This window comes from Leptodactylus fuscus, chromosome 1 (genome assembly GCF_031893055.1).
Source record: "Leptodactylus fuscus isolate aLepFus1 chromosome 1, aLepFus1.hap2, whole genome shotgun sequence".
Lineage (NCBI taxonomy): Eukaryota > Metazoa > Chordata > Amphibia > Anura > Leptodactylidae > Leptodactylus > Leptodactylus fuscus.
Genome location: NC_134265.1, coordinates 31,031,168 through 31,319,525, shown reverse-complemented (window position 1 = coordinate 31,319,525; position 288,358 = coordinate 31,031,168). Strand labels below are relative to the sequence as shown.

General features: G+C 43.2%; 1 protein-coding gene across 1 annotated transcript; it reads right to left on the bottom strand.

Moving 5' to 3' along the window:
- Nucleotides 1–53,556: 53,556 nt before the first annotated feature.
- PARP8 (poly(ADP-ribose) polymerase family member 8) lies at nt 53,557–270,321 on the bottom strand. Its single transcript, XM_075269267.1, has 26 exons — nt 269,816–270,321; nt 269,414–269,468; nt 177,078–177,115; nt 163,023–163,109; nt 132,566–132,636; nt 126,600–126,677; nt 120,783–120,877; nt 117,663–117,723; nt 115,309–115,399; nt 108,219–108,285; nt 102,568–102,690; nt 100,255–100,810; nt 95,470–95,523; nt 93,116–93,211; nt 85,430–85,522; nt 83,881–84,006; nt 81,969–82,034; nt 76,607–76,674; nt 68,860–68,908; nt 67,736–67,848; nt 66,564–66,636; nt 64,926–64,995; nt 62,046–62,119; nt 60,590–60,659; nt 59,848–59,932; nt 53,557–54,450 (listed from the first exon to the last, which is right to left on the bottom strand). Exons 1-26 carry the CDS (start codon nt 269,904–269,906, stop codon nt 54,348–54,350), a joined length of 2,553 nt encoding a protein of 850 aa, XP_075125368.1. The 5' UTR covers nt 269,907–270,321; the 3' UTR covers nt 53,557–54,347.
- Nucleotides 270,322–288,358: the final 18,037 nt, after the last annotated feature.

The following is a 288,358-nucleotide window of genomic DNA, read 5'->3' as shown; positions in this document are numbered from 1 at the left end:
TCACCGGCTTATCTTCTGTTAAGAATGTACCATTGAAGACTCCTCAGGGATCATGTCTGTGGGGTCATGGTTGGTTTACATGTGCTCTCTGGCCTCACTGTACTATAATACAAAGAGTGACACAATCCCTGCGGGTGTCAGATCATCCAGATGTTCTTTTTCAATCCAGCACAACCAAGACAATTGACATTTCGACCCACACAGGAGTTGAGAAATGGCGAGAATTGACATCCAGAGGGATGATGTCACTCAGTGTATAATATGTATGTAGTCCTCAGGGACAGTCTGATGATGAATCCATATTTTTGCATTATATAGGATAAGGAATTATTGGGGATGTTCTGGATTTTGTTGATGTTTATTGGTATCACGTTTTAGTCTGCTCTCCATAGACCGAGCCTTGTCCATCTTGTCGTTACTGGTCCGTCTGTCCTGTAGTAATGGGCTTATATGAACAAAGTTCTTATAAACAGGACTGGGAGAAGAAGAGGCCACTGTGGAGATCACTGCCCAATACGTGTCCAGCTGTCACCAAACAAGAGGAAGATGAGACTCCACAGACTGTTATACCCCAAACCACCCACCCCACCCCACCTCTCCATATAGCGGCCACCAACTAAGAGGAAGATGAGACTCCACGGACTGTTATACCCCAAACCAACCAACCCCACCCCACCTCTCCATATAGTGGCCACCAACTAAGAGGAAGATGAGACTCCACGGACTGTTATACCCCAAACCACCCACCCCATCCCACCTCCCCATATAGCGGTCACCAACTAAGAGGAAGACGAGACTCCACGGACTGTTATATCCCAAATCAGCCACCCCACCCCCCCGGCCCCCATACTCTCCCCCTCGACTCCAACTCCCCCACACCCCCACACCCCCCACACTTGCTAGCTTTGGCAATGCCAAATATCTATTCGGACGTGCCAATAAAGCCTATTTGATTTGATTTGACTGCCAGACCTAGAGTGACACTAAAGCTGAATAGCTATTCCTCCCCACCCCAACATACACATGAATGCTTGGCTTCAAACCAACTTGGTATGGAATCCAATAGTCCAAACGTTCTTTCTCCAGCTATCTGCTGTAAGGGGAAGGTCAGAAGATTCTTATACACACTAAATAGTGGGCTGTTTGGGTAACATTAAGGGGTATTTCCATCTTAAGAAGTGATACCTATCCTAGGCAGATAACTTGTAGGTCCAACCAGTCAGACTCCTCCAATCAAGAAAGACAGGGGAGTTTTGCCCTCTCTTCTCAATGGAGTGGGGATCTGGAAGGACACTCACCATAGTTACATAGTAGATGAAGTTGGTTGAAGATATCAGTCCATCAATTCCAACTTAGTCCAATCCCTACAGTGTTGATCCAGGAGAAGGCAAAAAAAAAACCATCGCTCCACTTATTTCTATATTAGCAAGAAAGATAGATGAAGTACAGTGCTCCGCTATCTGCAGTGCTCCTATTAAAATAACTGGATTGGCGTGTGTCCATCCCAACCACCGGAGGACAAATCTCCCCAGTTCTAATGATCATTGGGTATCAGAGTGGTTTGACATCCACCGAGTTGCAAGATATGCCCTACTCTATGGATAGGAGATAACTTTTTAAGGCTATGGTCCCACGTTGCGGAAACGCAGCTTTTTTTGTGGCAGATTTTGTTGCGTTTTTTTGAGCCAAAACCAAGAATGGCTATAAATGGAAAGGGAAATATATAAAAAGCTCTTATACTTCTACCTTCTGCTCAATCCACTTCTGGCTTTGGCTCAAAAAAGCGCAACAAAATCTGCAACGTAAAAATTTGCGTTTCCGGAACATGGGGCTTTAGCCTAAGATGGGAAAACGTGACATCAATGCATCGCTTTTCACAGAAAGTCCACAGAGATTTCCATTATACCTATAGGGAAACCGTTGGCATTTTGACACAGTTTTGGAAATCGCAATGTGTCCGCTGTGTGTATTTTTCCACAGTGTGTGGATGGGATTTGCTAGAATCCCAAAGAATTACGTCCCTTTGTCTTTGTACCTTCTCGCTCGCCAGTCTTTAAAAAAGTGGTTGGAATTGAGATGGGATCAAGATCATCCCAACAGATTTACTAGAACTTCCACCAGATAACGGATTGTCCCTGACTGGCCGAGATTTCAACCTTGGTGCACCACCATTATTACGAGGCCGGATTATAATTTTGGTGCATCTTCCGCCAGCACACGGGATGCGTCAATCATAACGTATCCCCCACTCTGCCAAAATTCCTACACATTTTCTATAGATGACAACCCCTATGGACCCTGTATTGTACACAATGAATGGTTATCACCTACCAGAAACACCCGCATAGAATAAAAATTCACACAAGGACAAAGATAATTATGTTTCAAGTTTTTTTTGTTTTTTTTTATTAAACTTTTTTATTTTGGCCAAGCACAAACATAATAATATTAATAAGCATTATAATAAAAAAAAGATTGGATTCCAGGGCGCAGACTTCAAGATGATCAACCAAAAATGTCAGGTTGTCACTGCTGTGTTCGCAGGAACAGAATGCAATGTTTAGCCGTGTTCTCTGGGAAAATAATGAGATACAGTAGTGTAAAGTGAGAGCGAATGACTGATGGAAAAACGAGAGACAGGGAGGGGGCAGGGTGTTTTCCAAGACAGAGCGAGTGGAGAGTGATATGTGTAAATGTGTGTACATAGCGAGAGCGAAACCATAGCCATATCTATAGCCTACAGGAATCAATGGCATCGGGGCCTGCTCTAGAGACGTCCTCCTGCCGGCTGGATCATATATATATATATATATATATATATATATATATATATATATATATAGATATATATATATATATCAGAATATGCAACACTATACAATTGTAATGTATAATATTATAATACAATGGAAAAGAGTAGGATATGATAGGATAGATAGAATAGAATAGAATAGAATAGAATAGAATAGAATAGAATAGAATAGAATAGAATAGAATAGAATAGAATAGAACACTAAAGTATAGTATGAAAATATATTACAGTCACTGGTAACCAATCCACCAGTCTGGTGAGGTGCACAAGACCAAAAAAGTATAGTACATAGAGGATGATATAGTATAGTAAAGTATGTGTATCATTGTGTACTAAAGAAGGACAGAATATACAGTTTTATAATATAATATTATACTTGTAGCATCAATGATAATATAATGTCATAAAAGTATAAAACAATATATCAGGAGAAGAGATTAGTGGAAGGTATTATTATATACAAGGGACAGAATAGAATAGTAAAAAGAAGATGCAACTATGTTATAAGAAAGTTATACAGCTAGTATAGTATAAAGGTATATAGCTATAAAACATAGTATTAGGTGATATTGTTATAAAGCATAGTATAAAGGTATACAACAATAAAGCATCGTATAAAGGGATATACTGTAGTTATAAAGCAAAGTATGAAGTTAAATTGTTATAAAGAATAATATAAAGTTACAGAGTTATAAAACATAGTATAAAAGTAGTATAAAGTTCTATAGTTATAAAGACTCATCTAAAGTTTTATAGTTATAAAGTATAATATAATGTCAGTATAATATTATATACAGCAGCATAGTATACTGCCAGTATAATATTATGTACAGCAGCAGTATAATGTCAGTCTAATATTATATACAGCAGCAGTATAATGTCAGTATAATATTATATACAGCAGCATGGTATAATGTCAGTATAATATTATATACAGCAGCATGGTATAATGACAGTATAATATTATATACAGCAGCATAGTATAATGTCAGTCTAATATTATATACAGCAGCAGTATAATGTCAGTATAATATTATATACAGCAGCATGGTATAATGTCAGTATAATATTATATACAGCAGCAGTATAATGTCAGTATAATATTATATACAGCAGCATAGTATAAGGTCAGTCTAATATTATATACAGCAGCAGTATAATGTCAGTATAATATTATATACAGCAGCATGGTATAATGTCAGTATAATATTATATACAGCAGCATAGTATAATGTCAGTCTAATATTATATACAGCAGCATAGTATAATGTCAGTCTAATATTATATACAGCAGCATGGTATAATGTCAGTATAATATTATATACAGCAGCATGGTATAATGTCAGTATAATATTATATACAGCAGCATAGTATAATGTCAGTCTAATATTATGTACAGCAGCAGTATAATGTCAGTCTAATATTATATACAGCAGCAGTATAATGTCAGTATAATATTATATACAGCAGCATAGTATAATGTCAGTATAATATTATATACAGCAGCATAGTATAATGTCAGTATAATATTATATACAGCAGCATAGTATAATGTCAGTATAATATTATATACAGCAGCATGGTATAATGTCAGTATAATATTATATACAGCAGCATGGTATAATGTCAGTATAATATTATATACAGCAGCATGGTATAATGTCAGTATAATATTATATACAGCAGCATAGTATAATGTCAGTAAAATATTATATACAGCAGCATGGTATAATGTCAGTATAATATTATATACAGCAGCATAGTATAATGTCAGTATAATATTATATACAGCAGCATAGCATAATGTCAGTATAATATTATATACAGCAGCATGGTATAATGTCAGTATAATATTATATACAGCAGCATAGTATAATGTCAGTATAATATTATATACAGCAGCATGGTATAATGTCAGTATAATATTATATACAGCAGCATAGTATAATGTCAGTATAATATTATATACAGCAGCATAGTATAATGTCAGTATAATATTATATACAGCAGCATAGCATAATGTCAGTATAATATTATATACAGCAGCATAGTATAATGTCAGTATAATATTATATACAGCAGCATGGTATAATGTCAGTATAATATTATATACAGCAGCATGGTATAATGTCAGTCTAATATTATATACAGCAGCATAGTATAATGTCAGTATAATATTATATACAGCAGCATGGTATAATGTCAGTATAATATTATATACAGCAGCATGGTATAATGTCAGTCTAATATTATATACAGCAGCATAGTATAATGTCAGTATAATATTATATACAGCAGCATAGTATAATGTCAGTCTAATATTATATACAGCAGCATAGTATAATGTCAGTATAATATTATATACAGCAGCATGGTATAATGTCAGTATAATATTATATACAGCAGCATAGTATAATGTCAGTATAATATTATATACAGCAGCATGGTATAATGTCAGTATAATATTATATACAGCAGCATAGTATAATGTCAGTATAATATTATATACAGCAGCATAGTATAATGTCAGTATAATATTATATACAGCAGCATGGTATAATGTCAGTCTAATATTATATACAGCAGCATAGTATAAAGTTACTATAAAGTAACACAACTATAGAACATAGAATTTTTAGTTTCGTAGAGTATTGTAAAATCACAAGTATAAAACAGCTTAATAGAAAACTTTTGCATAGTATAATAAGATACAACCTTATATATCATAATATAATAGCACAGTATAATGAGAATATATAGTATAGCATAATAAGATCTAACAAGGAGTCGTATAATAAACTAAATACAGTATAATATAAAATAAATTAATAAAATAAATCTAAAATAAAAAGTAAAGTTTAGTTCAGTATAACTACAGTAAAAAGCCCATGGACTGGAATAGGTTATAATGGGCAATATTTCATCTTTGGTACATGAAGCTCTTCGTGATACTACAGAAGAGATGACCTAAATACATAACTGAATAGAAGGACATAGCACAATACAGAGGAAAATAATATGGTAAAATCTATACAGAAACGTAGCCATAAGATGCGGCTTCTAATAACAGCCTTTGTGCTTTAGTTCTACTTATCGGCTTCAGAATTTTTGGAATAATATTTTTCTCTCTATTTTTTCAGGTATGACAAATTCATGTTCGCCGTGACCTGCAGGCTGAGGGGTGAAGGTGAGAAAAGTCTCATTAGGAAACTTGTCCGGTGGATGCAGCAAATAACTCCAAGCCAATAGAAAGTTGGAAAAAAGTTCTTCACCCAATTTTGCTAATTTTATTTATTTTATTTTTTTCCATTAAATTATTAGTCGTAGTCATATTTAACTAGATACCATCTAAAAATGTATTACGCAATCTATGTGAATTTTTGAATTTTTTTTAGACCAATGTATTATATTGTAATCTCAGTGTATACATTCTTTGTATCTTAATTGTAAACCAATTTGATAAAAATGCATTTTATGATCCCCCTCAATATTATTCCATGTTCATTTTTATGTTTTGGAGAAGTCTTATATGTTTGATATTTTATTACCATTCATCGGATGATAGAAATTTTTTCCATTTTTGGGCCATAACCTGAAATGGATACTGTATACGGTCTGAAGTTTTTGTTAAACTGGGAGAAGATTTGTTCCTCATAGATTTTTTTTTGCACACGTTGTGCAAGTGAAAGGGACAGTCCTGGAAATTTTTGCAACAAATGTGCAGCATGTGAATATACCCCAGGTCCCTCACACACGTGCGGCATTTCCAATGATCCCACCAGTAAAGCAATAGTGGAAGAGAACATTCAGTCTGAATAGTGTATAGGAGGTTTGGCTGACTTAGTATATATGGACTGAGTGTATACACTAGGAGTTCGATGGGTAGGTGATGGACCGATTGTTCTTGTTTACATGCCATGCCCATGCGTAAACATGCACATCCAACATATAGGATACAATCACATTACACAAATAGACCATGCATATACCACATATATTGTAGGTACACAAATACACAGTGAATATACTGTACCGTAAATCAAATCAAATCAAATAGACTTTATTGGCACGTCTGAATAGATATTTGGCATTGCCAAAACTAGTAAAGTGGTGGTGGTGGTGGTGGTGGGGAGTTGGAGCCGAGGGGGAGAGTATGTGGGGGGGGGGGGTGGGGTTGGAGTCGAGGGGGGGAGTATGGGGGGTGCTGATTTGGGGTATAACAGTCCATGGAGTCTCGTCTTCCTCTTGGTTGGTGACCGCTATATGGGGTACCGTATACACACACATAGCTACATGCATACATAGGCATACATTGAAGCTCCTGGGTTCCGGCCTATACTATTTGGGAAAGAATGGTTTCTTCTAAAACACTCCAATCTGGATTATACCAACACTCCCTTACGATAGAGGAGGTGCCAATGAAGAACGTCTTAAAGACACTATACTAGTATAAAGAAAATCACGGCAATCCCGTCCAGTTGCAGTTAATGTGACATGACTCTATTAGTATACATCAGCCAATAAGTAAAAAATCCCAGAAAGCAATAGAGGTTTGAAGGTTTCCACATTGGGATTCCATGGCTGAGCAGCTGGGACTACGCAAGTGTCGGCTGGAGTGGTGTAGAGCACAATACACACTGGACTCTGGAGCAGTGGAGATGTGATCTATGGAGTGGCCGATCACACTTCTATATCTGGCAGTCGGATAGATGAGTCCGGGTTTGACACGTGCCAGGAGGATTGTATCTGCATGGTGCCAAGTGTAAAGTTTTGGTGGAGGAGAGATAATCCTATAGTTTTGTTCTTCGGGGGTTGGTCTTGGCCTCTTAGTTCCAATGAATGGAAATCTTAAATGTTCAGCATACTAAAGGCCCTATTAGACTGCAAATGATCAGGAACTAACACTCACTCAAGTCCTTGCTCCCCACTATTGGTCCGCCTAATAGGCCCTTTAGACATTTTGGACAATGGTATGCTTACAACTTTGTGGGAACAGTTTTGGCAGAGCTCCCTCCTGTTCCAACATGACTGTGTCCCAATGCTCAAAGAAAGACGTCTTTGGGTAAGTTTGGTGTGGAAGAACTTGACTGGCCCACACGGAACCCTGACGACATTGAAGACCTTTGAGATGGAGATTGTGAGACAAATCCCACTACACCTATAGATGGTTCTAGGTGATGATATGGGGTTCTTATGGCGATGTTGTGTAAGAAAGGCAAAACTCCTTTACGCGGGCCAAAAACATCACCATCGTCAGCAGCGGCCCCTCTACTTGTGTCTACCATTGGCAATTTCTATAGGGACAAATGAATGTCCCCGTAGTTTGTATGGCACCAATTGACTTACATTATATCATTGCCGGGCTTGTATAAAAGGGGCACAAGTCTGGTTCAGCCAAACAACATTATGGTTAATACCAAAGTCGGCCATATTGGAGTTAGTCTAAAATAGTTGAGGTATCGTTGGCATAGACATCAAGACTTTTCACCAATCACATATATTTACTTTGAAGAGAAGATTTGGAGGATTCATCTGGAAATAATTTGATACAATTCTGATACATTTTTGCCTTTTTTGGTTTCCATTTTCATCTGTAACAAACAAATGGCGCACATGGTTGTGAAGCCACCACTCAAAGGTCCAAAGAAGAAGAATTATTTTTGTATCCAGAGCCATCAAAATGTAAGAGAGGTGACATTTTCCATAAAAATTAAAATGGATATCAATTCTATGGTCGTCCTCTTCGGTCAAGTTATTAAAATGGTTGCCTGGCCCTTTGGGGCAAACCTCTGTTTCTGGTAAATGTGAATTACTTGCAATCTATAAGGCCCTTACCTGAGCTCGGGCTGGGCTGGCTACTCCGATTTCTTAAACTACTTAAAGGGAACTTGACAGGTTAGTTTGGGACACAAAACCAACCACAGGTCCTTATGGACCCAAATCACTCTCCTTTCATGCTACCCAATAAAAATAAAACACACTTATACTTAGCCGACTCCTGTACTCCCACTACTGGACGACACCTCGGACCTTAGGTGTAGTGAACCCGGGGTGTATATACCGGGCCCCCCTGAAAACCTCTGCAGGCACCAGGAGCACCAGAGATCAGTCTGATACAGCTCATTAGACTCATCTATAGGTAAGTTTTGGGGGGTTTTTTTAATGTGGGAATGCATTGCTTTGCTACAGATCCATATGGGATCTAATCTCCTTGTCCATAAGGACCTGTTGGTTGTTTAGTGTCCTCTAAGGACCTGAGGGTTGTTTAGTCCATTGGGTGGTCCTATGTAAGAGTCTAATGGGCGCTCCTACTCAGCAACCTTAAGAATCCAATGGGCAATCCTACTAGTAATACAGTTATGTCTATATGTATACTCCTAGATATGTGGATATATAGAGATAGATTCCATGGATAGATAGATAGATAGATAGATAGATAGATAGATAGATAGGATATATAGATAGATGATAGATAGATAGATAGATAGATAGATAGATAGATAGATAAAGTAAACAGATATTTTTAAAACACATATATAGATTTAAGAGGGACCTTAAAGGCGTTGTGCAGGATTGGGAAATATGGCTTCTCAGAAGTGACATCACATCTATTGGTCACATCGCAATGCCACATCTCAGTTCCATTGAAATGAATGGGACTGAGTTGCAGCTAAGTGACCAACACTGAAGTCATATCCGCGGGAGAAAAAAGCAGCCATGTTTGGTAATCCTGCACAACCCCTTTAAGAGTCCTAATTAGTGATTCTCTTTACCTTATACACCAATCTGCTCAGCTCCTCCTGCTCTATAAATGCTGCCTGCACATACAACTGAATGTCAGCTTAGACTTGAGACCGACCTCCCCAAATTGACATCCATGTGCCCCTTACCACTCCTTATGACTGCACAGCTAGACCCTTCAAGGCCCTAGGGTAGTGAGCTATTCACATGGCCATGAAGGCTGCCACCCAGATTTCCCATGAACAGAGAAAAGTTTCTATTTTAGAGACCTTGATAGGACATTTCCAGGTCATTTTGCAGGTGAAATGCTTCTTTCATGAAGATATAAAGCAGCTCTGACTATTGTATTGTGGCGAGCGACTCCCCTGGTAACAAATTCCTAGTAATTGATTTGATTTGAATAATTTTCTCGTCACAGCCTTGATGTTTGATGTGTTGTAGGTTGCAGAGATCCAGGCCGCTCCCCAGCACAACACTTAATAATCTTCTATTAACCTCTCCATGCTGGGGCTGGATCCATTCACAGGCATCTGAATGGTCAATTTCACCCTCACAGGGGAGGTCAGGCTGTTACACTGAGAAAGATTTTAGGAGATATTTAGCTCCATGCTGTCCATCACACGCTCCACTGACCGGTTATACACAGCCTGTTTACATTAGCTTCTTCCTGTCATGTAATAAAGGAGCGCTCCGACCATACATAGGCCCAATACACAGGCAGGACATTACCTGGGCACAGCTAGTGGTAGTGCACCTACTAGGGAAAGACATATACTGTCTGTATACAGGTTATAGCAATACATATACTAAGTATACAAGTTGTAGGCATATATACTGTGCGTATACAGCTTATAGCAATACATATACTAATTATACAACTTATAGGCATATATACTGTGCGTATACAGGTCATAGCAATACATATACTAAGTATAGAAGTTATAGACATATATACTGTGTGTATAGAGGTTATAGCAGCATATACCTTATGTATACAAGTTATAGGCATATAGACTGTGTATACAGGTTATAGCAGTACATACATTATACAGTATATACAAGCTACAGGTATATATAATGTGTATACAAGTTATAGCAGTATATACACTATGTATACAAGTTATATACAGTTATACTGTGTCCATACAGACTATGTATACATATATACTGTGTGCATACACACTAGTATACGTATACAATGTATACTAATTATAGATATACATATACTGTGTTTATCCAGTTTCTAGATATACATATAATGTTTGTATACAGATTATAGCCATACATATACTGTGTGTATACAGTGTATACAGATTATAGCCATACATTGTACCTTCTGATTTGTTTCCTAGATGATAGATAGATAGATAGATAGATAGATAGATAGATAGGAGATAGATAGATAGATAGATAGATAGATAGATAGATAGATAGATAGGAGATAGATAGATAGATAGATAGATAGATAGATATGGGATAGATAGATAGATAGATAGATAGATAGATAGGAGATAGATAGATAGGAGATAGATAGATAGATAGATAGATAGATAGATGATTGATTGATAGATAGATAGATAGATAGATAGATAGATAGATAGATAGATATGGGATAGATAGATAGATAGATAGATAGATAGATGATAGATAGATAGATAGATAGATAGATAGATAGATAGATAGATGATTGATAGATAGGAGATAGATAGATGATAGATAGGAGATAGATAGATAGATAGATAGATAGATAGATAGATAGATAGATAGGAGATAGATAGATAGATAGATAGATAGATAGATAGATAGATAGATATGGGATAGATAGATAGATAGATAGATAGATAGATGATAGATAGATAGATAGATAGATAGATAGATGATAGATAGATAGATAGATAGATAGATGATTGATTGATAGATAGATAGATAGATAGATAGATAGATAGATAGATATGGGATAGATAGATAGATAGATGATAGATAGATAGATAGATAGATAGATAGATAGATAGATAGATAGATGATTGATAGATAGGAGATAGATAGATGATAGATAGGAGATAGATAGATAGATAGATAGATAGATAGATAGATAGATAGATAGATAGATAGATAGGAGATAGATAGATAGATAGATAGGAGATAGATAGATAGATAGATAGATAGATAGATAGGAGATAGATAGATAGATAGATAGATAGATAGATAGATAGATAGAGTTTATAATAAGGCATTTAAAGATAGATCCAATGATCCAATGATAGACATGTAGATAGATAGACATTAATTTTTCATATATATATAGTGATTAGATTTACAATAAATTCAAGATAGATAGAAACCTACAAACACATAGATACAGTATAGATTGAAAGAAAAGCAAATAAATGTATAGATAATTTGTAGAGAAAGAAATAATACTAGATATAGTATATATCTAGTAGATATAGTTACTGCAGATGAATAGAATAGAATAGAATAGAATAGAATAGAATAGATAGAAACACATAGATAGATGATAGACAGAAAAAAATAGAAATACTTGTATCATTTCAAAGAATCACATATAGGCAATAAGTGGATATAAAGCAGATATATGGTTTTATTACTTTCAAGGTGTATATATATATATATATATATATATATATATATATATATAGCACTAAGGTGTGAGCAGATGCCCAGATAGAAGGAGTTAAGTCCTGACACCCCCTCCTTTGCTGATCCCAGTTATTATCTTGCAGGTTGCTGTGGCTGCCATAAGAGGAGCAGTTTCTAATCGGATTGTGTCTGCCCTTGTAATCCCAGCTCACAGCTCTCCATCTCCCTCTCTCCAATATCACTAATGTCATTTGTATTGGCTGCATTAGACAGATGTTCAGAGTGTCTCTCCTTCCTTCTGGATCCCTCATTCTGATCTCCCTTAATACTTTCACTGCCATTAAATCCACAATCCTCCCCTTTTACTTTTCCTGCAATCTGGCAGAGTGGTAAGACCCTGCCATACACTGGGCATATGGGACACATACAGGGTGCCCTTGTAAACTGCTAAGGAAGCCAGAAGTCTGTGTGTGAGCCCCTTACTTGAGGCTGCAAGACATTCATTAGGGAACCCAGACATGAAGCAGGAAAGAGGGGGTGAGTGAGAAGAAGATAAGACAGGGGGAGGGAGGGGATGGGGAGAGAAGGAAAACAGAGGAGACATGAGAAGTGTATGGAGAATGGGGGAGAGACAAGTGACCTGACTCTAGGTAAGGGCATAGACAACAAGGAGAGATGCAGAAAATAAGAGAGAGGAAGACAGAGAGGGAAAAGAAATATATAGTGAGTAAAAGAGACATGAAGACAGGGAATAGGACAGAGAGATGAGAAGAAATGAAGACTCATGAGATAGTGGAGATGTAGGGAGTGAATGAGAGAGAAGAAAAGAGAGATTGACACAGGATGGAAGGTATAGGGAATGAGAGAGCAAAAAGAAGAGGAATAAGAGAGAAGAAGGAAGAGACATAGAGTAAATAAGAGACACAGCAGGAAGATGTAGAGTGAATAAGAGACAGCAAAAGTGGTGAAATTACAGAGAGACAAAGAAGGAGATGTATAGTGAATGAGAAAGAAAAACTAAGGAAAGAGACAGATGAGACAGATGAGAGGTTAAAGACTGAAAGTTTGTGACAAAGTAGAGTATGAGGGAGAGGAAATGTAAGGAGAGCAATGAAAGAATAAGGAAATAAAACAGATAATAGAGAGAGGGAAAGTACAGAGTGAATTGTAGAGTGTCAGAGACATACAAGAGCTTAGAGAGAGTCAATGAGAGAGAAGGAATAGAGAGAAAGAAAGAAAACCAGGAGAGGAGATGAGACCTCTAGAGAGTAAATGGTGTAAGGGAAGGCTATAGGGGATTTATAGGTGAATGGGGGGAGTCTATGGAGACCACAGTGTGATGGACAATATCGCTTACCTGCAGGATACTGGTGTGCACAGGGTCCTTATACTCTTATTCCAGCTGACAGGCTCCACATTCTGCACCTACCTGAGGGCAGCTTTGGTACAGTGCCGCCTCTTTAGCGCCCCCTATCGTCCATTCATTGGCAGTTGTGTAGCTGCCCTATGAGCTGACCCTCATTCACCCTGCACAGCCATCCAGGCAGATCCTAGACGTCCCCTTCCTTCCTTCCTTTTGTCTTTCTCCAAGCCTTGAACTTGACTGTCTTGTCTTGTATTCCTGCAGCTCTCCTCTCTGGTTTCCCTTCTCTGCCTAACCCACAAAAATGAAACACATATGGCTCCTCTGTCTCCTTATATTTCCAAATGTCTCTGGCACTATTGTCTGCTGCAGTTTTTGCAACGTGTAAAGTGGAAACACATGGACCCAGAACCCAGTCCAAGGCACACATGACCCCCCCAGTCACCCCCATTTCCACAGCCAGGGAGACATTAAACCTCCTGATTCTACTTCTAATGTGGATCTTATATTCTAGATTAACACAAGAGGAATTCTATCATTTCCATGTGGCCGGACAACAGGCAGGATCAATGCAGAGGAGATCTATAAGTCAACCATTATGTCAGGACAAATCAAAATAATGCGTCTATTATTTCAATCGATACACACAACATCTGATGCACAATGTGTCCTATGTGTGTGTACTGTGTCATGTGTACAGCCCTTATCCAGGGCTAAACAAACCATTAATATTCGTGTCAATATCTGCAAATAAATGACAAAATTCCAGCAACTCAGCAGCCTGACAAACCAAACACACTGCAGTCAGCCTGTGATGTCATCAGCTGGTGACGTCACAATAGGGAAGTCTGGACTAAAGATGCCACCTAGTTGCTTAGAAAATCATGAAGAAATGCCATTCGGATCTTTCTATCTATAGTATCTATCTATCTATCTATCTATCTATCTATCTATCTATCTATCTATCTCCTATCTATCCCATATCTATCTATCTATCTATCTATCTATCTATCTATCTATATTAGATAGATATGGGATATGGGATAGATATGGGATAGACCGACCAGCTAAAAAAAATTAATTTTTTTTTCACATTTTTCTTATTTATTTAAAGAAAATTCCTAACATTAAGACCCTCTACCCCCAAAATACATTAAAACATGAAATATAAATCAACTGAAAAATGTCTAAAATAAAAATCTATAAATACATAATAAAGATATAAAACAAAACAAAAAAACAAACACTTGTAGCCAAATTAAAATCAACAAAAAATAAATAAATAAAACTAAGACCTTCTTAAAAGTGAGCATTTTTTACAGAAGAGCTCCATCTGTCTGACATGTAAAATATAATCCTTGATAACATTTCCTAATCTATTTCTATTCAATGGAATAAAGAAGAGATTAATCCTCTGTTCACACAGCCATGGGGAAAGATCCAGCGACTTTATGGCAGAATTCATACAAAAAAGAGGAAATCGTCCCCTTATTTTTTTATAATAATATTCGGGTAAGATTCTTGGAGCTTTATAGGTTTGTAAAAGCCTTAGATGATAATATAAAACCCTACAATGTCTTGTAAGGAGAGATGTCATTGGGAGGCTCCAGCCTCTTCTCTGCAGGTTTATGGTTTGGTGACATTGTAGTCATTCACATGGGCTGATAATAGACAGCCAAGGGTTAATTTACTGCCTGTGCTCGGGGGGCGCTGAGGGGTGTTAGGGGGTCACTAAAGGGAACTTACAGGAAGCCTGGATTTTACTGAAAAGACCCAAAGATTGTCATTTTGTTTTCATTCCATACTGTACAGTGTGTTTAACATGTCAATTATGGATTTATTCCTGATACTTTATTACAGCTAAATAAAGGGTCTGTTCAGATGAGGTCACCAGTCACCAACACGTTAGCCTGCGTTTACCTTGCGTTACCTAGCGTTCACTACAAAAGCTCACCATCCAATGGCACATAGTTATGGGCAAAAATTGTAAAAAAAAATAAAATAAAATAAAACAAAAAAGGACAAAAATAAATCAAATAAATAAATAATAAATAAAATAAATCAGCTAAATAAATAATAATAATAACTAAAATAAAATCACCTAAATAAATCATAATACGTCAATAAAATCAATAAAATCATCTAAATAAATAATAATACATAAATAAAATCAATAAACAATAATAATACATAAAAATCAATAAAAGCATCTAAATAAACAATAATACATAAATAAAATCAATAAATAATAATACATAAAAATCAATAAAATCATCTAAATAAATGAAATTAATCAAACAAATAAATGACCAATAAAATAATAATAAATAGAGTAAATAAGTAATAAAAAATAAAATAAATAAAACCACCTAAATAGATAACCCAAATAAATAATAATAAATAAAATGAAATCATCTAAGTAAATCTAATAACTCAAATACATAAAATGGTAGAAATAAATAAAAACACCTTAACAAAATAAAGAAATTAAATCAAATCAACTAAGTAATAATTCATAAAGAGAAACAAGCTAAATAAATAATAATGAATGAAAATAAAGCAAATAAATTAATAAATAAATAAAAATAAATAAAATCAGCTAAATAAATCATTTTTAAAAATTCACGTAAATAAATAATAATAAATAAGTAAAATAGATCAAACCACCTACATAAATCAAAGCTAATATGAATAAAAGAAATAATACTAAACAGCTGAATGATAAATATGATGTGAAGGATTGTACATTGTACACTCAGATTATCGTGAAGGAAACTATTTGTTCTGTTTTGAAGAAAAAAATGAAGCCCAAAAAATTATTGAATTAAATATATAAATGCATATATATATATATATATATATATATATATATATATATATATATATATATATATAATAGAGGATATAAAATAAATATAAAAGGAATAATCGCATAATAGTAATAATATATTTTAAAAAATAAAACATTTTTTTTTCCTTTGACCCCAGCGATGTGCACATCCTCCCCTTGTCCACCTTTAGCTGTAAATAATAGATGTGAGATTAGCTCATTAACCTGCATTAATCACTGATAGAGAAGAATAAATCACTTTATACAACCCCCAAACTCACCAGTAGATCCCCACAGAGACTACAAGGAGATAGAAACTGTATAAATAAGCTGAGGAAACTCCAAGCACTTCACCCTCCAGAAATGCAGACCTTTGTATACATCACGTCTATTACTAAGTGATTCCCTAAATGAGCCTGAAATCTCATCATTAATAACAGCCTCACAACATACATATTGTCCAGTCATATCTTGTGCATGTGCTATGATACAGAAATAAAGTAAGTCAGTAAATGCAATAATAATAATACAATTAACAACTACTGTAACAATATTCATCATCATATCTACAAAACAAATATAATAATAATAATAATAATAATAATAATAATAATAATAATAATAATAATAATAATAATAATAACTTCATTACATTTCTGAAAACAAAAAGAATAAAAGCAAAGTGACAAATTCGAGGAAAAAAGATAAAATAAATTTGACTCCTAATAGAAAAAAAGTGGGGAAAAAAATCAAATACATGTGACAAGTGTTTTTTTTTTTTTTTTTTTTTAATTAAAAAAAAATAAGTATTTCCATCTATTAGATAATAATATGGACGACACCTTCTTGTTTTAATCGTTTTCGTGCGAAAGAAATGATTGACAAGGTGTGATGGGATTTATGGGTTTCTCATATGATGTTCAATGTGTTATAATGTATTTATTTATCTATCTATCATCTATCTATCTATCTATCTATCTATCTATCTATCTATCTATCTATCTGATATTTAACAATGCAATTCATATTTGTCTACTTTCTATGACCTATCTATTTATATGTCTATCCAATGTCTAATTATCTATCAATCTGCTTATCTATCTATCTATCTATCTATCTATCTATCTATCTATCTATCCATCTATCTATCTATCTCCTATCTATCTACCTATCTATCTATTATCTATCCATCTATCTGTTCATCTATGTATCTAATTATTTATCTAATTATCTATCTACTTTTATCATCTATCTAACATTTATCAATGTTTTATATTTCTATTTACTTCTCTATTATCTATCTATCTATCTATCTATCTATCTATCTATCTATCATCTACAGTATCTATCTATCTATCTATCTATCTATCTATCTATCTATCTATCTATCTCCTATCTATCTATCTATCTATCTATCTATCTATCTATCATCTATCTATCTATCTATCTATCTATCTATCTATCTATCTATCTATCTATCATCTATCTATCCATCCATTTAATTCTTACAACTCTCTGCACACAATGTATCGTTTATCAATGTTCCATCATTCTATGAATATCTGCACTGTCTGTTATCTGCCATTGCTTTTGCAGTAGCTGTCCCCTCTTCTCCTATGTGCAGCCATACTATACCTTGCATCCTCTTGGCAGCCCTTGTTCCTCTCAGGTATACTTGCTCCTCCATAGTAGGTGAAGTAGTAGTTACAGGTCCCAGTAGATCATTGCTGCCTCCTCCAGCCTCAGCCATTGCATGTAGCATTGAGCACTAGTGCCAGGCGCAGGTGGTTCTCTCCATCCCCAGCACTTTTAATAGCGCTGCCTCCCCCATTTTAGTCAAGAACCTTGTAATTAATTTTAAGTTACCCGCTGCACCATATCATTAAGAGGAGAAAAAGGAGTCCAAACAGCATCACAAAGAAGGGAGATGTGAAGAGCCATTTGCATACAGCTTTCCTCTATAGTGATTGTTGAACTGCCAAGTGTTATATCCCTAATTACAGGAGATTAATGTGGAGAAGGCCCTCTAATGCTTATTAACATTGATTTAAACACTGTTTTTTAGCCTCTACATTGCAAAAAAAAAAAAATCTAGATTCAATGTGAGAATCAGTAGATGCTATGTAGCTATATAGAAAGTGAGCAGCAATGATGCTGAAGTGTCCATCAGGGCTGGGGATCTGCATACTTCCATCATTGGAGCTTATTGGAATTCTCTAAATTGCATGCATCTCCCTTATTCTCCTCTTGCTTGGCAATGATGGTTAGAAAATACTAAGTTACAAGTAGGAGAGAATTTGAGCCAGGGGTGTATTAGTTTAGATAGACTACTAGGGGTTTATATATAGCACAGCTAGAATTTAATTAGGCAAAAGGAAACCTAGCTGCTATTGTTTCTCCAAAATGTTCATTGCAAAATGCAAATAGGCAACGAGAACTGTGGAAGGTTAAAATCCAAAGCGTGAGCGACACCTAGTGCTCAAGAGCGGAGTTGCGGTTTAGTTTTTTTTGCACAGCTTTTGTCATGGTCTCATGCTGTCCCTTGGTGGAGCTGCAGTGAAAAAACAGCTGATCTATTTTTTTTACATATTTTTTTTTTTTGCTCTTTCCCTGTTTTACAATTAAAAGAAATCAACATTTCATTTTGCATTTCAAAGGATCTTTTCAACCCCCCCACCCCTATAGTGAATGCCACTTAGATAGGTTTGCATGCTTTTAATGTTCAGCAGCAATTGAGAGGTGGTTTTAATGTCTGCCAGTAAAGCGATGATGACTGGTTCACTACCCTTAGAAAAAGAAATCTGCATAAGTATAAAGTGCTGAATGCGGAACGCGTCGGCCATTATCTTTATTGTCTGTCCCTGGTTCTGATAGTTAAATATTTACCATAATTAGAGATATGCTGAATTACATGCTATGAAAGACCTTTGAGAAACAGATTCGCACTTGGCACTGAGCGCTTTGTTTTACTGTACTGGTGAGTGAGAATGTAGAAAGCGAAGACGTGTTTATCTTACAATATCAGCCAGCTGTCTCCAACACAAATAAAACATACAACTTTGCACTGATGTAACCTTCAATACTGTTATTATGTGACATTCCAAAATGTCCGGGAACAGATAGAACAGGGTGCATTTACACCGCAAATGGCTGCCAGCGACAGGCGTGGATTTCCCACGTAGGCAAACTTGGCAGAAGCCTAGGGCAGTAGAAATTAGGGGGCTGCATAAACAATCCCTTGTATGTTATTCATTACTATTAAACTGCCTGTCATTTGGTCTCGTCGAAGGAGGTCATTCATGTTATGTCTTAGGCTAGGTTCACACCTGCGCCTGAATCCGCATAAAAAATGTGGAGAGAAAAGTCTTTGCATTTTTGCACTTTTTCCGACAGGCCCCTTGAGGCTCCGTTCTCACAGAGTAACGCGCTGCTCATTTAGACACGTATACACGTGTCAGAGTGCGGCGCTACAAAACAGATCCCTTTGATTTCAATGGGTGCCAGTTACGCACGTAAGCTGGCACCCATTGAAACCAATGGGATCTGTTTTGAAGCGAAACCCGAACACAGGTGTGAACTTAGTGTTATTCACATGCCTTGTGACGTCAGTTTTTTAACTGCAATGAACTGTGTATATGTTTTTGTTTTTTTATGTAGATTGTGAGCCCCACATAGAGCTCACAATGTACATTTTTTCCCTATCAGTATGTCCCATTTGGAATATGGGATGGAAATCCATGCAAACATGGGGAGAACATACAAACTTCTTGCAGATGGTTTTATGCCCTTGGTGGGATTTGAACACCAGGACTCCAGCGCTGCAAGGCTGCAGTGCTAACCACTGAGCCACCGTGTGGCCCCGAACTGTGTATATGTTGGACTGAATTTTGTTCATTGTGTCCGGTTGTGGTTTCGTTCCTTGTTGTGTGTCCATTGGGTATGGTAACGTCAGTCTACAATCCACAGCTCAGGATACAGGTAATCAATTAAGCAGGATGTTAATTGAATTCAGTCTACTAATATGCACACAACTACCGTAGCAAGTGGCTTTGTGCGGAGCACAGGTGAGATATCTGAGCAGAATGGATGGAGATGGGAATCCTACACAGCCAAAATTCTACATAGTGGTCAAAGGGTAAATAGTAATATCAAAGACTTGGGTATCATAATTCATGTTTAATAACCATCTCCATACAGAAATATGGTAGGGGAACCTAAATGAATCGCTGTCATCAAGCAGGGGGAACAATAACATCCATAGCCACCCCAAATTATGTATCAATGAAAGGGAATAGGATTAAGGGTCAGTTCACACAGAGTTTTTTGGCAGCCCAAACCGGCTCCCATTGACTTCAATGGGAGCCGCTCGCCTCTTTTTTTCCGCTAACTAGTAGCGGAAAAAAGAAGCAAGGTGACCCTTTTTGCTGCGGATTCGCGGCGCGAGGATCTCTCCCGATTAGGCCCATTCATTTGGGCCTAATATAGACCGGAATGCCGCGACAGGATGCCGGTGCACTGCATAGCTGCGCGGAAGTGGAATGCAAATTCCGTCGTGTGAACATACCCTTAATCTGTATGTTTGGTATGCCTGGACTTAGCACTTGGCATATCATCCCTATATAAGCTACTAATTGAGAGCTATGGTATATTTCCAAAATAGGTCATAGCTCTCTTAATTTGGTGCCAGTATCAGTCACAGATGGAAATGTGCATGGTGGCTCAGTGGTTAGTACCTACAACATTGGAGCCCTGGGTTTGAAACCAGACAAGTACAACATCTGCAAGCACTTTGTTTCCTCATGTTTGTGTGGGTTTCCTTCCACACGCCATAGACGTACTGATAGAGAACGTAGTTTGTCGGCCCTATATGGGACATTGTGACAATATCTTTGTAAATAATATACGCCAACTGTCCTGACTTTGCCGATTTTGAATTTTTGGAAACAATCCTGGAAAATTTGGGGTAAAATCCCAAAAGTGAGCAGGATGTTTGGGGAAGGTTCCAGGGGACAGTGTGGGCTAGGACTTGAAGGTAAGTATGTGGATACAGTTGTTTATAAGTCCCTTACTAGTTTTAGACAACAATGGCATCCCTCACCAAGCTGACAGACATTGGAGGTGACCATCGATCTTCTGAAGGATTCTTTTGTTATATCTAGAGATGGACAACGAATATTTGTGAGGTTTGGCACTCCGATTTGTTTCAGGCACAAACTGGAAGGGCTATTATTATCCTCTAGGGTCTACTTAGACTCATGAGTATTATAAATGGAGGCCCAGGGGAGGTGAGTAAAAATAACAGTTAAACAGTCACCTTGCCTCACTTCTCCAGGGCATCTTTCGGGCATCCAATGGCCTCTGGCTGACACCACTTGCTCCAGGGTGACCACCGAGGCCTGTGATGGGGCATCAGAGGTCTGAAGGGGACACACCAACATCATGACGCTTTGACCCAGCTAGAGGTCTGAAGGGCACACCAGGAGATCACCAAATGCACAGTAGAGGCGAGGCATGATGAATATGACAGTTACAATTTTTTGCTCACCTCCTCTGAACCTCCATTTAAGATATTCTGTTATCCGAGCAGGCCGCAGAGTATCACAGTGTTTCGTGGGTTCAGGTCGACCCTAAAACATTTGGAAAATTTGTGTTCTATCCAAATCAGTTCACTCAACCCTAATTTTATCATGGAATGTAATGTTTCAGCAGTTTCTATAGATACATTTTTGTAGTGTATACCATAGGTGGAGGTGACCTTTAAAGAGGTTGTACCAAGATATGAAGTTGTATCTATCAATAGAATTGGGGATAACTTCATGATGAGTGGGGGTCTGACTGATGGGACTCCCACTGAGCCAGAGACTGTCTATGGGAGTCCCGGGGATGGCTTAATGCTATACTCGATTACCTCCGGCACTCCCCTAGAGAATGGATGAGGCATTAGGGCACATGGTAGACCCCCTGCTCCATGAGGGTGGAGAATTAGAGTCCCGTTCCTCTGATCGTCACAGTCCCAGTGGTCAGATTCCTGCCAAACATGATGTTATCCCCTATTCTACCAAGAGGGGACAACTTCATATCTTGGTAAAACTAGGCTTGCGCGATTGGAATAGGGAAAGATCGGATCCCGACTGGTGATCAAGCAAATTTCACAATCGGGATCAGCTGGAAAATGATCGAAAATTGGATTTTAAAAACGATCCTGAAATCTCAAGATGGGCTCATCCCTAATAGTGTACAGTAGTGATTAGGGTTGAGCAATCGGGAGCAGGCAAGATTGGATGCCGATCGTTGATTGAGAAAATTTCACGATCGGGATCGGCTGGAAAATGATCGAAAATTGGATTTTAAAAACGATCCTGAAATCTCAAGATCAGCTCAACCCTAAGTAAAACCCCTTTAAGTTAGTAGTGCGAGATCTATATGCAAAAGGACCCATTTACAATACAGTCTTGCAGGGACGGCAGTGTAATATGAACATGTCCTTGTGCATGAAATCGATCTTTGGTTGAATGGCATGGATGGTACATTGTGAATATGGATGAGTGTCTCCAAAGATTGAATAGCCCCATTCGGGCGAATTTATCTAGACTGACACATCTTATTTCTATATAGATAGACAGAAAGATAAAGAAGTGCAGAAATAAATTTGTCTTGTTTGACTTACCATCACAATGGCAATGACTATATTTCCAATATATTGATATATCATAGATACAATAATTGCCCTATTGAATCTGCCATTAAACACACAAGTCCCACCAGGCCTGTAGAGTTGAGACAACCGTATTGACATCCATGAATGATGTGATATACTCGCCCCTCTGCATCTGAGTATCTTTTGTGTTTGGTGACCCAGGTGGCCATGGACTATCCTATATCATGGGCTCTCATTAGGTGTTATACATCCCAGGAGCAGTTGGTAGTTCACAAGGTCAAATGTCTTTCACATATCAATAAAAAGGTTCTTGAACCTTCTCCATGAGTGAAGGAATGGCATGTGTCACTATAAGTAGCACAGTTGTTGTGGGCAGGATCTTAAGAACATTCTGAACAGATAGAGGTGAAAAACCGTAGGAAAGGTCACGGACGTAAAAAAAAACATAGTGTCATGGCAGATGGAGAATAGGATCTTGACCCAGAGATGTTTTCCTTTCACCGGACTGTTCTCTGTGCCATTGTTTAACCATTCGTACAGATAGACTTTTATTGTGGGGGGGGGGGTAATAAAATCGCTTCCGTAATTCAGGGCTCAGTTCTGGAAAGACGGAACAATTGCCATGCCTTACATCTGAAGATCATTGATTGGATTCTTTTGTAGACATTTCTATGTTGTTTCATTATTGGAAACAATTTTTTTTTAGAATTTCATGTATTATAAATGAACCAACATCCAGAAGAACCGTGCCTTTAATTTATTCCCTAATTTATTGGTATGTTAGTAAATGGGATGGATGGATGGATGGATAGATGTGACAATATATATATATATATATATATATATATATATATATATATATATACAGTATGTACTCTGGGCTTCGCTGTGGGGAGATCACCCGGTTGTTGCCTCTTGGAGTGGTCCTGTGGTTGGAACAACTAACCAGGCCGGACAAGTCCACAGCTGGGGTGGTCAGGAACCAGCTGGGTATGCAACAGGTAATGACATTGATGTCATAGCTTAGTATACAGGGAACTGTGTCAGGAACATTGTTTTTTTAATTGGCCACTATTTATTGGATTATTCCAATAGGTAGCGGCCGATAATTTACTCACTCTTCCACGCTTCCGCTGCTGCCTCTTTGCACTTATGCTCCATCTCCATCTGGGTTGGGTATCTTTTTTTGGGAAGAGGGGAACTTTTCCATAGTTCACCTTAGGCAGAAGAAAGGGTAGGCTTTAACCTCTCACAGTAGCAAACAGGTACAGCTATGCAAGAAACTAGAAAAGTAGGAACCTCAGGCAGGGTGTGGCAGGCTAAGCAGATCCTATACACATCAGATGATCCTGCCAAAATCTGCGAGTTTGGCTGACAATAAAGGGGTTTTCACACAAAACAAATTATTTCCTATTCATAGGATAGGTGATAACTAGGGTTGAGTGATCGTGTTCGGAAAAAATCGGATTCCGATCGGTGATCGAGAAAATTTCACAATCGCGATCGGAATTCTGAACACAATCTTTTTAGGTGGGATCGAGATCGGTAGTATGTCCCACAATGCCTTCACACTGAGTATATAGTGTATACTCAGTGTGAAGGCTCCGCTGCGGTTCCATAGGAATGAATGGAAGCAGCCGGCACACAGCCTTAATCCATTGCGCACCGGCTGCCTCCATTCATTCTAATGGGAAACTAAAGTAACTTCTCTAGTAGCTACTTAGCTCCAGAGATGGTTGCTCCGCTGCTACCAGTACCCGCCCACACTCTCCTAACCCGCCCATACTCTCCTAACCTGGCAGGGAGGGGGCAGCGAGGTGAAGAAGACTGCAGCTGGAGGGGCAGCGAGGCGAAGAACAGCGGAGCAGCCATCTCTGGAGGTAAGTGGACCAAACTAAGTAGCCAGAGGATTAAAAAAAAAAAATCCTCTGGCTACTTAGTGATTCACTACACAGCGTGGATTCTAACAATTGTTAGATTCCATACTGTATAATGAATAGGATTGCTTTTAAAATCCGATCTCCGATTAATAAAAAAATCCCATTGACTTGCATTGGGATCGGAATTGGGATCGAGATCGGGTTCAAATGAAAAATGATCGGAAATCGGATTTTAAAATCGATCCTGAAAAGTCAAGATCGGCTCAACCCTAGTGATAACTTGCAGATCAGTGAGGGTTTGACCACTCAGACCCCCAGTGGTCAGGAGAATAAGGGACATTTATACTCCGATCTGAATAGAGCTTGCACATCGCTGCATTCATTTTAATGGAAGTTGACTGATGACTCATTTAGAACGAAGGAGATAAGTTCTCCATTCTCCGGATCAGTGGGTTCCGACCTCTCAAGTAATTTGTTTGTGGGAAAATCCTTTTAATGTAATATGTATATCTAGGCTTCTTTAGGGGACTTTCCAGTGCCAAATTAATTTTTCATACAGTATGGGATCCAACACCAAGATCATCCGCATTAGAAGCCTCTGGATGCCGGAACCTGCTAGAGGACGGGCAGTGTATTAAGTACCATGGTGGTTCTGGTGAACTGGAATGCCGATCCTCAGTGGCATAAATATCGGGGTAGCAGCGGTAGCCGCTGCCAAAGGACCCAGGGCAATAGAGGCTCTATTTAATTACCAATCCCTGCTCCTGCTCATGGAAAGCGAAGGCGGATAGGATCAAGAGTGGGGATCGGTAAGTGAGGCCACGGGCACACGAACCCCAACAAACACTGCTATCATAATATTCTGGGGTCTTTTCAGATAGGAGAACCAGGGGAGATGAGGGAACATAAAAAACACTGTTACTTATCTTTCATGTGCTCCGGCAATCTTCGGGCCCTTTGATGACATGCCAGATGTCATGTGGGCCAAGCCGGCGTAATTATGTGTCTTGAACTTTAGACTTTTATCCTAGGGCCACACGGCGACTTTGATCAACGTGTGACGAAAGATTGTCATGACACTCTGTAACTCCTTAACTCATGTTAGTGAATGGAGTTGCATTGCGACTAGGGTTGAGCGATCAGGATCGGAAAAGATCGGATCCCAATCGGGGATCGAGTAAATTTCACGATAGCGATCACTCAACCTTACCTGCACAGAACTGCTGCCACTCCCTTGAGCTCCTGGCTGCTGTTCTCTGTCTTCTCCTCTGTCATTTACCTGTGATGCACTCATGTCTGCTCGCCCTGTACCTGCTCACACTCTCCTAAGCCACAACAAGCCCCGCCTTCTTCCAGCATCAGTAACACTAGCCTAGGGAGGCGGGGGGGGGGGGGCGTATGGCGCTCTGCCAGCATGTGAATGACAGAGGAGAAGACAGAGAACAATGGCTGGGAGCTTCAGGGAGCGGCAGTGGTTCTGTGCAGGTAACTGGACAGCAGGGGGGACTAAGTAGCCGGCGGATTTCTGAATCACTTCACAGCGTGGAATCCAAAAATTGAAGCGTTCAATTTTTGGACTCCACGCTGTGTACTGAATAGGATCGTTTTTAAATCCAATATTCAATCGTTAAAAAATCGGATTGACTTGCATTAGGATCGGAATTGGGATCGGGATCGGGTTCGGATGGAAAATGATCGGAAATCGGATTTTAAAAACGATCCTGAAATTTCAATATCGGTTGGGTGCCACAACCGCTTCTAAAACGTCAAGTAAAGTCAACTTTTTTGCCACTAGAATTTGCCATCGTGGTATCCTAACACTTGCAGTGCCACTCTGTTCAATAAAATGAGTGAAGGAGTTGCAGGTAGACACGTCGATCTTTTGGTCGCATGACATGAGTCCCAGCCAAAGTCTGGCTCTAACCTTAGGGGGTTGAATACTTTTGCAAGGTCCTGTATAAATCCTTTATGCATTATTATTATTAACGGTTCCAGAATCAGCCTGTCTCGAAATCACACATCATCCATGAAAAGGAACAATTTTCATCAGACAGGTACTATAATATTAGGTCAGTGGGTGCTCGGCACATTTTTTGTTCCTACCTGGTAACTTTTTGTCAAAGTTTCCTGTTTTTTCCTGCACATACATTCTAGTGTTCTCAATATCCCTTGATTTCAGTCTTGTGTCCACGGACAAAACTTTTCTTCCGCAGCTCTTATGATCCGAATCACAGTTATAATCAAATCTTTTTCTTGCTAATTTTGCCGTCCTCGGGAGAGCACCCTAATTTTATATAAATATATACGATTTGCTCTGGCTTCTCTTATTTCAGTGGCAGCGGCTGGAGGATGTACGTGTTGTGTCGCATCGTGGGGTCAGGAGGTGCTCATCAATCAGCGGGCTGGTAGAGCGCTAATCCTCACCACAGTTAGTTGATTGATACTCTAAATTTTGGCCACTGCTATGGTCAATCACAGAGCTGCTCTATTCAGCTTCATCATCTACCTATTCTTATAGATTATTTCATCATGGGCACATGGGAAAAAAATTGAGAAGCCACAAGAACGAGATCATCTGTCAAAAAAAATACAAAAGTGGCGTGACTGGAATTGTACTGAGAGGATATCACTCCGGCTCCTGTAATCTCCTACACTGGCTTTCTGTCTAAAAGGATAAAACAAATAATATGGAATCTATCTAGTAAGAAAATTAAGATTTTTGGATAATGGCTTTAAAAAATTTGCAAAACCGTCTAGTCACATCACTGAACAGCAGATTATCCAGCACAATATGTCTTATCACCAAGCAAGTACAAGTTCTTTTCTCTACTCTCGACTAGGGTTGAGCGATCGGGATCGGAAAAAATCTGATCCCGATCGGTGATCGAGCAAATTTCACGATCGCGATCGGGATCAGCTGGAAAATGATTGTAAGTCGGATTTTGAAATCTCAAGATCGGCTCAACCCTAAAAGTGACTTTTCCCATAGAGAAGTATTGACTAGGGTTGAGCGATCGGGATGGGGAAAGATCGGGCCCCGATCGGCGATCAAGCAAATTTTACAATTGCGATCGGAATCGACTGAAAAATGATCAGAAATTGGATTTTAAAATCGATCCTGAAATCTCAAGATCGGCTTAAACCTACCCTCGACTAATAATGGGTGAACCTCACGAAATTTGTGTGAAGAATAATCGTGAGGGTGGGGTGCAAGGTTTGGTTTGGACTCTTGGATAATGACTTTAAAAAATTTGCAAAACCGTCTAGTCACTTCACTGAACAGCAGATTATCCAGCACAATGTGTCTTATCACCAATCAAGTACAAGTTCTTTTCTCTATTCTCGACTAGGGTTGAGCGATCGGAATCGGAAAAGATCGGATGCCAATCGGCGATCGAGCAATTTTCACGATCGCGATTGGGATCAGCTGGAAAATTATGGATTTTGAAATCTCAAGATTGACTCAACGCTAAAAGTGACTTTTCCCATAGAGAAGCATTGACTAGAGTTGATCGATCAGGATCGGGAAAGATCGGATCCCGATTGGAGATCGAGCAAATTTCACGATTGCTGAAAAATTATTGGAAATTGGATTTTAAAATCGATCCTGAAATCTCAAGATCGGCTTAACCCTACTCTCGACTAATAATAGGTGAACCTCATGAGATTTGTCTGAAGAATAATCGTGAGGGTCGGGTGCAAGGTTTGGTTTGGACTTTTCTAACTCAACAGTGTAATAATCTGTCCAGGTAGACATGTTGACTTCATGACATACGAGTCAAAGTTTCTTGACATTGATGCTCCTCACAGGACTAATCCCAGGTCTCAGTAATCCCTCGAGGCTGTTGATGTCACCGGAGTCCAGTAGACACTGGCAGAGAAGACCAGATTCCATGGTAGAGACATGGAGAAGTGAGCAAGAGCTCTTTATTATTTTTCAACATCTACCTGCGACCTGCAATTATTATTTTCTGTGGTCTCGAGAGAATATCATATCAATTTGTGATGTTGAACCCCAAAAATCACAGGTTCAGCCAAACTCAAAATATTTCGAAAATGCACATGTAACATCCATATCTGTTCAGACTTCTGCACTATTTTCCTGGCTGTATGGTTCAGTGCAAGAGACGTGCCCAGCTATGACTTCTTGCTTTTAGGTTTCTTGTTGTACTCTGTATGAACACAGCTCTGTTCATACTCCACCACACCCATCTCTTCGACTATTTGTTTCCCTCGGCTTTTCAAACAGTTAACCTGAGCCGTGCCATATGATTGACATCCTTCCTTCCCAATCAAGCCTGGGGTGGATTCCTGATATCCTATATATAGTTTTCTAACCCCCACCTAAGGGCTTGCTATTAGTCTCTCTAGCGCATGATAGAATTTTCTCCTCTATCTCTGACTATCTCTGATCTTGTTTTTCGTTACCTCTGCTTTCTGCAGACTTGTATATTTTTCAGTTCTTGTTCCTGCTTCCTGAATGTTCAGATCCTTTATTATTTTCCCACCTGTTCTCCTTTGTTTGTCTTGTCTGCCTTTCGTTATTGCACTTGTGACATAGGAAGGGACCGTCGCCCAGTTGTCCTCTGTCGCTAAAAGGTGGCTGAGGCAAGAAGGTAGGGACTTTGGGGCGGTTCTAGTATTAGGGCTCACTGTCCTTGTCTTACTTTGTTCCTCTGGGATGTTCACAGCAGATGAAAGCTAATAGGTTTCATAACAGCACAAGTCTATGTATAAATCAGTTTGCTCAAGCTTATATCAGACTCTATAATGAAAGAAATTTTCTGAGAGAAGTCCTCAGTAGTTGATACCTTTTTTAATGGCTAACTCAAAAAGTTTTTGATGACATATTTCGAGCTTTCGGGACTACTATAAAGGTCCCTTCATCAGGATAGTATAACACAATGTCTGAAGGTAGGCATATATATACAGAGAAATGAAGTGTTAGATGCAAAATAGATGGAAAACAGAACATAAACAGTTTTTAAAAAAAAAAAAAAAAAAACACATATATATCAGTTCACAGGAAAGTTCTCTGGGTTTATGGCTTCTTTGATCAGTGACGTGGTGTCTAGTGGTTATAAAAGGCCATAAAACCCTGGGCCCTGTTTAAACCTTGTTGGAGAGTGTTAAAGTTCACCATAAGTTTAAATTCCCATATGAGGCGATCTTTTCTGTCTCTGAAATTCCCCCTTCGTACCAGGATCTTCATATCCTGGGTCATATTATGATTTTGATTACAGAAATGTTTTGGCACCGGGAGGTCCATTCTTTGCTCTCTAATCGTATGTCTGTGTGAGTTCATCCTCATCCTAAGTGACTGTCCTGTCTCACCTACATACAGGCCCTCAGGACACTTAGTACACAATATCAAATACACTACATTAGGTGTGCTGCAGGTGAAGTTACCTGGGATCTTGTAGTGTCGATCAGAGTTCGGGATCTTTATTTTGTCCGTAGTCAGTATGTGCGGGCAGGTTTTGCACCTCTTCTGTCCACATGGAAATGTTCCTTTGTTAGTTGGAGGTGACAGTGAGCTGCTAATAATCATATTCCTGAGGTTTGGTGGCTGTCTGTAACACAGGAGAGGGGGTTCTGGAAATATGGATTTTAGATGGTTGTCTTTTTGCAGTAGTGGATGTAATTTGCGTGTGATTCCTCTCAGCGTCTCCAGGTGGGGGTTATATGTGACGACCAGGGGCACCCGAGTGTTCTCCTGTTTGGTATTGTATTTTAATAACTCTGATCTTGGTGTTCTGGTGGCCCTGGTGATTTGGTTATCAATTGTTCTTGGATGGTAGGCCTGCCTCAAGAATGTGTTTTTGAGGCCCCCAATGTGCTTGTCTCTGTCCACCGGGTCTGAACATATGCGATGGTATCTGATGGCTTGGCTGTAGACAATGGATTTCAGCAGCCTCATACCAGCAAGTCCAAGGACAGGGACTTTTTATATGCTTCCAAAACTGCACAAACCTGGGAACCCAGGGAGACCGATCATCTCATGTGTTGGGACTCTTACTGAACAGATCTCTGGATTGGTGGAGGGCATCCTCAAACCTTTAGTGAAAGATACAGCCAGCTACCTACAGGATACTACAGACCTATTAAATAAACTATCTAATATAGGTCCCCTTCCAGATGGAACCATCCTAGCCACCATGGATGTAGAATCCTTGTACTCCAACATCCCACACCAGGATGGTGTAAACGCCTGCCAGTTTTTCATGGAAAGACAAGGTATTAATGCTGAAGCTGTGGTGAAACTCACAAAATTCATCCTCACCCACAATTACTTCTCTTTTGGTGACTGTATCTACCTACAGCAGACTGGCACCGCAATGGGGAGCAGAATGGCGCCACAGTACGCTAATCTCTTCATGGCCAAGCTTGAGAGTGACTTCCTATCCACCTGCACCACCAGGCCTCTGGCCTACTACCGTTTCATTGACGATATCCTAATCATTTGGACTGGGTCTGAACAACAGCTGAAAACCTTCCATGAACAATTCAACCAGTTCCATCCCACCATCAACCTGACGCTCAATCACTCCTTCTCAGAAATAAACTTCCTAGACACAGTCATCAAGATACAGGACAACAAAATTGAGACATCACTGTATCGGAAGCCGATTGACCGCCCTACCTACCTAAGATGGGATAGCTTTCATCCGAAACACATAAAGAAATCCATTGTCTACAGCCAAGCCATCAGATACCATCGCATATGTTCAGACCCGGTGGACAGAGACAAGCACATTGGGGGCCTCAAAAACACATTCTTGAGGCAGGCCTACCATCCAAGAACAATTGATAACCAAATCACCAGGGCCACCAGAACACCAAGATCAGAGTTATTAAAATACAATACCAAACAGGAGAACACTCGGGTGCCCCTGGTTGTCACATACAACCCCCACCTGGAGACGCTGAGAGGAATCACACGCAAATTACATCCACTACTGCAAAAAGACAACCATCTAAAAACCATATTTCCAGAACCCCCTCTCCTGTGTTACAGACAGCCACCAAACCTCAGGAATATGATTATTAGCAGCTCACTGTCACCTCCAACTAACAAAGGAACATTTCCATGTGGACAGAAGAGGTGCAAGACCTGCCCGCACATACTGACTACGGACAAAATAAAGATCCCGAACTCTGATCGACACTACAAGATCCCAGGTAACTTCACCTGCAGCACACCTAATGTAGTGTATTTGATATTGTGTACTAAGTGTCCTGAGGGCCTGTATGTAGGTGAGACAGGACAGTCACTTAGGATGAGGATGAACTCACACAGACATACGATTAGAGAGCAAAGAATGGACCTCCCGGTGCCAAAACATTTCTGTAATCAAAATCATAATATGACCCAGGATATGAAGATCCTGGTACGAAGGGGGAATTTCAGAGACAGAAAAGATCGCCTCATATGGGAATTTAAACTTATGGTGAACTTTAACACTCTCCAACAAGGTTTAAACAGGGCCCAGGGTTTTATGGCCTTTTATAACCACTAGACACCACGTCACTGATCAAAGAAGCCATAAACCCAGAGAACTTTCCTGTGAACTGATATATATGTGTTTTTTTTTTGGTTTTTTTTTAAAAACTGTTTATGTTCTGTTTTCCATCTATTTTGCATCTAACACTCCATTTCTCTGTATATATATGCCTACCTTCAGACATTGTGTTATACCATCCTGATGAAGGGACCTTTATAGTAGTCCCGAAAGCTCGAAATATGGCATCAAAAACTTTTTGAGTTAGCCATTAAAAAAGGTATCAACTACTGAGGACTTCTCTCAGAAAATTTCTTTCATTTCATATCCACTGGCTAACACGGTACAAGGATATATATTTTTTCTTTTACATCAGACTCTATAGTAAAATCTGGAGGCTACAGATCTGGCCTTCCTTACCTTTCCTCTTGCTTTAACATATTATAATAGATATTATAAGATATGTAGCTTAAGATGACCAACTTTTCCAAAAAATATGATTATGCAACATTCTGTCACAGGATATCTATCTTTTACACTTCTATGTGCCGCCACCCAGTGGTTGTCTTGTGATTTGCAATATCTGAAACATCTAGGAAACCTCTTTATTGTCTAGATTATAGTATACTAGCTGGTACCCGCGACCCGCTGATACCCGCGACTATAGTATACTAGCTGGTACCCGCGACTTCTTCTGCAGTGATTGTAGAAGTGGGTAAACAGGCGCAGGTAAGGTTTTCGTACTGTGTATAAGGTATGGGATATGAAATGTATCTTGTTTTTTCTGTAATTCTAAGAATACATGAGACTTTTGTGTTGAATGTAATTTGTATTTGAGCTGCTATACGGTGTTCTGAGATACTGTACATAGTGACTTTGGGAAAGAGGTATTACAAGTGAATATACTTCGATAAAAGACATTGTATGATTTGTTATTTTCCGCCAGTACATGTAAGTTTTGGGCACAGGATACTCTTGAGCAAGCCACATAAGCACTACAAGCGAACATGCACAGTCGGCTCTGCCCAGGCCCGATGCCTGGCAGAGTGAATGAAGAGCCGGAAGACGCCGCGGGGAAGCTGCACGGAGAAGACTTCTAAAGGTAGGAGAAGAACCAGCATTGATTGGCCAACTGTATAGCATTCGGCCAATCAATGCTGGTTCTACATCGAACTTTTACATTTGAACAGCGAGTGGTACTCGATCGAGTATGAGTATTTCAAATACCGTAGTATTAAATCGAATACCTACTCGATCGAGTACTACTCGCTCATCTCTAGTTGTAACGTCTGTGGAATCCCCAGGTCCATCAAAAGCATTCCACCGGACCAAGTAAGTGAAAAAATACTCCCCGGACAACCCCTTTAATGGTGCTATATACTACAACTAACAATATATACTCTATAGCAGAACCCCCTATTCAGAAATAAGAAATTTTTCCCTATTTGTCCTTTGACCGAAGATCTCCAACGCGCGTGCCTCTACGGAAAACGCATTTTCTATTCCATACACCGCGATACTATATATTAACAAAACAATACTTACGGCTTCGCCTCTCGCGTGCATTATTTATGAAGAAAGGAAACGGACTAAAAATATTGTGACTCCCTATTCCCATAATAATATACGAATAGATGCAAGTGAAAAGCTAAAGAAAATGACACACAAATGATATATTGATTATTAGAGGTCTGGGGGAGACAGACAATGTAAGCCGTGAACCGGCCGCTCTTTTCAGACAGACCCTATTGATCACAATCCCCTCCAATTACTGCCTTTAGAAATGCAAGTGTTAGATAGTGAGGGGCTGGAGGGGGAGCAGCAGCAGGAGGCTAACATGATGCAGTAGTATAGAGGGAAAGAGCCTACTTCAGCCGTTCCTCTGCTATCAGCGCCCTGTCGTGTGCCGCTGCACCGTCAAATGCCTGTACTTAGAACACTTTGCAATAGCCTTATCAAAATCAGGGTAAACTATGTCGTATGAATTGGCATTCTCGATCTCAACAAGGTGCGCTTGCTGTTCCTTCATAGTTTAACACTATAATGATCTCTTTTAGCCTGTCCCTCAACATCGTCGCCATTATTTTACATTGTGATGAGAATTAAACCGTACGATTTTCTCTTGTGTATTATAACACCGGCCTCCGATCGCCCAGAGCTCTATTATATTAATTATGGAAGGGCGCGCTGAGCTCCAATTTCCATTTCTCACCTCCACTTACAGTTCGTCCTTTGCCCCTAAGAACACTTCATGTTAAAAATGGAAATGTATAAAATAGGTTACAATCTATAGGATAGTTCTCCGTCGAATAAACGGCCCATGTGTGGCCCGAAACTCGGTCAAAAAAGAAAAAAGAACTTAATGCAACTTTTTGGACTTTTTACGACATGGGAAAATGATAAAGAACCTTGTTATATTTCTGCAGATAACAAAGGGATGGATAAGATACAATGGCTACGATCACATCTCAGTTGCAGAATCTGGTAAAAATTGGAGATCTTGGAGTCCTGCATGCAATATATCTGTATATACATCCTACATGGGTCTGGCAAAAAGGCGGACAACAGAATAGAAGCCCAGTGGATTCCCAGGACTCTGTTTCTGTTTGTCACTAATCTGGCCCATCCTTTTTTTCCAATGTTCTGTTACATTACAGGAGTAAAGACTGAACATTGATGTGGACATACCCTTAAAGGGGTTTTCAAGGCTAAATATAATGATAACCTAACCTAGGTCCTCAATACCAGATTGGTGGGTGACTGACATCCAACAGACCCATTGATTTGCTGTTCACAATAGCTGACAGAGAATAGAGCAGGAAGCAGACAGCGCTGTTTCCTGTGTAGTGGCCAGACCTAGTACTGCAGATCATTTATTTGGGAGTTAAAGGGGTATTCCCACCTCACATACTCATCAGTCTTTACTGTAAAATCTTCCTGCTTTCTTGCATCATTTGGTGGGTGGGGTTTCACATGCAACTTGCCGTTTAGCCCCGCCTCCAAATTCACGTGTAGCTCCACCCACCCATATTGGACTATGAAGTACAGGCAGCAGCAACTCCATTCTGTGTTACATACAGAGACTGCCTGTCATAATGAACACAATGGAATTAGCTAGCCTGATAACTGGGAGAACAGAAGAAATGAAAGCAGCTCCTCTTCCCTATCTGAGAGCAGGAAGCTAGGTCACGTGGTGTAGACACAGGAATAGCTAGATACACAGGCTCGCTCCCTGCACTTAGCCCCTCCTCCCTCCCCCCTGAGAGCAGCAGATACATCACTTGACTCATGAGCAGCTAGGTCAGGGCTGTGGCCACAAAAAATTGAATAAAGTAAGATAGTGGACAAACAAAGCAGTTTTGCTGAAGCAGTGTATTTAGGAAAAGTCTTACATTCACATTAACAAGCAGTATAGATAGGATCCTTGTGATGGGACAACCCCTTTAAGCTGCAGTGACTCTACCACTGTACAGAGAACAGCACTGTCTGTTCCATGCTCAGAACAGCTATGCAATAGGGGTATTGAGGGTCAGACCCCACTGATCTGATATTAGGGACCTATCTTTAGACTAGGTTGTTAAAGGGGTTTTACAGGGAAATTTCTGTAATATTAATATAGTACCTGCTTACCCTTGGGACAGTCTGTAATGTCTTTCTTTGTTATTGAGCCCCTATTTTGCAGGGCACATGACCCCAAGCGATGTAGCTTCTGCATTTCCAATGCGTTACTATTTCCCATGGAACCCTATTCTTCCTTCAGGGAGGGGCACAGTGATATCTGAAACAAAGGAGGGAGAGTCCACAAAGGAGAGGTGAAGGAGGTCAAGAAAGATGTGCAAAATGCAAAATGTGAGGCTCCCATCATCATTCTGCGGGCGCACTCCTGCCGGGCTGAGGGAGCGGCTCAACCTCTTGCTGTTGTTTCCTTATGAAGTAAGGAAAATACATTGCTCACATGCAGAGCCGACAAAGCAATCTGCAAGAATGTACGCAAGATATCAGCAATTCTCCCTCGTCCAAAATATGCACCAGACCATCTCAGGCTAAGTTCACACCAGCGCTCAGTTTTCATTCTGGGATTCTGTCCCCCATTTCAATTGAAAAATGCAAGCAGGACATTTCTCTCTGCACTTTTTGGGTGGAAACCGCACAGAAACCTGGAGTAACCCATTATAGTCTATGGAGTTTATGGGTTTGTGCAGGTAACCGCTTTTTAAGTGGATTGGGTTTCCATTATTTGGGTCCCCAAGCGTGGGTGTGAACCTAGTGGTACTTGTAATATATGCATATTGCGACTCATCCATGGCTACAGCCCATATTGGGGGTGCAGTGGGCAGGATAGCTAGGGAAACAAGGATGTTAAGTGGGAGGGTGAGATGAATAAGAGGGAGGGGGAGGAGGGAGAGGAGGAGGGGGAGGAGGAAGTGGAAGAGGGGAGGAGGGAGAGGAGGAGGGAGAGATGGAGGTGAGGAGGGAGAGGAGGAGGAGGGAGAGGAGGGAGAGGGGGAGGAGGAGAGGGAGGAGGAGGAGAGGAGGAGGGAGAGGATGGGGGGGAGGAGGAAGTGGAAGAGGGTGTAACTCTGGCATTTGTAGTTAAAGGGGTATTCCCACGTCGCATACTCACCAGTATTCACTGCTGTAAAATCTTCTTTCTTCCTGGTTTCTTGCATCTTTTGGTGGGCGGGGTTTGACATGCAACCTGCCGTTTAGCCCCGCCCCCAAATTAGCATGTAGCTCTGGCCACCCATATTGGACTATGAAGTACAGGCAGCAGCAACTCCTTTTTGTGTTACATACAGAGACTGCCTGTCTCTGCCATAATGAACACAATTGAATTAGCTAGCCTGATAACTGGGAGAACAGAAGACGAGTTCAGAAATGAAAGCAGCTCCTCTCCCCTATCTGAGTGCAGGACCTAGGTCACATGGTGTAGACACAGGAATAACTAGATACACAGGCTCGCTCCCTGCACTTAGCCCCTCCTCCCTCCCCCCTGAGAGCAGGCTGATACATCACTTGACTCATGAGCAGCTAGGTCGGGGCTGTGGTCTCAAAAAAATGAATAAAGTAAGATAATGGACAAACAAAGCAGTTTTGCTGAAGCAATGTATTTAGGAAAAGTCTTACATCCACATTAACAAGCAGTATAGATAGGATCCTTGTGATGGGACAACCCCTTTAAAGCCCAGAACAGGAAGCAGCAGATGGAGGAACCTGAGAACTATGAACCACTGTCAAATGTATTTGATGGCACTTATTAACCCATTAATGGCACTAGCAAACTTTTTAAACAATTGCCCAGCAAACCCCTTTAATATTTTTACCCCAGAAAATCCCTTTAGTAAATCAGAAATTTCCATAAAATCATACTTACCGACTCTCTGGAAACACTTTAAAGGCTCCCTCAAAAAGGGTTGACCAGTTGAACATTTGGCAATCTCTTGGTATATGTGACGTGAGCACTGATGTGGCCATATCAGAAAAAAATGGGAGTGAACTGAACATTTTGAGCCCATGTACAAAATAAATAAATAAATGGTGTGAAACACAACAAAAAGGGGCGCGTCACACCCCAAAGGGGACAGGGCTTTAGTAAAAGGGGACAGGGCCATATGAAAATGTTTGCTCTGCATTTCGTGTGCTGGGTCTCCTGGGGACAGATTTCTACAAGTTACCAAGTATGCATGTCAAAAATATACTGATAGGTAAATCGGGTTCCTGTAAAAACAACTGACCCTTGTGGTCAGCCACTAACTCCATTACTCCACACCGTTCCCTTGTTTTGTCATTGCACCTCCTGAGCCCCACTGCAAAATTTGTAACTTGGGGACCCAATATAGCTAAAGAGTGTAATGAAACCCTGTAGTTCTGTGGATCACAAGTCCCACTAATCCAAGATCTGAAAATGTATTTCCACTTGCTACAAGCCACATTATCAGTATAGAGATAACACGTAGGTTCCTGCACTTTTCCCACCTTGTCTGAGATTGTTATGCTTGTCTGATGCTTGCGCCCAATAAAGCTGCTGAAGCCAAAACTAAGGGAACTTTTGTACATATGCAATAACTGCATGTAGTGAACTAGTGGTCACCTAAACGGGAAGCCAAGTGGTTGCTAAGAATATTGATCGTTTATAGCATAGAAAATACTAATATGTGATACTGATAAAACTATATGTACACAGTGGAGGTAAGCATCTTATACAACATCCACTAAGTCCAAGTATTTGCATTCTTCAATAGGTACCAATCCACTGACTCTGGCTCACTAGTCTGGAATTTTCCTTTTGTCCCCACCATTCCTGAGCAATTGGTGCAGTTTCTTAGACTCTCTACTGTCAGCTGGGTGGTCTTAGGCTGGAGCTGGCAAACAGAGACCACTCACGTGGGGGATGGAGAAAAACTAATAACTGCTCTAGAATATGTGGAGTGGCACCAATGGACGGATACAAAGAGATGGAGTTGGTGAAGATCCTCATATACACAAGACATAACTTAGTCAACCCCCACAAATTTTGATGAACTGACAGACCACCCGATGTGTATGTGGGTGGCCTGATTCTGATATGTCAGAGTTAGATTTCAACATGCCTGGTCTTTCTTACAGGAGATAGGTTGCTACTTAGGAGTTTGGCAATGGCTTATTCTGCTCTTCTCATTGAAACCACTTGCATGCTTGGTGAAGTCAAGTGTTTATGTCTATGAGTACACTGGCATCAAGTTATAGACTACAGAGCCACATTGTCTGGGTGTAGGTGATCTGCGGTGGTCCCATGTGTCGCAGATCTAATATTGATGACTTTTCCTAGGGAATGGCCATAAATACTAAAACATGGACACTTGAAAACTCCTTGTGGTTCTCTTGATCAATTCCTTGACTATATTGATTGGGTAAAAAACAATATGGCTGCCACTATAGCTCCCACCGTCCTCTATAGGCAGCAGAAAAGGAATAGATGATGTATGACTATCCAGTTACGTTTGGCCATATGGTTCATCATCACCCAGCTTCCGAGACTCAATAGTTTCACGTTTTTTTTTATTTGACTAATTTTAATGAATGGATTAAAAGTTAATTTTTAAATAAATCAAGTGTTGCAGATCTCCTCTCTATTTGAAGTGAACACGTATGGCCAGGGGTGAACCTAGCCTTTTTGCCGCCTGAGGCGGACGACAGAAAGCCGCTCCCCCAATCCCAACCCCGCCCTCCCCCACGGCAAAAATGCTAGGTTCACCCCTGACTACACAGCATGTAGTCTAAAAATTGTTTCAATTATTGGACCCCACGCTGTGTAGTGATTAACCCCCTCCCCCCTACTGGTGTTCGCATACCTGGAGCGCCCTGTTCTTCTTAGTCCCCCCGCGTAGGACACAGGCACACGTCGGGCCTGATTATGTGGCGACGTCGCCTGGCATATGGGGAGGAGGGGGAGGAGGGGGCGGAGCGGAGGGGGCGGCGTTAGCAGGCAGACAGCAGGCAGGGAGAGGACCTACTCTCTGCTAAGTGTGAGGGGCGGCCACTGGAGCAGCACTGCTAATAGGTAAGTTAAAGCAGCGCTGCGTCCACAGGGCCTCCCCAATCCACCACTCGCTTCCCGTTCCGGGCTGCCGAGACGATGACGCTAAGCCAGTCCAGGACAGCTTGTCCTGGACTGGCTCAGGTCAGTAAAAATGCTGCCCCTCCCCCCCTGGGACCCCGGCATAGCGCCGCCTGAAGCGGTTGCTTCAGGTCGCCTCATGAGAGGTGCGGCGCTGCGTATGGCTTAAAACTTCTTGAAGTCCATAATTATGGATCGTGCACCTTGAACTGGCATCGGAATGGTGAGCTGCCTATCAATATTCTTTTTTTTGAGACTTTGGTTTCACGTTTGGCTGAAAAAGACAGAACAGATTTTACTAACTACTGACTTTTTATTTAGTGGAAGGATTTCCACATACAGAGCCTGACTGTTAGGACACATGGCAAGGTTACACAATCCCATCGTAAGTCCAGATCATCTCAAGGAGATGGTATAGAAGGAGATAATGTTGTGTTGACTTTGCAGACCTTAATAAGATCCAAACTTGATCTTATTGCAAAATGATGTATTGCCCCCTAAACTGGATGGAGCATGCGGCTATGAAATACTCCTTTCCCTGTGACTTATGATCAAATGGAAGTCACGATATGTACGTAAGCGGTTTCCCAGCAGCGGTTGAGCCAGTGAGATTGTGGCCGGTAGGACAAAGCCTACAGATAGCTTTCTGACATGCCAGCATTAGCGTGATTAACAACCCCAGGAAATTACTTCTCCTCTTCTTCCCTAGCATCTATCAACAATAAGGTGCAAGGAAATCTGCACTGTATATTGCTACTACACCTTTCACAATTTTATGACCCAAGTGAGAAATGTGGCCTTAGCAGTATGTAGAAAGAGAAACAATCATATAAAAAGCCATAAATTTATATGATTTGGAGGCAGAAAAATGGCAGAAATCGTATCTTTAAATATATGCAGCTGTGATAAACCAGGAATAAGCTTTATAGTCTCTGACCCAGAAAACCCACATTTCCAGTAAAAGAAATGCAATTTAATTCTGAAGTTATTACCTTTTGTAATAATAAAACTATTCAATATCCTCTGTATTTCTGGTGCATTAAAAATGAAAATGAGATCTGGAGCCGAGACCTTTGTTCTGTTAATTGACTTTATTACACAGATTAGTCTGCAGCAGTCTCGGGCTCCGGGACCCTCTGTCAATGGAGTAACACCTGTTTGTAGTGCAAAATCTGCAACTCATTTTAATGGTTGGCATTGGGGTTGTCAGACTCCGGCATTCGATCAAGTTGTTATTTGATTTGCAAAAGTCAATGTTTGACAATTCCTCTATAAAACATATATTAATATATTGGGACACAGGAGCTTTCATTGCACCCCTTTCTAAATCCATAGGTATTAATATGGAGTTGGTCCCCACTTTGAAGCTAAAACAACTTCCACTCTTTGGGGTCTTTGTACAAGATTCCGGATTGTGCCTGTGGGAATTTTTGTCCATTTGTCCAGGCGAGCATTTGTAAGGTCAGACACTGCTGTTGTACGATAGGGCCTGGCTCACAATCTCTGTTCTACATTGTTGGCTAAAAGTATTGGCACCCCTACAATTCTGTCAGATAATACTCGTGTTCTTCCAGAAAATGATTGCAAGCACAAACTCTTTGGTATTAATATCTTCATTTATTTTGTTTGCAATGAAAAAACACAAAAGAGAATGAAAAAAAAGTCAAATCATTGATCATTTTACACAAAACTCCGAAAATGGTCCGGACAGAAGTATTGGCCCCCTCAGCCTAATACTTGGTAGCACAACCTTTAGACACAATAACTGCGCACAACCGCTTCCGGTAACCAGCAATGAGTTTCTTACAAGGCTCTGCTGGAATTTTAGACCATTCTTCTTTGGCAAACTGCTCCAGGTCCCCCCTGAGATGTGAAGGGGGCCTTCTCCAAACTGCCATCAAGAGATCTCTCCCCCTCCCCCATAGGTGTTCTATGGGATTCAGGGCTGGACTCATTGCTGCCACTTTACAAGTCTCCAGGGCTTTCTCTCACCACCATTTTCTAGTGCTGACCTGAAGTGTGTTTTGGGTCATTGTCCTGCTGGAAGACCCCTGACCTCTGAGGGAGACCCAGCTTTCTCACACTGGGCCCTACATTATGCTGCACAATGTGTTGGTCGTCTTCAGACTTCATAATGCCATGCACACGGTCAAGCAGTCCAGTGCCAGAGGCAGCAAAGCAACCACAAAACATCAGGGACCCTCCGCCATGTTTGACTGTAGGGACCATGTTCTTTTCTTTGAAGGCCTCTTTTTTTTACTGTAATCTCTATGTTGATGCCTTTTCCTACTTTTGTCTCATCTGACCACAGAACATTCTTCCAAAATGTTTTTGGCTTTCTCAGGTAAGTTTTGGCAAACTCCAGCCTGGCTTTTTTATGTCTCTGGGTAAGAAGTGGGGTCTTCCTGGGTCTCCTACCATACAATCCCTTCTCATTCAGACGCCGACGGATAGTACGGGGTGACACTGTTGTACCCTCGGACTGCAGGGCGGCTTGAACTTGTTTGGATGTTAGTCGAGGTTCTTTATCCACCATCCACAATCTTGCGTTGAAATCACTCGTCAATTTTTCTTTTCCGTCCACATCTAGGGAGGTTAGCCACAGTGCCATGGGCTTGAAACTTCTTGATGACACTGCGCACGGTAGACACAGGAACATTCAGGTCTTCGGAGATGGACTTGTAGCCTTGAGATTGCTCATGCTTCCTCACAATTTTGCTTCTCAAGTCCTCAGACAGTTCTTTGGTCTTCTTTCTTTTCTCCATGCTGAATGTGGTACACACAAGGACACAGGACAGAGGTTGAGTCAACTTTAATCCATTTCAACTGGCTGCAAGTGTGATTTAGTTATTGCCACCACCTGTTAGGTGCCTCGGGTAAGTAACAGGTGCTGTTAATTACACAAATTAGAGAAGCATCACATGATTTTTCAAACAGTGCCAATACTTTTGTCCACCCCTTTTTATGTTTGGTGTAGAATTATATCCAATTTGGCTTTTTGACAATTCTTTTTGTGGTTTTCCATTGAAGACAAATGAAATGAAGAGATAATAATACCAAAGAATTTGTGATTGCAATCATTTTCTGGAAGAAAATGAGTATTATCTTACAGAATTGCAGGGGTGCCAATACTTTTGGCCAACACTGTATGGAGTTGGTCCCCACTTTTAAGCTAAAGCAACTTCCACTCTTTGGGGACGTCTTTGTACAAGATTCCGGATTGTGCCTGTGTCCAGGCTATAGGATTGTTGTACTTACTGAAATTGAAGGTGAAGGTTTTGATTACTTCATGACATCTCATGCCGTTCTAAAGGCTATGCAAGGATGTGATTAGTTAAAAATGACTTTTCCCAATGATAGAATCCCTTTTAAGTCAGACTTCTGTGTGGGATGTGTGTTTCTCCTCCTCCTCTAAGGCTGTAACATGTAATTTACTGGAGGGCCTTTCTGGACTGTAACCATGTCTCCTTCATCTTCCTCACTAACATGATACCTGGTAGTGATGTGGCACCTGCTGAAAAAGTTATTTCTCCTAATCAGAGCAGTTCCCTTCCTCTTTTTTGATAATCTGGATGGGAACAGTCTGTTGGTTTTAGAGGTGTTTGGTCAACCATGTCTGGGTCATTATGGTGGAGAAGTTGGAACTGGAAACTGGAAGAGGAGGAGGAAGACTTTCCTTTGGATGCAGAGGGCACCCTTGATATGTCACAGGAAAAGCCAGGGTAGGAGGCTGACCATTATTTCCTTCAAAGTGGTGGTGATGATGATGATGATGACGACGACCACTCAAGAAAATCATGGCAGGCTGTATGCTCTATCACTTACATAGCAATAAGTCTATAATTTGCATTAAGTAGGGGGATGAGTACTGGATCACAATGCTCTCAGACCATCACTATAAAGCCAAAATGGGAGTATTCTTTCCTATCTCCCAAAGTGAAGCAAAATTCTAATATTACCAGGATAGACTGTATACCCAGCTGTTAGGGAGTTCAATGCAAATACCAGTCATACATGTGCCCAGGTGACCTCTTCCCGCTCAGCGCTCCACCTTCTCTGCCAGTGCCACAACTACAAGAAGCAGGAGGAAAAGAATCATGGAGAAGCAGCAGAAACCAATAGAGTGTCTGGAACATGATGAACCTGAAATTTTTGACCTTGCAGCGCCACCCAGACCCACAACAGGCAAATGACACCCATCCGCTGCACCAGGAGGGAACGTAGTACCTATAATCCAGCAGATATCTTTGATCTTGTGGTATTCTAAAGAAATTTTTAGAAATTCTTGACAACCTCTTTAAGATTTCAAGTAGGTGGGGCAATGGGAGGTAGCACCTTCTTCTATCTATCACACATTCTGAGCCAATTGGTTAAAGCAGTGGAAGGTGCTGGCCCAGTTTACCAGGGGACTTTTATCTTGCCCAGTATCTTGCACAATCCCTCAACCCTGGTGAAAGACTGTTAATAATTGGACTTAAAGATAGGTTTTACAACCATCGAGGGTATTATAGCATCAATGATCTTGTAACCATCAAGTGTTCTTTGCCTTCATAGCATTCTGCAACCACTAAGGGTTTGTGCCACTATTGAATAAGAAATACTGGGACCGCCCACCTGACAGTATGGAACCTAATTAGCATATTGGGTGCTGAAACTAATAGCACCAATTGCTCAAGAATGGTGGGGGCCAGAGGAAAAATCCAACTGCTCTGGAATCAAAGAAAACAAAAAGCAGTGCTGAGCGGCCAATAGTGTAACTCCATATATATGAAGGTAAATGTTGTATGAAAGTAGAAAGGTTCTCACCTTGATGGGTTATGGACTGGCCACAACACCGTAAAAAGTGTTAGGGACATTTAGTCAGAGGGCCCCTCTCTGTGTGGGTTGTAGCCAAGGACCAAGACTAAACCTCAGTGGGAGTTCTAAACAGTAGGAATTGCGATTCCTCCACGGGTATGCGAACAAACGGTTTTATTAAATGGACTCACACAATACGTTTTTGGCTGAAACACGCAAGTGTATACAGCTTATCCATCAAATCAGAGGCATCTTTTACAGCTTAACCGCCGAGTCAGATGCATAAGCTGTATACACTTGAGAAAGGGTGTGTTTAAGCCGGAAACGCGTTGTGTGAGTCCATTTAATAAAGCTGTTTGCTCGCATACCCGTGGTGGAAGCACAATTCCTACTGTCTAGAACTCCCATTATGGTTGAGTCTTGGTCCTTGGTCTATAATTAGCATATTGGGTGCTGAAACTAATAGCACCAATTGCTCAAGAGCGGTGGGAGCCAGAGGAAAAAAAACAACTGCTCTGGAATCAGTGGATAAGATAAGATAGATAAAATAAGATAAGATAATCCTTTAATAGTCCCACCATTAAGAGTTGGAGTTGGTGGAGGAGATGAAAGATCCTCTTTATAGGGGGCATGTAAGTCCAGTCACATTAATTTGACCACCTGTCAGAATCCAGAACAACCACCTTTTGCAAAGCGGACGTGCAGGAAGAGAGGGGATGTTGTGATGATGGTCACTGGGATGTTGAGCCATGCCGACTCCAGTGCCGTGGCCAGCTGCGCAAGGTTATGCGGTTGAGCATCCATGGCACGAACAAACCCGATTGAGGTGGTCCCACAGATTCTCAATAGGATTCAAGTGTGGGGAATTTGCTGGCCAAGGGAGTACGGTAAACTCATCCTGGTGCTCCTCAAACTGCGCATGTACACTGCGAGCTTTATGACACGTCGCATTGTCCTGCTGGTAGATGCCATCATCCTGAGGACAAACACTTCTCATGTAGGGGTGAACAAGGTTAGATGCATACTTGTGTTGATCCATCATACCTTCCACAATGATGAGTGCACCCAGATGGCTGATGACACGCGCCGTCTGCGATTTGTTATTTAACGTTGACGTCAAAAGTAGGCAGTGGTCACATTAATATGACTAGACAATAGAAAATATTGACCTAACTTCCCAAACCTGTTCCCAATTACTGTGCCGTAGACCAGTACCGGACCATGGACGACTTGTTACTGGCCAACACAATGACTACTTCTGATGAGGTTGAGATCAGAATGGGGAGTCTGCTGCACAATGACTCGACTGGTCTGTAACGGAACCAAAAAAGGTAACTGCTAAGATAACCAAAGAGCGACATAAGTTATTGTTTGAAATATTTCGTTTTATTCCCAGTTCGACCTCCCTCCCTGCATATAACAAACAAGGAGAAGAGCATACCATTTATAGTACAAAAAAGGATTACAAATGTATTACATTTGACCATCAGCACACAGTTCATCATTTTAACAACTCGAAAAAGGAAATGTAGAAGCTTAGCTTTATTGAATAGAATCACTTATCGTACCAATGACTAGAAAATTAAAAGTGCTATCGTACAGTATCAGTAAAGAGTCAGAAAAATACAAGTATCAAAAAGTTTGGAATAAGTAAACAGGTTGCAATAAAATCCTTTAGAGCAGACTGTTATTAGACATGGCTATTAGGACTGGAGAGAGAATTCGCTAGTCTTTCCGTTAAGTTTTTAAGTTTTTGTATTTTGATCACCGGCGGCCATTTTTATTCTTATTTATTTATTTATTTATTTATTTTTTTAATAATAATTCAATTTTGTCCCAATTTAAGCGTCATAATAGATAATGGTTCCAGTGATTTATTTTTGTTATTTTTAACAAATTTAACAGGGTAATGAAGAGGAACCGTCTTGGATTTCTCTTCATTTTCTAATCTCCAATTTTTTCAGTGCCCCGTTCCCATTCTTTTTTGGGCCAGGTTAGAAACGGCCACTGTTTTTTGGGTGAAATTTGATTCCTTTGCCTTAAAGGAATTGTACAAGTGTCATGGCGGTGCAAGGGGTTGAGTCTGATATTGCAGCTCAGCTCTATAACTAAGCTACACTACTACTGCCAACCTGTGGACAGATGTGGTGCTGCTTTTTCAAGAAGTTTTGATATTTCTTGACAGCTTCTTTAAGATTTTGGTCAAGTAGGTGGGGCAATGGGAGGTAGCACCGCCTTCTACCTATCACAAGTCGCCAAATGAGATATAGAGTAATTTTCTTCCCTTTACCAATAACCGTTGCCTAGTGCTATGGACTTGGCTATGGATTGCATTTGTATCGAGTAGCCCTTTACAAAAGCAGTGTGTTTGTAAAGCATTGTCCACATTGATAAATTGTGCCATTTGTATTAAGCTGAATGGAAGAGGTTTTAGAAAATCATCCCCCAATGAAATGAAGATATCTCTCAAGACTCCCAAACAGTGTTTGTAGAAGTTGAGCACTCCTCATCTCCGTGAATGGAATAGTCATCATGGTAATTGTCCATTTGTATCCATATCAATGGAGAAAAGAGAAATGTAAATCCCCATCAATATTTGGTGTGACCTTTGCCCTTTGGAGGAGGAGTCCTAGAAGTGATGATACGCCCCCGCAGATCTCATCATTGTCCAGTCTGTCTTGGATGACACGAGGAGACAGAAGGATTGGAACAAGCCTACACCCTTTCACTTGAATGGGTTTGCCAAGTGACCGCCCGTGTGCGTCTTCTGCCTCTCCGCAGTGAAACCGTTTTTTGTTAACGGGACTCAAAGTCCTGAATGTCCGACTTTGTGTCTGGTTAAAAAAAAACGGTTTTGCAGCGGACAGGCACAGGACGCTCACGGGCGGTCACTTGGCAAACCCATTCAAGTGAATGGCTTTGAAAACTGACTGCCGGGTTTCCGTCCCCTGTCCAGGTTCTCAGAGCAGAAGAAGGAAACCCGCCAGATTGGCTAAAGCGGAGACCGGGCGCAGATATGAACCCGCCCTAAGAATAATAGTTGATAAAGTTTTATAAGACTTTACATTGATGACCTAAAGCTTGGACAGGCAATTTTTGTGGGATTACACCCAAACTAATGTCTGTTGGTGCCACCTAACTGCAGTATATAACAGTAACATCCAGAGGCTGGAGCTTCTGGGCAAACCGGGTCCCCCGCCTACTATATACTCCGAGTATACTGGTTTCCTCCCACATGTCAAAAAATATACTGATAGGTAAATTGGCTTCCCATAAAACAATTGACTTCTGTGGGTGTTGGGGATGATCGCCTGTACAGCAACCACTACCTCCACACCGCTCCCTGCGCGTTGCGTCCCCATATGTTTGTCACATTTTTTACATTTTTGTATATGACAGAAGAGTGTATGGGCCCCTCAGACACCAGGACAAGGTGCGGCTACCAATACTGCACCCAATAGATACACATCCCTGCCAACGCCCAATGGCATGCAGCTATGTCAGAAGTTGTAACACATTGCATGCTATATGTGAACTGTTCACCAAGTCATCAGGGGGGAGCTGATCGTGAAGAATCAAGGACTCTCATTGTGTCTTGATTGACGTCCCGCTGGGCGTTGGAGGTTACCTCTAGTGGAACGTCAGTCAAGGCAAAATGGGCGTAATAACAATTTTTTAACTATATAATACTGAAACTGAAGATTTTGACAGCGCATGTGTCAATATGGCAGTGGTTTGATGTCCTAAAATCTAGTAAGAGGTTACCTATAATACTGCAAACCAAGCCAAGATACACATAAAAATTATTTTAAAAACAGCGCCACTACCCTGACCATGGCTTGTGTCTGGTATTGCAGCACAGCCACCTTTATTTGAATGAGGTGTTGCTGCAATACCAGGCTCAGTCAATGGACAACGGTGGTGCTGTTTCTGGAAGCAATAATGTCTTACTCCTTCATGGCTCCTCGATATTTTTTTTTACACCTTTAATAAAAACGAAATAATACAGCACGGTAATGTTCATTCATCATTCCAAATTAAACTGATGATTTATTATATGGTTTAACGGGGCTGCCTGGACCTACAACACAGATGACCTACCCTTTGGAAAGGTTATTGATGGATGATCTGCAGGGGTCCAACACCTTGAACCCCAACTGATCAACTTTGAAGAGAATAATGCAGTCATCAAATGGGCACTGCGGTCTCTTAAAGGGATTGACCGGTTTTTATGGTCTATTCTTAATATAGCCACAAAAATCTGATTGTGGAGACCAACAGCCAGCTCCTGCACCGATCAGCTGAACAAAGTCATCCTCATCACCCATCTGTTACACAATATAGGGTCAGAAGCAGAAAGCTCCGTCCACTGTATAGCATCTGTATGCCGATACTGAAGATTAGCTCCCAATAACTACAATGGGCGCTGAGCTGGAGTGATGGTGCCCGACTGATACACAGGGGGTGGAAAAGTCTTTGTTCTCTATAGGATGGGTAATGGAAGTGGTTACGTACAGCTTATGTTGGCCCCCTACTGATCAAGTATTTATAGCCTATCCTAAAGATAAGTAGAGACCCACATCTACGATTGATGACCTATCCAAACAAATTACAGTATATATTGATTAGTCAGTCCATCAATATCCAATTGGCGGGGGTACTGGGCTGTATATAGTGTAGCGACTGAGCCTAGTATTACAGCTTGGGCTAGGTTCACATCTCTTTGGAGACTTTGTCGCAGTGTCACCTAACGAAAAAAGTCCTGCACACAAGTCTTTGTCATCCAGAGGTTTCAGTGGACACCCGACTATAATGGGGTCCATTGGGCTTAGTATCCGACCATCGTTTTATCGGTTCATTTGTCTGTTGTTCTCCGATGCACCAAAACAACAAACACAGGTTGTGAATCTAGTGTCATTGGAAGAGGCCATGGGGCTCACCTAAACCAACTCCTTCAATCAGTTGATCATAGTCAGGAGTCAGGCCATCACCGATCTATCCTAAGGACAGATCATCAACATAAAAGTCCAGGAATGTCCCTTTAAATATCTTTATAAAATGTAAGTCAAAATTCTGATAATTGTGAAAAATTACATATACCAAAGAACCCGCATCTATTTGGAGAGAAATTACAATTTTGCCATATTGGCTTGGCAACTGGATAAGTTGTAGATTTGTAAGGATGGGGGGGGGGGGGCTGAGTTTGTCACTGGGATGTGGCACCAATCATTTTGAATACTACAAAGTTTTGTGTCATTTTACATAGGACTGCAAGTGACATATTACATTATAAGTCAGTGACATAATATTACAGTCGGAGTTAGTTAAAGGTTACTTTTTGCCACATGCACCCACTCCATCTCTTTGCACCCTTCAATAGGCAATTCTCTGCTGGTTCTGGTGCAGTTGGAATTTTTTCTCTAGGCCCCACCGTTCCTGAGCTATTCTATCTGTTAGTTATTTGTTAGTTACACTTTCTACTGTCAAGTGGGCGGCCCTAATCTAAAGTCTTACACCACCCACCTGACATAATTGGGAGATTGGGTGCTGAATCTAAGTGCATTGATTGCTCAGGAATGGTGAGGGCTAGAGAAAAAAATTCCAACTGCGCCAGTATCATTGGAGTGGTGCGTATTTGGTGGAGGTGGTGAGAGATCATTTTTAATAGTTTAATATTATGTAGCACCAACAGCCTACCTCAACGAGAAAATAACTACAAAGAAGAAGAAGATACTTGGCTATCCACTTGCCTAGTTTACTCTGGGCCATTATTTACCATTGTAGACATTTGCTGGGATGCACAGGTGATGAAAATGGCCAAAAACAGGACCTTCTACTTGAGATTTGATAGGATTTGACACCCATTGTGGGGTTCATTCTGTCTGGACAACATTAAACGGGGCATGCGTCTCCGTAAATTCCACCAAAGATCCAAATGATCCATTTAACCAGTCTCGGATTATATTACTCCCTAAGAGACACTTCCCCTTGGCACGTTCAGATAAATTTTGAGTTCCAGTAAGGACAAAGTGATACCTTATTATAGAAGCTTTGTAAGACGGGAAACAATTTGTGTAACTGGTAACTGGCAAGTGAGAGTTATCTGCCAAAAACTGGGAAAAAGTGGCCTGACGTTGGGGCTACGAGGGTGGCAAAAACATCTAACTCATGATGGTAAAGAATATATGTATGTGATAGAGTCTGTTGCTCAATACAAGGATTATTTTGGCGATCTTTTCCATATACGTCCAGGGGTGTTTAGTTATCTGTAGTCCCGTTTTTGACAATCCCAGGAACTGGGCAAACGGGATATACGCTAGGCATTGGCATTCCTGGTCTGTTAGGGGATAGTTCCTATAGAGGGGAAAAACCATCCAAATTTTGGACAATGAAATGTTGGCAAGGATGTGACAAGTGATTATTCCTATATGGAGTAGCCCAAAGTAACTTCTTTATGTTGCTGTGACTAACGGACATTAAAATTGGTTGAAACGGCCCATTTTTCATCCATCTTGCCATTACCCTTTGCCATTCATTCATTTTTAACAGCGTGCTAAAGAAAACCTGTGAACTTTCTAGATTTTTTTTTTCTCAACCCACTTTTTTAATGGTCTTGAAACAGATACATTATTAGAAAAAATGGAGGCTAAAAATGGTCCCTAGGCTTATGTTGGATCAAACTGGGCCAAAATAGGACATGTCCTACTTTTTTTTAATGACCATTATTCTACTCATTGACCTCCATTGTTCAGAAACTGAACATGTGTTACAAAAAAGTCCATTACGTGTCCGTTTTTCACTGTCGTGGGATTGAGGCTTTTGTATGTCGACTCTTAGAGATGAGTTATTGGGAGTAATAATTTATCCATATCATTCTGCTCTTCCATACACTTAAATATAGTTGATAAAGTTTGGCTGAAGTGTCAATACAGTCCACATAGTACATATGGCCACCTGCCGAGGACCGAGAATGGTTCCTTACCAACTCAGTTGTCTTACCCATCAAACTCGCTTCTACTTATAAGTGCAATTCAAGGTGCATCAGTGCATCTTTATTATGGAAACCCCTTTACTCTCTACATTATATATTTTACCCCTAAATCCTAATTTTTAGAGTACTGCATGTGTCTGTTCATGCCAGTTAAAGTATTTAATCTTGAGTACAAAAAAACAAACCCTATCCAGACTAACAAAGAAGGGCCCTGTAGTCAAGATCCCCACCAAGGCTAGAAAGAGCTTCTCTGTTGGTGGAGGACCTAGAACACCCATGCATTACTGCCTCCCATTGATTTTAATGGCCACTGTGTAATGCTGGCTTTGCCCTGTGGAGGTACTGATGAGCACCCATTCAATCTAAGAACTTTCTAATATTTGCAGGCCTTGATACTTCCTACAAGGCTTGTAAACAAGTAGAGGACATTCCACTTTTCAATGACTATCGATCACTACTCATGTATGTGTCATGGCAGTTCTGGTTATAAGATACTATTTTGGTCCATTTTTAAAACATCACTTTAATGCCACATATTTAGCCCCTGCTGGTGCAGAAAGTATTTAGGGGTTTGTGCCCTGTTGTATTTTTGGACCCCTGTTTTACAAACTGTTCCCAGGCTACTGCTTATTTCCCTGTGTATTGTAGGTGTCCGGGCAAGCTCTAGGTGGAGGTGGGCCCGTGGGGTAACAAAGACATAGTGGGCTTCTTCTTTGTCCACCCTTGCGTTGACCATTGTAAAAAAATGTAGAACCCCTAGTAGAACAGTCTCTGGAATCTGCCCGTGTTTTGACTGGTGATGGTACGAGACTTGATACCAGTTTGTACCACATTGCAACCTGTAATACATGTATGAGTATATGTTGACTTAAAGGAAGCATATGAACCCAGCCCCACAGATACATAGGTTAGGTTTATGTGAATCAAACAGTGTTTTTCTCTCGTGAATCAGTGGCTTTGATGCTGAGATATCACTGTTTTTGTCTATATGCACACGAGCTCTTAGGAGCAACAAGGACGTTGCCATTGCTCCAAAGATGTAAGAGCCAACACCCTCATTGCTCCAAAGAGTTCATTCCCATATTGACAAAATCTGCAATATCTTGGCAATGGAATCCCCGATTCACAAGGGATTTGATTCAGGTGACCCTGACCTATCTATCTACAGGACTGGTTGGCAGACTCCCTTTAAACAGAGAAAGAAAACATTGAAAGAAAAGTCCCCCCCCCCCAAGTTTGTTGGAGATTACCAGTAGGAAACTGTAAAGCTGACCATTCACATAAGATATCTATCATCAGAGCAAATATTTGGCCATCAGCTTTTCCCCCAACCCCCATACACTGGGCACAGTTGAGCATACATGTCTTGAATGAGAAGAGAGGGGTACGCTGTTGCCATCAGATTTTTTCTGGTGGTGAGTTATATCCTGGGAGATTAAAGGTAGGTCAGTTGGCCCCCATACATATTGGATAGCTGGCTGGTCCCAAAATACATCTCTTGTGTACGGCCAACGCATGAAAGCTGGCAGGCCTGGTTAAGGTTGGGTTCACATCTGGTCTTCTGGTTATGCAAAAGACCAGATTAGATTAAATATAGACTGTCCACGTTACGACGGACAACAACAGATCATGAGAGACCCTACTGACGATAATGGGGCCCATCAGGTATCTATTATTCAAAAGTCAAAAAGGTTGGGCAGGAAGAACTTTTTGGTTCTGAATTCCAGACAGATGCGAATAGACCCTTAGAACTCAAATTTTACGAAGGAAATCCGTGTACCCTAAAGGCAGTCAAGAGAAAAGCACCACAGGCACCAAACAGCTCACGTAGTGATGGGCATTGCTGTATCGGTAACTTTGTATCCATCCCTATATCTACAGCATTCCATACAAAGTATACACCCACTCGGTGCCAATTTTGATTTTTTCCATTTATAAAAAGGAGAGGAAGCCAAAAAAAGTAAGAAACAAAGACGTTCGATCCTTTAAGTTTATAAAATGTCTGCCCTGTTTTTACCCTCTATCAAAATGAAGCTACGCTTTCACAGATGTCTTGTCGGAATAAAACTTGACACATTTTTCTTTATTACCATACCATATGTAGCCGAGAAATAAAAACGCGAATGCTATATATAATACCAGTGTTGATTATTCGGGTCTAACCTCCAGATACGCACGGCACGCGTTACAATAACGTTTTTATATTCCAATTATCTTCAGCATAAAATCCATAAAACACTTGGTGGTTTCATTTATTGCAAGATAAAACCGTAGTCGAGTACGTAGAAAGTAGTTGGAAGGTAACTCTAGAAGTGAGAATCTGGACTAGTACAAATCTCCTCCAGTTACTCTCTAGGATGGGAGCCTGGCTGTCACGTAGACACCACAATATATTAATTTCATATTAAATAATCCATTTCAATCAATAGATATCAGGTCAAACATTAAAAAGCAGAAATAAAAGGAGCTCGTAGAATAAGAACAAGAAGAGGAGTAATAAAGAGATCCCCAATGTTCTTCAGTACAAAGTCCAGCTTTGATACTGATGAAACCCCACATTCCAGAAATGTTGTGTTTAACCAGTAGCGGTTTGGTTGCCTATAACTCGGAGGATTTCTTTATAGCTACTTGGTTCTTGTGTGTTGATGCTTGTGTCTCCCACTTGACCGTCCTCATAGCTGGAGAAAAAGAGAAAGCAATATAGGTTATAGCTAAAATCTCATCACTTAAAGAAGATCTGTCCCCTTTGATCTATTATATTCTCCTTAAAGAGGACCTTTCACCACTTCCACTAACTCCAGTTCTTAGCACAGTTAATAGGCGCTGCTCTACTGATTCCGACACAGTTGGAATTTTTTCTCTAGCCCACACCAGTCCTGAGCAATCAATCTTATTAGTTATCAGGTTCACAGGCAGGACCAGAAAAGGGGGCGTGACTCAGAGCTCCAATCAGAATCACACCCCTTGTCTACTCCTGCCTGACACCGCCCCTCCTAACATTAAAGGGGTTGTCCCATCACAAGGATCCTATCTATACTGCTTGTTAATGTGGATGTAAGACTTTTCCTAAATACATTGCTTCAGCAAAACTGCTTTGTTTGCCCACTATCTTACTTTATTCATTTCTCTGTTGACACATCCCTTGACTTATCTGGTCAAAAGTCAAGTGATGTATCTGCTGCTCTCAGGGGGTAGGGATGAGGGGCTAAGTGCACGGGAGCAAGCCTGGAGGGGGGGGTAGTTTACACTTTGGGTGGGGGAAGGGGCCGCCTATACAGACCCAGCATCTGCTGTAATAGAGAGGCGGATGCCAGGAAGTGTAGATGCCGACACAGGTGCCTGCAACATCGCTACGCTCCTGCCCTGCATGAAGCCAGCAGTGGCAGGAGCGATGCTGCTATTCCGGAGGGGAGGGGGGCGGAGGAGCAGAATAGCAGCATCACTCCTGCCGCTGCTGGCTTCATGCAGGGCAGGAGTGTAGCGATGTTGCAGGCACCTGTGCCGGCGTCTAACACTCCCCGGCATCTGCCTCTATTACAGCGGATGCCGAGTCTGTATTGCACTGTGAAGGCTGTACGTCCGATGCCTAACTGCATCAGTAGCGCACACGCAGGCCAGCGGCATAGAAGCGACGACTTCTCGCCACTGGCTTTGCATATGTACAGTAACCCTGCCCACCAATGATGCAATAACGCCGGAAGAAAGAAGAATTTACAGCAGAGAAGAGTGGTGAGTATGCGACGTGGGAGTACCCCTTTAAGGAGTCTTTCATACAGCAAAACTGACTACACTGATTACTCAGGAATGCTGGGAGCTAGACAAAAAATTCCAACTGCTCCAGAATCAGTGGAACTCGCCTAGTTAATGATATAAAGAGCTAGGATTGGTGGAGAGGGTGTGATGTTCTCTTTAATAGAACAATTCTGCAGCTTCATTTTTTTTATAACTCTGTATTGTGCCATTGCTTTAGTATTCCTTCTACAAAAGTCTGACAACTGGGTGTTAGCAGTTAGAGATGTGTCCCTACTCACTCTACTACTACTTGACAAGGGGTATGGTGACATCTAGTTGTCAATTTATTCATACATTTTCAGAAGGAATAACAGGACTGGCACAATGTAGAATGGTCTAGGAAAGACAAGTAGCTATTAAAGAGACATGTTGGGACTCTGTCCCAAGGATACTTGACATGAACATGAGCCGTTCTTGGAGTGTAGGGGACATTATGTTGAGCGCCGTGACACTTTCACATAGTCCAGTAGATATGTTACTTTGAAAAAGCTGTTGGCAGAAATATGCAAACGAGACTCAAGATTAGGCTGAATTTACACATGAAAGTTCTGAGGAGTGAAAACCCCATAGAGAAGTGTCAGTCTTTTCTGTTATAGTTTTTCTACCTTTTGTATCCTCTCCTGGTGTTGTCTAAGAAAATGAACAAAAATGTTTGTTAAAACTGCAATTGTGAACCCGGCTTATTTCACCAACATGTCTACAGGATTTAGAATTTGGAAGGGGTGGGGTGGGGGAGTTGCAAAAAAAACCAAAACTTTAAAATAAGAACAAAAAAAGACCCCCCGAGTATAATGATCTGAGGCCATGGGGAGGTAAGAGAACATAAAAAACAGTGTTACTTACCTCTCCGGGTTCCAGGCCTACTTGAGTGACGTCCCTGACGTCACATGGCCGGGGCTTGCATCCTTAAGCATCGAAACACAGACCTGGGTCACATGACATCCTGTACGTCATTGAAGATGGCCGACATCAGCAGGGATCACATCAGAGTCAGGGAGAGGTAAGTAACAGTGTTTGTTATGTTTGTATCCTCCCCTGGGACTCTGATTATTATACTCTGGGGTCTGAAAAGAATATAATGTTCATAAATGTTTACAATGGGGGATAATACTGTGTGCAGGGACCACTATAGGGCTATAATACTGTGTGCAGGGGCCACTATAGGGGATAATACTGTGTGGAAGGGCCACTATGGGCAATAATACTGTGTGCAGGGGCCACTATAGGGGATAATACTGTGTGGAAGGGCCACTATGGGCAATAATACTGTGTGCAGGGGCCACTATAGGGCAATAATACTGTGTGCAGGGTCCACTATGGGGCATAATACTGTGTGCAGGGGCCACTATGGGACATAATAGTGTGTGCAGGGGCCACTATGGGGCATAATATTGTGTGCAGGGGCCACTATGGGGCATAATACTGTGTGCAGGGGCCACTATGGGGGATACTACTGTGTGCAGGGGCCACTATGGGGGATACTACTGTGTGCAGGGGCCACTATGGGGGATAATACTGTGTGCAGGGACCACTATGGGGCATAATACTGTGTGCAGGGGCCACTATGGGGGATACTACTGTGTGCAGGGGCCACTATGGGGGATACTACTGTGTGCAGGGGCCACTATGGGGGATAATACTGTGTGCATGGGCCACTATGGGGCATAATACTGTGTGCAGGAATGCGGAGGAGGTTGGTTGGTCTGGGTCTTTAGCATCGTTGGGGGAGGGGGCGTCATCAACAGTTCACCATGGGACCCCGCCATTCCTAGTTATGCCACTGTATGCATGGGATGGGGAATCAGGACTCACAGGTTGTTCTATGCGTATGGGCAATAAACTCAGACTTATCTATATGTATGGATGAAGAAAGCAGGACTAACAGACTTTCTCTATGCTTGGGCAGATGACGTAGGACTTAGTTTTTATCTGGCAGACATTAAAAAAGCTTCTTACATGTATGAATGAGCTTCTTATATATGTATGAGCTCAACGTCTCTTCCTTTGTCCTATCCTGGACTCCAATAAATCCCATATGACTAAGGTCCCATCTCTTTGTGCTTCTGACCTGACTGCTCATCAGTCCTCCAGTGCTTCCATCAGGTGTGTATTGCCCAAAATTTGAGAAAATAAAAACTAAAGCAATGGATGCCTGCCTTGTAGATTGGGCAAATAACACATCATTCTTAGTCGAAGACAGGTCTATAATGAAATGTACACCACATAGCCGTAGACCTGCGCTTTTAATATTAATAAATCACATCCATGTGTAGACACGCAGCACCGTGCAGGGAATGATTTACTAGTACTGTTGCAGGCTTATAGTTATGCCTTTATTACTGATACTAAATCCTAACCACATTTAATGTAGTAATCTAGATCTTGTACTCAATAGTTTATACCAGAAATTGTAGGCGAGGCCATAAAGAAAACTTTGGGGAGATGCAACTCATGGGAAACCTGCAACTATTCTGACATCCAGAATGGAAATCAAAGCCTAGAGACAAGCAAAATAATTCATGGCAAACGATTTGACCCAAAATTTGCAAAAGCTTTGAATTTCTAATAAATCACAAGAACAGGCTACAATGGCAGCTACCATCAGAGACACTATAGGTCGGAAGTTATCATGTCCTCATAGGCATTATAGAAAGCACAGATGTCCATTGCGCGGGGAGAGATTAGACAGATAGGATTATCTCGGACACTCAGACTGAAATAGGAAATATAGTCAGATTATACAGATAATACAATGTGGGAAAGTATAGTGTGTTAATTTAGGAGTTAGGTGTGGGGCTAGAGAAGAAGATTTAGAGTTATTGGATATGGAAAGAGGCTGGAGTCATTGCCAAACACCAAGGGAACCCCCGTGAAGTTACTGTATATACACTACACTGGTACCCTCACACATTCACCTGAGTCTACCATGCCACAGTGCAATACCGTGATAAATATCATACCTTTGGTATGTAGGTCACTTTTGTAGAATTGGAGAAAAATAACATTAAAGTGCTGTGCAAATGAAACAGTAGGTGCACTGGGGGCGGGACTTAAGCTCCCTGGAGCATTGCTTTTGCCAGTCAGACCCAGGGGTGAGCCTGCTCCTTTCGCCGCCCGAGGCTAACTGCAGAAAGCCCCCCCCCCCCCCCCGCCGGAGGAGGGGGCGGATCGGGGCGTGGCCAGGTGGATCGGGGACATGGCCAAATGAAGGGGGCGGGGCTTAGCCCCGTTCGCCAGCAGAGAGTAGGCCCGGAGACTTCCTGCTCTCTGCCTGAGCGTGAGGGGAGGCTGCTGGAGCAGCGCTGCTCCAGTGGCCTCCCCAAACCACCGCTTGGTGATAAGCCAGTCCAGGACAGCTTGTCCTGGACTGGCTTAGGTTAGCAAAAATGCCGCCCTCCCTGAGGCCCTGGCATAGTGCCGCCTGAAGCGCTCGCTTCAGGTCGCCTCATGGGAGGTGCGGCACTGGTCAGACCACTATCATCTCCTGCCTATACCACCCTGTGCAATGGGAAGTGATCCTCTCCATGACCTATCCTACTCCAGCATCAAGAGCATTGCTCCCAGGGCAAATAACTACTACTCGAATCGAATATCGAAACCTATTATACTCTATGGGGGAAAAATGCTCGTTTCAGGGGTAGGCAACATTCGATCAAACTGAACTTGCCAAGTCCACGAGTGAGGGTCGGGCTGGATTCTCCGAGAAGTCTTCTCCGCACAGCGTCCCCGTGTCATCATCCGGCAATGAATTCACTCTGCTAGGCATCGGGCCTGGGCAGAGATGACTGCGCATGTCCGCACTACAAGAAAGTGGCCGCTTACAGTCAAAGCGGCCATTTTCTTGTAGCGCGGGCATGCGCAGTCGGCTCTGCCCAGGCCTGATACCTAGCAGAGTGAATTCAGAGCCGGAAGATGCCGCGGGGACGCAGCGAGGAGAAGACTTCTAAAGGTAGGAGAAGAACCAGTGTTGATTAGCCGACTGTATAGCATTCAGCCAATCAATGCTGGTTCTGCATCGAATTTTTCCATTCGAACAGCGAGTGGTACTCAATCGAGTACGAGTATTTCGAATACCGTAGTATTCGATGGAATACCTACTCAATCAAATACTACTCGCTCATCTCTAATCACTAATGCTCTGCTTTTTAGGGCTCAACTCAGGCATTAAAAGGTTAAAGAATAGTCACTGAGATCTACGGAGGATGTCGATGGTAAAGACTATATAGTATGTACCCCTATAAGACAAGACCAAGGGTGATATACAAAGTCAACGTCATACTTACACAAAAAAGAACCGTGTACAGACGTGATCCGTATTGGGAACTACCCAGATCTCCCCATGTTTGTGCAATTCTGGTGAAGTGATCACTGAAATAAAAAAACAAGATATTTAATGGATCATTTCTGACCTAATGTTAAGGAGTATCAAATCCGAGCACAATTTGCCTTAGGCTAAGGCCCCTCGTAGCGAAAAAACAATGTGGAAATAAAACGTGGCGGAAACATATCAAACGCTCATCTTTGTTGCAGATTTTGCCACGTTTTTTGTGCTAACACCAAAAATGGCTACAAAACGAATGGTAATGGATCTAGTAGCCATTACATGGATAGGGAATAAATTGCAGATCAGTTGGGATCCGACCGCTCAGACCCCCACTGATGGGCAGAAAGTCCCCTGTTCTGAATGGAGTGGTGGTCCGGCAGCACATGCACCACTCCATTCATCTTAATGGGAGCACCGGAGATAGCCAAAGCACAGTATCTCCAGCACTCCCATTGAAATGAATGGAGCAGAGAACGCACTGTCCAAATTGCTCAATTCATGCCCCCTTCTCCTGATCAGTAGGGGTCTTAGCGGTTGGACCACCTCTGATCTAAAGGATGAATAAGGAAAAATTTTCTTTGTAGGAAAACCACTTCAAGGTTACAAAAAGAGCAAAAAAAATATACAGAGAATAAACTATATAAATGTGAAATACTATAGAAATAAGAAAGATACAATATATAGAATAATAATCTTCTTACCTTCGCATAAGGCTATACATTTCAAGTTACGGCTTTGCAAAAATTGGGATTGTTGTCCTTTTTTCTGTGACTAAAGTACAAAAAATATTCACATGAACATTAGTAAAAAGAATTCAGCAAAATTGGATATTACCCATAGATAAGCCTCTTCACACCCTGGGGAACCCATTGAAGTCCCCATTTTTTAAAAAAAAAATTAATTTGAGTGAGGGACAACCATTGCTCTTGCCATCACCTTGGTCTGATACTATGGAGAGCAAGTTGGACAATTTCCTAGGGGTGTCCACCATACCAGTTATACACATATATCACAAGGATTTCGCCTCTCACAGACTATGCACCAAAGAAGATGGGACCCTACAAAGCTTCCCCAACCCTCAGAGCTAGAACATCTTGTAAGGGTTGAAGATTGTTCGCCTTCCCTCACTTAGCTTAAGAGAAGCTGTCTTGCTCCTTGCCTCCAATGGGGCTGGCACCCCAAGATCCTAAGTAGAGGTTGTGTCCCTGCTCAGAATAAGGGATCGGGGGTTTCAAGGGGGTGCTAAACCTGATGGCCATACTACATGGCTCTAGACCTTAAGATGGACTTTCCAGAAAGGCAGAGCATCCTGTATGGTCCTTATAAGATACAAATGATGTGAACTCCCAGAGGAAAATACTAAATGTATATGTGCGTTGTGTCATGTTTGGCCAAACCTACAGTCAGATCCATAAACATTGCTCTGCATCTTTCGTATTTAGAAGGCCTGGTCAAGTAAAAATGAGTGCACTCAAAAATGTAGACGATAGTGCAAACTGGATATGGGAGATAGCATAGATAGATAGATAGATAGATAGATAGATAGATAGATAGATAGATAGATAGATAGATAGGAGATAGATAGATAGATAGATAATAGATAGATAGATAGATAGATAGATAGATAGAGATAGATAGATAGATAGATAGATAGATAGATAGATAGATAGATAGATAATAGATAGATATGAGTTAGATAGATAGATAATAGATAGATATGAATTAGTTAGATAGATAGATAGATAGATAGATAGACAGATAATAGATAGATATGAGTTAGATAGATAGATAGATAGATAGATAGATAGATAGATAGATAGATATAGATAATAGATAGATAGATAGATAGATAGATAATAGATAGATATGAGTTAGATAGATAGATAATAGATAGATATGAATTAGTTAGATAGATAGATAGATAGATAGATAGATAGACAGATAATAGATAGATATGAGTTAGATAGATAGATAGATAGATAGATAGATAGATAGATAGATAGATAGATAATAGATAGATATGAGTTAGATAGATCATAGAAGATAGATAGATAGATAGATAGATAGATAGATAGATAGATAGATAGATAGATAGGAATAGGTTGCGTTATAAACAAGAATGCATGGGCCACATCTAAGCAATTAAGTAAAGAATACCTGTGATGTACTACTGCTTTTGCTGCTTGGGGGATCGTCCTTGGCTGATACTTTCTGTTGCTTCTTGTTCATCCCTATGTAGATAATAATATAAGAACTGTTATCTCAATATACATACAACCATATTTAATGCTTCTGCCATACTATTCCCAAATATGGCGCCTGTAGAACCTCTTGGACTTAAACTGTACCCCTGTAAGCCTCCAATGCTATAGCTCCTTGTAAAGTCTTGCCCTTGTTATAATAAGGTTACATAAAGATAAAATATAATTTAGATCAACAATCAGTAAACAACAATAAAAAAGCCAAAAACTTTAGATAGGGATTCTGCACATAAATCCTCATTTCTGAGAATAATGTTCTTTGATTTCTCCAGTGCGTTCAACACCATTCAGCCAGGGCTACTGAGGGAGAAGCTGAACCTTGGTGGTGTGGACCATCACCTGTCCAACTGGATCCTAGACTACCTGACAAACCGCCCTCAGTATGTGAGAGCCCAGGACTGTGTGTCTGACACTGTGATCTGTAGTACGGGGGCACCTCAAGGTACAGTTCTTGCCCCATTCCTCTTCACACTGTACACTGCTGACTTCAGGCACAACTCATCCAGCTGTTACTTACAGAAGTACTCCGATGACTCTGCTATAGTCGGCCTTATCACTGATGGCGATGATAGGGAATACAGAGACTTAAACCGGGATTTTGTTGAATGGTGCCAGCAGAACCAGCTCAGGATTAATGCTGGGAAGACCAAGGAGATGGTGGTGGACTTTAGTAAACGGAGAGGTGCTCCGACCCCGGTGGAGATCCAAGGAACATGTATTGAGATAGTCAGGACCTATAAGTACCTGGGCGTGCTCCTCAATAATAAACTAGACTGGGCTGATCACCTGGAGGCGCTGCACAGAAAGGGCCACAGCAGACTCTACCTGCTCAGGAGGCTGAGGGCCTTCGGAGTCCAGGGGACACTTCTTAGGGCCTTCTTCAACTCTGTGGTTGCCTCAGCCATCTTTTTCGGTGTGGCCTGCTGGGGAAGCAGTATATCAACCAGGGACAGAAATAGACTTGACAGGCTGATCAGGAGGGCCAGCTCTGTCCTGGGGAGCCCCTTGGACCCAGTACAGGTGGTGGGTGACAGAAGGATACTGTCTGTGGTGACCTCCATGCGGGAGAACAAATCCCACCCCATGTATGGGACCCTGATGGGACTTGGCAGCACTGTAAGCGACCGTCTGCTTCACCCCAAGTGTGAGAAGGAGCGCTATCGCAGGTCCTTCCTTCCGACCGCGACCAGGCTGTATAATCTACATCAGACCAAACGAAGAGCTCTCCGCACAGAGAACTAATGATTATGAGGATGACCATGAGGTCTTCCTCTTTCTCTTCTGTTTTTCCTTAGCTGCCATGGACTCCTAGTATATCTTCTCTTCTCAGCTTATCTGTGTCTACGTCTGTAACATATTACTCTGTATTATCCTGTATCTGTATTACTATGCTGCTGTAACACGCTGAAATTTCCCCAAGGTGGGACTATTAAAGGATTATCTTATCTTATCTTATCTTAATGTTTGGGAGGTATGGGTTCGGGAAATGGATTGCTGCAAGTATGATTTGCAGTAAGTGACATGTCTTTGCTATAAGGCCCCGCCATCACAATGGATTGACTGGTCAGGTTTGAGTCAAAAAAGTTTGAGAAGCCAACATCTAAGTGTATGGCCAGCTTAAAAGTCCAGGTTCTTTAGCTCAGAGGGATGTATAAAGAAGATGGTGCAGATATGAGCAACGACTTACCTTCACAATATATCCTACTAATATTATAAATGTGAAATTTTGTGTGTTTCGATGTTTGTGAGTTGGATGTTTGTTCCTCAATCACGCAAAAACGGCTGAACGGATTTGCATGAAATTTGCCACATACATAGATAGGAACCCCGATTAAAACATAGGCTACTTTTTATCCCAGTAAATGATGCCACTACACGACCGCAGTGAAGGAATTTAGGTTCACACAACACTAAAGAACCTGTGATGACATCATCACAGGTCCTTGAGCCATTCTCAGATAGGATCATGCTAGGCAGTGGGTGGAGCTACACGCTATTTTGTGGGTGGAGCTATATAGGATGAAGCTGGACAGTGTGAAAGCTGAAGAAAATGGAGTCTCATAGAAGTTTAGGAGACTAGAGAACATGTAGGTTGTGTGTGAGCAACAGGACTATATTGGGTGTAGAGTTTCAGTGAGTACTACAGGGAATGTGTTGTTCTGCCTCTGTTGGGGGAGGGGGAGAACTTTGGCACAGTTCAGCAACATCCGTTCAGCTCTTTGTAACACAGAAGCTGCTCAGACAGTCACATAACAAAACCCCTGTAATCACAATTGCCCAATCTAGCAGAGTTTAGGCAGCACTGTAGCACACTTCTATAGGCTCTCCATGTACATACATCTGGGTATCCTATGCATATGCAGCGATGTAGCAGAGCCGAGACGCGGGAGCAGGCTGATTGAACTTTGGCACATTTCTGCAACATCCCTTCAGCCATTTCCAACACAGAAGCTGCTCAGACACTGACATAAGAACACGCCTCTAATCCAAATTACCAGATGTAGCAGAGCTTAGGCAGCGCTGTAGCACAGCTGAGTACGCTCTCCATATGCAGAGATGTACATACAACTGGGTATGCTGCGCATATGCAGCGATGTAGCAGAGCCGAGACGCGTGAGCAGGCTGATCATCCACAACAGCAATTGGCTAAATATAGGCGGCTCAGCGCCAAAAACAACCCACAGATGAAGTCGCGGGCAGATGCTAATATAGTATATGTTGTATAAGTACAAAATACAAACTATCCATCGACTTGAAGAAGGAATCCGTCACTCACCTGAGTAGCCAAATGATATGCTCGCTAATGGACTTAGATATATTCCACTCCCGTACATGGCACCGTGAAGCTGAATCAATACCAAGAGAGACTTGCATCATATAAATGCTTTACATCATTACTCACTAGCATAACTTTTCCCACCGCTATATAAATGGCAGGTGCTCTGATACATCTACAAAGAACAAACAGAAAATCTATAGATATTACTCTGAGGTCACGTCGCGGGGTCACTTATTGGAGAACTTCAGGCAGGTAGAGGCAGGAAAATGAATTTTAAGAAAATAGAAAAGGACTTGAAGATTATTGTATATGACGGGTGTTGTGTCCAAGTTGCAAAAAATCTTATTAAATCTTAAATTTCGGTTTCTGGGACTATCTGGTGTCGGGTATTTGACATTTTTATTAAGAAACAAAAACAATATTGTAATTGCATTTTCATGTAGAAACTTTGGGCAAATTCATATGCCGCATCACCGTACTACAAAAAGTTATATAACCAATATGAAAAAACATCGACAACATGTAAAAGAGCATCAGTGTCTCTTCTACTTTCAATAACAAGCCTATGACATTGACACCAACCCAACTTTATCCAAGAGGACCCCAAGACAAGGTTGAAACACCTTCCTTAAAGGGATCATCCCATCTCTAACGTTTAGGGCCTAGGCACAGGATATGCTACATGCCACAAATGGGTCACCTTTGGGCTCCATACCGATTAAAGGGGTTCTACACCCCAAGCCCTGTGTGGTGAGGAGGCCACCCGCTGCTGTATCTAGGCAAAGAATGGCAAGCATGCTTCACTCCCCATAAAATTGAATATAATGATAATTTTGGAGAAAATGGGCTTAGCTACTTTACTACTACGTGATAATGGTAAGAACCTGCACAGGACTCCTCTCTCTAGAACAGGGGTGTTCACACTGTGTCAGCATGTGAGCTACTTCATGACCGAGCCCTAAGATCTACTACCCACTTCTTGTGGGCGGGGCTGGGGCGGGCCTGTGGGCGGGGTGCGGTATGTCTGTGGGTGGGGCTGGGAATGTGGGCGTGGCCGGGTGGATTGTGAGAGCAGGAGACAGCGGCATTCTGTGGCCGCCCAGGTATCCCCGCTGTCTGCTTCTTCACAGCGCAGGCTGAGAGTTATCTCTGGACACTGGCAGGCTGGGGTGCGGCAGCCCCGCCTGCCAGTGTCCGTAGATGACTCTCAGCCTGTGCTGTGAACAAGCAGCACCCCGGCTCCCTCCATCCCTAAGAGCGGCCTGCAAGTGTCCGGAGTGCTTGTTCACAGCACAGGCGGAGAGTCGACTCTCAGCCTGCACTGTGAACAAGCAGACACTGGGGATCCCTGGCTGCATCCCGCGATCGACCCATACGTCCATTGCGATCGACTGGTAGATCGTGATCGACGTATTGGGCACCCCTGCTCTAGAAGAACTTCAATAGAGGGGATGGGAGACTGTCCAAATGCTTGTACAAAGGATATGCATGAGGAATCTATCTCCAGATCCTTTTGTCCTGGGTGGTAAATCCTGGAACCATAATGGAGCCCACACATTTTTTTGTATGAGACCAATTTTGTAAACTACTTAAAGATTGACCATGGAGACTTTTTCCAAACAATCTAGACATTACCTGCAGTCTTGTATTGGAAGCAACTACTAATCCGTTCCTCAGAATAGAGTGCCAATTTTCAATGTGTGAGCCACTGGAACAGACAACAAAAAACAAGTTATATTTTTGGTAAAACCTTTACATGCTAAGACCAGTTGTCCCCAACCTGTGACTGCCCAATTGTTGTGAAGCTACAACTCTTTGCATCCCAAGACAATCTCCAGATTCTAGTTATGGACATTCTGCTGTAGATCACTGCTGTAGACAATGGGGTAGGTTTAGTAAAGGAGATATGTTTTAGACCTAAGACTAGAGATGAGCTACCCTGCATAGTTATTGGTGTAAAAAAAGCGCCAGGGAAGGTGGGAGGGGCATAGAATTTTTACTGCGTTTACCGCATGGTATTCAACCGATTACACAATTACACCAATAGCTATGCAGGGGAGGTATTCTACCAAATACTACTCGCTCAGCTTTACCTAAGACTAGACAGTCTAATATAGATTTTCTAGTGTCAATAAAAATCCAGCGTCAACCAGGCGGTAAATCTTCAATAAAATATAACTTTAATTTTCAATCCAGATAAAATGTTACATAGTAACAGGGAGTAGATAATCGTGCAGACACATGGTATGGCTACGCGTTTCAGAAGGAAAAACGTTCCTTCCTCATGGCATACCATTGTTATGTAATAATCTGTTTGTGTTTGGGCTGTTCCATTGGGGCTGGAGGAACACCCCACTGCTTAGGAAAGCCATGGCTCAGTCCAACCTTTGGTTGGAAGGGGAAGAGACTCAGACAGTGTTTGAGTGAGTCTTTGCCTAGCAGCAAAGCTGTGCAGATGTGTCCTGAGTTTTGAGCAAGAGGGAGAAAGTAAGTGCCCCTGGGGAATGTACCACCACCATTAGGTACCCTGTAGGCCACCCAGTTCTGTATCAATGGTGGAGTTGAAGTGGAGGAGTCGATGGAGTCCACTGCCTACTGCTGACAACTCCTACTACTCCCATCGACTGGGTCTCTCCAATAGGTTGCTGCACAAATGATCATACATGGTTGATAAGGCAATGCAGCCCACTACTCATAGTACACTACATGAATCGAGAGTCCAAAAAATATATTCACCGCTATGATACTTGCACTATTATTTATCTGCACCATGTTACCATTAAACAGCAGGAAATATTAAAACTTACTGAAATGCAAATGTGCTTCCGAAAAGTTTTTTAGCAGCTCTGAAATTCGCTTCTTTGGCTGGTGGACTGCTGAGTAATAGGAACTGGTGAGGGGTGTGCATAAATTTCAGTTGCTGCAAAATATAAAATAGATATCTGAAAATGATCGCAGTTCTCGAGTGACAGAATATAAAAATGCAAGTTCAATCACATGGGATAGATCGGGTAGTAAATAAAGCTGAAAGTCTGGTCTAAGATTTAGGAGATAAAAATTATAAATTTTACTAATGCGCGCTATGTTATAAACATGGAAGACCATCGTACATGAGCTGTGAGAACTAGAAACAAGGGGGTAACTTGAGGGGGTGCACTTGGTCCGGGAACTTTAAATTCGCTGCCAAATTCCGGCCTGACTTTGCCTTCCATTCTATTCAAATATTGCAACTGCAAACCTCATGGCTCCAAAAAGTATTTGTATATTGACAAAAACAAGGATAACAATGGAGGCCCCAATTCACACTGTTTGCTTCTGGTGACCCTAACCTAGAGAGATGGGCAAACCTTCCAAGATTTGTTTTGTTTTGGGTTCAGATGGTTCGGGTCCCTATTTTAAACAAGTTCCATACGAACTGAAAGTGAAATGGTTATACTCTTCAGACCCCAGAGTATAATAGGTAGGTGTAAAAAAAATACACATTGTAACATTGGTAGTTGAGGGGACAGGGGAAACTAAATTACTTTCAAAAAGTTTGTACAATGCCCCTTAATGCATTAAAATGGCCCTGGTTCTTGTCCAGTGGAGAACCAGAACAACAGACGAGTGGTCTAATAATACAGTTTCCACATAGGGAGCCTAACAGACCCCATTGACTATAATGGAAACATTGGGTGTCCGATCTTTGTAAATGAAACCACCAGACGAAAAAGACTTGTAGCATTTTTTAGCCCAGAAACGTTTGACGTACACCAAACGGAGACTCCGACGCAGATGTGAACATGGCTCTTCTGATGCATAGTATGAAATAGGTAAGTCATAAAACTCAAGAAAGTCTAAGAAGAAAACAACACAACAAGCAACCTATAAAACATAAACTAACGCGCCATCCAACTAACGCGCCATTGCTTATATAAGGAAACAAACTTACCCTGTTAACTGGCAGTTTCACGATATGAGACCTATTACTTGAAATAACCCTGTGAAAAAAATAAGCAAGGCATAAGCAGATGTTCTCCTTTACGAACTTCCTAAATCTCTTGGAGATTTGCATGGTAATTGCGTAGAGAATGACACATTCTGCAAATATCCCTTTCCAGCCTCTTCTCTTATTGCCTTTACTGTCGATATCTTAATGTGCGAGGTAACAAAGTGGAAAGGAAATGGTATCGGTTACAGTGACAAACTCTAAAGATAAAAATTGTGATGAGAGTCATAAGCCACCGCAGGAAGCCAGCCGCATTGAATCATAATGTGACATAATATATCGGCCGTATTATATACCACTGGATTTCCGTAACGTTATATTGTTTCATGTAATCACAATCTGCTGGAGGATTGGGAGGAACGTTATATTGGATTGCACTGATGAGAGATAATAAGGAGTTTACAGGCTGGATATACTGTATACGGCTATAGGATGTAATCAGCTCTAAGTCAGGTTTTTCCCAACCGATGGCTCTCCAGCTATTGTAAGACTCCTCGTGGTATAGGATGACTTTGGAAGAGTGGTCAGCCCCGTTTTTAATCGTGCAACCACCCTATAATGGTTGTTCGAGGACTCCATACTCTGATACAACTTCTATTCTGCCCTGATATTCCATATGCCTGGTTCACATTAGCGTTCGTCCTCCGTCCGCAAGGAGTCCACACGAAGACCCCCCCAAACGGAATACCAACGCTAATGCAAGCATTGTGATTTAAGCACACAGAGCCCATAGACTATAATGGGCTCTGTGTGCTTGCCACAATTCATTCATGCGGGCAGTGCGCGGCAAGCACACGGAGCCCATTATAGTCTATGGGCTCCATGTGCTTTGCATTCCACTCCTCCGCCCCCCTCCCCCCCCCCCCCCGGAGTGTAGCGATGTCGCAGGCACCCGTGTCGGCGTCTAACACTCCCCGGCATCCGCCTCTCTATTACAGCGGATGCCGGGTCTGTATTGCATTGTGAAGGCTTGAGAACTGACTGGTCTCACCATCTATGAGCGTTCACGCAGGGCCAGCGGCATCTCGCCGCTTGGCTTTGCATATGTAACCCCGCCCACCAATGACGCAACAAAGCAGGAAGAAAGAAGAGTTTACAGCAGCGAAGAGTGGTGAGTATGCGACGTGGGAATACCCCTTTAAGAACAAACCTATGTCACAGGCCCCTTTAGCAGCTATCAGCCTCAACAAAATGGAAACTCCAGCTTGGTTTTTGGAACTTTACCCCTTCTTTGTATGATCCTGAACTTATTTTTAGACATTTTGGACACATGAGCAGTGGCGTAACAAGTGTGTAACAACTTTTGTAAACTGTGCCCCATGTGATCGCTGAGGTCTAATCACAAGCCTCAGTCACATGACGGAAGATGCTGGAGAGGACGCTGAACCCAGGAGAGGTGAGTATATCTATTTATTATTTTAAGTCACTTCCCTTGGGCTTATATCTGTTGAGAAGAGGCCTGGCGACATGCCGGGGTCCCTTTTAATTTACAATATGTATAGCGGTCAGGAATCAGGCTTTCCCCGACCACTGTCATAGTGGTACCGGGCCCTGTCCGCAGGCTCTGTACCTCGCTGGGCCCAACCACGATTGTTATGCCCCTGTCACTATTGAGGTATTATATAAGTCCTGACAACCCCGTGAAATAGAATTGAAATTAGAGGATTATCTAATATTTTAAGAACAGTAAACGGTAATAAAAATATCCGCTATTTACCCATTAAATCCTGTGTTGTTCCAGCGCCCTCACTCAGGTACCAGATGACATCATATAAATCATTCACATGACCACTGCCACCAATCACTGGTCTCTCTGGTGATGCTTCCATGTAGGACAGATGTGTCATTGGCTACAGCAGTCACATGATTCATATATGTAACCTAAGCATTGGGGACCATCGGAACCATAGAAGCAATAGAAAATTTAACGGCTAGGTAATGGTTTTTATTATTATTATTATTATTCATGTCTATATGTAAGTTTTAGAGATTAGTGAACAGTGAAATATTCGAGATTCATTTCGAATAGCCCCTCAATATTCGACTATTCGAACGAATATCGAACTCCATTATAGTCTATGGGGAAAAATGTTTTGTTTCAGGGGAAGCCACACTTCGACTCAGGAGAGTCACCAAGTCCACTATGACACCACAGGAAATTATGCTAACACCCAGGAATGCAACTGGGACAGCAGGGGAAGCATGTCTGGGGTCATCTAACATGCCCCCTATTATCAGAACCTCCCACGCTCGTATACAAGACTTCTCCCGAGTTGCACCACTTCTCTGGAATGCTCTACCCCGGACAATCAGATTAACTCCCAATTTCTACAGTTTCAAACGCAAACTAAAGACACATCTTTTCAGAAAAGCCTATCACAATTCCTAATGCTAACCCTTCCGTTCTTGATGCCTTTTCAGCCTAACATAGTTGTCCAAGCTCTATCCACATGTTAAAGGACACGACTAGTGACGGCTCACAAAGTTTTGTATGTGTAATGACTGTAACCCCTATTACAAAATTGTCTGAACACTGTATAAGCAATGCCGCCCCTGCTACCTCTTGTGTCACCCCCTCTACCTCATAGATTGTAAGCTCTTTTGAGCAGGGCCCTCAGTCCCATTGTGTGAAATGACGTTCTTTGTTATGTATGTCTGTATCTGAACCCTATAAATTGTACAGTGCTGCGGAATATGTTGGCGCTATATAAATAAAATGTATTATTATTATTATTATTAATGTCCAAGTACCTGTATTACACCACTATCTCGTCGGGATCCCTGTCAGCTTGTGTTGTGCGGGAGCAGACTTTTTCCCATAGGAATGCATTGAACAGCATTGATTGGCCGAATGCCATACAGAGTACAGCATTCGGCCAATCAACGCTGGTTCTGCCAGAGGAGGCAGAGTCTAAGATCGGACCACAGCAGTCTCCATTCTGGTCCAATCTCAGATATAGCAGTGTTGAGCGCACAGATCTGCTACACCAGAGATGTAGCAGAGCTGAGTTCCGGAGGAGGCGGAGTCTAAGATCGGTCCACAGTCCGATCTCAGATGTAGCAATGCTGAGTGTGCGCTGAGCTCTGCTACACCAGAGATGCATGTAACGTCTGAACATTACCATATAGGCCCGAAGCCTGCTAGGATTAACATCAGATCCCGGAGAGGTGAGTAACACTGTTTATTATGTTCCCTCACCTCCCCTGGAGCTCCGATTATTAAAAGATCCCCCGAAGTATAATAATAGTTTATGGGTGTGCAACTGTGGGGCATAATAAGTTGGGTGGGCAACTATGGGGCATAATAGAGATTGAAGGGTCCACCATGGCCCCTGTAACCTCTACTATGTGCCACAGCGGACCCCCCCCCCCCCCCCCCCGCAACCTCTATTATGCTCCACAGTCTATTGTACCACTGTGGGGCATGATATAGGCTGCAGGGGCTGCTGCGGGACATTATATATGTACAGATGTCTGTATATTTACAGATGTCTGTATTGCAAACTTTCCAAAGTCAAGTCACAGATGGAAGAAGTGGTCATGGTGGTCCAAAGGGAAGAGATGGGAAATGTGGGAAGATGTCTCCTGTGAGTATTACTGCACAAAATATTACTGCATTGTATTTATTGCAATGTTACCGCTAGCACCCCCAACCCCCCCGCTGCCTGAGGCAGACGATCAAAAGTTGAACACCCCCGCCCCGGACTCAATACCAGGGGGGTTATCTTTTGATCGTCCGCCTCAGGCAGCAGAGAGGCTAGGTTCACCACTGCCACAAACATATATGTAAACTTTGACGCATTACTGCTGTTTTTGGGCACAATTTACGTCAGAATTTTGCTTGACCCAGTGGGCCACATTTATCATCATTTCTAAAACAAAAACTGTCTTTGACATGACAATAAATCTTCCCCTATGTATTCCATTATGTACCCTGCTAAAAATGGGACACTTCTTTAATAAGACCTTTACGTATTTTCTTATGGTAGAGTTGGAAGGGACCTCAAGGGCCATCGGGTCCAACCCCCTGCGAGTGCAGGTTTTCCTAAATCATCCCAGCTATATGTTTATCCAGATTCCGCTTGAAGATTTCCATTGATGGAGCGCCCACCACCTCCCGTGGCAGCCTATTCCACTCTCTCACTACCCTCACTGTCAGAAAGTTTTTCCTAATGTCTAATCTGTATCTCTTTCCCTTTAGTTTCATCCCATTGCTTCTTGTACTTCCTTGTGCTAATGAGAATAGGGTAGATCCCTCTGCACTGTGACTACCTTTCAGATATTTGTAGACTGCTATTAAATCTCCCCTCAGCCTTCTCTTCTGCAAACTAAACAATCCCAGTTCTTTTAGCCGCTCCTCATAGGACATGGTTTGCAGACCTTCCACCATTTTGGTTGCTCTTCTCTGGACTTGCTCCAATATATCGATGTCTTTCTTGAATTGAGGCGCCCAGAACTGTACACAGTATTCCAGGTGTGGTCTGACCAGGGAAGAGTACAGCGGAATAATGACCTCTCTTGATCTAGATTCAATGCTTGTCTTAATACATCCCAGAATTTTATTAGCCTTTTTTGCAGCAGCACCGCACTGTTGGCTCATGTTGAATTTGTGATCTACTATTATGCCCAAGTCCTTTTCCCCTATGCTATCACTTAGTTCTATTCCTCCCATACTATATATGTTTTTTACATTTCTGTTACCCAGATGTAGAACTTTGCATTTGTCCCTGTTAAATACCATTTTGTTCGCCTCAGCCCATTGTTCCAGTGTGTCTAAGTCCTTTTGAATACACTCTCTCTCCTCTCTAGTGTTGGCTATTCCTCCTATCTTCGTATCATCTGCAAATTTTATGAGTTCCCCAATAATTCCATCGTCCAGATCATTTATAAAGATATTAAAAAGTACTGGGCCCAAAACAGAGCCCTGCGGCACCCTGCTTTTGACTTTCTTCCAGTTCGATGTGTAGCCATTTAGTATTACTCGTTGTGCCCGATCATTAAGCCAGTTGTGAATCCACCGAACTGATTTTTTGTCAAAGCCATACTTAATCATTTTTTCAATAAGAAGGTTATGTGATACTTTATCAAATGCCTTACTGAAGTCAAGATATACTATGTCCACGGCATTCCCTTGGTCCAACCATTCAGTGATTTTGTTGTAGAAGGAAATCAGGTTAGTCTGACAAGATTTATTGGTCATAAAGCCGTGCTGGCTCTGGTTAATTAATGCCTTCCCATCCAGGTACCGAAGTAAATGTTCCTTGACAATTTGCTCAAAGATTTTTCCTGCTATCGAGGTCAGACTTACCGGCCTGTAATTTCCTGGATCGTCCCTTTTCCCCTTTTTGTAGATGGGGACAACATTTGCCCTTTTCCAATCTAAAGGGACCACTCCTGTTTCCCATGACTTACCGAAGATTATAGCAAGGGGTTCTGTTATTTCCTCTGCTATCTCTTTCAGGACTCTAGGGTGTAAATCGTCTGGTCCTGGGGACTTGGTTTCCTGTAATTTGGCTAAGTGCTCTCTTACCAGACCTTCGCTTATAGTCAGCTTGGAGTCCTCCTTCCCCTCATCTCCATCACCATTAATGTCGATATTTCCATTAGTTTCTTGGGAGAAGACGGATACATAATATGAATTTAGTAGCTCCACCTGCTGTTCCACCATGTTAACTGTTTCTCCTTTGTCATTCTGCAGGACTCCAATGGTCTCCTTCACTTTTCTTTTGCTTTTAACATATCCCCAAAATCCTTTTACCTTACTCTTTGCCTCTTTTTCAAGCTTCAATTCGTGTTCAGCCTTAGCTCCTTTGATGCTTGTCTTGCAGAGTCTGCAGACTGCTGTGTACTCTTCCTTAGGTATAGTTCCCATCTTCCACTTTTTGTATGTTTCCTTTTTCCTTTTTAGCAGGTTATGTAATTTTTTGGTCATCCATCCTGATATTTTTAGGTGCTTCCCATTTTTCTTCCTTCTAGGTATTGTTAGTTCCTGTGCTTTAATGATTTCCCTACGGAAGATTTCCCACCCTTCATGTGCATTTTTGTGCTTAAGAATTTTGCACCATGGAATTCTGCTAACCCTTGCCTTCAGGCTCTTGAAGTCTGCCCTGCTAAAGTCGAGCCTTGAAGTCTGTGTCTTCTCAGGTCTTCTTCTTCTTGCAACCCCAAACTCAAGTATAGCATGATCGCTGAATCCCAGTGTCCCTGCTACCCGTAGTCCCTTAACCATGTGCTCTTTGTTGGTTAGGACTAGGTCCAAAATGGATGTTCCTCTCGTGTTTTCTTCTACTAGCTGGGCAATGAAGTTGTCTGCTAGAGAGGATAAAAATTTGATGGAGCCTTTACTCTTGGCTGTGTGGGTTTCCCAAGGAATGTCAGGGTAATTGAAGTCTCCCATGATCACTATTTCATGTTTCATTGAGAGCGTGGTCATTTGCTGTGAAAAAATCTCATCCATGTCTTCTGTCTGTCCTGGTGGTCTGTAATAAACGCCTAGTGTGATGTCCTTATCATTGTTTTTCCCTTGAATTACTACCCAAATAATTTCCAGTAGATTATCATTCTGTAAAACTGTAAATTCTGTGGAGATGTGTTCTTTTTTAACATACAATGCAACTCCACCCCCTCTTTTATTAGTTCTATTCTTTTTGAATAAGTTGTATCCTTCCATCTGTATGTTCCAATCATGCATGTCGTTCCACCAGGTTTCTGTGATGCCGATGACGTCATAGTTTTCCTTGTGTATCATCAGCTCTAGTTCTCCTTGTTTGTTTCCCATGCTTTGTGCGTTTGTGTAAAAACATTTCAGATTGTGCTCTGTTGTATCCTTTTTCGTAATTTCCTTCTGAGTATCCTGTCTTGGGTCCTCTTTACCACATCTAGTAACCTTGTTTAGTATGTCTTTTAGCTGCATGTTCTTGTCTTTCTTTTTTCTTCCCATCCCCTCTTCTTCTAGTTTAAAGCCCTTCTGATGAGTGTGGCAAGTCTTCTGGCAAATATGTTTTTCCCAGGTTTTGTGAGATGTATCCCGTCTCTAGCAAGGAGTCCATCGTAGAGGTAATTCATGCCATGGTCCAAAAATCCAAATCCTTGCTCTCGGCACCACCGTCGAAGCCAGGTGTTTACCTCTAGTATTCTATCCCATCTCCTGATGCCATGACCATCAACTGGGAGGATTGATGAGAATACTACCTGCGCATCCAGTTCCTTCACTGTCTTCCCCAAATTTTCAAAGTCTTTATAGATAGTTGGTAAATCATTTTTTGCCGTGTCGTTTGTACCCACATGTATCAGTAGGAATGGGTAGTCATCCTTGGAGCTGAGGAGGCTTGGTATCCTATCGACCACATCCTTGATTTTTGCTCCTGGGAGGCAGCATACTTCTCGTGCGGTTAAGTTATAAGTTCTCGTGCGGTTATTTGTTAGCCCATTGACAATTTGTTACAATATCTATCATTTTACGGATTTTCTTTGACTTCTGCGCATTTATCGTCCTGCCACCCCACGCTTCCATCTTATGATAAATTCCTTCTAAAGCATTGTGGTTTAGCTCCTCTGTTATTTGTCACTTCTGTCCCTTTCACTGAAGATATCGCTCCCATTTCCCAATATCGCAGCGGCAAATTTGATTTGCGAGATAATGTATTTCGCAGGAAGCAACGTAGACTGATTTATAAATAGCATCACAAACCATTGCAGCAAAGGATGGGCCAAGGGATCTTGCTTATCCATCTGTTTCTTGATTTCCAAATAAGGTGCCTAGAAGAAATAAAGACAATGTTACCGGGAATATTCCTGTGCTTGCAATACTGTAGTGTACGAAGAGTTAATCATTGCAGTATCAAGCCATATCCAGGACTGGCATTGGCACAGTACAGGCTGTGACTGTACTACAAAATCATATGCCAGGGTCACATAAGGACAAGCCTCTCCCTCCTCCAAAGCATTAGAGTTCTTAAATCCATCACTCATGGTACCTGCTTTTTACCAATATATACAATACCGGTATTTTTTAAACATGTTTTATACTGATGACTAGAGATGAGCGAGTAGTATTCGATCGAGTAGGTATTCGAAATACTCGTACTCTATCGAATACTACTCCTATTCGCAGTAAAGATTTGGTTCAGAACCAGCATTGATTGGCCGACCGCTATACAGTGTACAGCATTCAGCCAATCAACGCTGGTTCTGCCGGAGGCTTGTCTGTGATGAGGCGGAGTCTAAGATCGGACCACAGCAGTCTTCATTGTGGTCCAATCTTAGACTCCGCCTCGTCACTGATGAGCCTCCGGCAGAACCAGCGTTGATTGGCCGAATGCTGTACACTGTATAGCATTCGGCCAATAGCAATAACCGCAAGCTGCCAGCTTTCCCGACTAGCAAAGACGAGCCCGCTGCAGAACCAGCGTTGATTGGCCGAATGCTATGTATAGCATTCGGCCAATCAATACTGGTTCTGCAAGACAAGTAAGGGCCAGTTCACATTAGTGCTTGCCTCCCGTCTGGAAGGAGTCCACAGGAGGACCCCCCGAACGGAATATCAGCGCAACTGCAAGTGCTGGACAGTTAAGCACACGGACCCCATAGCATTGCCGCGCACTGTCCACATGAATCATTCGAGCATTTTTTCCCATAGACTATAATGGGATTCGATATTCGATCGAGTAGTCGAATATTGAGGCTCTACTCAAAACGAATCTCGAATCTCGAATATTTCACTAATCGTTCAGCTCTACTGATGACCTATTCATAGGATAGGTCATCAGTATCTGATCTATGGGGGTCTTAAACGTTGAAAGCTACTGCAATGGACAGGGAGTGGATGCAGTCTGTTCTTTTTCCAGAAATACGATTGGAGTTGTAGTTCCCTGGCTCTACTGACATGAAGTGGATGGGGCTGCAGTTTCTACCCCATTACTTGAATAGGAACAGACTGCATCTGGTCCTCGTCCACTGCAGAAGTCTCGTGAGCCTTGAGGTGGCCAGAACAGATGATCTAAGCCTTGTGTCGGATCCCTACAGATCACAAATTGATGGCCTATTCTGTGGATAGGTCATCAGTAGAGATGGGTGAACCACTCATGATTTGTTTCATGTAGAATACTCTTAGGGCTCTGAAAAACTTATTTATAAAACATAGTGTAGAACACTGTCAGGGCTCCTAGGAACCTATCTATAAAACATAGTGTAGAAAACTGTCAGGACTCCTAGGAACCTATCTATAACACATAGTGTAGGACACTGTCAGGGCTCCTAGGAACATATCTATAATACATAGCATAGAATACTGTCAGGGTTCCTAGGAATCTATCTACAATACATAGTGTAGAACACTGTCAGGGCTCCTAGGAACCTATCTATAAAACATAGTGTAGAACACTGTCAGGGCTCCTAGGAACCTATCTATAATACATAGTGTAGAACACTGTCAGGGCTCCTAGGAACCTATCTATAATACATAGTATATAACACCGTCAGGGCTCCTAGGAACCTATCTATAAAACATAGTGTATGACACTGTCAGGACTCCTAGGAACCTATCTATAAAACATAGTGTAGGACACTGTCAGGGCTCCTAGGAACCTATCTATAAAACATAGTGTAGAACACTGTCAGGGCTCCTAGGAACCTATCTATAAAACATAGCATAGAATACTGTCAGGGCTCCTAGGAATCTATCTACAATACATAGTGTAGAACACTGTCAGGGCTCCTAGGAACCTATCTATAAAACATAGTGTATGACACTGTCAGGGCTCCTAGGAACCTATCTATAACACATAGTGTAGAACACTGTCAGGGCTCCTAGGAACCTATCTATAAAACATAGTGTAGAACACTGTCAGGGCTCCTAGGAACCTATCTATAAAACATAGTGTAGAACACTGCCAGGGCTCCTAGGAACCTATCTATAAAACATAGCATAGAACACAGTCAGGGCTCCTAGGAATCTATCTACAATACATAGTGTAGAACACTGTCAGGGCTCCTAGTAACCTATCTATAAAACATAGTGTAGAAAACTGTCAGGACTCCTAGGAACCTATCTATAAAACATAGTGTAGAACACTGTCAGGGCTCCTAGGAACCTATCTATAAAACATAGTGTAGAACACTGTCAGGGCTCTTAGGAACCTATCTATAAAACATAGTGTATGACACTGTCAGGACTCATAGGAACCTATCTATAAAACATAGTGTAGAACACTGTCAGGGCTCCTAGGAACCTATCTATGAAACATAGTGTAGAACACTGTCAGGGCTCCTAGGAACCTATCTATAAAACATAGTGTAGAACACTGTCAGGGCTCCTAGGAACCTATCTATAAAACATAGCATAAAATACTGTCAGGGCTCCTAGGAATCTATCTACAATACATAGTGTAGAACACTGTCAGGGCTCCTAGGAACCTATCTATAAAACATAGCATAGAATACTGTCAGGGCTCCTAGGAACCTATCTATAAAACATAGTATAGAACACTGTCAGGGATCCTAGGAACCTATCTATAAAACATGGTGTAGAACACTGTCAGGGCCCCTAGGGACCTATCTGTAAAAAAAAGTGTAGCATACTGTCAGGATTCCTAGAAACCTATCTATAGAACATAGTATAGAAAACTCCTAGGGTTCCTAGGAACCTGACCATAAAGCATAGTGTAGAACACTCTAAGGGCTTCTAGTGTAGACAGATCATGGAACTTTGTGTGTCCATGTGACATCTTGGGGCCCAATCACAAGAATCATCGGTAAACCCAGGTACATGACATCACAGGAGAGTGCCAGATGCCATGAAGAGGCCAAAAGAGGCAATGGAAAGTTAGTATGCATGTTTTTTTTTTTTTTTTGTGACCTCCCCCAGGCCTCCACCTATTATACTCTGCAGTCTGAAAAGACTCCACCGTATAATGAGGAGGCCCTTTTAGTTCACCTGCGATGAGTCTTCATTTCTTCAGTTTAGAAAAAAAATAAATAAAGGAACAATTTGGAATTTCCGAATCCTGGCTCAGTTCTCCCATCTCTAGTCATCAGTATGAGACATGCTTTAAGGGCCAAAAAAACCCTTTAAGGCCAATCATCAAAGGATGATACACTGTATGGGAACTTCTGTAGGCACTTCCACTGTAGGGATTGTAGGGTTATAGGTTGGACTTGATGGGCTAATGTCTTTATCCAACCTCATCATCTATGTAACTATGATATGGTACAAAACCATACAGTGATTAAAAAAATGTATACATTATATGTGCCTTACAGTATGGTTCCCAAACAATAATAATACAATTTGGGTATGTTGGAGTCGATTTATCAAGAGTGGTTTATGAAGCCTGTGACAACGCAGACAGGCCCTGTATATAAGAAGGGGTGTCACATCCAGACCAGTGCTAGCGGCAGGTAGGGTTACGATTCTATAAGATTTCAGTATTTACAGAACTTTTTTGACATCTTGACATCCCATGTCCAACTACCTCACTTTTTCCACCAGCAGTGATATAGGGCATTAGGACGCATGGAGCCGCACAACAGAAAATGAAGAGAAATTTCTTTAGGCAATTTTGATAAATGAGATTCTTTGAGTATATACCCAGAATTATGATTTAAAGGGAATCTAAAGCACACTAAACCATCCTTCTGGATCAGCTTATCGGTCCTGTTATAATGTGTCATCCACACTAAAAATAAAAAAAATTTATACCCCCTCTGTCGCTGTACTCAAAGTTCTTCAATGAAGCCAGAGCAGTACACCACGGCTTCAGTGCGCATGCGCTGAACTTCTGGCACATGCGCAATGAAGCCGGGTTGTACATGTCTGGCCTCACTGAAGGAGAGCGCATGAACCGGGAGGGCTACAGATCAGTCCCTTGGGATTCATCTCTAGGTAAGTATTAAAGGGATTCTACCATTATAGCAACTTTTTTTCTAATTACCACGTTGGAATAGCCTTAAGAAAGGCTATTCGTCTCCTACCTTTAGATGTGGTCTCCGTCGCGCCGTTCCTTGGAAATACCGGTACTTATCGGTATGCTAATGAGGTCTCGGCAGCAATGGGGGCGTTCTTCTTCATCTGCCTCCTCCCCTTGTCTGTCGTCTTCTTTCTTTGTCGTGTCTGACGCCTGCGCAGTCGGTGGCCATATTTCCAAGGATGCAATTGCGTGCATGCGCAGTATGCTCCTCACGTCGTCGCCGAACAGAGTGTACTGCGCATGCTCAGTAAGGTCCATAAAGCCCTCCGACGCCTGGATGAGTTCACTCGCGCGTCGGAGGGCTGTACGGACCTTACTGAGCATGCGCAGTACACTCTGTTCGGCGAAGACGTGAGGAGCGTACTGCGCATGCGCGCAATTGCAGCCTTGGAAATATGGCCACTGACTGCGCAGGCATCAGACACGATGAAGAAAGAAGACGACAGACAAGGGGAGGAGGCAGATGAAGAAGAAGTACGCCCCCATTGCTGCCAAGACCTCATTAGCATACCGGTAAGTACCGTTATTTCCAAGGAACGGCGCGACGGAGATCACATCTAAAGGTAGGAGATGAATAGCCTTTCTTAAGGCTATTCCGACGTGGTAATTAGAAAAAAAGTTGCTTTAATGGTAGAATCCCTTTAAGGTTTTTTACTTTTAATACAGCTATGGATTGGTTAATAACAGGGCAATTTGGGACACTAAACCCCCAATCTATAAGGACCTTTGTGTCGTCTAGTGTTCTAAATCACCTTGATAGGTTCCCTTTAAGGAGGCCGCCAATGCCAGTATTCTGCTAACAGTACCGTCAGAGGAACGGGGCAAACCCTGATAAAGCCCATTAGATCTAGTGGGGGACCCCTGACTGTCTGAGCTCTATTCTATGCCAGTGTCTCTGTAATGGTGCCATCATGGCCGTACACGTCACTGCCAGAAGATCGTCACAATGGTCTCTCTTCTGATACCATTCAATGCTGTATCCAGGCAACAATTATTAAGGATATATTCATCAGACGTCTCATCTCTCTTACTGTATAATAAGATAAAATAAACCTCATTACCATACATAAAAATAAAGGTGCTCACTTGCGTCATCTCTCTGATGGAAGTGATACTGTCTAATGCTTTCATTACTCTGTCGTAGTTCTTTTTCTGTTGGGAAAATAAAGACAAGTCAAGAAATTTAACAACAAGAAGGTCAAAAAAATCTATACGAATTTTATATAGCTCTGTGAATACACATACACATGATAGACATACATTTATAATAGGGGTTATACACAGGGGTGAACCTGCATGTTTCGCTGCCTGATGCGGACTAAAGAAAGCCACCCCCCCCCCCCCCCCGAGGGGGCGGGGACGGGACGGGGCTAAGCGAAGGGGGGCGGGGCGGAGCGAAGGGGGAGTGGCGGAGCGGCGCTAGCAGGCAGAGATCAGGCGGGGAGAGGACCTGCTCTCTGCCTGAGTGTGAGGGGAGGCCGCTGGAGCAGCGCTGCTCCAGCGGCCTCCTCAATCCACCACTCGGTGACGCTAAGCCAGTCCAGGATAGCTTGTCCTGGACTGGCTTAGGAGGAAAAATGCAGCCCTCCCCGGGGCCCTGCCATAGTGCCGTCTGAAGCGGTCGCTTCAGGTCGCCTCATGGGAGGTGCGGCGCTGGTTATACATTGGGGAAGATTTATGAAGACTGGTGTATGGTATGCCAGTCTTAATGCAGGCCCCAGCGGGTGCAGACTCAGCCGCTCGTTCTTGTCAGAATGGAGATCTGCGTCAGTTAGTAGATGGTATAGATTTCTATTATAATTCACGCCTTTCATGAATAATAATGAATATGTACCCGACTACCTTGCCCGACCCACATTTACACATTGGGGTAACTAAGGCACAGGGCAGGATTATGGGGCAAAGAAAGGTCCTTGCTTCAAATGTCTATGGCAATATCTGAAAACTGGCATAGAGGGATTGATAAATTTATGGGGTTTTTTTTATACTCCATAGACATTAAAGGGGCGTTCCAGAGAATTAGTGTTAGCGGGTTCAGAGTGGGTTACCAAGAAATTTACACCTAGGATACTCAATTTTCTACGCTTCTTCCCTGGTCTTGCTGACAAACAGGATATGCCTGGAAATGTCCTCTCCCTCAGTGGTTGCAGAGGACACCTGCATCAGATAGTGACTGGCTTACGGGTGCATTCACATTTGTATAAATTGATCGGCTCTTCTGGTGAGTTGCAGAAATAGAAGAACAGATAAATGCTCTATCTCAAATTGACCTGACAAGTTCCCTTTAATATAGGCCATCTATATTAGACAAGTGGGACTCCCGCAGATCACCTATAGTAAGACAGCTGAGAGCCAGGGGGTAACAGCTAGGGTCATGTGTTAATATTGATATTGTAAAAACTGGATAACCCCTTTAAGCGGGCATTTGCTATGTGTCCAGAAGGGACCTGGTAAGTGTCAGAACAGGCACAGCAGGGCAGTAGCAAGGGGGTGACCAGGCTCAGGCGGCATCTATGGCAAGTCTGCCCCTGCTATGGTGACATTGCTTATTATGGGGGGAAATTAGAACCAAATAAATCCAGTGCATTTTGTACTAGAAGGGTAAGTTCACATGGAGATTTTTAGTCAGGATATTGAGGCTGCATTCGCTGTATTGTATTGCATTGAAATCAATGGGAGCCGTTCAGGCGTTTTTTCCAAGAGCCGGTTTGTTCCGGCTCCCAGAAAAAGAAGCAACATGCTCATTCTTCAGGCCGTTTCGCCTTGTGATTCGGCCTCAAGACACTCCCTCCACCCAACTAGGCCCATTCACTGGGCCTAATCCGGAGCAGAGTGCGCGACTGGATGCCGATGCAGTGCACTGGCATTCAGTCGCGGCTATCCATCTTTTGGACCGGAACCTGAGGCGGCCTCCGCCTCAAGTTCCGGTCCAAAAAACCCCGTCTGAACTTACCCGAAGGCAGACACCAAAATGGACAAGTGGAAGGCAAGTACTTACTCGTGGATTAAAGGCCAGGGTCTGAGGATCATTGGGGTCTACCACTGAAGGATATGGCTCAAATATGACAACTTTCCTCGGGGATTCCAAAGCAGACCGACACATTGACACAAGGAGATCTACAACCTAGAAACAGTGTAGCAAAAGGTTTGGTCACAATGATGTATATAGAAATAGAAGCGTATGAATAATTGTCTGGGTTAGCAAGGGATAACTGTCGTGGGAACTTTAATGGCAGCCATGTTGGCTGTCATTTTGTTTCCCTAAAAGTCAGGGGTGTAACAAGTAACCATGGGGCAACACAACAAACTTGGACCATGACCACCTTCAGCAGCAAATTCAGATTAAAGGCTTATGATTATTTAGTTACATAGGGATAATAGCTGCACAATGCACACAGTGATGTCACAGTAATGGAATAATGCACATGGTAATGACAGTACTGAAATACTGCACACAGCAATGTCACAATAGTGGGATAATGTACATAGCAATGGCACAATAGTGAAATAATGTACATTGTGATATCACAGTAGTGGATTAACGCACATGCTAATGACATAGTAGTGAAATAATGCACACAGCAATGTCATAATAGTGAAATAATGTATATAGTGATGTCACACTATATACTATACAAAGATATCACAAATATGAAACAGTGAACAAAGTGATGTCGCATTAATAGAAAACACACACAGTGATGACACCTTAATGAACTATTGCTCGCATGTCACATAATGCACATAGTGATGTCACAATAATGGAATAATAGTGAAATACTGCACACAGTAATGTCACAGTAAAGATTTAATACACAGTCGTGCCAGAATAGTAAACTGTTGACATAGTGATATGACAAAAGTGCAATGGTATACACAATGAAGTCACACGAGTGAGATAATACACATAGTGATGTCACAAATGAGTAACCTACTGCAGCCAGTAAAGATACTGTAGTGGAATAATACACTCAGGGAAGTCATAGTAGTGAGATCATGTGTACAGTGATGTCACAATAGCAAAATACTGCTAACAGTGATGTCACAGAAGTGGAATAATGAATACACTGATGTCAAAATAGTTGAACAATGCACACAGTGATGTCATAATAGTGAAATACTGAAAACATTGATGCTACAATAGTGGGATAATGCACACAGTGACGTCATAATAGTGAAATACTGAAAACATTGATGCTACAATAGTGGGATAATGCACACAGTGACGTCATAATAGTGGGGCTACTGAAAGCATTAATGAAACAGAGTGGGATAATGCACATAGAGAAGTAATAGCACAGGAATGATTCAAGCAGTACTAGGATAAGATATACGTATCATCAGACATTTTTCTTTATTTCATGTTAGATATGGAATCACAACTGTTCACTGAGCTGATACCCTCTGTGCTGCTGTGACCTGCCCCAATGGTGATAGACATGTTAGACGGAACACACCAGCCACATTCTATTATTACATTGTATCGAATATATGATCTCAGTTACCATAGCACACCATGATGTGGGAAACTATATGATTCTATATACCTGAGCACCAGTTGCGATTTCATCGGCAGCTTCATTCATTACACCCAGTGTCTGAAAAGCGAATACACAAAGCTCTCTCTCACAAACGGTAGGCTGTCAAAAGAAAGAAACACAACAAATATCAGCGCACAGGAGCAACTTTCCCTTTTTATTGGATTATCTTTGTATACATTATTCGATAACAACCAGGTGAAGTGGAATAATACAGATTAGAGAGAAGAAAAGCAAGACACAAAGGAGATTCAGTGACATGATGCGGCCACCAGGTGGCAGTACTATAACAAGACAAATAGCCCACGCGGCGATATTTAAATGGCTCCTGCAGGCTCTCTTCATGTTTTAATTCATGAAATGCTTCTACATTGCTCAGCAGTTGTGAAATGAGATGTCAAATAAGTTGATGTACAGTAAAGCACCGCACAATGGGCCTTGCTTCGTTGCCTCCACGGAGGACGGGGCCTAATTTCATTATAAAATCTGGATCCGCGGCTTTGTGCATTAGGGTGTATCATCCTTTGCATCTTAAAAGGAAATGTTATGACACGGAGAAATCATTCCGCTACATGGGTAAATATCGTAATCTGCTTATTAAAATGCTAATTTATTTATTTATGTGCCCCCCCCTGTGTTAATAACGGAGATGATTAATTCTGTTATTAAAATAGATCCTGTAGATTACAGACTGGCGCGTTGTTTCTATGGCTTACGTTATGTATTTTGGGATTCCTAGCTTAGGGGTAGACTAAAAGGGGTCCTTTCACCAACTCAAATAACTTTTTGAAATCTTTAATAGGCGCTGGTACACTGTTTCCGGTGCAGCTGGTATTTTTTTTCTAGCCCCCGCCATTCCTGAGCAATCTGTGTTCATAATTTCAGCACTCAATATACTAATTAGACTGTACTCTTAGGGGTATTTTAATATATTCGCTCTATTGTATATCTGAATGGGGATATGTCATCATCCAGCAGGAGCACGACTACATTCACTCCAGGCAGCATTCACCAACACCCGATCTCATTTTCCAAGATAACAGCTACTCCCATAAGATGCTACCCTTTAATTTGATAGTGGACTGGGTCCCCGGCATTCAAGATCACTTGGTACACTTGGTTTCAGGGAGCAAACTACAGTCAAGGCAAACTGCAGTCAAGGCAAACTATAGTCAAGGGGCCTCAGCTATTTATATGTAGTGGATTTATATAACTGGCTAAAGGTCCAAAGACCACCAGTCTTGTGCTGGAATGGTCAATTGGTCCCTGCCTCAAACTGAAGGCCATCAAATATGAGGACAGAACATTCCTCCCAGTTGTCCTGGATTCAGTGGGACAATACCATATATTGGGTGCTGGAAGGTATGTCCAGAGGGAGGACGCAAATGAGTTGAAGCAGGTAGCTGTCCAAGTCCTGCTTCACCATTCAGTCCGTATCTCTGTTGCTAGCAGTTTGGAAGAAGTCAGGTGGGGGGGCAATGTACTCACTACAATGTGCTTGTTGCTCGATGAAGCCACTGACAGCAGAGAGAGAAGACTGGGGGGGTAGTTTTAGAGATTTTATTTTTTTGCATTTTTGGTAGAGACCACAAGGAGAAGGTCATTATAATTTGGGGGCTACAGGAAAGAGTACATTATAATTTGGTCATATTAAGGAGGCATTATAATGTAGGGGCCACATGAAGAGGACATTATAATGTGATATCTACATGAAGAGGGATATAATGTGTAGGTGATATGAAGGGGATATTATAACGTGGGGGCCACATGAAGGGGGACATTATAATGTGGGGGTCACATGAAGAGAGACTTAATGTGATATCTACATGAAGAGGGACATTATAATGTGAGGGTCACATGAAGGGGGACATTATAATGTGAGGGTCACATGAAGGGGGACATTATAATGTGGGGGCCACATGAAGGGGGACATTATAATGTGAGGGTCACATGAAGGGGGACATTATAATGTGGGGGCCACATGAAGGGGGACATTATAATGTGGGGGCCACATGAAAAGGAACATCATAATGTGATATCTACATAAAGAGGGACATTATAATGTGGGGGTCACATGAAGGAATCCTTTGACGAAACGCGTTGAGGTGGCCTTCCAGGTACCCGCATTTGTGTTGCACCTTGTTCAAGGTGGTCATTATAGACATGGCTACAGGTATTTAGGCTATTCACTTATTGTCACTGCTATAGTCTTTAAACTCTGACTATTGATTCTTTGTCTGCAGCCTTATTACTATTTGAGTGAGCATTATGTGGATAGACTCTTAGCACACATTTACCCCTTGCTGACTGGTTCAATTTTCACCTTTTCCCTTATCCATTGTGTCCTTTACTGGAGAGACCATTGGTCCTATACTTTTTGTATCATTATTAGCTAGGGGTATGTGTAGTGGCCTAATTACATTTTGATGAGGTTGCCTTCTCTTTATGACTCTTTCTTGGATTCTGCTATTTTAGACCAGGGGCTACACCATGGCCACCTACCTGGAGAGAATACGCCACCCCAAGCACAGACAGACCCTGAGCCGGTACAGACTGAGCGCCCACAACCTAGAGATAGAGACGGGGCGATACAGGCAGACGTACAAGCCACGGGAGAAAAGACTATGCCAGCACTGTGACCAGGGGGCCCTAGAAGACGAGACCCACTTCCTGCTACACTGCACCAAATACTCAGCTGTGAGGGCCGTCTACTACCAAAGACTCTATGCCCATATCCCAGACTTCATATCTGCAGACGAGAAGAGGAAACTCTACATCCTACTGGGAGAAGAAGAGGCCACTGTGGAGATCGCTGCCCAATACGTGTCCAGCTGTCACCAAACCAGAGGAAGATGAGTTTCCACGGACTGTTATATTTATCCCAATACACCCGCCCCACCCCAACTCCCCATATAGCGGTCACCAACTAAGAGGAAGATGAGACTCCATGGACTGTTATATTTATCCCAATACACCCACCTCACCCCACCCCCACCTTCAAACCCCCCCCCCCATATAGCGGTCACCAACGAAGAGGAAGATGAGACTCCATGGACTGTTATAACCCAAACCACCCCCCCATACCCACCACCCACCCAACCCAACTCCCCCCCCCCGCCCACTTTACTAGCTTTGGCAATGCCAAATACCTATTCGGACGTGCCAATAAAGCATTTTTTGATTTGATTTGATTTGACTGTATGCAGTTGTGCATTTTGCTATTATTACTATCAACAAATCTATACATCTGTAGCTTTTGTGTTTCGTATCATACTGATAAAACATTTGCACTGATTAATATGTATGATATACATTAATTAATTACTTACCTTGCCTTGTGCGGTTCCCTGTTGTTGTACTGTGTTTCAAGTCCCTACTTGTCTGCTGTATTTTTATGGTATATTTTCTATAATAAATACAGTCCTATGAAAAAGTTTGGGCACCCCTATTAATTTTAATCATTTTTAGTTCTAAATATTTTGGTGTTTGCAGCAGCCATTTCAGTTTGATATATCTAATAACTGATGGACACAGTAATATTTCAGGATTGAAATGAGGTTTATTGTACTAACAGAAAATGTGCAATATGCATTAAACCAAAATTTGACTGGTGCAAAAGTATGGGCACCTCAACAGAAAAGTGACATTAATATTTAGTAGATCCTCCTTTTGCAGAGATAACAGCCTCTAGTCGCTTCCTGTAGCTTTTAATCAGTTCCTGGATCCTGGATGAAGGTATTTTGGACCATTCCTCTTTACAAAACAATTCAAGTTCAGTTAAGTTTGATGGTCACCGAGCATGGACAGCCCGCTCTCAAATGATCTGAAAACAAAGATTGTTCAACATAGTTGTTCATGGGCAGAATACAAAAAGTTGTCTCAGAGATTTAACCTGTCAGTTTCAACTGTGAGGAACATAGTAAGGAAATGGAAGACCACAGGGACAGTTCTTGTTAAGCCCAGAAGTGGCAGGCCAAGAAAAATATCAGAAAGGCAGAGAAGAAGAATGGTGAGAACAGTCAAGGACAATCCACAGACCACCTCCAAAGAGCTGCAGCATCATCTTGCTGCAGATGGTGTCACTGTCATGCAGGATATGAAGAAAAAGAAGTATGGTCCGCAACACTCCAATATTCAATAAAACTTCATATTTTAATTCATCTTCTTAAAACACGATAGACATGATACGGACAATGTGGCAGCAAGAAAACATATAAGTGCAATAAAAAACGCTAACGCGTTTCGAGGTAAACTGACCTCTTAATCATAGCTATGATTAAGAGGTCAGTTTACCTCGAAACGCGTTAGTGTTTTTTATTGCACTTATATGCTTTCTTGCTGCCACATTGTCCGTATCATGTCTATCGTGTTTTAAGAAGATGAATTAAAATATGAAGTTTTATTGAATATTGGAGTGTTGCGGACCATACTTCTTTTTCTTCATATCCTGCATGGCTGTGTGTCCTCCATTGTCCAGAGGCAAGGTCCAGCACCTCAACTAAATCGTCTGTAGCGGTAAGTCACAATCCACATTTTTTTCTTTTTTGGAATATGGTGTCACTGTGCATCGGTCAACAATACAGCACACTTTGCACAAGGAGAAGCTGTATGGGAGATTGATGAGAAAGAAGCTGTTTCTGCAACCACGCCACAAACAGAGCCCCCTTAGGTATGTAAAAGCACATTTGGACAAGCCTGTGGACTGTTGAAACAAAGACTGAGTTGTTTGGTCATACAAAAAGGCGTTATGCATGGCGTCCAAAAAAAAACAGCATTCCAAGAAAAACACTTGCTACCCACTGTAAAATTTGGTGGAAGTTCCATCATGCTTTGGGGCTGTGTGGCCAATGCCGGCATCGGGAATCTTGTTAAAGTTGAGAGTCGCATGGATTCCACTCAGTATCAGCAGATTCTTGAGAATAATGTTCAAGAATCAGTGACGAAGTTGAAGTTACGCCGGGGATGGATATTTCAGCAAGACAATGATCCAAAACACCGCTCCAAATCGACTCAGGCATTCATGCAGAGGAACAAGTACAATGTTCTGGAATGGCCATCCCAGTCCCCAGACCTGAATATCACTGAACATCTGTGGGATGATTTGAAGCGGGCTGTCCATGCTCGGCGACCATCAAACTTAACTGAACTTGAATTGTTTTGTAAAGAGGAATGGTCCAAAATCCCTTCATCCAGGATCCAGGAACTGATTAAAAGCTACAGGAAGTGACTAGAGGCTGTTATCTCTGCAAAAGGAGGATCTACTAAATATTAATGTCACTTTTCTGTTGAGGTGCCCATACTTTTGCACCAGTCAAATTTTGGTTTAATTCATATTACACATTTTCTGTTAGTACAATAAACCTCATTTCAATCCTGAAATATTACTGTGGCCATCAGTTATTAGATATATCAAACTGAAATGGCTGTTGCAAACACCAAAATATTTAGAACTAAAAATGATTAAGATTAATAGGGGTGCCCAAACTTTTTCATAGGACTGTATTTAGTATTTTACCTATTACCGTTTATTATCTTATTACGGCCACTCTCCTTTGGCTGTTGTGGGGAATTATAATGGGGAGCTACATGAAGGGGAACATAATAATGTGGGGGCCACATGAAGGGGAACAACTATATTGTGGTGGCCACATGGAGGGGGGGCATTATACTGTGAGTGACACATGGAGGGGGAACATTATGTTGTTTAGGCCATACTGTGGGGACCATAATAAGCAGACATTATACTGTGTGTGGGCATAATGGAATAAGGGTGGACCAAATGTAGTGGAGTTTGAGGCAAAGCTTATGATACCCAAATATTATCCTGTAAAAGTTGGGAGCTATGTACATGTAGAGAGAGAGATATAAGACCCTAATAGACCCCTCTGACAATTAATCATTTCCCATCGGGGTGAAGACATGTCAAGATCTATCACAGGTATCACTTTCCCCTTCCTGGCACAATGACTTCTGCACAGAGCATGCCCACAACACCCTCCCAAAGAAGTCTATTGTCCGTCTCCAGACTACAGCTTGCTATGGCTCATGTAAAATACATCAATGAAGGTATGATGATTCCCCCATACACATGTGTATACAAAATAAAGTAAAAAAAAAATCTACCACCAGAAATAAAGACTATTTTGTAACATCTGGTTCTAACATCTCCTTAATGAGAATTTTTTGCATTGAAAATGAAGCCCACTCTGCAGGCGACAATTTATTCATGTGCTGCCAGGAGGGAGAACAGAGGAACAACAACAACAAAAAAAAATGTTCCAGAATTGTCTTTTCCTACTGCTGTGGAACACTCAGTGCATCATCGGAGACGGCGCTGCATACAATTCATTACATGAAAGGCCTGAATTTACGAGCTCATGTCACGCTTAGCGTCCAATTAATACAGACGCACGCCGCTACTTACTGACCTCAGTCATAATTACATGAAACGAGGAGACAATAGGAACAAAAGACCTGTTTACAAGCCAGGAAATAAATGAATGTTTTTACATTGAAACACCAAGACACAAGGAGCCGACATAACGCTAATGAAGAAATTATCATTTGGCACAAACCTATTCCATCCCATAATCAAACGGCTACAAGACATGAATAATACATCATACAAGGCGGATAATAGCGCTGGAGATTATCTAACATCAAAGCCAGAGGCAGATAAGGATGTCTATGTACCGCTCATGTCCATAGTGGTCACTCCTCTCCCTCCGGGGCTGTCCAGTATAAGACGTTGCCCCAAGAGTCCCTATTATAGCACATCATAGAGTGATGAAACAGGACATTCGAAAAAGTTGTCAAGGACCCTCAATATGGCTGTCCGGGTTGTCAACACTGCTATGGCGGAGCTGTAAATGTTCAATCAACTTGTTTTGTAAATTACATTATCTATCAGAATTTTTTTTTTGCGTCAGGCCATCCCTTTAAGGTGCCCATATTTAGTTTAACACACCAATTTTTGGGTCCCATTTGGTAGTGTCTTAACTCCCTCGACATATGATGGATGATCCATCTCAAAAAAGATAAGTCACTATCAGAGGTGTATCACGGCAGTTTACTCCCTTTTCCTACTTCAGAACACATGCAAGCCTTGCCACAAGTTGCATGTGTATGGAGGAGTTGGAAGGAATAGCCTTCAACTAAACAAGTATTTGGCAAGCTATTGAACGTATGTGGCCACCTTTAAGCCAGAATGGTGATCTACTGTGAAGAGTGAATCCCGATCTGGAGGACTTGGGGTGACCATATATATAACAAATGAATGGTCACCATGTAATATCACATTGCCACCTGTAGTGGCCGCTACAAGAGAAATCTATGGCTGCCCACAGCTACTTTGCTTTACTGCAGTGACCCCATGTAGTCTGTGCACCACCTGTTTTTATATGGCAAAGTATAACTAAAGAATACAGGGTGCCATATTAGTTAGAAGCTCCGGGGCCCCATTGAAAAATCAGAAACAGCGCCCCCATCCCGCACCTTGTGCCATTTTATATTACTGATTTATTTTCATATGGTAGAGAGACATTGGGGCCGCTCAAGCACAAGGGCAACTGTTTTGGCATCCCATATAGTTATATCACTACACCCAACTCTCCCAGAAACTAGGATATGGCTGATGTGTTACACAGCATTGGCAAGCCCTGGATTTGCATTATATTCGTGTCATAGAGCGCTCACCCTCAGCATTGGTCCATTTTGAAATACATGGGGTTCATCACAAACCACGCAGTACTCGTTCAGCACAGGTATTCTCTGCTCAGCAAACTCTATCGTCTGAAAAAGAAGAGGAGGAAGATGGTGAGAGCAGAGAATTTAGGAAGTGTTCAAAGGAGTCTGTCGTCAGGCTGCAGATAGATAGGTTAGGTTTACCTGAATCCAATGGTGTGCTCTTCTTCTGAATCTGTGCCAAGATACTGCTGTTTTTGTCAATATACAAAAGAGCTCTTTGGAGCAATGGAGGCGTTGTCATTGCTCCATAGAGATAAGTGGAAATATCATTAAAAAAATGTTGATATCTCGGCAACAGAGGCCCCGATTTACAAAAGGAGAAGAGTTTGATTCAAGTGATAGAATGGGTTCCGGTAACAGAATCCCTTTAAAAAGGATCGTTCACGTTCTCTAAGATTGGAAGTGTGATATACTGTTGCAAAGCTGACAGTGTACCCCAGTGCTAGAGATATTGGGGCCAATCTTACAGCTCAGCGCCAGGGTTGAGCCGATCTTGACTATTCAGGATCGATTTTAAAATCCGATTTCCGATCATTTTTCATTCAAACCCGATCTCGATCCCAATTCCGATCCCAATGCAAGTCAATGGGATTTTTTTTACTAATCGGAGATCGGATTTTAAAAACAATCCTATTCATTATACAGCATTGAATCTAACAATTGAACGCTTTAATTGTTAGAATCCAGGCTGCGTAGTGAATCACTAAGTAGCCAGACAATTTTTTTTTTTTAATCCTCTGGCTACTTAGTCCCCCCTGGTGTCCACTTACCTGCAGAGATGGCTGCTCCGGAGTTCTCCTTCTCCTTTGCCTCGCTGCCGCTCCACGTTGCTCTTCTCACCTCGCTGCCCCCTGCCTCCCAGATTAGGAGAGTGTGGGCGGGTACTGGGAGGGGAGACGTCACATCTCCCCGTCTTGTACCCGCCCACACTCTCCTAAGCCACAAGCCCCGCCTTCCTAGCTCTTTAACACTAACCTGAGAGGCAGCGGCAGCAAGTCGAGAAGAGCAGTGTGGAGCGGCAGCAAGGCGAAGAAGAAGGAGAATGCCGGGCACCGGAGCAGCCATCTCTGGAGGTAAGTAGCTACTAGAGATGTTAGTTTAGTCTCCTATTAGAATGAATGGAGGCAGCCGGCGCGCACGGGGTTAAGGCTGTGGGTCGCTGCTTCCATTCATTCCTTTGAAACCTCAGCGGAGCCTTCACACTGAGTATACACTCCACTCAGAATGAACGGATCGTATACTCAGTGTGAAGGCTAAGCAAAGCATTGTGGGAAATAGTACCGATCTCGATCCCACCTAAAAAGATCGTGTTCGGAATTCCGATCGCGATCGTGAAATTTTCTCTCGATCGCCGATCAGAATCCGATCTTTTCCGAACACGATCGCTCAACCTTACTCAGAGCCATAGCTAGGCCCCCCTGAAAGTACAAGTCTATAGGCGAGTACCGGTCCCTGAAGAGCTGCGAGGCCGGCCTATTTGACAGTTCAGCGATATCAGTAGCTGAAACTAACAGCACTGATATTTATGGAATTGGGCAGACACTGTCAGCTTTGCAACGGTATATAACATGCATGATCCTCTTCTAGGAGGGGAATTAATTTTTAGAAAATTTCATGGGCATGTCACATATACTGATATAATATCCTCCGATTACCTTCTGCACTGACTGGGCACCATCTTTTTTAAAACACGTAAGTATTTTTAAAACTTTTTTATGTAACTATCGCCACATGACTTGTATAAGTATACTCAGCCTCACTATTGACCTGAAATATTCACTTCAGTTACATTATCTGATATAGTTTACTATACAGTACTTGTATACATCCATGGACATAAGTGTTAGCACCCCTGAGATTTGTTTCCAGAAAATGAAGTATTTCTCCCAGAAAATTATTGGAATTACATGTTTTGTTATATACAAGTTTATCTCATGTGTGTGCTTAGTGTGGTACACACACACAATGTGCAGATTGAGTCAACTTCTCTCCTTTGTATCTGGTTTCAGGTGTGATGTTTGTATTGTCCACACCTGTTACTTGCTACAGATGAGTTTCAATGAGCACCACATGCCTGAAACAAAGTTGCAATAATTTTCCGGGAGAAATACTTCATTTTATTGAAAAATTTCACGGGTACCAACACTTATGGCTATCACTGTATATATATATATATATATATATATATATATATATATATAGTTTATTTTGTCAGCCTTCTATTTGCACAAGTAAAATGTTGACTCTATTCTACACGGGAATATTGCACCTGTGCATGTGATACCGAACATTCAAGGTCATACCTGCACAAGAAATCCATGCCCCCGCGCTGGAACACTTTTTGCACCATTGGTTGGCTACAATACAAGATGAAGATTTTAGCATTTTCACATACTGAATAAAACAGTTCATGTCAATAGTAATGAGGATCCATTGCGTGGTTAGGATCTATTCACACGTTGCAGTAATGTCACAGATTTTCATTCATTTTGCTAATACAGTTTTGCAAATTTCTGAAAATTCGACCAAAAATTTGTTAACATGAGTGCAACGTTACTACACACTTATTTTTCGAGATAATGTAAAGGATATTTCCGATGACAACCAGCAACAGGATGATGCAAAAGAGAGTTGAGGTCCCATGTTATGGAAATGCAGCTTTTTTTGTTGCAGATTTTGTTGCGGTTTTTGAGCCAAAATCAGGAGCGAAGAATTTCCCACATATTTCCCATTTCTTCTGTAGCCATTTTTGGCTTTGGCTCAAAACAACGCAGCAAAATCTGCAACAAAAAAAGCTGCGTTTTTGCAATGTGGGGCCTCAGACTAAAGGTTCATTCACATAGAGTTTTTTGGTAAGGAATCTGGCGAGGAAAAATCCGCTTTAGGAATTAGGAAATTTGCCAATTCCACGTGGATTTTCCATCTCCCTTTGACTGTGTTGGTTTTTTCAGGCGGAATCCGCTGGAAGGAAGCTTTTTTAAGTTAGTGGAAAAAGTCCGCTAGCAGAAAAAAATCTACCAGAACCCATAGAAGTCTATGGGGAGGCGTTTTTTTCCACGTGGATTCAGTACCAAAATCCTCGCCAAAAAACTCACTATGAATGAACCCTAAGGGTATGTTGACACAGTGTAATTTGGCAAAAGATTACAGATAGTCTTCTAATTCAAAATTGTCTAAATCAAGAACTGGACCCAAATTGCCCTCCCATTGTTTTCCATGAGAGCAGTGACAGGCGCTTCATACACATCCTATATCAGTGCACTCATAAAAGCGTCCCGCTGAATTTTGGTGCAGTTTATGTGGTTGAATCACTGCAGAAACTGTGCCGTGAGGGCTCGTGATTGACTAGTCCCATTGTGTATGAGGCTTATCACAATAAGGCTCCGTTTCCACAGAGTAACGTGACGCTCATTTAGACACGTATACACGTGTCAGGGCGAGGCACTTCAAAACAGATCCCATTGATTTCAATGGGTGCCAGCTTACGCACGCTACACATTGAAATCAATGGCAGGCTTTATAACTAGATATGAGCGAGTACTATTTGAAATAGCACGCACCCATAGGAATGAATGGACGCAGCCGGCACGCAGGATGCTGGAGTTAGAGCATTGTCCATCCGGGCGTGGAGGGAGTACAAGCCCGGATGGACAGTGCTCTAACTCCGGCATTTGACGAAGCGAGGTGCATTCACTCATGTGACCAGTGGCACGCCCCCCCTTACATCACGGTGAAGGTTGAGGCTATTGCTATATACAGCTGGCTGCGTCTGGTGGCGGTTTTACAGCCGGAGACCATGGCTGACTGGGCTAAAAACTATAGAGCCCACAAATACGCCTTGGGGAAGCAATACTAGTTTTTTTTACCTCCGAGGAAGTTGTTTTATACAGTAGAAACGCGTCAGACAAAATAGCGGGCTAGGCAAACCTACCAATGTGTCCATGTGTGTATGGGACAGATAGAAACTCTGATGAGCCAAATGTTCTATAGCTAGTGTGTGCTGGGTGAATGATACTATGTGTACCATGGGGGAAATATACAGTTTGAGGTTCTAGAGATAATTTTAAAAAAATGGGGGGGGGGGGTCTTTCTGAGTCCTGCTGTGGATGCAACACATTCATATATCCATTAGCTGACTCATTAGGTGGGCAGACCCAATTGGGTAACATATCCCCCCACTCTGTCCCTCATCCATCTACTACTGGGCTATATGAGTTCACTATAATAGAAGCCCTACACCAGACTACAGTTGCTATCCACCATTCGGCAGCTGGTTGGATCTCTAATGGAGGTTAATAAGAGTTACATTTAGTGTATAGTTTTTAGTGTACTTTTGCCTTTCATCCTATCATTCCAATTTGGATACACCTACACTCTCATTATCCCTATTGGGAATCTTTAGTAGATTTTGACATCAAATCCTCACCAAATTTGGGCAAAAACCCATCCAATCCACACACCCAAGAAATTAGACCATAGATGTCCATAAATTATGTGTAGTGATGAGAAATGACACAGAAAAGTGCAAGGAAAGTCCTGAAAATGGACGAAATCTATCAGGAACGAAAAAGCAATCCTGCCACATGGTGACAAATAATATCAGTGGGCACAAGTGATGGCCCATAAAAAGGAGTCTCATTACTAAGGGACCACACAAGAAACATCTCATGATGGATAAAACCAGTGAACTGTCTCAAGACCTTCATTCTTTCCAAACATACTGAGGGCTTTGGTTACAGAAGAATTTCTAGACTACTGAAGGTTTCAGTGAGCACTGTTGTGGCCAAAATCCCGAAGTTGAAAGGTCATCATTACATCATAAACCAGACACGACTAGGTGCTCCCTGTGAGATCTCAGACAGAAGAGTGGAAATAATCATCAGAAGACATGTCCAAGAGCCAAGGATCACCTATGGAGAGCTACAGAAAGAGCTGGAATGGTCAAGCTGATCAATCATCTGACCTGAATCCAATAAAAAAATTCATGGGAGGAGCTAAAGTTCAGAGGTCATAGAAGGAGTCCACCGAACTTCAGGATGTGAAGAGTGTCTGTGTGGAAGAATGGGCCAAAATCACAGCTGAGGAATGCCAGCCACTAGTTTCTCCATACAGGTGACCCCTTGAAGGTTCATCACCAAGAACCAAATATTAAAGGGGTTTTCCCATCTCGGTGTTTCAGTCTCCCCCCCATCCCTGAACAGGACACACAAATCTTCTGCAGATCAGACAGATCAGATAATATGCAGATGCTTGTACAGAATGGACTCAGTGTTATCTGTGTGTTTACATAGAGAGATAACAGACTGCAATTAGCTGAACAGATTGTCCTGCTGGCACTGAGTAAGTGACACCACTTGTCCTATCTCCCAGGTCCATGATTATAACAACGCTGTGTAAACAATGGAAAGAATAAGGTCACATTACAGGCAAACAAAGCAGAATTTCTAAAACAATATGTTTAGGAAAAGTCTGAAATTTACATAAGCTACTAGTATAGATAGAATTCTTGAGATGGAACAACCCCTTTAAATACATTTCAGTAAGTGATTTCAATACTTTCTCCCTGTGTCAATTCTCATTATTACACATCATTTATGGACATAGCAACTTGGTGGTCCCCTGCAGCAATGAATAAAGGGCTAAAGGGTTAAAACCAGGGGACTACTTAGACAACACCCTCAGGACCAGCCCAAAGTCAAACATGTTAAGTGTCACAATGGGTCCACGATCTGCTGTCTATTACACACGCCCACAAACAGCAGCTATTGAAACTAAATTACTATAAGTAAGTTACTATCTCATTCCAAGTGCTTTATTTACACCAATTCAGGTCAGTATTCTATAATGTCCTATATGATCCTGATGATGACTCTGTATTAGAGAGAGTTATAGAGCAGTTTCTTCTCTACTCTGTATGCAGTGTTTGGTTAACTTTATTGCAACTACTCTCCACCCACCAGCTCACGGAGAACTGAAATCAGAGATAGATCCTACAGAGGGAAGAACAGCTAAAAATTGCAAAATAGAAATCACACAATGACCAAAAGTTACTCCTCATATACACACACTGTACTATTGATGTATGATTGGTTATGTTTGTTAAAACTATAGGTACGCTTTAAAGGGATCCTATCATTGGATACCCTTTTTTTCTGATTAACATATAGGAATAGCCTTAAGAAAGGCTATTCTTCTCCTACCTTTAGACGTCTTCTCTGCGCGCCGTTCGGTAGAAATCCGGGTTTTCTTCAGTATGCAAATGAGTTCTCTCTCGCAGCACTGGGGACAGTTCCCAGCGCTCAAACAGCACTGGGGGTGTCCCCAATGCTGAGAGAGAAATCTCCAGCGACGACTCCATCTTCTTCTGGAATGCCCTCAACTTGTGTCTTCTTCCATCCTGGGTTTCAATCTTCTAGACCATTTTCTTGTGGCCACTTACACAGTAAGCTGGTGTAAGCGGCCATTTGCTTGTGGCCCGAGCATGCAAAGTCGGCTCTGCCCGAGGCCTAGAAGATTTAAACCCAGGACAGAAGAAAACACAGAAAGAGGGCGTTCCAGAAGAAGATGGAGGCGTCGCTGGAGATTTCTCTCGCAGCATTGTGGACGCCCCCAGTGCTGTTTGAGAACTGGGGGACTCATTTGCATACCGTAGAAAACCCGGACTTCTACTGAACAGCGGCGCGGAGAAGACATCTAAAGGTAGGAGAAGAATAGCCTATCTTAAGGCTATTCTTACATGTTAGGGAGAAAAAAAAGGGTATCCAATGATAGGATCTCTTTAAGTTTATAATAGGTGGAGTAACGATTATGCTAGGTTCATACCAGTGTTCGGTTTTCCGTTCGTGTCATCCGCCCGGGGACTCCCCGACCGGAAACCTAATCATAGACCTCATAGACTATAATGGCCTTTGCCAGGTTTCTGCCTGGTTTTCATTGGAAAAGGGTGGACAAATGCAGAGGGAAAAGTCCTTCTGCATTTTTTAAAGTAGAATTTCTGAATGGAATGCCAAGGCAGAGACCGGGCACAGGTGTGAACCTAGCCTTAGCATGAAAGCTACCGGTAGCAGTGAGGATAGCAGTGTACCCACAGCAGGTTGTGACGATGCAGCTGGCGTTAATATACCAATCAGCCCTGAGGTAAGAGAGAGCCGCCTGCCCTCTGCGATAGGTTCTTTCAAAAGGTCCATTTTGGATGATTTGGGGGCACTGGAATAAGACTTGCTGAGAAGTTTGTGGTTCTTAAGTCCATCTAATTCTTCCATACGAAGATTACTAGAATAAGACCTGCTTAAAAGTTTATGGGGCTTCAAGGTGCTGTTGTGCTCACATCTGGGGTCTCCAGAACAAGAACGGGTTAAGAGTTTATGTTGCTTAAGTGAGAGGCATTCCTCCTGCTTAATGGTGGTGGAGCACTGACGACTCAAGAGTTTATGTGGTTTCAAGCCCATTGGTTGCTCAGCCCTAGGATCACTTGACAGAGAGCGGCCAAAGTTCCTGTGGGATTTTGCGTTACACATGTCCTCAGCCTTGACTGTGCTAGAACAAGTCCTTCTCAGAAGTTTGTGAGTTTTAGAGATTCCATCTTGTTCTGACTTTAGTTTTACTTTACTTTTACCACATCCTGGAGGGGGGTAACTGGGCGACCTTGAAAACACAAATAACAGGAATGAACAAAAGGTTGTACAACGTTGTCCTGTCCAGTAGATACTGGGAGTGTCCATAAAATAATAATTCAATGCAATAATAAATTGTGCTGTCCCTCTATTATTTCTACTAGAAATTTATAGATAAAATGACAAATGGGTGTTACCATTCTATCATTGCTCTTCTGCAAGTGGTGTATCCTTACACAGTCCGATGATGAAAGTACCAATTGGACCGCTGACCGTCATAGACGGTCATAGACGGTCAGCCTATCATACTGTTCATCAATTGACTGCTCCTAGTTGTGAGACCTATAGACCCCAGATGAATCTGTAAACTTACAAGATGAAACTCGTAGGGTCAGTTATTTGCAGCAGCTAGCCTGAACGGGGATCTGGCCACCAGCGCCTTCCCCTCTCTGTTGGTGTGGCGTTAGGCCAGTAGCCTCAGAGGGGTGGAGTGAATTTCTGGTGAGCCTTGTACGGATCTATCTATCTATCTATCTATCTATCTATCTATCTATCTATCTATCTATCTATCTATCTATCTCTATCATCTATCTATCTATCTATCTATCTATCTATCTATCATCTATCTATCTATCTATCTATCTATCTATCTATCTATCTATCCATCCATCCATCATCTATCTATCTATCTATCTATCTATCTATCTATCTATCTATCAATCATCTATCTATCTATTATCTATCTATCTATCATCTATCTATCTATCTATCTATCTATCTATCTATCTATCTATCTATCCATCCATCATCTATCTATCTATCTATCTATCTATCTATCTATCTATCTCCTATCTATCTATCTATCTATCTATCTATCTATCTATCTATCTATCTATCCATCCATCATCTATCTATATATCTATCTATCAAGACAAGGGTAATGGCAGCAGTCCAAATATTCCAAATCGATGTTAAAATGTTGCCTTGGAATAAAGACACACCAGCCTTTGCATTTTTTAGACTGCTAGTATTTTTCTTGTCTATACATTATTTGCAAGTTTCCCATGTTCCTAAGGATGTGCACACACCTCTATTTTTGGCTATGCTGCTTTGGAATTCTTCTTTACGGTCTATCTATAAACCTATATACTTATCTATCTATCTATCCATCTATCTATCCACCCACTGTTTACCAATAAGTATTTGGACAATAGTTGGTAGAACCTAGCAGACGCTTCCTTACAGATGGAATTGATCGACACAATACTCCCAGATGCCTGGTGATACTCCTGGTGTATGTGAGCCATTGGTTGGGTGCGGTTTCTCTGGCCAGCACTCGTCGCTCTCTATCTCCCAGTTTCGGGGATCTGCCGTCTCGGGGCAGATTCCAACAATCACCGTTCACCTTCCACTTCGTAATCACATAGGCCACTGTCGATTTTGGGTAATTCAGCTCGCTTGCTATATCCTTTAAGGATTGACCATTTCTGTGGTACCCCACAATTACCATTTTCTCGAAATCGGACAACTCTGCACTTTGTGGCATCTTGCATGAGACTAATGCCAATGCTGTTTCCAATTTAACGGCAGAAGGCGCGACGTACATCACAATCGCAGATATTTTTATTTGCATGGGTGTCCAAATACTTATTGGTAGACAGTGTATAGCAGATTTATAGAGAGGTCTTTACTGTTGTATTGGCAGGAACCTGCATACGGTATTGTGGTTAGTCAGTAGCCTTGTCACACTACAGTGATACCTTATATGACCTTTCTAGGTTACATTACCTGCGCAACGTAGAAAAAATGTGCAGAGGAGACTTCACCTTCTTGTCCGATATCTTCTTGTGCGAACAGTTTGATTTCTCTTTGCTCTGTTTCCATTGCTGTGTCACAAACGTCTGCATGATTCTGTGCACACATCAAAAGCAGCAGCTGGTTAAAGACGTCCCTCTCTATGCAATGCTTGAAAGCCTTTTACTTAGAAGGAGATCTCCAGGCAAAATCTTTTTACTAAAACAAACCCCCCCTCCCCAACGTATCAGCTAAAGCCGCGGGATCTGTGTCAGGGCCCCCTATAGATTTCACCGCACTCACCCCTGCTGCGGATGGTTAACAAACTCTCTTCTCTAGAGACTAACACCCTGGAGGAATCCGAATAGACAGAGCGATGAAGATTAGCAAACATGATGACTGAATAGAACATTACTTGCTGCATAAAGTTGGAGTTCCTTAGGGTTTATTTCCCTGGTTAACAGAACATTAACCAACAGAGGTAGGGAAGAGTTTATTCTGGTGCTTCTTAGATAGGAAGTGGTGAGGCGCCCCCTAGTTGTGGGAGAGGCGGTAGCATAAGATGCATAGTTCTCTCTCTAGCTGCAACATGTCTTTGGCCGACTATACACATTGCATTTTGGACGGCCATCTGATCGATGACATCATTGACCATCGACATGTAGAACTAACCTGTCCAACATACAATGAGCCTGCACGGGTTGGCTGATGACAGGGCAAAATTTTTGGACATAAGCCAGCTAAAAATATCTAACATGACCAGTCTTCTTTTGGCAGGCTAAAGTCTGTCGTTGGCTGGTCATGAACATTCACACTTTCTTGGCTGAAGTCGGCCCCTTCAGCTGACAACAATCTAATGTGGATGATCAGATTTAGGGTAAGTCCACAGGGGTCAGATTTGCAGCATCATAAATCTACACCAAACTCTACAAACTTTGTTTCAAATTTTCCTTTTTGGTTTCCAACTTCTGATTATTTAAAGGTAAAAATCAGTCTCTTTACCAATCCCCTGCTGCTTCTGTGAGACCCCGATCCCTGATAATATACCTATGCACTCCAGCATTTATCTGCAGGTTTGGACTTCCCCATTGAAGTCAATGGGAAAAACCCACAACATATCCAAGATCCACATTACAAGGCAATTTCCATGAGATATCATATTCCAAATAGAGAAGATCTTAAAGGGAGTCTGTCACCATAACCCAGAATTTCATTCCAGCCCTGCAGATAGATAGGTTAGGGTCACCTGAATCAAATGGTGTGAATTAGTGACTTTATTGCTGAGATATTGCTGTTTTTGCTAATATGCAAAGAAGTAAGTGGCAACACCTTCATTACTGCACACAGCTAATTTGTATATTGACAAAATTGGTGATATAGTGACAATAGAGGCAACAAACTACAAGGAGTAAGCACTAAACGATTCAGATGACCCTTACCGATCTATCTGCAGGGCTGGGTGATATGCTGGTTCTGGTGACATTAACCTATATATCTGCAGGGCTGGGGTGATATGCTGGTTCTGGTGACACTAACCTATCTATCTGCAGGGCTGGGGTGATATGCTGGTTCTGGTGACAGTAACCTATCTATCTGCAGGGCTGGGGTGATATGCTGGTTCTGGTGACCATAACCTATCTATCTGCAGGGCTGGGGTGATATGCTGGTTCTGGTGACAGTAACCTATCTATCTGCAGGGCTGGGATGATATGCTGGTTCTGGTAACACTAACCTATCTATCTGCAGGGCTAGGTTGATATGCTGGTTCTGGTGACCATAACCTATCTATCTGCAGGGCTGGGGTGATATGCTGGTTCTGGTGACAGTAACCTATCTATCTGCAGGGCTGGGGTGATATGCTGGTTCTGGTGACCATAACCTATCTATCTGCAGGGCTGGGGTGATATGCTGGTTCTGGTGACAGTAACCTATCTATCTGCAGGACTGGGGTGATATGCTGGTTCTGGTGACACTAACCTATCTATCTGCAGGGCTGGGGTGATATGCTGGTTCTGGTGACCATAACCTATCTATCTGCAGGACTGGGGTGATATGCTGGTTCTGGTGACAGACTCCCTTTATGAAAGTCCTGGAGAACATGCTATGATTTTCAGAAATTGTGTTGGAACTAAAAATGGTTAGGCAAATGCAAAAAAAAACCAAAAACACTGCAAAAAAATACACTGTTTGTATTACTATTATATAATTCTTTATACACTTCCAAAAAACATCTAGAGGCTGGAAAAAAATCGCGGTGTAATACAGTACTTGCTAAGTGGATGGGATTCATGCCAACTTTGCAGTAAAACTGTCTGCGCTGCGATTTCCAAAACCAAAAATCGCAGTATGTCAATAATATCTACGGAAACGCCGGCAGCTTCCACGCAGATATAATTGTAACAGAAAGTCCGCGGAGGAAAACTCCGTGAACTTTCTGGTCAAAGCTCTACGGGAAGAACTGCAATACGTTCCTGCCGCGGTTGTTCTGCAGCTAAAGCGCTGCGTCTTAGCCGATAGAGCGTTTTTTTTGGCTGTAACAATTATTGCCAAAAACTTTGGCAATAAACTGAAAAAAAAGGCACTATATGGTCCCAAATTTGAGTAGAATCTGAAAGGTTGAACTATAGATTTATTTTTCTGTCTCCACTGGTAATAAATCTGCTCATGGTAAATAGAGACATGATAAATTATCACAGATTGAACCATTCTATCTCACATTATCAACTATTCAGTTATGACGGACAACCGAAAAGTTGGTGCCACCATAAATAATGGATGAGGGAGTTAAATAACAAGCAATTCCCTAATATAAAGTAACATTTATGCCCGATCCCTCTAGCCATATATCACAACATGAGAATAACCTCAGAGGAATCTGAAATTCTCCGCACTTGCAGATCTATCAGCAGACATAAGCTGTTTTTACACTGACATATTGCAGGAGATAGGAGTCAGTGAAGCCACTCCGGGAGTCAATTTCAATTTGCTTCAGGTTCTTTCGATAAGAACAAGTTGCACCAGTAGCAGATTTCTAGCTGCCTTTGCTACCTGTCTCCTTCTACCGCTCACTGAGGATGGTATTCTGCTGATGGTCAGCCATGTGAAACCTCTGTAAACTCTGTGTGAACGCAGCCTAATAAGGGTAAGTTGGGTTTTTCGGACCGGAACCTGAGGCAGACACCGCCTTAGATTCCAATCCAAAAGCCGGGTAGCCGCGACTGAAAGCCGGTGCACTGCACCGGCATCCAGCCGCGCACTCTGCTCCGGATTAGGCTCAATGAATGGGCCTAGTCCGGAGGAGGGAATTTCTTCAGGCCGAATCGTGAGGCGACTCGGCCTGAAGAATGAGCAGCTTCTTTTTTCTGGGAGCCAGAAAAAACTCCTGAGCGGCTCCCATTGATTTCAATAGAAGCCGTCTTTTTGGTCAGGATTTTGAGGTGGATACGACCTCAAAATCCTAACCAAAAATCTCCGTGTGAACTTACCCTAAGGTATTAATGGATTGCTCCAGGTACAGGACTAGGACAAAGCTCCCGAGGTCCGACATAATGGAGGTCCCCAAATATCATGTACCATTTATAGTACTGATGCCCTACAGAGAACTAAACCTACCCATAGTGCAACTAGGACCCCAACTAAACCATTGGCTCTGACTGCTAAAGGCAGATTTTAAAATAACAAGGATTATAGTCTAAGGGATTATGATATCATTGTTGTTTATCCATTTGTTCAATATATAGGTGGGCTTTAAAGGCTTATCCAACGTTAAAGGCATTGCCCAAGATATAGGTTTTTATGGCTTATCCTTAGAATAGGACATAGATACATGGTACATAGCCCCCATGGAGGAAGGAAGATGGAGGCCGTCAGCTCTGAGCACTGTATAGTGGCCGGGCATCAGTACTTATCTCTATTCAACTTCACTGGGATCTGGCCACTGTATCTGTTGGCCCCCACCAATAGGGATAGGCCTTAAATCCTAGACAACGCTTTTAAGAAAGACTCAATATTAGATTGGTCCATCTCTTGGCACCACTGCTGATCAGCTGCATGAAGTGACTGCAGAGCTTGCATGGGAGCAGCAGCCTTTCCAATGTTTGTAATAGCCTGGTCCATATTTTTGCTGCAACTGTTCTGAGTATTGCAACTTTGTCCCTCTTACTTGATGAAGAACCGCCGCTGTAAGAAGTACATTGTTGTGAGCACAAAGCAGCAATCTGTGAACAGGCTATGGCACTAACATGAAAACCGTTGCACCTTTAAATAGCTGGTTGGCAGAGGTGCAGAGAGTCGGGCCCCTTGAGATCTATCCTAAGGGTAAGCCATTAATTTTAAAAGGTTGACTAACCCCCTAATGCCATGTCTCTTACTAAAGCAACAAACAGCCAATACCTCATTACATGGTAATTGTAATATAAATACATTATAGCTGCAAATGAGATCATCGATCCGCCCTATTATCTGATTTACCTGATCCAATGATTTCCAGAATAAGCTATTAACAAACAAACATGTCCAATTGATTCACCCAATGTATGCTAATGGCGGACCATCATGAATCAATTACCAGACCGTCATGAATCTATTAGCGTTACGTGTCCAAGCTGTTCTAATATCTATGTGAACCATGGTCTCATACATCATGTAACATTTAACCTTTGGTGCTCGCTACACCTGCGACCGGTGAGTCAGGTGTGTAAGTAAATATTGTTATCTCTAGATATAGGGTCTCATGCACACGCATGTTGTATGCTCCGGAAAAGCTCCACATTGCATGGAACTGTATTACTAGAGAGGTGGAGTCGGTAGAAGAAACCTCCAACTCCTCAATTTTCCCCCAGCCCGACTCCGACTCTTGACAGTAATAAAGATCTTCTAATTCAGGGGAAATAAATCTAGTGATTGATTCGAAGGAAGTAAATATGTAACAAACTATCCATCTAATTAATTATACAGTCTTAATTATTTTATAACATAATTAAGATGAATTCATCTTTTAAGATTAACTTTTCTCAAACTCAAAAATTGTCCCAGACTCTGACTTCATGGCCCTATGTAGAACAGAACCCCATCGTGTTCCACTGTATACCCAGACATATAGGGGGTCCAAGACTAGCTGTAGGTTGGTTAATGCCCCGTGAAGTCATCTCTTTGGGTGCCTCTTCCTATATAATACAGTCATATAGATGTCGATAGAATGCAAAATCAATGAAAAAAAGAAGGTAAAGGTGCCCAAATTTGGGCGCCAAATAGGTAACATAACCCTGAACAGTTCTTTTACCCGGATCAATGCTATATATGACATTGTGGCAATTTCCTTCGGAATCCACATTACAGTCAATGGAAATTTACTAAGCTTGTCGTATCGTACACTAGTCTTTAGAACGGCCCCGCCTGGTTTAGGGAACACAATTTATGAAGGGGATGTGGAATAGATTTCCATTATAACAGGGTGTCTTACTCTCCGTCCTGCTCTACCCACATTTGCAAAATGTAGGGACCAAGGCACAAAACAGGGATCGCGGTGCAGATTTGGTGCACGGAAGAGCTTTCTACCTCATGTGTTCCATAACATCATGGCGGCAAATGGACTAACCACACATCTGGAGCTACAGATTTTTATATTTTATGAATCTTTAACTTACTTTTTTAACTGATGTCCTAATCCAAATTTCTCTTTTGTAGATATCTGAAAGACATCCACCGTTGGCACTGGAAAACAGGAGACGTTACAAGATTACATATAACCAGTTATACAAGCTTTGTGAGAAGCTACATTTATTGTTTTAGGGTCCATTGACATGGACTTTGACATGGAACTGAATCCACGTCGGAATCCACGTGGAAAAAAAACCTCCCTTTGACTCCCATTGACTCCCATTAACTAGCGGAAAAAGGAAACCATTGAAGTCAATGGGAGGAAGTGGAAAAAGGAACCCATTGAAGTCAATGGGAGGAAGTGGAAAAAGGAACCCATTGAAGTCAATGGGAGGAAGTGGAAAAAGGAACCCATTGTAGTCAATGGGAGGAAGTGGAAAAAGGAACCCATTGTAGTCAATGGGAGGCTTTTTTTCACGTGGATTCTTACGCGGATTCAGCATCAAAATCAGCGCCCAAAAACTCTGGTTCAATGGACCCTTAGACATTCTGGATATTTACACAATAGTGGGAGAAATTCTTAATAAAATAGTCCCAATATTCCAGGAATAGGGTATAGATATTGGGGTGACCGTCTGTTACTTAATATCACAGGTGAGTAATGAAAAGCTATCAGCATAGCTCAGAAAATACAGAAGTCTCCAAGTTATGATCTGAAGGGGTACTATGTTCTGAGAAGCTCCATTGACCCCTTTATTTTATGTAATGATGGGAGTACCAGCGCCTAATACACCCCCAAGCTTAGCTTCTGACTCTTCATATTGTCAGGATATATATAGTTTTCTAGATATTGTTCTTGCTATCAAGCAGGTACAGCTAAAGGAATCCGGCTATAAGAGACAGCAAGACATCCCGGAGAATAGATCCAGCTTATTACTGCTTCTATGTACACACAGTGCCCACTGATTGAATAGAAGCAGCGACAGCGGGAGCCCTCCACATGGCAGAGCTGCTAGCTCGTGACAGATGTATATTAGCTCTGCCTGTTACTGATATTTCTACAGGAACTCTTTTAACAGGGGCTCTATATACCGTACCAGAAATATACAGAATGTCCTAAAAAGTCATTTATTGACCTTGTGGTGACATATAGTACGTGACATATCAGACTATCTGTGAACAATATGTAGAAACAACACTTAAGCCTGTCCTACATATCATATACATATGTCGTATGAACCTAATCATCCATCTATCCATATGATATATACATGCCATATGGGTCTATTCATATATATATAACATGTACACATGACGTATGGGTCTCTATACAGAACATGTATACATGATGTATGGGTCTCTCCATCTATACAGAACATGTACACATGACAGATGAGTTTATTTATCTATACAGGTACAATTTTAATTGCATCCTAATATTTGTAGTTATCGTTGTACACACAGGACAGAACAATGTTTTTCACTGACCCATAAACTTGAATGAATGGCTATAGAAAATGTTCCAGAGTTTGCAGCTATTTTCTACAGCCTGGACAAATATCCATAAAAAATACAGTTGTTTGCATGAGGCCATAGATATCAATTGATCCATGTAAGATTCTGAAACTGTGGAAAATATATGGCAGAAAATTATAGTCATGTGCATAGGCCTTAAAAAGGGTTGTGGTCTGCTGGACCTTTGGTTCTCAACGCTACAACACAACCTGGGCTCTGCCCATATCACTGCTGAGACCCAATCACAGTTCTCAGCTGTAAAATTGGATTGATATGCTCCTAGGAGCCCTGACAGTGTTCTACAGTATGTTTCATTGATAGGCTCTTAGGAGCCCTTATAGTGTTCTACGCTATATTATATAGATAGGTGCCTAGGAGCCCTGACAGGGTCATACACTATGTTTTATAGATAGGTTCCTAGGAGCCCTGACAGTGTTCTAGACTGTGTTTTATAGATAGGTTCCTAGGAGCCCTGACAGTGATATACACTATGTTTTATAGATAGGTTCCTAGGAGCCCTGACAGTGTTCTACACTATGTTTTATAGATAGGTTCCTAGGAGCCCTGACAGTGTTCTACACTATGTTTTATAGATAGTTTCCTAGGAGCCCTGACAGTGTTATACACTATGTATTATAGATAGGTTCCTAGGAGCCCTGACAGTGTTCTAGACTGTGTTTTATAGATAGGTTCCTAGGAGCCCTGACAGTGTTCTACACTATGTTTTATAGACAGGTTCCTAGGAGCCCTGACAGTGTTCTACACTATGTTTTATAGATAGTTTCCTAGGAGCCCTGACAGTGTTATACACTATGTATTATAGATAGGTTCCTAGGAGCCCTGACAGTGTTCTAGACTGTGTTTTATAGATAGGTTCCTAGGAGCCCTGACAGTGTTCTACACTATGTTTTATAGACAGGTTCCTAGGAGCCCTGACAGTGTTCTACACTATGTTTTATAGATAGGTTCCTAGGAGCCCTGACAGTGTTCTACACTATGTTTTATAGATAGGTTCCTAGGAGCCCTGACAGTGTTCTAGACTGTGTTTTATAGATAGGTTCCTAGGAGCCCTGACAGTGTTATACACTATATTTTATAGATAGGTTCCTAGGAGCCCTGACAGTGTTCTACACTATGTTTTATAGATAGGTTCCTAGGAGCCCTGACAGTGTTCTACACTATGTTTTATAGATAGTTTCCTAGGAGCCCTGACAGTGTTATACACTATGTATTATAGATAGGTTCCTAGGAGCCCTGACAGTGTTCTAGACTGTGTTTTATAGATAGGTTCCTAGGAGCCCTGACAGTGTTCTACACTATGTTTTATAGACAGGTTCCTAGGAGCCCTGACAGTGTTCTACACTATGTTTTATAGATAGGTTCCTAGGAGCCCTGACAGTGTTCTACACTATGTTTTATAGATAGGTTCCTAGGAGCCCTGACAGTGTTCTACACTATGTTTTATAGATAGTTTCCTAGGAGCCCTGACAGTGTTATACACTATGTATTATAGATAGGTTCCTAGGAGCCCTGACAGTGTTCTAGACTGTGTTTTATAGATAGGTTCCTAGGAGCCCTGACAGTGTTCTACACTATGTTTTATAGACAGGTTCCTAGGAGCCCTGACAGTGTTCTACACTATGTTTTATAGATAGGTTCCTAGGAGCCCTGACAGTGTTCTACACTATGTTTTATAGATAGGTTCCTAGGAGCCCTGACAGTGTTCTAGACTGTGTTTTATAGATAGGTTCCTAGGAGCCCTGACAGTGTTATACACTATATTTTATAGATAGGTTCCTAGGAGCCCTGACAGTGTTCTACACTATGTTTTATAGATAGGTTCCTAGGAGCCCTGACAGTGTTCTACACTATGTTTTATAGATAGTTTCCTAGGAGCCCTGACAGTGTTATACACTATGTATTATAGATAGGTTCCTAGGAGCCCTGACAGTGTTCTAGACTGTGTTTTATAGATAGGTTCCTAGGAGCCCTGACAGTGTTCTACACTATGTTTTATAGACAGGTTCCTAGGAGCCCTGACAGTGTTCTACACTATGTTTTATAGATAGGTTCCTAGGAGCCCTGACAGTGTTCTACACTATGTTTTATAGATAGATTCCTAGGAGGCCTGAAAGTGTTATACACTATGTTTTATAGATAGATTCCTAGGAGTCCTGACAGTGTTCTACACAATGTTTTATAGATAGGTTCCTATGAGCCCTGACAGTGTCATACACTATGTTTTATAGATAGATTCCTAGGAGTCCTGACAGTGTTATACACTATGTTTTATAGATAGGTACCTAGGAGCCCTGACAGTGTTATATACTATGTATTATAGATAGGTTCCTAGGAGCCCTGACAGTGTCATACACTATGTATTATAGATAGGTTCCTAGGAGCCCTGACAGTGTTCTACACTATGTTTTATAGATAGGTTCTTAGGAGCCCTGACAGTGTTCTGCACTATGTTTTATAGATAGATTCCTAGGAGTCCTGACAGTGTTATATACTATGTATTATAGATAGGTTCCTAGGAGCCCTGACAGTGTTATACACTATGTTTTATAGACAGGTTCCTAGGAGCCCTGACAGTGTTCTACACTATGTTTTATAGATAGGTTCCTAGGAGCCCTGACAGTGTTCTACACTATGTTTTATAGACAGGTTCCTAGGAGCCCTGACAGTGTTCTACACTATGTTTTATAGATAGGTTCCTAGGAGCCCTGACAGTGTTCTACACTATGTTTTATAGATAGATTCCTAGGAGGCCTGAAAGTGTTCTACACTATGTTTTATAGATAGATTCCTAGGAGTCCTGACAGTGTTCTACACAATGTTTTATAGATAGTTTCCTAGGAGCCCTGACAGTGTCATACACTATGTTTTATAGATAGGTTCTTAGGAGCCCTGACAGTGTTCTGCACTATGTTTTATAGATAGATTCCTAGGAGTCCTGACAGTGTTATATACTATGTATTATAGATAGGTTCCTAGGAGCCCTGACAGTGTTATACACTATTTTTTATAGATAGATTCCTAGGAGTCCTGACAGTGTTATTCACTATGTTTTATAGATAGGTACCTAGGAGCCCTGACAGTGTTATATACTATGTATTATAGATAGGTTCCTAGGAGCCCTGACAGTGTCATACACTATGTTTTATAGATAGGTTCCTATGAGCCCTGACAGTGTCATACACTATGTTTTATAGATAGATTCCTAGGAGTCCTGACAGTGTTATACACTATGTTTTATAGATAGGTACCTAGGAGCCCTGACAGTGTTATATACTATGTATTATAGATAGGTTCCTAGGAGCCCTGACAGTGTCATACACTATGTTTTATAGATAGGTTCTTAGGAGCCCTGACAGTGTTCTGCACTATGTTTTATAGATAGATTCCTAGGAGTCCTGACAGTGTTATATACTATGTATTATAGATAGGTTCCTAGGAGCCCTGACAGTGTTATACACTATTTTTTATAGATAGATTCCTAGGAGTCCTGACAGTGTTATTCACTATGTTTTATAGATAGGTACCTAGGAGCCCTGACAGTGTTATATACTATGTATTATAGATAGGTTCCTAGGAGCCCTGACAGTGTCATACACTATGTTTTATAGATAGGTTCCTATGAGCCCTGACAGTGTCATACACTATGTTTTATAGATAGATTCCTAGGAGTCCTGACAGTGTTATACACTATGTTTTATAGATAGGTACCTAGGAGCCCTGACAGTGTTATATACTATGTATTATAGATAGGTTCCTAGGAGCCCTGACAGTGTCATACACTATGTTTTATAGATAGGTTCTTAGGAGCCCTGACAGTGTTCTACACTATGTTTTATAGATAGATTCCTAGGAGTCCTGACAGTGTTATATACTATGTATTATAGATAGGTTCCTAGGAGCCCTGACAGTGTTATACACTATTTTTTATAGATAGATTCCTAGGAGTCCTGACAGTGTTATTCACTATGTTTTATAGATAGGTACCTAGGAGCCCTGACAGTGTTATATACTATGTATTATAGATAGGTTCCTAGGAGCCCTGACAGTGTCATACACTATGTATTATAGATAGGTTCCTAGGAGCCCTGACAGTGTTCTACACTATGTTTTATAGATAGGTTCCTAGGAGCCCTGACAGTGTTCTGCACTATGTTATATAGATGTAAACAAATCTTGGACATGTACCAAATCTTGGACTTTGGCCACTCGAACCCGAAACAAAATGAGTCCTGAGAGGTTCATGTGTAGATTCATTTCTCAGCCCACCACTGATCTGATACTGATGACCTATCCTAAGGATAGACCATCAATATCTATACTTGGACAACCCCTTTATTTAATCTTACTCGTAAATGTAATTTATGATTGATGCTCGGTATCGGGGATCACAACAATGAGCTCCATTTAGTATGGTCTGATTTTTGTTCATTGTCTGCTATAAATGGAAAATATTCACATGAGTATAAACTGGTTTATTCACTCGCCATTATCTCCTGCAGCCGGGGAATGACAAATTAATCTTTGGTAAGAATTGTAAGTACAGGACGTCAAATCGTTGTGTTGATCATAATAGGTTTCATAAGTGCGATATAAAATAATGGCTTCTGTGGAGCTGGAAATGGAAATTGCTTAGATAAAGAATTTAATAAGGTTATTTTGGGTTACGAGAAGACGTCATGTTCTTTACTGTACGGCGTGCAAATTTTATTTTAACCTTGCATCCTGGTAATAGGATATAAGGGTCATATGGGTGATGATCTGCCAAGTGGGAAGCCCACTCAGATCTTGAATGAAATCCAAATGCTATTGTTTTCTCCGTACTTTCGATCAAGTGTAGTACAAGGTATTCAGAAAGTCTTCAGAACCTTTTTTTTTTTTAATGTTGAGGCCTTATACTAAAATTTAAAAAATTCCAGTTTTCCACCATCCATCTCCACTAAATACTCCTTAATGAGAATGCAAAAACGCTATTTTAGATGTTTTTGCTAATTTTTAGGTAGGGAAAAATTTTAATTCGCATGGACATAAGAATTCAGTCTCTTTGCTATGACATTTGAAATTTATCTCTGGTTTCTCCCATTTCTCTTGACCATCTTGGAGATGTTTCTACACAGGGGCGCTAGAATCGTGGTCACAATGGGTACAACTGGGCCCAGAGTAGTGCGGCACCCATGGCCAGCTGGAGAGAAATGGCCACATTTTAGATTTAGGGTAAGTCCACACGGGGTTTTTTGCTTAGGATTTTAGGCCGTATCTGCCTCAAAATCCTGACCAAAAAGACGGCTCCCATTGAAATCAATGGGAGCTGGTCAGATCTTTTTTCCGGGAGCCATTTGTTCCGGTTCCCGGAAAAAGAAGGGAGCTGCTCATTCTTTCAGGCGGATTTGCCTCCTGATTTGGTCTGAAGACACTCCCTCCTGACTAGGCCCATTCATTTGGGCCTAATCTGGAGCAGAGTGCATGGCTGGATGTCAGTGCACTGCACCAGCATCCAGTCACAGCTACCCGTATTTTGGTCTGGGACCTGAGGGGGAGGACCGAAAAACCCCATGTGAACTTACCCTTAGAGTTCTTTTAATAAAAGAAAAGCCAGTTACTTACCTGGGCCATTTAAATACTGTGTTAGAGAACAATGCAGACGGACTACAATTGGTTCTGTGCGGATCACATCCCATGCTACAGCAATTTCTTCCTGATGAACAAAAAAAACAAAACATATATCTCACGGTCTAAGCTAAGAAAAAGCAATTTAAAGAAGTCATTCAGCAAGAACACTTTTTCCATCCCTACAGTCCAGATTCTCCTCTGCTCTGATCAATCCTTCATTTTTAGCTTCTCTTTCAGTGTGCTCAGTTATGATGCCTTTGTCCAGCAGCCTATGTACAGCTAGAGACGACACCACCTTTACCTGCTGGTCTATAGTGTAATAACCTTTATGTCTATATTCTCCTAAATAATCTAAGATAGTGTTTAAGCAAAGTATCTCATTATAAAAAAGTTCAGACCCAGTACCCTCAAAGTAGCAATAAGTTCTAAATGTTAAAAAAAAAATAATAAAACCTCCCATGGAGCTGACATGAGCAGTTAGGCTGTGTTCACGCTAGTGCTGCTGCCGCCCTGGAATGTCCGTCCTAAACCCTGGGGAAACCGGACAGCAGACAGCTTGCCGGTGGCTAGCTTTAAACCCAATCATTTGAATGGATTTTTAAGGGTCCACTCCCACGGAGGAAAATGGTGAGGAATTTGGTGTGGAATTTCAGCGCTGAAAAAAAAGCCTCCCATTGACTTCAATGGGTTCCTTCTAAGGAACTCACTGAAGTCAATGGGAGGTTTTTCTTCAACGCTGAAATTCCACACTAAATTCTTCCCAATAATCCTCCATGTGAATAGACCTTAAAGGTGACCGCCAGTGTGCGTATTCCGCCTCTCCGACTTGGAAACCGTTTTTTTCGCGTGGACACAAAGTCCTGCCTGTAGGACTGTCTTACATTTACATTACCTGTAAAGTGGATTGGATTCTGGTGAATTCCATCCATACATTGCAGCAAAAAATCTGCAGCTTGCTATGTGGGGCCTTAGCCTAAAGCTAAAGTCCCACGTAGTGGGCCACAACTGCAGGAAAAACCACTGTAGAAATGCATCCATTTTTTTTCCCGTAGCGACATTTATAGAAAGTCCTTCTTTGGACTTTCTGTGATAGGTGCTTCAGTTAAAGCGCTTTCTGCTTTAACTGTGTTTAACGTAGCGGTCCATATTTATTTTTCAATGGAAAAATAAAAGCTACATATAAATAAAGCTGTATTTAACACAGGAAAAAAAGAAAAAAAAATGTGTCCAGTCCAGGGCCAGGCAAAATGGTGCGGTCCTGAAGTGGTTAAAGCAGAGGTGACAGGTCAAAAACAACAACAGGAACAGGAATCTGCTCATTTCCCTTTAAAAATGCTGAATGAAGTTGGTAAATACAAAGTTAATATGCCGCAGTACGGCAAACAATCCTGACGCTGATTCATTCAGCGAGCTGGTAAATAAGTCATTTGCTTGTGTTCTACCAATTACTGGCAGGCACATCGGGAAACTATTATAACTTTGCATATAAATCCAAAGTAAGGGACTGTTCACACTATGGGGAAATGGAAGAGGAATTTTAGTTGCACATCCAGCTCAGATTCCTCTGTATTTTCAGTCCCGTGGCTGCACGTAGCAGTATGCCGAAGCAGAGTATTGGCCTTCTGCTGTGACTCTGCAAAAAGTATCAAACCTTGGAATCTCTGTGGCTGAATCCAGCGTGGAATCTTAAACAAAATCGAGCAGGGCGCTTATTCTATGTCCCATTGACTCCCATTGAATAAAATGGGAGGCGGAATCAGGATGGAATCTATTGCTGATTTTGGGGCAGAATCCGTCTCAAAATCAGTGGCGGATTCCACCAAGTGAAACAGAACAGGGAATTCACACTCCTTCTAGCAGGGCTTCGGCTAGTTTCCTGTATTGTATTCTTCTGCTTGATTTTATTATATTGCAAACCTTACTATGTCTCGGTGAGGGCGGGATCACACCTGCGCCTGGTCTCCGCTTTCGGGTATCCGTCTTCTGCTGAGAGAAACTGGACAGGAGACGGAAACCCGGCGATCAGTTTTCAAACCTATTCACTTGTATGGGTTTGCAAAGTGACCGCCTGTGTGCGTGTTCTGTCTCTCCGCAGCTAAACCGTTTTTTTTAATCGGACGCAAAGTCGGATATGCAGGACTTTGTGTCCGGATAAAAAAAATGGTTTCACCGACGAGCGGTCACTTTGCAAACCCATTCAAGGAAACTCGAAAGCGAAGACATTTGGTATGTAAATGAGCAGGTGTGAATCCGCCCACAGCTTCTAATACATCAAAAGCAATAAAACTAGACAAATATAATAAGAAAAATAATAAAAAAAACCTGCAAAATAGATCCAAATTACTTACATCTAGGAAGCTAACATCTATATGTAAATCAATATCCACATCATCGATTGCTCCATATTCCCTGCAACACAGTTTGAGCGTGTTAAAAATAATATCACCAGACACTGCAAAGTAAAAAATCTCTATAAAAACACCCGACAATAAAATACTTAAAAAAACTTTAAAAATTTACTTAAAAAGTGGTGCTTTGAGCACAAAAACATAATTTAATCCCACATAGCTAGATGCAACTACAATATATAGATGTCAGTTCATACAGTGTAAATGGAATCCTGGTCCTGTCTTTTACTTAAAGGGATCCTATCATTAAAACTTAATTTATTTATTTTTTTTAAATGTAGATTGTAAACCCCACATAGAGCTCACAATGTACATTTTTCCCTATCAGTATGTCTTTGGAATGGAAATCCATGCAAACACGGGGAGAACATACAAACTCCTTGCAGATGGTTTTATGCCCTTGGTGGGATTTCAACACCAAGACTCCAGCGCTGCAAGGCTGCCGTGCTAACCACTGAGCCACCGTGTGGCCCCTTAAAACTTAATTTTTTGACCCTACCACATAGGAATAGCCTTAAGAAAGGCTATTCGTCTCCTACCTTTAGATGTCTTCTCTGCATCGCCGTTCGGAATATAATCCGGTTTTCGGCGGTATGTAAATCAGTTCTCTCACAGCACTGGGGGTGGGCCCCAGCACTCAAACAGCACTGGGGGTGTCCCCAATGCTGCCAGAGAACTCTCCAGCTCCACCTCCACCTTCTTCAGGAACGGTTCTTCTTCGCGTCTTCTTCCGGTGGCAGCTTCAAACTTCTAGGCCTTGGGCAAAGCCGACTGTACATGCCTTAAGAAGATGGCCACTTACACAGTATTATAAGCGGCCATTTTCTTGTGGCCGGCAGGCATGCGCAGCTGGCTGCCCGATTCCTAGAAGTTTGAAGCCACCGCTGGAAGAAGACGAGATGAAGACCCGTTCCTGAAGAAGATAGAGGCGGCGCTGGAGAGTTCTCTCTCAGCATTGGGGACACCCCCAGTGCTGTTTGAGCGCTGGTGCCCACCCCCAGTGCTGCAAGAAAATTAATTTACATACCAACGAAAACCGGATTATATACCGAACGGCGGTGCGGAGAAGACATCTAAAGGTAGGAGATGAAAAGCCTTTCATAAGGCTATTCCTATGTGGTAGGGAAAAAAAATTAAGTTTTAATGATAGGATCCCTTTAAGGACTTCAGTTTCCTTCAATCCAACGATTTACATCAATATTGCAACATAATATTAAATGCTTCACAGACTGCAATTCACAACACAACCACTAGATGGCTACATATAGAGACTAGAGATGAGAGAACAGTAAAATATTGGAGATTCGTTTCGAATAGCCCCTCAAAATTCGACTATTCGAACGAATATCGAACCCCATTATAGTCTATGGGGAAAAAATGCTTGTTTCAGGGGATCCCACCATTTGACTCAGGAGAGTCACCAAGTCCACTATGACACCCCGGGAAATGATGCCAACACCCTGGAATGCAACTGGGACAGCAGGGGAAGCATGTCTGGGGGCATCTAACATGCCCAAGTCACTGTATTACGTCTGGATCCCTGTCAGCTTGCAATATGCGGGAGCTGACTTTTTCCCATAGGAATGCATTGACCAGCGTTGATTGGCCGAATGCCATACAGAGTACAGCATTCAGCCAATCAACGCTGGTTCTGCCAGAGGCTCGTCTGTGAGGAGGTGGAGTCTAAGATCGGACCAGAATGGAGACTGCTGTGGACCGATCTTAGACTCCGCCTCCTCTGGCAGAACCAGCGTTGATTGGCCGAATGCTATACTCTGTATGGCATTTGGTCAATGATTGCTGGTCAATGCATTCCTATTCCAAGATTTAGTAGAGCTGGCCGTGCCCTCAGCACGGCTACACCGGAGATGCAGCCAAGCTGAGCGCATGGCCAGCAGTTACACCGGAGATGAAGCAGAGCTGGCCGTGCGCTCAGCTCGGCTACTCTGAAGATGCAGCCGAGCTGAGCGCACGGCCAGCACTGTTACACCGGAGATGAATCAGAGATATAGCAGAGCTGAGTGTGCAGCAGGGTTCAGCACACACTCAGCTCTGCTACATCTGAGATGAAGAAGAGCTGAGTGTGCAGCAGGGTTCAGTGCACACGCAGCAATGCTACATCTCTGATGCAGCAGAACTGAGTGTGTGCTGAACCCTGCTGCACACTCAGCTCTGCTACATCTCGGATTCATCTCCAGAGTAGCAGTGCTGGCTGTGCGCTCAGCTCGACTGCATCTCCAGAGTAGCAGTGCTGGCTGTGCGCTCAGCTCAGCTGCATCTCCGGTGTAGCCGAGCTGAGCGCACGGCCAGCTCTGCTACATCTCGGCATAGGAATGCATTGACCAGCGTTCATTGGCCGAATGCCATACAAAGTACAGCATTCGGCCAATCAACGCTGGTTCTGCCAGAGGAGGCGGAGTATAAGATCGGTCCACAGCAGTCTCCATTCTGGTCCGATCTTAGACTCTGCCTCCTCACAGACGAGCCTCCAGCAGAACCAGCGTTGATTGGCCGAATGCTGTACTCTGTTTTAGCCAACCAATTACTTTTTCCGATTTTTTTTCGATGCCTTCGTTGTCGTAGTTCCTGTCCCACCTCCCCTGCGCAGTTATTGGTGCAAAAAAAAGCGCCAGGTTAGGTGGGAGGGGATACGAATTTTTAATGCGTTTGCCTCGTGGAATTCGATTGGAATATTTGATCAAATATCTATTCGATTGAACAGTGTTCGCTCATCTCTAATAGAGAGATATACAGGAAACATCTCCTGGCAGAATATCGCAAAATCATGTTATTTTCAAAAGCTGATCATCTAGCGGCACACATCTTGTTGAGCCAAGAGGAACGGTGAGAAGGAACGCATTTGTATTTGAAAACCTGAAACTTTTCATAAAAGACATATGGGAAGTATAATGAGGTTTCCAGCAACCTGCTACCATGCTTATAATACTTGGAATAATAGGCAAGATCACATGAGCATGTCAGCCAGTGGCTATTCGCACATTTATCATGACTTTGTATACTACCACATCCTATATACTGTACGCTATATACGGTGTATACCTGAGAGATACAGCACTGGGTCCATAGATTTCTCTCACTGCTGCAAGGTCAGCTTCCAACTGTGGGTGCTTATGAAGTTCTCCATCGTAACTCACCTGCACAAAAGACAACACTTCATGTTAGCAATCTCTGTAGGCGCTGCATCCATTGACTCCACTGCACTTGGAATGTTTTCTCTAGACCCCACCATTCCTGAGTAATCATTTGTTATTTTCAACAGCCAATATGCTAATTAGGTTCTGTAGTGTCAGGTGGGTGGATCCAGTCTAAGACCTCCTACCTGATTATAGAGTGTCCATAGTGTCTAATTAACATAATGGGTGCTATAAGTAACAGAAATGAAAGCTTAGAGACGATGGTGGTTGAACAAAGACATCCAACTACATCAAAATCAATGGAGAAGATCCCATTGAAGAAGATAAAGATCTGGAGTTGGCGGAGGCGGTGCAAGGTCTTCTGTAAGACTACAAAACCCACACTGAGCATTTCCTCACCACCACAGAATTGGCCGCAGTACAAGTTTTTACAGATTGTTAGACCAGTTTGGCAACCATGTTTCGAGGGAAAGAACATCTTTATAAGGATAAGGAAGCATAACAAACATAACAAAAGGATACGGATAAGGAAACATAACAAAAACTCTTGGAAATCCCCTGTGACTGTATTAGAAATGTATGTAAGCGTACGATGCAAAATGTATTGTATTCAATGACGTTGCAGTGCTCATATTTTCATTTATTAACCCATTCAAAGCTGCAGAAAACCGTTGCAGACCTCACCGTTCCAGGTATCAAATATGTTAAATAGGTGGGTGGTCCTGGGTCATCCACCTGACATTAGGGAGTCTATTTAGCATATTGGGTGCTGATGCCTTGGGAACAGTGGGGGCAGTTACTGAAAGATGCAAAGAGTTGGAGTTGGTGGAGGTAGTGCAAGGTCCCCCTTATAGAGGACATCTCTACTGATTTGTCAGTTTTATTAAATATTTGCATTTTCAGAAAAGGACAGCACATCTTTAAAGGGAACCATTCTGTGCCTGTTTGAGGACCGCTAAACCAGCAGCATGTACCCAAACCTGGTGAGCTCAGTCCCTTCCGGCACTAGGTTGCTGACCCATAATACTTCTATGGGCCATTCAAGCCAAGGACTATAGATGCCTCCAGGGGTTGTCATACCATTGGTGCAACCTGTGCAGCTGCAGAGGGCACCAGTAGGCCAGGGGGGCTGTCATGTTAACAACAGCTTTCTACTGTCTATTAGACTGTAAGCACATGACTCAAGTAATGAACCTCATGGCTAACAGTTACCGGTGGATTGTTAGAGAGACCTAAGGGGCCAGTCTATGCTGACATATTGGAAAACAAGGAGCACATAACGGTTCTTGCACAGGGGCCATCAGACGTCGATGTCTACCCCTGCAAGCACCTGGAGCCTGAAAAGCCACATAGATAAGTCTGGGATTAAAAGTTTTATGGGGGGATTTATCAAGTAAAACTGTCTAACATGCCTTGGGCAACATTTATCAATTGCTTTAGACACTTTTACAACTTGCATGGAAAAGGGATGTAGCTTCACAAAAAGCGGGTACAGCTTGGCTGGTAGTAAGTGTGACTTACGTTGTGACGCTGTGCAAAATTAGCTGGAGACGTAAATGTGAATTCTTCAAGATTTTATTGTTAACAAGCACTGTGCATTTCGGACTGAGCCCTTTATCAAGTGCAAATAATGAGTGGCTTGTAGCCTAATACAATGAGATGCTTGAAAACGCGTAGTGCTTGTTAACAATAAGGTCCTGCACCTTGCTGGTATTCCATTGTTGTCGATTACGCATCCCTAGTGTTGGCGTAAAGGGGAAGTTGCTGCCACCGGATCTCGGGTTTAGCTGATTGGGTGTTGTGACATTTCAAGGAGCCAATTTGGCAATCTTACTGTAATGTCTCTGCCTGTTCAGGTCACTGTGCCACCCTCTGTTCGCATGCTGCGGTGCAGGAGGCGTGGGCAGTTTCATTCCTTGCTTAGAGTTTTTGGTTGCACTGTGTGAACATGGCTCTATTTCTGTAATTTAATTTCCACCACACCCATCTTCTGCCCTTGTTTGCCTCAGTTCATGAAGTGGTTAATTCCAGTCTTGCCATGTGATTGACAGCCTATCCACCTAACAACTCCAGGGGGGGGGGGGTTCTTCCTCCCTATTTATTCTTGGCTCTCATTAACATTGCTTGCTATTGCCTTGTGCATGCTGGCTTTTCTCTCGCTGTTTATTCTTGTATTCTGATTCTTGACCTCTGCCTTTCCCTATTCACTACTCTTTTGGATATTGATTTTGGCACTGCATTGCTCGACTGTTACCGAACCCTGGCTAGCTGACCTTCCTTTGTTGTTGTTTGTCTTGTCTACGTTTTGTGTTTCACGTATATAGGAAGGGCCCGTCTCCAAGTTGCCGCCTATTTCTTAGGATATAACCAGGGAAGCAGGAAGGGACAGTGGGAGTTTTCAGCTTAGGGCTCACTGTCTCTTGGGCCCCTTTCCCAGGGTTTCCAGCAGCTACTGGGGAATTCCTCCTACTTCAATTCCCTTACACTAACCTTACCCATTTGTACTGAACTAGTGCACAATATTACCGATCGGTGGTTCTTCTTTATCTTTATTCATAGGTTCACCTCTGCACCAGGATCTCTGTCATTCCGGTCCATGACAGAGAGCTTGACCGCTAAAACAGTGGTTATACCGAGATAGTCGCGGACCCTATTGATAGAGACTGCCAAGTGTCCGCCATTTTAAAACTTAAAGTGGCAGAAAGACTGTGCATTACTTTTTTCTCCCCACCGATTTCTGGGGGTTTCTTCAATGGAGTTTCCGACAAACGCGTCTGGTTATAACAGGGTTAAAAGGAATGGAGCACCTGCAAAGCTTTTTACAGTCACTGTACATAGAATATGATCTACTCTTCTGTAAAATAAATTTCCCATCTCAATAATTAATAGGCCCACATAGTCCTTGCTAGTTTATATACCTTTATATATAATGCATAAGTTTCAAGTGGGTCTGTAAGGGAATTCATTTTAAAGTGAATTAAGAATGCATTAAGGTTCTGTTTCACAAATATTCTGCATGATAAAACATATTGAACCCAAAACTTCCCTCGTCATTTTAGGAATATATACATTAAATATGTATTCCGTAAAAAAAATCTAAAAAAAATCTGAAATCTCAGACGCTAAACCGTGATAATCTACTGCGCAGGAGAACACTCCAAGTTTAATAGACGATAGTTGGGTTATAGAATGGCACATTATAAGGGCTAATAAATAAAATATAAGCAAAGTTAATAAAATATTCCATCACACATTAAAAATATTCGAAAAGAACTTAAATAAGTATTCTTAAGAAATGGGAATAAATCTAAAATCTCAAATTCAAGGCTAAGAGCCGTAAAAGATTCCATGTGGAAGTCGGGTCTTAATTACCACTTTCATTAAGAAGCGGAGGACTCCGTGTTCTTTGATACATGACGCCGTAGGATCCTCACTTTTTTGTGGGGGTTATTTGCCGCAGGCGAACAAATGTAGAGTTAGATTTATACGGGGAGATTAACTTAAAAGAGGTCCGGAATATTCTGTAATAACTCTCGGTAGGACAAAGGAAGATGAGCGAAACTACGCGCAATGTGCTCCTCGGGATATGGAGCTTCCAACAAGTCAGGGTGCCCACAAGTTGGAACGATGAGATAGGTGCCAGATAGCCGTCACAATTTAACCTACATTTACGACTTCCGAGCCCCTTCACTCAGTCTCTAGACTTCTCATCAGTATTTTGGTGTACGGTATTGAGCAGGGTGTCTCCATGGTGTGAACCTATTGGGTCACCAATTTGTGTAAGGGATGTCCGATGGTGTTTGTGAAGTACCTTCAAAGAGAGTTATATGGAAGATGGTACGGAAATTGGAAAGGATGGGATCATTGAATCCTACCCATGGCAGAGGATATCACAAGCCGACTTCACTCATGGGTGGCCATTTTTTTGTGGTCGCTTACGCGAGCATGCACAGTAAGCTCCTGTAGTTCTATGGTCGTCCCCCCCCCCCCCCCCCCGGGCACACCAGAAGAAGACAAATAAAGAGGCCGTTGCTGAAGATGGAGGCGGCGCTGGGGAGTGTTCTCTTGCAGCATTGGGGGCACCCCCATGTCGCAAGGCATACAATGACATGCAACATCTAGGAAACAACTGACGTGCCTGGCAAAGAGACTGGAAGATCTCATTCAACAAGTCAAAGAGCGGCAAAAATTTCATGTGTATCGTGTCACCAGTTCCTTGTACTGAGGAGCACATTTCACAATGTTTCATTCACATTGTTTTATCCTGGCAAGCATTATAACAGAATATTTGGGGCATCTTTCGAGGGAAGTAGCAGAGTGGTATTTGTAATCCTATTCTGTGACCTGGCTTGGGCATCTTGATGTCTTTGGGATTAGCTAATGGAGTGGTCTGGGTATGGGGAAGAGCTGGTTTGTCTGGCTGGGTGCAAGGGTGGGGGGATGCTAACAGTATACCAGTTACTTTGGCCAAAAACCTTAAATATATAAATTGCACAAGCAAAATTCCTTTAGTTGTTCCCTTAGGCTAAGGCTAAACTGGGCAGAAACGCAGCGTTTTTGGGCATTGCGTAAACGCAGCGGAAAAAAAGTTGCGTTTTACAGTACCAGCGTAGTGAATGTAATTTTCTCTAATCCTAGCCCCACACTGCGGGAAAAAAAATGCTGCAGAAAAGCTGTGTTTTTCAAAAACGTTGGCGTGGAGAAGACATCTAAAGGTAGGAGAAGAATAGCCTTTCTTAAAGCTATTCCGACGTGTTAGGGACAAAAAAATGAGTTTGAATGATAGAATCCCTTTAAACAAATGGGCAGAGTGGGTAAAAAAATTCAATAAGTGTTACTCACATCATCAATTCTATACGTCTATCATCAGGGCCCGATAAGTGAACAGCAATAGTGGGGGATCAGTGAGATGAGTAATGCTTATTTAATTTTTTTTAACTCATTTTGCTGAAAAATTGTATTTGGTTAAAAAAAATCCCTTTGATCTTCTCCTATCCTGTAATTCTAATTAAAACTGAGAAAAAATAATAAAAAGAACTTCAGCCATGTCTCCTAAACAACTCCTCATTGTCTTGGATCTAGATAGTTGGCTGCAGCAGGAGCTTCTCCCCTCTGTGCTCAGTCAAGAGATAAAGAATCTCAGTATATTAATATATCAGTGTATTCATTCAGAATCCCCCTATGTGCACACTTGTGTCTAAGCATGCCCCATACTGTACACTACACAGAGCCGTAAGCAGTCGGCTACATGCCTTGTATAGTGGCTAGGTGCCCATACCTGCAGCTCAACTACCATTGAAGTCAACAGGAACTGAAATGAGGATAGGCCACAAAGTAGCACATTCTACTTATAAGGAGTCATGTGGGCAGTCCTGATCTTCTGTGCATCATGCAATCCCATGATCCTTCTGGATTGAGCAACATCCTATCGTCAGATTCAGTGGCATTCGATGCAGTGAGGCGAGGGTTAAAACCTCTGTTCCATCGGCGCATGCGCTAGATGTTATCAGACCAGGTTTGTGATGATGTATCCTGACCTATGAACATCAATCATGCTTGGAGAAGGGTAGGACTGTGTGACTCCTTGGAAGACTGGGACAGTCCACATGACTCTTTACAGGAACCCCAGTCTAATAATATGGAGATGGATTAGGACAGGTTCCCTTTAAAGACCATTACAAAGATTCTGTGTAGATCTTACGATATCACACAATAACTTCACCTGCCCTCCATAGTAAAACTCTTCAGAATCATTATCTCCTTCAGAATCCTCTTCCACTGCACTGCTGTGTCGTGATTCCTGAAAAAAAGAGAAAAACTTGTGATCCTTTGATACATCTAGGAGTCCTATGTATTGTATTCTGAGGAGCGGAGTTGATATTATAACCTTCATAAAGATTCCTTTTAAAGCCACCACCATCCATCTTGGGCAGACAACCACGGCACTGCAGGACATGATGTATCATTGGTACGGTTGTACTGACTTTTGGCTTGTGCCGCACCTTCTACTGCCGACCTGTCCCCTTATGGTATATTAGTTCACTCAAATTCCACTATGTGTACATACCCTTATAATCTGCATGTAATTATTCCATTCAATCACTCACTCAGCATTGGTAAGTCATTAAAGTAAGGAACATTCAGCTACATATCCATGGGCACCAATTGTTAAATTAGGAAAGAATGCACTAGAACAATAGCGCCCCCTTAAGGTCTGATATGGATGCACCCTGTGCAACTGCCTAATTTGTATTCTAGGCAGTTTTATACTTAAGGCCTATTTTTAGGTCATTCATGTCAGGTCGATCCATCACCCAGCACCCTCCCACGATTAGCAGATTGAAGAAACTACAGTACTTAAATGGGTTGTACCAATATGAACTCTTATCCTCTATCCACAGGACATGGAGTAAGTGTCCGAATGCTGGGTTCTCCAGGGATCAGGAGAACACAGACTGAAAGCCCCCTAAGGCCTCCTTGTCAATCGGTGGCAGTGCACTCCATTCACTTCTATGGGGCTACCAGTACTGCAATCTCCGAGAGCACCCACAGCCCCATAGAAATGAATGGAGCACGTTATACAAGTGGCACTCCATTCACAAGCAGGCTTCCGGAGGGCTTTCAGCACAACCCCTTTAAGTGAGTACTGTAGCCTCTTTTTTCTGCAGCTTGCACCAGAGCCTCTTAGGGCTAGTTCACACGCAATTACGCGTGTACATATTTTGACACGCCAGCCGCGACGGGGTGCCGGTGCAGTACACGGCATCCCATCCTGGCTTTCCGCTCCGGATTAGGCCCAAATTAATTTTTAAAAAACTCCATACATAACTGGTATCAAGAATATCTCCGGCTATAAAATGATCACATTATTTATCCTGCATATTGAACACCATTTTTTGTTCATGTCACCTCCTAAACAAAATTTAAAAAAAAAATTAAAAAGTTACAAAATTTTACCAATGAAAACATCAACTCATACTATAAAAAGCAAGCCCTCACACAGCTGCATTACAAATATCACAAAAAAAAAAAAAAACATGTGTAAAGTTGGGATCACCAGGATTTTTTTGACCTTTGGGATAAAAGTAATACATCTATAAAAAAAAAAAAAAAAAAAAAACAAACCCAACAACAATAATATGAGTTTTTCAGTACAAGTTGGTGCCATTAAGAAGTATAATTACTCTGACAAAAAAAGAAGACCTCTATATTGAAAAATGAAATAATGGGGCTTGGGTATGGAGGGGTATGAGCAAGGAAAGAAAAAAAATCTGAGGGTCACAAGTATGTCTTTAAGAGCTTAAAGATGTAATAAAAAATTAAACATCAACCCTGATGTTTGGATCGGGATCGGAAAAGATCGGATAACGATGGGCGATCTAGTAAATTTTACGATTGCGATCAAGTTCCGATACCGCCTAAAAAAAATCGGGAACGGAATTTTGATTCCCGATCGCTCAACCCTACATTGACATTGTACATTGACTTATCTATCTACTCTTCTGCTTCGTCCCTGCTTTACCGTATACTCAGCTTTGCTACATCTCCATTACTGTACATTGACTTGTCTATCTACTCTTCTGCTTCGTCCCTGCTTTACCGTATACTCATCGAAGCAGAAGAGTAGATAGGCAAGTCAACGTACAGTAATGGAGATGTAGCAGAGCTGAATATACGGAAAAGCAGGGACGAAGCAGAAGAGTAGATAGATAAGTCAATGTACAGTAATGGACATGTAGCAGAGATGAGTATATGGTAAAGCAGGGACAAAGCAAAAGAGCAGATAGATAAGCCAATGTACAGTAATGGAGATGTAGCAGAGCTGAGTATATGGTAAAGCAGGGATGAAGCAGAAGAGTCGATAGATAAGTCATTGTACAGTAATGGACATGTAGCAGAGCTGAGTATACGGTAAAGCAGGGACGAAGCAGAAGAATAGATGGATAAGTCATTGTACAGTAATGGAGATGTAGCAGAGCTGAGTATACGGTAAAGCAGGGACGAAGCAGAAGAATAGATGGATAAGTCATTGTACAGTAATGGAGATGTAGCAGAGCTGAGTATATGGTATAGCAGGGACGAAGCAGAAGAGTAGATAGATAAGTCAATATACAGTAATGGAGATGTAGCAGAGCTGAGTATACGGTAAAGCAGGAACGAAACTGAAGAGTAGATAGATAAGTCAATGTACAGTAATGGAGATATAGCAGAGCTGAGTATACGGTAAAGCAGGGACGAAGCAGAAGAGTAGATAGATAAGTCAATGTACAGTAATGGAGATGTAGCAGAGCTGAGTATATGGTAAAGCAGGGACAAAGCAAAAGAGCAGATAGATAAGCCAATGTACAGTAATGGAGATGTAGCAGAGCTGAGTATATGGTAAAGCAGGGATGAAGCAGAAGAGTCGATAGATAAGTCATTGTACAGTAATGGACATGTAGCAGAGCTGAGTATACGGTAAAGCAGGGACGAAGCAGAAGAATAGATGGATAAGTCATTGTACAGTAATGGAGATGTAGCAGAGCTGAGTATACGGTAAAGCAGGGACGAAGCAGAAGAATAGATGGATAAGTCATTGTACAGTAATGGAGATGTAGCAGAGCTGAGTATATGGTATAGCAGGGACGAAGCAGAAGAGTAGATAGATAAGTCAATATACAGTAATGGAGATGTAGCAGAGCTGAGTATACGGTAAAGCAGGAACGAAACTGAAGAGTAGATAGATAAGTCAATGTACAGTAATGGAGATGTAGCAGAGCTGAGTATACGGTAAAGCAGGGACAAAGCAGAAGAGTAGATAGATAAGTCAATGTACAGTAATGGAGATGTAGCAGAGCTGAGTATACAGTAAAGCAGGGACAAAGCAAGAGTAGCCAAGTACAACTCGTGGTAGCCCATGAGATGCTACTTGCAGAAGCTGGGAGCTTGAGTTATGCGAAAAGTGACATTTCCCATAGAAGTTCTCTGTGTGGTGATTAAAAAACAATGTTTTATGGCCATTTAAGTGTTCCCTTGCTCTTTCTATGCATTCTAAAAACTTGTATGTATTTTTTGGTAACTTTTCATAGCTTTTGAAAATGATCTTAAAAAAAAATCCCATTGACTTCCATTAGGAAGTAAGAATTGGGATTGGGATCGTCTGAAAAATGATCGGAAATCAGATTTTAAAAACGATCCTGAAAATTCAAGATCGGCTCAACCCTAAACATCACTATAAAAAGTTTATTTCCAAAAAATTAAAAAAAACTTCCTTTACGATAATATAAAGGACCATGGGCAGCAAAAGATACAAACACAATTACAATCAGTCAAGGGCCAATGCCGAAACCAATGAAGAATTCCTTCTTGAAGTCTATCATTTAGCACAGACATAATGGAAACTGTACCCAATGATGGAGAGGTCCAGTCGGAGAAATTAAAGTCCTGTATCGCTCGCACCACCTCATTTAATATGCAGCCTTCACCTTGTGCAAGAAGATTTCAATTTCAATCAAATGAAATATTAAAATGAATGGAGTCGTGACCTTCCCATGTATGAAGCAAATGGTTTAACTCCCATTTAGACTGATATTTTATGTCCAAATTATAGCTCCGATATTTCTTAGGAAGAGACCTGGGATGCGAGTAATGGATATAGAGCCAAGCTAGGCTTTACAAGCCATCTGTACGATTGCTTGGCAGTGGCATTTGAAGGGTTAATCATTCACATCTGTTCAACTCGACGAATGGGAATCAGAGGATATGGTTATCGTAGATCTTATTAAGAAGCTAGCTTGTTCACCATATGTGATCCCATGTCATTATTATCAGCTCGGTAATACCAATTTAGTGTTATCCAACAGGTGTTTTATGCAAGGTCCATGGTGATGGATCATTTCTGTAATTGTTTTCATTGCACATGCGCCGATGCGATTCAGTGCAAAGAAATAGGAACCAGTCTATCCAGACTAGAGTCCATCTTTGTGGCTTCTCTGTTGTGGCTTCTCTGTTGCCATCCCCATCGTCCTTAGGGTCCTACTGCTTCAGCTCTTCTACCTTTCGCCAATGCTGGCCCATCTACCAATCTAGTGTTATCCAACAGGTGTTTTACGCAAGGTCCACGGTGATGGATTATTTCTGTAATTGTTTTCATTGCGCATGCACCGATGCGATTCAGTGCAAAGAAATAGGAACCAGTCTATCCAGACTAGAGTCCGTCTTTGTGGCTTCTCTGTTGCCATCCTCATCTTCCTTAGGGTCCTACTGCTTCAGCTCTTCTTCCTTTCACAAATGCTGGCCCATCTACCAATCTAGTGTTATCCAACAGGTGTTTTACGCAAGGTCCACGGTGATGGATCATTTCTATAATTGTTTTCATTGCGTATGCGCCGATGCGATTCTGTACAAAGAAATAGGAACCAGTCTATCCAGACTAGCGTCCATCTTTGTGGCTTCTCTGTTGCCATCTCCATCTTCCTTAGGGTTCTACTGCTTCAGCTCTTCTTCCCTTCACCAATGCTGGCCCAGACCACATATGTCAATGACCGATTCAGCCATGGACCACAACAGTTGCCTTACAGCAAGGCAGGTGAAGAAGGACAAGGAAACATGGCTGTCAGGACATTTTTCTCCACCAATTTCAGTATAAAATTGGTAGAAAACGGGCAGACCCAATTATAGTCTATGGGGTCTGCAGGTAACCACTTTTTAAGTGGATAGGGTTTTTTGTTTTTTGGGTCCTCAAGTGGAAGCGGAAATCGGAACACTAATGTGAACCAAGTGTTAGAGCTGCTTTACAGATACACATCACAGCATCCCCGTTAGGTTGCCTATCTGTATAGCCGCCCTAATGACGGTTTGTTAGGGCAGCCAGCGTACAAAAGCCACCCACAAAGCCACATTTGCTGGATGCATCTGTATAGAAAAGCACAGCAGACTGCACTAGTCCATATAGTTAAGAAGGATATACAAATGCATATTGGTCCAAAGCAGACCAAAAGTATGTGTTACGCTAGGTTCACACCTGCATTGAGTTTACGTTTTTTGTGTCCTGAAAAACGGAGACCCAATCCAATTAAAAAGCAGTGGACCCCATAGCCTATAATGGTTTCCATCCAAAAAAGGTAGAGAAAAGTTCTATTTGTAGGACTTTTCTCTCCACATTTTTCAAGCAGAATCTCCGAACAGTCATCGAGCACAGATGTGAACCTACCTAGAATTACTGCCAAATGCTAAGGCTAGGTTCAAATCTGTGTTGGCGTCTCCGTAGGAGTCCACCTAAAATCGGCAAAGAGAAAAAGTCCTGCATGGAGAACGTTCTCTCCACTGGTTTCGGTATGAAACTGGCGCACACCTGATGGCCCCCAATGGACACCCAGTGGATTATATTCTATGGGGTCTGCGGTTGTCCTCGGGTGCTTTTTAAATGGACAGGCTTTCCGTCTTTCGGGTCTCCATGTGGACCTGAACGATGGAGAGCTGAACGACAGTGTGAAACTACTGTAATAGCTTCGGAATTACTTGATCTATAAAATCTATTTACACAGCACCGAAAATCGACTGTTTATACTTCTATTCTAAGAACATTTTGCAATAGAGTCTCATAACAACTTCCCTTATTTAAGGATCTAAAGGAAAGAAACAAGGCAGTCTCATAAGACCTTTAGAAGACTGCTTACATTTCCATATAAGTGCACTACAATACATTACCTCGCCATTTTCTTTCTGTAATTTAGACTTTATGGACAAGCAGCTGGTAATGTCATTGGATTTCCTCAGCTCTGCAAGAGAAAATAAGGAGACTTTAGCACAGCAGGTACGGTGATATTCTACCACATTGCCGGATACTTTACATGACAGCGGCGGTAACAAAGCTGCCATACTGACAAGGCAGAGACCAGAATGATGGGGAGCTGAAATATAGAATCCAAGAACAGCCATATCCTGGAATCTAGAATCCGAAAAAAAAAGGGCCACATCCAGTAATCTAGAATCCCCCCCCCCCCAAAAAAAAAAAAAAAAAAGCTACATATTGGAATCTAGAATCCAAAAACAACCACATCCTGGAATCTAAAATCCAAAATCTGCCACATTCTGGAATCTAGAATCCAAAAACAGCTACGTACTGGAATCTAGAATCAATAAAATAAAATAAACAGCTACAAACAGATACATCCTGAAATCTAGAATACAAAAACAGCCACATCCTGGAATCTAGAATACAGAAGAAAGAAAGGGGAAAAAAAAAAAAAAGCCACATCCTGGAATCTAGAATACAAAACAGTTGTATCCTGGAATCTAGACTCCAAAAACAACTACATCATGGAATCTAGAATCCAAAAACAGCTACAAACAGATACATCCCAAAATCTAGAATACAAAAACAGCCACATCCTGGAATCTAGAATACAAAAACAAAACAAAACAAACAAAAAAAAAACAGCCAAATCCTGTATCTAGAATACAAAATCAGTCACATCCTGGAATCTAGAATACAAAACAGCCACATCCTGGAGTCTAGAACAAAAAAAAAAAAAAAAAAACACATCCTGGAACCTAGAATCCCAAAACAGCTGTATCCTGGAATCTAGAATCCAAAAACATCTACAAACTGGAATCTAGACTCCAAAAACAACTACGTCCTGAAATCTGGAATCCAAAAACAACCACATACTGGAATCTAGACTCCAAAACCAACCACATCCTGGAATCTAGAATTAAAATTAAAAAAAAAAAACAACCACATACTGGAATCTAGAATCCAAAAAAAACAACAACCACATACTGGAATCTAGACTCCAAAACCAACCACATCCTGGAATCTAGAATTAAAAAAAAAAAAAAAAAAAAAAAAAAAAAAACAACTACATCCTGGAATCTAGAATCCAAAAAAAAACAACAACCACGTACTGGAATCTAGACTCCAAAAACAACCACATCCTGGAATCTAGAGTCCAAAAAACAACCACATACTGGAATCTAGAATCCAAAAAAAACAACCACATACTGGAATCTAGACTCCAAAACCAACCACATCCTGGAATCTAGAATTAAAAAAAAAAACCAAAAAAAAAAACACAACTACATCCTGGAATATAGAATCCAAAAAACAACAACCACATACTGGAATCTAGACTCCAAAAACAACCACATCCTGGAATCTAGAGTCCAAAAACAGCCACATATTGGAATCTAGAATCACAGAGCAATGACACCAGCGTAAAGCGGCGGTACAGAGTTCTATGTAGGTTTTCGCACTTGCCAGCTCTCCTATCCTATCCAAATCCTATATTAATAACCCAAGATGAAATCAATTTCAAGGTGTGTTGCTGACATTAGAAAGGAATATGAAAGCTTTTTGTGCTTCCCAGTGACAGCATACAGAGAGTAATAAATTGCCGGATTACTTCAGCCCAGTGGAGCAAGTAAAAAAATATATATACCATGACTTCAACTGTTTTCTCCATTGTGATTGATTAGAGACAATTCAGACTTAATGCTGCTTTGAGGACAGACTGATAGTGAGACCTTCGTCTATCGATCAATTTATAGGAAAATAAATACACTTGATAGCCCCCAGATGAAGGGACAGGATCTGGCCACTGGCCATTGCCGTGATTATGGATGATCTGGCATACAATACTAATTCTCAGGCAACCATAAATGCATAATAAATAGAGATGAGCGAGTAGTATTGGATGGAATACCTCCCCGCCATAGGCATTCATGTAAGCGGCCGAACACCAGGGGGTTAAGCACATCGAATATTCGATGCGTTTAACCACTTAGTATTTGGCCACTTACACAAATACCTATGGCGGGGAGGTATTCCATCCAATACTACTCGCTCATCTCTAATAATAAATCGTTACAATACCTGGCGCCCTCCCTTTAAAGCCTTCCGATGCAGCTCTTCCAATTCTTACATCTCTATTGATTTCTGTTAAACGGCCACCAGCTAAACCAGACTTAAAGTGGTTGCCCCGCGAAGAACATTTATTGCCTATTCACAGATAAATGTCCGATCACTGGGATGACCTCCTTTAGACTAAAGAGGGGGTTATCCATAATTAGAACACGTGGTTGCTGTCTTCTTTTCACGAAGTGACAAGTTTACTTGTATAGCATTACACTTTTGACAGACCACACTTTTGACAGACAGATGTCTTCTGTCGGCCATCACAAGTGGTTGTTCTTGTTAATTTTTGGAATGATGGTCAACAGTATTCTCCATCAACTGAAGTCATTGGGAACTGAGCTGTAGCGAAGGCGTCTACAAGGGATGGAGAAGCTTCTGTCCTATATAGTAGATAAAATGAGCACCGGATGCAGCTTCATACGTTTGATCGCTGTGTTAGCCAGCTGTCAACCCCCCATCGATCAGGTATTTATGGCCCATCTTAAGGATCACCCCTTTAACCATTCCTGATCAATTGTTACTGTAGACAGCAACATGGTGGTATTAAATAATACACCATTGTACGGCCTCGACACTTTGGTTATAGAAGATATCCTCCTGAGGGACATTTCCAAGGAAGTCTACCACAAGGTAGGCATATTTTACTATATATTTTTGTATAAAAGCATTGTACAACCATGCCATTCTCGATGTACTGTCCTTAGACAGCAAACCCAATGGTCATGCATGGTAGTGCAGGTAAAAAATATACATTGCTCTTTAATCCAGCATCCCTGTTGATTCATTCGATTGAATGATTCTTCCAGCCTCCATTATTGTTCCCATTTCAGCATCTGTTACCTCTGACAGATCTAACCTTTGAATTGACAATCTGTTCCCATTGGCTACCACCCAATTTTAGCACCTGGGTCTTCTCCGTTACTGGTTCCATTCCGATTTGTCGATACCTTGTCTCCATTCCTTTTGGCTTGCCTTACAGTTTCTGACTCTTCTCCGTTCCTTCCAAAATCCCTATTCCGTCTAAGCCCCTTTTCCTTTGATGCCAAAATGTTGATATTCCAATGTTTATTACGCGTATTTTCCTACTGGCTCGCATTTTAGAACCTGTCCATCTGACTTACATCCAAAACCCATTCCAATATTTTATGCTAATGGTTCCCAACCAGCATCCGGCTTCTTCTCCGAAAGCCTTGATTCCATTTCAACCTATTATATCTCTAAATATATATGGATACATGTGTATTATTCCTACACTCTACATCTTCTTGTACCTCTAGTTCACTTCTACTCCTAATTATGGCAGAAACGTCTTTGTATCCTTTTGTTTGACAGAATAATTCCTCGCACAAATCAACAACTTTGGCTTGATGTGCACATTTTATTGCTGAATGTATAACCGTAAAGAATGATGGATGGTTTATGATCGAGCTTATGGGAACGTGTGTATTTAAATCAACTTTCTGTATATTCTACGTGGCATGAAAATTAGTGGCCCATGTAAAGAACTATAAAAATTTTAGCTGTGATCAGCCCTCATGAATGATGAATAACATACATTAAGGTCACACCATACAGAGTGCGCACTTTAAAATGCATTTCGATGGTGAATGTATAAATGGGGCATCGGAGAGAACTTTGTGACCTGTTTTACTGTGGAACGTAGCGACGGGCGTTATGTTGTTCTACCTAATTGTGCACAGAAATGTTGTAAGACTTGTCGGATATGACTTACTGTACTAAGTAATAATACTGTATGTCTTTGGGCCGTTGGCTAAGGAGTGGAGGAATGAATGGAATGAAACACTCTCCAGTGAAAGTCTGGGAAGTTCCGCATCGTCCTGGACAGAACGTAGGTGTACGCTAGTGGGCAGGTGTGAAAAAAATTCAGCAAAATGTTAATAGAAGACTGGACCTGTGGTTAGAAACAAAGACCCCTTCACCGTCCCTTTTAAACAATAAAAAAAAGAATCGGAACACCCTTTTTAGAAAATGTTGCCACTCACAAAATTCAGCAGAATGTTCCAACAAAGACTATAAGTTATTCATACAATATATGTATACACTTAAAATGGCAGGTACTAATCATAGTATATAGTATATACACAGTCTAGTCCTTTTAATGTGACCACCGCCTGCTTCTGATGTCAATGTTAAATAACCAATCGCAGAAGGCGCGTGTCATCAGCCATCTTGGGGCACTCATCATTGCGGAAGGCACGATGGATCAACACAAGTATGTATCTATCCTTGCGGACTATGTTGACCCCCTACATGCGAAATGTTTTTCCTCAGGATGATGGCATCTACCAGCAGGGCAATGCAACGTGTCATAAAGCTCGCTGTGTACGTGCGTGGTTCAAGGAGCTCCAGGATGAGTTTACCGTACTCCCTTGGCCAGTAAATTCCCCGGACTTGAACCCAATCGAGAATCTGTGGGACCACCTCGACCAGATTGTTTGCGCCTTGGAAGCTGAACCGCGTAACCTTGCGCAGCTGGTCATGACACTGGAGTCGGCATGGTTCAACATCCCAGTGACCATCATCACAACATCCCCTCTCTTCCTGCACGTCTCGCAGAGGTCCGCTCCGCCAAAGGTGGTTATTCTGGATTTTGGCAGGTGGTCACATTAATGTGACTGGACAGACACCCCCGGAGCCATCGGCAAAGGGGGACATGACTTTGGGATGGGGGAACCAATAACTCCTGCAGTTTCTTCTTTGTGCAGTAGTTGTGTAGATTTATACAGAATGGTTCAGCTTTAACGGTATATCTGTGTATATTCAGCTTTAGGAGTATATAGTGCTTAGTGTGTCACTGTAGGGAGGGAGGAGTTAGGAATAGATGTAACTTCCTGTCTCATCCACCTTCATCCTCTTTCTCATCACAAGACCTGGATGAAGCATGTCTGCTGTATCAGGGAGTATAAGACTGGGGTCTATCACTTCACACAGGACTGGTGTGACCACATTCATATTACACAGCACTACTAGTGTAGTATCACCAACTATACTGTATATGAGGCAGTATTACCACAAGATGTCTGCAGTTATGTCCTCTCATGGATTTACCCTACATACTGCAGACATGGCTGAGTCTCCTCATGTATTTACCACAGACACTGCAGACATGGCTGATGTATCATATATACTGCAGTATTACCTCAAGATATGTACAGTCACAGTGTCCCCTCATGTATTTACCTCACACTGTAGACATGGCAGATATATCATATATACTGCAGTATTACCTCAGGTTATACATGAGTCCCCCTGCGAACTTCCGGTTGGCACATGCGCAATGGAAGGGCGGCAAGAAGACTTCCTGTTCCTTAGTGAATTAACCAGGGTTGGGTATGTACTTCAGGGTATGGTCCTCGGGTTACGACGAGCCTGCTGCAGAACCTCATTTTCTGAATGCTATACAGTGTATAGCATTCGGCAAATGAAGGCTGATTGTGTAGCAGGCTCGTCCTTGCTACGAGCAGGTAAGTATGCTGTTACCAGTTGACTTTTTCTCATTGAAATGAATAGACCAGCGTTGATTGGCCAGTTGCCAGTGATTTGGCCAATCAACGCTGGTTCTGCCAGAGGCTCGTCTGAGGAGGCGGAGTCTAACATCGGACTATTCATTCCAATGAGAAAAACTCTTGCCTGCCTGTAGCAAGGACGTGCCTGCTGCAGAATCAGTGTTCATTTGCCGAATGCTATACATATATATAGCATTCGGCAAATGAATATATATATACTGTATAGCATTTAGCAAATGAGGTTCTGCAGCAGGCTCGTCGTAACCACGAAACAGTATGCCTATACCCCTGCTAGACATGGCAAACTCTCAAAACCGGAAAGAGATCTTCGACCGGAAATAGGAAGGGCGGGACTTAATCCTTTGTTATTGTTGTCAAAGGGGGACTCATGTATATATAGTCACAGTGTCCCCTCATGTCACACACTGCTGATATATAATGTATACTTCAGTATTACCTCAAGATATATACAGTCAATTAATGCAGATTGTACATAAGTCCAGGGGACTGAGGGGCTCTCTATGGTGGAGCTGAGAGGTCACTGTGGTGAGAGAGGGACAGCCTGGTACAGTGTGGTGAGGGTAATGGAGGCTGCACTGTAATCCCTGTACTGTATATCCTCCATTTCTGTGCTAATACTTATCATGCTGGGGATAAGTTAAACTTAATCATTTTTATTAGAGATGAGCGAACACTAAAATGTTCGAGGTTCGAAATTCGATTCGAACAGCCGCTCAATGTTCGTGTGTTCGAACGGGTTTCGAACCCCATTATAGTCTATGGGGAACAGATACTCGTTAAGGGGGAAACCCAAATCCGTGTCTGGAGGGTCACCAAGTCCACTATGACACCCCAGGAAATGATGCCAACACCTCTGGAATGACACTGGGACAGCAGGGGAAGCATGTCTGGGGGCATCTAACACACCAAAGACCCTCTATTACCCCAACATCACAGCCTAACAACTACACACTTTACACACTCAATACCACCTCTCTGACAGTAGGAAAAAGTGTATTTGGCACTTGCAGTGAGGAGAGCTTGTCACCAGCAGTGAATTTGGCCCTTGTAGTAAGTTGAGGTTGGCACCAACATTTGTTTTGAAAATCAGGGTGGATTGAGCCTCTAACCAGCAGAGTTTGGGCAAATTCATGGTGGAGGGAGCCTCTAAACAGCCCAGTTTGGGCAAATTCATGGTGGAGGGAGCCTCTAAAAACCCCAGTTTGGACCAATTCATGGTGGAGGGAGCCTCTAACCAGCCCAGTTTGGGCAAATTCATGGTGGAGGGAGCCTCTAACCAGCCCAGTTTGGGCAAATTCATGGTGGAGGGAGCCTCTAACCAGCCCAGTTTGGACCAATTAATGGTGGAGGGAGCCTCTAACCAGCCCAGTTTGGACCAATTAATGGTGGAGGGAGCCTCTAACCACCCCAGTTTGGACCAATTCATGGTGGAGGGAGCCTCTAAACAGCCAAGTTTGGACCAATTCATGGTGGAGGGAGCCTCTAAAAACCCCAGTTTGGACCAATTCATGGTGGAGGGAGCCTCTAACCAGCCCAGTTTGGGCAAATTCATGGTGGAGGGAGCCTCTAAACAGCCCAGTTTGGACCAATTCATGGTGGAGGGAGCCTCTAACCAGCCCAGTTTGGACCAATTAATGGTGGAGGGAGCCTCTAACCAGCCCAGTTTGGACCAATTAATGGTGGAGGGAGCCTCTAACCAGCCCAGTTTGGACCAATTAATGGTGGAGGGAGCCTCTAACCAGCCCAGTTTGGACCAATTAATGGTGGAGGGAGCCTCTAACCACCCCAGTTTGGACCAATTCATGGTGGAGGGAGCCTCTAAACAGCCAAGTTTGGACCAATTCATGGTGGAGGGAGCCTCTAAAAACCCCAGTTTGGACCAATTCATGGTGGAGGGAGCCTCTAACCAGCCCAGTTTGGGCAAATTCATGGTGGAGGGAGCCTCTAACCAGCCCAGTTTGGACCAATTAATGGTGGAGGGAGCCGCTAAACAGCCCAGTTTGGGCAAATTCATGGTGGAGGGAGCCTCTAAACAGCCCAGTTTGGACCAATTCATGGTGGAGGGAGCCTCTAAAAAACCCAGTTTGGACCAATTCATGGTGGAGGGAGCCTCTAAACAGCCCAGTTTGGGCAAATTCATGGTGGAGGGAGCCTCTAAACAGCCCAGTTTGGGCAAATTCATGGTGGAGGGAGCCTCTAACCAGCCCAGTTTGGACCAATTAATGGTGGAGGGAGCCTCTAAACAGCCAAGTTTTGGGAAATTCATGGTGGAGGGAGCCTCTAACCAGCCCAGTTTGGACCAATTCATGGTGGAGGGAGCCTCTAAACAGCCCAGTTTGGGCAAATTCATGGTGGAGGGAGCCTCTAAAAAACCCAGTTTGGACCAATTCATGGTGGAGGGAGCCTCTAACCAGCCCAGTTTGGACCAATTAATGGTGGAGGGAGCCTCTAAACAGCCAAGTTTGGACCAATTCATGGTGGAGGGAGCCTCTAAAACCCCCAGTTTGGACCAATTCATGGTGGAGGGAGCCTCTAACCAGCCCAGTTTGGGCAAATTCATGGTGGAGGGAGCCTCTAAACAGCCCAGTTTGGGCAAATTCATGGTGGAGGGAGCCTCTAACCAGCCCAGTTTGGACCAATTAATGGTGGAGGGAGCCTCTAACCAGCCCAGTTTGGACCAATTAATGGTGGAGGGAGCCGCTAAACAGCCCAGTTTGGGCAAATTCATGGTGGAGGGAGCCTCTAAACAGCCCAGTTTGGACCAATTCATGGTGGAGGGAGCCTCTAAAAAACCCAGTTTGGACCAATTCATGGTGAAGGGAGCCTCTAAACAGCCCAGTTTGGGCAAATTCATGGTGGAGGGAGCCTCTAAACAGCCCAGTTTGGGCAAATTCATGGTGGAGGGAGCCTCTAACCAGCCCAGTTTGGACCAATTAATGGTGGAGGGAGCCTCTAAACAGCCAAGTTTTGGGAAATTCATGGTGGAGGGAGCCTCTAACCAGCCCAGTTTGGACCAATTCATGGTGGAGGGAGCCTCTAAACAGCCCAGTTTGGGCAAATTCATGGTGGAGGGAGCCTCTAAAAAACCCAGTTTGGACCAATTCATGGTGGAGGGAGCCTCTAACCAGCCCAGTTTGGACCAATTAATGGTGGAGGGAGCCTCTAAACAGCCAAGTTTGGACCAATTCATGGTGGAGGGAGCCTCTAAAAACCCCAGTTTGGACCAATTCATGGTGGAGGGAGCCTCTAACCAGCCCAGTTTGGGCAAATTCATGGTGGAGGGAGCCTCTAAACAGCCCAGTTTGGGCAAATTCATGGTGGAGGGAGCCTCTAACCAGCCCAGTTTGGACCAATTAATGGTGGAGGGAGCCTCTAACCAGCCCAGTTTGGACCAATTAATGGTGGAGGGAGCCTCTAACCACCCCAGTTTGGACCAATTCATGGTGGAGGGAGCCTCTAACCACCCCAGTTTGGACCAATTCATGGTGGAAGGAGCCTCTAAACAGCCAAGTTTGGACCAATTCATGGTGGAAGGAGCCTCTAAAAACCCCAGTTTGGACCAATTCATGGTGGAGGGAGCCTCTAACCAGCCCAGTTTGGGCAAATTCATGGTGGAGGGAGCCTCTAAACAGCCCAGTTTGGGCAAATTCATGGTGGAGGGAGCCTCTAACCAGCCCAGTTTGGACCAATTAATGGTGGAGGGAGCCGCTAAACAGCCCAGTTTGGGCAAATTCATGGTGGAGGGAGCCTCTAAACAGCCCAGTTTGGGCAAATTCATGGTGGAGGGAGCCTCTAACCAGCCCAGTTTGGACCAATTAATGGTGGAGGGAGCCTCTAAACAGCCAAGTTTTGGGAAATTCATGGTGGAGGGAGCCTCTAACCAGCCCAGTTTGGACCAATTCATGGTGGAGGGAGCCTCTAAACAGCCCAGTTTGGGCAAATTCATGGTGGAGGGAGCCTCTAAAAAACCCAGTTTGGACCAATTCATGGTGGAGGGAGCCTCTAACCAGCCCAGTTTGGACCAATTAATGGTGGAGGGAGCCTCTAAACAGCCAAGTTTGGACCAATTCATGGTGGAGGGAGCCTCTAAAAACCCCAGTTTGGACCAATTCATGGTGGAGGGAGCCTCTAACCAGCCCAGTTTGGGCAAATTCATGGTGGAGGGAGCCTCTAAACAGCCCAGTTTGGGCAAATTCATGGTGGAGGGAGCCTCTAACCAGCCCAGTTTGGACCAATTAATGGTGGAGGGAGCCGCTAAACAGCCCAGTTTGGACCAATTCATGGTGGAGGGAGCCTCTAAAAACCCCAGTTTGGACCAATTCATGGTGGAGGGAGCCTCTAAAAACCCAGTTTGGACCAATTCATGGTGGAGGGAGCCTCTAACCAGCCCAGTTTGGACCAATTAATGGTGGAGGGAGCCTCTAAACAGCCAAGTTTGGACCAATTCATGGTGGAGGGAGCCTCTAAAAACCCCAGTTTGGACCAATTCATGGTGGAGGGAGCCTCTAACCAGCCCAGTTTGGACCAATTAATGGTGGAGGGAGCCTCTAACCAGCCCAGTTTGGACCAATTAATGGTGGAGGGAGCCTCTAACCACCCCAGTTTGGACCAATTCATGGTGGAGGGAGCCTCTAAACAGCCAAGTTTGGACCAATTCATGGTGGAGGGAGCCTCTAAAAACCCCAGTTTGGACCAATTCATGGTGGAGGGAGCCTCTAAACAGCCCAGTTTGGGCAAATTCATGGTGGAGGGAGCCTCTAACCAGCAGAGTTGTGGGAAAGCAGGGTGGAGGGAGCCTCTAACCAGCAGAGTTGGTGGAAATCAGGGTGGAGGGAGCCTCTAACCAGCAGAGTTGGGGGAAATCATGTTGGAGGGAGCCTAGTATTAGCAGAATTGTGCAACGCTTATGGTGGATGAGTATGAGGATGCGGAGGAATTGGAGAGGTTGAGTACAGACATGGAGTTTCATGTTGGGGTGCTTTACACAGGTGGGCACAAAAATGAAGGCTCTATCCAGTGGTGGTTCATTTTTATCAAAGTGAGCCGGTCGGCACTCTCAGCTGACAGACGGGTGCGCTTGTCAGTGATGATGCCACCGGCTGCACTGAACACCCTCTCAGATAGGACGCTGGCGGCAGGACAGGACAGCACCTCCAAGGCATATAGGGCAAGTTCAAGCCACAGGTCCAACTTCGACACCCAATACGTGTAGGGCGCAGAGGGGTCGGAGAGGACAGGGCTGTGGTCGGAAAGGTATTCCCGCAACATGCGCCTATACTTCTCACGCCTGGTGACACTAGGACCCTCCGTGGCGGCACTTTGGCGAGGGGGTGCCATCAAGGTGTCCCAGACCTTAGACAGTGTGCCCCTCGTTTGTGTGGACCGGTGAGAACTTGGTTGCCTACTGGAGGAACTGCCCTCCCTGCCGCCAACGTCACATGCTGGAAACATCTCCATCATATTCTGCACCAATTGCCTGTGGCAAGCATTGATGCGATTGGCCCTCCCCTCTACCGGAATAAAAGATGAGATGTTGTTTTTATACCGGGGGTCAAGGATAGCAAAGATCCAGTACTGGTTGTCCTCCATGATTTTGACAATACGCTTGTCGGTTGTAAAGCACCCCAACATGAACTCAGCCATGTCTGCCACAGTGTTAGTTGGCATGACTCCTCTGGCCCCACCGGAAAGTTCAATCTCCATTTCCTCCTCATCCTCCATGTCTACCCATCCGCGCTGCAACAATGGGACGATTCGAAGTTGCCCGGAAGCCTCCTGTATCACCATCACATCATCGGACAACTCTTCTTCCTCCTCCTCCTCCTCCTCCTCCTCCATTAAACGCAGTGAAGCGGACAGATGTGTGGACCTACTCTCCAGCTGTGACGGATCGGATGCTATCCCTAACTCCTCTGTGTGATCTGAGTTATCCCTGATGTCAATCAGGGATTCTCTCAGAACACACAAGAGCGGGATTGTAAGGCTCACCATCGCATCCTCAGAGCTCACCCTCCTTGTGGACTCCTCAAAGACCCGTAGGATGTCACAAAGGTCTCTCATCCATGGCCACTCATGGATGTGAAACTGAGGCAGCTGACTTTGTGGCACCCTAGGGTTTTGTAGCTGGTATTCCATCAAAGGTCTCTGCTGCTCAACCACTCTATTCAACATCTGAAACGTTGAGTTCCAGCGTGTGGGGACGTCGCACAAAAGCCGGTGTTGTGGCACATGCAGGCGTTGCTGGAGAGATTTTAAGCTAGCAGCGGCTACTGTCGACTTGCGAAAGTGGGCGCACATGCGCCGCACTTTCACCAGTAGCTCTGGAACATTGGGGTAGCTCTTTAGGAAACGTTGCACCACTAGGTTGAAGACGTGGGCCAGGCATGGAACATGTTGGAGTCCGGCAAGCTCCAGAGCTGCTACCAGGTTCCGGCCGTTATCACAAACGACCATGCCTGGGCCCAGGTGCAGCGGCTCAAACCATATTGCCGTCTCATCGAGGAGGGCATCCCTCACCTCGGAGGCAGTGTGCTGTCTGTCCCCCAAGCTGATCAGCTTCAGCACAGCCTGCTGACGTCTACCAACGCCAGTGCTGCAACGTTTCCAACTCGTAGCTGGGGTCAATCTAACAGCGGAGGAGGAGGCGGTGGCGGAGGAGGAGGCGGTGGCGGAGGAGGAGGCGGTAGAGGAGGAGGAGGAGGGGGGTGTTCTTCTCGTGTCCCTGCCAGGAATGTTAGGCGGGGAGACGAGGTACACCGGGCCAGTTTGGGAAGCAGTCCCAGCCTCAACTACATTCACCCAGTGTGCCGTCAGTGAAATGTAGCGTCCCTGTCCGCATGCACTTGTCCACGCATCGGTGGTCAAGTGGACCTTTGTGCAAAGCGCGGAACTAAGGGCCCGCCTGATGTTGAGTGACACGTGCTGGTGCAAGGCGGGGACGGCACACCGGGAGAAGTAGTGACGGCTAGGGACGGCATAGCGAGGTGCCGCAGTTGCCATCAGGTCCAGGAAGGCGGGAGTTTCAACAAGCCGGAACGCCAACATCTCCTGGGCCAGCAGTTTAGCGATGTTGGCGTTCAAGGCTTGCGCGTGTGGGTGGTTAGCAGTGTATTTCTGCCGCCGCTCCAATGTCTGAGAGATGGTGGGTTGTTGTAAAGAAACGCCTGATGGTGCCTTTGATGGTGCAGGAGAAGGAGATAAGACAGGACCAGGGGAGGATGAGGTAGAAGTCAACAAAGTGGCGGAGGCAGATGAAGTGGTGTCCTGGCTCGTCCTCTGGAGTGCATCGCCAGCACAGTCAGCAGTGGCAGTGGCAGAGGCAGAGGCAGTGGCAGTGGCAGTGGCGTGAACGGCAGGCGGCCTTTGTCCTGCCGTTGCTGCCTGCCACTGATTCCAGTGCTTGGATTCCAAATGACGGCGCATTGAAGTGGTGGACAGGTTGCTCTTCTCAGAGCCCCTAATCAATTTCGAGAGGCAAATTGTGCAGACAACACTATATCTGTCCTCGGCGCATTCCTTGAAAAAACTCCACACCTTCGAGAAACGTGCCCTCGAGGTGGGAGTTTTTCGGGGCTGGGTACGAACTGGAACATCTTGGGAGATTCCGGGTGTGGCCTGGCTTCGCCTAAGCTGCTGACCTCTGCCTCTGCCTCTAGCTACCCTTTTTGGTGCTGCACCTGCCTCAACATCCACACTACTTTCCCCGCTTGACATCCCCCCTGTCCAGGTCGGGTCAGTGTCCTCATCATCCACCACTTCCTCTTCCAACTCCTGTCTCATCTCCTCCTCCCGCACAATGCGCCGGTCAACTGGATGCCCTGACGGCAACTGCGTCACATCATCGTCGATGAGGGTGGGTTGCTGGTCATCCACCACCAAATCGAACAGAGATGGAGGAGACTCTAGTGTTTGAGCATCTGGACACAGATGCTCCTCTGTTAGGTTCGTGGAATCGTGACGTGGAGAGGCAGGTTGAGGGACAATGAAAGGAGCGGAGAACAGCTCTGGGGAGCAGGGACAGTTTGGGTTATTGTTCTGTAAAGCTTCGGAATTTTGGGAGGAAGGAAGACAAGACTGTTGGGTAATAGGAGGAGAGGAGGCAGAGTCTGACTGGCTGCTGGACAATGTGCTGTAAGCGTTCTCTGACAGCCATTGCAAGACCTGTTCCTGGTTCTCGGGCCTACTAAGGTTTGTACCCTGCAGTTTAGTTAATGTGGCAAGCAACCCTGGCACTGTGGAGTGGCGCAATGCTTGCTGCCCCACAGGAGTAGGCACGGGACGCCCTGTGGCTTCACTGCTACCTTGCTCCCCAGAACCATTCCCCCGACCTCGCCCACGGCCTCGTCCACGTCCCTTTCCGGGAGCCTTGCGCATTTTGAATTCCTAGTTAGAAATTGGCACTGTATACCAGTAGTAAAAATTGTGGGTGCACGTAACCCCAATATATTCTTTGAATTCCCAGTCAGACACTGGCACTATATGGCAGTAGCAAGAAATGAGGGTATTTGTATTCCCAATATATTCTTTGAATTCCCAGTCAGACAATGGCACTGTATACCAGTAGTAAAAATTGTGGGTGCACGTAACCCCAATATATTCTTTGAATTACCAGTCAGAAACTGGCACTATATGGCAGTAGCAAGAAATGAGGGTATTTGTATTCCCAATATATTCTTTGAATTCCCAGTCAGACACTGGCACTATATGGCAGTAGCAAGAAATGAGGGTATTTGTATTCCCAATATATTCTTTGAATTCCCAGTCAGACAATGGCACTGTATACCAGTAGTAAAAATTGTGGGTGCACGTAACCACAATATATTCTTTGAATTACCAGTCAGAAACTGGCACTATATGGCAGTAGCAAGAAATGAGGGTATTTATAACCCCAATATATTCTTTGAATTCCCAGTCAGACAATGGCACTGTATACCAGTAGTAAAAATTGTGGGTGCACGTAACCCCAATATATTCTTTGAATTACCAGTCAGAAACTGGCACTATATGGCAGTAGCAAGAAATGAGGGTATTTGTATTCCCAATATATTCTTTGAATTCCCAGTCAGACACTGGCACTATATGGCAGTAGCAAGAAATGAGGGTATTTGTATTCCCAATATATTCTTTGAATTCCCAGTCAGACAATGGCACTGTATACCAGTAGTAAAAATTGTGGGTGCACGTAACCCCAATATATTCTTTGAATTCCCAGTCAGACACTGGCACTATATGGCAGTAGCAAGAAATGAGGGTATTTGTATTCCCAATATATTCTTTGAATTCCCAGTCAGACAATGGCACTGTATACCAGTAGTAAAAATTGTGGGTGCACGTAACCCCAATATATTCTTTGAATTCCCAGTCAGACACTGGCACTATATGGCAGTAGCAAGAAATGAGGGTATTTGTATTCCCAATATATTCTTTGAATTCCCAGTCAGACAATGGCACTGTATACCAGTAGTAAAAATTGTGGGTGCACGTAACCCCAATATATTCTTTGAATTCCCAGTCAGACACTGGCACTATATGGCAGTAGCAAGAAATGAGGGTATTTGTATTCCCAATATATTCTTTGAATTCCCAGTCAGACAATGGCACTGTATACCAGTAGTAAAAATTGTGGGTGCACGTAACCCCAATATATTCTTTGAATTCCCAGTCAGACACTGGCACTATATGGCAGTAGCAAGAAATGAGGGTATTTGTATTCCCAATATATTCTTTGAATTCCCAGTCAGACAATGGCACTGTATACCAGTAGTAAAAATTGTGGGTGCACGTAACCCCAATATATTCTTTGAATTCCCAGTCAGACACTGGCACTATATGGCAGTAGCAAGAAATGAGGGTATTTATAACCCCAATATATTCTTTGAATTCCCAGTCAGACAATGGCACTGTATACCAGTAGTAAAAATTGTGGGTGCACGTAACCCCAATATATTCTTTGAATTACCAGTCAGAAACTGGCACTATATGGCAGTAGCAAGAAATGAGGGTATTTATAACCCCAATATATTCTTTGAATTCCCAGTCAGACAATGGCACTGTATACCAGTAGTAAAAATTGTGGGTGCACGTAACCCCAATATATTCTTTGAATTCCCAGTCAGACACTGGCACTATATGGCAGTAGCAAGAAATGAGGGTATTTGTATTCCCAATATATTCTTTGAATTCCCAGTCAGACAATGGCACTGTATACCAGTAGTAAAAATTGTGGGTGCACGTAACCCCAATATATTCTTTGAATTCCCAGTCAGACACTGGCACTATATGGCAGTAGCAAGAAATGAGGGTATTTGTATTCCCAATATATTCTTTGAATTCCCAGTCAGACAATGGCACTGTATACCAGTAGTAAAAATTGTGGGTGCACGTAACCCCAATATATTCTTTGAATTCCCAGTCAGACACTGGCACTATATGGCAGTAGCAAGAAATGAGGGTATTTGTATTCCCAATATATTCTTTGAATTCCCAGTCAGACAATGGCACTGTATACCAGTAGTAAAAATTGTGGGTGCACGTAACCCCAATATATTCTTTGAATTCCCAGTCAGACACTGGCACTATATGGCAGTAGCAAGAAATGAGGGTATTTGTATTCCCAATATATTCTTTGAATTCCCAGTCAGACAATGGCACTGTATACCAGTAGTAAAAATTGTGGGTGTATATAGCCCCAATTCTATTGCTAGGGGACTTGCAGGGTATTTCTGGGGTGAAGGTGGGGGGGCACACCGTTGGAACGGGTATCGGGGTATATATCGGGTATACGGGAATACACTGACAGTGTATTCCATTCAGGATCCTGGGAAAGCTGGGTTGCGGCGATTGAGCCCGTCAGTGCCACGTTACACTGACAAGCTTCTCCCTGGAATTTAGCTCTTATAAGAGCTGTTGGTTGTCTTCTCCTTCCTATCCTAGCCTGTCCCTGCCTACCCAGAATCTAAGCCCTAGCTAGCTGGACGGAAACCTCCGTCCTCGGTGAATTGCAAGCTCAGAATGACGCGAACCTGGGCGGCGCTGTTCTTTTAAATTAGAGGTCACATGTTTTCGGCAGCCAATGGGTTTTGCCTACTTTTCTCAACGTCACCGGTGTCGTAGTTCCTGTCCCACCTACCCTGCGCTGTTATTGGAGCAAAAAAGGCGCCAGGGAAGGTGGGAGGGGAATCGAGTAATGGCGCACTTTACCACGCGGTGTTCGATTCGATTCGAACATGCCGAACAGCCTAATATCCGATCGAACATGAGTTCGATAGAACACTGTTCGCTCATCTCTAATTTTTATGTAATTTCTCAGGGCTGTATACAGGTCATACTGTGTATACTGGCTATACCGTTGGTGAGGGGTTCTTGGAGTTGTTTGAAATTGTAAGCGGTGGGGAAACATGGTGGTTGGTTTCCCCTGGGATTATTTCTCTTGGTCTGACTGGTCTTTGGGCTCCTGCTGGGTGGTGTCCCGGGGAGTGGGTTATTATATATGGAAAACTGCCATTCTGTGTGTTATGGTGCCCCTGAGCCAGTGCTTGCGGCTGGGGGTAAATTGGTGGTGGAACAAATTGGCGGCCAGAACTTTGTAGCTCCAAGAACCTCCCCCTCATGAGAAGGGGTTTGTATTCAGAGAAGTTTAGCGCTTGTGTTACTATTAACCCTTCCTATAGAAGGTACTGTATAAAGGTTAATTTTAATTGGGGGGGGTGAGGGGGTCCTTGGAGTTGGTTGAAATTTTCGGAGGTGGGGAAACATGGTGGTTAGTTTCCCCTAATATTAATTTACCTTGGTCTAGCTGGTCTATGGGCTCCTGCTGGGTGGTGTCCAGGGGAGTGGGTTATTATATGTGGTATCTGCTATTCTGGGTGTTATGGTGCTCCTGGGCCAGTGCTTGCGGCTGGGGGTAATTTGGTGTGGTGGAACAGATTGGCAGCCAGACTTTTGTAGCTCCAAGGACCTCCCCCTCAACAGGAAGGGGTTTGTATCCGGAATAGTTAAGTGCTTGTGTTATTATTTCCTCCTCCTTATATGGCATCTAATGCTCTATTTATGACCTCCGTATTAGGGCCCAACACATTTAGACAATGGATATCAGACAAATAATGCATCGGATTATTGTATTTCTTAGTCTTCCCGTGTAGCCCTTCATTTAGGAGCATTTACAGTCTGTATCCAAATAAGTATATAGATTACCATTATTATATGTTACATCATATAATGCAGCCGGTCCCATGTCGTATACTATGTGATGGGTTATTTCTCAGTGGTGTCCTATAACAGTATAATGTACCCACTGACAGCTGCTAAGTTTTTCTGTATTACCTACATGGGTCAGAATTATTCTGGAGCTGGTATTACTTAATATTATTGCTTAAACAGTGGGGTGAGACTTAAGTTATTCTTTCTTTTAAGTTAAGTTCTTATAAGTTATATTTCTTTTAGAGCCTTTAATTTCATGGTGCTGTATGAATATATATGTAAAGGGATTTGCATGCATAGTCCCAACATAAGTACAATACTGTACATACATGTCTAACTAGCTGAGTGATCTAGTACAGGTAGAAGAGATGACCATGTGTGTCTGGATCTCCAATTTTTAGACCGGTGTTTTACTTTGTTACTATCACTGGCCTTGCCTTATTATGTAACCCTAAAGGGCCTGGTGGCTTAGGACTGAGACACACACAAGTGCTTCCAAGCCACTGTGTAACAGGTTGTTTGCGATACACTAACAAGCTTGATCACGCGTGTTTAACAGAATGTAATATAGTTATTTATTAATTTATTTTCTTAAATATAATCCTAAACTATAGCTATTGTTGTGCAATATAATTTGCACCATTGACATTAAATATGTTTTTTTTTTTTTTTTTTTTTTACTGGGTCCTTGAAGTTACTTATAATTTGGCCAATAATGGGCAACCACCTCGGGTGTAGCCCAGTGCAGGGATGACCATTAGAGGTATGGCCCCCTGGTGTGGAGAGGTGACCATCGGAGATATGGCCCCCTGGTGTGGAGGGGTAACCATCGGAGGTATGGCCCCCTGGGTGTGGAGGGGTAACCATCGGAGGTATGGCCCCCTGGGTGTGGAGGGGTAACCATCGGAGGTATGGCCCCCTGGGTGTGGAGGGGTAGCCATCGGAAGTATGGCCCCCTGGTGTGGAGGGGTAACCATCAAAGGTATGGACCCCTGGTTATGGCAAACCAATTAATTTTAAGAAGACTCTGTTAGGGTACGTCCCTAGGGTCATGGCTATCAGTTTTCACATGCCTGTGCACTAAATTGAGCCCTCCGAGCTGGTGCTGGTTGCGGCTGGAGAGTGAGAGAAAAATATTTATTTAAAAAAAAAAAAAGGGGGCATGTTTTTGATAACAATCTATAGCTTCAAGGACCCTTTCTGTTGATTTGTACTTATCTTAGTGAAGGTATTTGACCGCTTATATTGACCAACTTATATTCTCTTAAGGTTGCCAACAGTTTGATACCGCCGTTGTTGCAGTAGAGTGTCTATCGCAGCCAGTTAGCGAATGGAACCCAGCACTGCTTACTATGATGACCACATGCTCTGTGTGCCGGAGTCATATAGGCCTGCAACCCCCCCCCCCCTTGCGGAACGGGCAGCATCAGGATGGTGCTGGCTCATGTCCAGCAAAGAAGAGAATTTCAGCCTCGAATTTCGGTTTGGGTGCCCTTGGGTCGGTGCATGCGGCTAAGGGTAAAGGTCATCAAGTACTCTGACAATGAATGAGAGATGACGGGAAAGGGTCTCACGCTGCCTTCACAGACTTCTGTATCTCGAGCTGATCATGGGCTTATTCTCATCATGCTAAGCATCATTTAATGGCTTGTTTTATTGTTGATGTGCTTGGCACCCATCAAACAACGATGGTGAGTTATTTCAATACAGTAAGTCCCCTGGAGTTGCTGTAGTATCTGGTGAAGCTGACGCACAGCAAGTAATTTTCTCTACCCTTCTTTATACTCTCTATGTCTTTCCCGGCAGTGTATAGGGTTGCCAATGGAGCTAAATCGACAGTTCTAGTTTTAGTGGCAGTTCCTTGCAGAGGTGTTATTTCGTACGTGGTATATACATCTATATCATATGTATATAGTTGCCACCATAAGTGGGACCTCACACCTCATAAGGGGGAAGTATATACTTATGTGCAGAAATGGTTGGCAATTACATTTTTGTGGTATGGCGGTATTCCCCGTGTATACTGGTTTATGGAAATTTCAGTATTGTAGTCCTATTTCTTTTTAGTAGTTTCTAACTGCATTTTTTAGCCACATTCATAGCTTGTATTGTACTGTAGGGAAGATGGTATGGAGACTTGTGGTATATAAGGTTTCTAGAGGCTAGAGCATTCCTAATCAGTTTGGTGGCGGTTGAGTCCATTTAAGGTGTCAAATGGCCTCTTCTGTGGCGGTTGAAGAGTCAGGTGGAAGTTGCAGGCAAGTTATTGTAGACTTATTTTAACTAATAGAGGAGGTTAAACCTCATGGTGGTGAACAGGCTGAGCTTTGGAAATGGCCAGCCTGAAGGATGTCGGAATAGGAACGTCATCCAGGGGCGGGCACAGTGGTTAAGCACAGGGTCGTTGGTGCCCTTAAAGTGTACTGGCTCTGCTAGAATTGCAAGCCGGAGCGTGCTGCCCCCCTTTATTTATTTATTGCTGTCTGGCCGGGTGCTGTATGTCAGACAGCTGGGGATCTCACAGTATTCGTGAATCCCAATGGTCTAGCACTTCACCTGACTCCTTCTGTCATTATTTTACTTCTGTGAGTTTAATAAAGCTGTGGCCATTTTGACACCCAAAATAAAGTGTTTTGTGCATTTATTCCAAAGTCAATACTTACTGTAGTTTGGGTGGTTTTAGGAAGGAGTGAGGGACATCCCATATCCAAAAGTCATGTGTATATCAGAGGGGACTATTTATTGCAATCAACCTCCACTTTTGCCAGAGCTAATAGCTACAGAGGTGCATTGCCTTACATTTCCGTATTGCTCACTGTACCGTGAGATAGTTGGCACAAGATGACCAGCTTTTTTTTTTTTGAATGAATGAATAAATAAATAAATAAAACATAATACTCTGTCACAAGATGATATGCTCTAAGTTTGTGTATGTGGCCATTCATTGTGTATGTGGCATATGCATTGAATTGGTATTATAAGAAATTGTAGTCCTTTAATGGTTATAAAAACTTGCTGCCAAGATGAGAATAACTGTGTTTAATTCCTGATCCCTAGGGCAATACCAATGGGATCAGTTGGGCAGCGCTGCTCTGTGCTGTTTCCGTATCTCCTAGCCTAACGGAATGAGCGACTCTATTTCTGTAAGTTTGGGAGTGATGGACGCAGCAAAGCTCAGTGCTACACTCTTTTTGTAACTCTTAGGAAATAGAGTATAACAATCACTTTCGCTTATTTCTGTAACCAGTTCATTCCTAGGTCTGGGGAAGGAGTACAATATTCCCATCTCATCCATGTTTGGAATGGCTGAGATGGGAATATCCCTTTAACCACATTCAAGGCAAGGTAACAGACATCGGTGGATGGTCTTATGCAGGCCATGACAGGCCATCTAGAAATGAAAAGTGAACTTATATGTATATTTTACCCAACATTTACCACTTCTTGTTAAAACAGGGTAGACAACAAAATGACTCCGCCTATGACAAGTTATAATGACATTCAGCACACATTGCAAGTAGTGTACACCATCCTATGAGATAAGAGATAGTAGAAGAAGAAGCTGGTCTATCACAATCATTGGAAGAGTCAAAATCATAGACTAGAATAGTGTTTCCCAACCTTTTTAGGTTCAGGGCACCCCCGTAAAAAAAAAAAAGTTTCCTTGGGACACCCCTACCAAATAATTATACACCAAAAGATGGTCCTTCCCAACCATAGTGTAAAGGTCCCACGTTGGGTTTCCAAGGAATCCCTGCTGAGAATCACTGAACTTCAAGGAAGCTGATGCACCTAGTGAGGGTCAAGCATTGATCAATAACCAAACCGTACACAGAGACTAGTGAATAATTTAAAGAAAAATATTAATAAAGAACACGAAAATAAAAGTAAGGAAAAAAAATATAAAAAATATACTGAAACAGATCGACCAGAGACATTGTCTAGAAGGACTTTATAGCTTAAAGGGATTGTCCAGGAATTTTTATGCTTATGGCAGTCAAGCAACCCACTAGGGGGCACTCCCTTTAACATCATGCCTGACCTTCCCAGAGGCCTTTGCTGCAATGATGTGGGATTTTACCAAGTACAGTCTCTCAGTCAAGGACAGCTGTTTCAATCTATTTGGATCTCTTCAGCCCGGCATAGAGAAGACTGACTTGGCAGAGGTGAGAGGCTTCTAGACAGGGTTAAGGGGAAGACAGATTTGCATCTTCTTCCCATGATCCCTCACAGTGGAGCGTCTATGGCTTAATAAGACGCCACACACCTACATGGTGGTCTCCCTAAGGAGTGACAATATCCCCTTAATTATGGCAGTCAATACATTTCTGATCAATGGGGATAACAGGCAGATTCCATCCATTATACAGGGATCAGAGCCATTTTCTCCCGGCTTTGTGCAATGTATAGTACAAGCATTGGAAGCCATTGTGAACAGCTGTTGGTCCCCATCTAGACCCTAAGTAAAAAAAATTCCTGGAAACCCCTTTAATGTCATAGTTTATTGCTATTGCCATTGACTGAACTGGTCATAGACATTATATTATTGACGGCTGACCCTGCCGATATTGTCAGAACCGGTTGCCCAACTAATGTCTATGGGGTGTGTCATGAATTTCCCCCAATGGCAGATGGATGTTGTGGGAGAGAACACCTCTGTGCTCAAGTTAGATAAGCCCCCAGAGGTGTCAATGGCTGACTCCCCTTTACATACACTAAATCGTATTCTGAACATGATTTATCAATTACAATACAGTCCTATGAAAAAGTTTGGGCACCCCTATTAAGCTTAATCATTTTTAGTTCTAAATATTTTGGTGTTTGCAACAGCCATTTCAGTTTGATATATCTAATAACTGATGGACACAGTAATATTTCAGGATTGAAATGAGGTTTATTGTACTAACAGAAAATGCGCAATATGCATTAAACCAAAATTTGACCGGTGCAAAAATATGGGCACCTCAACAGAAAAGTGACATTAATATTTAGTACATCCTCCTTTTGCAAAGATAACAGCCTCTACAGGACTGTATGTGACTACTGTCAATGAGCCATCTGGGACAACTTCCAGCAATTCAATACGTTCTTCAATACATATAATCGACCCTATAGAGCTGATTTTTTAAGGTAATGAATTTGCCTTTAATATCTGACACCGGGTCTTTCCGCAGCAATGGCTATATCCAAACGTCTGTATATACAGGCTATTACTGAGTAATGGACACTTCAGAATGTCTTTCTGAACCGATAGCCCCAGGTTAAAGTTCCACGACTCCATATACCTGAATAGTAAGTACGGACTTGGCAGTCTGCAACACAAACATCTTCAGAACTTGTCATACGGGTCTAGGTTTCCTTGTATTTATGACTATTACAGTTCCGCATCACCCATACACTACAAGCCATGGTTCAAGGATACTATACATGTTCTATAAGATGGAGAAGAAGATTCAGTAACTATGTACAAACTGGCAACCCTTTAAGATCTGAAGATGACATGGCAGTACCAAACCTTACAATGGGTATTTAGTCATATCAAACCCTACACATTATTGGGTCTGGTATTATAAGTCACTGAATAGGCTCTCTATTTTGGACAATCTCTTTGTTAGAAGAGTCACCTCAAAGATAAGATGATCAAAAGGTGATCTACAACTGGTATCCACAGTGACCAGCCTTGAATCTGTACAGGATTCTGGCAGCCAGTGTTTACCGTATTTTCCGGACTATAAGCCGCACATAAAAACCTACGATTTCCTCAGAAATCGTAAGTGCGGCTTATAGTCCGGTGCGGCTTATATATGGATGGAAGCGGCGGCAAAGACTGCGTGCCGCTTCCATACATACATAAAAGGCACCGTAAGGGTGCATTCACACTACCGAACGCCGGCGTGTATCACAGCCGTACACGCCGGCGTTACAGCAGGGCTGCCGGACACTTCCTATTCATTTCTATGGGAGCAGGCATGCGAGCGCTCCCCATAGAAATGAATGGACAGACACTTCCCATTCATTTCTATGGGAGCCGGCATGCGAGCGCTCCCTATAGAAATGAATGGAAAAAAGCAGTCCATTCATTTCTATGGGGAGCGCTCGCATGTCGGCTCCCATAGAAATGAATAGGAAGTGTCCGGCAGCCCTGCTGTCACGCCGGCCTGAAACAGAACGTGAAACTTACCCAGCGGTGCAGGGCGGGCGGGCGGGCATTCAGGCCTCCTCTGCCTCCGATGTTCCATCCTTCTCCTCCGGCGCTCGCTGATAATGGCCGGGGCGCATGCGCAATATCATAATGCTTCTACTGCCCTGGCCATTATCAGCTTGCGAGCGCCGGAGGAGGACGGAACATCGGAGGAAGAGGAGGCCTGAATGCCCGCCCACCCTGCACCGCTCGGTAAGTTTGACATTCTGTTTCAGGCTTTTATTTTAAAACGGGGGGGGGGGAGGGGGTAGTTTAACCTAACGTTTACGGTTGGGCTCTATCAGCATGATTTTGCTGATAGAGCCCCTCCTCGCCTGCCGAGCGCTTCCAATAGAAGCGGCTGGCACGCGGGGGGTTAAGCGGCCGCTGGCAAAGTCTGCCTGCCGCCGCTTTCAATAAGATGTAATGCGCACCGGACTGCTGCTTATAGTCCGGTGCGCCTTATATATGAACCGAGACGGACTATAAGGCGCTCATGGGCAATGCGGCTTATAGTCCAGTGCGCCTTATAGTCCGTAAAATACGGTAATTTCTCTACAGCTCCTCCGCAGGAGAAATGAAGTATTGCACATCTATCATTTACTGTAAAGGAGTTGGCTGTCCATGTAATACAAGAGCATGGATGGTTCTCTTTGTAATATTTTAATGGTCCTAAGGGAATTACACTTTTTTATCACCTCTGAAAGTAATATTTAAGAAAGCATTTTTTTAACGCAGGCTTGTTATTATAGTAAGTATTTCAAGTGTATACGGTGGCATAACTGTAGGGGTTGCTGGGGTCCTAGATAGGACCATGTCTCATTGGTAAGGGGGCCCCCTTTATTGACATGTAAATTAAATTATTGAAAAAAAAAGAACTCTTCACCTAGCATCCCCAGCCTAGATTATGTTGCCAGTCAAGTTCATCAGGACCAGCCACCCAACCAAGTGGCAGATGCCAACCAATGAGGACCTAAGTCAGAGGAGCTAAGAGACAACTCAAGGGCCAGGACCATGCAAGGAATTCACTAGGGTCTGAAGAGTGAACTACAATGCAGCCACAGGTGTATCCAAGGAGCCAGCATCCCACCCTACATGAATAGGAGGCCCTACACTACAACAGCCACAAGAAGAGAACAACAACAGATGATAACAAGCTCCATGGGTATGGTAAGAGAAGGTTACAGATCTGGATTCGGGGGATCCATGAGGTCTAAAGTGGGGAAGTATCTGTACTGGTAAATGTTCAGTAAGACGGGCTGGGTAACTGCTCATAGAGGACCCAGTCAGAAGTTTGGTATGCTCTTTCTTGTTACACCCTTTCAGGTGCGTAACTATCTGGATAGTAGCAGTAGCAGCTGCCTCAGGGCCCGTGACATTAGGGGGCCCAGCGACAGCTTCTACCGCTGCGTTTTAAAAAAAAAATAGGCCGTTATACTCGGGGGTCTTTTCAGACCCCGAGTATAATGATCGCAGGCCCAGGAGAGGTTAGGGAACATTTAAAAAAGTCTTACTTACCTCTCTGGGCTCTGGGCAGGCTTCAGGCCCATTTATGTGATGTCCCTGATGTGACATGGCCGGGGACTTCGTCCTTATGCGTCGTGATGCAGGCCCGTGTCAAGTGACATCCCGTACGTCATTGAAGATGGCCAACATCAGCAGGGACCGCACTGATGCCAGGGAGAGGTGAGTAACAGTGTTTTTTAGGTTTGTATCCTCCCCTGGGTCTTTGATTATTATACTCTGGCATCTGAAAAGACCCCAGAGTATTATAATTGGTCATGGGTGTCCACAATGGGTCATAATACTGTGTGCAGGGGACCTAGGGAAAATAATACTGTGTGCAGGGGAAACTATGGGACATAATACTGTGTGCAGGGGCCACTATGGGGGATAATACTGTGTGCAGGTGCCACTATGGGGGATAATACTGTGTGCAGGGGAAACTATGGGACATAATACTGTGTGCAGGGGCCACTATGGGGGATAATACTGTGTGCAGGGGCCACTAAGGGACATAATACTGTGTGCAGGGGCCACTATAGGGCATAATACTGTGTGCAGGGGTCACTATGGGGCATAAAACTGTGTGCAGGGGCCACTATGGGGCATAATAATTTGTGCGGTCGGGGTCTTTGGCGTCGGACGGGGGTGGACTATGTCAAAAGTTCGACATGTAGCGCCGCCATTCTTAGAGACGCCACTGCACCCTTAGGTATAAAATATTTCTTAAACTAAATAGTCATTATTAAAATTTCTAGATGGATAGAGATTTCCATTAGTGCATGACAACGCTTTCTAAATACTATACTGTATATTCCGAGGATAGTCCGCACCTGGCCTCAGGTTATACAGAACAGAAAGGTCCAATAAACGTACAGAATGCACGACAACCTAATAGGGTACCTTAATATCTAGGCATCTACAATATCATCGCTACCCTAAACGCCTGGAAATTCAGTCTGCATGTATAACTTATTATATATCTCTCCTTACAGTCCTCACCAGTTAAGATGGGCCAAAGTGGTTACTTAGAGGACAATGTGCGCCTCTTATATCCAGCACATTACCAAAGAAGCTCTAAAGATATTATATTGTTCTTCACATACTGCAAAAGTTGAGGTCAAATACATTTGTTCTGTAACGGCTGGAGTTAGAAGAGTATTACAGCCGTCTTCTGATATGGAGGTGTAAATCTGGTTTGTGCAATGTGCACTATTAATCTATTGTTACATTGTGTGTATAGAATGGTGCGGAGATTCGGGATAGATTCATATCATTTCTGGCTTTGTGTTACCGTGCAGTATATTGAGTATAAAGAAGGTTACATCAAATTATTTTTACCATTATTATTATTTTAGGAAAAAATGTAGTACTCATGCATAGTGCAGTTGTGTATAGTGGGTAGCAGCGGTATCGGCTGCCACAGGACCCAGGACATCTTTTCAGACCCCGAGTATAATGATTGGAGGCCCAGGGGAGGTAAGAGAACATAAAAATCACTGATACTTACCTCCAGGCAGGCTTCAGGCCTACTTGAGTGATTTCCCTGACATCACATGGCCGGGGGCCTGCGTCCTTATGCGTCGTGACGCAGGCCCGCGTCATATGACGTCCCATATGTCAGTGAAGAGGGCCAAAATCAGCAGGGAGCGCCGGGATAGGTAAGTAACAGTGTTTTTTTAATGTTTTTATCCTTCCCTGGGTCTCCGGTTATTATACTCTGGAGTCTGAAAAGACCCCATAGTATAATAATTGTATATGGGTGTCTACAATGGGGCATAATACTGTGTGCAGGGGCCACTATGGGGCATAATAAGGTGTGTAGGGGTCAGTATGGGGCATAATACTGTGTGCAGGGGCCACTATGAGGCATAATAGTGTGTGTAGGGGATACTATGGGGCAGTAATACTGTGTGCTGGGGCCACTATGGGACATAATAAGGTGTGTAGGGGTCAGTATGGGGCATAATACTGTGTGCAGGGACCACTATGGGGAATAATACTGTGTACTGGGGCCACTATGGGGCATAATACTGTGTGCAGGGGCCACTATGGGGCATAATAGTGTGTGTAGGGGCCACTATGGGACATAATAGTGTGTGTAGGGGCCACTATGGGACATAATACTGTGTGCAGGGGCCACTATGGGGATAATACTGTGTGCAGGGGCCACTATGGAATATAATACTGTGTGCAGGGGCCACTATGGGGCATAATATTGTGTGCAGGGGCCACTATGGGGCATAATAGTGCATGCAGGAATGCGAGGGAGGAGGTTGGTTGGTGAGGTCTTCAGCGTCTGTCGGGGGGAGCCCATGTCAAAAATTCGCCCTGGGGTCCTGCCATTCACTTATCAGTAGGTTAGTACATCACAGAACGCACTTGGAGAGATGTCACTCTGAGTGTCATCCAGGTGCATCCTGCTGCAAACTCGGCCCCATATCGGACAGCGTACTAGGTCATGTGCATTGGGTATACGGCCCACCGTCATATTCTGCCAATCCATTCACGTGCACTGAACATGGGCTGTCATTGGATTTGAAACAAATTTGGACATGAAAATCCAATATATGTGAACCTATCCATTATGGTGCCCTTATAGGCTTGCCTTCTTCTCTAGAAGCAAATCATACTATGCTCGCAACATCCATTCAACATAAATCCTTAATACAGCAGTCTGCAGGAGACATTTGCCAACTGGGCGTTACCACTTCCCTTGTCAAAGAGGTGTCTCACTGATTGGACGCCCCCTGCTGGTAACACCCAGTTGTCAATTTATTAATATGTTTCTAGGAGGAATAACAGAGGAACGGAGCAATACCGAGTTGTAAGAAAAGATGTTTTGGAGTTAGAAGTATTCAGTACAAAAACATAAAATCTGATGTGTCCTCTTTAAATTAAAATAACTAAAAAAATAAAACCTGACGCGGAGTTCGGGATGTGCACACATTATGTTCCTCGCTCTGTATACACATATATACTGCTCTATCAGTCACCGACCTACGCAATAAATATACGGTAATCCGGCAGCAGTCACTGACCATCTGCCAGTCTGATAGTCCATGCCAGCAAATAAAAACGAATGGTTACAATCTCACAGCATTTGTCCAGTTTAGGTCTTGGCCAGCACATTCAGTATTGGCCTTCTCATGACGCCCTAGCAAAAAACGCAACGTTCAGCATCCGCTGATGGCCAGACTGATACATGGGTCGTAATAATGTGCAGATAATTGTAATGACGGAATATTCTTAAAGGTGTTATCAGACGAATGTCATACATGGCCAAGGAAGGGACATGGTATACAGTTAAAAAAAAAAAAATTGGTTGCGGGGATTGCAGTGCAAAGATGAGCAAACACTGTTCGGATCAGCCGTTCCGAACAGCACGCTCCCATAGAAATGAATGGAAGCACCTGGCACGGCGACTGGCTGCCGGCAAAGTGTACGTGCCAGGTGCTTCCATTCATTTCTATGGGAGCGTGCTGTTCGGAATGGCTGATCCAAACAGTGTTCGCTCATCTCTACTGCAGTGGTCAAGTGTGGTACATCATACAAGTATGATATAAATAATACCGCGCATGACCCCTAGAGTCGCGGGCCGGCTACTGCAGTCACGTGTTGGCCCTGTTTAAACAAAGAGCGAGAGTATTTTGAAGGCGGATTTAGACGCAGAATGCGCCTCAAAGTCCACCTGCAAAAATGTCTCCCATTCATTTCAATGGGAGTCACTTGTTTGTTTTTCCCCACTAGTGATTTTTTTCAGCTAGCGGGGAAAAAAAGCGGTATGCGCTATCTTCACGCATATTGCGTGTGTGTGTCAGCGGCGGCGTCCACAGCTTGAGACTCCCTCCTGCTTAGGTCTATTCATGCTGCGACAGGATGCCGATGCAATGCATCAGTATCCTATTGAGGGTAGCCGTGCCAAAAAGTCACATGGCGGAAAATGTTGCCACTGTGAGAACTTTCCCTAGAAGGCATTTTCTGGGTCTTAAATATTGATAAGCCCCAGTTCACATCTGCATTTGGGAAATTCATATTCGAGAAACCGAGTGACCCCATTATAGTCCCCATTATATTCTTTTGGGTCTTTGGGTTTTCTAAGATAGCCACTTTTTTTTATGCGGATTAGGTTTCCACTGGGGGGGGTCCCCAAGCGGACCCCCCCCCCCCCCCCAAATGGAAACCTATGCACAGATGTTAATCAAGCCTAACCTATCCTTAGGAGTAGACATCAATATGAAATTGGTGGCTTCTGAGTCCTGACGTGTTTCTCCGTCTGTAGTTTGAGCTCCACTTCAACTTTACAGGCAGCGATGTCACTTCCATTGGTTACATGGCCTGTTTGAAGTTTGTCCCAATTCGAGCACATGTACGGTACAAAGTAAAGTGTAGTAGGTACGTAGTACAGAGGGCAGCTGATCGTGGGGGTATTTGATGCCGGATTTCCCAATCTGATGATGGTCCCAGAAAACTTTTTTAGGTTATTGCCCCACGAGGAAGATCGCGGTGGTATCACATAAAATTTTTGTTCGCAACGTTTTCTTTACAGAAAGTCTGCAGAATTTTTCTCTGCTTCCATTACATCTATACGTAAACCTTTGGCGTTTCCGTAGCCATATAGTTGACCTGCTGCCATTTACAAAAAAGGCAACAGTTTTTGAAACTGCAGCATGTTCACTGCAGATACTTTTCTGCCATGTGTGGATGGGATTAACCAGAATCCCTTCCACTTTGCAGATACTGTAGGGGACTGCTGGGGCCACCGGCCTTAACTTACAAAAACGGAAGTAACTTTTATGGCAGGTACATGATTCTTACCTGTTATCCTGTGGAAGATGACTGGGATGGGTTCTGTAGTAACTAACACGTCTTCATCGTTTTCTGAACTGGACACATAGGTGTTATCTGTGGATAAGACACAATAAGGAAACCTGTAAAATGGAAACTTGTGCTTATAGTAATAGGATATATTTACAGACTTGGGACTAAAGTCACACACAATGACTACAAAAAAAATCTGTACGTAGATGAAGACAAGGCCAAGAGATAAAATTCTGTAAACTGGCACAAGCAGGATGTGATATTCCTATTGCTTACTTACACAACACCATTATATTCTACAGGGATATGGCCACCATCTAAGTATGATTTTAGAGAATGGGAGAGGAATCCGGAGTACGTACAGGAACCCCACCAAACATATGAAGAACTTGTCCTTGTCAGGATTTGATCCCAGGACTCCAGTGTTGCAAGGAATCAGTGCTAACCACTGAGCCAGATACACTTCTATCATTGGCTACTGCTGATGACACAGTGCCTGTAAGAAGATGAAAGTGAACACTCCCTGACAGTATTCTAATAGTCACTCTTATAGATTATCTTAGAAATATCTAAAAAGACAAAATAATCAGTTGCCCGAGCAGGCAGAGATGGCACTGTCTCTAGCTGCTGCTCCAAAACAGATTCATGCAACAGGACAATGATCCCAAATGTGTCAGCAAATCTGCGCCAGAATGGCTGAAAATGACAGGAATCAAGAGGTTGTCAAAGTGCAGATGTAAAGCCAACTAAAATGCTGTGTTGTGATTGTGTATCAATGAACGCTCATAACCCTCAATGAACCGAAGCAACATTGTAACTAAGAGTGGGCCAGAACGTTGTAAGAGACTGGAAAATCATACAGAAACCATTACTACAAGTTATTGCTGCCAAAGATGGTTCTACAATAGAGATGAGCGAATACCGATCGATCAAGTAGATATCCGATGGAATACTACGATATTCAAAATATTCGTACTCGATCAAATACCACGTGGTAAAAGCAGTAAAATTCGATTCCCCTCCCACCTTCTCTGGCACTTTTTTTTACACCAATAACTGCGCAGGGGAGGTGGGAAAGGAAGTAGGACAACGGAGGCATCGAAAAATTTCCCCCTTGCGTATGCCATCTGTGATTGTCATGGGCAACGTGATTTAAAGGGGTGCATGCTAATGTTTCTTTAGCTTAAGATTTGTCTTTCTGTCCATACCAATGTAGAGGAAAGAAGGTTTCCAAGTATTTTTCCATTTTCTATAGAGGTTCTATTGAGTTTGGAAAGTGTGTAGTTGTTAGGCTGTGATATTGGGGTAATACTGGGACTTGGGTGTGTTAGATGCCCCCAGACATGCTTCCCCTGCTGTCCCAGTTGCATTCCAGAGGTGTTGGCATCATTTCCTGGGGTGTCTTTGTGGACTTGGTGACTCCAATTAGTCGAATTTTGGTTTCCCCTGAAACGAGCATTTTTCCCCCATAGACTATAATGGGATTCGATATTCGATCGAATAGTCTATAGAATTAGGTCTACTCGAATCGAATAACGAATATTTCACTACTCGCTCATCTCTATGCTACAACTATTGATTCATGGATGGGCTTGTTTTTTCTCACATGGCTTTCTCCATTTTGGCTTCATTTTTGTTGAATAATATCTAGAGAGGGGCAAACAACTTCTTGCATTTCGATCTGAGTTTAACTGGAAGATTCCAAATTATTCAGTTTTTAATGGACAGACTAAAATGGCCACTGGGACATGAAATGTAGTAAATTAAATATTAAATTAGTAAACAAATTAAAGTCTGGGATCTCTTCAGATGGAGGCCCGGGAGAGGAGAGAGAAAATAACTTTCTGTTACCTCTCTTTGGCCTTCAGAGCTCTCCTAGTGACATCATTCACCTAAATTCTCTGCTGAGGCCTGTAACTGGGCCCCAGTGGTTACAAGAGCATGATGAACATCATGATCCTTGGCATCCCATGTGACCGCTGAGGCCCAATCACGGGCATTGACCTCAGGTGCATGACTTCACCGAGAGAGAGAGAGCGCCACATGCCATGAGGAGGCCTAAAAGGGGTAACAGAAGGTGAGTATGAATGTTTTTTTTTTTACTTTTATACACCAACCTGAGACCCAAGAGTATAATAAGTTCACTTATGGTTCTATCTAGAGATGAGCGAACAGTAAAATGTCCGAGGTTCGATATTCATTTCGAGTAGCCCCTCAATATTCGACTACTCGAATCGAATATCAAACCCTATTATAGTCTATGGGGGGGAAAATGCTCGTTTCAGGGGTAGGCAACATTCGATCAAATTATACTTACCAAGTCCACGAGTGAGGGTCGGGCTGGATCCTCTGAGAAGTCTTCTCCGTGCAGCGTCCCCGCGGCGTCTTCCGGCTCTGAATTCACTCTGCCAGGCATCGGGCCTGGGCAGAGCCGACTGCACATGCCCGAACTACAAGTGGGCATGCGCAGTCGGCTATGCCCAGGCCCGATGCCTGGCAGAGTGAATTCAGAGCCGGAAGACACCGCGGGGAAGCTGCACGGACAAGACTTCTAAAGGTAGGAGAAGAACCAGCGTTGATTGGCCGACTGTATAGCATTCGGCCAATCAATGCTGGTTCTGCATCGAACTTTTCCATTCGAATAGTGAGTGGTACTCGATCGAGTATGAGTATTTCGAATACCGTAGTATTCGATCGAATACCTACTCGATCGAGTACTACTCGCTCATCTCTAGTTCTATCTGAACTTGACTCAAAAACCCGAGCCACCCAATCCCGAAACAAAACGATTCTCGGGATGTTCGCCATCTGTAATCTTGACATAGTGAATCTGTTGAGTGTTGTTGTTCATCTTCAGGTTGGATTTACCAAATTTTGAGACCTTCTAAGGACCAGATATTTTTATTCTATCCTGATACATAAAACCATAGAGTTTAGAGAGGGTGGACTTTCATGACTGTATCTGGGTCGTTGCGATGCTACAGCTATAACAGAGTAGCAATTGTGTTTGTAATGTAAATGATACATTTATCTCAAAGCTGTCAACGTCTTAGATATCCATCCATGTATTAATTGTTCCTGGAAAACATATATTGATCGCACGTTTCTTGTTTATTAGCAGATACAGAGAACCCGGCGTTTTATAATTTATACACCTCACTTTACTAGAAAAGTAATTCAATGTTCTGTGATCAATAGTGTAATGTGCAAGATATAAAGATATAGATGGATCCATAGCAAGGTTTAAATAGCCTGAAGAACTAGGGGGAGATGTATTAAAGGGGTTTTCTGGCCCCAAACTGATTTTTGATACTGATAACCGACCATCTTTAAGTGATCTGTCGGAGTCGGACTCTCAGATCATCTGTTCTAGCGTCCTCCAAGTGCCGGACGTTGCGAGAGGCTGTGGATCACCAGCAGTACTGCTGCTAGTCATGTAATAGGGGCAGCAAAGTGGCCGTGCCCCTTGCATAGTGGTGGTTCCAGAGAAATTCCGACCTTGGTCCTATTACATAAATAGGAGTAGACAACACACGTTGCCTGTCCACTAGCAGTTTCCGGCAACTAGAGGTTGCAAGAACAGCTGTTCTGTGCGGGTCCGGGTATTGAACCCCGACAGATCACATACTGATGACTTATCAGTGGTTCTAACGTCTTGAGCTGTGGACTCTGCAGCTGATGTTAGGTTCACAATAGCTTTGCCTTTCTGTTGTTCTGGTGGACCACTCAAATAATTTGGTCGATCAGGTGGACGTCATTTTAAAACGGAGACCAGCAGAGGAAAAAGTCCTCCTTGTAGATGTGAATGTACACTGCCTGGCCAAAAATAAAGTCGCTTTGTTCAATAAGGTACCGTTCCACCCCTGATATAATTATGAACTGTTCATGACAGGAATTTGCATATATTCTTGAATATATATCATTGAGTTGTAGCCTGTCAAGTGCAGATCATAATTAAAGGTGTGAAGCGATGTCTACCAACGGAAGAGCTACCAGAGGGAGAGATGTTAGTGCCTTCAAGAAGGGGCAAGTCATTGGATTGCATCAGGCCAACAAATCGACCAAGGAGATAGCCGAAGTAACTGGTATCGGACAGAGAACTGTTCAGCATATCATACGAGCATGGCGAGATGGTGGAGAACCCCCTCCAACCATGGAAAGTGTGGGCGTAAGACTATACTCGAAACTCGAGGTCGTAGGTCCCTAAAGCGACTGGTGAAGAATAACCGCTGGAAAACCACCTTTGAGCTCACACAGATGTTCAACTCGACGGAGCGGCACATTTCGGAGCGAACAATGCGACGAGAACTCAAAGGAATGGGTCTCAACAGTTGTGTCGTCACACGAAAGCCATTGGTGACAGAGACCAACAGACATCGGCGCCTGTCATTTGCAAGACACCACAAGGATTGAACCCTAGAGCAGTGGAGAAAGGTCATGTGGTCAGATGAATCACGTTTCACATTGTTCCAGAGTGATGGTCGTGTCCGGGTGCGACGAGAAGCACACGAAACACTGGAATGTGCTGGAAAGGAACCTGCGCTGTCACTCACCACCCCCAACGAATCTGCGTAACCTGGGCTCCCTGATACTCGAGAATTGGATCAAAATCCCCCAGTCTACTCTACAGAACATTATAGACTCCATGCCGAGACGGATGCGTGCTGTTATTCGTGCTCATGGTGGCCCAACTAAATATTAACACTCGCGACTTTTTTTTTGGCCAGGCAGTGTAGCTTGAAGCAGTCAAGGAATCTATGGCAAGATCTGTCAGATGTCAATTACTGTCTAGCCAATTGCAGCTACAAAGATTGGAAGCCACAATGAGGTTGACTAGAAAGCTATGTGTGAGAATTTATGGGGCCGTCTGGGGCAATAGACATCTGGTACATATAGGTGAACCTATAACTGGAATTTTTGGGACCAGACATATGTCACTTTTGTATGGAACATATATAAATATATAGCTGACACATTGTTATGGGGCATCTCGGATTGGCACATCCTTATGGGTACATAGCACATTTTTATGGGGGCATATTTGGCTAGCAAATTTCTTTGAAGGGATATGTTGGTGAAGTTTATGGAGGTGTACGTTGCTGGAACATTACTATGGAGTATATGTGTCCGGCATATTGTTATGGGGCATCTGTAGCTAGTACATTGTAATGGGTGCATCTATGTCTAGTACACAGCGTTAAGAGAATATATTACTGTAGTTTATGTGTATTTTTTCACATTGCTATGGGGCTTCTATAGCTAAGATATTGTTATGGGACTTCTGTAGCTAGGCTATTGCTCTGGAGGTAGAATAGTATTATGGGACATCTGTAGATAACATGTTGTTATGGGGCATCTGTAGCTACAATATTGTTATGGGGCATCTGTGGCTGACACATTGTTATGGGGCATCTGTAACTAACACATTTTAATGGGATCGTCTATGGCTTTCAAACAATCTGATGGTGATGGAGGAGGTATATGTAACTGACATATTGTTATAGGGTATGTGTGGCTGATACATTGTATCTGTATGGCCTGCACATTCTATCCTTAAGCATACTGTCACGGGACTTCACAGTTGACACATTTCAGAGGAAATGTTCCTGACTTGGTGGTTCTCAGTCCAGTAGTCCCTACTGTAGGAGAATTTTCATATATCATCAATGTACTTTAATAAACTGCAATACCCTGCAATTGTACAGTACAGAAGACAGGACTATAGGGAAATATTGCAGTTCTCTTCTTCAGTAAACATCAGCTTGTGTTACGTTGCACATTAATAAGTTACGATACTCTGTAGTCACATCACTTTTTTTTATATTTTCTCTAGAAACCCTTATTTTCGTCAACAGTTCAGCTTCATTTACCAAAGCCACTTACATCTATAAGATGCTAGCACATCAAATAAACTACCCAAAGTCTTAGTCGGGAGATGTGAAAATAGAGCACCATAAATGCCGCCTTCCCCTTTAATCCTTTATGCAATACTTTCAAATGAATCCTTTCCTGTTTCAGGTTGTTCTTCTTGTCTTCTATTTAGCACATCACCAGCCTAGACTTAAAGGGATTGTCCAAGAACTTGTTTTCCTTAAGATAGGCCATGGATATATGATTGTGTGGTCCCACAGCACAGATGAGCAGTAGGGGAACAGTTCTGATGTCTGTATTATATCCCACATGGAACCCAAAGCAGTTGACTCCAGAATGGGCCATAAGAAATACATTTCTGATATCAGGCTCCATGGCGGTGCTTATCTAATATTTCCAAAAACAAGTCTTTTACACAAGCATTCTGGACTTGTTAGGTTCTAAGTCATTAGGTCATAGGTGAACCACCTATGATCTAACCAAATATTCAGCTGTGAGGGCGGGTCTACTTCCCAAGACTCTCTGCCCACATCCCAGACTTCACATCAGCAGACAAGAAGAGGAAACTCTACATCCTACTGGGAGAACAGGAGTCCACTGTGGAGATCGCTGCCCAATATGTGTCCACGTGCCACCAACTAAGGGGAAGATGAGACCCCAAAGTCTATTATACCCCAAATCACCCACCCAACCCCCCCATACCCACCATCCCCCCCAACCCCAACTCCCCCCCCCACACACACACACACTTTACTTGCCTTGGCAATGCCAAATATCTATTCAGACGTGCCAATAAAGCTTCTTTGATTCTTGTTTGTCCACCACAAACATTTTACCTTCTCCCCCCCATCAGTGTATGGACCAGGACTGGGCTGGGGGCTTGGTTGAGTTTGCTTGGCTTAGCAGGTGGCGCATCATCCACCACTACTACTCCCATCCTTCGGTTCCCTCTATCTGGGTTACGGCAATTATTCTTTCCTCTTAGATAATCTATTGGAGAGTTTGGGTAGGTGCCATACACATATGATGGTTGTCTGGTCCCACCAAAATCAAGTTTTTTTCCTACATGTATTGCTGCTTTAATAATAATTCTGACTATATCCTAATCCCGTCCAATATGCCCAAATAAAGGTCTTAGAATGGGTTAACCCAAATGAGCAATAAAGGAAACCTGCTAAAATAAGTATCATTCTGGCAAAACTGGCCTTGAATGTCTATTCTCTTGAATGGCCGCCACGTACTTGTAGCTGGCAAATTACTAATTCTACAACTATTATTATACACTACCAGTATTGTATATTCAGTGCACACGTCACGGTGCAGTCAGGCACGGGATTACAACCAGTAACAGGTCTTTGGAAATTGTTCTTAAAATGCAAATTTTCCATCTTCGGTTCTGCAATATATGGCTGGTTTCTGTAGAAAACAACTTTTTCCTTGGCATCGTGTTACATGAAAGTTTCTAAATATATTCCGCCCAAGTCTTACGGTTATTAGTATCGCTATTAATACTAATAGAAAAACTCTAACTCACTAAATAAAGAAAATAATATTGCTCCGATTACTCAGAATTGACAAAATGAGCGCCCTTCAGATTTACACAGCAAAGTCTACACCTAAGACGTTACAATCCTATTATTAAGACTAAAATACCTAAAATAGAAGGCACGTCAAAGGGGTTGTGTTGTTATGGACGCATATCCCTTATGTATAGGTCAGGGGATAAGTGTCCAACCATTGGGGATTATGGATATGCTGGCCAGGTCCCCCAATGATCAACAGGACAAGGTCACAGGCCTCCTTGTGAACATTGCACCGGTGAACTAGTGCATGACCGGCTCTCCATTCACTTTTATGGGGATGTGGATACTGCTGATTTTTACAATCCCAGGAGTCCTATAGCTGTAAATGGATAGGAAAAACATGTCTATTATCGCGCAACCCCTTTAAGGGATTAGAGATGAGCGAACCCCATTATATGGGGAAAAATACTCTTTTAGGGGGAAACCAATGTTCGACTCAGGAGAGTCACCAAGTCCACTATGACACCTCAGCAAATGATGCCAACACCTCTGGAATACAACTGGGACAGCAGGGGAAGCATGTCTGGGGGCATCTAACAAGCCCAAGTCACAGTTTTACCCCAACATCACAGCCTATCAACTAGACACTTTCCACACTCAAAAAACCCACTATGAAAGTGGAAAAATACCTGGAAACCTTTTTTCCTCCCCAATTGGATGGACACAAATTTTACTCTAATGAAACCTTAACAAGCACCCCTTTAAATCACGTTGCCCATGACAACCACAGATGGAATAGACAATGGGAAATCCAACAGCCCTCACCCTTAACTGTCATTGTGGATGTGTGTGTGTGATGTGGTAAAATTCACTTTCCTGGCCCTTAACATGAGCCCTTCTAAATTAAGTTAGAGGCCCATAAGCTGAGCTCCCAGCAGAGATTGAGGCCCTTTAGGTGACTTCAGCCTCTTACCAGCAGAGTTTTAGGCCCTTTAACTTAGTTGAGCCTTGTACCAGCAGTGTTTTTGGCCCTTGGAATGAGTAGAGCCTCTAACCAGCAGAGTTTGGGGAAATCAGGGTGGATTCAGCCTCTAGCCAGCACAGTTTGTTGAAATCATGGTGGATTCAGTCTCTAACCAGCAGAGTTTGGGGAAATCAGGGTGGATTGAGCCTAGAAGGATCAGAATTGTGCAATGCAGATGGTGGAGGAATATGAGGAGGAATTGTAGAGGTTGAGTGCAGACATGACAATTCATGTTAGGGTGCTTGACACTGGCGGACACAAAAATGAAGGCTCTATCCAGTGGCTGTTCATTTTGATGAAAGTCAGCCGGTCGGCACTATCAGCTGACAGACGGCTGCGCTTATCCGTGATGATACCACCGGCTGCGCTGAAAACCCTTTCAGATAGTACGCTGGCAGCAGGACAGGACAGCACCTCCAAGGCATATAGGACAAGTTCAAGCCACAGGTATAACTTCGACATCCAATATGTGTAGGGCGCAGAGGAATCGGAGAGGACAGGGCTGTGGTCGGACAGGTATTCCCGCAACATACGCCTATACTTTTCCCGCCTGGTGACACTAGACCCCTCAGTGGCGGGAGTTTGGCGAGGGGGTGCCATTAACGTGTCCCAGAGCTTAGACAGTGTACCCCTTATGGGTGTGGACCGGACGGCACTTGTTCGCCTCATGGAGGAACTGTCCTCTCTGCCGCCAACGACACTTGATGGAAACATCTCCATCATGTTCTGCACCAATTGCTTGTGGCAGTCATTAATGCGATTGGCCCTCCCCTCTACCGGAATAAAAGACGAGATGTTACTTTTATTCCGGGGGTTAAGGATTGCAAATATCCAGGATTGGTTGCTCTCCATTATTTTGACTACGCGCTTGTCACTTGAAAAGCACCCCAACATGAAGTCAGCCATGTGTGCCAGAGTGTTACTTGGCATGACTTTGCTGCTCCCACCGGAAAGGTCACTCTCCATTTCCTCCTCTTCCTCCTCCTCCCATTCACCCCATCCGCGCTGCAAGAATGGGACACATTGAACTTCCCCGGTAGCCTCCTGTGTCACAATCATATCATCTGCCACGTCTTCATCCTCCTCCTCCGTCATTAAATGCTGTGAAGCGGACAGGTGTGTAGAGCTAGTCTCTTGCTGTGACGATTCTGCTGCTATCCCTGACTCCTCAGTGTGATCTGCGTTATCCCTGATGGCAATGAGGGATTCTTGCATCACACACAAGAGCGGGATTGTAACGCTCACTAGTGTGTCGTCACAGCTGACCCTCTTGGTAGACTCCTCAAACACCCGTAGGATTTTACATAGGTCTCCCATCCATGGCCACTCATGGTTGAGAAACTGAGGGTGCTCACTTTGTGGTACCCTAGGGTTTTGGAGATGGTACTCCATCAAAGGTCTCTGCTGCTCAACCACTCTGCTCAACATATGATATGTTGAGTTCCAGCGTGTGGGGACATCGCACAACAGCCGGTGTTCAGGCACATGCAGGCGTTGCTGGAGTTTTTTGAGGCTAGCAGCGGCTACTGTAGACTTGCGAAAGTGGGCGCACAAGCACCACACTTTCACCAGTAGCTCGTGCACATTTAGGTATGTTTTAAAAAAAATTTGCACCACTAGGTTAAAGACGAGGGCCAGGCATGGAACATGTTGGAGGCTGGCAAGCTCCAGAGCTGCTACCAGGTTCCGGCCATTATCAGACACGACCATGCCTGGGCCCAGGTGCAGCGGCTCAAACCATATTGCCGTCTCATCGAGGAGGGCATCCCTCACCTCGGAGGCAGTGTGCTGTCTGTCCCCCAAGCTGATGAGCTTCAGCACAGCCTACTGACGTCTACCGACGCCAGTGCTGCAACGTTTCCAGCTCGTAGTTGGAGTCAATTTAATGGAGGCGGAGGAGGAGGAGGGTGTTGTTTCAGAGCCCCTGCCAGGAATGATAGGCGGGGAGACGAGATACACTGGCCAAGTTTGTGACCCAGTCCCAGCCTCAACTACATTCACCCGGTGTGCCGTTAGTGAAATGTAGCATCCCTGTCCGCATGCACTTGTCCACGCGTCGGTGGTCAAGTGGACCTTTGTGTAAAGCGCGGAACTTAGGGCCCGTCTGATGTTGAGTGACACATGCTGGTGCAAGGCGGGGATAACACACCGGGAGAAGTAGTGACGGCATAGCGAGGTGCCGCACTTGCCATCAGGTCCCGGAAGGCCGGAGTTTCCACAAGCTGGAGATGTGCACGTTCAAGGCTTGCGCATGTGGGTGGTTAGCGCTGTATTTTTGCCTGCACTCAAATGTCTGAGAGATTGTGGGTTGCTGGGAGGAGGTGCATGATGGTGCAGGAGAAGGAGCTGAGACAGGAACAGGGGAGGATGAGGGAGAAGTCCCCAAAGTGGCGGAGCCAGATGCTGCGGTGTCCTGGCTGGTGCTCTGGACTGCAGTGCCAGCACTAGCAATAGTGGGAGAGGCAGTGGCGGCAACGCCAGATGACGATTGTCCTGCGGTTGCTCTCTCCCACTGAGCCCAGTGCTTGGATTCCAAATGACAGCGCGTGGAAGTGGTCGAAACATTGCTCTTTTCAGAGTCCCTACTCAGTTTCGAGTGGCAAATTGTGCAAACTTCACTATATTTGTCCTCCGCACATTCCTTGAAAAATCTCCACACCATCGAGAAACGTGCCTTCGATGGGGGAGTTTTTCTGGGCTGGCTATGATAGGGAACATCTTGGGCCATTCTGGGTGTGTCCTGGCTTTGGCGAAGCAGCTGACCTATGCCTCTGGACATGCCTCTGCCTCTAGCTACCCTCTTTGGTGCTGCACCTCCATCAACATTTTTTGGGGGTACACACCGTGACAACCTTGATGAAGCGTATATAGCCTGAAAATTAGAATGTATATCCCACAGATTTTTTTGTGAGTACAAAATGTGACAACCTGGATGATGTGTATATAGTGTATATGGGCTGAGAATTTCCTGTTTGTTGGAAGTCTCAGACTCTCATGTGAATGGTACAGTATTTGATCTACACAATTCTGACACCACTACGGAGTGGACAGAACCATCTACTTCGGGCTCTGTTCACTGTGTAAAACCGAAGATTGATGGGGAGTGTCAGGTGTCGGACACCCATTGTTTTGACATTGTTTACCTAGTTCATCAATATCAAAATCCTACAACCTTGCTAAACTAGTTTTACTGAATTAATGCTTAGCACTTGTGTCTTCTGTATAGGAAATCTTTGTACAGGTTCCTAGACAGATCTGGAGAGACATGACAACAAGGACCTGCGTTACTTGCTCTCATTAGCAGAAATTTTTGCAACATTCTGAGAAGGAAAGCCACCAAGATGTCCAATTCCCTGGGGTTGTCTTAGAGCTGTCAGCAAACTATAGACCGCTGTTTACAGGGCTTCTCGGTTTGTCTACAGGGCACAGGCTACAGACTGTCGGCAAATAGCTGCTAAGCCGGGGGGACTCTAAATTGTCAGCAGATCTCTCTTTGCCATCTGCTAATAAAAGAATATCATTAAACCCCACACAGTAGTATCCCCTAGAATATTCTCCTGATACCTACATACTGTAGCTTCATGCACCTTATTCCTGCTTCTGCTGTGTATAAACATCACCATGAAAGCAACTTATACAACTTGAAGCACTCCAGAAAAAAAACAATTTTCGATCCCTGCACCCATCACATGATTGTCTACGGGGTTCTCTCTTGTATCGTTACAATCCAGCATTAGCATCACATGGTCAGCTAGAGACTGTACCATATATACCTGCTGTAGGGTTGAGCCAGTCTTGAGATTTCAAGATCGATTTTAAAATCTGATTTCCGATCATTTTCCAGCCGCTCCCGATAGCTCAACCCCAGTCAATGCTTCTCTATGAGAAAAGTCACTTTTAGGGTTGAGCCGATCTTAAAATTTCAAAATCCGATTTCCAATCAATTTCCAGCCGATCACGATCGCGATCGTGAAATTTGCACCCTAACATGCTGGGGCAATATCCATCTCTCTATATATATTCTCCTACATAATCTAAGAGACTATATGTATATAAAATATGCAAATCTATTCTCCAGGATGTAATTAGGAGAACAGTGCACTCTGTACGCCGTCCTATAGAAGGCAGCATCCTTAACATCATACATGACTCAGTTAAAAAGTCTAATATCATGATGCGGATTTAATTGCCAATTAGTATTTCTATTCCAAAAGGAGCAGATTCCCAGCTATGGACAGCGCTGTTTCGGCCTATTGGGCCTCCTCAGCATAGCGCAGGGATACTGATTTGGCAGAGTGAGAGACTACAGGCCAGGGTCAGGGGATAATCCTATACATCAGGGAGTGTGTGTGCCTACATAGGCAGTACAGAGACTTACAAGTCATTCCTGCTCCGCTAGGGATTCTGGGTAAAAAATATGCAAATCTATTCTCCAGGATGTAATTAGGAGAACAGTGCACTCTGTTGAACTATGGTTCCGAAACGTGTCTGCGTTTTTTAAGGGATTTATTTAGTTTTGTTTTCTATTATCAACGTCAAGTTTTTGTCATTTTATGATGTTTTCCAATTAAAAGTTACATTTTATTATCGGAGAGCTGCCGGACAAATTTCTTTGTTCAACTGTGGATCTTTTACACTCAAGGAATAGAGTGTGTTGCCGTGCACCCCGAGGAACATTTTCCCAAAGCCGTGGAGTGGAATTGATTTTTGGGTGAGCTGAATTTTTTTCTCTGTTCATTGTTCATTTTTTCAATATACTTAGGTTGTAAATGGGGGAATATGTATTTTTCAAATAGGCTAGGGGAGGTAAAAGAATACTAAAAAAAATTATACTCACCTTTCCCTGCTGCTTTAGGGCCTCCCCAAATGGGGACGTGACCGCTAGGGGCATTCAGTGGACTAAGAAAGGGACCCAGGACGACTGGTCCTTCTCTAAGGCCATTGTTTGGACTCAGTAGTCACATGCAGTGCACATCAACAAACCAGCAGGACTGGATCTCTAGAGCATGGGGGAAAGGTGAGTATGATTTTTATTTATTTATTTTTCTTTCCCCCAGCCTATTTAAAAAATAAAATTTTTGCACAGACAACCCTTTAAATTAACCTATCTAACTTCTTTTTAATAGAAACAGACTGTAAAGTTCCCATTAGGAGTGCTCTAAACATTGCCAGGAGAGCCTGTCCCATACATGTATATTCAATCTGTGTAAATCATCACTTTCTTCATGTGCATATAAGATGGAAAGTGTTTTGGACTTGTCTTAGATTGTTTAGTCTTAGTCTCAGCTCTAAACTCATTCATTTGAGAGGCTGCAATTCTCAACATGACCATTGGGCGGCTACACATTAGCATGTGCAGGATAGATCTCTTGTGACACAATATCAAAATCCTTTGACGCTGTCTGGACCTGTCCAGCCAAGAGGTAATAAAGGACATCTTGGTAAAAGGCAACTGAAAAATACTAAATACAGGTATTCCAAGTGTATAGGTGCTATTAAAGCAGTCCTAAAAACTAGAATGGATTAAAAAAAAAAAAAAAACATTATAGAAACAGCTGATATATTGCAAAATGACATCATAATGGGATTACAGAAGGTAAAGTACATTATAAGTAAAAAGTCATATAACTTTACCTGGATAATCTTCAGAGACATGCACAGAATAGGCAACACTGGAATAAAAAAGAAGAAAACAATTATTATTATTATATTACTATGTTACATTATTGTTTATATATTTTTTTTGCGCTCCCTTATTACATATAGGGCATTTGACCTCACAATAAGAATGCATTAAGGGATTAAAGGGCAATTTGATTTATTGGTGAACGGGCTCTTGGTAATATTATATATTGATTACTTGATGTGATTGAACTAGAGCTTGTGATATATAACCCGTCATAACCTGAGCTGACATCATGAGCCTTATGTTCTAATATAAGGAATCACATCATTATACCAAAAGTACAAGAAGTGCAAATGTGAAGGACGAAGGACGCCAAAGTCAACATCAGCATATAGTATCAGCTGTTAGAAATACACTCGTAAAGAGATATTTTGGGATAAACTGAACATACCTCCCAACTTTTGAAGAGCCGAAAGAGGGAGAAAATATGTGGCACGCAGTGGTAAAATTAACTCTGCCCACTTTTATGTTGACTCCACCCATTCTCATAAATTTTTCATGTGCCCCCACACAGTATAATCTTCCTACAGTCACCTGTAAATTGTATTCCCCCTCCATCTCTCCCAGTTTCATATAACCCCTTTATCTGCCCCCGTTTTATGTCCCCCCCTCCATCACTGTTCCGTTTCATGTCCCCCCATCTCTTCCCCCAGTTTCATGTCCCCCCATCTCTGCCCCCAGATTCATGTCCCCCCGATCTCTGCCCCCAGATTCATGTCCCCCCATTTCTGCCCCCAGATTCATGTCTCCCCCCTTCATCTGCCCCAGTGTTATGCCGTTCACCTCCTTCATCTGCCCCAGTGTCATGCTGTTCCCCCCTTCAGCTGCCCCAATGCCATGCCGTTCTCCCCCCCTTCATCTGCCCCAGTGTCATGCCGTTCTCCCCCCCCTTCATCTGCCCCAGTATCATGCCGTTCTCCCCCCCATATGCCCCAAGTTTCATAGGCCCCCTACATTATGTTCCCCTCAATGTTTAACACAAACAAATACTTATACACCTCTTCCAACGCTCCCCCGCCGCTCTCTCCGCTCTCACTCCATTCACATAGTTGTAAGCCCGATGTGACGTCATCACATCGCACCTACACACGCCGAAGCCAGAGCGCAGCCGTAAGGCAGGAGCTGAGCTGTGACACCGATGAGTTGAAATCGGGACATACCTCCCGCCGACCAGGACCGCGGGACAGGACACCGAATTCGTGAATGTCCCGCGGAGATCGGGACGGTTGGGAGGTATGACTGAATGTTCAGATCCATGTCCAGAAGGGTTCTCTCCTTGGCATTGTCCCCAGTTCTATATCAAATACAGTCCAGTTGTGGTTATGTATTTCACATCCAGAACAAACCTAGCGCCGTATGGACCCTGCTTTGATTGGGCTAATGCACAACATTTTCTAGTATCGGGGATTATCCTGACCCTATACATGTTTAAGGGTATGTTCACCATCTGGTATTTTTCCACCTCTCATTCAGTCCAATGGTGGAATCCACCTGATGATCGAGGATGACGCTTGCTTTTATGGATAGCTGAAAAAAATCAGCTGGAAAAATTCAGCATCAGGCTGGCTTCAGGTGAAATTTGGAGCTGATTTTGGGGAGGAATCCAGAAACTTAGCTCTAAATTCTGCCATGTGACCGTAGTATAGTGATAGATACAAACAGAGCCCTTCCATCTATGGCCATTCCCATTGACTATAACGTAAAACACATTTTATTCCATCATGTTTAATTTTCAACTTCCATTGAATAATGGTAATGTGAACCCATCCATGATGAAAAGGGGGGTCCCATTGCATATTACCCTTTAATATAGACACATCACGTTAGATGACGTCCAAAGGTTGCTGGGCATTCTCATGATCCCAGCTGAAGTCAACTAGCACAATAGGCCATAGAGTTTTGTCTTACTTTTGATGGGGGGTGAGCAGGAATTTGTACTCAGGAAGAGATACAGAGGTAACATTTACCATGTCATATAACATCAGTATGTAAGTCTGACTTTGTGGGAAAATGTGTCCTATTACAGTTGTACTATGTATATGATACACATGTTACGTGATGTTGACACCCCACCTGACGGCTGAGGGTCCAACGCCAAGTGACCTGGGCTGCTGATGTCCCAGAGAAGGGTCAAAGTGGCTAGGAACCAGGAAAGAAGATCAGTTCTCCAGGAAAAGTGAGGAAAGATGAAGTCTGAGGGGTTTTTTAATATTATTGTAAGAAACCACAAATATCCCAAGAGATTAAAGATTACAATTAGGGTTGAGCCGATCTTGAGATTTCAGGATCAATTTTAAAATCCGATTTCTGATCATTTTCCAGCCAATCCCAATCGTGAAATTTGCTCGATCGCCGATCAGGATCTGATCTTTCTCAATCCCAATCGCTCAACCCTAGTCAATGCTTCTCTATGGGAAAAGTCACTTTTAGGGTTGAGCTGATCTTAAAATTTCAAAATCCGATTTCCGATCAATTTCCAGCCGATCACGATCGTGAAATTTGCACACTAACATGCTGGGGCAATATCCATCTCTCTCTATATTCTCCTACATAATCTAAGAGACTATATGTATATAGTAAGAGAGGTTCAGATAAAAAGGAGTATATAAGGATCCGGTCTTTCTCAATCCCAATCGCTCAACCCTAGTCAATGCTTCTCTATGGCAAAAGTCACTTTTAGGATTAAGCCAATCTTAAGATTTCAAAATCCGATTTCTGATCATTTTCCAGCCGATCCCGATCGTGAAATTTGCTCGATGGCCGATCGGGATCTTATCTTTTCCAATCCCGATCGCTCAACCCTAATTACAATAATTATTTGTGGGTGACAAACCTCAAGAACTCTAAAATTTTGGAAAATTCATTTTCCAAAACCAGTTGGAACCCATAACCGTTCTTGCCTTCAAGTGACTGTGTCCACCACTGGCAGAGTCTTCTGGTCAGACTATATGAATGTATGGTATCACAATGGCGGTTTAATAGTACATTTAGTCTAAGTACTATTCACTGAGTTACGTTCATTATTTTTTTATTGTTACCACATGTAGATGATCTTATAAGGAACACAAAGTTTCTTCTTTCCTTCCTAATGGACTTTCATTTCCCTACAACCAAAGCAACTTCCATCTTTACAAAGATGAACACAAACAGCAGTGCACGGCCATTGCTCTCTTCTCTGCTCATAGACATCTCATTACTACATTACTGATACTCAATGATGAGGTCAGACGCAGAAGAAATGTCATGTATCAGGCTGAATGGTGCTGCATAGTCCTTCTTATTAAAATTGTGCAACTTAATAGATATTTCATCATGTGTACTGCTGAATGTTGGCCTGGAGAGCACAGCACAGACTAATGAGCTCAATGGACAAGCACAGAATTTAGATGTTCGGATATTAAAATAAGATTCTAAACATGGTTATAAAACCAATTATCAGTTTACAGAGACTTAACCATAAGCACCTTCTCCCCACCTCCACCTATCATGTGCCATTTTTAGTGGATTTGGTAGGCTGAAGCCAAATCCAACCGACTCCTTTATAAATGGTTGACAACCAAGGTCAGTCAGAAGCAGTAAAGCTCCTTTAAACCATTAAAAATATCTAACACATTATGCATTGAAATAATTGCACAATATTAAAAATCCTATAATACAATTAAAGATAATAAATCACTTTATTTTGTAGCCGGAGTCAGTAACTTTTTTCCAACTTCAACTGCACCCAAAATTGGTACCGACTTTGACTGTGATTCCATAGCCCTGTTTATTTGTCAGTAGCTACTCTAGTTCCTCTCAGTCTCCAGCACCCAGGCATGACTGCTATCTTGGCAATCCCTATAGATACGCCAGCATGTGACGCGCTACTGTGCTACTCTAAATTATGACTACTATTATGCTGGTTCATATATTTTCCTATGGAGCTCCACTTTTTGACACCAAGTTCCAAATCCAATGCAAGGACACAAGCAGGGGTGTAACTTGAGGGGGTGCAGAGGGTGCAGTTGCACTGGGGTGCAGGAGCATTAGGCATCAGCACTGGCATCAGTATTGAGATTGCAGCTTCCATCTGGCCCATAAGCCAAGGAGACCCACAGATTCCCCTAACCACACTAAGGTGGATTAAACTCCTTAGCACCCGTAACCATCACTAACAAGAATTTGCTGTAGGGATGAGGTAGGGGGCCCCGGACATAAGATTGCGCCGGGGCCCAGAAGACTTTAGTTACGCCACTGGACACAAGTTAAAAGTTCCATTCCTATCTGTAATGTTATTTCTGTCTTCTATTTATGACACACACAGAAAGGTGATCCTTCTCCTCTGACTCTATCTTACACACACACACACACACACACACACAGAAACAGCAGCAGCATGGAGGACATTATCCAGCACAAGTGAGCAGTATAACTGTGAATCCTGCACTGCGGTGAGATAACTGACTTACTAGATCCAGCGGCAATGAGCATCTCTTTTTCCTGAAAAAGTGCTTCATATGAAAGATAAGATTTTCATCTTTCATGAGACTCCACAATTGCAGTTCAATCGGTATTATGTCCGGGGATATCACCAGTTTATAATACAGTGGACACTGGGAGTATCTGCAGCTACATATTAATATCCCAATAAGGGCCCCTTCACACGGTGTAAGCACGCCGCTCATTTAGACCCGTACACGCAAGCACTTCAAAACACATCCCATTCACTTCAATGGGAGCACGCGTAAAGCCAGCTTTACGCACACTCCCACTGAAGTGAATGGGATGTGTTTTGAAGCGCTCGTGTGTATGGGTCTAAATGAGTGGCGCGCTTACGCCATGTGAAGGGGCCCTAACTGTGTTTTTAACTGATAATAAATCTGGAAATTTAATCAGTGCACCTTATTAGGTTTTTTAATGCCTGAAAACATTGAAATATCCCTTCCCACTGACTCAGCTTCTCTGCATTATACAAGGGCCTGTACACGCATACACCTAGTGAAAACAGTATACAACTCTAATCTCAATACAGAAACAAGGGAGAGTATAAGTGAAGATTTCACAGAAAATGGACAAAATTTGTCAATAAAGTATATTACAAAATGTATTAACGACACAAATACTGCCTGAAAATCAAAAGTCTTAAGAAGCTTTAAAGGGAGTCTGTCAATAGGGTGAAGCATATTGATTCAGCAGCACGGTTAGATAGGTCAGGCTCACGTAAATGTAACGCATTTCGCCCAAGGAAAAATCCGTGCCTCCGCTGCCGAGTCGCGGCATTCCACTCCGGATTAGGCCCAAATGAATGAGCCTAGTCAGGAGGGAGGTGTCGCACCTTGGATTCTGCAGCTGATTTCGCCTCAAAAAAGGGCATGTCACGTCTTTTTTCCATGAGCGGGAACAAACCCACCAACTCCTTTTCCAATCCTTCTTTGACCTGTCCTGAAAGATGATTTATGACCAGATCTACGACAAACATTAAGTTAGTCATAAATCAGCCATAAAAGTTTGTTCTGAAGAGTAGAGGAAAAGTCTGGAGTCTGAAGAACAAGCTGTTGGGCATCCAGTCTCAAGGAATAGCTAACAAATGGTATTCTACAGCTTGTATTGCAGTACTTATACAGTTATAACCGTTTTAATTACCGTATATACTCAAGTATAAGCCAACCCGAATATAAGCCGAGGCCCCTAATTTTACCACAAAATACTGGGAAAACTTATTGACTCGAGTATAAGCCGAGGGGGGGGGGGAATGCAGCAGCTACTGGAAAATTTCAAAAATTAAAATGGTTGGAGTTTCTGGGTGCAGTAGTTGTTGGGTGCTGGGGAAGGGGAGGGGGTGTTTTGGTTGTCTGTCTGCCCCTTCCCTGAGCTTGAGGACTGTTTTTTCTTCCCCCACTTGGAATTCAGCCTGGCTGAATATAGGGGATCTGCAGTGCTCCTATTAACCCCTTCCCGACGAAACAGGAGCACTGCAGATACCCTATATTCAGTAGACCAGGCACTTTCAGACACAGGGATAAAAAAAATTCTGACTCGAGTATAAGCCGAGGGGGGCTTTTTCAGCCCAAAACTCGAGTATATACGGTAAACCCATCTGAAAAATTGTGGGCTAAGAAGCGGTTACCTGATACACTATGTTGTGGTCCACCAGGTTTCTGCCTGAAAAATGCGGAGCAATGCAGAGAGAAAAATTCCCCTTTAAAGACTTTTCGCTCCGCATTTTTCAAGTGGATTTGTGGACGAAATCCCTGAACGAATCCAAATGCAGGTGTGAACTCAACCTAAGTCTCTATATACAGTTTTCAATGTACAAAAAGATTTCTGACATAGAGTTAGACATGTTGAAACGCTAAAACATGCCATGTCTATACTTGCTGTGACATCACGGGCCAAGATTCCAACGACTGGGAATCCGTCCAACCACAATACCTGACATTAATGTAACGGCACTTTATCCACAAGTTACAAAAACTTCATCCTCAAAACAACCATTGGAAATGTCATCTGTCGGCAGATGGGCCAAGCGCACGCTACGCCAAACATGCCATTATACATTCTGGTTTATTAAAAGAATAATAAATGTAGAAACTACAGAAAGACAAATATTCTTCTCCTCCCCTTTGATTCTGTCCGGTCTCATATTGCAATCAAAATTCTGCAAGAAACACTTAGAATTCCTTTTGTCCCAGGAGATCATCCATTTTTCCCAGCTCCTTCCTCAAGCCTCTGAGGAGACTTGTATCTGAGTCTAAGGCAACTAGCTGCAACATGAGGTTCTCCCACCACTCTGTTAGCCACATATTAAAGGGGATCAAAAGAAAATAACTGGGGTATTCCCATTATAAGTATTGATAATATATCCACATGCCATAAATATTTGGACTTATTTGTTGGTCCCTTACTTTTCAAAAAAGGGGGTCTGGTGACTCTTATTTGCTACCATCTTTATAGAGTTCACTGTAGACACGGCTGAACTCTCAAATGACTCTGTCCATAGAAGTCTACACTAATTGTTGACATAGAGCTATCCATTTAACTCTACAGAGACTAACACCAAAAGAAAATCACTGGCCACAGAACTGCTATTGGGCTGTAAGGGAATTGCCAGTTGAGCCATTCCTCAGTGCTGCTGCTGAAGCCAGGGAGGAAGGGAAAGACAGAGACAGTGAGTCCTAAACTCGATGAAGTCCCTGTCCCTACCTACTTGCCACAATGGTCCTAATGACAGGGACAACTGGGCGACAGTCCTTTCTCTGAATAAGTGTAAACATTAAACAAGAGCAAGACAACACAACACAGAAGAGGAGTCAGCAAGCCAAGGGTCAAAGTCAAAGAGACAAAGCAGTACCAAAACGCAATCCAAAAGAGTAGTCACAATGAAAGCCAAAAGTCAGAAGTAAGTAAGCACAATACAATAGGAGCAAGGAGAAAACCTAGCAAGGACAAAATCACAGTAGCCAGTAACCCTGTGTGGGCTGATGACCTGTTCTGAAGTCTACAATCTGCCCCAAACTAGATTGATAGGTTGCAAATCACACAGGTAAAGCTAAGGAGGAGGGGGAAACCAAGGAGTTGGAGATGGGTGTGTTGGAAAATCGATTACAGTGATGAGGAATAGGACAGTATTAAGACAGAACAACAAGAACCAAAAGCAAGGAATCATAACTGAATACGCATCCTGTACAAGCGGGGGGCGGCGCTGAGGTGTGAACAGTCAGAAACGTTAAATGTGTCCAGTATCTAAGGCTGGCCATATACATTTACATAGTTGACAACCAAATGTTCATTCGGCTGAGAACTATTCCTCTTCTTCCCCCATACACATGGCTTAGTGGAAACTTGGAATAAGCTAATGCGAGAGTCCCCTGGCAACAACTTACCTGCCCCAAAAACAAAATAATCAGGCATGTTGAAATTCAATAGCCCTATGCCTCTCTCCCCTTTATCTGATGTTGAAAGAAGGGTTATACCAATGGCCAGTCATGCCGAAATGGTCAGGTCCGGGCAACATGAATCTAATGTTTGGCCAGTTTGACTGTCCCAAAGATAGGACTGGAACCATCAGGCATGTAGGACATATCTTGTAACTAATGCGGTATTTGCCGATGGGTGCCGAGTGCATTATTTATTACATTTACTGTAGATTAGTGATATCCCAGACAGATAACAAACATATTGTTCAAAGACATAAAAAGTCTGTTCGGAAACATTTACTAAATACATCTTTCTCGTGTGTTTGTTTAGCGAAGGATTAATATCTGGCAGCATTGTTTGTTATTGTCATCCTGGGATCTGCGGCAGTTCTGCTTAGTGCTATGCAATAGGATATGGTTGGTTATAAGAGAGGAGGTTTTCGAAGAGGACATGAAAAAAGACATAGGCATAGACATGTTGTGTTTCAGGCACTGAATAGGATTGTCCAAGTTAAGGGGTTGCACTGCAGCTTCATAACTGCTTTGGACCTCCTTGGTTCTAACATTGCAACCAAATGCCATCTCACTATGTCCCAAGAGTTGCAAATTTGTAGAGTCTAAGAAATTGCGTAAATTATATAACATGGACACACTACGTGTATATTTTTGTACCTATTTTTTTCTTCACCTCTGTACCTCTTTACCATGAATTCCTTGTTCTTTTGTTGCCTTTCCGGTTGTCTACTCCACCCTTTATGTATATTTGGTACATGTCCCTTGGGCCCCTGACTACCTTTTGCATTTTGTTCTCCACCTTTGAGTCTTTTGGAGATCCTGGCACAGTGTCCACCGAATATCAGAGGAGGAAGAAGTCCTTTGTAGTGCACTTTCTCCTCCAGCAGTGTCAATTTAAAAAAAATGACGGATGCCCAATGGACCCCATTATAGTCAATGGGGTCCTCCTGGATTCCTAGTACTGTGAATACATTTTGGGTTACCTTCTCTAACCTTGAGATACAAGATGTTTGGTAAACCATAAATCTGTAGGTCCCATGAGCTCCCTGTACTTTCAGGTTCACCCTTTAAGTAAGTTTGATAAATTGTAGGTCTACTGTACATATCCCAAGTGTTCCTGCATTGCGAGTACTTATGGAATTTCCTTCTCCATCCTTAACATTTCTCAGGCGTCATCCTATGGTATGCCATAGGTGTACCTATCCCATAAGCTTTGGGGTTGTCTTCTCCACTCTTGATGTGTATTTCGTAAACCACAGTTGACATATTTTGTGGACTTTCTGTAGGTTGTCTTCTCCACCATTTACATCAACTTGTTAAACAATAGGTCTACTGTGCATGTTCCTTGGAGCCCTTGTTCTTACACGTTGAGTTACCGTCTCCATCACTGACGCTTATTTGGTAAGTCATTGATATACATTTCGCATTTCTTCCTGTACTTTGAATATTTTTTGGGTTGTCTTCTCCACCCTTGAGATATTTTAAGTAAATAGCTCCAATGAGTTACTTGCACTGTTAAACATACATCTTCCCGACTTCAACCCCAAATATTCCGCCTCCACCACTGTGAAATCCATCTTGAATATATATCCCAGCCTCAAGGAACTGAAGTGAAACAGATCTTTAGGTTGACTTACACTTCTTATTTCGAATCTAGAGCTCACAGAGAGCAACCGCTCAATATATTAAAGCAACATCAATCTGTTCCGACAACAAATACATCTGAAACACCAATTCTCCTTATAAGAGAATATTGGGAGGCAGAAAAAGTCTCTGTTGAATTCCACTGTTGAGAAAAGAAAGCCTTTCTAGTCACAGTAAGAAGCAAAGCACTGGCACATTCTAATTTATCAGCAACGATGTGAAGTCTAAACATAATAGATACTGGAGGAACAACACAGGATCTACAGAGAAAACTCATATTTCATGTCAGCAGTATGGAGGAGAGGATAACCAAGACTGTTTACAAAAATAATAAATCGCCATCTCATATGTTCACACAATCATAGAAGTGAACAAACACAGATTTGGGGTTTCCATTTATGCCCATAATGTGGTCCTGAAGCTCACAAATCACAGAACCACACATGCACCCTTTGATGCAGTCTTTTGTGGAGTTTTTGAAGCCAAAAGCAAAAGCAGGGCTCAAAAGAAAGAAATGTGTAACGCCAGTTCTCTGCACTGTTGTGCTACTACTCCCCGTCCTCTGGTTACCTTTGCAGCCCGTGCTACTCCATGTAGCCATGTTTCTGCTGATGCACCTAGGCTTGCCCTTAGGGTGGGTGTACCCTCACACCCTTCCTCTCAGCAACTTGAGGGTTAACATATATACATGGCATACATCTGTGTACTTCCCAAACAATCCCAGAATGCTCTGCTCGTCTTATGCCTGACACTTAAGCAACATAGGTTCTTGGTTATCCAGTTCCTGCAAAGGGTTCCTTTTAATACTCCTGCTTCTTCTGTTTATTGACCTTGACCTGATTTCTGACTCTGCTTCCAATACTGTCCCTGACCTTCTGTTGTGACCTTTTGGCTTTCCAAATTCCTGAATCTCCACTACCTGTCCTTGACCTTCAGACCAGGCTTGATCACTCTTTTCCCTGACCCTCTGGTCCTTTGCAGTGGTGTCTTTCTGGCCTTTGAGTCTGTTATCACCTTCACCAGGACCACTCCTAAAGGTGGTAACCTGCAGTGTAGACCAGTTCCCTCCATCAGTGTTAAAAGGTGAACTTCAAGGGACTACTTAGACAATGGCTTCATGAGTAGCCCTAGCTCAGACCAGTTACGCTACAAGGTTCACACCTGCGTTGGGGTTTCCATTCTTTGGGTCTGCTTGGAGACTCGAAAAATGGAAACCCAACACGCTTAAACGGAAACCTGCAGACCCATAGACTATAATGGGATCTACTGGGTTTACGCATTTTTCAAATGGAATGAGGGATGGAATTCCCAAATGGCACAGATGTGAACCTAGCCTTAGGTGGCACAAGGGGTGTTTTCTCCTGTGTTTGGATCAAAAAATTTCAAGTGTGAGTCCAGCCTAAGACAAAGTAAGAGACATCACTGTGAATCCTTGGCCCATGTGCTGTAATTTCACTAACACCTGTATGAACTTTGTATGAGCCAAATTTATTGCAGTGAATGATAAATTATGTGCCATTACACTGACTAGTCCAAGTATATGCCACCTATTAGGTTACTTGGAGCAAGAATTGGTGCCTTTTGATAATCATCCTTTTTAATAAACCAAACCCTTTTCCAGGTAACGCATGCCCCATTGTCCAGTAAAGCAAAAAAAAAAAAAAAAAAAAAAAAGGATGACATTACCATACGCACATTTTTGTAAGGCAAAATTGGTCTTACATTGATAGACAAAATAAAGCAAGTCACTAGCAGGTTAATAAAGAGACAAGGTTGGAATTAGAACAGCCCGATATCTTGCCAAAGTTATTAAATTGGATTAAGGATCCTCCCTGTGTAAATATGGCTTTAGTTCAGAAATAGAGTTTGAGATGTTGCCAGTTATTAGCAAAGATCCAGTCCTTGTTCCCACATAAATATTACATGATTAGTAAAGGAATGGTCCGGGCCCAAATTCATTTTTCGTGTTGATGATCTATCGACAGGATAGGTCTTCAGTATGTGATCTGTTGGCGTCTGACAACCTCGACCCTACATAGATCATCTACTGGAAATGGCTTGTGGATGGGGAGTGTGTGCAGCATCACTCATATTCATGTTATAGGAGCGGAGCAGAAGCCCCATCCACTGCATAGTGATTCCATATGATTCCAGGGAACTGCAGCTCTGTTCCTATTACTTAACATGGGGTGCTGCTGCATGCACTCTCAGTCCTCTAGCAGCTTCCAGCACCCAGAGGCTGCTGCAACAGCTGATCTGTTCGGGGTCTGGGTGTTGGACCCCCATAGATCACATACTGAAGACCTTTGCTGTACTATGAACAACGTGGGGTCAGAAAACCCTTTTAAGCCCAGTCTTTTACATAATCAGGGGCATAACTTGAGGGGGTGCAGAAGGTGCAGACTCACTGGGGCCCAGGAGCCTTAGGGGGCCCATAAGCACTGGCATCAGTATTGAGATTGCAGTTTAAACCAAGGAGACCCACAGATTACCAGAACCACACTAAGGTGGATTAAATTCCTTAGCACCCGTAACCATCACTATCAAGAATTCACTATAGGGATGAGGTAGGGGGACCCTGGACAAAAGATTACACCGGGGCCCACAAGACTTTAGTTACACCACTGTATATAGCTTACATTATTAGGGTTTCTGTAATTATTGCCATCAATAACAACACTGTTGGTACATCAGGTGCTCTTTTAGTACTGACCCAGTTCTTTTCAGAATACTAGACAATGCCTCTCTCGAGTACTTTTCCAATTACTCTTAGCTGCTGTGCTGCAGACTTCTGTGAGCTACACCGTGAGACATGCCAACCAGGGGTGCATAAAGCCAAGGCTTCAGATCGTTGCAGCTCTCAACTTTTCTGCTTATTTTTTCCATTTTGCACAAGGACTCTCTCTGTTCGACCTGTAGAATACACCAACCCACCTATGCAGACTCTGTCTGATCCAGCCAACATTTTTCCTGGAAAACAGCTCTCCTCCAAGCGACAGCCCTTTAAGGCTGGTTTCACTTCTATACTAATAGAGATTGTGTTGCAAAAGCTGCCGAAAATCGGCGGAGAAAGAAGTCCTGTATGGAGGACTTGACTTGTAAAACTGTCTCGATGAGATGAGAATCCGTCCCCCAATTTACCAAGTACTCCCCAGAATCACTAATAAAGACAGACGCCGAAGGCTGGAAGGAAAGGCCACTGCGGCATTTGATTTATTTTACAACCTTATGTAAAATACTCGTCCCCAACCGGGAACGTCCATAAATATCAGAAGAACAACATTTATAGATAAATAGATAACACCAGCATGAATATTTATACAAGCAGCTATAGAAACTACAATTGCATCCCATTCAGAAGGAGGGGTCCCAGAAGGCACCAACCTCAAACCTCGGCCACAAGCCTCCAATATTTACTCCACCTGGTCCAGGGGCACCAGCAATGCAGACCAATTCCGTCCTGGACACCCTAACTTCAGGACTTGTCCAACCAGTCTGGTTACAAAATCAGCATCCAAACAGCCATGCTGCCAATTGGTTGGAGATGACTCCTTAGTCGTCCACCCTCCTTGCCGCTTAAGTTTTCCTCTTATGCCTCCAAAGACCCCCTCCTGTGCACGCTGCCTTGATGAGAAAGAAACCCATAACAAGGGAGGGCAGGCGGGAAAATCTACCACTTCTTCTAACTCCTGCTGTGAACGTGCCCCCTCCTTACCTAACCCCCTTTTTATATAGACTTCTAAGGGGGCATTTACACTACCATTGGTGACCATCAGCAGTGTCCGTAGCTACAAGATTCTAGCTGAATCGTCAGTATTACGTTAAAATTTCCATTAATTTCAATGGGATTTTATCTTGTGTCTGTTTGAATCTGTTTACACCCAAGTCCGTTTTTTCCAGTGGACAAAAAAATCCTACATGAAGGATTTTTCTATCCGTCAGTAAAAAATTCGCAAGTGTCCATTATTTTTTTTAACTTTGAAGTCTATGGGCAACGGACTTATCAGTTGCTGTCTGTTTGTGTCCCTTATGGTAGGTGACCCGTTTTTGTTTTTTTTAATGGACAGCTTCTGAGCAGACACCACTCTCCACCTCCTGTCCTCTGCCTGATCCTTTAAACTCCCCATAACCTGTCCTAGCTCCCCTTTCTTTTTACTGTCATGAACCCCTCCACTACCCCTTTGGTTCCGATACATGGGGATTCTTTTTCTCTGCCATTTTGAGTTGTAAAATGGTGAACATCTGGTGGACCCCATTATAGCCAATGGGGTCTACTGGTGTCTGTTTGTAGCTGCTTTTTTAGCAGTCCGGCTCTCCATCGTTTGGGACCCCAACAGACCTGAACGATGAAAACCTGTTGTTATCCCTGTACAGTACACCATATGACTATGGACAAATGACCTTTAGTCCCCTACCTACTCACCAACTCCAAATCTTCATCATATAAGTAATTATTAACCATGTAATCTATAGTTTAGCCATTATGTTCCGTTAATTGTGGCCTTGTGGCTTTAATAAGTGTAACTGTTTGTTGTGAATGACCGAACAACATGCCAACCACCTTGTACACCACCAAAATTACACAACTACCAAACATATTTGGGATGATATTAAAGGAAATTCTATCTTTTGTTCTACCTAGGTCTAGTTCCTGTTTCTGCAAAACACTGCAGTGCGAATATTAAAATGGACCTTCCAGGACCTTAGACTGTGAGTATTATGTAGGTCCTTATCAAGATGGACCAACTGCTGCTGACAACACTGGTAAATGTAACAGGGGCAAGGTGACCTAACTGTGAGAAAATGGAGAACTATAGGGAGTGAGAGCACTACAGCATGCAGATGACATCAGAGGCAGATGAGGAGGTATTCTGATAGAAGACGTAGGGCAGAAAAATAGGGGGTGGAACTTTGTCAAATGTGAGGTGAGGCCCAGTTCAGATCTGTGCATGGGTTTCCGTTTTGGGTGTCCACTTGGGGACACCTCGAATGGAATGACCCAAACACAGATGTGAACCTCACCTCACATGGTGATTTTGAATAGTCTCTGCAGGCAGAAGAAAAACCTCCCACTTGTACAGAAACACATGCTAGAAAAAAGCAGTCACATTGTGATCATGTGATATACTGAAGAAGGCTCGAAGATACAAGTCTTGCTTATGAGGGGATACTTTTTCAGACCATCCAATGAGTAACAAAAAACATAAAATCACTGGAGTGTCCCTTTAAGCAAACAGCAAAGATATAAATAATATGTTTCTCGAGAAGACCTTCCAAGACTTAGCACTTAGTGTGGTTGGTAAGTAGAAGTTCAGACAAGAACACCTGGGCATGTCTGAGGTCAAACTTCCGAATAAAATGGAAAATAAACTTAATTAATACAGATTTACATAAAAGTTGACATTCCGAACAGATGATATTTCACATTGAATTACCATTTTGTGTATCGCTTCGGTTCTACTTGAGTAGCTATTTTTGGCCGACAGCCACACGGTGTCCTCTATTGAAATTACTGAGCAGGAAGCTGCTGTATCAAAGTATCTCAAGGTACAACTTCTACAGAGTCTCAAGTAGCTGTAGTTGAGATAAGATCATCAAATAGGTGTAAGATCTGCTCTCTACATGTGACATCACTCTTCAGTCAAAGACACATTCTCGTATTAAACCCAGCAGGTTCTCGAGCAAAAACATCCAATAGTTTGTAATGGATTTTATAATCTGATGCTGGGTTTAGGCTTTGGTCATAGAAAAGTGCAAGCAAAGGGAATATAGCAAATTGTCACACGCAGGTCTCAAAAAGAATCAACACAGATCTGTCAGCTTAACATAGATTTCCATATGGTCGGCTTTCCCGTTATGTGCCCCCGGGTTGGAGATATCGGCGCCGTTAATTTTGGCACCAATTTCTCCCCACTGTCAGAAGGGTGTTCCTGACAGTCAAGCTGGGCTGTGAAGAACACTCCTCCTGACAGTACTTGTCCATAGACTTGTACTGGGGGCATACCTCAAAGCTCAGCATCATCACCCCCTCTTAGGGGGCATACTCTGACATAGCCTAGTACTGTAAGGAGGCATTCGCATGGAGGAAGTTGGCGCTGATTCTGGTGCGAAATAAAGCCTCCCATTAACTTCAATGGGTTCCCTTTTCCACGCGGAACCCATTTAAGTCAATGGGAAAAAAAGCCTCCCATTGATTTCAATGGGTTCTGTGCAGAAAACAGAAACCAGAAAACAGAACGTGAGTTATGCCCACTTCCTCCATGTGAATGCCCCCTTACAATACTAGGCTATGTCAGAGTACTTTCAGATATCTCCAGCCCTGGGAAAAGTAATGGGGAAGCTGATGGTGTGCTGAATTCAGTGTTCTGTCAGCTTTCTATTGGTATATTAAACCACATATGCATAAGGACATGAAAGGTCCTCTTTGAGGATGTGTTCCAAATTTTGTTGAGTGCCATTGACCATGTCTATGGGCAAAACGGCAACAAATTCAGCATTACATACATTTTGACATCAGAAACGTGGCCTTGAAAACTCTGAAGTTAAACCTCTCCAAAAGACCACCTCTTCGAGAAGACCACCCCTAGCTAGACCACATTTTCTATGATGGGTTTTCAGTTTTCCATACTAACCAGGCTCTCTAAGAAGACCACCTCTCTAGAAGACCACTTTTTCATACACTTTTGCTCGTCTGAAAGAAATTTCAATGTATTTGAATTTCCTTTTATGGGACATGTTAAGCCCAAAAAGTAACCATTAGATGCCAATATTGGTGAACATTTGAAGAAGCCAACACTTTAGAAAATGAGGCACAGACCACACATCACAGTATTATACATTGATGCTACTCAGCAAAATTTACAAAAATTAATATGAGGTTCTTAGTGTATGTTTTGAGGTGATAAGCCCACTACCCACTTCACATTGACCTCTGTATAGTAAGTCCCTAATCAACTGATTGTGCAGGCCACATGGCAACCAACACAACAGCACAGCACCCGTATGGAGAGTGATCTAGTAGCCCAGCAGCACCCCTTCTGCTAGACTAAGCACCCAGGCTCAGGGCCACACCACCCTACAGGTACAGCACCACAGTAACCACCATGCAGCACCACAGCAAATACGTGCATGAGGGGTTACAACTTCTTAATAATTTGGCATATTTACGGGATCTCATGTGCTAAAATTGAAACTTACGCCAGGTATCACTCACACCAGACGTCCCTGTCCCAAACTGCCTTGAAGCCCACCCTACTTTGCCCATTCTTGTAAACATGTAGAACAGGTCTTTTTGTCAAAGATGCACCACTTTTGCATCACAAAAACTGGCATGCCTTTATTCATATAAAGCCTACTTAGAGAGTCACCATCATTTACCATTTTAGAAAAAAAATCATTCTGGTAAAAATAAGAAATCATATAATATATTTTATGTGAGAAAAATGCTTCTTTCTCCATTTATAAGGGTCTTACTCTGCCTCCCCCTTCCTTTCCTTGTAAACTGGTAAATCGTAAATTCAGAGAAGACTGGTCAGAGCTTGCAGACAAGAATTGTCTAAGCAGTGAACTGATTAGTTTAGCAGTGAGTAGAAGCTGAAAAGTGGAGAAAGAAGCATTTTTTCTGTTAAGATAAATTACAAAATTTCTTATTTCTGATTTTTGAAAAAATTGAAACAGTGGTTACCCTTTAACCCCTTCCCGCCGATGGCATTTTTTGATTTTCGTTTTTCGTTTTTGACTCCCCTCCTTCTAAACCCCATAACTTTTTTATTTCTCCGCTCCCAGAGTCATATGAGGTCTTAATTTTTGCGGGACAAATTTTTCTTCATGATGCCACCATTAATTATTCTATATAATGTACTAGGAAGCAGGAAAAAAATTCAGAATGGGGTGGATTTGAAGAAAAAATGCATTTCTGCGACTTTCTTACGGGCTTTGGTTTTACGGCGTTCACTGTGCAGCCAAAATGACATGTCCCCTGTATTCTGTGTTTCGGTACGGTTCCAGGGATACCAAATTTATATGGTTTTATTTACATTTTGACCCCTAAAAAAAATTCCAAAACGGTGTTAAAATTTTTTTTTTCTAAAAGTCGCCATATTCCGACGGCCGTAACTTTTTTATACATAGGTGTACGGGGATGCATAGGGCGTCTTTTTTTGCGGGGCCGGGTGTACTTTTTAGTTCTACCATTTTCGGGAAATGTTATTGCTTTGATCACTTTTTATTCAAATTTTTATCAGAATTAAAACAGTGAAAAAACGGCGGTTTGGCACTTTTGACTATTTTTCCTGCTACGGCGTTTACCGAACAGGAAAAATATTTTTATAGATTTGTAGAGCGGGCGATTTCGGACGCGGGGATACCTAACATGTATATGTTTCACAGTTTTTAACTACTTTTATATTTGTTCTAGGGAAAGGGGGGTGATTTGAACTTTTAATACTTTTTATATTTTTTTTTACTTTTTTATTTTATTTTTTTTTTGCATTTATTAGACCCCCTAGGGGTGTTGAACCCCAGGGGGTCTGATCACTAATGCAATGCATTACAATGCTAATGCATTGCAATGCATTGCAAAAAATCATCATCTCTTTTGCAGGCTGTATACACCAGCCTGCAAAAGAGAGAATTTGCAGACTGGCTGGGAGCCCTTAACAAGGCTCCCGGCTGTCATGGCAATGGGGGGTCGGCCCTGGAGCATGCTCCAGGAGCCGGCGATCCCTGCCAAAATGGCGGCGCCCATGCGCCTCCGGGAAGATGGCGCCTCCGGCGCCTTTGACAGCAGCGCCGGAGGGGTTAATGCCTCCGATCGGTCCGGGGACCGATCGGAGGCATTAGAGCCGGTTGTCTACTGCTTAAAGCAGTAGACGCCCCGCGGCTATGACGGCCGCCCGGCTCCCGGGCGGTCGCCATAGTTACAGACCCGACACGCGCCGTACTATTACGGCGCATGTTGGGAAGGGGTTAAGTGTTGGTTCTTTAAGGTATGTGCATGTTAGAACACTTTAAGTATATTTCAGGTACATCTCATAAATTAGGTTTTGATCGGATCCAGGGCACTCTTTCCCATGGTGGTTTTGTTTTAAACATCCGTGACGCTTGTGACATATCAGTCTCATTGGTGTCTGGAGTTCACCCCGAGGGGTCAGAACTGAGGGGTGGGGTATGTGAGAGAGTGAAGGGTGTGGTCTGGGAAGACAGGTATGTCCCAGCCAGGCACCTAAAGGGTGTATGGTAAATACCCACACCAGGGAGGTCAGCTGGGTAATTAAGACCTGATATAGTCTGTGTGTGATGACTAGGAGTGTGGCACCACACTGACAGAGCTGAACTGTCCAAACTGAATCTACAGAGCAGGTACTGTGCCACCCATTGTTGTTGCCAAGGTGGGAGTCTGGTAGCCAGGCTTCTGTATAGACAGGGAAAAGTTTGCTTGTGTTTAATTTAGTTCTCAGCTGAGAAGGTTTTGTTTTGTTTATTTTGTGCCTTTGCAAAGGCAATTAATGCACTACAAGTGAATAAAGCCTGAACTTGTGTGCAACCCCATGTCTGTGTCCCTGTTTCCTGCACTGTTACCGAGCATCTACCTGAGCGATTCCCCACAATAAGCAATAGAATATTTATATGAACTACAATACGAGGATACACATGATGGGGGAGAGGTACATTTCTGTTCCTAGGCCGAATCCTCCAGCGTCCCCAGTATCTGAGCTACTTACTCCAGTGGGCATTTGTTTGATTTGTCTCAACAAGAAGATCTTGCCGGAAACACAGCGCTGTGTCTTAAGTGAATGCATGTCTCGTTCGTGTGGTTTATTGGATTCTGGAGGTAAAGTACACTATTATGTATTATTAAAACTGAATCTATTACATGTCGGCGTTTTGTAAGAAGAAAAAATGCGAGTAACTAAGCAACTATGAAGCAAAGCATTTAGGGGTGGAAAAGGTGATCCGAACACTTGTCTACGAAGGAGAGAACAAACTCATGAGTGTCCATACCCTATACAATGTAGAAATCAGCAGGGTGCCAAATTGAGATATCACCTTCCAATGGGGTCTTCTCACTATACTCTATATTGTTCATGGATAATTTTGATCATTTCGGGGAAACCAGTTACAATATCAGAAATTCTAGGAATTGTCTGACAACAAAGAACAGTTGAATTAATTGTATAAATCTTATACAGCGATGAGAGAGATCCCAGACACCCAAACCTCTTCACCAGTGTCAACCGCGAAGCCAGATGGACTTGTGCTGATTTGTGGCCAAGTTATCACCAATAAACGCTCCACAAACTGAAGACAAGCCAGAACCCACAATAAACATATAAGGCAGATCAGAACCAGGAGGATAAATCAGGAGAGTGAATGTCGAAGCCAAAAGACATTCCAAGAGGTAACGTCAGAGCCAGAATGAGGAGACAATTGGTTTTCCAGTAACAAGTCAATGGTCGTTTCGAGAGGTGATATCATAGCCACGTGAAGGACTTGAAAGTAGTGGACACCGGGCAGACCCCATTAATTCAATACAGTCAGACCCGAATGACGGAGAGCCCAACGCACACGTGAACCTAGCCTACCTTAGGCTAGGTTCACACTAGCGTTCGGGTCTCCATTCTGAGCTTTCCGTCTTCTGCATCCATTAGGTCACTAAATGATAGATAAACAACTGTACTAGGTTAGCTCCTGATGAACCGTAAGTATTAGCATAGTAGGGGAAAACGCGTTGAGCCTACGAGCCCATTTCTTATGGAACCTATACATTTAAGGAGAATAACCTGGCCCGACCTTAGGGATTATTCACTTAGGTGACTTCTTGGGTGCTTTTCTGTTCACAAGTTGCATTACCATTTATCCCGAGGAACGAAGGGATAGAGACGGCAGATGGCATACCCCCAACCAATATTTCATATTTATACAGTAGCACCTGATGGTGTGAGACCACCTGGGGGGTATATGTGATATAATTGATAAAGCACTGGACTGCAAACAATTATAAGCTGGTGGAGGTCACCTATCGATATGACCTGAACCAAGCATTACTTACGCTAGGTTCACATTAGCATTCAGGTTTCTCTTCTTCGAGTCCACTTGGGGACTCAAAAAACGGAAACCCAATCTTCTTAAAAAGCAGTTACCAATAGACTATAATGGCGTCCACCGGGTTTCTACTTGGTGTCTGCCCAAAAAATGCTCAAAAAATGCGGAGAGAAAAGTCCTGCTGTACATGATGTATTAATTATCCAATTATTTAAATAATCTATGCTTTGTTAGTTCATTATATTCAGCTGCATTCAATCTGCAGCTCAGAAGAAGCTTGAAGAATGCAACTAGGAGCACATTAAGGGCGCCCATCTTCAGCCTGCCAAGTCCTTCAGTTAAAAGGGCTGCTCAGAAGAATTAAAAAATAAAATGCTTTTTTTCTGGAAACAGCGCCACTCCTGTCCACAGGATGTGTCTGGTACTGCAGCTCTGGGTTGAACTACAATACCAGATATAACCCAAGGAACAAAAACAGCTGTGTTTTTTCTCATTCTAGAAAAACCCCTTTAACACCAATCACCTACAATTAGAGATGAGTGAGTACTATCCGAAACGGCCGTTTCGAATAGCATGCACCCATAGGAATGAATGGACGCAGCCGGCACACAGACTTTGCCGGCAGCTGGCCGCTTAACCCCCTGCGTGCCGGCTGCGTCCATTCATTCCTATGGGTGCGTGCTATTCGAAACGGCCGTTTCGAATAGTACTCGCTCATCTCTACCTACAACAGGTGAAGCCCCTGAATGTCGCTTCTTTCTTCTAACACCTTCTCACATTGTAGGTCAGCCTGACAGTAACGTACGTTGCGAGTCTTGCTGCAAGGATCAGCTGTTATTTGCTGAGAGCTATAATGCAATTGCAGGTTTTCCAAGAAATACTGAGTCACGGACTAAAACGCGCAGCGACATGGCTCCCATTTAATCTCGCTGTGTCCCATGTTCCTTTAGAGAAAAGATCAATTCTATAGTTGGATGTTGACTTTAGCTTATAGAGGGGGGTACCCCTCCCCATATAGACTTGACCCTGGAAATATAACAGCATGGTCACCGACTGGTGGCATATAGCAAAATAAGACATGTACCCATCGCGCCATTCAAAAATTCAGGTCAGATAGAAGATGCAAAACTCCTCTAATTCACCCCAAAAAATCTAGTGATCGATTCCCATCATAGTAAATATGTAGCAAACTGTACAATTAATAAATGATGCAATATCACTAATTGTATAATATAATTAAGCATTTTATTTTGAAGTTTTATTGCCCTTATGGTTGCATGCAGGGCGTAACATTCATCACATCCACATCCGCCATAGAAATGAAAAATCCGGAACCGTGCGCCTTCACAAGTGTTAACATGAATGATAATCTTTCCGAATCTGGCATATGCTTTGCATGTGTTTTCTTTCCTAGCGATTATCAATCAAACAGATTTTTTGCTGGCTCGTGCGGCCTCCTCCGGTGTCTTATGGGCAGCCCTTACTTTGGCAAGTCGGTTTATTGCATTGTGCCTCAAGCAGAAAATTAGGTTATGTTTTATCTAGAACGCGGACTCGCCTTGCCAGGGGCACTTAAGGAAACAAACAGTATCTGTTGAGAAAAGTTTGGCTTCTTTTATTTGCTCAATATTGCACAGATTTAGATTGTAAATATCATCTTAGCTTGTATCTGGATTTTTAATAAGTTCGCACTTCCAGGGGATCTGACATTAAATTCTATTCAATACAGAATTTAGACCAATTCCTAAAACATCAGCTCCATTGGGATCGGTTCTTTTTATGGATTCCATGCCGTATTAGTCATACTCCTTTATTCTGGCGCAACCTAAGAGGAGCCAGTTTGGAAAAATTTTGTTATGTGCCCAGAATTGTAGAAAAGGTCGGAGACTAGAGATGAGCGAACACTAAAATGTCCGAGGTTCGAAATCCGATTCGAACAGCCGCTCACTGTTCGACTGTTCGAACGGATTTCGAACCCCATTATCGTCTATGGGGGAAATGCTCGTTTCAGGGGTACGCAAAATTCGATAAAATTATACTTACGAAGTCCACAAGTGACGGTCGGGCTGGATTCTCCTTGTCTTCTCCCAGCGCAGCGCCTCCGCGGTGTCTTCCGGCTGGAATTCACTCTGCCTAGGCATCGGGCCTAGGCAGAGCCAACTGCGCATGCGAGGGCATGCCCGCGCATGCGCAGTCGGCTTTGCCTAGGCCGGATGCCTAGGCAGAGTGAATTCCAGCCGGAAGACGCAGCGGGGACGCTGCACGGAGAAGACTTCTAAAGGTAAGAGAAGAACCAGGGTTGATTGGCAGAATGTATAGCATTCTGCCAATCAACGCTGGTTCTGCATCAAACCTTAAACTTCGAACAGCTAGTAGTGTTCGATTGAGTACGAGTATTTCGAATACCGTAGTATTCGATCGAACACCTACTCGATCGAACACTACTCGCTCATCTCTATCGGAGACGTAAAAGTAATAAAACTGTTATTTTTGGAATTGTCATCACCAAATCAATAGTTGGAATTGACAATCGGATGTTCCTGAATTTTTTTTTGCTTCTATAGTACCTATACCACCTGCCCATAAAACTATAGGAGGAAAAGGAACAAGGGGAAGATGTAATAATAAACCAAAGCAACAGAGTAAAGCAAAGAAGTTTTTGAAGCAGGGTCAAAGGTTTAATCAAAGTGTCTATATACGGTAGCATCACCAGTCCAAAAGTGGCAATAGGCATTACATGGTTTGCGCATTATAGTAAGGTGGAAACCCTAGTTGATCATTCTGATTTACAAAATTGGCATGTGGTGTCCTATTATTAGGCTTAGTGTTCAGAGTGAAAATTGCAGGCTGTAGTATTCTTTTTTTCTTTTAAATATACATAGAAGGAAACACATTTCCTAGAGAAATATGTGAAGGCAAAGAGAACCTTGTATCGCACTACCCCAATCCATCACTACATTGCATGCAGATCACGTTTCCATAATAATGATTTCCTAATCTAGGGTCCTCGCTTTTCTACAACCATTGGTGTATATGGATTTGGTTCCATAAGAAAAAAAAGGAAAATGCATAAAGTACATACCTTACTAGTAATGCATTTAAAGGGAGTCTGTCAGCAGAACCCAACCTAACCCAGCCTCAAAGATAGATAGGTTAGGGTCACTTGAATAAAAGCCTGTTCCTCCCCTTGTGAATCGGGGCCTCTGTTGCTGGGATATCGCTGTTTTTGTCAATATAGAAATTAACTATTTGGTGCTACAAGGGCATTTTTCCAAAGAGTCCATTGGTATATTGACCAAAACAGCGATATCTCTAGCAAAGGAGGCCCCAATTCACAAGAGGGAAACTGTTTGAGTCAGGTGACCCTAACCTATCTATCTTTCTGGTGACAGACTCCCTTTAAGTGACCCATAGTATATTAAACTGGGATATCACACTACTGATTTTGCTGGCTTATGGCTAGGATATCCTACCAATGTCCGAATAAGTAGAGATTTAATGCTGTGGCCACCACCAACTACTCGGAGTAGAAGAAGAGCGGCATGGAAAGTTTTGTATTGCTTCAGCACTTGGGGTCTTCTCTAACCTTCTTCCATAGTGGGCCAACCATGCCGCATCAGAAGAGTTCCCAATGCTCAGACCCTCACCATTTGGACATTGATGGCTTACTCTAGTGATATAGTAGGCCATCAATATCTGTAAGGAGACAACCCATTGAGTGAACATGCATAGTGTGTAGCTCGGGGCAGGGGGGGGGGGGGGAATCATACTTTTACACTTGGTCCCATCCCTCGTCCATATGACCATTTGTCATGTGTTCCTTTAAAGGGATACTATCATTAAGATCAATTTTTTTATTTTACAATACTGTGTAAGTGGCCATTTTCTTGTGGCTCGCGGGCATGCGCAGTTGGCTTTGCCCTTGGCCTGAGGCCTAGAAGTTTGGAGCCAACCCCCAGAAGAGGAGGCAAAGAAGACCCGTCCCTGAGGAAGATGGAGGTGGCGCTGGAGAGTTCTCTCGCAGCGTTGGGGATGCCCCCAGTGCTGTGAGAGAACTCATTTGCATACCGTCGAAAACCAGGATTTCTACGGAACGGCGGCGCGCAGAAGACATCTAAAGGTAGGAGACGAATAGCCTTTCTTAAGGCTATTCCTACATGTTAGGGACAAAAAATTTGATCTTAATGCTAGGATCCCTTTAAGTTTAATATATTTTATGTTCTGTATATGTCACAGCTTCGGAAACAAATTCAATAAGGTCTTGCCCCCCACTGGGGCTTGTCATCTTGTCTTCCAATCTTATCAATTTTATAGTGGGCCAGACACTAGTAAATTTTTTGGAATGTTGGAGAAAACTGAAGCAAACCAGAGGAAATCAATCTGAGTATCGGGGACACATACTAACTCCAATATGCAAAAACCACAATAATAACCCCGTGAAATATGGGCCGTCTGATGAAATGGCCGACTCTGGTAATTTTGCTTAGGATTCAATTCTCAGCAAATTATGAAATGAACTTGTTCCTATTATCTAATTATGAGCCGTCATAAAAGAAATACATGAATCAGATAAATAATAGAAGCCGTGCTTGATGAAGTCAATGTATGCATCAGATAAGGACATTCCAGTGAAGAGTCCCTTGGCAGACGTACAATGGAAACGTATTCAGTGTGTAATGAAAAGAATAAAAAATAGGAAAACAGAAGACGGAAAAAAAAAATCTTTGGGAATCTGTGGCAGGAGCCGTTGTTTTACAATGCTGAATAGATCCCTTTGCATATAAGATCTGACAGGCCTATTTTTTACTGGAACGTATCACTTGCTGCGAATTTGCAGTCTCTGTGATTATCTGCTGTTTCTACTCTGTCAACATATTCTGCAGCGCAGCACAATTGGGAATATTGTGTATAAATAAAAATATTACGCTACAAAGAGCAGAAAAAGTCGACGGCAACGGCGGCCGCGACTTGTGATCATACCTAGATCTATGAGGCCTGGTCTTGGTCGTGGTGGTAAGACCTAGTCCTGGTTCTAATGGTCATGACCCATTCATTTTTATGGCCCCATGTAACAAATATTGCAAATTGTTCGGGTTTTTACAAAACTGAACAAATTGAGGTTTGCTAGGATGAACTAAAATGGCTGGTGAATTATACACTGGAGTGTGGTGGAGGCCCAGGGGAGGTGTAAAAATTAAAAAACTACATTGATACTCACCTTCTGTTACCTCTTTTGGGCCTTCTATTGGCATCTGGAGCTCTCCTAGTAATGTCATGCGCCCAGGGTAAACACTGAGGCCTGTGATTGGGCCGCCAGCAGTCACAAGGGCATACATGATGTCATGATGTTTAGCGTGCCCATGTCACCATTGAGGCTCAATTAAAGGCCTAAGCATTGACCCTGGGAGCATAACATCAACAAGGTGTTGGAGAGAGCAATGAATGTTGCAAGGAGGCCCACGTTATCAGTAATGTCCACACGTGGGGTCACCACTGAGGCCTGTGATTGAGCCTCAGCAGTGACGTGAGCACACCGAGTATCATGAGACTTGGCATGTCCATGTAACTGCTGGTGGCCCAATCACAGGGAACATGATGTCACTAGGAAGGCTCCAGATGCTGTAAGTAGGCCCAGAAGAGGTAATAGAAGATGAATATGAATATATATATATATATACAGTCCTATGAAAAAGTTTGGGCACCCCTATTAATCTTAATCATTTTTAGTTCTAAATATTTTGGTGTTTGCAACAGCCATTTCAGTTTGATATATCTAATAACTGATGGACACAGTAATATTTCAGGATTGAAATGAGGTTTATTGTACTAACAGAAAATGCGCAATATGCATTAAACCAAAATTTGACCGGTGCAAAAATATGGGCACCTCAACAGAAAAGTGACATTAATATTTAGTACATCCTCCTTTTGCAAAGATAACAGCCTCTAGTCGCTTCCTGTAGCTTTTAATCAGTTCCTGGATCCTGGATGAAGGTATTTTGGACCATTTCTTTCTACAAAACAATTCAAGTTCAGTTAAGTTTGATGGTCACCGAGCATGGACAGCCCGCTCTCAAATGATCTGAAAACAAAGATTGTTCAACATAGTTGTTCAGGGGAAGGATACAAAACGTTGTCTCAGAGATTTAACCTGTCAGTTTCCACTGTGAGGAACATAGTAAGGAAATGGAAGACCACAGGGACAGTTCTTGTTAAGCCCAGAAGTGGCAGGCCAAGAAAAATATCAGAAAGGCAGAGAAGAAGAATGGTGAGAACAGTCAAGGACAATCCACAGACCACCTCCAAAGAGCTGCAGCATCATCTTGCTGCAGATGGTGTCACTGTGCATCGGTCAACAATACAGCGCACTTTGCACAAATAGAAGCTGTATGGGAGAGTGATGAGAAAGAAGCCGTTTCTGCACGTACGCCACAAATAGAGTTGCCTGAGGTATGAAAAAGCACATTTGGACAAGGCAGCTTCATTTTGGAAACAAAAATTGAGTTGTTTGGTTATAAAAAAAGGCGTTATGCATGGCGTCCAAAAAGAAACAGCATTCCAAGAAAAACACATGCTACCCACTGTAAAATTTGGTGGAGGTTCCATCATGCTTTGGGGCTGTGTGGCCAATGCCGGCATCGGGAATCTTGTTAAAGTTGAGGGTCGCATGGATTCCACTCAGCATCCGCAGATTCTTGAGAATAATGTTCAAGAATCAGTGACGAAGTTGAAGTTACGCCGGGGATGGATATTTCAGCAAGACAATGATCCAAAACACCGCTCCAAATCCTCAGGCATTCATGCAGAGGAACAATTACAATGTTCTGGAATGGCCATCCCAGTCCCCAGACCTGAATATCATTGAACATCTGTGGGATGATTTGAAGCGGGCTGTCCATGCTCGGCGACCATCTAACTTAACTGAACTTGAATTGTTTGTCCAAAATACCTTTATCCAGGATCCAGGAACTGATTAAAAGCTACAGGAAGCGACTAGAGGCTGTTATCTTTGCAAAAGGAGGATGTACTAAATATTAATGTCACTTTTCTGTTGAGGTGCCCATACTTTTGCACCGGTCAAATTTTGGTTTAATGCATATTGCGCATTTTCTGTTAGTACAATAAACCTCATTTCAATCCTGAAATATTACTGTGTCCATCAGTTATTAGATATATCAAACTGAAATGGCTGTTGCAAATACCAAAATATTTAGAACTAAAAATGATTAAGATTAATAGGGGTGCCCAAACTTTTTCATAGGACTGTATATATATATATATATATATATATATATATATATATATATCTCTTCTTTTTTTTCCTTTTACACCTCCCCTGGTCCTCCACCTATTATACTGTGGAATCTGGGGAGACCCCAGAGTATAATAATATCACTTTTTCACTTTGGCATAACTTTGGCTGTGTTTGCCTTAAAGAGCTAGAAATTGGACAGATAGGTTCCTAAGAGCCGTAAGTGTTCTATACTATGTTTATGGATAGGTTCCTAGGAGCCCTGACAGTGTCATACACTATGTTTTACAGATAGGTTCCTAGGAGTCCTGACAGTGTTATACACTATGTTTTATAGATAGGTTCCTAGGAGCCCTGACAGTGCTATACACTATGTTTTACAGATAGGTTCCAAGGAGCCCTGACAGTGTCATACACTATGTTTTATAGATAGGTTCCTAGGAGCCCTGACAGTGTTCTACACTATGTTTTATAGATAGGTTCCTAGGAGCCCTGACAGTGCTATACACTATATTTTACAGATAGGTTCCTATGAGCCCTGACAGTGTTATACACTATGTTTTATAGACAGGTTCCTAAGAGCCGTAAGTGTTCTACACTATGTTTTATGGATAGGTTCCTAGGAGCCCTGACAGTGTTCTACACTATGTTTTATAGATAGGTTCCTAGGAGCCCCGACAGTGTTCTACACTATATTTTATAGATAGGTTCCTAGGAGCCCTGACAGTGTTCTACACTATGTTTTATAGATAGGTTCCTAGGAGCCCTGACAGTGTTCTACACTATGTTTTATAGATAGGTTCCACATCTGCGTATGAGGTTTACTCCAGAGCCTCCAGCAGAAAGTCTGTCTAAAATTGTGGATGAAAAAGTCCTGCAAGAACTTTCATCTGGAGAAGTGACAGCAAAAACAACAGATAACTGATGGACCCCATTATAGTCAATCAGGATTTGTTGTCTGTCATTAGATGGATCCATTTGAACGCTTAAAACTATGCAAGTGTGAACACACCCTATGGTTATTTTGGTTTCTCTAATGCACAGGAATAATGCACACCAAAGATATGTCACAGTACAGAGATACTGTATACAGTGATGTCACAGTATAGGGATAATACACACAGTGATGTCACAGTAGAGAGATAATACACACAATGATGTCACAGTACAGGGATAATACACACAGTGATGTCACAGTACAGGGATAATACACACAGTGATGTCACAGTACAGGGATAATACACACAGTGATGTCACAGTACAGGGATAATACACACAGTGATGTCACAGTACAGGGATAATACACACAGTGATGTCACAGTACAGGGATAATACACACAGTGATGTCACAGTACAGGATAATACACACAGTGATGTCACAGTACAGGGATTATACACACAGTGACTTAGTGTCTCAGTATATATAAACCAATCAGTACTGTCATTGTGCATTCAGGCTTTATGTTGTGTTATGTTGTATATTGTCAGATATATGTAACAGTGATCGCAGACAGTTCAATAATTGTTCCTTTAACAAGTTTTCTGCAGAATACTTTGTGTTTGTACACTGTTGTAGGTGACTTTGTTGCTGAAAACAATTATAGCTGCAGGATCCCAATATATACTGGCTGAAGTTATGCCCAAAGACACCCTGGGCATGTTGGTGCACACATCAGGAGATATCCACTGACAGTGCACCAATACCGTGGTGTGAATTTCACCTAATTTACATCATGTCATTTTTAGGCCTAGAGAGAATCATGCAAGTCAGCAAGTCTTCGCCAGGCGCCCTGACACCCTTTCCTGTGATTTTAATTGCTTTAATGGGTTAGATATTTCTGACAGTAAAAGAAACAAAGCAATTCTACACCAACAACCTAACCTGCAGGCGGCTGAAAGCTGAGATGATGCTCGACGCGCTTTAATCAGTTCTCGGAGCTGAAGGAAATGCTTAATATTGTGCAGTTTAAGGTGCCGGATAAATGTGAGAAGTCCATCATCTTTATGGTCACAGTGACCGCATTATAGAAAGATTCCGAGGAAGAGAATGAATTATATTTTACCGAAATCTCTCTCATGTGAAAATGATAGAATGAAAAGGAGCTTCTAAGAAGGTGAAAGAAGTGGATTAAAGGCAGGAAATAGAACTGTACTTAAGTCTAACGCCAATAAGTATACAAGAAGACCTTTGGTAATTGACATCCGGGGGAAGAAGCTTTGAAGCGGTTTACTAAGCGGTGCTCGGAAGACCAACTTTTTAACTTTTTGCTTTTTTACCACATTCTTCACCCATTGACATTCTCCCCAAAAATGAATACAGACCGCAGACCCTATCTCCTAAATACAGACCTCAGACCTGATCCCTAAACCAGAGGTTTCCAACCTTCTGTAGGTCATGAGGTACTTTCAAACATGGCAGGTGGTGCTAAGTCACCATGTTGAAGGTCAAAATGACCTTTAACCATCTTCAACAAGTTCAGCTCTTTACGCCAATTAATAGTCACTGCTCCACTGATTCCGAAACAGTTGGAATTTTTTCTCTAGCCCCCACCATTCCTGAGCAATCACTGCAGTTAGTTTTGGTGCCCGATATGCTATTTAGGTTCTGTACTGCCAGGAGGGCGGTGTCAGAAAGGAGTAGACAAGTGGTGTGATTCTGAGCTCTGACACTGGCTGGCTCTGATTGGAGCTCTGAATCACGCCCCCTGCCTGAAACCGCCTTTCTGACATTATAGAGCTTAAACAGTATATCAGGCACCAAAACTACCTGCACTTGTTGCTCAGGAATGCTGGGGGGTAGTTAGGCTCTGTACTGTCAGGAGGGCGGCATCAGGCAGGAGCTAACAAGGGGTGTGATTCTGAGCTCTGACATTGGCTGCCTCTGATTGGAGCTCTGAAACACGCCCCTTGACTGACACTGCCCCTTCTGACATTATAGAGCTTAAAAGGTATATCAGGCACCAAAACTACCTGCACTTGTTGCTCAGGAATGGTGGGGGCTGGAGAGAAACTTCCAACTGCGTTAGAATCAGTGGATCGACGCGTATTAAGGGATGCTAAGAACTTGTGGAGGCGGTGAAAGGTTCTCTTTAAAGGTTTGAAATACCAATACAATAGTCTCAAGGTCTATTAACCCCTTCCCGACATGCGCCGTAATAGTACAGCGCATGTCGGGTCTGTAATTATGGCGACCGCCCGGGAGCCGGGCGGCCGCCATAGCCGCCGGATGTCTACTGCTTTCAGCAGTAGACAACTGGCTCTAATGCCTCCAATCGGTCCCCAGACCGATCGGAGGCATTAATCCCTCTGGCGCCACGGTGAAAGGCGCCGGAGGCGCCATTTTCCTGGCGGCGCATGGGTGCCGCCATTTTGCCGGTGATCGCCGGCTCCTGGAGCATGCTCCAGGGCCGACGTCATGTTGCCATGATAGCCGGGAGCCTTTACAAGGCTCCTAGGCTTGTCTGCAAATTCTCTCTTTTGCAGGCTGGTCTATGAAGCCTGCAAAAGAAAGGATGATTTTTTGCAATGTGTTGCAATGCATTAGCATTGTAATTCATTGCATTAGTGATCAGACCCCCTGGGGTTCAACACCCCTAGGGGGTCTAATAAATGCAGAATATATATATATATATATATATATATATATATATATATATATATATAAAGTATTAGAAATTCAAATCAACCCCCTTTCCCTAGAACACATATAAAAGTACCATAGTTAAAAACTGTGAAACACATACATGTTAGGTATCCTCGCGTCCGAAATCGCCCGCTCTACAAATCTATAATATTTTTCCTGTTTGGTAAACGCTGTAGCGGGAAAAATAGTCAAAAGTGCTTTGATCACTGTTTTAATTCTGATAAAAATTTGAATAAAAAGTGATCAAAGCAATAACATTTCCCAAAAATGGTAGAACTAAAAAGTACACCCGGCCCCGCAAAAAAAGACGCCCTATACATCCCCGTACACGCACGTATAAAAAAGTTACTGCTGTCGGAATATGGCGACTTTTAGAAAAAAAAAAATTAACACAGTTTTGGATTTTTTTTAAGGGGTCAAAATGTAAATAAAACCATATAAGGGTGCATGTACACTACGTAACGCCGGGCGTGTATGAGAGCCGTACACGCCGGCATTACAGCAGGGCTGCCGAACACTTCCCATTCACTTCAATGGGAGCGCTCGTAAACGCCGCTGTTACGAGCGCTCCCATTGAAGTGAATGGGAAGTGTTCGGCAGTCTGCTGTAATGCCGGCGTGTACGGCTCTCATACACGCCCGGCGTTACTCAGTGTGCATGCACTCTAAATTTGTTATCCCTGGAACCGTACCGAAACACAGAATATAGGGGACATGTCATTTTGGCTGCACAGTGAATGCCGTAAAACCAAAGCCCGTAAGAAAGTCGCAGAAATGCATTTTTTCTTCAAATCCACCCCATTCTGAATTTTTTCCTGCTTCCCAGTACATTATATAGAATAATTAATGGTGGCATCGTGAAGAAAAATTTGTCCCGTAAAAATTAAAACCTCATATGGCTCTGGGAGTGGAGAAATAAAAAAGTTATGGGGTTTAGAAGGAGAGGAGTCAAAAACGAAAATCAAAAAATGCCATCGGCGGGAAAGGGTTAATTCATCTGTGGTCCCACTGAAACACAATAGTCTTTAGTATTACCACCAGATGGGGAACACATGCACAGTGCCGAAGAATCATATGGGGCCCCCAAATCAATGGTAGAGTGGATACCTACCTAAGTAAAATGGTCAATCTGAAGCTGTGGTGGTCGAAAAAGACCTTCCATTCTTCTAACCCAGGGCTAGGGAATGTACGGCTCTCCAGCTGTTGCAAAACTACAACTCCCAGCATGCATACTTGCTCTGCTGTTCTTGGAACTCCCATGGAAGTGAATGAAGCATGATGGGAGTTGTAGTTTCACAGCAACTGGAGAGCCGAAGGTTCCCTATCCCTGGTCTAATCCCTTTAAGGAGATATACTGTGGAGTTGAAACCATACACCTTCAAAAGAAAACACTTAAGACTCTAGGAAAGGGAAAGAGATAAGAATATCTCGTACTATCTGTGTACTAGGAGATCAGCTTGGCCGATACATGGCAGAACCTAGAGAGATAGAATTTTTTAAGCATTCGCTTCCTGTAAATAGGGGGCGATGACCACCGATGACGTCATATGACCAGGACGACCAATTGGAATGACTTTTTCCATAATTCCCATGACAAAGCGTACGATGTGGGAGTTGAGGGATCGTGGCCCTGAGCGGTGTGTCTGGATTGTGTTTTCTGTGCTTGTTTTCTTCACTTCTCATTAATCATCAGCTGACAGGTCGGCCATTGGGGAACGTGGGCAAAGCTACAGTGTTTTACCGTTCTTCCAGCCTGTATAACAAGTTAGCTTCCTCTTCATACAGCTTGGTGTTATTCTGAGCGAACAAGTGTTAATTAGTAATTAAGATATTCTGTGATGGTATTTTTAATTGGTTCCACATAGAATAGCAGTATGATCACTGCAGCGACACCTATACGACTAAATATAAAAGTCTGGCTGCAAAGGGAACCATCCTTTTTGGTCTTAGTGTTGTTTTTACGGGGTTATCCACGATGATAAAATTTATATTTTTATATTCTTTCATAACCATAAATGTTGGATCAGTGGGGGGGGGGGGATTGGCTGTACAAGGCACCTCTGATGGCCATGTTATACCCAAAACGAGGCAGTTGTCTCTGTTGCCCTGTATAATGGTTGGGTGCCGGTAGTGCAGCTCAGTTCCTAGGGGCTGAGCTGCAGTACCAGAACCACGCCCCTACAGAGCCAACTGCTTCTAGCTTCTTTTTTTTTTTTAGTCCAGGCATTGGAAGTGGCCCCATACAGCTGATCCTGTTGCCCCCATCCCTTATCATATACAGTATTTATGGCCTATGCTAAGGATATTAAATAAAAAATAATTTCTTAACATTTCCTTTACACAGCTCTTTATCCAAATACATATAATACATCTCCTTCTTCAGAGCAGGAATCCATAAGCTAAGTAAAGCGAATTCTTCCGACTCATTCATGGAAGGAAATCCCAGTACAATCTGAGACTCGTCAGCAACTAACATGGAGCCACATCCTGTTTCTAGGGGTATTCAATAAAGAAGCTTCTTATCAGTCGTTGTACATCTCAATAGTCATGGATTCAGTGGGAAAGTTGCAGATTTCTTGTGCTGTGCCACTGTCCCAGATGGCAGAAGATGAGCATTATACTGTGTAAGGTACATTACGAGGGAGCATTATACTGTGTGAGGGACATTAGGAGGGAGCATTATACTCTGTGAGGGACATTATGAGGGAGCATTATACTCTGTGAGGGACATTATGAGGGAGCATTATACTGTGTGAGGGACATTATCAGGGAGCATTATACTGTGTGAGGGACATTATGAGGGAGCATTATACTGTGTGAGGGACATTAGGAGGGAGCATTATACTCTGTGAGGGACATTATCAGGGAGCATTATACTGTGTGAGGGACATTAGGAGGGAGCATTATACTGTGTGAGGGACATTAGGAGGGAGCATTATACTCTGTGAGGGACATTATGAGGGAGCATTATACTCTGTGAGGGACATTATGAGGGAGCATTATACTGTGTGAGGGACATTAGGAGGGAGCATTATACTGTGTGAGGGACATTAGGAGGGAGCATTATACTCTGTGAGGGACATTATGAGGGAGCATTATACTGTGTGAGGGACATTATGAGGGAGCATTATACTGTGTGAGGGACATTACGAGAGAGCATTATACTGTGTGAGGGACGTTACCAGGGAGCATTATACTGTGTGAGGGACATTACAAGGGAGCATTATACTGTGTGAGGGACATTATGAGGGAGCATTATACTGTGTGAGGGACATTATGAGGGAGCATTATACTGTGTGAGGGACATTAGGAGGGAGCATTATACTGTGTGAGGGACATTATCAGGGAGCATTATACTGTGTGAGGGACATTATGGGGGGGCATTATACTGTGTGAGGGACATTACCAGGGAGCATTATACTGTGTGAGGGACATTACAAGGGAGCATTATACTGTGTGAGGGACATTATGAGGGAGCATTATACTGTGTGAGGGACATTATCAGGGAGCATTATACTGTGTGAGGGACATTATGAGGGAGCATTAAACTGTGTGAGGGACATTATGAGGGAGCATTACACTAGGTGAGGGACATTATGAGGGAGCATTACACTAGGTGAGGGACATTATGAGGGAGCATTATATTGTGTGAGGGACATTATGAGGGAGCATTATACTGTGTGAGGGACATTATGAGGGATCATTATACTCTGTGAGGGACATTATGAGGGAGCATTATACTGTGTGGGGCCCACAAGTAAAGGACATAATACTATGGGGATAAACTATACCGTGTGAGAGCCCACCATATTGTATGGAGGTTTTATGGTATGGTACATTACACCCTAGTGGTGCATCATACTGTGAGGAGGTATAAAGGGACTGGGTGGGATTGAGCCCAAGGGTTATATATCAGGGTTATAATCTAGTCTTAGTACATGTAATTTTGCCTGCCTGCTCTCGTGTGCCGCAGATATTGTCCCTCTTTCAGTCCTTTGGGAGGTATAGACCAGTCTGAATCAAATCTGATGACACAAAGCTGTGGATTGTCTGTAGTTTATTGACTTTATTAACTATACTATGGTGTAAGAATAACTGGTGCATGATAAAAAACAACTTCCACCCTCCCCAAGCATTGAGAAATAGGTGCTTGGTCAGACCGGATGAACGAAAATAGATGATATATTAAAAGCAGGGCCGCTGGGAGCATTAGAAGGAACAGAGGAGCGGCACAGCCCTGGCAGGCTCACATTTACTTCTTCATTGGCATATTATTAGCAGGCTATACTTAGTGCATGTGTTAGGGTTAAAGGATTATAAAATATACAGGGGGAAGATTTTCTGCTATTGAATCAATTCTATTACCATTTCATGAAATGAATACTAGCCATTATGCAAAATTAAAGGATACCTGAGATGTAATAAAAAAATTGTGCAATGTCTGTTCTATGACTGTATAAGTCTTCATACACAGGGTCCTATCCATTTTTCTGTTGCTACTCTCCCCGTCTTGGATGAAGCACATTTTGCATTTGTCTTTGAGACTTTGGGTATGTACAATAAGGAGCAGTCTGCCCCCTTCCCTATCCATTGCACCAATTTAGTTGGTTTACATGCAATTTTGCCAGGAGTAACTGTACAAGAGCAAACAAATAATTGAGAGCCAATATACAGTATATAATGCACCTATATACCATAGACTGCTAGGACCACAGGATAAGGCTTTGTTACTGATACAACAATAATGCCGCCTCAACAAGAGAACTTTCAGATTTGTTGCTGCTAAGGTTTACCAAGGCCATAAGGCCACCATTGAGGTCCCATCACCGAGAACCCTGTAAACCAGAATGAGAGCCCCTCAACAAACAAGACCAAGCTCATCCATGTCTTATAAAATCTGTAAAGGTCTTAAAGTGGAGATGGAAATATCTCCACTATAACTAGCTGCAAGATAGGGATTGTATAACTTGCAGAGGAGCTTTGTGGAAGATGCTGCCATTGTACAGTTGCCTATGCAACAGTGCAGGTCTCTCGGAGGTATACTTTACACTTTACCTTCATTAGTACAGAGAAAATATAATACAAACCTAATAAATCAAATACAAGCTGGTATTCTGGTCTCCTAACATACAGCCCTCACCCCTATTAGGTAGACACACACTATACATTAAAATGGCGCATCGTAGTACTAAGTAATAGGCCAATTCCTCCGTCTCCTGCAAATCTACAAAACTCTGCACAGTACTCTCCATGTACTATCAGATATACCTATTGAAGTCCCATAAGTATCTTAATCCTTTTGCTCCAGATTTCCCCAGTGCTGCAGCTATTCTGTGGATTTCGCTGCCCTAGACTATTAGGTTCCACTTTTAGATGAACCCTAGAAACTATTTTTTTAAGGAGTCCCATGTTACATAATGATAGACAACCTGGTATCTCCACTCTGTCATCTAGCCCTCCTTAGAGCCTCTTCACGTGACTGACTTCCCTAGCCATGTGCAAATGATGTTAAAGGTTGGATGTTGCAGAAATTTTCCACAGTTCGATCAGTCTGATCCTGCGTCTCGGCTCTGCTACATCGCTGCATATGCATAGGATACCAAGCTGTATGTACATGGAGAGCCTATAGAGGTGTGCTAGAGCGCTGCATAAGCTCTGCTACATCGGGCAATTGTGATTACAGGGGTTTTGTTATGTGACTGTCTGAGAAGCTTCTGTGTTACAAAGGGCTGAACAGATGTTGCTGAAATGTGCCAAAGTTCTCCCCCCTCCCCCAGCAGAGGCAGAACAACACATTCCCTTTCGTACTCACTGAAACTGTACACCCGATATATTCCTCTTGCCTACACACAGCCTGCATGTTCTGTAGTCTCCTGAACTTCTATGAGACTCCATTTTCTTCAGCTTTCACACTGTCCAGCTTCATCCTATATAGCTCTGCCTGCAAAATAGCGTATATCTCCGCCCACTGCCTAGCATGATCCTATCTGAGAATGGCTTAAGGACCTGTGATGACGTCATCACAGGTCCTTTAGTGTTGTCTGAACCTACACTCCTTCACTGCGGTCGTGTAGTGATGTCATTTACTGGGATAAAAAGTAGCCTATTTTTTAATCAGGGTTCCTATCTATGTATGTGGCAAATTTCATGCAAATCCGTTCAGCCATTTTTGAATGATTGAGGAACAAACATCCAACTCACAAACATCGAAACCCACAAACTTTTTATAATATTAGTAGGATAAGAGGAACATTTATTTTGGGAAGGGGTTTCATAGACAAATTCAATATTAATTTCTTTTTTCTCTCACTTTAAATTCTGAAAAGTTCTAACCCTAAAATAAAAGCAATTCTCCAGTGGCCGAGTCATAGATAGGCACAACTTAATGTGACACGGGTAGATGTATTGCCTTATTTCTGTACAGATATGTCGCACGTAATGAATTGCTCCATACACCTGGCTGCCATAACCTGCATACAATGGGGAGGGATTATGTGCAGAGTACTGGGAATTCTCGTAAGAAAGCGAGGACTCAGCAGCTACTGGAAGAAGCTACAAAAAGACGTTTTGTATAATTGCTAAGACTTTGTCTATTCCCAATGAAACTAGACGACTTCAGTCGGATTCCTCTGTGCTCCTTCTAGATTCTAATACCAGCTAAATGGTAAAAGCATATTTCGCATTTTCCCTGTAATAGATCTGAATTACATTACCCATATAACTAATATACTGATGACTGGACCTCAATAGATTCCACCTAATGTCAATAATGTGGTTCCAGGGCTAGCCCGCCCACTTCACCCCCAGTTGCCATCTTTGTAGGCAGCTTGCAAATGCCCATTAGCCACCAATTGCTTGGTAAGTCTTTCGTAGTGTGTGTCAATGATGGTGCAACCTGACAGGAGGAGGCAGGAAGGAAGGTAAGTATGATGGGGAGGGGTGTAGTGCGGTGAGGGGATGGGAGGAGAGAGAGGGGATATAGTAGGTGACCCCCGTTTCCGGTAGCAGCGAGACAGAGCGTTACAGGATAACATGAAGATATGCCTGGGGCTGTCACCTGTAATGATAAATATTAGGTTTTACTAATAAAAGTAATTTAGAAAATAGATGGGGGAAAAGGTGTTTCGTTTAAAGGGCTCCTATCATAAAACTCAATTTTTTGTCCCTGCCACAAAGGAATAGCCTTAGAAGAAAGGTGATTCTTCTCCTACCTTTAGATGTCTTCTCCACTCCGCCGTTCGGTGTATAATCCAGTTTTTGTTCGTATGCAAATCAGTTCTCTCGCAGCACTGGGGGCGGGCCCCAGCGCTCAAACAGCACTGGGGGCGTCCCCAATGCTGCAAGACAACTCTCCAGTGACGCCTCCATCTTCTTCAGGAACGGCCTCTCTTCGCGTCTTCTTCCGGCGCTGGATTCAAACTTCTAGGCCTCGGGCTAGGGCAAAGCCGACAGCACATGCCTGCTGGCCACAAGAAAATGCCTGCTTACAATACTGTGTAAGCAGAAATTTTCTTGTGGCTGGCGGGCATGCACAGTCTAGGCCTAGTAATTTGAATCCAGAAGAAGACGCGAAGAGAGGTTGTTCCTGAAGAAGATGGAGGCGGCGCTGGAAAGTTCTCTCGCAGCATTGGGGACACCCCTAGTGCTGTTTGAGCGTTGGGGCCATCCCCCAGTGCTGTGAATGAACTAATTTGCATACCGACGAAAACTGGATTATATACCGAACAGCGGCGCGGAGAAGACATCTAAAGGTAGGAGAAGAATCACCTTTCTTAAGGCTATTCCTACATGGTAGGGACAAAAAAAATTTATGATAGGATCCCTTTAATGCTAAAACGTTTTTTTTTTATTTATCCCGGACAACTCCCTTAACTATAGCCTGCCAGAGCTGCAGACCTCTCAGGGCATACTTGGAGTTGGAGCCATATTTGGGAACTGCTACAGTCTGTCCATAGAAGAGGTGAGGGCTTATGAAGCTAATCATAAGCACATTGTGACAGCTCTCTCTCTCTATTACACGCGTTTCCCACATTCTGCTAATGGCACGTGGGAATTCTGTCCCCCCTGCTCCGCTCCACAACCTGGATGGTTCCTGCAGGTCTAATATAAATATTAAGGAATCGCTGATAATGTCTTTCCTCAAATTGCTGTGTAAGCCATGGGTCACCAAAACTGAACTTAGTCATCTGAAGCCAATCTGCGCAGAGCATGTTCTATGGCAAGAGGAGATGAGTATGGAGCTTAATGGGGATAGATTCAATTTACCTTGTAAGTGACTGATTTACAATAAATTCCTGATGATACTGCCCACTGGACCCCTTAAAGGGAATGTGTTGCCAGGGAATGATTGTTTTGTTTAAATCACCATTTAATGTTCAACTTATTTTTTAAGAATTTTTGGTGATGTTCTTAATGTTCTATATTATCTGTACTTTAAAAATGCTAAAATTCTGTGTAATAGACACAATACATAACGTCAACCATAGACGTCTATGGGAATGACCTGTGCAGAAGTCATTGTGTGGGGGTGGGGCATAAAAACTGCAAAATAACCTATTATAACTGGTGGATTCTATTTCTTATCTACATATACAGGATAGCTGTGGTCATCATTGTGCTGCTAAGTGAGGGACTGCTGCAAAGAAATCCCCTACAAAAAAACTTTAACTCCAGGATATTATTTGGCTTAGTGGCCAGAGCTACAGCTTCAAAGTTTTTAGGAATTTAAAATATAATATAAAGATATAGATAATAACATGGAATTTGAAGTCTATGGGGTCCGCAGGTTTCCTAAGCTAACTGCTTTTTTATGCAGACTAGGTTTCCATTCAGGGGTTCTGCTTGGAGAAACCTGAACACAGATATGAATCAAGCCTCAGTGTTTGCAGGTCATTGCCTAGGTTTCAGGCCCCCTCTGTTCTCTAGCTGCAGTGGTCGGGCTGATAGTCCATTCCAGGGGGAGAAAAACATAAAAAATACTCTGTTACTCACCTATCTCCCGGCTCCGAAGATGTCGGCCCTCGAAGTAGTCCATCTTCAATGACGTCAGACGTCACATGACCCGGGACGCAGGCCAGGGTCATGAGATGTCAGACGAATAGGACGAAGCCTGCCCGAATCGTGGAGAGGTAAGTAACAGTGTTTTTTATGTTTCTTACCTCTCCCGGGCCGCCGATCATTATACCTGGGGGTCCGAAAAGACCCCCGAGTATAATGATAGCAGCGGTAGCGGTAGTTACGCCACTGCTAAGGAGCTATATAGTCTTTGTGCACATGCTGTACATACAGTGTCAACAAGTCTTATGGTTGCTGTAAAACCTTGGTCAGTCCAGGTCATAAGAAACCTGAAGATTTGCTCATGGTCATTACTTATAAACTGGATCCTTATTCCGCTTTTACCATTTTTGCAGACTTCTTGTTTATCATCATTACCAAGATGCACAACTAAGAGTCAGCTGCAGGTACCTGGAGAATACCGTGCTGCAAACAACAGAATCCATAATTATTTCCTCAAACCATCTTTGTCCCAAGGGTAAACCGAGTCTCGAAACAAGATGATTTTATGTTGTTCTTAGGAATTTACTGATCTTCTTTCATTTGTTCCATGAATATACTTTCTCAATATCACGAAGAGTAGCAAAGAACAGATTCATCTATTACTTGATGTTTTTTGTATTTGGACTTACTAAGCAACCTTAAGGTTTAGGTCTCACATAGCTGGGCACAGCGGGAAAAAACGTGGGGAAGCACATTATGGTTTTTCCCAGTGTTTTTCACAGAAAGTCCTCTGCGGACATTCTGCTTCCATGATACCTATAGACAAACCACCAGTGTCTCCGTAGATATAATTGACATGCTGCAATTTCTAAAAAACGCAAAGGTTTTGGCAATCGCAGCATTTCCGTTGGGCGTATTTTTCTGCAATGTGTGGATGGGATTTGCTAGACTCCCAACTAGGGTTGAGTGATCTGGATTGGAAAAGATCGTATTCTGATCCCGATCTTTTTTGGCGGGATCGAGGTCTCACGTTAGTTCCCACAATGCTTGGCTACTGGCCAACCATTGTGGGAAAAGCAACATTGTTTTCTTTTCCCACAATGATTGGCCAGTAGCCAAGCATTGTGGGAACTAATGTGAGACCTCGATCCCGCCAAAAAAGATCGGGATCGGAATTCAATCTTTTCCGATCCCGGTCGCTCAACCCTAACCCAACCACTTTGCAGCGACTGTAAAATGCCACGTGGGGCCTAAAGTGGTTTTGCAGAATATTTTAATTGATGATTTGCCTGTAGGAAAGGTCATCAAATGAAGATCATTGGTGATCCAACACCTGAGATCAAGTGGAGCAGTGGTGACCATTAGAGATGAGCGAACACTAAAATGTTCGAGGTTCGAAATTCGATTCGAACAGCCGCTCACTGTTCGAGTGTTCGAATGGGTTTCGAACCCCATTATAGTCTATGGGGAACATAAACTCGTTAAGGGGGAAACCCAAATTCGTGTCTGGAGGGTCACCAAGTCCACTATGACACCCCAGGAAATGATACCAACACCCTGGAATGACACTGGGACAGCAGGGGAAGCATGTCTGGGGGCATAAAAGTCACTTTATTTCATGGAAATCCCTGTCAGTTTGCGATTTTCGCAAGCTAACTTTTCCCCATAGAAATGCATTGGCCAGTGCTGATTGGCCAGAGTACGGAACTCGACCAATCAGCGCTGGCTCTGCTGGAGGAGGCGGAGTCTAAGATCGCTCCACACCAGTCTCCATTCAGGTCCGACCTTAGACTCCGCCTCCTCCGGCACAGCCAGCGCTGATTGGCCGAAGGCTGGCCAATGCATTCCTATGCGAATGCAGAGACTTAGCAGTGCTGAGCCAGTTCTGCTCAACTACACATCTGATGCACACTCGGCACTGCTACATCAGATGTAGCAATCTGATGTAGCAGAGCCGAGGGTGCACTAGAACCCCTGTGCAAACTCAGTTCACGCTAATAGAATGCATTGGCCAGCGCTGATTGGCCAATGCATTCTATTAGCCCGATGAAGTAGAGCTGAATGTGTAAGCACACACATTCAGCTCTACTTCATCGGGCTAATAGAATGCATTGGCCAGCGCTGATTGGACAGAGTACGGAACTCGACCAATCAGCGCTGGCTCTGCTGGAGGAGGCGGAGTCTAAGATCGCTCCACACCAGTCTCCAATCACGTCCGACCTTAGACTCCGCCTCCTCCAGCAGAGCCAGCGCTGATTGGCCGAATTCCGTACTCTGGCCAATCAGTGCTGGCCAATGCATTCTGTTGGCGTGATGAAGCAGTGCTGAATGTGTGTGTTTAGCTCAACTACACCGGTGGAGTAGTTGAGCTAAGCACACAGATTCAGCTCTGCTTCAATCAGCGCTGGCCAATGCATTCTATTAGCTTGATGAAGCAGAGTGTGCACAAGGGTTCAAGCGCACCCTCGGCTCTGATGTAGCAGAGCCGAGGGTGCACAAGGGTTCAAGCGCACCCTCGGCTCTGATGTAGCAGAGCCGAGGGTGCACAAGGGTTCAAGTGCACCCTCGGCTCTGCTACATCAGAGCCGAGGGTGCGCTTGAACCCTTGTGCACACTCTGCTTCATCAAGCTAATAGAATGCATTGGCCAGCGCTGATTGAAGCAGAGCTGAATCTGTGTGCTTAGCTCAACTACTCCACCGGTGTAGTTGAGCTAAACACACACATTCAGCACTGCTTCATCACGCCAACAGAATGCATTGGCCAGCACTGATTGGCCAGAGTACGGAATTCGGCCAATCAGCGCTGGCCAATGCATCCCTATGGGAAAAAGTTTATCTCACAAAAATTACAATTACACACCCGATAGAGCCCCAAAAAGTTATTTTTAATAACATTCCCCCCTAAATAAAGGTTATCCCTAGCTATCCCTGCCTGTACAGCTATCCCTGTCTCATAGTCACAAAGTTCACATTCTCATATGACCCGGATTTGAAATCCACTATTCGTCTAAAATGGAGGTCACCTGATTTCAGCAGCCAATGACTTTTTCCAATTTTTTTCAATGCCCCCGGTGTCGTAGTTCCTGTCCCACCTCCCCTGCGCTGTTATTGGTGCAAAAAAGGCGCCAGGGAAGGTGGGAGGGGAATCGAATTTTGGCGCACTTTACCACGCGGTGTTTGATTCGATTTGAACATGGCGAACACCCTGATATCCGATCGAACATGTGTTCGATAGAACACTGTTCGCTCATCTCTAGTGACCATGTGATGTCACCTTCATCATTGCATGGCCTGATTGCAGCTCAGTCCCATTGGAGTGAATGCAATACCGACGCAGATGCTGTAAAAATGTAAGTACTTGGTAAGTACTCAAGAGGCTGCGGCACTCACACAAACTCTGCAACTACAGCTGATCAGCCAGATCCCCGGGTGTCAGACCTCTGCCGATCTTAAATCAATGATCTATCCTAAGTGGAGGTCGTCAATTAGTAAGTCCAAAACATTAATAGTTCCAATGTACAAACTCCTTGCAGAAACTCCAGCACTGCAATGCTAGAGTGCTAACCACTGATCCACCCAGGGAATATTCACATTTTTGGTAGGAAATTGGAGCACATGCAAACATGGGAAGAGCATACAACCTCCACATGTATATTGCCTTCAATCAACTTTAACCTAGGACACCAGCACCACAAAGTAACATTGCTAACCACTGAGCCACCCTGCTAACCACTAGCAAGGTCAGCTAGCGTTGCATTCTTTCTAGAAGTTTCTGTGTTGCTGGGAAGTCCAGCCAGCACCCTATGGAAATGGCACCTACATCTGCCTAGCATGAGCGTGGTGCCTGTCTACCAAACACATCTGGAGACATGTCCGACCAAGAAGGAAGGTAAAGAAGGACAAATCTGTGCATATACATTAAGGACAATTGAATACAACCATGCTGGAGCGTCCAACAGTGACTCAATGGCACGACCGCTGCATGGGCAGCACAATGATGTCATCTGTCTACCGTCTACCATGCTTCTGCGTCCCCATTGAATAGGAGCCACAGAAACATGGCCGCAAAACCAGACAAGAATAGGACCTGTACTGTGCTTTGCAGCCCGGACTATAGACCTAGCACACTGACCTAGCACACAGTTGTGTATAAGGGGCTCTAAGGTATAGAAAGGTTTATTGTAGACCCATGGATTTCCATGGATGCATACCTCTCGTATCTCACATGCAGCCATAACACGATCATGTGCACAAGACCTACACCTCTAAGCAGGCATCAGTAAGCTCCATCCACCTGAAATAACTCATCTACTGGGACAATTAAAAAACTAACATAAAAATTGTCCCTAATTTTCATCTTAATTATCCCATAAAGCCAATTAAAAGGCATGTACAAGCCTGTTTCTTTTTTTTTCCTATAAATTACAATTAGTCCTTATTTTTATTTCGGCACATTAGGAAAAACAAATATTTTATTGCCTTTTTAATGCGCCCTTTTTAGAATGACTAATTAGGAACAGCTTTGGGGATGAAACAATCATATGGATGGAAGATTTCCATCGGGAATTGCTGAATAACATACTGGAAGAAAGATCAAAAAGCCGTTTTCTTCTGAAGCAATTCCCGCTCTTAATGATGTCCCCGAGGTGTATTTTTGCAAAGGTAGTTTTGCCAGTGGCCTGCATCATTCTATTTGCCATTCAATGCCGGGTCTATGGACTGTTCATCATCCGTTAATTTTATTATATCTGATCGGGACACGTTCGCAGATGAAGAAATTCAAGAACTGTAAACTTCTTCAAGTGCAACTAATAACTCACCTTCAGCTACGGAACTGCAGAAGATAAAAGGTTGGCGTCCTGCAGCGCCTGGATCTTGGCACAGTGTGTGACACAGTTATAGGTATGAATTTTACTTTGTGCCGTTCACATCCCTGTGTAGACAGTTCTAGCAAAGTGTTTGCTTTCAGCTGGTGCTTACTAAGTGCATTCTGGAGGATCTGACATCATACAATATATATCCTGATTCGTATAGGATGGGCTTCGATATTTTCTGGTCAACCAGCAGTTTCTAAAAGTTTTTCAGTCTAAAGGAGCCTTCACATGGAGTAAACTCGTTCAGAATGAGCGGCGTTAAAACAGATCCCATTGATTTCTATGGGTAGCACGCGTATGCCGGCACCCATAGAAATCAATGGGATCTGTTTTATCGCCGCTCATTCTGAACGAGTTTACATTCAGAATAAGCGGAACGTAAACTCCGTGTGCAGGCTCCCTAATGCTCTCCCAACTGAGCTATTTCGGCTACATAGTTTCTAAAAGTTTATGTACCTTTGCACCTCCATACATTTCCTCCCTCATCTCTGTCTACCGCCCAACCCGTGTTCTCCGCTCACTCAATGACCTAATACTTACATCCTCTATTATCAGAACCTCCCACGCTCGTATACAAGACTTCTCCCGAGCTGCACCACTTCTCTGGAATGCTCTACCCCGGACAATCAGATTAACTCCCAATTTCTACAGTTTCAAACGCAAACTAAAGACACATCTTATCAGACAGGCCTATCACAATGTCTAACGTAAACCCTTCCGTACTATAATTAGAATCCCCAAAATTTAACCCTCCTCTGTCCCTGCTCCCACATTACACCACATGATATGACGCCATCTCAGGATAACTTTATTTGTCCAAGCTCCATCCACATGTTAAAGGACACGACTGTTGACGGCTCATAAAGTCTTATGTTTGTGTAATGATAGTCACCTCTATTACAAAAGTGTTTGACCTCTGTATAAGTAATACCGCCCCTGCTACCTCTTGTGTCACCCCCTCTACCTCATAGATTGTAAGCTCTTGTGAGCAGGGCCCTCAGTCCCATTGTGTGAAATGACTTTCTTTTGTAATGTATCTTTCTGTCTGTATTTGAACCCTACAAATTGTACAGCGCTGTGGAATATGTTGGCGCTATATAAATAAAATTTATTATTAATATTATTATTATTATTATTATTATTATTATTATTATGTACCTTTCCATTTTTTGCCTTACTTGATCTGAAATTCCACCATAATTGAAGGGGTTGCCCAGTCCTTCATAGGTCCTTATGGTTTTTTGCAAGGAACCAACAGGACTGTATGAAAGTGTTGAGAACCACTGCAGCGCCACCATAGGACAAAAGAACATCCCTGGAAGCCGGCAGTGCATAAACTGCATAGATGGGATAGGTCCAAGATGGCGGCTACATTGGTCAAAGTGGCCAATGGGTCAGTGGGTCTCACTGAAATGATGGTGTAGGACTCCCTGGGGCATACCCTGCTGATAGTATTCCGGGTACCATCGGTATTAGATCCCATCCACATACCCATGTGCTTTGTCAGTGTGCAAGTCGTGTTTTCACAACTGACCCATTATTTTCTTATGACCGTGTATTATCATGGCTCCATGTGGGGGCTGTATGCCCTATGAACAAAACTCAGGATAGGTCATATTCCCGTCCATTTCGCAGCTCGAGCTCATTATTGAAATGTATAGGTCCATGGAGGTCACAGACCTCCATGTTTTTGTCTTACAAACCCATAAGTGCACACCATAGTTGTGCATGAAGACACATGAGACAGGATGGAAGTTAAAATAGACCATTCTGGGGATCATTTTACTTAGGAAGAATGATACGATGACAAAGCAACATGGAGGCAGAATTCACTACAGGGGCAGGCTCCACTGCTATGGCACTTTACATTACCAGACAGGAGTGATCTTCACGCCTTCCTCTGACCCTTTCCACCGAGACAAACTGAGGTGCCCCCTGGAATCTAGACCTAACTTTCTAACCACTCTTGGGGAAATACAGGGCACATTTTGGCAGTGGGCAACTTCGTTTCCCTAATGGCATGGCAATGATGTTCAGTATACAGCGAATTGAAGAAGGATTGGTTCTGCGAGCAGAGGGATCCCTGACATAGACCTGCTTGTTGAAGCCCAACTGCCTTGGACTACCTTTTAATTTAAAGGGGTTGGCCACTTTCAGGTCAATATTGACAAACAAATGTACAATAAAAAGATATACAGGAAGATACCCATGTAAACAAATGCAGAAGATTCCAGAAGCTCACATAGAAACCCAGAAATTACTCAAGACACTGGTAAAGGTATTTGGATACATTATTAACCCATTAATAGCACTAACAGGCCTTTTTTTAATTTTTGTTCCTTTACCTGGAAAACCCCTTTAAATTCCTCTAAAGAAAACGGAGACAATTCTCCCTAACATCACTGGGCTATCTGTGTAGTAGACTGGATAAAAGGTGAGAGTCCTAAATTAGAACTATTTATTTGGAACTTCGACGCTAATCCTTTATTTTATATCACATGTTCAAGAAGTTTGTAGAGCCAATTTAGTTTTATTTTTCTCTAATATCTCTATCTATTCTGTATATACCCCTAGGGTAATCTGAGTTCACCGACAATGGGTGACAGACCTGGCTCCCTTCCACACAACATAATAAGGGCTTATTCAGATGGTCATAACACAGCCATATTAAACGGACCGTGTTATGTGCATGGGTGTAATGACCACAACTAACTGCATTATAAAGATCTATGATGCAGCTGGTTCAGGACATTAGACTTATAGTCAGGATATCAGTGATGGCCTTTATATGGCTCGAATAGCTTGTCTGAATTGGCCATAAAGGTAAGTTCACACAGCGGATTTTGTGTTGAGAAACGCCATGTGAAATCATTTGTGGATATCGTCCTTCCATTGGCAGAAAGATTTCTACTCCAGATCAATTCAATGGGAAATTTGGGTGGAATCTGGCCAAAGATTAGGGAGGATGCTTCTTGAACCCATTATATTGTAATGGCCCAATGTACATGTCCATGTATGGGGCGTGCACCTGGGGAGAAACTAAGGATAGGTCCTATACCTGTCCATATGCCTGTGAGATATGGCTCAGAAGAAACTGAATGGGTCTATGAAGGCAGCACATGGACATCATCTATATGCAGTCCATGCCATCCAGCCACAAACCCCTCTACATGCACACAGACATGGTCATGTAGCATAAGTCTGAGTCATTAGATCCAGGGTCAAAATGGGATTTTCAGCTGCAATGTGAGCTATATTATACGGTATGAATCCAGCCATACTGACTAAAACCCTACTTTATGAAAGTGGCCAAACTCAGGTAGCCAGGAGTGTAGTTATAGAGGATGCAGAGTTAGCAATCACTGGGCCCTGGAGCCTGAGGGGGCCCGAAGAGAACATTGAAACGCTTCAGCTTCAAGTTACACCTCTGTAGGTAGCAAAATAGCATGTAAGTACATAATCATTGGACTTTATCATAATAACTCACCATACTGTACAACCAGTGGTGTAACTAGGAATGGCTGGGCCCCAAGGTGAACATTTGACATGGCCCCACCCACCCGACCCTGGACAACAGACCCACCCTTCAACACCCCCCCCCCCCCCCGTGCACGACTAAGCCACACTTCTGCTCAAACTATTATGCCCCATAGTGGCCCGTGCACACAGTATTATACCCCATAGTGGCCCCTGCATGGAGTATTATGCCCCATAGTGGCCCCTGCATGGAGTATTATGCCCCATAGTGGTCCGTGCACACGGTATTATACCCCATAGTGGCCCCTGCATACAGTATTATACCCCATAGTGAACCCTGCATGGAGAATTATGCCCCATAGTGGCCCCTGAACACAGTATTATGCCCCATAGTGGCCCCTGCATGGAGTATTATGCCCCATAGTGGCCCCTGCATGGAGTATTATGCCCCATAGTGGTCCGTGCACACAGTATTATACCCCATAGTGGCCCCTGCAAACAGTATTATACCCCATAGTGAACCCTGCATGGAGAATTATGCCCCATAGTGGCCCCTGAACATAGTATTATGCACCATAGTGGCCCCTGCATGGGGTATTATGCCCCATAGTGGCCCCTGCATGGAGTATTATGCCCCATAGTGGCCCCTGCATGGAGTATTATGCCCCATAGTGGTCCGTGCACACAGTATTATACCCCATAGTGGCCCCTGCACACAGTATTATACCCCATAGTGAACCCTGCATGGAGAATTATGCCCCATATTGGCCCCTGAACACAGTATCATGCCGCATAGTGGCCCCTGCACACAATATTAAACCCCATATTGGCCCCTGAACACAGTATCATGCCCCATAGTGGCCCCTGAACACAGTATCATGCCCCATAGTGGCCCCTGCACACAATATTAAACCCCATATTGGCCCCTGAACACAGTATCATGCCCCATAGTGGCCCCTGCACACAATATTAAACCCCATATTGGCCCCTGAACACAGTATTATGCCCCATTGTCGACCACCCATATACAATTATTATACTCTGGGGTCGCTCCTGCAGGTAACGGCCTATTAAAAAAAAAAATGCCGGGCCCCCGGTAGTTACACCCCTGCCTACGACTGCACATTTGGACACCTGGCCCACCAGACCTCTCCTCATAATCTCTGCATCTTTTACTCATGTTCACACTAAATTGCAATATTTTTTTCTGATACGAGACACTGAAAACAAAGAAGAAGCGACAAATGCTGCAACTGAGCTATAGTTTACCGGTTCTGGATGGTCAGGACCTGCAGAGGTTATTACAGCTATCCGGCCATCTTCTGACTTGTCACTTTGAGTTCCGCAGCACATATATTCCCGAATGTTAGTTCACATTATGATCTGTAATCTCTGTATACTGAAATCAATGCACGCCTGTATACGGCTCTGACAATAAATAACAATGTGAACAACACTCTAGAGGACGTTAACCTACAATGTGTAGCAAGCTGTAACTTAATAAAACAATATCATTTTTTTTAGGAGCAAATGTACTAGAACCTTAAAGGAAAACTACAAAAACGAAAGGCAAAAGCTTTTTAATATAGGATATTTTAAAGAAGCTTACTGCTGTGGTTGTATACAGTCAAATGAACTTAGAGATTTAAAGCCTAAGGCTGCACTACTGAGAGACTCTGAATCAGTGGCGTAACTGGCGTAACTGGGCCGGGATCGGTAAGTGACACCGCGGGCCCCACAAACACTATTATTATACTCGGAGGCCCGGGAGAGGTAAAAAAATAAAAAACACTGTTACTTACCTCTCCGCGATCCAGGCAGGCCTCAGGCCTAGTTGTCTGACGTCTCTAATGTCACATGAACCCGGCCTGCGTCCCAGGTCATGTGAGGTAAGATGTCATTGAAGAAGGCTGACAGCGGAGGACGACAGCATAGGAGCCAGGGGACAGGCAAACAACAGTAGTTTTTTATGTTTTTATTCCCCCGGGTCTCCGATTATTGTACTCTGGGGTTTGAAAAGACCCCAGAGTATAATATTTGTTTATGGGTGTCCACAGTGGGACATAATACTGTGTGCAAGAGCCACTATGGGGCATAATACTGTGTGCAGGGGCCACTATGGGGGATAATACTGTGTGCAGGGGCCACTATGGGGGATAATACTGTGTGCAGGGGCCACTATGGGGGATAATACTGTGTGCAGGGGCCACTATGGGGCATAATACTGTGTGCAGGGGCCACTAAGGGACATAATACTGTGTGCAGGGGCCACTATGGGGTATAATACTGTGTGTAGGGGCCACTAAGGGACATAATACTGTGTGCAGGAGCCACTAAGGGACATAATACTGTGTGCAGGGGCCACTATGGGGTATAATACTGTGTGTAGGGGCCACTAAGGGACATAATACTGTGTGCAGGGGCCACTAAGGAACATAATACTGTGTGCAGGGGCCACTATGTGGCATAATACTGAGTGCAGGAGCCACTAAGGGATATAATAATGTGTGCAGGGGCCAATAAGGGACATAATACTGTGTGCAGGGGCCACTAAGGGACATAATACTGTGTGCAGGGGCCACTAAGGCACATAATAGAGCACGCAGGAATGTGGAGGAGGAGGTCGGTCGAGGTCTTCGGCGTCAGTGTCGGTTGGGGGGGCCCCATGTCAAAAGTTCGCTACGGGGCCCCGCCATTCCTAGTTACGCCACTGTTCTGAATACATATCCAGGGCTGTAAATTGTTTTAATGGATAATGGGGTTATAGAGGGAATACCTCTATCTGTGACACCAATGACACATAGGAAACACACCATTCACATAGGAAACATACGTCAGGGAAATACAGGTATTAAAGGGCTTAAATAGTCACAAACTTTTCAGAGAACTTAGTCTGATTTAATAAAGTATGTGAGTCTGGACCAAAATGTAATGCACTTTATTTAAAAAATGTTGTTATTTTCTGTATGAAAAAGTGTTCTAAAGTTCCTGCCACTAGGTGTCTCCCTCCTTCCTAATTTGCTGCTTCCTCCTTGGTGCTAGGGAAAGTCTGTCTTTAGAAATCAAAAGGCTCAAGATGGAGCACATGAAGTAGAGTATGAGGGGCAGGTTTCTATTCACTGCTTTGTTTGTACACAGATCCGCTGTTCTGTGCTCCCTATTATTGATGAGCAAAAACCCAGAATGGTTGTGAATATTTAAAAGTGTTATACTCTGGGGTCTCTTCAAGTGACATAAAAAAAAAACATGTATAGTCATCTTCTGTTACCTCTTCTAGGGCAAGTCAATTTGCCCATCTCTACTCCCTATCTGTACACTGCTCAGAGAGGAGTTGGCAGCTTCTCACAACTCACAGTGAGTGTAAAGACAGTATAACTACTTCTGACTAGCTGCTTGTCTTATTGTTCATGGGATGTTAGTCATAGATCAGGTTTCCTGATTGTGTTCACATTTTTCTTTTCCTGTGTCAGGGATCTCTTTAGCTGCATCATAACTTGGATTAGGAGTGCATTGCTCTTGGATGTCCTATATTATGCTCACTTGGACTATTCTCAGATATTTTTTTTTTTGTTACTTTACAGCTACTTTTTTTTTTCTTATAAAGAAAGTAGTAGTAATAGATGGGGAGAGGTAATAGATGGGAAGAGAAAATCCTTCTTATTGTACACGGAGCCTGCACTGGCACCACAACTCTTGTGGTCTCCCAGGTATTTCCCAGATTATAGGCCCCCTCATCTGGTTACTATTCACTTTGACCCAATTGCCAGTTCATTAGTGTACTCTGCACTGTGACATTACCTCAGTATATATCAACAAAGAATTTGCCTAGAGTTAGGGTTGAGCGATCGTGTTCGGAAAAGATCGGATTCCAATTGGCAATCGAGAAAATTTCACGATCGAGATCGGAATTCCGAACACGATCTTTTTAGGTGGGATCGAGATCGGTACTATTTCCCACAATGCTTTGCTTAGCCTTCACACTGAGTATATACTCCGCTCATTCTGAGTGGAGTGTATACTCAGTGTGAAGGCTCCGCTGCGGTTCCATAGGAATGAATGGAAGCAGCCGGCACACAGCCTTAACCCACTTCACGCCGGCTGCCTCCATTCATTCTAATGGGAGACTAAACTAACATCTCTAGTAGCTACTTACCTCCAGAGATGGCTGCTCCAGTGCCTGGTGTTCTCCTTCTTCTTCGCCTCGCTGCCACTCCACGCTGCTCTTCTCACCTCGCTGCCGCCGCCTCCCAGGTTGGTGTTTAAAGAGCTAGGAAGGCGGGGCTTGTGGCTTAGGAGAGTGTGGGTGGGTACAGGGCGGGGAGACTCTCCTAACTCGCCCACACTCTCCTAATCTGGGAGGCAGGGAGCAGCGAGGCGAGAAGAGCAGCGTGGAGCGGCAGCGAGGTGAAGAAGGAGAACACCGGGCACCAGAGAAGCCATCTCTGCAGGTAAGTGGACACCAGGGGGGACTAAGTAGCCAGAGAATTAAAAAAAAAATCCTCTGGCTTCTTAGTGATTCACTACACAGCGTGGATTCTAATAATTAAAGCATTCAATTGTTAGATTCCATGCTGTATAGTGAATAGGAATGTTTTTAAAATCCGATCCAAGATTTCCCATGGCCCCATACTCTGGATCTGTGGGCCCTCCATTGCTGCCGTATGATGTCTTTATAATGAACCATATTGCATAGAATTTCTTATGGCGTGATTTTCTTTTCCTGGCGGAGCTTTTTTAGTGAATATTTTTCGTCATTTTGCTATATGAATTTAAAGTACTAAAAATCTGCATTTGGTTTTAACTAAGGATATCTGGATGGTGTTTAATGCCCCCAAATTCCCACCGTAGTCGTCGTTCAAAACCTGTTTTATTGCCGCAGTATTTCTTTCCCATTGTCCTTCCCAAAACAGTTCACTTAGAACAAGCCTCAGCTGTTAGAATGTATTGCTATGTTTTTATGATGCATGGAGCAGCGGCAGATGGATGAATGATCACTCATATGGCGTGACTGCTGCAGAATGAAAGATGCTCTTGTATATTCTGTGTTCACTTTACCATGGAGTATTAGGGCAATTTCAAGGTGCCTGCAGGTGAAAATGGTACCAATCTAATTAACTCTATCTGGCCAGAAACGCACATGGATTTACAACAGAAAACCTAAGGGTAAGTTCACATGGAGCAATCCCTCTTCATTTTCCGGTACCGTTTTCCAGCTGCGGCATTGCTATTCAATTGCATTCAGCAGGGAGTCACGAGTTCTGGAATCCACAGCAGGATCAAGTAGGATGTTTATATTATCAGTGTCCCGCTGCGATCTCTGGCTCTCAATAAGAGGAAGAATCTGGGCGGAATCCTTGCCTTGACTTACTTTCTCTAAGGTTCTCTTTCCCTTGCACCTCAGGCTTATAGGCTGCTTCGGATGTATGTGATCTGAGTTTCTCTGTCTTTTCCCTCCTCTCCCCTGTTCCCCGGTGTTACCTATAATACAGGGACTAGCTTACCTATTAGGGCTCGTTCCCACTATGTAACGTGGCGCTCATTCTGACACGTAAATAAGTGTCAGAGTCAGCGCTTCAAAACGGAATCCCACTGACTTCAATGGGTTCCGTTTAATGCGCGTAGCACATTGAAATCAATGGGTTAAAAAACCTCCCATTGATTTCAATCTGTAGCACACGTAAGACAGAACCCATTGAAGTCAATGGGATTCTGTTTTGAAGCGCTGACTCTGACACGTAAACACGTAAATGAGCGCCACGTTACATCATGGGAACGAGCCCTTATGATGATCTAGTCTGCCAGACACCATTGTATAGATAAATAGACACAAGAGAGGAGACAGATCAATGTGGGTGCCAGGTGCTGGCTCCTACCCATGAAACTAATCAGAACCAGCTCAGGTACCCAAGGTTCAGGTAAAACCCCCGGGAAAGTGAGTTTTAAATAGTAACAGGATAACCCCAATAAGCTTTACACAATTAACATTGATATCAATAGGCTGTGTTTGGAAAGCCCCAAGCACATGGGACTACACATACACACGTCTGGTCCATACATCACCCGGATTTCCTCATCTGAACCTAGAGAGGAGATCTCTAAGAGGAGTCCTTATTTACACACAGCTTTTCTGTCTGTACTACAGAGGTGTAATGATTGCGGTCGCAGGGGGGTACGACTAGCCCGGTAAAATATGGGGCCTGCGGCATATCACCCCTTTCCAATAAATGGCATCCCAAGGGAGGTGACTGAAAATAATACATACATATACTCACCTCTCTTTGGCTCACCATTCTCTCTGTCTGAGGAAACCCAGAGTATAATAATAGCACCAAAGTGGAAGGGGGCTGTTAGGAGCATATAATACTGTGTGGGGGTCACTGTGAAGCATATAATACTGGGCAAGGGCCCACTGTGTGGCGCATATAATACTGGGTGGAGGGCCTCTGTGGATCTTCCAATACTGGGCGGGGAACACTGTGGGGAACATATAATATTGGGTGAGGACCACTTTGGTGTAAACAATACTGTAAGGGGGCCACTGTGGGGAACATATAACACTGGGTGGGCCACTGTGTGAAGCATATTATACTGTGTGGGGCCACTGTGAGGAGCATATTTTACAGTGTCTGCTGCCATTGTGGAGCTTATTATACTATGTGGGGGGCACTGTGGAGCATATAATGCTGTGTGGGGGCCACTGTGGAACATATTATACTTTGTGGGGGCCCTGTAACCGTCACTATCAAGAATTTACTGTATGGAGGGGGTAGGGAGCCCACAAGACTTTAGCTACACCACTGCTGTTCTATATACAGTTGGCGCAGTGCAGCTCCTGTTGGGGTTCAGGCTGGGAAATTTGGTCAATGTACCGATGAATTTACTGGTTTATATTGCCCCATGTGCATGGGGCTGAATGTAGAAGATAGGACAGGTCCTTCAGATCAAGAGACTCCCTTCGTAGCCATAATCCTTCTGGCCAAGAGATAAGGATCCTAAATATAGAAAAACACATTTGGTCAGAGCTCAGAATTACTGGAGCTATGCTGCAAACTCTTCTTGTTCTCTCACCCTGGACTAATATCACTTATACCCAGGCTCAGACTGACCCACAGGTCAACAGCTGAATGCCCTGGTGGACCCCCATGGTGCAGTACACTCATTGCATTATGTACAGATACTCATCATACAGCAACTAAATCAGGCTATGGGTTAGTATAATAAACTCAGTAGAAACCATTGAGTTTTTTTTATATACTGTAGACATATCAGATGATATGTATTTTTGGGCCTTTCAGATATGATGACATGTTTCAACAGACTAGTCCTTTAAGAAGAGAATATTCACTTTTTGCATACTGAGAATACACATGATATAAGAAGAGAACAATTCTCAATCAAAGCTCCCCCTCCAAAAAAAAAAAAAAATATAATAACATTATAGGAGTGTGTAAAAAACCATATAGCATTGTTTAGTGAGGAAAATGATAACTAGGATAAGGGGAGTTTCATCTGTGTAACAAACAGAATGGCAAAGCTATGGTTACATGAAGTGTATGATTGGTGCCTGAGATGCTGCTGGGACTTCCTGCTGAGAAAGAGGGAGAAGGATCTGCTTCATGGTTGCTGGCATGCTGTGCTACAGAGACCTCACATTGCGAAATACTGTACTGACTGATAGATATATATTATATATAGAATTCTGCAGCAGAAAATAAAGCGATATTCAAGACCAAGTCTAATGCATTTAAGGTAATAACAAGACACTGAGGAATATTATGTAAGGCCATACAATTACAGCATATTAATGTGTGCAAATGTAAAATGATGGAATTTTTGCCTCAGGTGCCAAAGCACCTTCTTGTTTCATTCGTCTTTGTGACTATTTTATCTTGGCTTATGTTCAATGGATTCTTTCACAATTGCAAAGCAACACATTAAAAGCTGGTGCAACTAAAAGATAAGAATATCTGCTTGTATATTTAAAGGGACACTCCAGGCCCCAACGTACTGAGACTGATCGGCCTCGTAATACCGTATGTGGGACAATTACCTGATCACTTCTGCTTCTTTCTGGTGCTTTAGTAGTCAGTAAGTCTTGGAGAGGCAGTGATAGATGTCTGTTTATACAAGGCAGTCAATCTAAGGAGGCAGCGCTGCGGGAGGAGGGAGGGAGCTGCAATCTGCCGCCTTTTTTGTGGCAGCCCTCTGTGTAGAAAAGTGTCTGACGTGCTTTAATATAAAGTTGAAAAAGAAGCTTTTCTTGGAATATATGTTAAACATAGGGCTCAATGGCAATTGGATCTGAGCAGGGGAGTCGGTAGAGCAAAAGATGTGGGGCATAAATCCCAAATGGTTCCCGTATCAGCATGGACACTTTAGGCAAGTAGCCTATAGGGGAGTGGATTGATGGCGCGGCATGAAGACATCATTGCAACGGCTGAGCCAGGTTGTGTCAGGTCAAAGGACAGAAGAGTCTTGAGACCTATACCATTATTCTTGAAATAGTCTCTGTGGGCGCACTGAGGAGCATTATACTATGTGGAGGCAGTGAGGGGCTACTGAAGGCATCATACTGTTTGGGAGTTACTGAGGAAAATTAAAAACAAAAAACTTGAGAGTCTTCAGTAGTTGATACCTTTGTTAATGGCTAACTAATAATGATGACAGATTACAACGTTTCGAAGCTCTCGGCTTCTTCTTCAGGTATATCTAAAAACAATTTCTGAAGGATGCATATTTATGTACAGAGGGACACATAGGAATAGAATTCTAGGAGAGAGGGTGGAAGGAGGTTATTGGTTATTGTTACATACAAATAAACAATTCATCAGTTTGCAATGTTCTTATCAGTTCACAGAGTGTCTTTTATGGCTTCTCAGTTCAGTGATTTCTGTAGGATGCCATGAACCTATGTAACAGATTCATCCCTTTCTGCAATGTTTGAAGCAGGGTCATAAACTTGTACTCATAAATCTGTCTCTCTTTCCTGGATTTAAAATTCCCTCTTAAAACCAACAATTTCATGTCGTTGGTGATATTATGATCTTCATTGCAGAAATGTTTTGACACGGGAAGGTCCATTCTTTGTTCTCTAATTGTATGACTCTCGTCTCTCCAACATACAGATTTTAAGTGGAACATTTGGTGCATATTATTAAATACACTACATTAGGTGTGTTACAGGTGTACATACCTCGGATTTTATATTCCCTGTTAGAATTTGGTATCTTTTATTTCTGAGTACAAATTTATGACCCTGCTTAAAACATTGCAGAAAGGGATGAATCTGTCACATAGGTTCATGGCATCCTACAGAAATCACTGAACTGAGAAGCCATAAAAGACAGTCTGTGAACTGATAAGAACATTGAAAACTGATGAATTGTTTATTTGTATGTAACAATAACCAATAACCTTCTTCCGCCCTCCCTCCTGGAATTCTATTCCTATGTGTCCTGTTGTACATAAATATGCAGCCTTCAGAATACAAAGAAACTGTACACACCCTTTATATCAAAGAAGGGGAAACCCCATGTGTAAAACATGGAAAGCACCTCTGCCTTCCCAGCCTGTAAGCAAAATTTCTTGTAAATGTAATTTACAAGTCGGCAAATTGGGAGTTTCGAATTTGTCAGCTGGTGGAAAGCAAAAACCAAGAACATGAGTTGTGTTAGGTTTAAGTGGTTGACTCATGGTGGATGGGTCTCTCTTCTCTACTCGAAGGGATTGGCTGTTATTATGGATAGAATTTCTGGACGTATATTTTTCGTACAGCACCCCTGCAGTGGAAACGTGGAAGTGCATGCCAGTCATTCAAATTAATAGCGGACCATGTAACGTATGGATGAGCCAGGAGCGTATACCGTCTTGTCATTCAGGCTCATAGACGGGAGGTCTTTATAAAGATATAGACAGTCATTCTTAGACAACCCCTGAAATCCAGATCCAGTTAAATACTAGTTATTGATCACCAAAAGTGCCTTCTAAAATCTCATAGAGGTTAGAATATCAAATGCTTCACGAAATCCTAAGAGGGGTCACTACTGCGGTGTGTGAATAGGAATTAACACACAATAAACATCGACCTTCTGGCTTCTGCGGTAAGAAAATGCAGCAGTCAAGCAGAGAAAACCAGCGTTTCCTATTGTAAATACTCATCAGGGACTTCCTAATAAATACACTCTGCAAGCAAATGAGATTGAGCGGTTGCCTAGCAACCAACAACCATCTTGGATCGGCTTGTTGTTGTCCGGATTGGCGGGGTCGCCCCCTGTTCTTCTCTTACTCGTAGGGTGACTTGCGACTGCTCTCCTACATGTTCCTTCATTGTTCGTACTGAAAACGTTGCAACAAAAACTTTTGGCTCTTTCCCGCTGTAACTCTAGGTTCACGCTAGGGCTGTGGAGTTGGTAGACCCAACCACCAACTTTAACTAAGGATATATAATAATGGTGTCCTTAATGGTGTCACCTAGCTTCTGCAAAAATATATGTAACCAATAAGTAACTGAACTGAATTTCTAACACTGACATACAAGAACCGATGTAATGTATATTACTAATACTAGGTTCATTATATGGGAGGGATGTCTATTAGAGATGAGCGAGTAGGTGTTCGATCGAATACTACGGTACTCGAAATACTCGTACTCGATCGAACACTATTAGCTGTTCGAAGTTTAAGGTTCGATGCAGAACCAGCGTTGATTGGCAGAATGCTATACATTCTGCCAATCAACGCTGGTTCTTTTCTTACCTTCTCCGTCTCCGTAAGTCTTCTCCGCGCTGCGTCCCCACGGTGTCTTCCGGCTGGAATTCACTCTGCCTAGGCATCCGGCCTAGGCAGAGCCAACTGCCCATGCGCGGGCATGCCCTCGCATGCGCAGTCGGCTCTGCTCAGGCGTCGGGCCGGGCAGAGCCGACCGCGCATGCACAGTCGGCTCTGCCTAGGCCCCGATGCCTAGGAAGAGTGAATTTCGGCCAGAAGATGCCGTGGGGGCGTTGCGCTGGGAGAAGACTTCAAGGAGAATCCAGCCTGACCATCACTCGTGGACTTAGTAAGTATAATTTTATCAAATTTTGCGTACCCCTGAAACGAGCATTTCCCCCCATAGACTATAATGGGGTTCGAAATCCGTTTGAACAGTCGAACAGTGTGCGGCTGTTCGAATCGGATTTCGAACCTCGGACATTTTAGTGTTCACTCATCTCTATGTTACACCAGCCCTCCGTTTTTCATGGGCTCTCCAGTTGTTGTAAAACCACAACTACCTACGACTGTGAGTTGCAATTTTTCAGACTACTGAAGAGTCCACCGCCCCAAACCGAGCTTTGATTCTAGATTCTCATTATTCTCATTCTACCAAGAAAAACCTTTCTATTTCTAATTTTGGCTTCCAATAAAATGCCATCAATAAATACTGAGAATATCACGGCAGAGACTCCGGGTTTTATTGGATACCATTCAATTGGCAGTGACTGTAAATAATACAAAAGTATATACTGGAGTATATTCCTGGCAGTTTATAGATGTAATCATTTTAGGATACAGAAGCATTGCCATGTATAGATTACTAACATTTACCTTTATTGTTTCAATGAAAGACCCTTCTCTTGGTGAGAGGTGCTACAGTGCTCTCTTTTACAGCCATGCTCTTTACTGCAATCTACATTGAAATGCAATGTAAAGAATAAAATATACAATAATATGGAATGGAATAAAGGAGCTATTGAGTTGAAATTTTGTCGTCAAGCACTTTGTTCTATTACATTTTATGCTTGTTCTACTAGGTGATACGAACAAATGCATACCGTATATCATATAGAAATACACTAATGGACATTGTTATGCTTGGTCACCAGGGGCACGCGTTTCAAATCCTTTGCCTGTTCCAACCTGGCTGCCTCCTTAGTTGAACCTGGGTCCTAGTGAGAGAACTCTTCCTGATATAAGAGCTATATAATAAGTTTTAGGGTTGGACAAGTTTTAGTTGATCAATAAAAAAAATTGACTGGACCCAAACATAATCTCCCTATCTTATAAAAATGAATTCTTGTCTGTCTGTCTGTCTGTCTGTCTGTCCGTCTGTCTGTCTGTCTGTACTCTAATGCGAACCAAACGACTGGACCGATCTTCACCAAATTTGGTACAGAGATACTTCAGATATCCGGGAAGGTTTAAGACGAGACTCCAACTCGCTCGGACGTACCGTTGCCGAGATACAGCATTCCAAATACAGTGCCCCCCCCCCCTTAGCCAATACAAACCTGCAAGTCTTTCACTCATATTCCAACTGCAATACACACGGTCACTCCACATGCACAATACAACACTGATATCCAAACTGAGATACACACATCAGAGGATTAGATACACAGATCAGCACACAGTATCACATGCCAGAGGATTAGATACACGGGTCTGCACACAGTCCCACACACCAGAGGATTAAATACGCATTTCTGCACACAGTTCCACACACTGAAGGATTTGATACGTGCATTTGCACACGTTTTCACATGCCAAAGGATTAGATTCAGGCATCTACACACAGTTCCACACTCCAGAGGATTAGATACGTGCATCTGCACACATTTGTATACGCCATAGGATTAGATACATGCGTCTGCACACAGTTCCACATTCCAGAGGATTAGATATGCGCGTCTGCACACAGTTCCACATTCCAGAGGATTAGATACGCACATCTGCACACAGTTGTACATGCCATAGGATTATATACACGCATCTGCACACAGTACCACATGCAGTAGGATTAGATACGCGCGTCTACACATAGCTCCACACGCCAAAGGATTAGATATGCATGTCTGCACACAGTACCACACGGGGGAGGATTAGATACGCACGTCTACACACAGTTCCACACGCCGTAGTATTAGATACGCGCCTCTTCACACAATACCATACAGGGGAGGATTAGATACACGTGTCTTCACATAGTTGTACATGCCATAGGATTAGATACACGGGTCTGCACACAGTCCCACACACCAGAGGATTAAATACGCACTTCTGCACACAGTACCACATGCCATAGGATTAGATACGTGCGCCTGCATACGGTTCCACATGCCAAAGCATTAGATACAGGCGTCTACACACAGTTCCACACTCCAGAGGATTAGATACACAGATCAGCACACAGTATCACACGCCAGAGGATTAGATACACGGGTCTCCACACAGTCCCACACACCAGAGGATTAAATACGCATTTCTGCACACAGTTCCACACACTGAAGGATTTGATACACGCGTCTGCACACGGTTCCACATGCCGAAGGATTAGATACAGGCGTCTACACACAGTTCCACACTCCAGAGCATTAGATACGTGCGTCTGCACACATTTGTACACGCCATAGGATTAGATACACGCGTCTGCACAGAGTACCACATGCCGTAGGATTAGATACACGCGTCTACACACAGTTCCACATTCCAGAGGATTAGATACGCGCGTCTGCACACAGTTGTACACGCCATAGGATTAGATACACGCGTCTGCAGACAGTACCATATGCAGTAGGATTAGATACGCGCGTCTACACATAGTTCCACACGCCAAAGGATTAGATTTTCACACAATACCACACTTTGGAGGATTAAATACGTGTCTCTGCACACAGTACCACAAGCCAGAGAATTAGATACGCGTCTCAGCACACAGTATCACACAGGGGAGGATTAGATACGCGTGTTTACACACAGTACCACACGGGGAGGATTAGATAAGCACGTCTACACACAGTTCACATGCCATAGGATTAGATATGCGCATCTGCACACAGTACCACATGCCGGGGGATTGGATACACGCCTCTACACACAGTTCCACACGCCGTAGGATTAGATACGCGCCTCTTCACACAATACCACACAGGGGAGGATTAGATACACGTGTCTTCACACAGTTGTACACGCCATAGGATTAGATACACGCGTCTGCACACAGTACCACATGCCGTAGGATTAGATACATGCGTCTACACACAGTACCACATGCCTTAGGATTAGATACACGCGTCTGCACACAGTACCACATGCCGTAGGATTAGATACGCGCGTCTACACACAGTACCACATGCCGTAGGATTAGATACACGTGTCTACACACAGTTCCACACGCCGTAGGATTAGATACGCGCCTCTTCACACAATTCCACACGCCGTAGGATTAGATACGCGCCTCTTCACACAGTTCCACACGGGGGAGGATTAAATACGTGCGTCTGCACACAGTACCACACGTCAGAGGATAAGATAAGCGCGTCTGCACACAGTACCAAATTCCGTAGGATTAGATACGCACGTCTACACACAGTTCCACATGCCGTAGGATTAGATACGCGCCTTTTCACACAATACCACACGGGGAGGATTAGATACGCGCATCTGCACACAGTACCACATGCCAGAGTATTAGATACGCGCATCTGCACACGGTACCGCACGCCAGAGTCATTAGATATGCGCGTCTGCACACAGTTTCACTTACTGGAGGATTAGATACGCGCCTCTTCACACAATACCACACGGGGAGGATTAGATATGTGCATCTGCACACAGTACCACACCAACAAGGATTGGATACTTGCATCTAAACACAGTACTACACGGGGAAGGATTAGATACAGCTTTACTCCAGGTATCCATAACAACTGATCACAGGTTTTTCACTGACATCCAAAATGAGATACACATAATCACATGACGCTTATGGACATACACACAAACCACATACAAAATACACCAGTGCAAAATTGGACAATTCTTATGGGGCCACTACACAAACATAAAATGTAATATACCCGTGCGAAGCCGGGTCCTCCCTCTAGTAATAAATAATAATACAATAGAATATTTTATTATTGAGAGAATTTAAGAGGAGAGAATGGGACCCAAAATAATGAAGATCGGCTGGGGTAGAGGTGCACAACAATGTTATAAGCAGACTGTTATAGATCCATAGTCAAAAAAATCACACCCCAACTAATATAGACCTTGAGACAAAATATGGGCCCCATGTGACTGTGAGGCACACAGCGTGAACCCTCAACGTGTTTCGCCACTCCTTGGTTTCATCGTTATTGTGGCTCCTTTGGCTTAGTGGTACTGGTGGTTTAGTAGCCTATGACCACAGCTCATTTGGCTTAGTGGAACTGGTGTTTTAGTTGCCTATAACCATGTCTCATTTGGCTTAGTGGAACTGGTGTTTTAGTTGCCTATAACCATGTCTCATTTGGCTTAGTGGTACTGGCGATTTAGTAGCCTATAACTATAGTTCATTTGGCTTAGTGGTACTTGTGGTTTAGTAGCCCATAACCATGGCTCATTTGGCTTTGTGGTACTGGTGGTTTAATATCCTATGACCATGGCTCATTTGGCTTAGTGGTACTGGTGGTTTAGTAGCCTATAACCATGGCTCATTTGGCTTAGTGATACTGGTGGTTTAGTAGCCTATAACTATAGTTCATTTGACTTAGTGGTACTTGTGGTTTAGTAGCCCATAACCATGGCTCATTTGGCTTTGTGGTACTGGTGGTTTAGTATCCCATAACCATGACTCATTTGGCTTAGTGGTACTGGCGATTTAGTAGCCTATAACTATAGTTCATTTGGCTTAGTGGTACTTGTGGTTTAGTATCCCATAACCATGACTCATTTGGCTTATTGGTACTGGTGGTTTAGTAGCCAATAACCATGGCTCATTTGTCTTAGTGGTACTGGTGGTTTAGTAGCCAATAACCATGGCTCATTTGGCTTAGAGGTACTGGTGGTTTAGTAGCCCATAACCATGGTTCATTTGGCTTAGTGGTACTGGTGGTTTAGTATCCCATAACCATGACTCATTTGGCTTAGTGGTACTGGTGGTTTAGTAGCCTAAAACCATGGCTCATTTGGCTTAGTGGTACTGATGGTTTAGTAGCCTAAAACCATGGCTCATTTGGCTTAGTGGTACTGGTGGTTTAGTAGCCTATAACCATGGCTCATTTGGCTTAGTGGTACTGGTGGTTTAGTAGCCTAAAACCATGGCTCATTTGGCTTAGAGGTACTGGTGGTTTAGTAGCCCATAACCATGGCTCATTTGGCTTAGTGGTACTGGTGGTTTAGTAGCCTAAAACCATGGCTCATTTGGCTTAGTGGTACTGGTGGTTTAGTAGCCTAAAACCATGGCTCATTTGGCTTAGTGGTACTGGTGGTTTAGTAGCCTATAACCATGGCTCATTTGGCTTAGTGGTACTGGTGGTTTAGTAGCCTATGACCATGGTTCATTTGGCTTAGTGGTACTGGTGGTTTATTAGCCTATAACCATGGCTCATTTGGCTTAGTGGTACTGGTGGTTTAGTAGCCTATGACCATGGCTCATTTGGCTTAGTGATACTGGTGGTTTAGTAGCCCATAACCATGAATTATTTGACTTAGTGGTACTGGCGATTTAGTAGCCTATGACCATTCTACTCTGGCTGTGCTGATCATCTGCTCTTCCTGATTGGCCCTCCTGGGGAAGGGGGTCTGAGCTAATATTTATACACATCAGCCAATCTAAGGAGACAGAGCTGCAAGGGGTGGGGCAGAGCTACAGCCTGACCCAATAATAGGACAGAAGGTGTGTCTCAGACTACCTCAGACTCCCTATTGACACTGTAAATCAGTTGTCACAGATCCTAGTGGACTGGAGCTAAAAGCTGCCTCATAGCAAGATCTTCCCTTGGAGATACTGTTTTCCATATAATTATTGAGCTGCTCACTGGACAGTCACTTTACAGAGGTTGTCCCATCAAAACAGTCCCCGTCTATTAACACATATGAATCACAAGGGTTCACTCTACGAGGACCTTTGGCCTCACTTTATTCTGGAGCAGTCACATACAAACTGTATATAAATATTCTTCACACCAAACAAATGTTAGGGGTTCAACAAATTTTTGTTTAAAGAGGATGTCCAAGAACCCTTTTGTATTGGTTTCTTATGACCGATCTGCAGGATACAGTCCTATGAAAAAGTTTGGGCACCCCTATTAATCTTAATCATTTTTAGTTCTAAATATTTTGGTGTTTGCAACAGCCATTTCAGTTTGATATATCTAATAACTGATGGACACAGTAATATTTTAGGATTGAAATGAGGTTTATTGTACTAACAGAAAATGCGCAATATGCATTAAACCAAAATTTGACCGGTGCAAAAATATGGGCACCCTTATCATTTTATTGATTTGAATACTCCTAACTACTTTTTACTGACTTACTGAAGCACAAAATTGGTTTTGTAACCTCACTGAGCTTTGAACTTCATAGCCAGGTGTATCCAATCATGAGAAAAGGTATTTAAGGTGGCCAATTGCAAGTTGTTCTACTATTTGAATCTCCTCTGAAGAGTGGCATCATGGGCTACTCAAAACAACTCTCAAATGATCTGAAAACAAAGATTGTTCAACATAGTTGTTCAGCGGAAGGATACAAAAAGCTGTCTCAGAGATTTAACCTGTCAGTTTCCACTGTGAGGAACATAGTAAGGAAATGGAAGACCACAGGGACAGTTCTTGTTAAGCCCAGAAGTGGCAGGCCAAGAAAAATATCAGAAAGGCAGAGAAGAAGAATGGTGAGAACAGTCAAGGACAATCCACAGACCACCTCCAAAGAGCTGCAGCATCATCTTGCTGCAGATGGTGTCACTGTGCATCGGTCAACTATACAGCGCACTTTGCACAAATAGAAGCTGTATGGGAGAGTGATGAGAAAGAAGCCGTTTCTGCACGTACGCCACAAATAGAGTTGCCTGAGGTATGAAAAAGCACATTTGGACAAGGCAGCTTCATTTTGGAAACAAAAATTGAGTTGTTTGGTTATAAAAAAAGGCGTTATGCATGGCGTCCAAAAAGAAACAGCATTCCAAGAAAAACACATTCTACTCACTGTAAAATTTGGTGGAGGTTCCATCATGCTTTGGGGCTGTGTGGCCAATGCCGGCATCGGGAATCTTGTTAAAGTTGAGGGTCGCATGGATTCCACTCAGTATCAGCAGATTCTTGAGAATAATGTTCAAGAATCAGTGACGAAGTTGAAGTTACGCCGGGGATGGATATTTCAGCAAGACAATGATCCAAAACACCGCTCCAAATCCTCAGGCATTCATGCAGAGGAACAATTACAATGTTCTGCAATGGCCATCCCAGTCCCCAGACCTGAATATCATTGAACATCTGTGGGATGATTTGAAGCGGGCTGTCCATGCTCGGCGACCATCTAACTTAACTGAACTTGAATTGTTTGTCCAAAATACCTTTATCCAGGATCCAGGAACTGATTAAAAGCTACAGGAAGCGACTAGAGGCTGTTATCTTTGCAAAAGGAGGATCTACTAAATATTAATGTCACTTTTCTGTTGAGGTGCCCATACTTTTGCACCGGTCAAATTTTGGTTTAATGCATATTGCGCATTTTCTATTAGTACAATAAACCTCATTTCAATCCTGAAATATTACTGTGTCCATCAGTTATTAGATATATCAAACTGAAATGGCTGTTGCAAATACCAAAATATTTAGAACTAAAAATGATTAAGATTAATAGGGGTGCCCAAACTTTTTCATAGGACTGTATATCGTCAGTATCAGATTGGTGGGTGTCCAACACCCGGATCCCATACTAGTAAAGGGATTCGACTGCATTTCCTTACAGGGTACACAGCCAGAAGTATCTCTGAGATAGATCAAATGATCACCCTGGGTGTCTTACCCCGAATAGTCAGAAACAGACAGAAACGATCCCATGTTGACCTATCATTCTCCAATACTCATGGGATTCTAGACAACCCCGTTAAGTATTTCTATATCTGTATGTATCCTTAGTCTTTCAGCAGATCAGATCCCAACAAATGATGACGGATTTTGTTGACCCTTAATGGGGTCAATTAGGTTTCTTTCAGGGTTCAGTTATATTTGATGGCTACAACAGCAATATAGACTGTGTTATTCTAGAAACTCTGGCAGAAAGGATTGGTCATATTTCTGTTCAGTCTTTTCCATCTGTTTCTTCTTGAGGATTTTAGATGACTAGTAGAGATGAGCGAACAGTAAAATGTTCGAGGTTCGATATTCGTTTCGAGTAGCCCCTCAATATTCGACTACTCGAATCGAATATCGAACCCTATTATAGTCTATGGGGGGAAAATGCTCGTTTCAGGGGTAGGCAACATTCGATAAAATTATACTTACCAAGTCCATGAGTGAGGGCCGGGCTGGATCCTCTGAGAAGTCTTCTCCGTGCAGTGTCCCCGTGGCATCTTCCGGCTCTGAATTCACTCTGCCAGGCATCGGGCCTGGGCAGAGCCGACTGCGCATGTTCGCACTACAAGCGGGCATGAGCAGTCGGCTCTGCCCAGGCCCGATGCCTGGCAAAGTGAATTCAGAGCCGGAAGACGCCACGGGGAAGCTGCACGGAGAAGACTTCTAAAGGTAGGAGAAGAACCAGCGTTGATTGGCCGACTGTATAGCATTCGGCCAATCAATGCTGGTTCTGCATTGAACTTTTCCATTCGAACAGCGAATGGTACTCGATCGAGTACGAGTATTTCGAATACCATAGTATTTGATCGAATACCTACTCGATCGAATACTACTCGCTCATCTCTAATGACTAGTATTCTATTCAGTAAAAAACTAAATAAAAATAACCCATAGGAAACGTAATTTACCTTTTATATCAACAAAAATCATCTTAATAGGTCATATTGGACCCATCAACTGGAACATAATGAATCATGATGGATCATTACAGGCAAACATCCCTTAAAAACAGAGGCCATGACGCTAGTCTTTCAGTAGAAATACAGGAACCCTGATGGGAACTAAATAGACTCTGTAATGCAGATGAGTCTTTCCTTAGACTTCCTTTTGGTTCAGCAAATCCCAAGATGTTTGGTGTGAGATGAGCGGCTTTGAAAAAAAAACATGATTTTCCAATGCCCTGATGGAAGACATATATATTCTACGTGTTTATCTGTGACCAAACATTGGTTGTGGTTCTCAATGTGGGACTGACCCATCAGAGCTTTAGATGATCCCCCAATGGGCCCAGGCCCTAAAACAGTAATGATCCATGCGATGAAGAAAGCCCACTTTTGTATATATTATTACTGCATTATATGGTTCAGTGTATATACCATTTGGGAATACATTGTTTATGCATGTGCATCAATATATTACATTAGTATGTGTGTTACAAAGGTCTGGAACTGGTCAAGAGTAGGATATCCCTGTGAGCACAGGACCAGACGCCCTGCCATTTTATGACCCGGTCTGCAAGCCCTTTGAAGTACTACAGACCAGGCTAGGTATATGGCGTAACAATTTTATGTCACTGCTCGACTCATTCAGGCCTAAAGCAGGGGTGAGGGTGTAGCCAGAGTTAACCTTAGAAACCAGCAGGAACCCAACTTTTCTGGCCAGAGAGAGAACAATTCATGCCCCAACTTCCCCAGGTGCCAATTAATTAGTTCATCTCCTACTTCAGGGAATAGGAGGAGGGTGGCACTTTGGCAGGAGCCATGGCTAAAGTACAAACCAGTTGCTTCACCTTTCAAAGGACTGACAATACTTTGGGAACGTGTCACATCTTGGAGCCAGCAAGAAAGCTGGGTGTGCCAATTCCATCACAAGAAATCCTCCCAACTCCTTGGAATAAATATTACTCCAGGTTATTGGGTTTATTCGGTTTTACTCCTCTTATTTTAAAACTGTTTGCTTGTCCTGACATCTCTTTTTCTTATATAGCACTGGACCCCTTCCGTATTAAATTGTTAAATTTAATGGTACATTGTGTTTGCTCATTGAACCCATTACCTTTTTAAATTGTGTTTGTGTCTGACTGCGAGAGAGATGTGTATATGTGAGTGAGGTTTCGGCTGAGTCAAAGTCAGTAGTTGTGACAGCGTGTATTGGGGGTGCATTGACTGTGCTGGGGTGCGAATTACACCCAGTTTTCAGCCTGAGTGAAGAGTGAGGGGAAGATTGAGTGAATGGAGTGAATTGATCCCCATGTCAAGCGCTAAGAAGGTCTGTACACAAATTTGATGGATTATATCATCTATTTCCAAGGAGTTGTTGGAGAGAAGGTCCTAGAGTGTTGTCTGTTGGACTGAAAGAACCTCAGTCCAATACTGGTGATATGGATTGCAGCCTATCAAGAGTTTTACTAGCATGTCATGATAAAATATTGAACTTCTATTGTGAGAAATTGTAGTCCATAAAGGGTTTATCAGGGAGTCAAATATCTGATCAGTAGTGGTCCAACGCCTGGGACCCCCAAAGTTCAACGGTTTATTTAGGGGAGTGTTCTCTAAATATCAAGCACAGTGCCATATATTGTGTAGGGGCTGTGCTTTTCATTGCAGTTCAGCCACATTCACTTCAATGGGAATGAGTCCAACAGACCATGTGATGAATCAACATGACGTCAGCAACCTGTGAAGCAGAAGTGGTTCTCACCCGATCAACGGGGTTCCTGGGAATTGAAACCCACAATCAGATAATGGTGACCTATCACAATTCCTGGAAATCCCATGTAATAAAATTTGCAGAAAGTTAGTCTCAAATACATTTGTAGATTAAAGGGGTATTCCCATCTCAAGGATCCTATCTCTACGGGTAACTTATGTAAATTGAATACTTTACCTAAATATATTGCTTTAGAAATGCTGCTTTGTTTGCCTGCTATATGAACTTATTCCTTCAATTGTTTACACAGCGTTTCCATAGTGCCGGATCTGTGTGATAGGACAAGTGATGCCTCTCACTGTTATCTACTAGAGATGAGTGAACACTAAAATGTCCGAGGTTCGAAATCCAATTCGAACAGCCGCACACTGTTTGACTGTTCGAACGGATTTCGAACCCCATTATAGTCTATGGGGGGAAATGCTCGTTTCAGGGGTACGCAAAATTCGATAAAATTATACTTACCAAGTCCACGAGTGACGGTTGGGCTGGATTCTCCTTGAAGTCTTCTCCCGGCGCAGCGCCCCCGCGGCGACTTCCTGCTAGAATTCACTCTGTCTAGGCATCGAGGCCTAGGCAGAGCCGACTGCGCATGCGCGGTCGGCTCTGCCCGGCACGACGCCTGAGCAGAGCCGACTGCGCATGCGAGGGCATGCCCACGCATGCACAGTCGGCTCTGCCTAAGCCGGATGCCTAGGCAGAGTGAATTCCAGCCGGAAGACGCCGCGGGGACGCTGCATGGAGAAGACTTCTAAAGGTAAGAGAAGAACCAGCGTTGATTGGCAGAATGTATAGCATTCTGCCAATCAACGCTGGTTCTGCATCGAACCTTAAACTTTGAACAGCTAGTAGTGTTCGATCGAGTACGAGTATTTCGAATACCGTAGTATTCGATCGAACACCTACTCAATCGAACACTACTCGCTCATCTATATTATCTACAGGACAATCTGTTCAACTAATTGCAGTTTGCTGATAAAGCTGAGTCTGTTATCTTTCTATGTAAACACAGATAGCACTGCCTCCACTCTCTACAAGTGTGTGAATATTATTTGATCTGAGTAAGTTTTGTGATACTTCAGTGTCCGGTTCCGCAAACTGGGAGGGGGGGGACAGGAAGTGATAAGAAGAGTCAACAGGCAAACTGCTGAAACGGGGAGATGGGAAACCCTTTTAATGAGATCAGTTAGGATTTCTTGAGATCTGTTTAGTGAAATATTGATGGAAACCATGGCATGTGTGTGCACGGAGCCTAAGGAGAAAACATTACGACATTCCATCATCATTGCTTCCCCTTGGATTTCTCCTGGGCCTAAAAGCCCCTAGACTCCAAAGTGGAGAGAAAGGTTCAGTATTAGGAACAGGGAGCAGAAGAATTTTGGTCAAGGTGCCAGATTCTCTTGAAGGTGCCATTATTATTGTTATTCATTGGATTTTACTTTCCCGTAAACCGCCTTTACAGTATAAAAAAAAATAAGCACATACATATTATCCAAGCAAATGTACTTATTTGTTAATGTAATTGTGTTATGTGCCGCGTATTTATAGCCACGGACTTCGGAGGAGAACATAATCTTCATTAAAATAATCTGTAATAATTTGTCTGCAGGATGTGTCGAGCTCTGGGTATATGTCTGTAAGTAGGTTATACAATGGACGGTAAAGACGAATGAAAATGAGCTGCAGAAAACAAGAGATACTGAGTATATAGGCCAATAGGTCAGGCAGGCTCGAAACGCACGGCGCATTTATGCTTCATAGAATAAATGTCTAAGCTGCACTACTATCTGGCCAATGTAAAACTCTACATATTTAGCAATTTTACGGCTGTTTTCAACCAAGCTGTGTCTGACTGTTCCTTCCACTGAATTAGATAGAGAGGGAGTTTGTATGTGAGCTATGAGCAGGGGTGTAGCTGCAGGGCGTACAGATAGAAGCTGCGCCTGGGGGTCCAAGGAGGGACACAGACCCCTCTGTCACATACAGTATAGGCACCATTATTATAAGTGATATATGGTAGCTGGTTGACATTAAAGGGATTCTACCATTAAAAAACTTTTTTTTCTAGGTAACACGTCGGAATAGCCTTTAGAAAGGCTATTCGTCTCCTACCTTTGGAAGTGATCTCCGCAGCGATGGGGGCGTCCCATTGCTGCTCGAAAACCGACTCCAGCGCCGCCTCTGTCTTCTTTTGCATCCTCCCCTTCCTTCTTCGGCTCGACATCGGACGCCTGCGCAGTATGCTCTGTTCGGCGAACTTCGCCGAACGTACTGCGCATGCGCGAAATTGCAGAGTCGGCATTATGGCAGTTTGCCGAACAGAGCGTACTGCGCAAGTATCCGACGTCAAGCCAAAGAAGGAAGGGGAGGATGCAGAAGAAGACAGAGGCGGCGCTGGAGTCGGTTTTCGGGCAGCAATGGGGACGCCCCCATCACATCTCCTGTGCTGGGGGACGCCCCCATCGCTGCGAGAGAACTAATTAGCACACCGGTACAAAGCGGTATTTCGAACGAACGGCGCGGTGGAGATCACATCCAAAGGTAGGAGACGAATAGCCTTTCTAAAGGCTATTCCGATGTGTTACCTAGAAAAAATAGTTTTTTTAATGGTAGAATCCCTTTACGGCAAAGCATAAGGCCCCCACGTTGCGGAAACACAGCTTTTTTTGTTGCAGATTGTGTTGTGGTTTTTTTGAGCCAAAGCCAACAATGGCAACAAAAGGAATGGGAGATATATAGGAAGTTCTTCACCTTCTACATTCTGCTCAATCCACTCCTGGCTTTGGCTCAAATAAAAATCTGCAACAAAAAAAGCTGCGTTTCCGCAACGTGGGGCCATAGCCTAAAGCTTTTTTTTGTTGCAGATTTTTTTCTTTTGAGCCAAAGCCTGGATTGGATTGAGCAGAATGTAAACATATAAAAACCTCCTATATATTTCCCATTCCGTCTGTAGCCAATTTTGGCTTTGGTTAAAAAAAAAAACGCAACAAAATTGGAACAAAAAATGAAAACCTAATCGGCTTAAAAAGTGGTTACCAAGGGAAACCCGTTGACCCCATAGACTATAATGGAGTCCGCCAAATTTCTGCTGAAAAATGCTTGCAGAGCTTTTCTCTTCAAATTTTCAAGGAGAATGGGGAACAGAATTCCCAAAGGAAGACCGAGCACTAGTGTGAACCTGGCCTTAGCCTAAATTTTTATTTATGGATTTATGGGACTACAAAAAAGAACTGCTTAGTCTAACTTGAGTGGTTAGCTGCAATACCAGACACATCCCAGAGACAAGGCAGATACTATTCCTAGAAAATAATGGAGACTTTTTTTTACTTGTCTTAGGGGCATTCACGGTATTTTGGCGCGGATTATGATGTGGAATCCACACGGGAAACAATTCCTCCCATTCACTTCAATGGGTTCCGTTTTCCACGCGGAACCCATTGAAATCAATGGGAGGTTTTTTTCCCCATTAATTACAATGGGTTCCGCGCAGAAAACGGAACACAGTGAAGTCAATGGAAGGCTTTATTTCCATGAGAATGCTGACGCGAATTCTGCGTCAGAATCAGCGCACAGAAATTCTGTGTGAATGCCCCCTTAGATAGGTTTCAAGCCATGTAAAAAAAAAAAAAAAAAAACACTTTCAAAGGTTTACTTTTCTGACAAAAAACAGCACCACCCTTGTCAGCAGGCTGTGTTAGGTATTGCAGCTCTGTACAATTTAAATAAATAAGGCTGAGTAGCAGTAATAGACACAGCCCATGAACATGAGTGGTGTTGTTTCTGGAAAAAGCAGACTTTTTCTAATCCCATGTAATCACTTTAATGGCCAAAATGTGTGCCGAGGGTATAAGTGTAGCATTTTTCTAATCTCACACAAGCCCTTTAAGTAATGGATTTGATGGCCGAATAAGCATAGTGTGTCTGGAGACCTACAGACAGCGATCTACAGATGTTTGAGCAGAGCAAAAAAACATGTTCAGAATGCCAAGAGGTCGGGTAAATTGTGTCTATACCTTTGTGTGTTTGCAGAGTGTGAATCTATTTCACTGTTAAAGGGGATGTCCAGGCAAAAATGACTGAGCTAAAGGCGGGGTCTGGGGAGGCAGCACATGACTCGGGGGTAGAAAGGGCGCAGTTATGAACCTCCATCTTATAGGCTTAGCACTAGAAATAACATACGGCATATGTCTTAAGGCAAATCTGCGAATAATAAAATTACTTCTAAAAGCATTTATACGGCATAGGAGTACAGTGAGTGGTTGTGTAAAGCAGGGACATTGAAGATGGGGACACTTCTAACAGTTATATTGAGGTACTAAACAGTGATTTTGGGATCTGAGATTGTCAACTTTCATATGACACCAGGATCACAGTGTTAGCTGTGTTATGTCCAGAGATATCAGCAGTTGTAAACACAGAGTAGCGGCAGCCATAGGCCAACCTCAGCTTGGTGTCATATAAAAGCGAAGAGTCTCCTATTTTATAGGGCACCAGAAACACTGTTCTATGTTTTAATACTCAAGATCAGGGGTGGGCAATTATTTTTCCCATGGGGCCACATGAGAAATTGTAACGGTTCTGGAGGGCGACGTGGCAAATTTAGCTCCACGCACTTCTCCGCTGACTCCGCCCATTCTCAATCATTTTTCCATGTGCCCCACAAAGTAAAATCCTCCTACAGTCACCCTAACATTATACACCCCCACATTATAACATTTTCCTGCAAATGTCCCACAGTATTAAGTCCCTCTCCTGGTGCCCCAGTATAAACAAGCAGAAACTAGACATTAAACTGGGGCAGCTGGAGGGGGACATTAAAGTGGGGGCAACTAGAGGCAGACATGCCCCCTCCAGCTACCCTCCATGGTTTAATATCCTCCTCCAGCTACCCCAGTTTAATATCACCCTCCATCTGCCCCTAGTTTAATGTCCCCTCTCCATGTGCATTCAGTTTAACTGCCCCCCCTACATCTGCCCCTATTCCTCCCTCTTGCTCACAGATGCTGTCTCTTCTCTCTTTATCATCCAGCAGCCTCCATTGCTGGCAGCTTGCAGGAAGCACACAGTCCCATGTGGCTCCGCCCACTAACGAATCCTAGGCTATACTGGTGATAGGCTGTGATGACATCATCACAGGTCCTTGAAAAAACTTCCACTAGCTATGCAGGCCGGATAGAAGCAGTCAGAGGGCCGGATGTGGCCCACGGGCCGGACATTGCCCAGGTGTGGTCAAGAGATATCTCTGTTTGCAATTGCACCCCCAGTCTCAGCTTCCCTGCAGAAGAATCTATATACCCATACTCCAGTGAGGAACAATGTACAGATCTCAGCTATTAATAGAGTAACAAGGGAAAGAATAAAGAATCGGAGGATTTCACCAAAATGAGCCAAATTCTGGCAATGTCACAAATGATTATGCTAGGCTGTCAGGAACGCCCTTCTGACATTGGAGAGATATGGGTGCCAAAATGGACGGCAATGATATCTCCAGCACATAATGGGGAAAGCCGACAGTGCCGAGAATTCTGCTTTCTGGCGGTATATAAAACCGCATCTGTCCCAGAACTTTAACTCAGCAGGGGTGGAATTTATTAATAGGAGTTGAATTAAGATAAGCAGGGGTGGGGATTATTAATAGAAGCTGTTGTGTTTATTTAAGTAGGGATGGGCGTAATAATGGCGTAATAATAGGCGTTGTATAAAAATAGGCAAAAGGGGATTATTAATAGGAACTAAACAGGGTTGATTTTATCAAGAAGATTGGTATTAAAGGGGTTGTCCAGGATAAACTAAAAATTAACCCCTAAAGTAACCCCCACCCTCGCCTAACTTGTAATTTACTTCAATTAAGAAAAAAAAAACTATAATCACCCATTTCACTGGAGCGATCATGTGACTGCTCCAGGGACATTTTCTGATAATCCGGTGAAGTTCTGTTTCACCGCTTCCGTAACGGAACGTCACCATTACTCTTCCCCCTCCCCTATCCCCATGAATACTTACCAAGCCTTTCTGTGTCCGGGACAGCTCCTCCCCTATTCCTTTCTTCTAGCAGTGGGTGGAAGAGGTTAGCTAGGGAAATGGGGGTGGGAGGGGCTAGTAATGGGCGGGATCCCCAGTTTAAAGAGAGACAGGGGAGGGTGGGAGGGGCTAGTAATGGGTGGGATCACTAGGCTAAAAAGAGACAGGGGAGGGTAGGAGGGGTTTAGTAATGGATGGGATCGCTAGGCTAAATAGATACATGGGAGGGGCTAGCAATGGGTGGGATCTCTTGGTTAGTGAGACAGGGAGGGGAGTGTAGGAGTGAGAGAGGAAGGGGGAGCTAAGCGAAAAGGAGTTAGTGTAACAGCTACACATGAAGCTTCACAGCAGGAAGCTAACACTGTTAAACAAAGGCAGAGAATGCCAACAGGAACCAGAGACACCCAGAAATCATGGCCATGGTATTTGCACGGACCCGTTTTTGCAAATGCGCTCTTATCGCCTGTTGTATGCCTAGGTTTTCTAATGTTAGAAAGGCTTCTCCGCCAGGTATAATTATAGTTATCTTAAGTGCTAACAGGAAGCTATTGAGGCAGGTGAGAAGATATATTCTCGACCCAAGCGAGGATATGGCTTCATTTCTGTGTCGGATTATTCATGAGCTCCATCCTGCTACTGCGCTAATGATCTCTCCCATATCACTATTGTTATCCGGATTCGCGCTCTGATTGATGTCACTATTAGATGGCCCATGGTTTGCTTGTTATTTTCCAAAAAAATATTTGTATTACCTCTGTCAACATTAATATAAAGCCCCCAACCGGCTCCTTGTATTAATAACACCATTTATGTACTAGAGCAAACACTTCTCGGGATATGGCGGTATAGTACCTGGTAGAGTACGTAGCATCGTATAGAAAGGGAATGGCAAGTGCGTTACTTTATCACAAGGATACACTGTATGTGATATGGAATATATCCTGGTTATTATATAATTCTATATTATTCATTACTATATTACTGAAAAACCAATTAACCCTTCAAGGACACAGGGTAGTTTGGATTTTAATGCTTGGTGACTTTTTCATATTTTTCCTCCCCAGGTTCCAAAATTCACTTTTTTTTTAAAAAAAAAAAAATTCTGTGTGAGGGCTTATTCTTTGCGCGACGAGTTGTACTTTTATTTGGCACCATTTTGGGGTATACTGTATATGTTTTCTAAGTACATGGGGATATATACATAATTATTAGAGATGAGCGAATACTGTTCAAAACTTTAGTTTCGAATACCTCGCTCCCATAGGAATGAATGGGAGTGGGCGAACTGCAAGGGGTTAAGCGCTGGCTGCTCCCATTCATTCCTATGGAGCGAGGTGTTCGAAACTGCAGTTTCGAATACTATTCGCTCATCTCTAATACTTATACATGTACATACGTATCCCAATATATGTTTGTTTAGTTGGTTTTTTTTTTATTAAAAGGTGGGTTTTTAACTTATTATTGCTTTTTTTAAAAAACTTTTTTCCTGTCTCGCAAGGGGACTTGAACCTGAGATCTTTGATCCCCCAAGGCAGAGTATTGAAGTATATTGCACATAGGCTCCCCATGTGTTATAGGGAAGGGCAGTCAGGAGGCAGCTGCTTGAAGGGCAGGGGATTGAAGGGTGTGGGGTGATCATGCCTCCAAACCATCCAGGTGCCATGATTGCTACTGATCACGGCATCTTAGGGGTTAAGCAGTCTGAGTCGGAGTATCTTACACCAGCAGCTAGTCCCAGGTCTCAGCTGTGTAATACAGCCGAGATTCAGAAGTAATATCGTAGGCACAGCTCCTGTGTCTGCGACTGTACAGCGCCGTACTATTACAGAGCATTAAGCATATGCACAACATAATGGTATGGCACTGAGTGGGAAGGGGTTAAAGAGCTTATCCAGGCCTAAAATATTCACGACCTATCTTCAATATGAGATCAGTAGGGGTGCAGCACCAAGGACCCCTACAGATCAGATGATCAAAGCAGCAGCTTTCATCTAACAGGTCATGCTATTCATGGGTAACATGGACCCACGTATATGGGGCTGAGCTGCAATACCGAGCACAACCATTATATAATGTACGGCGCTCTGCTTGATTATGAACTTGACAAGGAAGCACTAATCTGAATACCACAAACTGCTGATCAGTGAGGGTGCTGGGTGTTGGACTGCCAATGAATTGATATTGATCACTTATCCCAAGGATAGGTTGTCCATATTTAAAGGCATTACTGGAATAAAAGGGTCGTCTGATATTTTATTTAAGGAAAAAAAATTACAAAAACGGAATGTGGTAAACTATAAAGAAAACATTTACGCATTTGCTAATTTCCTGGAGATCCATCGCCACCGTCACCGTCAGTCTGGTTACCTGCTCAGTAGTGATGACATGCCACGTAACTATGCCGGCCCAATCGTCTCCTGCCATATAGGCAGACCTCACAGCTCAGGCCTGATTCACATCTACGCATGGGTTTTTGTTCGGACCCGCTGAACGGAAACCTAATCCGCCTAAAGAAGCGGTTACCTTAGGAAACCTGCGGACTCCATAGACTATGATGGGGAGCATGTGGGTTTCACACGAAAAATGCGGAGAAAAAAGTGCTGCTTGCAGAACTTCATGCAAAGGGGGGAACGGAACCGGGCCTAAGACCACATGCATTATACATGATCATTGCAGAACACATTGAAGACCAGCATGGTCCACTGGAGCGTCAGTCCTGGAGTACAGGGAGGAGTTAACAAATTCGTATAAATCACCATATTTTATTTTACCACTTTCCCTCCTTTTTGCAATTGTTTTTAACATCCCAGACAGTCACTTTATGGCAATTCAGGGACCCCATCAGGCTGAGACTACAAAGAGTGTCGGTGACTCTGGAGGATTCAGCATGTCCATGTGTTACAGGGCCAGACCATTGATCTGAATCAGTAGCACTGCATGGGAATTAAACATTTGCTGCCCCCCGGGGGTCTCCTGTGATCAGCTTATTCTCTAACAAAAATGCTTGGTGCAAAAACAAATATCCTCTCCATTGCAGTCACTGTCTATATACAGGGGTTTATTGAGGTTTGCAGAATTTGTGCTTAATGCAGTATTCTGCAGGCTGCGAACATTCTCAAGGCCTCGTCACCACTTCCTTTCCCAACACCATGTCAGCTCATAAAACAGGGTCACGGGGAGCGAAAAATATCATTCTATAGCAGAGCAGGACTCAAATATATAGCAAACCCTCAATACACAGATAGGAGAAAGAATAAGAAGAGTATCCAGGAAATTGTAACAATCGGCAGAGAGTACAGGAACAAAAACTATTGGGCAAGAGGGCGGGCTTAAGAGACATAAGGGGAGATTTATCCAAAAATGGAGTAGTGACCCATCACAGTCACGCTCAAGCCTTGGTACTGTTTAATTTTAATTTCCTTATGTATTAAAATAAAATTAAATATCGAAATCGATCACTTTTTTTCTACTGTTTTTCTGCTTGTAGATTTTTCGTTGTTTTTTTCTATGCATGGGGCAGCCATCTTGTCTGAGCTTTTCCTCTGTTCGTTTAACAGCATTTAGTGATATGCTTTACAGTATGGTCAACAATAGTCTGGATCCGACCCATTGAGGTCTATGGGAGAGTCTTCTAGACATGTTTGGTGCAAGGAGGAGGAAGAGACAAACTGTGACATCATCTATTCTCTGTACTGGATACAATGCGTGGTGTTAACTTCTATTGTAATCCTGTCTGTGATATAAATGAAGTGACTTCTGTATAGAAACCTCCTATAGAAGTGTCAGTCGATTATTACGTCTAGTAGCTAAAAAGAACATTGCAAGATCCCAGACGGGTGAATGACAGTGATACTGTGACTGTAGCCAGAGATCGAAATCAAAGGAAATTTACAATATTGTGGATACAATGAGCAGTGTTATCTTCTATTGTAATTCTGTCTGTGATATAAATGAAGTGACGCCTGTATAGAAACCCCCTATAGAAATGGCAAGTGTCAGTCGATTATTAGGTCTAGTGGCTAAAGAGAACATTGCAGGATCCCAGACAGGTGACTGACAGTGATACTGTGACTGTAGCCAGAGATAGAAATCAAAGGAAATTTACAATATTGTGACATTCTCCTAATTTATTGTAATAAGGAGCACTACAAGTATCAATCTTCTAAAAGTAAAGTGTATGGAAGAATTGCTGATATTGCTCATAAATGTATGGGGTGAGTGCCGCAACGTAGAAGAAGGCAAGGCTGCCGTTTATCAGAACCTATTGACTATATGAAGTGCTAAATGGGGTTTTCTGGATTTTACAAAAATAAATGATCCAAGATGGATCCCAAATTGTTTGGATTCTTTAAAAAAAAAAAACTATTTGGAATATTTGGGTTGAATCATCAAATGATTTGCCCATCCTTCATCGATTAGCTGTTCTCAGCAGCTGATACACAGAGAATGGAGCAGGAAGCAGATAGTGCTGTTCTCTGTGTAGTGGCGGAATGGAGTCACAGCAGCTTTGGCTCTTTTGGAAAGACACCCCCGGAGCCATCAGCAAAGGGGGACATGACTTTGGGATGGGGGAACCAATAACTCCTGCAGTTTCTTCTTTGTGCAGTAGTTGAGTAGATTTATACAGACTGGGTCAGCTTTAAGAATATATCGGTGTATATTCAGCTTTAGTGTATATACAGCTGTAGGAGTATATATCTGTGTATGTTCTGCTGTAGGAGTGTATATCTGTATGTTCTGTGTAGGAGTATATATCTGTAGTAGGAGTATATATCTGTGTATATTCTGCTTTAGTATATGGTGCTTAGTGTGTTACTGTAGGGAGGGAGGAGTTAGGAATAGATGTCACTTCCTGTCTCATCCATCTTCATCCTCTTTCTCATCACAAGACCTGGATGAAGCATTTCCCGCCCTCCCGCCCTCTTTGCATCACTATGTTATACTTGTTTTTTATTTTTTAATTTTTTTTTCACATTTTCCTATCTAATGTATTATTGTATCATTGCTTTGTTACTGTAATTGTGTATTTGGCTCTATATATTCAATTATGAGATGACTGATGAGTTATTGTTGGGCATTATCCTTCTAGGCCCAAGGGAAGGGCAGTCCTCCAGCCATGGTTCCCTAGAGGTTTCCTCCACAGGGGTTTTTTCCTCTCCTGAGTGCTGTAGGATGACTCTTTGTGAGTCGGGGGTTTGCCATTATTTAGTCAGTCGTGTGTAATAAAGTATTACGTGTCACATGGTCCATTGATAAACTGTCACAGCTTTACTTTTGCGGTTGAGGAGTCAGGTGGAAGTTGCAGGCAAGTTATTGTAGACTTATTTTAACTAATAGAGGAGGTTAAACCTCATGGTGGTGAACAGGCTGAGCTTTAGAAATGGCCAGCCTGAAGGATGTCGTAATAGTAACGTCATCCAGAGGCGGGCACAGTGGTTAAGCACAGGGTCGTTGGTGCCCTTAAAGTGTACTGGCTCTGCTAGAATTGCAAGCCGGAGCGTGCTGCCCCCCTTTATTTATTTATTGCTGTCTGGCCGGGTGCTGCATGTCAGACAGCTGGGGATCTCACGGTATTCGTGAATCCCAATGGTCTAGCACTTCACCTGACTCCTTCTGTCATTATTTTACTTCTGTGAGTTTAATAAAGCTGTGGCCATTTTTACAACCAAAATAAAGTGTTTTGTGCATTTATTCCAAAGTCATTATTTACCGTAGTTTGGGTGGTTTTAGGTAGGAGTGAGGGACATCCCATATCCAAAGTCATGAATGGGTGTTGATCTGCAGTACCTGATCTGACCACTACATGTAGAACGGAGCTGTCTGATTCCTGCTCCATTCTCTGCGTATCAGCTGTTGAGAATAGCTGATAAATGGGGTGTTGGGTATCTGACAACCACTAATCAGATGGGCACCAATATTTTTAGCCTGAAAGTTGAAGCAAATGCAAAGGATGCACAAACATCTAGCAATGCACACTGCAGTGTTTTCCTCCACTGGAGATGCCAGTCTAGAGCCAATACTTCCCTAATGATGTCATGATTTCCAGACGACGGCGGCGAGTCTACATGAAATGCTTTACAGCGCTGAAATTAATAGTGAAAGACAACCAGGAGAAAAACAAACAAGTATAAAGCTTTCACTTTCCCTCGCACAAATTATGTAGAGCTTAATGACAACATTTAACAAGTCTTCACGCTTCATGTCTCTGAGACGTCACTGCGGAACAGACAGCGAAATGTCTGTCACTTTAAAGCCCCATTACGATAAGCCATGGTGTGACACAACAACTAGCACATAAAGTTTTTTGCTGCAGTTCGTATATATTTTTGTAATTGGAAACTTGAATAAAAGATTTACTAGTGAAATAAACAGCAGGCGGAGGAGTCCAGGAAGCGGCGAATACTCCGCGGGAAGGCCGCCATGCCAATCCTAGAGATTGTTACTCTGGGTGTGCAGAAAGAAGAATACATTATGTATTATGGAACCTCAACAACACTATTCTGAGGGCGGTGTAACCAAGGGGCCCCACTGGAAAACATGGGACAGGGCCACATGCAAACCATGACTGACTACTATAGGAAGCAAGTACAAAGCATGAAAAGCTTCTGATCAATATACAGTATATGAATAATACACACAGTGATGTCACAGTACAGAGATAATACACCGTGATGTCACAGTACAGGGATAATACACACAGTCATGTCACAGTACAGGAATAATACACACAGTGATGTCACAGTACAGGGATAATACACACAGTGATGTCACAGTACAGGATAATACACACAGTGATGTCACAGTACAGGGATAATACACACAGTGATGTCACAGTACAGGGATAATACACACAGTGATGTCACAGTACAGAGATAATACACACAGTGATGTCACAGTACAGAGATAATACACACAGTGATGTCACAGTACAGAGATAATACACACAGTGATGTCACAGTACAGGATAATACACACAGTGATGTCACAGTACAGAGATAATACACACAGTGATGTCACAGTACAGGATAATTCACACAGTGATGTCACAGTACAGGGATAATACACACAGTGATGTCACAGTACAGAGATAATACACACAGTGATGTCACAGTACAGGATAATACACACAGTGATGTCACAGTACAGGGATAATACACACAGTGATGTCACAGTACAGGATAATACACACAGTGATGTCACAGTACAGGGATAATACACACAGTGATGTCACAGTACAGGGATAATACACACAGTGATGTCACAGTACAGGGATAATACACACAGTGATGTCACAGTACAGGATAATACACACAGTGATGTCACAGTACAGGGATAATACACACAGTGATGTCACAGTACAGGGATAATACACACAGTGATGTCACAGTACAGGATAATTCACACAGTGATGTCACAGTACAGGGATAATACACACAGTGATGTCACAGTACAGAGATAATACACACCGTGATGTCACAGTACAGGGATAATACACACAGTGATGTCACAGTACAGAGATAATACACACCGTGATGTCACAGTACAGAGATAATACACACAGTGATGTCACAGTACAGGGATAATACACACAGTGATGTCACAGTACAGGATAATACACACAGTGATGTCACAGTACAGAGATAATACACACAGTGATGTCACAGTACAGGGATAATACACACAGTGATGTCACAGTACAGGGATAATACACACAGTGATGTCACAGTACAGAGATAATACACACAGTGATGTCACAGTACAGGATAATACACACAGTGATGTCACAGTACAGGGATAATACACACAGTGATGTCACAGTACAGATAATACACACAGTGATGTCACAGTACAGGGATAATACACACAGTGATGTCACAGTACAGGATAATTCACACAGTGATGTCACAGTACAGGGATAATACACACAGTGATGTCACAGTACAGGATAATACACACAGTGATGTCACAGTACAGGGATAATACACACAGTGATGTCACAGTACAGGGATAATACACAGAGTGATGTCACAGTACAGGGATAATACACACAGTGATGTCACAGTACAGGGATAATACACACAGTGATGTCACAGTACAGGGATAATACACACAGTGATGTCACAGTACAGGGATAATACACACAGTGATGTCACAGTACAGGGATAATACACACAGTGATGTCACAGTACAGGGATAATACACACAGTGATGTCACAGTACAGATATAATACACACAGTGATGTCACAGTACAGAGATAATACACACAGTGATGTCACAGTACAGAGATAATACACACAGTGACACGACATGAATTATACAATGATTTCACAGTAATGAACGTCATAATGTCACATCATAGCACAGGCATAACAGACACAATAAAGGTCACCATGTACACTGTGACAGCAATGAATGATGTCATCCTGCAGGGAAAATGAACACCTGATGTCACTGTTCAGAAATAATACAGTGATGTCACGGCATAGAAGCAATGCACAAATTAATGTCCCCTACCAGTATCTATAGATGTCACTAACTGTACATGTATATGAGTAGAGATAAGTCCATATATATATAGTTCTATTCTGACTAATACTCTTCATAGGGCTGTCTATTAGGGTTTGTGGACATCACGCCAGGCGGTACACCATATGGGATTCCAACTATTGTATAAGCCATAGCAAATATCCATTATGTAAGTGCAGCTAATGATAATAACCAGTCCATCCATATACAGTATTTAATGCTACATATAAGGGTGGATAAACCATCCCCTGCAGATATCAGCTGATCCCTGGGTACACCTTCATGATACTATGCATTACTTTTGTGACATAGTATCAGAATATTCACTAAATCTATCAACTAACAACCAATTCATTTTCACAGGGCTAGGCAGAGAGGCGTAAGACCTGTAGGGGGCACCACTGGCTTTGATGTTTGCACCCTGATCCCACACGTGGAGAAATGATATGTCAATAGGGTTTTGCACAGGGCAATACCCAACCTAACAGACACTTCAGATCTATCCCCCATATCAGACGCAGCCTTACTTCCTTTACATATGAAGCACCCAGAGATATTCCAGCAAATGTAATCTCCTGCAAATGAATGGCAATAAACACGAATCCAGACGAGCTGCCGCCCTGGGTGAATTATTACCACTTGCCAAATAAATGTAAGACAAGAATATTGTCTCCTGTGCTATGAAACCCTCACAATAAAAATCAGCAAGCACACGCACTTCCATTGTAGCTGCAGGCGACTGGCGGTAATGTTATGCATCCTGAAAAGTGCCTAATTCCAAGGGAGGTAAAAAATCTTTAGTTACTGCCACTCCTATAACATGCAATGCAGTAGTCTGTAGTCTGGTGGTAGCCATATAGTGCTCGAAAGCGGATGGCAGATGCCCCACGTGCGGAAACACAGATTTTTCATGTTGCAGATTTTGCTGCAGTTTTTTGAGCCAAAGCCAAGACTGGATACAAAAGGACTGGGAAAGATATAGGAAGTTCTTATACTTCTCCCTAATGCTCAATCTAATCCTGCATCAAAATCTGCAACAAAAAAAGCTGCGTTCCTGCAGCCTCAGATTTAGGCAAAAACCGCAATGTTTTACATTACCGGCAACATTTTACTGGTCTCTTTGTTCGTTGTTGTAGCCCTCGTTTGGACCAGAGCAAGGGACATTTGGTGCTGGTATTAACCTAGTTTTAGACATTTATAGCATGTCCACAGATTCCCTACCACTGGGAGTGGACCCCTCTCTATAGTTGCAATTAAAGAGGTTTTCTGTCTTATTTTATCTTTTCTTTACGATAGTCCATCAATATCTCATCAGGCTTTGTCCACCATTGTAGAATCTGTCGCGGTATCCGCCAAAAAACAGTGGTGGAAAAAGTCCTGCACAGAAGACTCCTTCCTCCATTAGTTTTAGTTTAAAATCGATGGACCTCATTATAGTAAATGGGGTCCGTCAGACTATGCGTGCTACCACTGTTTTAGGGGTACACCTCTCCATTATTCTGGACCTCCTATGGACCTAAAAGATGCAGAGCCAACCCCAGCGTGAACCTGGGGCCTGGATTGCTGCCAGGCCGCTAATATACACTGCACAAAACCAGAAATAGATGACTTATATTGACAGCGTGAACTGTAAACTAAAAGCCATGATCCAAATTCGGCAATAAGTATAATCTTGGATCAAATTGTCGCAACCAAAAATCTAGATATCTGTAGGCACATCCTATAGCAGTGAGTTCCAGAATCACACTGCTCGTACTGTGAAGAATCTCCATCTGTGATACTGGTACAATGTTCTCTAGGCGTAGAGGATGCCCCCAGTATAAATGCACTGTATAATGGTTGTGTGCATCCATTGTGTATACATTGTGTATCCAATGTGTACCTGGGCACATTTAATTGTGGGGCAGTTATAGGGTGACATTACATTGTGGGAGAGCTGTAGGGGGACATTACACTGTGGGGCAGCTGTAGGGGGACATTACACTGTGGGGCAGCTGTAGGGGGACATTACACTGTGGGGCAGCTGTAGGGGGACATTACACTGTGGGGCAGCTGTAGGGGGACATTACATTGTGGGAGAGCTGTAGGGGGACATTACACTGTGGGGCAGCTGTAGGGGGACATTACACTGTGCGGCAGCTGTAGGGGGACATTACACTGTGCGGCAGGTGTAGGGGGACATTGCACTGTGGGGCAGCTGTAGGGGGACATTACACTGTGGGGCAGTTGTAGGGGGACATTACATTGTGGGAGAGCTGTAGGGGGACATTACACTGTTGGGCAGCTGTAGGGGAACATTACATTGTGGGGCAGCTGTAGGGGGACATTACACTGTGGGGCAGCTGTAGGGGGACATTACACTGTGGGGCAGCTGTAGGGGGACATTACACTGTGGGGCAGCTGTAGGGGGACATTACATTGTGGGAGAGCTGTAGGGGGACATTACATTGTGGGGCAGCTGTAGGGGGACATTACACTGTGGGGCAGCTGTAGGGGGACATTACACTGTGGGGCAGCTGTAGGGGGACATTACACTGTGTGGCAGTTATAGGGTGACATTACATTGTGGGGCAGCTGTAGGGGGACATTACACTGTGGGGCAGCTGTAGGGAGACATTACACTGTGGGGCAGCTGTAGGGGGACATTACACTGTGGGGCAGCTGTAGGGGGACATTACACTGTGGGGCAGCTGTAGGGGGACATTACACTGTGGGGCAGCTGTAGGGGGACATTACATTGTGGGAGAGCTGTAGGGGGACATTACACTGTGGGGCAGCTGTAGGGGAACATTACATTATGGGGCAGCTGTAGGGGGACATTGCACTGTGGGGCAGCTGTAGGGGGACATTACACTGTGGGGCAGTTGTAGGGGGACATTACATTGTGGGAGAGCTGTAGGGGGACATTACACTGTGGGGCAGCTGTAGGGGAACATTACATTATGGGGCAGCTGTAGGGTAACATTGCACTGTGCGGCAGCTGTAGGGTGACATTATATTGTAGGGCAGCTGTAGGGGGACATTACATTGTGGGGCAGTTGTAGGGGGACATTAAACTGTGTGGCAGCTGTAGGGGGACATTACACTGTGGGGCAGTTGTAGGGTGACATTACACTGTGGGGCAGCTGTAGGGGGACATTACACTGTGGGGCAGCTGTAGGGGGACATTACACTGTGGGGCAGCTGTAGGGGGACATTACACTGTGGGGCAGCTGTAGGGGGGCATTACACTGTGGGGCAGCTGTAGGGGGACATTACACTGTGGGGCAGCTGTAGGGGGACATTACACTGTGGGGCAGCTGTAGGGGGGCATTACACTGTGGGGCAGCTGTAGGGGGGCATTACATTGTGGGGCAGCTGTAGGGGGACATTACACTGTGCGGCAGCTGTAGGGGGACATTACATTGTGCGGCAGCTGTAGGGGGACATTACATTGTGGGAGAGCTGTAGGGGGACATTACACTGTGGGGCAGCTGTAGGGAGACATTACACTGTGCGGCAGCTGTAGGGAGACATTACACTGTGCGGCAGCTGTAGGGGGACATTACATTGTGCGGCAGCTGTAGGGGGACATTACATTGTGGGAGAGCTGTAGGGGGACATTACACTGTGGGGCAGCTGTAGGGAGACATTACACTGTGCGGCAGCTGTAGGGAGACATTACACTGTGCGGCAGCTGTAGGGGGACATTACATTGTGCGGCAGCTGTAGGGGGACATTACATTGTGGGAGAGCTGTAGGGGGACATTACACTGTGGGGCAGCTGTAGGGGGACATTACACTGTGGGGCAGCTGTAGGGTGACATTATATTGCAGGGCAGTTATAGGGTGACATTACACTGTGGGGCAGTTATAGGGGGACATTACGCTGTGGGGCAGCTGTAGGGGGACATTACACTGTGCAGCAGCTGTAGTGGGACATTACACTGTGCAGCAGCTGGAGGGTGACATTACACTGAGGGGCAATTGTACGGGGAAATTACATTGTGGGGCAGCTGTAGGGGGACATTACACTGTGCGGCAGCTGTAGGGGGACATTACATTGTGGGGCAGCTGTAGGGGGACATTACACTGTGCGGCAGCTGTAGGGGGACATTACATTGTGGGAGAGCTGTAGGGGGACATTACACTGTGTGGCAGCTGTAGGGAGACATTACACTGTGGGGCAGCTGTAGGGGGACATTACACTGTGGGGCAGCTGTAGGGGGACATTACACTGTGGGGCAGCTGTAGGGGGACATTACATTGTGGGAGAGCTGTAGGGGGACATTACATTGTGGGGTAGCTGTAGGGGGACATTACACTGTGGGGCAGCTGTAGGGTGACATTATATTGTAAGGAAGTTGTAGGGGGACATTACATTGTGGGGCATCTGTAGGGGGACATTACACTGTGGGGCAGCTGTAGGGGGACATTACACTGTGCGCTGTAGGGGGACATTACACTGTAGGGCAGTTGGAGAGGGACATTAAGTTGAGACGCAGCTGGAGGGGGACATTAAATGTGGATGCACAAAGGAGGGGCCTTATACTGTGAAGGCAGCTGAAGAGAAACACTATAATGTGGGGGCATAACATATTAGGGTGACTATCGGGGCATTATACTTTGTTAGGGCATGAAGAGAAATGGATGAGAAATGGGCTGGGATGGGGCTAAATTTGCCATGGCACATATAGCGCTGCACATTCTGTCTCTCTTTCACTCCTCTGCAAGTAGGACGGTATACAATGTGCACTGTAGAACACAATGGTGTCAATAACAATATTACATTCAGGTACTTGCTAACAATTGTATACCAAGCTGAAAATCCATCCCTTGCATCTGAACGGGGCCACGTCTGCAGCAGGTGAATGGCTTTGTGCAAACTCCATTTATATTAATGCGACAATTGCAGAAATTTTTGCAACAAATCTACACGTGGACAAACCATACGACTGCTATATATGCTTATTACCATTGCTAAGAAGCTTTGCCGGACACTACAAAAGCCGATACACAAACTATAGGCACCAGGAAAACTTTAGGGCAGGAAATTCTACATTATACTTTATCACCAACAAAAATAGACCATGATATTAGATATAGCACCTAACGTATACATTTCTAATCTGAGGTCACTCATACATGTACAGTATAGTACCTCAGTATAGGAATTTGTAACAGTATAAATGTAAAATAGATCTAATATATAACACAGGAGACACAGGAGATGGTTTAGAATGATTCAAAATCGGGACACAAATATTTAGATGCACAAAGCCCCAATTTTGTTCAATTGACAGTAATGGGTAGCTATAATGTCATACATAGTCTTAAAGGAGCCCACCCCCCCCCCCCCTATAGGAATACATAAGGAAGGTATACACAGAAGAGGCTTTGTGATTTGGGGTGTCACGTGGGGTGTTTTAATGGTGTTACTTATTACCCCAATACAATTATAGGTGGACGGGAAAAAATCTTGTGAGTTCTTCTATAAGTCCTGTCCAGGAAGTGTTGTCTTGGAACACAGTCTTCATGGCCGTGTGCAGTGTACGGGTCTATAGATACCGAACGAATGTTACATCCGATTTTACCCTGACTTGTACACCTGAATGAAGAGAATGAATCCAAAAAAAATGGCAACTGCTCCATATTTTGTTTTTTTTTTTCTACAACCTGGACACATCAGGAAAAACTACAGATGTGAAACCAGGGCCATAGAAATGAAGGGCTCCACATATTATCCATAACTACAGACCTGTAAATGCAGATACTCTGTATGAAAACAACCTGCAATCTTGTGCATGGGGCCTTAGAAAGGCATTACACAGAAATCCTCTACCCACATATTGACGTGGATATGAAAAAGCAAAATTATTTGTGGAGGTCCCACCTAATATTGCCCTTTTAGTGCCCCCATATATAGTATACTGTTCCATTAGTGTAACTAATGGTTGTCTGGTCAGTGCCACCTTAATACTGCCCTTTTAGTGCCCCCACATATAGTATACTATTCCCTTAGTTCAACTAATGGTCATCTAGTCAGCATCACCTTAATACTGCCCTTTTAGTGCCCTCATATACTGTATACTATTCCCTTAGTACAACTAATGGTCGTCTAGTCAGCGTCACCGTAATACTGTCTCTTAGTGCCCCCATATACTGTATACTGTTACCTTAGTGCAACTAATGGTTGTCTGGTCAGTGTCACCCTAATGCTGCCCTTTTAGTGCCCCCATAAATAGTATACTGTTCCATTAGCACAACCACGCATAGTAAACTGACCCTTCAAACACCCTACCAGGTATACTGTCCCTTTAGTCCACCCACACATAGTATACTGTTCCCTTAGTGCAACGAATGGTTGTCTGGAGAGTGTCACCCTAATACTGCCCTACATGTGTAGTATAATGCTCTCTTAGTCCACCCATGCATAGTAAACTGACCCTTCAAACACCTTACCAAGTATACCACCCGATTAGTCCATCCACACACAGTATACTGACCCCCTTCATCCCCCACACATAATATACTGCCCCCTTAGTCCACCCACACATAGTGTACTGTCCCTTCATGCTCCATATATAGTATACTGCCCCTTTAGTCCATCCACAAATAGTATACTGCCCCCTTCATGCCCCACATATAGTATACTGCCCCTTTAGTCCATCCAGACATAGTATACTGCCCCCTTCATGTCCCACATATAGTATACTGCCCCCTTAGGGGGGGCTGATGGTTGTCTGGTCAGCGTGTGGTCAGCAATTGCTTGGGTTGCTTAGCAGGTAACACCACCTTTGCCCCCATAGCTAGTAAGCAGATGGAAGCTGTATCCACTCCCAATTGTAGTATATACGAAACTGTATACTACAGGCCCCATATGCAGTCATATGTCTGGTGTACACTAGATAGGAAATGTCCAATGAGTGACTATCACTAGTGATTCCTATTACACAGGGATATCATTCCATGCTATAAAGCTGCATTTGCCCCTCAGTGTCTTGATGTATTTATAAGGGTGTAAGTGTAACTTTAGCACCGGTTATGTCTCATACACAATGGCCTTGTAACCTGGGCCCAGCACGTATAAGACAGATTATTATTGCCACTAATAGGAATAATCAGCAGACCTTATGATCTTGCTGCTCTCCTATACGACGTGTAACAGGAAACAAAACGGATACAATGTTGCAATTGCACAATCCAAGCAACATAACACACTGTACACGTCCCAGGCTACATCCAGCTCGTGCTTTACGTTTCGACGCTTATAACACTTAACATGTCTGTTGTTCCAGCCTCCTCCAGCAACCTGAGAAGAGGCGCTGGCATGGCAACACAGCCCAATGCATAACATGAGGCTCGTCATTAAGGAAATGAAATCAAACAATACCTTTTGGAGCCTCCAAGGAAGGTAAAGGTGAAAGTATTGTCCGAGTATCTGAAATCTAAAGGGACGGAATAAGAAAAGAAACGATAAAGTCTTACGTTCCCGACCTCTTCCAGACCCCCTACATGCAGGAAGCCCCATTTCAACAAGTGCACTGGTGCTATGGCAACAGATTTCGGCTGTCGGTGGATGCAACCAAATAGCAATAGATGGATAGATAGCAGGGGAAAGCAATGGGATGGGGGTCTTCGGCTCTTGGTACATGTCAAGGCACCGATATAGAATGTGCACGTCCTTTTATCTATCTATGGGGTGGAATGGCAACGTATGACATGAATGGAGCCAAGGCAGAATTGGGGGCACTGTGGGTAGGATGTTGCCAGGGCTCCATAGGCAATAACTCACCTGAAAACAGGCAGTCCTTCTCCGCCTTGCACTTTTGAATGACAATGTCAATATCCTTCTGAATCCTCTCTTGCCTTGAACACATCCCCATGAAATAAATCCCTGGGAAAGCAGCTTTATTTTCCCCCAGTTCAGTGTATAATAATAATAATCATCAAATAATGGGAATATATAAAGCAGCCGGTGTGTTGGGTCAGCCCAAGCTTCTGCTCCTGGAGGTGGCTGTTGCTGGAGGAGGAGGAAGAGGAGGAAGAGGAGGCTGCTGCTGCTACTGCTGTTCTGCTTCTTCTTCTTCTGCTGCTGCTGCTGCTGTTTTATTGCAATTTCCCCTCCTGACAATAGACTGAGTTGCTGAAATCCTCCCCCGCTTGTCAGTGCAATAAAGAGAGGGAGTGAATAATAACAATAATCAGCTGCTCCCAGTGAGAGGAGAGAGTGAGAGGAGCAGAGACTGGAGGAGAGAGAGAGGTAGAGAGAGAGGGATAGAGAGGAGGGGGAGAGCTGACGCTGAGGCTGCAGTGAGTGCATGGACAGCTGCAGACACTGAGCTCCCCACTACACACAGGCACATTAGCCCTGGGAAGAAGCACAGACACTGCCTCCCACTGAGGCACACCCACAATGTGGTAGGGGGAGACACTGAGATGTGTGTGGGAATATGGAGAGTGCACACTGACTCATAGCAGTCCAAGGGAGGGTAAGGAAGGGATCTCAGGCGGCACCATGGATCATATACTGTGGTGGTGACAACTGCTGGCAGGCTTCATCTAGGCGTCTATACTCTACTGATCCTATAGTGTACTAGCAACTGCTGGCAGGCTTCATCCAGGCTTGTATACACTGCTGGATCTTCTCGGGTCATATGCTTATATATGCTACTGATCATGTGCTTGTATACCCTTCTGAATCTTGTTTGATCATATACTTGTATGCACTAATGGATCTTATCGGATTGTATACCGTGCTATCAGCTGCTGGCAGGCTACATCTAGGCATGTATACACTGCCGGATCTTGTCAGGTCATATGCTCGTATGAACGTTTGTTTACATTACTAGAGCTTTCGGATCCTATACTTGTATACAGTACTGGATCTTGTCGGGTCATATGCTCGTATGAACGTTTGTATACATTACTAGAGCTTTCGGATCCTATACTTGTATACAGTACTGGATCTTGTCGGGTCATATGCTCGTATGAACGTTTGTATACATTACTAGAGCTTTCGGATCCTATACTTGTATACAGTACTGGATCTTGTCGGGTCATATGCTTGTATATGTTACTGATCCTATGCTTGTAGGCACTACTGGAACGTTTCAGATCCTATGCTTGTATACACTATGGAAACTTCTCGGATGCTATACTTGTATACACTAATAAATCTTATCTAGAGATGAGCGAATAGTGAAATATTCGAAAATTTGAAATTCGATTTAAGAAGACCTCAATATTTGTTCGAATATCGAATCCCATGATAGTCTATGGGGAAAAAATGTTCGTTTCAGGGGAAGCCACTATTCGCCTAAGGAGAGTCACCAAGTCCACAATAACACCTCAGCAAATGATGCCAACACCTCTGGAAAGCAACTGGGACAGCAGGGGAAGCATGTCTGGGGGCATCTAACACACCCAAGTCACAGTATTGTTATTATTATTATTATTATTATTATTATTGCTAATGCTGCTATTGCTGCTGCTACTGATTTCGCCAGCCAATGACTGTATACGTTTTTTCGATGCCTACGTTGTCGTAGTTCCTGTCCCACCTCCCCTGCATAGTTATTGGTGTAAAAAAAAGCGCCAGGGAAGGTGGGAGGGGAATCAAATTTTTACTGTGTTTACCACGTGGTATTCATTCGAATACTACTTGCTCATCTCTAATCTTAGCGTATCCTATTCTTGTATACAATACTGGCCCTTGACAGATCCTATACATGAATACACTACAGTACTGGATCTTGTGGGATCCTATGCTTGTATACACCACTGGAGCTTATCGGATCCTATACTTGTATACACTGCTGGACCTTGTCAGATGCCATGTTTGAATACACTACTGAGCCCTGTTGGTTCCTATGCTTGTGTTACAAGCTGGTATCCTGCTGAAGACCATATACTTGTAATGCATGCTGACTCCTATGCCTGAATATATTGTTGGATAATAATAATAATATAATAATAATAATAATATTTATTTATATAGCGCCAACATATTCCGCAGCGCTGTACAATTTGTAGGGTTCAAGTACAGACAGAAAGATACATTACAAAGAAAGTCATTTCACACAATGGGACTGAGGGCCCTGCTCACAAGAGCTTACAATCTATGAGGTAGAGGGGGGGGGGGGGGGTGACACGAGGTAGCAGGGGTGGCATTGCTTATGCAGAGGTCAGACACTTTTGTAATAGAGGTGACTGTCATTACATAAACATAAGACTGTATGAGCCGTCACCAGTCGTGTCCTGTAACATGTGGATGGAGCTTGGACAGATAAAGTTATCCTGAGATGGCATCATATCATGTGGGGAAATGTGGGAGCGGGGACAGAGCAGGGTTAAATTTTTGGGATTCTAATTATAGTACGGAAGGGTTTACGTTAGAAATTGTGATAGGCCTGTCTGAAAAGATGCGTCTTTAGTTTGCGTTTGAAACTGTAGAAATTGGGAGTTAATCTGATTGTCCGGGGTAGAGCATTCCAGAGAAGTGGTGCAGAATATATTATACTTATTTAGCATCCTAGATCATATACTTTTGTAGAAACGTTGGTCCGATACTTCAGTAGTAGAGATGAACGAGTAGTGAAATATTCGATATTCGTTTCGAGTAGCCCCTTAATCTTCGACTATTCAAACGAATATCGAATCCCATTATAGTCTATGGGAAAAAAATGTTTGTTTCAGGGGAAACCACAATTTGACTCAGGAGGGTCACCAAGTCCACTATGACACCCCAGGAAATGATGCCAACACCTCTGGAATGCAACTGGGACAGCAGGGGAAGCATGTCTGGGGGCATCTAACAAGCCCAAGTCACAGTATTACCCCACTATCACAGCCTATCAACTAGACACTTTCCAAACTCAAAAGAACCTCTATGAAAGCGGAAAAATACCTGGAAACCTTCTTTCCTCCACAATAGTATGGACAGAAACACAAATTTAAAGCTAAAGAAACATTACAAAGCACCCCTTTAAATCACATTGCCCACGACAACCACAGGTGGCATAGGTAATGGGAAATCCAACAGCCCTCACCCTTAACTGTCATTGTGTGTGTGTGTGTGTGTGTGTGTGTGTGTGATGTGAGACCTCCAAAAATTACTTTTCTGGCCCTTCACGTGAGCCCTTCCAAATTAAGTTAGAGGCCCTTAAGCTGAGCTACCAGCAGAGATCGAGGCCCTTGAGATGACTTCAGCCTTCTACCTGCAGAGTTTTTGGCCCTTTAATTTAGTTCAGCCTTGCACCAGCAGAGTTTTATTTGTTGGCCCTTGGGGTGAGTAGAGCCTTTAACCGGCAGTGTTTTACTTTTTGACCCTTGACCTCTAAAAAATTAGATTTCAGGCCCTTGGGTGAGCCCTAAAACATTAATGGGGGGGTTAACTCTTTATTTATGGTGAAGGTGGTGGTGTTGGAGGAGGAAGAGGAACTTGTGTGCTGGCACAGGCACATGGAACTGTGTCTCATCGGTACTGTGGACGGGACATGCTGGTTGCAGGTCCACAATATCTGCCATCCACCCTGGTATAGGTTCCTGGTGCTTGGGCCTTGTCAGCACTACACCCTGCACCCCGCTTGATGTTGTGGCACTGCTGGCTGCCCCTCTTCAGTATATAATTGGAGTCGAGCTTCTGCGGCCTGGATCCCCTCGTCCTCGCCCCTTTGTGCTACTGACGAGGGGCACTGCTGGCAGGCACTCTCCAGTACCTGGACTGTGGACTGGATTTCCACGTCCACATGCCCGCCCCCGTCCATGATGCTCCCCAGATGCATCATTGGCAGGTTCACTGTATGTGTACACTGTTCCTGCAGTGTAACTCTGAAAAGAGCTGTTGGTTACAATGTTTTCCAGCCTAGCAGAAGCTACAATCTCTTTCTCACCCTCAGCACAATGTCTTTCCCTATCTCACCAAAACTCATCTGAGACGAATATGGCGGCCACTATTCTTATAAATCTGAGGTCACCTGATTTAGCCAGCCAATGACTTTTTCCTATTTTTATTCAATTGTAAACGAATATGTTGAATACATTCGATGGAATACCCACTCGAATGAACGGTATCTGCTCATCTCTATTCAGTAGCAATCTAGATCAGTGTCTCTCAACCTTCCTAGTGAAGTACTCGATAGAGAGGAAATGTCCCAACTGAATACCCCCAAATAGGGATCTCTTATAAATGACTTACACTGGTTATGTAACAGACCTCACAGTGTCCTCATGTGTTGCATAGTGGAACCAAAAGTGTCCATACTTGTAACATAATGGACCCCACAATGCCCCTACATGTAACACAGTGGCCCCCACATGTAATATACTGGCCCTCATGTGTAACATAATGGCCCCCACATGTAACATAATGGCTTCCACAATTATAATGAGGTGTAGATTGCACTCTAATCTAGGGTCCCAGTCCAAAATCACAATTAGACGGAAAATACTTCACACTTCAGAACAAAATGAATGCAATTTCAGTGTTTTATTAAAATACGTGATCAAATATAGAGTGTTCCCACATGTAACATAATGGCCCCCATGTGTAACATAATGGCCATCACAGTGCTCCCAAATGTAATATAATGATCCCCATGTGTAACATAATGGCCATCACAGTGCTCCCACATGTAACACAATGGTCCCTACTAGAGATGAGCGAGTACTGTTCGGATCAGCCAATCCGAACAGCACGCTCGCATAGAAATGAATGGACGTAGCCGGCACGCGGGGGGTTAAGCGGCCGGCCGCCGTCAAAGCGGAAGTACCAGGTGCATCCATTCATTTCTATGGAGCGTGGTGTTCGGATCGGCTGATCCGAACAGTACTCGCTCATCTCTAGTCCCTACATGTAACATAATGGCCCCTATGTGTAACATAATGGCCCCCACAGTGCTCCCACATGTAATATAATGATCCCCACATGTAATATAATGTCCCCACATGTAACATAATGGCTTCCACAGTGCCCCCACATGTAACACAATGGCCGTCACAATGCCCCCACATGTAATATAATGGCCCCCACACCTGAAGATGTGTCTATTACATGCTGCAGAGCATGCAGGTGCCCCTACAGGCCCCATCCTTACTTTAGAAGTAATGAGCTCTTCCATCAGAAATAATGGAGGCATTCATTGCAGGTACAGACACCCTCACTACTCTCCTCCATGCTTCTGCTATGCTCCGGGTCCTGTTGTGACATCACTTGTGCCTGGAGCTGAATGGTGAGCGATGAATGCAACTCACCACTTGCTCTCGGGGAACCAGTAACTGCAATGAACGTCTCCATCAGTGCTGATGTAAGTGCCATTGCACTTGGCACCTGCGACCTTGTGCACCATCCATCCTGAGCAGGGGGGACCTGCACGCAGCGCAGCCTGTGATATAGACCACTGGTTCTTTGCCATGGCGTGTACCCCTGGGGATTGCGAGGGATACCCCTTGGCATACGGATAATGCAGTTTAAGAACCACTGATCTTGATCATCTAGTATACTTGTGTAGCATGCAAGATTCTATAGTATACTTCTGTATCATCCTACTTCATAAACTTGGTTAGAAACCTGGGTCCTATACTTGAGACTCCAACGCAGATGTGAACCTAGCTTTAAAGAGGACCTGTCAACATGTCTGAAAAACCCACTGGCATACATTATCTGATAGGCGGATGTCAGGAAAGAGTTAAAGTGTTCCTCCGATTATAAAAGAACATTTCATAAATGAATAGCACCTATAAATATAAGAAACTTTGCAATATATCTTATTCAAGAAATCTGTTTGCTTAGACTGCTCTCCTCCTCCTTATCTTCACTCAGGCTGTTTATTTACATTGAGTTGATAGCTATATCCAGTTCACTCACAGAAGTCTATGGAGGGGGGAAGGGGAGGAGGAGACTGATAATTGATTTATTGCCTGATTTTGGGCAGTGGTAGAGTCTGATCTTGAAACAGAGCAGAGTTAAAAGAGCTCTGACTAGGGGCCACACAGTGGCTCAGTGGTTAGCACTGCAGCCTTGCAGCGCTGGAGTCCTGGTGTTCAAATCCCGCCAAGGGCAAAAGAACATCTGCAAGGAGTCTGTATGTTCTTCCCATCTTTGCATGGATTTCCATCCCATATTTCAAAGACATACTGATAGGGAAAAAATGTACATTGTGAGCTCTATTTTGGGCTCACAATCTACATTAAAAAAAAAAAAAAAAGAGCTCCGACTCTGAGATTGTTTGTTTTCCAGCAGCCTCCTCCTCGCCTTTCCATAGACTTTTATCTAACAAGTTACTCTGCCTGATAACACGTCTGGGACATTACCATACAGGTCCGAAGCCTGAGCTAGCAGGAACAGGCTGTTATCCCAGACCACTTGACATCTCGGACATTACAATACAGGCCTGAAGCCTGCTAGGATTAACATCGGATCTCAGAGAGGCCAGTAACACTGTTTATTATGTTCCCTCACCTCCCTTGGGGCTCCGATTATTATACTTAGGAGTCTGAAAAGACCCCCGAGTATAATAACAGCGGTAGTGGGTTCGCGGTCTGGGCCCAGGCCTGCTTACGGCCGACCCCCATTTTCTATAGCAGAAGGGGAAGCATGGGGCGGACATGAGCAGGCCCAGGGAGGTAGTTAAATAGGCCGCAGGTAGCAGCCTATTAAGTATGTTTAGAAAAAAAAATCAAGTTGCCACCCCTCCAATCTGCTGCCTGAGGCCGCTGCCTCAGCTTGCCCCATTAGAGGTGCGACCCTGCTTTTGGGGTCCTTTCAGACCCCAGAGTATAATGATCGTAGACCCAGTGGTGAATACAAACATAAAAAACAATGTTATTGGGGCCACACAGTGGCTCAGTGGTTAGCACTGCAGCCTTGCAGCACTGGAGTCCCAGTGTTCAAATCCCGCCATGGGCAAAAAACCATCTACAAGGAGTTTGTATGTTCTCCCTGTGTTTGCATGGATTTCCATCCCATATTCCAAAAAAAAGACATACTGATAGGGAAAAATGTACATTGTGAGCTCTATGTGGGGCTAATAATCTACATTAAAAAAAAAAATAAAAAACAATGTTGCATACCTCTCCCTGCCTCTGATGTCCTCCCTGCAAAACTCTTCAATGTTGAACCCATAGTCACCTGACCCAGACCGGCATTGCGACGCATAATGACGCTGGCCCGGGCCATGTGACATCCTTGACATCGCCTGAAGCCTGCCGGAGCGCAGGAGAGGTAAGTAACAGTGTTTTTTATGTTCCCTCACCTCCCCTGAGCCTCCAATCATTATACTCGGGGGCCTGAGAAGATGTAGTAATGTTCCAGGCCCTGTGGCGGGGGCTACCGCCGATGCCCCTGATCCTATGCTGTTACTGTAGTTCATGAATCTGTAGGCCGTGCACGTAATGTAGTCATGTTAGCTGCATCGCGTAGTTCTGTTATAGCCGTCTTAGCTGGATCCTATAACTGAATGGCAGCGATCTTAGCCGGCTCCTCGACTTGCACTGCAGCTTGCTGGTTGTCACGCATAACCACCATGTTAACGTGCGTACAATACCGGATGTTTCACATAAAATGCTTGCTGCCGTGCATAAAATAGACAGCGCACAAAGAATATAACGTACAAAGTGGTTACCAGTATGAAACCTATGGAGCAGTAATACTGTAGTATAATGGCGTACATTCGTCGTTCACTTCAGTTGCCATGGTAATGGTGAATGCCAGGAAGAGTCGATTTCTATTTTTGCATGACCCAAATTGACCCCTTGGCAATTGTTCCACCCAGTGTGCGATATGCCAGCGGTTCGCCCTGTAAAATTCTAGTAGAAAATCACAATATTTTGCAGGTAACTTTTTAAAATGAGACACAAGTCTAATAGGGCTAAGTCCGTCCATGTTCACATCTGGATTGGTCATGTACACCGTGAGGGAACCCCAATGGATGCATTATACAGATAGACCCCATGCACACAACTGAGGGAACATTCAATGTGGAGCCAAGTTTGCAGTTGAATGTACATGAAGGACACTTGGAGTGACGTCCCAGTACATTCACGTCTATGGAGGATTCCGATCCACTCTTTTCCAATGACATGGATGATTATCCTGCTCCGTGTCATCACAACGGAATGAATCTGAAGCCTTCATAGACATGGGTGCACGGGATGTCACTCTGAGTGTCCTCCTATCCACACTGTTCCGAAAGCTGGGACCCTTATCGTTCAGGAAAAAAGGGACTGAAAGAACACCGTGGTGTATATACAGCCATGACTCCATCCACTGCTATACGACTGCTGAAGATCACATCTCAAATACGTGAAATGGGACCAATCCCGAACCTTTGCTTGGGAGGTGGGAATCTGGCTCAACAGAACAGCAATTTACACTTGAAAAAGGGCATCAGTAAGCCCGAAACGCGTTGTGTGAATATTGCAAATAGTCTTTATCTCTTCACCCATTGTGGAAGCGCGATTCTTATCTTCCCTACCTCCCGAGCAAAGGTTTGGGATTGGTCCCCTTTCTGTCCATTCGTACACCTCCTGGGTGTCAGGAATCAACAGCACTCCACTCAGAAAGGAACCCTCTGATAAATCGGTTCTGACGCATCCAAAGGTGTGGTCCTCCACAACCCCACCAGGTGAGACTCCTCTATTTTGTACCTCTCCTTATCCTACCAACCGAATTACGCTATGGGGCGCTCGGTGTTCTTTTTTTTTTCTTTTTTGAGCCAATGACGTGAACCGATATGGTGTCACCAGCACTCCATTCATATGGAGCATTCATGGGACCTCCATTCTCACGATCATTGGTAAGAAAAGCCCTTTAAGCTGTGGACCTCTGGAGGACATTTGGTCCTCTGGAGGAGCTCTTGCATGGTTGCACCTTCTGATGTATTTTCGACTATTTGTTACTGCTATAGAGAAGTGATACTTCAACATGCCCTTATATACTTGACACCTAACCAGAGGTGCAGTGGCGTAACTAGGAATGGCGGGGCCCCGTGGCGAACTTTTGACATGGCCCCCCCCCCCCGACCGACACCGACGACGAAGACCTTGACCGACCCCCTACTACACACTCCTGCGCGTTCTATTATGCCCCATAGTGGCCCCTGCACATAGTATTATGCCCAACAGTGGCCCCTACACACAGTATTATGCCCCATAGTGGTCCCTGCACACAGTATTATGTCCCAACAGTATTATGCCCCATAGTGTCCCCTGCACACAGTATTGTCCCCCATAGTGGCCCCTGCACACAGTATTATCCCCCATAGTGGCCCCTGCACACAGTATTATCCCCCATAGTGGCCCCTGCACACAGTATTATCCCCCATAGTGGCCCCTGCACACGGTATTATCCCCCATAGTGGCCCCTGCACACAGTATTATCCCCCATAGTGGCCCCTGCACACAGTATTATGCCCCATAGTGTCCCCTGCACACAGTATTATCCCCCATAGTGGCCCCTGTACACAGTATTATCCCCCATAGTGGCCCCTGCACACAGTATTATCCCCCATAGTGGTCCCTGCACACAGTATTATAATAATAATAAATAAAAAAAATTATTTATATAGCGCCAACATATTCTGCAGCGCTGTACAATTTGTAGGGTTCAAATACAGACAGAAAGATACATTACAAAGAAAGTCATTTCACACAATGGGACTGAGGGCCCTGCTCACAAGAGCTTACAATCTATGAGGTAGAGGGGGTGACACAAGAGGTAGCAGGGGCGATATTGCTTATACAGAGGTCAGACACTTTTGTAATAGAGGTGACTGTCATTGCATAAACATAAGACTTTATGAGCCGTCGACAGTTGTGTCCTTTAACATGTGGATGGAGCTTGGACCTATGGAGTTAGCATGAGATGACATCATATCATGTGGGGAAATGTGGGAGCGGGGACAGAGGAGGGTTAAGGGTTTACGTTAGACATTGTGATAGGCCTGTCTGAACAGATGCGTCTTTAGTTTGCGTTTGAAACTGTAGAAATTGGGAGTTAATCTGATTGTCCGGGGTAGAGCATTCCAGAGAAGTGGTGCAGCTCGGGAGAAGTCTTGTATACGAGCGTGGGAGGTTCTGATAATAGAGGATGTAAGTGTTAGGTCATTGAGTGAGCGGAGAGCACGGGTTGGGCGGTAGACAGAGATGAGGGAGGAAATGTATGGAGGTGTGGCATTATGGAGAGCCTTGTGGATGAGAGTGATAACTTTATATTTTATTCTATAATGAATAGGCAGCCAATGTAGCGACCGGCACAGACCAGAGGCATTGCTGTAGCGTCTAGCCTGATAGATGAGCCTGGCCGCTCATCTATCAGGCTATCTAGGGGCCACTATCCCCCCATAGTGTCCCCTGCACACAGTATTATGCCTCATAGTGGCCCCTGCACACAGTATTATCCCCCATAGTGGCCAATGCACACAGTATTATGCCCCATAGTGTCCCCTGCACACAGTATTATCCCCCATAGTGTCCCCTGCACACAGTATTATGCCCCATAGTGGCCCCTGCACACAGTATTATCCTCCATAGTAGCTCCTGCACAAAGTATTATCCCCCATAGTGGCCCCTGCACACAGTATTATGCCCGATAGTGGCCCCTGCACACAGTATTATCCCCCATAGTGGCCTCTGCACACAGTATTATCCCCCATAGTGACCCCTGCACACAGTATTATCCTCCATAGTAGCTCCTGCACACAGTATTATCCCCCATAGTGGCTCCTGCACACAGTATTATGCCCGATAGTGGCCCCTGCACACAGTATTATCCCCCATAGTGGCCCCTGCACACAGTATTATCCCCATAGTGGCTCCTGCACACAGTATTATGCCCCATAGTGTCCCCTGCACACAGTATTATCCCCCATAGTGGCCCCTGCACACAGTATTATCCCCCATAGTGGCCCCTGCACACAGTATTATGTCCCATAGTGATCCCTGTACACAGTATTATGTCCCATAGTGGCTCCTGCACACAGTATTATGCCCGATAGTGGCCCCTGCACACAGTATTATCCCCCATAGTGGCCTCTGCACACAGTATTATCCCCCATAGTGGCTCCTGCACACAGTATTATCCCCCATAGTGGCCCCTGCACACAGTATTATGTCCCACTGTGGACACCCATAAACTGTCAGAAGGGTAAAGGGCACTCAACTACTGTCTTTGCTGGGGAGAAGATCATAGAGGACACAAACCAGCTGGCTACTTCAGGACTTTAGAAGATGACCATCAATAGGGACTGAACTCTGACTCCGGAGACCCGAAACTGGAGACTGTTTGGAAAACTGGAAGCATATCGACTGAGTTTAAATGGACATTAGTCTATCTTTGTGTGCCTTGTGAATGAGTACTGTGGCAAGTTGTGGAACCTACTAGTTGCCGATTGTTCCTGCTAGAAACCGTACTTCATTGTGAGATTACTGTAACCATACACAGGTTGTCTCATTGCCAGAATTTCTTAGCCATTGTCTCCTCATAAAGGTGCCTTGAAATGTCATAAAGTCTCTGTCTTCTTCTGTCCATCATCTCTGACTGGGAAACTGCTTGTAACACACTCCAGATTTTTTGGGCACATCACATCACCCATAAGGTTAAAGAACTTTATAGCCTACCGACTTAAAAAAAGAGGTCCACATGTATACGCAACCACATGTCCTATTTCTGAACTAAAGTTGGAGTCTAGGTTGAGGTCCAAGAAGTAGGATAGAGGTCCCACTAGATACATCATCATTGGTCCCCAAGGAGCAAAAAAGACATAAATATGAAATTCCTCCTGTTGTGTTTTGACCCTTTTCTTGAATTTTGGTATACTGGTTACGTGAAGTGGACACGCCCTACATAATGACCAGAAAAGTCTACTCTATGAAATACCAAAGGTGCTGCTTGTGCACGCCATTGGTTTTCTTAAAAAGACCTTAAGTAATTATAAACTAGTCATTTATTACCTGATTCCATGCCCATATTGTATAACAAAGACAAGTACACAAGATACCATAACTTCTAACATGGTATAACTTTTCATATAATGCTTCAGGTCTTAAAGAGATTTTTCCATTTTACAATATCCATAAGATGGGAGATAACTTGAAGATTGGTGGTGGGGGGGTCTGATCGCTGGGGCCTCCACCAGTCACCAGGACTGGGGTGTTTTGTTCCCTTTTCCAACCATTTCAACGGGGATACGGGAGATAGATGAGTGGAAGTCTTACTAAATAAAGGAATAAGATCAGTCCTCTCTATGCCAAGCTGATGAGATGCAAATACATCAAAACGGCTGATCTTGGCTGAGAAGACTATATCTGGTATAATCCCAACATCATTGCAAACAAAGGCCTCTGAGAAGATCGGCATGATGTTAAAGGGAGTGCCCTCAATAGGTGTGTTTGACTGAGACTCTGTCTTCCTAATTACATCATGGAAGTTAGACTTGTACATTCTCAGTCAGCGCCCTCTATTGGTGTGCATACTTGAGGCACCGACATCCTAATTACATCATGGAAGTCAGATTTGCATATTCTTCCCATGTAAATAAAGGAAGTCTTACTAAAATAAATGGAGCGGGGGGTGGGGGTGGTTTCCTGTTCAACCAAGACTCCATTCAGACCAAGGAGCAAATCACCCCAGTTCTTGTGATTGGTGGAGACCCCATCGGTCTTGTAGAGAGAGGGGATAAGTTACTAAGATGGATAAACTCCTTTAGGCTAAAATATGTCGGAAGCCATGAATCCTACACTCCTTACTTGTAATGAAAGGTTGGGGTACTAGGGGGCAACACAATCAATATTTCAGTCTTGGTAAACTCCTTTAAGCCCTTCTTCCTCTTCTATAATTTGTGCTTTTGCTGCGCCGTCACCGCCGTGTATCCTTTGGGCATCCATAACATTTCTTTCCTCTTCTTCCACGTCCCTAATACCATTAGCGTTCTATGAAAGAAACTTTTAGAAATTAAATTCTTAATATTAAATCTATTCCTCTTTTTCCCTTCATCCATCAGACCCCAGAGCTGAGAAATGAAGTTGTCAAGCTCCGAGCAGTGAACGTCCACGCCGCTGCCGGACTTTGCCAAATAAACTTTTAATCAATACATAAGAAATGACTTTTTCGTATAAAACACGCCGTTCTGTCTGTTCTTCCGCTCGCTTGTACACAAATAAAAGATACATTATTAACAAAAGTGACGTCTGACAAGATAATCGTTTCTTTATCCGAAATCCAGTGAACTAAGTAGACTTTATCATTTGTGGCACGAGGACCTTCTGTATCAGTGGTGGCCAACCAGATGACTTCTAAAATAGTCTAGGACATTGTGAACATAATACAGTAGCATTATCCTTAAAACTGTGCCATCACATAGGAGTGAGCATAAAATCACATTAAGGCGAAGGCCCCACGTTGTGGAAACACTAGAGATGAGCGAACAGTGTTCTATCGAACACATGTTCGATCGGATATCAGGGTGTTCGCCATGTTCGAATCGAATCGAACACCACGTGGTAAAGTGCGCCAAAATTCGATTCCCCTCCCACCTTCCCTGGCGCCTTTTTTGCACCAATAACAGCGCAGGGGAGGTGGGACAGGAACTACGACACTGGGGGCATTGAAAAAAATTGGAAAAAGTCATTGGCTGCCGAAATCAGGTGACCTCCATTTTAGACGAATAGTGGATTTCAAATCCGGGTCATATGAGAATGTGAACTTTGTGACTATGAGACAGGGATAGCTGTACAGGCAGGGATAGCTAGGGATAACCTTTATTTAGGGGGGAATGTTATTAAAAATAACTTTTTGGGGCTCTATCGGGTGTGTAATTGTGATTTTTGTGAGATAAACTTTTTCCCATAGGGATGCATTGGCCAGCGCTGATTGGCCGAATTCCGTACTCTGGCCAATCAGTGCTGGCCAATGCATTCTATTAGCTTGATGAAGCAGAGTGTGCACAAGGGTTCAAGCGCACCCTCGGCTCTGATGTAGCAGAGCCGAGGCTGCACAAGGGTTCAAGCGCACCCTCGGCTCTGATGTAGGAGAGCCGAGGGTGCACTTGAACCCTTGTGCACCCTCAGCTCTGCTACATCAGAGCCGAGGGTGCGCTTGAACCCTTGTGCACACTCTGCTTCATCAAGCTAATAGAATGCATTGGCCAGCGCTGATTGGCCAATGTATTCTATTAGCCTGATGAAGTAGAGCTGAATGTGTGTGCTAAGCACACACATTCAGCTCTACTTCATCGGGCTAATAGAATGCATTGGCCAGCGCTGATTGGCCAGAGTACGGAACTCGACCAATCAGCGCTGGCTCTGCTGGAGGAGGCGGAGTCTAAGATCGCTCCACACCAGTCTCCATTCAGGTCCGACCTTAGACTCCGCCTCCTCCGGCAGAGCCAGCGCTGATTGGCCGAAGGCTGGCCAATGCATTCCTATGCGAATGCAGAGACTTAGCAGTGCTGAGTCAGTTTTGCTCAACTACACATCTGATGCACACTCGGCACTGCTACATCAGATGTAGCAATCTGATGTAGCAGAGCCGAGGGTGCACTAGAACCCCTGTGCAAACTCAGTTCACGCTAATAGAATGCATTGGCCAGCGCTGATTGGCCAATGCATTCTATTAGCCCGATGAAGTAGAGCTGAATGTGTGTGCTAAGCACACACATTCAGCACTGCTTCATCACGCCAATACAATGCATTAGCCAGTGCTGATTGGCCAGAGTACGGAATTCGGCCAATCAGCGCTGGCTCTGCTGGAGGAGGCGGAGTCTAAGATCGCTCCACACCAGTCTCCATTCAGGTCCGACCTTAGACTCCGCTTCCTCCAGCAGAGCCAGCGCTGATTGGCCGAATTCCGTACTCTGGCCAATCAGCACTGGCTAATGCATTGTATTGGCGTGATGAAGCAGTGCTCCCATTCCTCTTGTAGCCATTCTTGGGATCTGAAAATCTAATTTGTCGCAAAATTCTAACACCACAAGAGCTATAAAGGTAGCCAGAAGTCACAGAGCTCTCCTCATGCGGAGCTCAGGTGGATTGAGCAAGCTAAGCGTCAAGTGGCTCTTCGAGCAGCCAAAATTCTGGAGCAGGCGGATTATCGATGCTAACAACACACTCATTATATGGCGTCCCAGCGAGCTGCTGAGATGCTGGAACAATCACAGGCACGGTGTGAGGAACAAGTTCAGCGGCAGGACAGCTTGAGAGCTGCCGAAACACCGGAGCAGGCCAACCATCGATGGCATCAATTTGCTGAATATAGGCGGATCATTGACGTCAACGACACGCAGACGAAGTCGCAGGCAGAGGCTAGTGCCCACATAAATGTGCCGTTACAAGTGGTCCTTCAGCTTCTAATATTATTTGGTTCTGGGTTGAACACAATATGCTAGTTTTTATTGGCACCACTGTGGGAAACATCTGATGTTTGATAACTTTTTATTCCATTTTTTTAGGAGGCAAAGTGTTGAAAAAAAAAAATAAAATCACCATTAGGCTATTTAGATTTTTTTTTCCTCGCTACGTCGACCCCATAGGGACCTTGAACTCTAGGGGATCTCATCCTCCCTGAGTGTATAGTAAAAATCTATTGCCTTCTATTCCATGCTGACTGTGTAATAGAACCATAGTCATGACAAGCCTGAGAGCCTTCAATGGTGACTGCACACTTTAGATGCTGCGGTTAAGTTTAACTGTGGCATCTAAAGGGTTAACAGCACGTTGCCGCAGCTTCTGGCTGTATAGTACCGTTATGCGCCTAGGTGCTGCAGATATCGGTACTGTTTCAGCACTGATATCCCTCCACTGTCAGAAAGGCGGCGTATAAACCCTAGAGTCATCAATGGCCTATGAGGAATGATGAGCTGTAAGCCCCGCCTTTCTGACAGTGGAAGGATATCTGAAACTAGCAGCACCAATATCTCCGGTGCATACTGGTAAAGCCTCTTCGCTGGTCACCAGGCACAGCAACTTATATTTGGTTTCAGCTCTACTTTGTACTGCAGCCTTCTGCCGCTCAGCCCCATCCAAGGGAATTCTGTATGATCTGCAATACAGGCATAGCTAAGTGTAAGGGATATTAGCAGCAAACAACAACGGGACGTGGCGCTCGTGGAAGCTTTGCAGCCGTTTCAGTCAGCTGATCAACAGGGTAACAGTTTGGAGTATTGCTTCCTATATTATCTGATATTACATTATATTACTTTAATAGATTCTAGAGCATTCGAAGCATTAAAAAAATTATTGTTGTCACTGGACATTCAGGGGCTGGAATATTCTAGATATTGATTTATCAGGCTATTGTAGGAGAACAGCCGGGGATCAGGGTCAACAACATAAATTTACTTAACACAGCTTTTTAAAAGGGGTCACCCACCTCGTAAAATTTCATAGCCTATCCTTAGGCTAGACCATAAATTCTATATTGTCGAGGGTCTGACGGTCGGGATCCCAGCAGATCAGCTGTTTTCTGATGCATGCAGCTTCCACAATTGTTTACATATCCGGCATTGCACTGATCTCTCCCTGTACTAGCAATGAATATGGGTACTGCATAGAGCACAATGGGACACTGCGGCAGCACCCATAGCCGTCACTACTATAATTAGGGTGAGCGAGCGCAGCATCGGACCCCTGCCAAACCCCGACAACCTAAAATTGAAGGCCTATATTACGGATTAGCGATACATGTATTAAAAAGTGGATAACCCCTTTTAGTGCACTGTACTGTATATAGTATATACACCCTGCAGCATTTCCTGTGTAATATGACAACATGAGGGCGAAAATAACCTGCAGAAGCTTCACACACAAACACAAAAGAGTAATATCCATTTTTTTTTTCACAAACACTGACAAAACTCTTTTTTTTATCAGATTGTCCTGGAATTTATGAACGTCTGGGAAACCTTTCGGGGTGTCACAATGCAACATTGCAGAGGCTAACTTGCTGGCGGTCTTGTATGGAAGAACCTGAGATACTATATAACAGCCAGCCTTGCAGTGGCGTCACTAGGAATGGCGGGGCCCTGGGGTGAACTTTGGACATTTTGACATGGCCGATCCCCCCACCGACCGACCCCACCGAAGACCCTGACCAACTTCCACATCAAAGACCCCGACCAATCTCCCCCCACCACACATTCCTACACTATTATGCTCCATAGTGGCCCCTGCACACAGAAATGACTTGTAAGTCTCTGTACGCCTATGTAGGCACACACTCTCCCTAATGTGTATGATTATCCCCTGACCCTGGTCTATAGTCTTTCACTCTGCCAAATCAGTATCCCTGCGCTATGCTGAGGAGGTCCAAAAGACCGAAACAGCGCTGTCCATAGCTGGGAATCTGTTCCTTTTGGAATAGAAATACTAATTTGGCAATTAAATCCACATCATGATAGTAGACTTATTAACTGAGTCATGCATGATGTTAAGGGCGCTGCCCTCTAGAGGGCAGCGCACAGAGTGCACTGTTCTCCTAATTATTACCTGGAGAATAGATTTGAATATTTTTTACCCTTTACCCTTCCAGGCAGTCATGCTACATTTCTGAGGTGGCGTCATCTTTTTTGAGCGGTCTGTACTTAGTTCATAGTGAATGTACTCTTCACTTTAGGATCTAAAGCTGCCTTCACACGGAGTAACGCCGGACTTGTAAAAATCCGCATTCACAGCCATACACGCGAGCGCTGTGGAAGGCTCCCGAACACTTCCCATTCACTTCAATAGGAGTGCTCATAACGCCAGCTTTACAAGCGCTCCCACTGAAGTGAATGGGAAGTGTTCGGTAGCCTTCCGCAGCGCTCGCGTGTACGGCTGTGAATGCGGATTTTTACAAGCCCGGCGTTACTCTGTGTGAAGGCAGCCTAAGGGGGCATTCACACTACGTATACTGAAGCTTATTCTGAACGTAAAACACGTTCAGAATAAGCGGCGTATAAAGCAGCTCCATTCATTTCTATGGGAGCCGGCATACGAGCGCTCCCCATAGAAATGAATGGGCTGCTTCTTTCACTGCGAGCAGTCCCATTGAAGTGAATGGGAAGTGCCGGCGTGTATGGCTCGGACTGAGCAGAGCTTGCCGTATACGCCGGCACTTCCCATTCACTTCAATGGGACTGCTCGGAGTGAAAGAAGCAGCCCATTCATTTCTATGGGGAGCGCTCGCATGCCGGCTCCCATAGAAATGAATGGGAAGTGTTCGGCAGCCCTGCTGTAACGCCGGCGTGTACGGCTGTGATACACGCTGGCGTTACGTAGTGTGAATGCACCCTTAAGCTTGTATTCTCATCTGATATGGCTTTTTCCAAAAAAGATAGGTGGTGGAGACATCCTAGGTCTTTAAGGT

Bases quoted from the DNA above. Each gene is read 5' to 3' on its own strand.
- PARP8 (XM_075269267.1), bottom strand. From the start codon at position 269,906: ATGGGGATGTGTTCAAGGCAAGAGAGGATTCAGAAGGATATTGACATT. The intron at 177,116-269,413 runs GTATTGTTTGAT...TTTTTATTCCAG, and splicing joins TTCCTTGGAGGCTCCAAAAG to TGTTGCCTATTCTGTGCATG. The intron at 108,286-115,308 runs GTAAGTAACTGG...CCTGTTTTCCAG, and splicing joins ACAGTATTTAAATGGCCCAG to TGCCAACGGTGGATGTCTTT.